Source organism: Rhinolophus sinicus, chromosome 11, assembly GCF_057876585.1.
Source record: "Rhinolophus sinicus isolate RSI-liver-muscle chromosome 11, RSI-T2T, whole genome shotgun sequence".
Taxonomy (NCBI): domain Eukaryota; kingdom Metazoa; phylum Chordata; class Mammalia; order Chiroptera; family Rhinolophidae; genus Rhinolophus; species Rhinolophus sinicus.
This window is the reverse complement of record NC_142511.1, coordinates 19,137,001-19,423,691: the sequence shown is the minus strand read 5'-3', so window position 1 is coordinate 19,423,691 and position 286,691 is coordinate 19,137,001. Positions and strand designations below refer to the sequence as shown.

The 286,691-nt window shown below is 46.2% G+C and overlaps 8 protein-coding genes and 2 pseudogenes across 27 annotated transcripts in view; 6 read left to right on the top strand and 4 right to left on the bottom strand.

Moving 5' to 3' along the window:
• Positions 1 to 70,678: 70,678 nt before the first annotated feature.
• CAMK1G (calcium/calmodulin dependent protein kinase IG) lies at positions 70,679 to 99,588 on the top strand. Its single transcript, XM_019714487.3, has 13 exons — positions 70,679 to 70,921; positions 81,807 to 81,927; positions 86,934 to 87,062; positions 89,045 to 89,119; positions 91,327 to 91,465; positions 92,119 to 92,242; positions 93,572 to 93,647; positions 94,648 to 94,760; positions 95,523 to 95,601; positions 97,129 to 97,216; positions 97,454 to 97,878; positions 98,433 to 98,560; positions 98,717 to 99,588. Exons 2-12 carry the CDS (start codon positions 81,836 to 81,838, stop codon positions 98,521 to 98,523), a joined length of 1,431 nt encoding a protein of 476 aa, XP_019570046.2. The 5' UTR covers positions 70,679 to 70,921; positions 81,807 to 81,835; the 3' UTR covers positions 98,524 to 98,560; positions 98,717 to 99,588.
• Positions 99,589 to 100,521: 933 nt separating this feature from the next.
• LAMB3 (laminin subunit beta 3) lies at positions 100,522 to 153,566 on the bottom strand. Of its 7 annotated transcripts, XM_074321967.2 has the most exons (26): positions 153,445 to 153,566; positions 150,892 to 150,978; positions 147,544 to 147,676; positions 135,451 to 135,895; positions 134,028 to 134,092; positions 133,078 to 133,232; positions 121,728 to 121,842; positions 121,130 to 121,203; positions 119,226 to 119,417; positions 117,857 to 117,920; positions 117,270 to 117,463; positions 115,339 to 115,459; positions 114,328 to 114,516; positions 112,955 to 113,110; positions 112,395 to 112,591; positions 111,951 to 112,062; positions 110,924 to 111,302; positions 109,647 to 109,807; positions 109,304 to 109,524; positions 108,826 to 109,023; positions 108,347 to 108,491; positions 106,163 to 106,370; positions 105,626 to 105,767; positions 105,076 to 105,252; positions 104,072 to 104,225; positions 100,522 to 101,085 (listed from the first exon to the last, which is right to left on the bottom strand). In XM_074321967.2, exons 5-26 carry the CDS (start codon positions 134,053 to 134,055, stop codon positions 100,949 to 100,951), a joined length of 3,519 nt encoding a protein of 1,172 aa, XP_074178068.2. In that variant the 5' UTR covers positions 134,056 to 134,092; positions 135,451 to 135,895; positions 147,544 to 147,676; positions 150,892 to 150,978; positions 153,445 to 153,566; the 3' UTR covers positions 100,522 to 100,948. The 7 variants fall into 7 exon arrangements, with proteins under 7 accessions (XP_074178068.2, XP_088657787.1, XP_088657788.1 ...); XM_088801661.1 differs by lacking the exons at positions 147,544 to 147,676; positions 150,892 to 150,978; positions 153,445 to 153,566 and adding exons at positions 136,138 to 137,461; positions 138,772 to 140,278; XM_088801662.1 differs by lacking the exons at positions 147,544 to 147,676; positions 150,892 to 150,978; positions 153,445 to 153,566 and adding an exon at positions 138,772 to 140,278.
• Positions 153,567 to 153,726: 160 nt separating this feature from the next.
• Positions 153,727 to 154,721, top strand: G0S2 (G0/G1 switch 2). Its single transcript, XM_019714485.3, has 2 exons — positions 153,727 to 153,884; positions 154,011 to 154,721. Exon 2 carries the CDS (start codon positions 154,041 to 154,043, stop codon positions 154,350 to 154,352), a length of 312 nt encoding a protein of 103 aa, XP_019570044.1. The 5' UTR covers positions 153,727 to 153,884; positions 154,011 to 154,040; the 3' UTR covers positions 154,353 to 154,721.
• A 128-nt stretch (positions 154,722 to 154,849) lies between these two features.
• Positions 154,850 to 158,379, bottom strand: LOC141569315 (large ribosomal subunit protein eL27 pseudogene; annotated as a pseudogene).
• A 4,944-nt stretch (positions 158,380 to 163,323) lies between these two features.
• Positions 163,324 to 205,151, top strand: HSD11B1 (hydroxysteroid 11-beta dehydrogenase 1). Of its 2 annotated transcripts, none has more exons than XM_074321970.2 (7): positions 163,324 to 163,436; positions 177,193 to 177,303; positions 178,025 to 178,155; positions 178,939 to 179,050; positions 179,194 to 179,379; positions 202,947 to 203,090; positions 204,599 to 205,151. In XM_074321970.2, the coding sequence occupies exons 2-7, from the start codon at positions 177,219 to 177,221 to the stop codon at positions 204,814 to 204,816; spliced, it is 876 nt and encodes a 291-aa protein (XP_074178071.2). In that variant the 5' UTR covers positions 163,324 to 163,436; positions 177,193 to 177,218; the 3' UTR covers positions 204,817 to 205,151. The 2 variants fall into 2 exon arrangements, with proteins under 2 accessions (XP_074178071.2, XP_088657790.1); XM_088801664.1 differs by lacking the exon at positions 163,324 to 163,436 and adding an exon at positions 169,175 to 169,319.
• Positions 175,579 to 175,746, top strand: LOC148756633 (U2 spliceosomal RNA; annotated as a pseudogene).
• Positions 180,086 to 246,300, bottom strand: C11H1orf74 (chromosome 11 C1orf74 homolog). Of its 6 annotated transcripts, none has more exons than XR_016022758.1 (7): positions 245,204 to 246,300; positions 244,871 to 244,951; positions 238,234 to 238,400; positions 227,719 to 227,828; positions 226,517 to 226,645; positions 196,227 to 196,295; positions 180,086 to 180,169 (listed from the first exon to the last, which is right to left on the bottom strand). XR_016022758.1 is itself a non-coding variant. In XM_088801665.1 (3 exons), exon 3 carries the CDS (start codon positions 244,447 to 244,449, stop codon positions 243,640 to 243,642), a length of 810 nt encoding a protein of 269 aa, XP_088657791.1. In that variant the 5' UTR covers positions 244,450 to 244,522; positions 244,871 to 244,951; positions 245,204 to 245,390; the 3' UTR covers positions 239,378 to 243,639. The 6 variants fall into 6 exon arrangements, 2 of the variants coding, with proteins under 2 accessions (XP_088657791.1, XP_019570042.3); XR_016022756.1 differs by lacking the exon at positions 180,086 to 180,169 and adding an exon at positions 183,497 to 184,953; XR_016022759.1 differs by lacking the exons at positions 180,086 to 180,169; positions 196,227 to 196,295 and adding an exon at positions 224,191 to 225,074 and having other exon boundaries at positions 226,517 to 226,606.
• TRAF3IP3 (TRAF3 interacting protein 3) lies at positions 220,025 to 243,117 on the top strand. Of its 3 annotated transcripts, none has more exons than XM_019714476.3 (17): positions 220,026 to 220,260; positions 220,580 to 220,752; positions 223,794 to 224,194; positions 225,867 to 226,014; positions 226,165 to 226,228; positions 226,476 to 226,500; positions 226,754 to 226,783; positions 226,883 to 226,978; positions 233,552 to 233,623; positions 235,900 to 236,040; positions 236,173 to 236,310; positions 237,513 to 237,648; positions 238,200 to 238,262; positions 240,169 to 240,228; positions 241,297 to 241,433; positions 242,147 to 242,260; positions 242,866 to 243,117. In XM_019714476.3, exons 2-17 carry the CDS (start codon positions 220,674 to 220,676, stop codon positions 242,953 to 242,955), a joined length of 1,794 nt encoding a protein of 597 aa, XP_019570035.3. In that variant the 5' UTR covers positions 220,026 to 220,260; positions 220,580 to 220,673; the 3' UTR covers positions 242,956 to 243,117. The 3 variants fall into 3 exon arrangements, with proteins under 3 accessions (XP_019570036.3, XP_019570035.3, XP_088657789.1); XM_088801663.1 differs by having other exon boundaries at positions 220,580 to 220,787; XM_019714477.3 differs by lacking the exon at positions 240,169 to 240,228 and having other exon boundaries at positions 220,025 to 220,260.
• Positions 246,301 to 248,446: 2,146 nt separating the features above from the next.
• On the bottom strand, positions 248,447 to 264,983 carry IRF6 (interferon regulatory factor 6). Of its 6 annotated transcripts, XM_074322077.2 has the most exons (10): positions 264,762 to 264,914; positions 263,690 to 263,876; positions 260,753 to 260,836; positions 260,037 to 260,213; positions 255,819 to 256,023; positions 254,688 to 254,816; positions 252,091 to 252,264; positions 250,658 to 251,050; positions 249,839 to 249,957; positions 248,447 to 249,173 (listed from the first exon to the last, which is right to left on the bottom strand). In XM_074322077.2, exons 4-10 carry the CDS (start codon positions 260,208 to 260,210, stop codon positions 248,949 to 248,951), a joined length of 1,419 nt encoding a protein of 472 aa, XP_074178178.1. In that variant the 5' UTR covers positions 260,211 to 260,213; positions 260,753 to 260,836; positions 263,690 to 263,876; positions 264,762 to 264,914; the 3' UTR covers positions 248,447 to 248,948. The 6 variants fall into 6 exon arrangements, with proteins under 6 accessions (XP_074178178.1, XP_019570057.1, XP_019570055.1 ...); XM_019714498.3 differs by lacking the exons at positions 263,690 to 263,876; positions 264,762 to 264,914 and adding an exon at positions 264,921 to 264,983; XM_019714496.3 differs by lacking the exon at positions 263,690 to 263,876 and having other exon boundaries at positions 264,762 to 264,922.
• Positions 264,984 to 285,003: 20,020 nt separating this feature from the next.
• Positions 285,004 to 286,691, top strand: part of UTP25 (UTP25 small subunit processome component) — a 21,729-nt gene continuing 20,041 nt past the window's right edge. Inside the window, exons 1-3 of the mRNA XM_019714495.3 lie at positions 285,004 to 285,227; positions 285,979 to 286,018; positions 286,610 to 286,691. The exon at positions 286,610 to 286,691 is cut by the window's right edge and continues 171 nt beyond it. Coding sequence (XP_019570054.3) covers positions 285,121 to 285,227; positions 285,979 to 286,018; positions 286,610 to 286,691 — 229 coding nt within the window. The 5' untranslated portion in view covers positions 285,004 to 285,120. The remainder of the gene's footprint in view (positions 285,228 to 285,978; positions 286,019 to 286,609) is intronic.

Sequence of the window (286,691 nt, the reverse complement as noted above, 5' to 3'; positions counted from 1 at the left end):
GCAGACAGACAGAGAAAGACAAATACTCTATGGTATCACTTATATGTGGAATCTAAAGAGGAAGGTCAAACTCACAGAAACAGAGAATAGAGAAGTGGTTGCCAGGGGTTGGGGGGTGGAGGGAAAAGGGAGAGAGGTTGGTAAAAGGGTACAAATTTTCACATAAGATCAATAAAGTCTGAGGATCTAATGTAAAACATGGTGACTATAGTTGCTAACACTGTATTATATCATTGAAATTTGCTAAGTGGCTAGAACTTAAATGTTCTCACCAAAAAAGCAAATAAATAAACATTGAAAAGATAAATATGTGAGGTGATAGATTATCTTAATGAACTAGATGGTGGGAATACTTTCACAATGTATATGTATAATAAATCACTTTAAACATACTACAATTTTATTTGTCAATTACACCTCAGTAAAGCTGAAAAAAATACCTGGGGAAAAAAACTTCATCCATCAAAGATTATTGCAGAGAAAAAGCAATTCCTAGTCCCCACCTTCCTGCTCCCAGTTGGCTGTGATTGCTCCTTTTCTGAAGCCCAGTATCCACTGGGTGTTGTTTCTTTTCTCATTGCCCATATTTTGCTTCCTATCCTAGTTATTTGTGTGTCACTTTTACCCATTAGACTAAATAGCCTCAAATTTTGTGAATGTGTAAAATGGAGTAGATGCAATAGTATCCCTGAGAGATCTATCACACTTGTATTTTATGTGTTTTTTTTTCACACAGGGAAGAAAATAATGGTATTTCAGCCCATACAGGAAGTAGTTGTGCCCGACCTGGGCCCACTCTCAGGAGTGTGTTGCACACATGAATGGCATCCAACACAATGAGGGTGTTTGTGGGGGAGGGGAGGCCAGTATGCCTCTAATTGGGTAAAATCTACTGCAGAGCAATGACCGAGTTTTACAGCCTGGGCTCCCCTGTGGCCCCTGGCTCAGTGCTTACCCTACATAGGAATTCAAAGAATATGTGTGAAGTTCTTCCCTTGCTGACAGGGTGACCACCAAGGACAAAACTGAACTCATTCTTCAGCAGTTTTAAGTGTTCCTTTCACCAGGAAGCATTTGCCTTTACAACAACGCATTGTCTTTGTTTTGACTTGTTAATAAATTCGTACCCCCCTCCATCCCCCAGAATGAACCCTAGTGCATTCTGGATGAGCAGAGGAGGCCTGATTTTGTTCCTTTGGCACTTGGGTGCTCCACAGGGTATAGGGAGCTCGTACAAATCCCGTATCTAGGCACAAAACTGATGAACAGTGTGGCCAAATCTAGAAAAGGAAAAGCAGAATGGGGAGAAGGCTTCACTGGCCACAGAATGATAACACAGAAGCAAAGAAGTGGAGGTGGGAGGGAGTCCAGTCTGTCCAGGGCAAAGGGACCGGGAGGTCCCTGCAGACCCACAGACTCAGCATCTTCTAGGAAATGTGAGCTTGTTCAGAAGAAGGCTGCCATGGAGCTCTCCCTGAAATCTAATTGAATTGTTTTCCCTCAGCGAAGATCAAGCGGAGAAGACAGAAGCAATCCATTTTCACTGAGTGTGACCCAGGGTGTTCAGCGGCTGCCTTGTATTCCTGCTGCCTCATTTGCTGGTCACTGACATTAAAGTAAAAGTACACATCGATGGGTACGAATGCACACGCACGCACACGCACGCACACACAACCACACACTACCCTCACAAGCAGCTGGTACTCGTGGGTGCTAAAGCTGTTTTGTTAGAAGCAGCGGGCATGGATGAGTTCGTTATTTGTAAACCTGAGCTTGGAGACAAACCCACAGCGCCATTCTTTTAAGACCAGGAAAAGAAACGTTCGTGCATCGCCACCTAATGGTACTTATACCTCATTACAGTCTCGGATCCGTTCAAGACTAACAGGTAGATGGGTCCTAAGGGTAAGATTCCTACTGAAAGATGTAAATTTGGGCTTCATCTTCCAAACGTATATCCCAACTTTCCATCTGCAGCTCATGGAGTTGTGTGCTGTGTTAGTTGCTAGCAACACAGTGTGTGGCAGTGCTGCCTCGATGCCCCTATTCCTGTTCCTGTACTTTGGTGGCGCCTAGATATCCCTCCTGTGCTCCCCAGCTATTTGTTTAGTACAAAGTTTTGATCCCTTTTAACATACCCTCCTGAGGACTATCGCTTCCAGCTATTATCACTCACTTTCCCAGCTGTTGGATCAGGCTCTAAGGATAGGTTTCATCTATCGCACGATTTTTACCTACGGCGAACCTGCCACATATGCCACCATCTTATGTTCAAGGTTCCAGCCTGCCTTCAAGGATAGCCCAGGGTCAAAGGGATTTGGGAAGCAAAATGCACTTCATCCCTGACTGGACTCTCAGGGGCTGAGCTCTGATTTGCTCCGAGTCCAGGGAGATGTTTGTGGCCTCTTGCTATACACTGGTTATATCAAATCACAACCTCTGAAATTAGCTGAGTAGCTCTTGTTGACTTTTGAAAACCCAGGGATATTGGAAATCCTGAGGAACCAAAAAGGAAGAAAGGGCGACTAAGCCACAGAGTGTTTGTCTGAATGACACCAGCCTGAAATGGGCCTGCCTCTGCCCTCTTCTCCCTGAGCTAAGCAATTCTCTCAGCTTCTCCCACCAAAAAGAGAGTGGTCGTGTTGTCCTCTGAGAGGCTGCACAAACAACATCCAGAGAAGTTAAGCCACGTGCCCATGATCACACAATGGAGCCTAGAGGAGAAAGCGCTGGGTTTTTGGGGTCTCCCAACATCCGGGCCTTAGCACATCCTTCCGGCGTCAGGCTGGACAGACACCCCTGCTGAACTTCCCTCTTTGTGGAATGACATCTACATTGCAAAATGCCCGTTGTTGGTTGAAAGGCCAATAGTTATCTGAAGGGACAGGTTCCTTAATCTACTGTACCTTCTAGCAGAGTCCTATATGGGAAGCTGGAACTATTTGTGTTAAATAAATGCATGAGTTGTTCGCGTGCCTTACTCTTTTAGTGCAGTCGTGGAATGTACTAGGCGCGTGGGGAAAGACTGCCTGTGACAACCATTGCTTCTCTCTCTCTCTTTTTCTCCCCCTTGCTCGCTCTTTTCTTCTCCACTTGTACATCTCCTCTTCCCTCTCTATCCCTCTCTTGAATCCTTCTTCAGTAATTCCCTACAGAGTTTGATCAGGCTTTGCTTTTTTAAAAGAATATGCAGGAACTTTTTAGCTCAAATGCAAATCTTTCCCCCAATTTTGTAAGTATTCCTCCACCTAAACTTTTAAGGGCCATTTAAAGTCAGTCTGTCCAAAGTTGACCTCATAATCTTTCCTCTGTATTGGATGGACTGATGGAGGAACCCATGGGGCCTTAAATCCATCAAATGAATATGATGGTAACTGATGAAAGTGGTCCCTTCTGCTCTTTCCCACTCACACTCAGCATACTATGTTAAGAGGTAGAACCAAATGTTACCCAGCTGTAGCTGAATGGGCCAGAGAATGTTGGACAAGCTGAAGATGCCCTTACGTGTGCTGGGCACAGGAGAGACCAGCCACCTACTCAGGGACTAACTAGAACTCTGTCCAGAAGAATCTCAACAAAAGTTGCTGGCATCAAACAAATTGTCCTTTGATTATAAATACAGCTGCCCGTCTTAGAGCGAGGAAAACTAATACCCTAATAGAGTAACCAACTCTTTTTGCCCAGGACTGTCACAGTTTTGAAGTGAAGGTCTTGTGTCCTGAGAACCCCTTAGTCCTAGACAAATTGAGATAGTTGGTCACTGTGACCCTAACATTGCATTGCCGCTGTGGTGATAACCTCATCTCCTTCACCTTTCTTATGCCTTCGCAATAAATGTCCACAGTTTTGAGTAATCTAGATGCATCTCTTCTATGAAATCCATGAGGTACCTGGCCTGCAGGATGACACTCTGCCTCCCCCAGCCCTGCTCCCTCTCCCCACACTTCGCTCAACTTCTTTTTTCCAATCAATACTCCCCTAGCTTATTCTATCCATGTTCTAGATGACATTCGTCATCTTTGCTGTGACTGTTTATTTTCATTACCTACATGCAATTGATCAGTTCCGCTGACTTATATTTTGAAATGTCTGTGGAATCCATCTTTCTCTATCTTTGCTACCATTAGAATAATTATTGTAACAAAAACAAACACCAACTCTAAGGACCAATTGGAATGGATTCAAGAAAGAAAGGAAGGAGAGGAATAGGAATCCACAAGTCTATAGAATTCATGATTTCCCAAAATTATTTGATGATGAAACTTACTTTTCACAGAGCAGCTTCTGGGACCACTTTATTCCATGAAATACAATTTGGCAAAGACTCATCTAGCCTGTAGATGCACTGTTTTGCAGAATTAGAAAGAATATTTAAGAACATTAAGTTGAGCTCTATAATTTTATATATGAAAACTCTGAGACCATAAGGGCTGCAGTGGCCCGAGCCTCCCTGCTCACCTGCGAGACCCAGGCTTCGAAACAGGTCTCCTGCCTGTTCCAGGTTCTTCACACTGCATCATCCCCTACCTCCTACCAGACACCCTGCGTCCTGTTCCCCTCACTGAAACAGCCCTCCTCTCTCCCCACTGACTCCTACCCATAATTCAGAGCCAAGCCTGACTTTTAGTTTCTGGACCTACTTTGCTAGGCACACAAGCCCACACTGATGCCAACTTCTGCTAAATCGCTGCAAGAGTTAGCTATTTTTATCAATCAGTTTGCTATCTAATATCAGGCACTCTAAATACCTAGCACGTGTCGCACCACCGACCCAATTTGTGACCATGGCATTCATGTCTAATCTGCCACATCCTCTTAGTCTGAACCTAGAAGAGCCGCAGAATCCTTTGCAGCATAATACTCCATATAGCCATAGCCACCCAGCCACGGTTAACATGTAGGTGAAACGTGTGTGAAGCCCGGACTATGTCATTACACCGTCTCATATCTGCATCTATTGGACCTTCCTGAACAGCAAAGTCTGTCTCCTAATTCTTTCCCATAAACATTAGCTCCAAGTACAGTCCTTTGCCCTAAGAAACGCTCAATAATTGTTTGTCTGAGTATCGTTAACATGGTACTAACATTTACATAATGCTTAGTTACCAAGTACTTCCACACACGCTACCACATTGCATTAATTCTCACAACAACCCTGAGAGGTAGGGAAGACTATGCTCCCCCATTTCTTCTGGACAGTGACCCTCTGAAGGATGAGACTGTTGCGTGTGGGTCCCTGCGGGACTCAGCTCAAAGTATGAGGTCGATTTCTGACGGTGCAGGCACAAGGGTTTGAGGGTTTAGTCATTTTTCCCAGGCCACCCCTCTGGCCACTGCACCACATAGCACAGCCAAGGCTTCCAAGTGCCCAAGCACCGAATCCTTTGCATTCTCCATGTTCGAATTCCACTGTCTCTAGCTTTTCTTTCCTCCTGGTAATGAAGCAAAGACTGGTGGGTTAATTAATCCTCTGGATGCTGGGCAGCAGTGATAGGATCAAGGAGAAAGCCTTTCTCCTGCTGGGCTCCCAAGGGTGCCTGGCGGGAGCCCGTGAGGAGATGGAACACAGCCTTCAGTCTGTTAATTGTTCAAGAGCAAATCATCTGTCAGTAGGAAACAGAAAAAAGACACCACTGAATTCAGAGTCAGAACAATAAATAACATTCAGTGTTGTACCCTTGAGAAAAATAAAGCTGCTGACATTCTGCTTCTCAGGGAAAACAAAAATGTGTAGAGTTTCTTCAGACCTGTGGAATGCAGTAGAAAATACTGAAACCTGATCAAACTGGTTGTCTTTGATCAACTCAGGGCCCACCAACTCCTACCCCACACTCAGCACTCCTGCCCCAGGGGACCGAGGCAGGCAGCTAAGAAAAAATGATCACTCAAATAGAAAAATTAGTTTCCTAATAGGAAACCTCCTTTGGAGTAGGAGATAGAGGCCCCTATTACAACCGCCTCACCTCACACTATTCTCCTTGCTTACACTCCTGTACTCCCACACCCTGAAGCTCCCCACAGACCTAAAGATGAAGCCCAACCCCCATGATCTGGCACTTCTCTGGCTCTGCAGCCACACACCTCTGGCTTCAGCAGCACCAAATTGCTCATGACGCCACACTCAGGACACTGCTCCACTCTGAGCCTCTGTCTCTTCTTTCCCCTCATCAGGAGTGCCTATTCCTCCTCAGTCCTTAAGGACCATATCACCTACTGTTACCACTTTCCCAACTCCAGCCTGGGCCACCAGAGTTGCTGTGCAACTACAGTCACATCCAGAATGGCAGTCCAGTACCATGGTCCAGTAAATATACCTGAGCCAGATAACTCGGGTTCTACTCTAATCTCTGCTGCATGTTGCTTGTGTGATCTTGTGTTTCCTCACTGCTGGATGCCTCTGTTCCTCACTTACAAAATGGGGTGGCGATAATAACAGTTTCTACTTGATAGAGTCATGTGAGGACTGAATTATTTAATACATGTCAATGACTTAGAACAGTGCTCGTTGAGAGCTATTATAGGCATTAATTATATTTCATTATCATCGTTGTCAGGTCCATCTTCTCTAAGCTGTGAGTGCGATGAGGGAACAGTCCATATGTCATCCATTCCTGCATGCCCAGCACTTAGCATTGTGTTCCCAAATACCTGCTCCCCTATGTCCTGTAAGAGGATTAGCCATCCCTCCCCATTGCCGGTGACTCGCAGTGCTTTCCCAAGGGAACATCGTGCATGATCACGTGACTTGTTTTGGCCAATGAAATATGAGTGGAAGTGACAGTGGGCCAGTTCCAAAAAGAAGGTTCAAGAGGCGTTGCATGATCTCACCAGCAACCTTCCCACCTCTGCTATGAGAACAGCATGTCCCAGACAGAGGTTTTTCCTTTATCCTAGATCCCAGAAGACAGAACACACCTTGGAACAGAAGCACAACTATTCCTGACCTGCAGCCAGTACATAATATGAAGAAGAAATAAGTATTTTGTTGTTAACCACTGAGGTTTGAGGGCCATTTCTTACCACATAGTAATCTAGTGAAAGTGGCTGAATACAGCACCCAGTAAAGGCGTGTTGAATAAATGATTGCATTGATAAATGAATAAGTGAGTGAAATATACTGTGTTCAGTTCCTAGCTAGGATGATGGCTGTGTGTGTACATCACCGAACCAACTAATTTAAGCATGTGCTTTTTGAACAGTGCATGCATTTTCTAACATTTATTTTGAATATAATTCTTTGTAAATGAAAAATGAGATAGTGATTCTGTAATCATTCAGACACATTCAGAATATTCATCCCCAGGCCCAAGTGACAGTAAATGTGTCAGTGGAACGAGTAGCATTTCTTGGACAGCTGCTATCTGTGAGCGCTTTACATGGGCCATCTCAGCAGGACCTTTCAACAATCCTAGGAGAAAACTGTGTTTCCAGATGTGGAGACTGTGGCTCAGAAACCATGTGAAGGTCACCAGAAATAACCAGTCATGATCCAGATGTGAGCCCAGATCTGTGTCAACACAGCACCCATTCTCTCTCCACCGAAGGACACTGACCACGGCCGTATTTGAAGACAACCTGGGAAAAGCTGGCTATCCCACAACACTCTTCCTGTGCCATCTGAGGGTCGGCACTTTCCTTTGGCACAGAGCCCAAAATTTTAACACAGATCCAAGTAAAATGACTTGGAAACACAACATCTCAGGTGAGATTAAGCAGACTATCAGTCATTTATTCTCAGTAAATGGATTTGTATCATCAGATTGTTTTCTTATCACAAAATTAAAATCTGTCCAATAAAAGAGAAAATGCTAGTTTGGGTACAATGTGAAAGACAGAACATGGCAAGAGTAATTTCCATCAGGGGCTTCAAATCTAAATGGCTTACAGGACCAAGAAGGTAAGTCTGGATGGGGTGTTAGCCATAGCGCACCTGCCTGGCCTACTGAGGACAGCAGCTGGTCTGTTTCAGTCAATTGCTGCTACGCTGGAATGCCAGGCTTCTAGAAGTTAGAAATCTGGATCTATGGGGAATCTTCAAATGTTGAAATGTTGGCAACAATTTCAGGTGTTTTTTTGTTTGTTTTAATACTGCATATTCCAACCCTCCTCCAAAAGTTGTCACCTATTTGTGATCCAGAGGATGCTGGAGGGAATTGCAGGTTTGGAGGGACCCAGGCCTGGAGAGGAAAAAGTGAGAAGGGGAGCCACCGTCTGAGCCTTACGCTCAGAAGGGAGGTGCCAAAGGCAGAGGATGCAAGGCAGGTGGAGAAGGTAAGGGGCAGGTCCTAGGAAACGAACTTCTCTTAACACTATTGACCCAGTTCTTCCCCTATTTCAAGCCTGCCTCAAGTAAAAGCAAACTCTGATAAGAAAAGCCATTTGTTCCCAAATAAACTTCATTACTCTGCTAAATATCTTTACTGGATTTCATTTGATCCCAGTCATTCTCAATTCAATATTGTAGTCAGCCAACTTAACCTTTTAAAAGGAGTTTTATTGATGGTGTGCTATGTAGGCATTAACAATTCTCACATAAATAAATAAATAAAATAAATAGAAAGAATTAAATTGCTTTGCTTAGCGATCTTAATTATCTGAAATAATTAGCTCCAGTCAATTCTCCAACAAAAGCTCCCCAGAGAAATCAGTGTTTGGGGAAAGGGAAAGAAAAGGGAAGCCAAGCTTGGGACAAAAGCAAGCATTCGGCAAGTTATTTGGAAATATCTAATTAACCCCGAGAGTGAGGCTGACAATCAAATTCACTTCCTTAGTGCTTAATTATTAAAAGCAAGTAAAGAAAGTAAATACTCAGGGAGCTAGTCTATTGGGTACTGGAAAATAGGAGCCATTTTACACCAAAGTACTCAATAATCCCCCAACATACAGGCAGGTGTGTGTGTGTGTGTGTGTGTGTGTGTGTGTGTGTGTGTGTGTACGTACACCCTTGCCTTTGTCCATGAAAATCTCTGCTTAGGATACTCTTGCATCTCACCTCTGCTTAGAAACTCCTATCAGCCCTTCATGAAGTCTCCCTGACACATCTTCCTCCCCAACCAGAGGAAATAACTCTCTCCTCTGTGCTTCCATAGTCTTTTGTACATAACAATCATCCCACGTAAATTCAGTAGGTGCTTGTCTGTCCCCCTAGGCTGTAGGCTTGGCAAAACTTGGGTTTAAGTGCTTATTCACCTCTGTATCCTCCGTGTCTGGTATATTTGGAACAGAGTAGGTGCTTAATAAATGGGAGTTGAATGAACCTATGGATGAACAGCTTTTTGTGCTAAATCTGGTACATAGTAAAAATTCAAAAACTCATTCCTCATTTCCTCCTTTCTGTCCTCCCTTCTTCTCTTTTTCTTTCTTTCTTTCCTTCCTTCCTATTTTTATTTCACTTTAGTTTCCACAATTAGAGGTATTGATGCTAGAGCTGCTGGACCCAGACAACAGTGTCTCCTACGTGAATGTGTCATTTTGACTTGTGATTGACTTTCAATAAGCCAATGCAGATCACTGGAGAGGCTGAGAAACCCCAGGGCAAGGGTGACACGGAGGTACCTACATGCGGAACTCCACTGGGATGGAAGATTCTTGATCTGAAGTCACTACTCTTGAGCTTGTAGTGTATGAAACTGCTGGCCCCAAAAGAAGACTTGAAAGAAGACTGGAGGAGGAGGGAAGGAGGGAAGGGGAGAGGAAGACCGAATGACACACAAGGTGTCTGCTGATGTAACGCGGGATGATTTGTCAAAATCAACTTGTGTATATGCCTTGAGGACCATGAGAATCCCGGGGACAATTTGTAGAATTTGATTTAGATATTTGTCCCTGAGCCTGGAGTTGAGTTAAAGGATGAGAAAGAATTAACGGGGTGAAGGATGTGGAAGGATCTTCCGAAAGGAAGGAACAGCATAAACACAGCTCGAGGGTGAAACCACACGGTGGGAGCAGGAACCCAGGCCAGGCAATTTGGTTTTCCATACAACAGTGCTACTCGGCTAAAACATGCAAACAGAGAGTAAGGAAGATGTGAGACTAGTGTGTTCAAGGAGAAATACTTACAGTCCCCACTAATTTCTGGGTTCGGATGTGGCAAGGAAGTGATGATTCCCAACCCTGACATTCTCCCCAGTTTCAGTTTCAGGGTGTACCGCCTGCTTGACAGTCATCCTCACTTGGGTGTCCCATAAGCACCCCAGATACAACCTGAACAACAGTCAACTATAGGCCTCTTTCTCCTCTTAATCTTCTCTCCATTAATTGCGCCATCATTTTCCTAGTTGTCTAAGGCAAAGTCTTGGAAATCACCCTCAATCCTCTCTTTCCCTTTCTTCCCTATGCAACCAATCAGAAAGTCCTGAAGACTTGGCCTTCTAACACTTCTTGAATCTCTGCCTTCTTCCCCATTCCTACCATTAATATCTTCACCGTCTTTTTCCCTGGACAATAACCACCCAACAGGTTCCAGCCTTGCTTACCTCAATTCCAGCCTTGCTTACCTCAATTCCAACCCTCGTACCTATCGTTCCTCTGCCAAAAGGTCTTCACTGGCTCCCCAGCATGTACAGGTTAAAGTCCAAACTCCCAGACATGTGTACAAGGTTTGCTGAGACCTGACCCTCTCACTTGATACCTTCCCACTTCTGTATGAGACACAACAATTAAGTTCGAGAACTTGTTGCAACAATGTTGCTAACCTTTGTTGACAACAGCGGGATTATTCATTATGAATTTGTACCAACTGGACAAGCACTTAACCAAGTTTACTATTTGGAAGTGCTGAAAAGGCTGCGTGAAAAAGTTAGACGACCTGAACTTTTCGCCAACAATTCAATTCATGGCTCTTGCATCACGACAATCCACCAGCTCACGGCACTGTCTGGGAGGGAGTTTTTAGCCAATAAACAAATAACTAACTGTATTGGAACACCCTCCCTACTCACCTGATCTGGCCCCCAATGACTTCTTTCTTTACCCAAAGATAAAGGAAATATTGAAAGGAAGACATTTTGATGATATTCAGGACATCAAGGGTAATACGATAACAGCTCTGATGGCCATTCCAGAAACAGTTCCAAAATTCCTTTGAAGGGTGGACTAGGTGCTGGCATCAGTGCAAAGCTTCCCAAGGGGAGTACTTCGAAGGTGACCATTGTGATATTCAGCAATGAGGTATGTAGCACTTTTTCTAGAATGAGTTCGCGAACTTAATTGTATTGCATTTTCCACCTTGGGAAATCTAAACGGCCTGGAGTTCCCCAAACACTCCATGCTGTTCCTCTCCTCTGTGGCTTTGCTCCTGCTCTCTCCTCTTCCTGAACATTAGTCCCACCTTTCTTCATCTGGCTATTACTCGTCTTTCAACACTCAGTTCTCTTCCAGAAATCTTCCTTCAAAGGCCAGGCTTACCTACTTCCCCTCCTCTGTACTCTACAGCTCCCTAGACACACCTGTGCCCTTTATCTTTCATCATTGTGCTGACATTATCTGGTTACAAGGAATCTGCCTCTGTAGGCTCTGACTTCCTCCAGGATGGTGGCCACCATGTCCTATGCATCTTAGTAAGTCCAGATCTTAATGTGGTGCTTGACACTCAGCAGTCACACATATGTTTGTTGAGCTGCACTTCAGGCCATACCTCTTGAGTGTCTCTTTTGACAAACAGAAAATTCAGCCTGAGCCAAGTTATGCCTATTTTCATACACAGCAAAGGAAGGTGAGGAGAACAGCTGAGAGCTCCAGAGAGTTCTGGGAAGGTTTTTCTGTTGTTGTTGTTTTCTTTCAGTAAGTTCAAGAAGTGGAAAGAGCACAAGCTATGCAGTCCAAATGTATCTGGTTGAAATTATAGCTCTTCAACTATTAACTAGTGCAAACTTGGGAGAGATATTTAATTTCTCTGGGCTTTAGATGACTTATCTATAAAAACATGACTAATTTTTTTACATAAAAATTTGTTTACATAAAAAAATGTTTGTAAAGCCCCAGCACAGTCGCTGGAAAAATGCAAGTGCTCAATAAATGTTAGTTCTCCCTTGTAGCCTCCCTATTTCTGGAGAAATGGCAAATCTTAGTAGCCTGGAACAGACTGACTCTGGCTATCAGAAACACAAGATGTTTCTGTTTTTTGCATAACTTAAAAACATATTAGTTATCATTTCTAATTATCGTTATCAGTACTACTTGGCTTTCACCTATTCAGTGATTAGTATCTGCCAGTTACTATGCAAGACCCTTAATGTACAGTGTCTCATTTAGTCCTCACGGTGACGATGACGATGACGATGATGATGACGGAAGTTAACGCTTACTGAGTCCTTCCCATGTATTAAGCACTCTTCTGATTCCTCTCCAAGTACTGATGCATTCAGTCCTCACCATAACCTTATGAATGGGGAGGTAATATATCTCCATTCTATAAATGGGGAAACTGAGTCTCAGAGTCGTTAAGCAATTTGCCCAAGGTACATATTATGAAGTAATGCTGGGACTAGAATCCAAGTCTGCCTGACACCGAAGACTCTGATTTTTTTTTCACCTTGCTGTACAGTCTCTGCATTGTAAATTGCTTTATTAAAAGTGAAGGTGATAGTGCTATTTTATTTTTAACACCTCCTTAGTAATACCCCCTCCCTTTTTGGTCACTTTATATTGCTCAGCAAATAGTGTAGTAGGCAAGAGAAATATTGGGTAATTTTCAGCCTCAAGCTACTTAATGAGATTGTAGGAGTTAACAGATGTGACCAGCAAGAGAGAGAATATTTTGTGGACTGTCTCCACAAAGATCACCTAACCCTATTACTGACAGACCACTGTTTGGAAATTGTGGCAACACGTAATATTCAATAAGTGACTTGCTAGATACTTACTGTACTGTATTGTATTTGAATATACATGGATTGAATTTGGAATTATGGATTTGCTTTAATACGGGCTGACCCTGGTTCTGAGAACCTTAAAGAACTGGGGTTAATTGCTCAGTCAGCAAGAATTCACTGGGTCCCTGATAAATCGCTGGCCCTGTGGTAGTCTGAGGATTCAGAGATTATTAAGTCACAGTTTCAGCTCATAAGGTTCCATAGTCTTGTGGGGGAGACTCACAAAGGAATTGATTTGATGAAGGCTGACAAGTAGAAGTTCCCATCTATAGATCCAAAGTGGAGTTCCTATATTTTGGAAGAGTTCTTAGTGCACTATCCAGAATTCCCTGCTTCTTTCTATCCTCTGAAATGAACTGACCTGAAAAGCCTCAGCCTGCAGCGGGCGGGTATCTTGGGCAGAATGGACTCCCAGTATTGTCCTAGGGTGCTGAAGGACATTTGCTCCCACGTGGACTCTCCTATGGTCAGATTTCTTCAGCCCTGCGTGTGAAAAAGGCTGGGCTGGACTTCTGCTTATGCTGGGTCTGATTCTCCTCCCCTTGCAGGGTGGGGAACTTATTCTACCTGCCAAACCATGACATGTACCATCCCCTCCCCCAGCTCCAGCTGTCTGCTCCATCCTCCCTCACAGATTCTCAAGCACAGCACTGATGCTTAAGATGGGCTGGAAGGCCCTGAACAACCAATGGCTCATGAAAGGTTAATAGATAACAAATGAACTGCAGCTGATAAAAAAAATTAGGGCCCATGATGCTGGGATACAGCCATGATGTACACGGGGTGGGCTTTCTTCAGTGGGGAATAAAGCAGCAGGGCCAGCCGGGTGACTCCTTTATGAAAGGCTTAGAGAGGTGGGCAAGACTCCCATTCTCTCCCATTGTAACAATGGGAGTTGTTGGGAGCATGAGTGTCTGGCCAAACCACAAATATTTCCTACATAAACACAAGTCCAGTGAAATAAATATGCAGCACTCTCCCACTGGTGCCAGCTTGGTAGGGTCCACGCTTCATGCCAGGAAGGATAGGCTAGGGGTTTTTTTTTTAGCACACATTCCAGCTGTCCCAGCCCACAGGCCCTTGGGCATAACTTCTCTACTGAGACAGAGACACCCCCACCCGCCACCGCCACACTGCTGCTGGAGAGGCAGGTCTTTATTTGATCCTCAGTGGAGAGGAAGAAACAAGATATACTTTCTTAATCTGTTTCAGAAGACTTGGGGCTTCAGTGGGCACAGAGGAGTGAGCAAGAAGAAAGTGGGGAAACAGAAAGTGCCTACAGTGAAGCAGCCCACACATTTAGGAACCAGAAAAGGGAGCGCACAAGCGTGGACAAAACCAGAATTATTTTCGTCTCCAAAAGAGGTGGCTGGGAAGAGAGGAGATGGCTATATTCAGCCTAGGGATTATCATAAGAATCCCTTCACATACGTGAATGAGAAAGGGGCTGTATAATCTTACAAATTCAGAGACCCAAAGTAACCTCAAAGGGTCATAGTGGGTAGTCAAGCCCCAGGCCTGTAAAAGGTTTATCTTTGCCTTAAGCAAGCCCTGTCCATTGTTCTTGTGCTTTGAGATTAACACACCTTTTAAAAAACAGAAGTAATCCTCTTTCCCAGACCCCTCAGAGGCTTAACCAAGGGGGCACATAACCCAGTAATCCAACCACAGAGATTTTCCCACCTTTCTTTCTCCCATTTTTATGTTATTTTTCTTACATTCCCTCCTTAATTCCACGTGTGTGAAAAGAAGATTAAAACAGTCATTCTCCAGGTCATTCGAGAACTTGCTTCTTGGCATGTCATCAGTTTGGCTCAAAGAAACTCATAAACATTCCCTACAGCTTTGATCATTCTTACGTCAACACCTAGAGAAAATTCAACAGGATGAAATGAGTTCATGCTGCAGGAAAGAAATTTTTGGATTTGGAGGTGATGAAATTGTTGTGTTTTTTCAGAAGCGGTATTATTCCCCCTGCTCTACTCCACTGTCTGGGCTGGTACATGCAGAAGATACGTTAACAAAAGAGAGCGTTTGTGATTTTAGTAATTCTCTCCGGTGCAAACAAGAAACTCATCTCACATAAAAAGTATGCTAAGGAGAAGCCCACTTGGCTGAGAAGGTTCAAATTGGCTGTTGATTGTGATTTCCTCACCCCACTAACCTGCCCAAAGCCGAACGCAGAGGAGCACACCCAATTTCACACTCACACACACCCACACTCACAATCACACTCACACAATGCTTGCACTCACACTGGCACACACACACAGGCACATTTGTACATCTGCTCATACATGCATATACTCACACTCATATAATCACAGTCATACATGCCCACACCAGCACTCACACAAATGTTCACAAGTGCACACGTACACTCACACAGAAGCCCATCTGGACGGGAAGCAGAGGGAATGAATGACCATCGCTGAGGCCGGGAGAACAACGGAAATCAAAGGGCTAGAGTTCTATTAGGGAGACTTTTAGCCCTGTACTTCCCCACACCTGAAATGTCCTTCAAGATCATGTGCATATACATCCAAATCTTACCTACCTGTGGGGTCACCTGCCAGAGGAGCTGCCCAGCCCGTTTTCTGGGAACTGCTTCCACAGCCCAAAGGGGGTCTTAGTAGCCATGTTTCTGGGGATAGTTCCTCAGGTCATAGCTGATTAGTTTAGAGGCTGAACTCCCGCCACTCAGCTTGGTTAATCATTTACATGTCCCAGAAGTTGAAGGTTGGACCAGAAAGACAGAGAATCACTGGCACTGAATTATATTGACAGTGGGACTCTCAGGAGTGGCGCCACACATTTCTCTATTGTGGCCCCGGGGGACCTCAGCTTCCCACCCTGCCTGAGACTTACTTGTTGAGTACTTCCTTAAAGTCTGTGAGATCCACAGCCTACTCCCCCTGACCGTCTAGAGCTAGATTGGCTTTGTTTTATTTTACTTGCCAATAAAAAATAAATCCACCATCCGCCCTAAGCCTATTCAAACACCCACTCCTGCCTATGCCATCAGCTAGGAGAGATCTGTTCATCCTGTTTTTATGGCTCTATTATCTTTTCAGTACCACTGATTTTTCTCTTACCTTCGATACTAGACCATAAGCTCCCTGAAAGGAGGAGCCACGTCTTACTCATTGTTTTAGCCCACGTAGCACCTAGGACAGCACCTTGCACATAGTACTTCTTGACAAGCATTTGTTGAACAAATGAGCAAATGCATGATTGAATAAATGAATGAGTAAATAAATGATCTCAAGTGATGCTAATATTTCTTCTCTTTCCCCCAGGAATTCATGAGGTCATGATCATAGAATCTCAACATCTTCCATGTGAATCAGCTCATTTTATTCCATTTTATTGATTTGTTGACGATCAACCACGCGTCAGACACGGGGAATACAAAGATGGGAGTAAGATATGGATTCCGTCCTTAAGGACCTGTGATCTCACTGGACTGAGGAGGAGGTTGGGGTGAAAACGAGGCAGAGGTCCGTGGCTCCCTCCTCTGGGACAGAGCCAAGCACAGCCCATTCCTGGGAGCAGCAGAACTGGAAAAGTCACATATTGTACGTCCGCCCCAATCTTGCATCAAGGCTGTATTAAAAGCCATTTTTCAAGCCTGAGTAAGATGTTTATGACCTGATAGACGACGGCTGGCAAACTCATTTCATCATAAATATCACAGCAGATAATATACTCCAGTATAAATGATGCATCTGCCTATGCTGTGATCCTCAGAGTGAGTAATGCGCCTCCATACGGGCTTCTTAAAGATAAACAAATTATGGACCGTAATTACCTAACGTTTGATTTTCTTTTTTATGAGCTTTTCTTCACACTCAGGGTGGGAAGATGGAAGCTACAATTGGGACACAAAGAAGGGGAGAAAAGGGATCTGTTCCCTCAGCCGTGAGGCGGATGTCAGATAAATGCCTAAAGAAGAAGCTGGCATTTCCATTGCTCTCGAAGGAAAGGAAAAATGCAGCAAGTCCAGTGTGTGGAAAGCGGAGAAGTCAGTGGGGGAGAAAGTGGTGATTTCTCAAGAAGGTACATTTTTTAGAAGATGCATAAGACATAAAAGTAATTATTTCCCTGTCTCTGTCACACACACACACACGCACACACATGATGCCGAGAGTGAGTCCAGATTTGCACATTTTTTAGCCCCCTGTGACTCCTGAATTTGACCTCTCCTCCTTTCTAAATGTAGTCTTTCTTGTGTCCCTTCCAAAGCATTGCTTAAACTTCAATTTTACAAACACCCCAAACCCTTCAACTTCTGATAGACTCTTGTCTGCTCTCATCAATTATCCCACCAACATCTTTCCTCTGTGGTTTCAAGTACAAGTCATACTTGAAAATTAAACCTCACCTTAAACAAGGGACCAGATTCTATTGGTTAGTATCTTCTTTTGAGCAATCAGAGAATAATTCAAAGCGGACAGGAAATATGTCATCAAAAAAATCAATGAATCAACAGTAAGAGGGTCACAGTGTAACTTAGTAGAAAAACCTCTGGATTAGACATCAGGAAATCTGGGTTTAATTATGACTTTCACTATTTCTTAGGCAAGTGATGTTTCTTCACTTCTCTGCACATTATTTCCTCCTCACTTAAAAATGAGAATCACGCATCTGGTAGGTTGTTTTGAAGGTTCAATGTAAGGATATTCCAAAAAGTCCCTGTCACTTTCTGGGTGTACAATAAATATTTATTCCATCCTGGCTTCCTAAGTCTAGATAATAAAGGGCTATAAAGTATTCATAGCATTCTATTCTGTGCTTTTGAAAGTTCTCTCCCATTAACAACATTCTCCGGAGGCAGGCAAGACAGAAGTGGTTTCCTCATTTTGTCAAAGAAGACATTGGCTCTCGAATAGGTTAAGAGAGTGGCCCAAGGCCACATGGAGATTTAAACCCAGGTTCTCAAGTCTTTCTGTGCTTTTGAAGAAGGCACACTCATTTGGGATGCAGGTCAAGAGGAGGCTGCCTTCATTAAACATTTACAAAGCCTGACACTTCTGAGCAGAGAAGCAGCACACACAGTTGTTGATCTGTGAATCCAGCAGACATGAGCTTTGCCCTCAAAAAAGAAAAAAGAAAAAAAAAAAAAAACAGCCAGCTGATACTGATGACAGGAATGTGATGGGTGAAGTTAACGGTTGGGCTCTGAGAACACAAGCTGTGGACAGGGGAGAGAACTATACAGAAACCTAGTGATAAACATGTTTGTTTCCTGAGGCTGATTAATAAAGTACCGTCAACTGGGTGGCTCAAAACAACATATTCGCCCACAGTTCTAGATGCTAGAAATTCGAAATCAAGATGTTGGCAGGGCCATGTTCTCTTTGGAGGTTCTAGGGAAGAGTGCTTCCTCAACTCATTTTAGCCTCTGGTTATTGCCAGCAATCTTTGTCGTTCCGTGGCGTAGAGGTGCATCGCCACTCTCTCTGCCTCCGTTGTCCTCCTTGGCATTCTCCCTGGATGTGTCTGTTTCAGTCTCTTCACCGCTCCTTCTTAAGATACCATCACACAGGATTCAGGTCCCAGCCTACTCCAGTCTGGTTGCATTTTAACTAATTTTATCAGCAATAAGCTCATTTCCAAATAAGGCCACATTCTGAGGTTGTAGGTAAAATATGATATTTTGGGGGTGAGGGGGGGGTCACTATTCAACCCAGTACAATAAGGAAATGAGAACCAAGCAGAAGAGGAAGATTGAGAAACCCAAGCAGAGAAAACTAAAGGAAGAGAGAGACCATGAGAAAGAGAGACAAAAGACAAAGGAAGAGAGGTAAGAGGAGACCTAACTCGAGAGATAAAGAGAAACAGAGAGATGAGATGGGAAAAGAAGAGAAAGAGAAAGGTGCTAGTAAAGGAAAGAAACATACACACAAACTCCTGCACACAAAGTGTGAGACACAGAGAAGAACATAAGAATTCCACTCAACACATGCGTCTTCCTTCTGACTAGATGTCCAGTGGGCAGCCCAATGCTCTTCAGGGGCCTGAGCTGCACCTGGAAAGTGATTCTGAATATTCTCTTTGGGGTTAATGACGACCCCAGTAAGAGAGACCAGCTAGTTGGCGTCCTGGAAACCCCTAGTGGCTCTCACGTTCCTAGCTACTCCTATGACCCTGGCTCCACGAGCTTCCAATTTTAAAGTTTGAGAGCCTGGGTGGTAGAGAAAAACATTTTTTTTTTTTTTCCAAAAAACCAATTCCAGGGTAGTCTCATGTTCATTCACCTCCTATCGAGAAGAAAACGGGCCACCCAGGAGACGTGATGGCATTTCCCTCCTAAGGCGTATATGGTCCTGGTCTCGGAAAAGCTGCCCCCTGTGCCCATTACTCATCCAACTAGACGTTATTCATTGTGATGTTTCACATCCCACATCCTGATATTTCCAACTTCCTGGAGTTTCCCAAAGATTTGCAAAGGGGGACACAAGACACTTTAGCATCAGCCAGAACAGACAGCAGGTGAGAGGAATCATAAATTAACAGCAGGAAGGAGATCTCAGGATTGGCAGGAGAATGTGTGTGTGTGGGGGGGGGGGGGGGTAGACCTTTTGTGGAGAACTGGGTGGAGGCATAGGAAGCCCATCACTATAGACCTAGCCATTTCTGAGCTTTGGGGCTCTAGAACCCTCTGTCATTGGAACAGTCACTCCTAATGGAAAGTCATGTAGAACAGGCAGAATTTATGAATGAGGGTCTCCCCCTGTTTTTCTTTTCTTTTGCCATATTGAAAATTAATTGAGTTTGGCTTTCAGGATAATAGTTCCCATTCTCTCTCCATCATAGAAATCCCCACTTAAAAAGAGAGAGCCATAAGCTTGCAGGTCTCCGCAGGGAAATTTTCCACACCAGCCTTACTTGTCCAGTAGTATGACTAGGCGGGAGATAGGTCAAAGTTCAGGAGGGCAGGCCAAGCCAAGGCTCACATCCTTGGGCACTGAGCCATTCCTTTGGAGATGTGAAAAGTCATCTTGCATTTCTGCATATTTGAAGCTCTGGATTTCTGGGCTCCCCATTCTTCTTCCTTCCCATAGTGGCAAAGGTAGTGAGGTGCCCATCTCCAGGGACAACCACAGAAAAGCAAGTGAGTCAGCAGACATTTATCTCACATGGTCACACAATGGAGTTCTCATAGTGGCTGTTATTCATTCGTTCACCCCCTTATCCATGCATTCATTATTTTTCTTCGCCACACTTATATTGGACTATGTTAAGCACTAGAAATACCAAGAAGGAAAAAAATAAAACAAAACAAAGCTCGGTCACTACTTTTGATTCAGGATAAGAGTGAAGCAAGAAAAAGAAACTCCAGAAGCTGAGGTCTCGGGATCATAAACTGTAGCGATGGCCTTTTAAATCTCCCCCATAAAGCTGGGACGACTTTAGGTGAAATCACAAAGGAGTGTTTGGGGACCTCGTTCCCTACTCTGGGACCCTCCCCTGCCAGGTGTCTAGCAACCCCTGATGACCAATTGACTTGAGACTCCCTGAATTCATTCTCACAAGTTGTGGCACTCCAACCCTCCAACCAGTTGGTGGGACAAAAACCTCAGAGTTAATCAGTTAAGAGAAGTTTAGAAAGAACTGGAAGTCTGGAAATTTGAGAAGGGAGGTAGTTATTCCTGGTACCCTGTACTGACTGCCCCCAGTATTTCAAGCTAAAAGAGGAAGGGCAGACAGCACACAAGTGTGAAACAGTGAAATAAACAAAAATAGACATGGGTGCTAGCTGTACTAAGTCTGTGATGACACTAAATACAATCTGTGACGATGCCATGTGTCCAAAGTTTCCCTGCTGGAATATCACTGGACCTAAGAAATACGCACCATGGAGAATTGCCTCCCAATATATGTTTGTGTTTCACCGTAGGACTCCCACTTGAGCACCTGTAGCCAGGGTGGGAAATGGGAGAGTGAGGTCTCTGTCTCACAGTCCAGCCCATGCTCTACCTCCTCGGTGGAGCCTTTCCTGATTCCAGTGCTCTGTGCTGCTTTCCTTTCTCAGACTTCTTGCACATGTAAACTCACACGTGTGTCACACTTTGAAATGCTCCTCCTCTGCTTTGTTGGCACACTTCTTGCTTTTTCTAGCAAGACTCTCTGAGAGCAGGATCCAGGCTTGAGATGTCCTTTGATGAGTCAGGGAGGAACAAAGAGGGGCAGATCCAGGATTGGCTCAAGGACCTCACACTGGAGTGAGGCAGGGGTTGGGGACACCGACCGGAGAGGCAGAGTCTGGAGGCATCTTCCCTCCAGCGTGAAGACGAGGTGCAATTTTGAAGGCTGCTGAGACTCCAGACATGATTCTTGTTACAGCTGCTGAAGGAGATCCACTGGTCGGGAATGGGGAGGGCAAAGAACCCAAGTAGCAGTTGGTGTTGAGGATGTAGGTCACTGGAAGCAGTCAGCCTCCAAGAAATGTCTGTTGCTAGTCAGACCCCAGGTAGCGGGCCAGAGCGTGATCCACCAGCCTTACGCATCCAGGGAAAGGCAACACAAGGCCCCCGGACACCGGGATGAGACTCACATCGGGTAACTAGTGGTAGAGAGGCTGGACTTATGCACAGCAAAGCCATCAAAATTACAAAATGGGATTATTCAGCTCCTCTTGGGGGCTGACCCTGCCCAGAGCCCGAGCAGCATCTCTGGCCTCCTACTACCACCTCAGGGGTCCTCTCCAAGATTCAGAATTGACTCCCTCTCTCTCCTGACCTTCTCTCTTTGTAGCTGGTCCCAGCTATCTGCCTACCCCTGTGAATTATTTCTTGATTCCCAAGATTTTATAATCCAAGACTCCAACTTTGCTCCCCTTTGACTCAACTCTACAGCGACAGAAGCGGTGGAAATAAGGTCCTGGTTGGCACTTTCTAACCCCACAGTACCTGGAATTGTGCCAAGTACATACTTGGCTATCTGTTTCAACCCATCAAATAAGCTCAACTCACCAATGCAAGTGCATACCTGGAGGGTGTGAAGAACTCTCTGCTGGTGATGGCATGTCAGCTTCAGAATGCATCCCAGTTATCTTCTCTGTCACTCCCTACTTTCCTCTTAAGATCAAGGAGACCTGGGTTCCCATCTGCCACTTACTAGCCTGGAACCTTGGGTAAATTAATTAACCTCTCAAAAAGATGGCGATAATAAATCCTGAGGGTAAGAGGCTCCTGGCCCAATCCCAGGGTACCAACTGGCCAACTTGCTACTCTACTTCACGCATCGAACAGTAGGGTTTGAGAATTGGTGCTCAGCGAAGACTTATTGTCTTGACCACTTGACTTGTGACTAAGGACATCAAGCTGCAGGCAAGGACCCATTTATTACAAGCAGGACGACCACCAGCCCCGGGGAGGTCATAGTACAGTATATGTGGGAACAGCTGATAGAATGTACACTGGTAGATTGTTTGCAAGGATAGGCACAAACTCTTCTTGAAAGACAAATTACCATATAAATATGTAACACCATAGCAACATTAAGGCATGAGTCATGCTCAAAAGATGGATGAAAGAATGGGGGCAGAAGCACTAAGGAGGCAGAATGATGAAGGAGCAGGCATCTTTCTGTCTAGGCTACTGCCCCACACTCTGCTTCAAACTTCAGCATGTTTTAATCACTTTACTATTACTTATACAAACCAATAGTAGGTCTCTGGTGGAAAAAAGAAAATAATGATTCAAGCACGAGAGTCATTTTCCTATTGATTTTCTTTCTCTTCATTTCCTTTTGACCTTAGTAGAGAAGGCACAAGTCTCACTACTCAAAGAAGCCATAACTCAGTCCTCAGTCATGGAGTTTAAGAAAGTGCTTAATATTTTTCTTGTTATGTCCCAGGGAACTACATTTCAGGTGTTTAATCATCTTTACAGCCCCCAAATATTAGGGATTTATGGAAAGCATTTAAACTCAGTGGGGAAAAAGCCAGAATGTCTTAAATTCAGGGTAAATTTCTACTCTTATTATGGGTGTTAATTTATGATTCGATGGTGGTTTCAAGGCTTTCCCTCAGATCCTCTGAGGCTTGTATTTTCTTATTATTCAACTTGGTTTTATTCTCCGTGTCAAATGAATCACACATTCAATCATACAGAGCATAATGTCCCCCGCCCAGGGTCTTAGTCAATGGAATTCTGAGCCTCCTGGGAAGAAGACCAGGTAGTTTTTGTGGTGTCTCTTCCCCCCTGCTGATAAAAATGCTTCATTCTTCAAAAGGCCCATTCTTGAAAGGGACAATGCTCCTGGGAGCTAAACCGTAGAGCAGAGTGTCTCAGCTGCTCTGAGTAAGCAATCCCATAGAGTTATTCCAAAGTAATGAAGTGGTTTCTGGAAGCATTAATCTATGCCCACTAAATTGGCCTTAATTCCTTGGTCTCTGGGGGTGGATCCTTCACTGTTCTTCAAAGGAGGAAGAAGGAGCTGGGATCTGAAGCCTCTACTTTAGCAGTCAAGTTCTCCCACCCTTTGGTGAGAGACAAGAGAAGTGGTTAGAACCAGTCAAGGAGGTGGAGATTCAAGGCAGACTTTGGATGAGGTGGAAAATCCTAATGGACTCCCCGCAGTCATAATTGCTCCTGTCCAAGGCTGCAGGTATCTGTGAAACGCCCCTGCAGCTACCATCTCAAGGCATAGAACAGTCTCCACTACCCTCCCTTGCTTTGTACTTTCCTCTCTGGCTTTCCTGGATGCTGCCCCATGCTTTTCCCACCTGGACTCTCCCTTTCCGATTAGCCCCTTCAAACTATGACTTGTTTCAATATTCTGTCTGGATTTGGGCTTCAACTGCTTCCCCAGGTGAACCCCTCAGTCCCATATTCCTCACCTGTAGGCAGGTAATGCCCTCATCTTCACATTCTATCCAAAGCCCTCAGGTCCCCATTCGCCTAGAAGAGAGATTAGCCAGCCTGTGTTACCAACATTTCCAAAGGGAGACTGATGTGTCACTCACGCTGTGCCGGGTTCCCTGCCTGTGTTTCCAGGCTCCGATACAGTGTGAACCCACAGTAGACCACTCAGGCCTGCTGGCCCAGAGCTGAACTGAACTGTAGCTCTCCTCCACCTCTCCCCATCGAGGTTGCCTTAACTATGTCCCACAAGGCCTGCTAGGTCCGTGATATACTGATTTGAGATCAGGTGAAGACAGAAGTAACTTTTCAAAAGCCTAGTTGAAAAGCCCCATGGAATGAGAGGTGGCATTATAGAAATTCAACTGGCTGGATGAAGGGATTATTTTAGGGAAAAATCATTCAGTGGTACTGTTCCAATCAAATTATATAGGATGAAAAAGCACCATAAGGAAGAAATAAACTAACGTTCACTTAGTACCTACTATGTGCCAGACCCTGTGATGAGCTTTTCCTCATAAACTATTTTGTTCTATAAATAACTTACTTTTACAAAACAGAAACTGAAAGTTAACTAGATTAAGAAAATTAACTCATTCTGCTCAGCTAGTAAGCTGCACAGCTATGATCAAACCCAGGTCCATATTTTCTCCTAAATTCAGGAGTTTTCTACCCCAGCATTTTCCCGTGGTAGGCTTTTGGCTTCTGGAAGCCACTGTATTGATGCTTACTTACTTTCCAGAGTAGGGACTGGTGGTAGTGGTGGTGGTGGGTGTGGTGCTTTTCTCCATCCTCACCCTCCCTTCTGGCCCTGACACCACTTGCCACCCCAGTGAAAGAGCAACGTTGAGCTGGCCACAGTGGTTCTTGCCTTGGGCCCATCATGCTGCACACTGACCCCTCACCGCCTTGGGACAAGGCGTTTCTCACGCTCAGAGACTCCAGACCTCTCAGGAGCCCTGCCTCGTTCTTGACTCTGCAGAGCCGTTCTCCGGAGGAGAGGTTTCAGAAGGGAAGGATCTGGATTTGGGCCCCATCAGAACTCCCCACTAGATTACTGCTCCAATGTAAGTAATCTGTAAATGGGAGCCAATTCTTCTCCGTGCACCTACCCATCTAGGAAACAACCTCGTAGAGATTGGGAAGAACAGAGAATCTTCTCAGCTCATAATAGTTTTGTTTCTTCGCTAAGCATGATCCATCCAGGTGCAAGGAAAATGCAAGTTCAGGGCTAAGCTGCTACTGAAATGCTTGAGCACTTGAGATGGAAGAAAAAAGTCCCATGAAGCTTTTAGGAAATGAATATTAACCAAACAGCCACACAGAAGCCCAGAGAGTCCAATAAAGCCAGATGACACCTTGCCCAACCCCAGTTGCCATTCCTTCAGCTATTTATGATTCAGAGATTGTCGTTGGTGGCTCAGCCTCTTTCCCATTCTGATCATGTCCATCTAACCCCTGGATTCAAGACCTGCCAGTGGAAGAGCTGCTAATAGGCACAGCAGCACCGGAGGATAACTGCCTTTCCACCTCCCCCTCCGTTTCTGCAGAAAGAAAGGAGAATTAGGGGTTAATGCAGGAGCTCCCAGGACTCACACAGTGGCATGGGAACCTACCTTCTTCAAGTCTAATGGAATCTCTGTCCCTCTCCGACTGAGCAGAGAGGTAGGTGTGAGTCAAAGGAGCTCCGAGGGGAAGCATAAAGCTGCTACAAATTAACAAGAAAACGATGAGCCCAGTATAGAGGAGTAAATCATGTCCCCCCAAAACAGATACGTTTAAGTCCCAACCCCCTCAGGACTTGTGAATGTCTTTGGACATAAGATCTTTGCAGACGTAATCAAGGAAAGATGAGGTCATACGGGGTGGAGGTAGGACCTAATCCAATGACTGGTGTCCTCAGAAGATTTATAGATGTGCACACAGACAAGCATGAAGAGAAGACAGATGCAGAAGTTGGAGTAGTGCAACTGCAAAGTAAGGAATACTCAGGATTCCTGACAACTCCCAAATGCTAGAACGACAGTGAAGGACCCTTCCTTAGAGTCTGTAGTGGGAGCACAGCCCTGCGATACTTTAATTTCAGACTTTGAGACTCCAGAACTATGAGAGAATAAATCTCTGCTGAGTCAATCTGCCTCTATGGTAGGAGTTTGTTATGGCAGCTCTAGGAAACTAATACACACACTATGTGGCTAAAAAGGTAAAACGCTATGAAAAAGCAAATCATGAGAGAAGAAATGCAAGTACAATAAAACTTGCAAACAGTGTCAACATCAATGGTAAAAGCAGTGTGACTTAAAACAGTGATATGCCCTTTTTACTCTTCAGATGGCAAAGATTAAAAAGAATTATAATGCCTGGTGTTGGCAAGAAGGTGGGAAATGGACATCTAGACGCTGCTATTCGGAATAAGAAGGAACAAATCGTCTGCAGCATAATATGGTAATGTACATCAGAAGCTGTACAAATCACCATATTCAAGAAAATAATTAGGTAAAGGTACACAGATCTATGCATAATACTATTTTCATTAAAGCACTGTTCATAACAGCAACATACAGAAGGAAAGAAATTTAAAGTTCAAACAATAAGGAATTGTTAAATAATTTATGTTATGTTCACACAATAAAATTATTATGAAACCATTAAAAATTATATATATACACACACACACACATTTTTTTACCAGTAATTTTTTATTGGACATGAATATTCAGTTAGGATATGAAAGGATTTAGGGTGCCAGGCAAAGAAGGTCATGGTCAGTGACGCCTCTTTGGTGGTATTTGCATGGCCATTCGTATTTGAGTTCCTAGTAAAAGTGCATAAGCTGCCAGCACCATAGAAACCCCAGAGACGCTCCCTTCCCTCACATTGGCGCAGTTGTTGTAACACTGGTAGCAACTTCTGTGAAATGCTCCAGCAACGCCTTTAGGGATAGAAGCCCACGTCACTGTCCAGCTTGGCATCGCCCCTGTTGTGACATCATGAGTTTCGTCTCCTTCACTGGTATGACGGCTGCCATCTTGGAGTCCTGAGCGTCTGTTATCAACGTAGGTTGATATTTATCAACAAGGAGAGATGTTCATATATAGTGCCAAGTGAGAAAGGCACAAATTAGAATAATATAATTGTGTGTGTGTGTTTGTGTGTATGTTGATAGGGAGAGAGAGAGAGTATATACTATGCTAACTAGATGCTAACCTTATGAGTCATCTGTTTTCTGAATTTTCTAAAATAAAGACAAATACTTTTTGAAAATAAATGTATGAAATGGATTTGAGCAGTCTTCTCCATATCTGGGGAGGAGAGGCCCCTGGGGTGCAGCCTGCCCACACCCCTCTGTTCAGCACAGGGCCCCCATCGTGCAGAGAGGGCCAAGTGCGGACAGCAACTCCTCACCTTGCTTCTTGACTCTGCTTTGAAGCCTTGAGCACACCCGCCTTGTTTTACCTCCAAATCAGTCAGTTCTTCCTCCAGCTACCATTTTGGGGGTTTTCTGCTCTTCTTCACAGCTGTAGTCTAACTTTTAATGAGGTCTAGTAACAGAACCAGTGCTTTCACCCTCCTTTCACATTGCGGCCCAACAACCTGTAGGACCGTCCACTTTCCCCACTATCGTGTGAGCCCCTTGAAGGAAGGACATCTAGTCTACCTGCATCTCCAGGGCCAGCACTGTGCCTGACCCACAATTGTGAATTGAATACACAATGTCTAGAACTGAAAAAGGACTTGACAATCTTATTCTATAGACAAAATGAAAAGCTCAGAAAACTGACATGACTTGTCAGTGGCAAAATTAGACACGAAGCAGAGCTACTGACGTTTAGACAGTGTTCTTCTCGCTACACAACACGGGCTTTCTGAAGAAGTCCAGCCCTTCAGGCCTGGGCTACAGGACCCCCAGTAGTTCCCACAGAACCTTCAGGAAGTTTGGTGCCTTCACTGAGTCCTCCAACCTTTTCCTTCCCACATGTCTACCCCTCAGTTCCTTTCAATGGGAACAAGCTTCTTTCTCAGTCGCCTTTCCTTCAGCCCAGGCTCTGCCCTTTGGCTGTCCTTGTTTCCCTGACTGCTCCCTCAGGCCTGGCCTATCTCATTTGGTCCCTCTCCAATGTTCTCATGCCTTCTGACCACACTTCTCTGTACCCTTCTTCTTGCCCCACCTCTGTCTCCACCCCAAGTTGACTTCCAGGCCCAGGCTTCCTTGGCCAGCGGGCCCAGAGATAGTGGGTTGTGCCGCTGCTGTGCCTTCAGGCCTCACATTCCACCTTCCACACCCGTGTTCACACCTAAGGACCCTTCACCCAGATGTGCTGAGTGCTCAGCTTTCCCCACAGGTGACAGCTCATACGGTCTCTGCTTCAGCCCAAATGCAAGTGCCTCTAACCGCCTTCTAAGTGCGGCTGTTGTGCATGTGTAGAGAATTTCTCTCACCCTGCCCTTCTCTCATTGAGGAAAGCAGACCTCAGGCAGCCTTTGCCTGTCTCCCCCAAAGGGAGGGTGTGCCCCACATCCTCACCTTCATCTGCTGGGACATGAGCAAGTCATTTCTCAGAAAGCTCACCATGGCTCTTGCGGGGCCGCAAGGCCTCTGTTACCACTCACTGTGCATCAGTTTTAACCCCTGATGCGAGCTGGAGAGAAAAGTGTTGGGGACAGAGCTCAGGAACAGGACCAAAGGCAAATGATGTGTAGATAAATCGGACATTGGTTTTTCCACAGAAACCAAGTTCCACAGTGTCCCTGCGAGGTGGGGAGGGGAGGCCCGGCTGAGAGCCCGCTCCTTACTTCACAGAGCAGCTCCACATCTTAGTTCTTTTTTATATTGAGAATAACTTCAGACTGTGTTTTTAAAATGGACACCATTGTTAAAATCAAGGTTAAAAAATGAGAACACTGAAGTTGGGGCTCTAGAGGAAGGTTGGGTCTCAGGACTAAGGCAGGGGTTCAGTTTTCACGACTGGAACATGTGGGCCCTCGTTCGTTCACTTAACAAATGCGCTGAGTCATAATGTGCAGGTGGTGAGCCAGGGTCAGGCTGACCTTGCTCACTGCCGAGGAAGGACTGTGTGACATGCAAGGTCGGGCTGGTTCTGAGGACTGGGGACCTGCCTTGGCCTGGGTTCCTCAAAGGCAGGGCTGCAAACAACAACAGTCATTTGTTTTGGTCACAAATGTGCAATGTGGGCAGGACTAGGTGAGGACAGCTCCACTTCGCTCCATGCAGAGAATCATGTGAAGGCTGGCTCACATGTCTGGGGGTTGATGCCGGCTGTCGTCTGGGACCTCAGCTGGAGCTGTCAGCTGAAACACCTCGACATGACTGTCCATATGTCCGCTTGCTTCCTTGCAGTGTGGTGTCTGGGTTCCAAGAGTGAGCAAGAGAGAGAGGAACTGGAAGTTGCCAGTTTCTTACCGCCCAGCCCCAGAGGCTAGCATGTTATTACTTCCCATAGCCTATTCCCCTAAAGAACTCACAGGGCCTAGATTCAAGGTGACGGTGGCATAGACCCCACCTCTTGACTCATGATAAGAAGCGTATCAAAGACCTTTGGGGTCTTGTTTGTACATCGCCACAGTCTACAAGGTAGGAAGAAACGGCCCCAGTGGAAGAGTGGTGAGGGTTGTAAACCCAGCTAAACTTTACCCTTCCTTCAATAAAGTATAATGGTTGAAAACGTGGCTTATGGTGGTATCCACCCCTGGACACATGCACTGCTCTGGCTGCTCATGGAAGACTGTCATAGAATAAATGATGGCTCCCTTACCCAGGGCCCCGTCCCAGGAATTACCTACGCCCCAGACTAAGCATTCTCAATTCCTTCATGATTTGTTTTCTAGGCCCCATTACCAAGCTGGTCAGTATCCATGGGAAACATCCACTCTTGTCAACGTCCCTTGGAAAATGCCCCCCTTCATTCAGTGCTCACATCACTGACCAGCACCAAGCACCACTGGGCATCACCTCCCCATTGACTAATGCAGTCTAGGGTCTACATCAGTCTCTTGGTTCCGTTAACATATACTGAGTTTGCAGGAGCCTGAAACCCTCTCTCCTGTGGTGCTGTTAAACTCTAGCCCCGCATTCATAATAATTCAATTCCACAGTTATTAAAAGGAAAGCCTGTGCTTCGGCAGCTGGCAGTTGGGACCAAAGGATGGGACTTCACAATACCTCAGAAGGGAAGGATCACAGCGCGCATTACAGTTTTCCTCTCTCAAGAGCCCTTTAGCTGAAGATTCCTGTTGCCAGACGTATGGAAGTAGCACAGGCAGGGAGCGAGATATTACCTGTACTGTGGTTTTCAACAAGTTTAAAATACGCAACAGGACCATGACATAATCTTGAGAAAGGCCAATATCTTACTTCACTTCTCCACCCAACCAGCCATCCTACTCCCTCCCAAGTGAGAGAGGGCACATCCAAGAACAGATTTGGCTCCTAAACTGACAGGTGGTGGCACAGGCCTAGATTTATTTAGAAATACCTAATTAAGCTCCAGAGTAAACTAGTCAGCAAGGTGTTTAATTGGCAGCATGTGACTATTAGGAGCTAATTAAGTTGTTCCATCATACTTTAATTAATGTTTGTCATTTGGTCACTGCATGGCTGGTGCAAGTTTAAGGAAAACAGAAGGGCCCTGCTGGCCAGCGCCTAAACTGTGTCCCTAGCTGTTCTCAGCACCAAGGTGGAGCTGAGCAGATGGGGCAGTGTGTGGGGCTGTGCAGCTCATTTGACAGCCCAGTCCCCAGAAGTTACTTTGATTCACTTAATAAATAGTTATTGAGGCTCTGTTCCATGACAGCCAGGCAGGCAGAGGGGCAGATTCTAAGCCTTGGTTCAAATCCCACTTCTACCTCTTACTCATTGTATAACCATGCACCAGCTGGCCTTGCTGAATTTTGGTTTTCATATCTGTAGGATGACAACAAGTAACATTTACCTCACACAGCTATTGTTTTAAAATAAAACAGATATTCTCAATCCTGTGTTCAAAAACATTCAATGACTCCCCCATCTCAGAGGAAAAGTTAAAGCGCTCACAGTGACATGAAAAGCTTTTATAATTTGTCTCCTTCTTTCTCCTCCCCCCTCATCGCTCTACCTTCTCTTCCTACTACCTTCTTTTCCCTCCCCTTGCTCCAGCCGCTTTCCTGTGTTTGCTGTTCCCTGTACACACCAAGTCCCCTCCTGCCTCAGGCCCTTTGCACTTGCTGTTCCCTTCTCCTCCCCAGATATGCATATGGTTCACCCCCTCAATCTTTGCTCCAGTCACCTTTTCAGAGAGGCCTCCTCTGACCTATTTAAAATTCCAACACTCTCCCCTACCTAAAAAAAAACCTCGCAAGTACTCTCTCATTCCTGCTTTATTTTTCCCTTAGTATTTAATCCCATCTAACATACAATATATTTCAATATATTGCATGATTATTTATTGCTTTAGAATGCCTACCCCACTCCAATAGAGAAAGTAAACCCAATGATAGAAGAAAACGTTTTGTCTATTTGGCTCCTGGCTGCATTCCCAGTGCCTAGAACAGTGCCTGGTCCATGCTAGGCACTTGATAAATATTTGTTGATTAAACAAATGAGCATTAAATTAGATAAAGCACACAATGGACATTGCTTGGTGCATATTGGTACCCATTAATATTCATTTCCTTCTCTTGGCACTGCAAGAACTTGTCACTCTGCCTTTGAGGACCTCAAATCCACCAGGGAAAGAATCCATCGTGGACTTGCTGTACAAATACTCTCCCACCCGTACCCCAACACCGGGAGCAGAGGAGAGACTGACAAGAGACCCCCTTGTGGCAAGACTGAGTTGTTGCAATCAGCCACCCACAGGATTTATCCAGCGCTGTCTGTAAAACAAGTGTTCTGCCATGTGCCCTGGGAATTCTTACAAGATGGCTTCCCACCTTCAGAAACTTATACTTTAGGGCTCAGCAAACTTCCCTGGAAAGAGCCAGATAGTAAATATTTTTGGCTTTGCAGGTCATACATTCTCTTGCAACGACTCTGCCATTGTAGCCCAAAAGCAGCCGTGAAGAATATGCAAACAAACAGGGATGGCTGGGTTCCAGTATAACTTTATTTATGGATACTAATATTTAAATTTCATGTAATTTTCATGTATCACAAACTATTCTTCGTTTTTTTTTCCAACCATTAGAAAATGTGTTTACTATTCTTAGCTCACAGGCTGTACAAAAAAGTGGACAAGCTATGGCCCAAGGACAACCCCTGGTCTAGACAGAGAAAGAGCAAATAAAAAACAGTTGCTTATAACTAAGGTTTAAAATAGGATGCTGCAAACTAAATCTTGTAACTGTTCATGAAAGGTTGGGATAAAAGCAGGACCGGAGCTGTCAGGGAAGGGGTTTTGTTTTGGGGGAAAATTTATGCCCAGAGACTGGAATTTTATGCCCAATAATTTATTTAACACAGGATCCCTGTGGGAATTATAATAATTTCACAGGCCAGTAGCATGCAGGATGATGTCTTTTAAAAAGCCAATAACGAAATACTTTGAATGAATTTATAATTGTTTTAAGCAAGGGGGGGGTTAAATGAAATAAAGTCCAGGTTTAGTTTGATGTGTACGTTTCTGTGAGTTGGTTGTCAAGAGTCAGCTTAGCCAACCCAGAGCTGACGTTCAGCTGCCAGCAAAAACCAAAGGTTCCTTGTTCCTAGAGCACAGTTGCTAGTGAAGGAAGGCGCCGGTGTTGGCGGGCAAGCTAACATCCTTCATGGGGCGGCTGCACAGTTTTCTCCCCTGCTGATAGAGCGGCTTGACCAAGGCAGGGGCCCCAGTGTCTTTGGAGACGTCTTTAGGTCAGCAAAGAGTCGCTTTGCCCAGGCTGAACACTCTCGAACGGTCTCCCAAACTCTAGGTATTTATGACCTCTAGCCATAGTTGCCATAGTTGCTTCTCACCTGTTCTTATGGATAAGCCCCCCCCCCTCCCAGTGGTGCCCCTTAGCAGCTGAGCTACTACTGAGTGCTTATCCACAACCACAAATGTCGATGACGACATCCTGACACAGCAACTTCACTCTTCTATCAAAACAGCTTTACTTATAAAACAACTACATTTTTGTCATACACACGTGGATCTGAAGCCCCACCAAACCAATACACAACAGAAGACTTTGGAGAAGAGGTGAGATTTAGGCCGAGAGCTAAGATATAGTTAGGGTCAGAGAGGCTAAGCAGAAGACAGAAAACTCCCCCAGCATGGAAAATAACAGTAACAATGGTAGTAATAATGACAATAACAGCAGCTTATTGGCTGTACAGGATGTAGCAGGCCCAGCTCTCAGCATTTTATAAACATTGTTTAATTGAATCCTCATAGGAAGTAAATTTACTCCCCTTTTCAAATGAAGAGACCAAAGCTCAGAGGGTTAACAATTTGCCCAAATATACACAGTCAGTGGCAGAGTCAGAATCTCAGCCTAGGTTTTCTGCCTCCAAAGCCCACCCTCCATCCCTCCCACTAGATTCCATGCTTTGATCTAGATTCCCTCCCATTTCCTATGATCAGATGCTGCCAGGTCCCTGGTGTGTCTGTATTAATGTAAATAACCATTTCCTAAATACACTCAATGAAAAATCAATTACATAGCAAAAAGGCTGAGGTTTGGATAAACAACCTAATTGTTCCCTCTGGGGCTTCGGGCTGAGCCATCCCTGCTGAAAGGAGAATGAGAGTTACTGCTTATTAAGAGCTCTGCCTCAGGCACCGAATATGCATTCTCTTCCTCCTTGGTCCCAGGGGGTCTGAGCCCCTGTGACCAAGTCCTAACAGTGTCCCAGGGAAGTTGCTGGTCTTTTGTACCACTCCCAATGGGGCTAAGTGAGAACCCACGTTCCAAGTAGACCTCTGACTTGAGAACTTAACTCCCAGGGGTGCCTCCCAGAAGCCTTACTCAAAGATGAACACCTACCTCCTTTTTGATTGATTTGATTGCACGTCTCCAGGGAGGCCACCCTGCTTATACCCCTAGCTGCCCCTCATAAATTCTGTGCTCCTATACTTAAATTTTTTCAATTAGACTTTCCTTCTTTTGAGCCAGGGTACTGTCTCTGGTTCATATGCACAGATCTCAATAAGGCACATTCCATCAAACCAAATCATTAACACCTGACTGTGAATTAGTTTTCTGGACTTTTCAACCAGATAGGCAATTAAAATGGAGTATTGTCTGGAGAAGATGTAGAATCCAGGTTTGGGGCATAGTAAGGGAAGTTGGAAGACAGAAAAATGGCCTCCAACAAGAAACTCTGAAAGGAAGTTATGGTATTGCTGACTGAATTCACATGGGCCTCCCCCCACCCCAGTTAATTATTATCACTAGTCATTTATGGTGAGCCAGGCAGGATGTGTGGCTGGTGATGCTTGAACAAATAAGGTGTAGTTCATAACCAGGGACTCACAAATAATTACCACAGCATATAGTTAACATTTTAGGAACACCAGAACACACGTATCAGCTCTGTAGTAAAGTGTTCCAAGGTCTGACCATCTGACTATGGAAGTAGTAAAATAACTGAAGGCGCCCTAAACAAGAAGCCAAGAGACAAAGGTTCTAATCCTGACTCTGCTGTGTGTGTCTTTGCTGTGTGACCACTCTGGGTCTTGGTTCGTTCATTCATTCATTCATTCATTCATTCATTCAACTTTGTGCCAGCACTATGCTAAGCTCTGGGTATGAACACAGTGGTAACAGATACTATCCCTGCTCTCATAGGCTTTACAGTTTAATGGGAAAAACAGACATGAAATAAATAATTTCACGGATAATTTTCCTCTAAAATGATGAAGTTGGTCTAGACCAGAGGCTTTCAACCCTGGTTACTGATTAGAATCTTACAATTCAAACTAGCAGGGCTCAGACGTAGAAATTATTTTATGTTCCCCCCAGTGATTCTAATGTGTAACCAAGAGTGAGGACCACTGAGCAAGACAACATATAAAGCTTCTTTCTGCCCTAACATTCTATCAGTCTTTTATATTCGATGGATAATCTAAGATACATATGTGTATTTCTGTCTATAGGTATGTGACAGAAAGATGAAGATACGGGGAGAGAGAGAAAGAGAGAGAGAGAGAGAGAGAGAGAGAGAGAGAGAGAGAGAGAGAGAGAGAGAAAGAGAGAGAGAGAGAGAGAGACCAACCAAGACCAGTAGCATGTGGGTAAGAAGACTATGCAGTATGTGCGTAAAACAAAACATTGGAGACCAGTGGGAAAATAAACACTTCCCAAACCTAGCCTAAGGAATGTTCAGTTGGAAGTTTGTGTAAGGACTATTGGCCTACTCAACATTCTTTTCTGTTCCTCTTTGGTTAGAAACCTCTGGATTAATTCAGGGCAGCAATGTGCCCAGCTCTGTGCCCCCATTTCCCAGCCTCCATAGCAGCTAGATGTGATCAATGAGATGGCAAAAAGAAGTCATGGATGGGACTTCATGAAATCTCTTTAAGGGAGATACTCACCATGAGGGAGCATATTTTATACCCTCACCCTTTCCTTCAACTTTCTGCCTGGAACAGGGTGTGGTGGCCAGATATCACTAGCCATCTGGAACCGTGTAGCGACTTTGAGGATAGAAGCAATGAGCTAAGGATATTAAAACAGGAGATAAAAGGAGACTGGGTCCCAGATAACATCATGAGGCCACAGTCAGCTGGACTGCCTCTTTCTGGATTTCTTACACCTGAAAAAAATATTAAAATCCTACTTTGTTTAAACGACACACTGGAGATGATTTAACTCTGATACAGGCATTCTATGAACAACAACAAAAAATCCCCTATTCAAATAAGTTTGGGAAATATTGCATATTCCAGGATAGTTCTACACATCATCTGTCAAGATCCCCATTGCACGTTTGCCCGTAACAAAGGTTCGTAACAAAGAAACCTGTTCACTTTGTTTAACTTAACATTCAGAATCTGGCTTTCCCCAGACACGTAGAGCATCTTTTAACATTGCATGGAACTAATATTCTTCAGTGCATTATTGGAGAACCTCTGACACAGATATGTAAACATCCACCTGTTGAAATTCCAGAATACTCGCTATCTGAACAGTTCAATCCAAAACATCGATCAAATGTTTCACATCAGATGTGACAGAACCACAGTTAAGTGTGTTTTCTTTTCCACTTAGCTGTTGGTGTATCGGAGAAACAAAGTCACCAGTGTCTTAGTCAGAAACGGCCCCAACAACCTAATCCTCAATGGCCAAGGTGAGTTTTCTCCCTCCAGCAGCCAGTTGCTTCTGGCTGGTCTTCTGCTCTGACTCAGCTCCATGCAGTGTATTGACCTGAGTTTTCTTGCTCTGGCCTACCTGGAAGCCTTCCTGGGATAGAAACAACAGTCAAGGCTGCCTAAGAACTGACGTTTAGAATAAAGCTCTGTTAGGAAATCCATTTCTCAGGCAGACCTAGGAATATATAAATCACCCAGCCAGTAGCTTCTCCTTTGTAATAACTAACTGTGAGTGGACACATATACGCAGCCTGACCTGTTCAGGCGTGGCATGGGATTTGGCCATTTCAGGAGTCCCAAGGAGATCACCCACATCTTCCTCACTTAAAATCCTGAAACAGATGTATAGTCCTTTCACTACACAAAAGCATAATCTGAAAAAAATTCCTGTGAAAAGAAATACTAATAAATTCACAGAAAGTACAAATGCCTGATGTTCTTTCCTGAGAGCCAGAACAGTGGTTCTCTATCCCTTTACTTTTAACCTTTACGTGTCTTTATGTGTAAAGTGTGTTTTGTAGATAATATAGTTGGGTCTTGTGTCTTTTATCCACTCTGACATTCTCTGTCTTTTAATTGGTGTATGTAGACTATTCATATTTAAAGTGATTATTGATGTAGCTGGATTAATATTTCTCAAACAGCCTCACACTCACACTGAAACATGCTCCCGCTTACACACACCCACACATTCACACTCATGTACACCTGCACACACTCAAACTCAGACTCTCACATCCATACACATACACACACATACTTATACTTACACACATTGCAGAGGTTGGTGGGAGGCCCAGAAAGCTCTTTTATTTGCTTCAAGTCACACAGCACAACTGGGGCAGAAGTGGAGCTACGTCCCAAGGTGACAGCTCCCATTCAGTCCACCATGCTACCTACCTCTCATTGGGCAAGCAGCACAACAAGGGCACAGTGTGTCTGGGTGCATTAATAGAGATTCTTGTTTGCCACCAGCCAGCAACGGATGCCAGAACCATGAATAAATTAAGTACATTCCTACACTTTTGTGCTATTCGGACAGGTCTCCCTTCCTGGACTGCCTCAGAGAGAAACACCGTTGATTCCAAGGGCAGGAAGCACTTTGCTGACATAGCACTGGGCAGTCAGGGAACAGTGAGGACTTGCCAGGAACTGTCATCTTATCCTCCCAGAAAAGCAGGGCAAAACATCTCAACCAAAAAATCAGATCACTCTCGGGCTCCTAAGAGGAAAGCCTGGGTGAAGGAAGCCATAGAGGTTGTCCTAGAGCAGCGGTCTTCAAACTAGAGTACACAGTTGTGCTGTGTGACCTAATGCAAATAAAAGAACTCTCTGGGCCTTCCACCAACCTCTGCACCGTGTTTGAATATAGGTGTGTTGTGGAAGTGTGTGAGGTTGTGAGTGTCTGAGTGAGCATGAGTGTGTGTGGATATGAGCATATGTTTCCATGTGGGGGGTTTGTAAGTATATGATATGTGTGATGGTGTATATGTATGTATGTGAGTCTGTGAATATATATGTGTGTGAGTAAGTGTTTGTAAATAAGAAGGTGTGTAAGAGTGTGTTTGGGAGGGTGTGATGAGTGTGAGCTTGTGAGGGTGTGTGAGTGAGAGTGTGTGCATGTGTGTGGTGCATAGATGGTGGAGAAAGATATTCCACACATGAGGACTTTCCAAGGGGAATGCAGATATGGCTAATCTTATCAATTGCAGCTCCTCAAATTCCATTTGCTACTTCCTGAGGTCATATGGGTTCCGTTTTCTCACTATTCCCCCTTTTTAATTGTCCTTCTTCCACTTTACAAAGAAAGGTGCTTACCTCACTCATCCCCAACCTTACTATGATGTACTCTACAAGATGTAAAATCCTTCAGGGTCCCTAACAAAAAGGCAATTAAAAATATTACTCGGGGGTGAGTCTCCTTATTTATGAAGCACAATAAGCCCATCTCAGGACTTCCATCCCCTCCTTGTTTTATACATTCTTTAGCTAAAAGAAAGCCACAGCCTTACATTCGCTCATAGAAGTGGTCTTTAATCAGACATATTATAGAATAAGGACAGCGGGCCTGTTGGCCATATTCTAGTCAGGATGCCATCTCTATATTCGTCAAGTCTTATCTAAGGAGGTATTGCTTTGACAAGGTCTGGGGAGAATGAAGCGAGGACAACATTGTAAGGAATAATGAAGACTATATATGGCTCCCCCACCACCACACACATGCATATTAATGATAAGCAACTTTTTCCAACTATTCTCAATACTCAACCCTCAGAGGAGAAAAAACAAACAACAACAACAAAACAAAACAAAAAAAACAAACATTAAAAAAAAAAAATCTTTGAATAGCCAAACCAACATAGGTTTGCAACACTAATTGTTTTAAACATAACTGAAATGTTTTCAGGAGCTATTAAGTTGACAAGTTGTACTGGATAAAACCCACTGATAAAAATTTTATGTGATTTCTTTTTAATGCAGTTTGCATTATTCAATAGGAAGTTAAAATATATTTTATCAAATAATATACTGAGATACATATTCCAATTACAATCAATCCTGAGACTATTTCATCTTATAAAATGTTTAAAGTTTTTACCTCTTACACATCCTATTAATCAAAAAAAGAAAATTAAATACCAGCTGCTGCACAGATTCATTTTTAACAATATAGTTGACCCTTGAATAACGTAGAGGTTAGAGGCACCAGCTCCCTGCCCCATGCAGTTGAAAACCAGCAAATAAGTTTTGACTCCTCCAAAACTTAGTTGTCCCTTGGTATCCATAGAGGATTAATTCCAGAACACCCTAAAAATACCAAAATCTGTGGATGCTCAAGTCCCCAATATAAAATGGTATAGATCAATGCATACAGTCTGTCCTCCACATCTGTGGACTTCCAACCATACATCAAAAACAGCACAGGTAGGTTTCATCAAGCTGGTGGAGTAGGTAAATGTTGTGCTTACCTCCTTCCATGACTACATTCAAATTACAACCAAATTATAGAACAATCAACTTGATTGTTCAGAACCAAGTTGATTGTTCAGATTTGACCTTGTGGGGGATGGCTAGCTGAACAGAAGTCCTATAACTAAGGATATAAAAAAAGCCAAGTCGGGACTGGTAGGAGGAGTGGTGACATGAAATAAGCTGGCCCTACACCCACATGAGGCACTTGAGAATTGGGAGGAATATCTCAGCTGAACAGGTCTCTCATGAGGAGTAAGGAGTCCTAGCCCTACACTGGGCACCCAGCCTGGAGCATCAGTGCTGGGGAAAGGAGCTCCCACAACAGCTGGGTGAGAAAATCAGCAGGGATTCTGTCCACTCTGGTGAAATGGAAGGCTGCTGGAAGCCCAGGCATCCTCTTAAAGGGGCACACAGACCCTCTTGCTCACAGGCACTAATCCTGGGCTCCGGCAGAGGGACTGTGGCTCGGAAGGCATCAGACATACAGGAAGAGACTGAGTTGTGTGGCTTCAGAGAGACGGCTGGAGGGATAACTGCCATTGTCCCTGTGATGAGCCCTCCTCCCAGGCAGCTTACCAGTGGGTGCCATCTTTTCTGTGTTGAGCCCTCCCCACCCAAGGTCAAATCTGAATCTACATTGGCCTGGTGAATTCATCTAGGGACACCCTGGTGACTCCCTGGGACCCCATCCCACTCAACTCACTTATCACCTGAGGCTGTTTTGATGGTTGAGCTTTACCAGCAGCTGACAGGCGGCAGTAGGCCTCTGGTGCCATGGGCCTTTTGTTGAGCTGCCCCAGGCTCAGCACTGGTGACAGCTGGCCTCAGTTCACAGCACGGCCTCAGTGCACACTGCAGCATCTCCCATGTGCTCCCAGGTCTAGCACAAGCATCGGCCAACTGTAGATCACTTTGTAGCTCTTACTAGGTAGCCCTGGCACAGGAAGCAGCTGACCTTGGCCTGTACTGGAGCCCCTCCCAAGAGGCTGCAAAACCAAAACACCCAGTGGCCAGCACCATCCGATTAGTCCCACACAGGGCATACCCAAAAGGTGTTCTCAGCAGGCACCAAAACCAACTGAGATGAATCCCACTACATGGGGTCAGCCCCTGCACAGCAGCTTGCACACTGTGGTCACGGCCAATATGCACAGCCAGTGAGCCTGAGGGTCAATCCCACCCCCTGACATACCAACAGCAACCAAGGTTCAACCACAACAGGAGGGCACACACAACTCACACAAGGGACACTCCTGGAGCACCTGGCTTAGGTGATCAGGTACACTCTGCCACTGGGCCCCACAGGATACCTACTACATAAGGTCACCTTGCACCTTGGGAGATGTATCAGATCTACTTAATACATAGAAACAAACACAGGGAAGCAGCCAAAATAAGGAGACAAACATGTCCCAAATAAAACAAACCAAATGAAACTACACCACCTTCTTACAACATATATAAGAATAAACTCAAAATGGGTTAAAGACTTAAATGTAAGACTCAAAACCATAAAACTCCTAGAAGGAAACATAGGCAGTAAACTCTCTGACATTGTTGTTAGTATTTTTTTTTTTTATCAGAATGTTTTTTCTGATATATCTCCTCAGGTAAGTGAAATAAAAGAGAAATAGACAAATGGAATATATCAAACTAAAAAGCTTTTGTACAGCAAAGGAAACCATGAATAAAACAAAAAGACAAACTACTGAATGGGAGAAGATATTCACCAATTATACATTTAATACTCAAAATTTATTAAAAAAAAAAAAAAAAAAAAAAAAAAAAACTCATTCAACTCAACACCAAAAGCAAACAATCCAATTAAAAAATGGGCAGAAGAACAGAATAGACATTTCTTCAACAAGGACATATACACGGCCAATACACATATGAAAAGATGCTCAATGTCACTAATCATCAGAGAAATGTAAATCTAAACCATAATAAGATATCACCTTATACATGTCAAAACAGCTATCATCAATAGATCAACAAACAACAAGTGTTGGTGAGGATGTGGAGAAAAGGGAATCCTCCTGTCCAGTTGGTGGGATTGCAAATTGATGCAGCCACTATGGAAAACAGTATGGAGGTTCCTCAAAGAATTAAAAATAGAACATTTTATGACCCAGCAATTTCATTTCTGGCTATTTATCCGAAGAAATCCAAAACACTAATTTGAAAAGATATATGCACCCCTATGTTCACTGCAGCACTATTTACAATAGCCAAGATATGGAAGCAACCCAAGCGTCCAGCAATAGATGGTTGGTTAAAGAAATATTGGTACATATATACAATAGAATATTACTCAGTCATAAAAAAGAATGCAGTCTTATCATTTGCGACAACATGAATAGACATAAAGGGTATAATGCTGTGTGAAATAACTCAGACTGAGAAAAGACAAATATCATATGGTCTCACTTTTACGTGAAATCTAAAGAACAAAATAAATGAACAAACAAGACAGAAATAGATTCATTGATGCAGAGAATAAACTGATGGTTGACAGAGGGGAAGGGCATTGAAAAGCCGGGTCAAAAAGGTGAAGAGATTAAGAAATATAAATTGGTAGTTACAAAATAGTTATGGGGATGTAAAGTACAGTCTACTCATAGAGAATATAGTCAATAAAATTACAACACCTATGTATAGTGCCAGACTAATTGGGGGATCACTTAGTAAATTATATAAATGTCTAACCACTTGCTGTACACCTAAACTTGATACAATATTGAATGTCAACTTCATATAAAATTGAATGTAATTGAAAAGTGAATAAAAGTTACCAAAAAAAACCAGAACAGGCATTTATTGAAAAAAATCCATATATAAGTTGACCTATATATACGTGAACATATGTTGTTCAAGGGTCAACTGTACTGTATATCACTTTCTCTTTCATTAAATGTGTTGGAGAATTTATCTCAATGTCTAATGAATTTAAGGAGTTATTTCTGTGTTTTTATACAAGATTCTTATTTAATTATTCCCAAATGCTAACTCCAAAGTTCAAAAAATATACACACATGAATGCACGTTTACTGAACAAAACACCTTTCATTATGTTTTTGTTTCATAAATAACTTACAATTTTGACTGCATATACCATTGAATTATGACAAACTAAGAGATGAGAAACAGCATATAGAGTTATTCTTGTTTTTATAACAGTTCATGAAACAGACTAATTATATTATGACCTTCATGATTTTAATCTTGAATGCTCTTAGTACTCTTTTTTACAAGATTAGAAGTAATCCTTCTTATGGTCATTTTCATAATATTCCTCAAAATATAGGTTGTAATGTTGATTTGAATTAAAAATTTAAGTCAGTTTTTTCTTAGAGAAAGTAAGTCTGATTTGCAAACGAGTAGCTTTGACAAAGGAGAGTATCTTTGCTAAGTAGATTATGTATAAGGCATTTTCCATAAATTAAATGAGCTAAATCTAAGCTCTAAGGTTTTGACAAAAAGATACTTAAGCATGTAATAAAATAAAAGTATTTTAGTTTTTAAAATTGTATTGGGAAAGTGGATTGAAATTAAAACTATTTTAATTTTCCAACCCTTTTTTAATAAATTAGAGCAGACAGGTGAAAAAAATAACAGATGTAACTAATAGTTATTGAATAGATTTTAGAAAAGGCTCTTTGAATACTCCCAGAAATTGAGAAAGTGAATGGTTCTAACAGTGGATAACAAATCTCTTAAGAGGCCTCTTTCTCTTTCAACAAAATTGCAGGATAAATGTTTTTGAGGTGGGTCACTGTGTAATTTGGGGTATAATTCAAAATAATTAATGAAGTTATCATAATAAAACATCTCCTGTTTCTATCAACTTAGTGATGTAAACAAGATTTGTCAGTGTTCATATCTATAAAAACAAAACAAATTTTCAAAAAAGAATAGAATTGATGTTGCTCCCTTGCTCATTCTATCAGTAAGAAGTATTTGTTATTTAATTGGAGCAATCACATTAATCTCATTAAGAAATGCAGTCCCAATCAATTTTTACTCTTTAATTTAGTATTGACAAAATTTGTTATATCTATGTTCTATTGATTACTTGTACACTGATAATTATTTTAATGATCACTCATTCAAGAAGTAATTTTAACATTTAGAACCTTATGGAAATATTTTAATATTAAATTTCCTGACTACACACAACTGTGTGTATATACTTAACACTACTGAACTGTACACTTAAAAGGGTTGACATGGCAAATTTTATGTTATGTGCTTTTTAACCACAATTTAAAATTTTAAAGAATTTAAATTTCTGATTACATACCTATTTTTTCAGAAATGCACACTTGGTGACAAATTTAAAAAAAACATACTATGTCAGAATAAAATTCTGTGGGAAATAGAAAGATGAGTGTAGGAAGATTAGAGAATGAAATCAAACTTCCCAATGTTAAAATAAGTTTTCATACACATGCTTTTTTAAATGGACAATGATGGACATCATATCACTATGGTATTTAGATCTCATTGAATGCATTTAATAAGTGACAATGATTTCATTTTAAAGAGTCAGAATTTATAACACCCTGAAACTGTATCCTTAGAATGATTTTTGACTTATGGAGAAAATTGTAGGCTAAGGTTATTTGAGGAGCTATATGGATTTTCGGGATATGTTGGGAGGTATGTGAGCAAAGCTGAAGGCCTTTGAGCCTGGGGAGGAGGAGGGGATATGACAGCAGAGGTCAGCTTGGGGCTTCCTATGGAGTCATAATTTTCCTCCCACTTAGTTCCTTAAGAGTGTTTCTTTGTCCTGGAGAAAGCAGTGACCCAGTGGACCACTAGAGTTTGCAAAGGGATGGGTCCTTTTCCGGGTGTATCCACTCTGTGTTACACAGCTTTTCCATCCAATGGGAAACTCAATTGGGCTGGGATTTTTAATGCACAGACTACATCATTACATTTAGGAAGGAGGGAAGGTAGGGACCTATAGTTATTGAACAACTGCCATGTACCAGATACTTTGCAGCATGCTTTACATACGTAATCTCATTTACTGATGAGAATAATTAAGGTTATTATATACGGTTATTAATATTATATTGAACACTGAATATGTACCAGACACTGAACTTTACCAATCCTTACAATAATCCTATGAGGTAGGAATTATAATCATTCCCATTTGACAGATGAGAAAAATGAGCCTTAATTATAATAAATCTTTCAGAGTTAAACAGCTAATAGGTAACAAAGCCTGATGGTGACCCCAGAGTCCACATTTTTGACCACAAGACGTCATGCCCAGTTAAAACAAAGCTATGAGAGTCTACTTCTTGGCAAGATTGCAGTTGCTAAGTCTGAGGTCAATCTGATTTATTTATTCCCTGTTTTGTTCCAGAAAGGAGTCAAGGCCCTGCCTGATAACTACAAAGATTCATATTTATCTAGATCTTCCCAAGTACATTATTCACCTTGCTTCTTTGCCAGTTTTATAAAGTGGGCTGAATTAATTTTATTATAATTATTTTATTATAACTGATTTATATTATTATTATATAAGTACTATCCCCCCCCCTTTGATGCGAATGAGGAAACTAAAACACCCATAATCTTTTCTGAGACTCGCCCTGCCCCATCAGCATTCTACAAATTCCTGATCAGAGCACATCTGACAGCTGTGAAAACTAAAAGCCAAGGCAGCTGACAAAACACCAGAGGCCCCCACAGCACACAGGGCTCGCATAGCTGCGCTGGGGTGGGAAGCCCTTAACACACTCTTTTGAGCTTTTCGGTAGCACTGCAGGTGAGGGCTCTTAACTGAGTGGTCCCTTCCGAGGGGCCCTCTCTGTCCACAGTCTCCCTCACGGCTTTAAGTAGGGTGCCTATGGACCCTGGCGAGGCAGCAGACGGGCATGAGAAACAAGCCGTGTGTGGGGCGCAGGCCTCACTGCCACTCCCTGAACAGACGCATTTGTTTTGCTGCTTCAGAAAGGAAGAGTCTTCGCTGGACTCTGCAAAAGGGCCTGTTTTTACTAATTATGCCCCAGGCAATGGTGGGAGCATGGACAGGGGTCATCTACTCGTATACCTAATGCAACATGTGCACAAGGACAAACAGTGACTTACTTCTGAGAGAGCCGGAGCTGTGGAGGAGCACGCTGACACCGGGAGGAAGAGGATGAGAGACAGAGCAGCCAGCGGCCAGGCCTCCACGGGGGCCACCCTCTGCTCTTGCCTGCTGGGATCCCAGAATTCCCCTGCCTGCCCTACTCCCCTGCTCCCAGGAATGACACATCGCGGGGAGAAATAGTCTCATACTGGTGCTTTTTGCTTTTTCTTTTTAAGGATTAGAGGGGAAGAAATAGCTTTTGTTTCCTTTTTTCCCAGTTGGCTAAACATGACATCTGACCCGCAGGCTCGGAAAACAACTTGACTAGCAGGGTGAGCGATTAGACAGGACAACAGCCTGGGGTATTCTCTCATGGAATGGGGGAAGCCCAGGGTGTCTTTTCTTCTAAAATGTGTGGCAATCATCAGAAAAGAGCAGCTGTCAAACTCGCCTCCTGCCCCAATGGGGCTGCCAAGCCACTGCGATCTTTATTTAATTGGTTTATTAATCTTACAACGCAATACCAGCCTGTCTCCTTGTGCCTTACTAGCTAACCAGGTCTGGATTTTGTAAATATGTTTAATTAAGCTCCAAAAGCCACAAGCCTTCTCTCCTCTTGTACACACTCCCGCACCAGGCCAGACACCAGCCACAAGGGAAATAAATACATGGCTCTGCCTCCGCTAGAATTTGCAAAGGTGTGAGTCCTGACCACCTGATCCCATTGCGGGGTGATAATTTGAGGCCAGGACATTCTGAGGGAGGAAATGCTTACCTCATCACAGGGCTGCTGCTGTCCACAGCAGGAAGGCTGTTATTCTGCGGAGAAACATGCATCAAGAGTTCTAGAAGGAAAGGAAAGAAAGGACACTATTGAAACTTTTGCATATAAATCACTCCTTCTCCCAGTCACCCACAGTTGTTGGGAAGGCAATCTACTCCCCACAAAGGAGCAGCCGCTTCCTAGGATTCTGTGAGGTCTCCAGGAGAGTGGGGGGAATGTGAAGCCAGGAAGAGAAGGTGAGTCTCCCCCAGAGATGTGTCTGGGGAAGAAATGAGTTCGGTGTATGTTCTACAACTGCTTTAACAGCTGTGTGCACATCTGTCTCACCCAATAAACTGTGAGTCCTAGCAGGCAGGGACTAGTATGTGGCACTGTGCTGGGCACACAGTAGACATACAAATTTGAAGAAGAAAAATAAGGAAGGAAGGCAGGAAGGAGGGAGTGAGAAAAAAAGGATGGGAGGGAGGGAGGGAAGGATGGAGGGAGGAAGGGAGAGAGGAAGGAAGGTGCATGAGGAAGTGGATGGATGGATGGATGGATGGATGGATGGATGGATGGATGGATAAATGGATGGATAAATGGGTGAATGGATGGGTGGGTGGGTGAATGAATGAGGTGATCAGGATAACGGATGAGGGACTCCACTCACTATTACACAGACCTGTGGCTCCAGAAAACCAAGCCGTGGAGCTTTTCCTTCAGGCTGTCCTTTCATTGGAAAAGTCTCTTTGCTAGGAAGGCCCCAGAGAGTGTGGTCAGACATAGCCCATGACCAAAGCAATGCCAGTAGGAAGAAAAAAATCCCAAGCTCTCTACTAGTTGTCCTGAAGACAAGATGCTGAACAACTCACTGCTTGGGTTGTAGAGGTTATCTTTATTTATTCATCTATTTGTCTTTACTGAATTGTGTCTACCGGGCACCAAGCGCTCAGAATAAGCAAAACTGAAAAAATTAGATCTACCATCTGGACATTTCTGAACATCTGGATATTTGATATTGTGTTGACCCCAACTGGTTGTCTTATGGCCATATGCTTATAGCCCAGAGCAGCAGTGGACAAAAGAGGCAGCATAAATAAGGGCGGTTAGAGTGATCATATGTCAAATACTCTGCTCCATTGTCAGGCTATGTCCCAATGTTTAATTTGAAAACTATGGTCATTCTAGACACAGGAGTAAAGGAGAGAGCACGAAGGATGAGGGGAAGAAAGAGGAAGAAAAGACAGTAAGTGAGTAGGGGAGCCGACTGAGGGCACATCTCTGAGCAGTGAGACAGGGACAGCTGGAGATGCGCGCCCTGCCCTGTGGTGCTCCTGAGAGGGCACTTTTCCCCAGAGCTACACGTAAGGTTAGCTGGGGCTGCTCTCCTCATCCCAAGCCCAAAACCCAGGTGGAAATAGCCAGGACACCAGGTTCTCCTGGAGTTTATCTTACACCACTTTAACACCCCACTTTTCCTTACTCCAGTGATGTGGGAAGAGAAAGGAGAGTGAATCTCCCCATTCTACAGAGAAGAAAACTGAGGCTCAGGAGGAACAAAAGCTATCCAATGATGAGCTAATGGCGAGGTGAATGGAAACTCTGTGCTTCCAGAGCACCTTTTCCAGAAGGAGGAATACAGAGAAACCTTGACTGAAGTTACCACTTTCCACTGCCCGAATATGCAACAAAAAAGTGGCAGGATGACACAAGGAAGCTTGGAAAAGATTGGCACCACTTAGAACATGACCCCAGACACACACACATGCATACATATGCATACATATGCCATATGTCCTTAGGGTTCATTTTATTTTATACACATTAAGAGCAAAGTATCCTCTCTCCAGGGTCCCCCTCCCTGCCTGCCAGCTTTGCATCCCCTCTCAGGCATTCCAGCCTTGCCATGGTGTGTTTTCATTTTCTGTACTGTGTGATTGATAATAGAAGAGCAAATTAGCTTCCACTGCTTTTAAGATGCATTTTCTCTCTTCAGGAGATGATGTGTGTGAGCATTACTTCTCTCTCCCTGCTGCCTGCCTTGGCCGCTGACTGCAGTGACTGCAGCTTTAGAAGGGCGTTCTCAAAGGGAGGAGGGCACGCCCACTCTGCTGGGACCCAGCCCTCACCCACCTGCCTCCCCAAGTCTTCCCCTCCTGGCCCCAGGGAATCTCTCTGCTTACTCCAGGCTATTTGTACCCACCTCTGTGCCAATACATGTGAATCCAGCTGCCTAGCATAAGGCAGACACTGTTGAATGAATGAACACATAAACGACGGATAAAGTATAAACACCAATGCCTCAACTTAATGAAATAAATGTTCCCCTCCCCCCCTCCCCAGGCTCTCTGGCTGCTGTGGAACTTGCTACTCAAAGTGCAGTCCCGGGATCAAACGCTTTGGCAGTCACCTGGGAGCAGGGTTTGCAGGTCCCCAGGTGACCTATATACACAAACATATAAACTTGGTGAAGCACCGCTACATGGTGCTAAGTGGAGGCTGCAGGGGAGACATGGTGATCTCTTAAACCCCTCACTGTCTTATACGTCTCTCCGTCGGTGATATCAGGTGTGGTTGTGGAAGGCTTCGCTCAGGGTCGTTCCAGACGTGAGTACTGGCCTCAGAGAGGGAAGGTGGAATTTTAGCTCCTCTTTCCCTTTGGTTCCAGCCCTTCCTACTGTCTGTTCCTTTGAGGGCCCCAGCTGACAGAGTCGGAGCACAGCACGCCGCCTTTGCTCTAACTAATTGCCAACAGTTGGCTGTAGCTACATTCATTATTCAAAAAGGCTCATTAATCTCCTAATGCCAGGGCAGCCACTGCTGCTAATGCTGCCTCTCACCTCCCAACACCCAGCTCCCGGTGGGGCATCCTGGCTCCTCCTGGCAGCACAGCAATAGGAAAACAGCTTCCTTCTCAGAAGGCTAAGCTGGTGCCTGGAGACGTGGAGCCAGGCCGCTTCAGAACCTGGCGAAGCCCCGCTTATAGAAATACCAGGGGGAGGGCTAGCTACCTTTTGGGTGAGCTGAGCGGCCTTTCAGCCAAATTATGGAATCTGTCTCTTTTTCTCTCGGGTACAAGGATGGGCACTCCCTTGGAAAACCTTGCAAGATGTTTGGAAACGTGCAAGAGGTGCCTCGCAGGAAGCTCACGATGAAGTCTGAAGAACTTCAGAGCCGTTGGCCAAGGTTTGAGTCAAAGGTTCAATCTTGCCTTTATCCTATGGCTCCAAGAACGTGATTTCAGTGTTCTCCGGATTTTCTCCTCTAAGTCCTGTTTCTGTGGGTTTTGTTTGTCTTCCCAAAGCTATGCATTCTTAAGGGAAGGGATCTGTTGTATCTGGCACACCTACATCCTGGTTCCCAGGGCCTGGCCTGTGAACCCCTCAGCCGTCCACCTAGACTCATGCCTAGAAACAGGGGGAAAGGAGAGAGTGTGAGGGAGAAAGGAGATAAAGAAGAAGCAAAGACAGGAAGGCAAACAAGCAAGTGAAGAAGGAAGCTGGGTGGGGGCACCACTCTGAGCAAAGACAATATGATGAATATTAAGAAAAAGATGCTTAATGAAGATGGTGTCCAAAGGCAACCGGACTCTTCTAGGTGGGTGAGCCACCCACTGGCCATAGGGCTGAGGTGCCACACTTAGGGCTTTATCCTACGTCTTCTATCATTTTAATAAGACATTTTTCAGACAGAAAAGTTGAAAGAATTACAGAGAAAATGCTACTTGTCTAATATAAGTGGTGGGTGTGTAAGGGTCCATCTGTTTTGCTGTTTCTGTTCTTCCAATGGACCGGACGCTCTGGCCCCTGTCGATTTCATCAGTGTTGTCCAAGTCGATGTGGGAAAAGCGAGAGCAGGCCTTCTCCCCACAAAGGAGTCGTTGGAACAATACTGCCCTCTGCTGGCCACAGGCCCTCACTTCTCCGGGACAGCTCTGCCTGGCAAAGGGCTGCCTTAGGTGGTTCCTACCTGGCCCTTGGCTTTGTCCCTCCTGTGTCTACCCTTTGCGAGCCGCGCCCCCATCCACTCCCCGGCTTAGTGCTGGTGGGGCCCACCCAAGCAGAGTGGTGGGCACCAGGATTGAGACTCAGGTAAGCTCAGACAATTAAGCAATGCGTTAGGCCAGCCAATGTCTTGTATCTTCATGTTTCTACAGCCATTTACTGAGTATCTGCTGGCGTGCAGTGCAAAGCTATGTCCCCACACCATGGATAAATGATTTGACCACTCAAAGCCTCATTTTCCTCCTTAGTGAAATAGGGGCCATCGGACTCTTCCCTGCCATAAAGAGGGACTATAAAGCAGAGAGTGAAAAAGAGTGCAATAAGCGCGTTTGTTCTGACACACCTGAAAGCATTTGTCTTCTTAAAGCAACAGTGCACCCATGTCCACGTGGTTTGTTGAATTCAGGCAAATACCCTGGGCCTTCATATGTTTGATGTTCTTCTGAGGTAGCTGGTGCTTAAATATCTCTACCGTTGGAAAGCAGTAAAGCAGAATGGACCATCCAAAGAGTGGCCACCTCTGGGGCTGAAGTCCCTGTGTAACTGGAAGCTGAGAGAGCAGGATCTCGCTGTGCCTTTGCCATCTGTTTGATTCAGGATAGGTTAGGGCAGTGGACCTCTAACTTGACCTGTGTCAGAGTCACCTGGGAGAGCTGTTAAAACCCAGACTGCTGGCCCCACCCTCCGTCTCTGATTCAGAATATGTGGGGTAAAGCCTGAGAATTTGCATTTATAACAAGTTCTTAGGTAAGCAGACCAGACTGAGAACTACAGGCCAGGCTGTGCTATGTGCCTCCGGAACCTCCGCGGCTTCACCCCACAGTTTATTTCTTGTTCATGTAGAGTAAGAGTCAGCGCAGCTGTGCTGGAGGACCCAAACCAAAAGATGCCCTGCCATCTTATAGCTGCAGCTTCGGGAACACCTGACCTCTGTACCTGACAGAGGGAAAGAAATGAGGAATCATGTTCGGGCTATTACCTGGCTCAGCCCAGAAGTGTGACACAGACACATCCACTCACGTTCCATTGACCAGAGCTACTCACATACCCTGCCTTTGTTCCAGGTAAATGTCTGCTATGTCCCTGGAAGAAGAGGTGCACTGGACGTTGGTGAACATTTGTGATGTCAGCTATACCACCCGAGCACACGTCTTTTCACTCTTCTATGCAATCAAATAAAAACAGGATGATGGTGTCATGCGGGGCGGCCTGCGGGGTCTCTGCTCCCACTCCCCACACAAGAACGCAGGATATGGTGAGGCCAAAAAGGAACACCCACGGAGCCATAGGTAGGGGAGTCATACCACTATATTCTCTCGCTGGTGGCTGGGTTGGAGAAACAAGAAACAGGAGCCACACTGTCTGCAACCCGCCATCCTAACTGCAATCGCCCTTGCTAGCCCAGCCACCATCTTCTTGCTAGCCCCCATTCTTCCTCTTCTCTGCTAGCGCAGCCACAGCAGTTATATTAGTGGCCAATGGCTCACTGGTTACAGCTGACGGCCAACTAGCCACAGCTGATGGCCATCTAATCACAGTTGATGGCCATTTACTACCTGAGCCAGCACCTTTCCATGTGAGGCCGAGAGCCTGGAAACTACTTTCTGGGGCTCAGTCCCCACAGATGGTTAGTGGGAACACATTGTTGGCCCTTTAAATGTTGGTCATAGAGTAAAAATGAAGGAGGAGGAGGAGGAGGAGGAGGAGGAGGGGAAAATGATGATGATGATCGACAGCAACTACTGAGAACGTGCCAGGAACTGTTGTAAGTATTTTTTGTGTATTAACTCATTTACCCCTCACAACAACAAGATAAGTACCACTTACATTCTCATTCCATAAACGAGGCAAACTGTGGGTGTGTAGTTTTCCCAGGTCACACGCTATGAGACAGAGCTGGGATTGTAATGCAGCCAGTCTGACACTAGAATCCATGTTCTGAAGGACTCTCCCGCTCTATCACTGTGTAGTTAACTTATTTTTGAAGAAAGGATAGGGGAGGGTATAGTGGGGAGGCCTGGTTTCTAGATAAGCTCATAGCCCGAATCTAAATAATCCAAATACAAACAGTTCTACAGAGAGAGCATCTCCATATAAGTAGCTCTGCTGATATACAAAGGCGGTGGCTCGGCCAAATATGTTAAAATGCGATCCAGTTCCAATGGAGGGACATAAGGGTACTCACTGATGCCCCACGAAAGCTAGAAGGCCATGCGGGTAGTATCTGCTCCCCCAAAAGAATACAATCTTCCCAGTAATTGGTTAGCAATCAGGAGGCTGGGACAAGACATTTCTCGATTTTTCTCACAGTATTGCTTCCCAGATCATACAGGTCCTCCTTTAAAGAAGATCCAGCAATGTCGTTATTCTCACTTCCTTCCCACTTCCCCGAGGCCCTACTCCGTCTGGAAAAACACTTCAGGCTGTAGTGTCCCCGTCCTGAGATCTGAGCGTCAGAACTCACTCTACCCTGGTGGGCTAGTGGCAGGTTCTTACTTGACAGTATCATAGGAAGAGGTGTTAAGTCTTAGTATCACTGAGGTACAGTCCCTCTGAGTAGTGACTGAACTATTATAGTTCCTCAATTTGGATCACCTATGTGAAAAATAAGCCTTTCTCCCACTGATGCTGATATGCTCTCAAAACTTTGATGAATTATGGTAATAAACACTGTTACTTTATTCTTTCTTACCAAAGACCCCCATTCCACAGGAAATTGGGAAAAGAGGAGCTAGGAAAAAATATAGTTGGGAGAGGGAAGAGAAAATGAATTTGTTTCAAGGGCCTCTGGCTAACCCAAGAATGGCCAGCAGAGGGCGCTGGTCAATCATGAGCGTCAGCTTGGTCCTCTCTAGTCATTCCACGACATCTCTGGGGGAATGTCACATCCACAAGAGGGATCTGTTTAACCCAAATGTCCCTTGTTAGTGCATCAAAGGGAGTCAGTCTTTGGCCTCAAAATGTCAGATTTCTTCCCTGGGATTTACTATCCTCCCATTTCCTGTTTTCCTTAATAAAATTTCAAAATCTCCTTGGCAATGATTTTGAAACAGTTTTCAAGGCAATCTGAAAATACTGGCTATGTGATTTAGATAGCTATCAAGAATACACAATCAGTTGTTCCACCTCTCTTTCTCTGTCGCTCCTACACACACACATACATACACACACACACACACACACACACACACACACACACACACACACCACATTCACTCAACATTCACAGTTTCTGCTGACAGCTCAAACCCACATCTGCAGCCTGGGATCCAGCTGAGAAGACAGATAATTGGGAATTAACTGAGTGCTCAAATAAGTAATTCTGCATTGAAAGTCTGTGTTGTAAAGGGTCTCCAACCTGTTCTGGAGTGTGCTTAGCATTAATTACCAAGCACAGTCCCATCGAGTAGTGACTAAAGCAATTCTTTCTGGCTGAGTCTCCAAGTGCTTACAGGCATGGAACCATCTCTTTCCTTCCTTGCAAGAGTCCCTGTCAGATGGATCAGCAATGGGAATTGTGCTTTGAAAACAGGCCGTAACAACTCACTTCTCAGTTAATTCTGACATGGAAAGCACGGTGCATACTCAGCTCCTGGAGGGCACCCCATAGGTGCTGCCTCCAGATTGAGAATGGGGGGAAAAAAAAGGTATTGAGGATTTCACACTGTTAGTAAATCCGTGTCTTGAGAGGCAGCGTAGGCAGACTTGGGATCGTCCATAGTTCTCCTTCCAGCCCGTGTGCAGGGGAAGCAGGCTGACCCAATACTCCTCAGTGCAGCCCTGCGCAGCTGCACAAAGTTCTACCCCCAGAGGCAGCCCTACCCATACTGTGAAGGTGTATTAGTTTGCTAGAGCTGCTGTAACAAAATATTACAAACTGAGTATCTGAAACAACAGTTTACTGTTTCACAGTAAATTCTGGAGGACAGGTCCAAAATCAAGGTGTTGGGAGAGTGGGTTCCTTCTGGAAGCTCTGAGGGAGAATCTGTTCCATGGCTCTCTCTTTGTTTCTGCTGGTTTGCCAACAATATTTGGCATTGCTTGGCTGGCAGAAGCATCGTCCTGAACTCCACCTCGATCTTCACATGGCATTCTCCCTGTGTGCATATCTGTATCCAAACTCCCTTTTTATAAGAACACCAGTCATTGGATTAGAGCCCATCCTAATGGCCTCCTTGTGACTATTCATTACATCTGCAACAACCATATTCCTAAATAAGATCACATTCAGAGGTACTGAGTATTCCTGGAAGTTTGCTATGACTTGTAAAGGTGGAAAAATACAGGATGGGTGTCCTAGACAAAAGGAGAGCACCGACGTGATAAAGTCCATGAAGCATGAAACAATAAGGTCAGATCTGGGCTGTGCCATCCAGCTTGGATATGATCCTGCGAGCAACTGGGGAGCCAGGGACAAATTAAACCAGCTTGCATGTTCAGATTTGCATTACAGATCCATCCCTGTAGCAGGGCTAGTGAAGAATGGGATGGGAGCAGGACAAAACTAGAGGAAATAAGCCCAATCCAGGCAAGAAAAGATGAAGTCAACCCACGAAGAAATGGAAAAGAAAAAGCAAATTCAAGAAACACTTAGGAATGAAATCAGTTAAGACTTGGAGATTTGCTGGGTGTGGAAGGATAAAGCGAGGTCACAAGTGACTCAGGTTTCCAGACTGGATGACTAAGAGGTTAATAGAGTACAGGGGGAGGAACACGTGTGGGAAGAAGATGTCAGGTTCCGTTTTAGAGCTCAGCTTCACCCCTGCCCCTTTACGCTCCCTAAGGCACCGTTCTCACTTCCCACTTAGGGACAGTTTTAGACATGCTGAACTTGAGGGGACTGTAGGACCCCTGGGGACGTGTTCCTCCCTGCCCTCAAATAATTCACATTTTAATAGAGAATAAACATGTTTCATCCAAATATACATAGATTCAACTACCTACAATTCCACAGTCCATTATCTATAATTTCAAAATCAGAAAATCTGAAAGAATTATTTTTTAATAAATTTGAAGTTCATTTGGCAGTAAAACTAAACTTGAATTGACTTGAGCTCACCACTTGGCCCATCAACTATGGCCAGGGGTAGGTTTTACATAGACATTGTGGCTCTCGTTGTGAAGCAGGGCCCAGCTGGGCCCCCTGTACTCAGAATGCCTCCGGGATGCCCTGTCCCGGTTCCGGTTCCAGCTCCTTATCTTCAGAGATCACCTTGTAGATGCTTGCTAATTACAAACTCTATGCTTAGCATTTTCCCGGGTTACTCCCCACTGTTCCTGGACCACTGGCACCATAAGAGATAGGATGACAGAGGGGGACATCATGGAAGGAGAACAGACCTCCGGGAGGTCATGCGGCCTCTGGGAGAGTGCCCTAGTTTTCCCTTATTACCCGCAGCTGGTCTGAGAATGTAAGGCCGTTTTTGGAGGTGTTAACCTGCTGCCTTCTCAGACCACCAATGCTCTGATAATAAACTCTTATTCTATGACCTAACTCCTGTGTCAGTCTATCGGCTGGGCGGTGCAGGCAGCATGAGCGCCGGACTTGTTTGGCCTCCAGTTACAATTAGAGTCAGGTAACAACCCAGCCAAAAGGGGGTAGGCATATATGTCTGGAAAGGGGAAAGAGTGCTGTGTAGACCCCACGGGAGCTATCCACTATGCTCATAAAAACTCTCATGCTGTCAAGACTGCATTATTCTTCCCATTCTGTAGATGAAGAAACTGAGGCTCACATTTGTCTGAAGGCACCCAACAAGGACTCAGATCTAGAATAGAAACCTCTTCTATAAGATAAGAATTTGCAAAGGGATACTAGGGCCTGAACTGTCTTTATTCTAAGATAGGATTGACTTTTCCAGTTCACTTTCTGGTTGTTTTGATGTTGACTAAATACCACCCACAGACATGTTTTTCACAACTGAGCTCTAACCCACCCTCCTCCAATCCATGGATTAGAAGCAGAATCTCTCCAGGGAGCCTTTCCCTGCAGGAAGAAACTATGCGATGACCTCCATGTGAAGAAAAAAGCCACAGAACACCCTTTCTTGAATTTAAAAACAAGAAGTGGGCTCTGGAACACAGACGGATAGTTTATGCAGGGTGCTGCTGTGCCTCTGCAAGTTTTGCTTCCAAATTTTGTGCACAAAAATGTCTAATATCTAACAGTGGCACAAGGCCAATTCTCCTGAGATCCCAAAGCTGGATAGCTATGTCTGTGTTTCTGTTTTGCAGAGAAGAGGACAAAGCAATGGTCCAAAAGTCTGGCTTGTCGATTTATTGGCTCATGGCACCTTCAGCCCTCCAGTTGCAACTGAGACTCCTTCAAGCCTGTGGCCACAGCTGCAGACTCAGCCCCATCCGAGGCTTGGTCACCAGGACTGTCTTCCATTAGGAGCCCAGCAGGGCCTTTCATTTAATGTTCATGAGACTCAGTTGCCATGCAGCCTTTCTCAGAGCTAGTGCTCAATTCTATGACTGAGTCCCTGCCTTGTTCCTGCAACCAATTCTCCTCCCGAAACCTCATTTTCAACCTGGATTCATGTGCTGAGATCCCTGCATTAAAACTCTACCCAGTGCCCATTTCCTCTGCAACAAGAGCACTGCCTTGCTTTTGTTACCGCCCCCACTTAGAGTGTTGTCCTGATATCTCCCACTAAATCTCTCCCCCATGCTACCTGCCAGCCTGCCTTCCTGAACCCCAATTTAGATTGGTTGAATGAATTAATAAATTACTAGCTTTTGCAAGATGGCGGAGTAGATAAACACTGTCCCTACATCATTCTTTGAACACATTAAAGTTACAACTAAACTATAAAACAATAAGCCTGAAGAACCATCTGAAGTCTAGCTGAACAGAAGTCCAATAATTAAAAATATAAAGAAAAAGCCACATCGAGGCAGGTAGGAGACGTGAACAGGCCCCAAACCTTTGTGTGGCAGTTGAGAATCAGAAAGGCTGTCTCGGCCACAAAGGTTCCCCCGAGAGGAGTGAGGGACCCCAGCCCCACACCAGGTTCCCCAGTCCAAAGTACTGGTGCCAGGAAGAGAAGCCCCCACAATATCTGACTGTGAAAAACAGTGGGGATTCCGACAATCCAGGTGGGACGGAAGGCTGAAAACTCAAACGTCCCCTTAAACAGCGCGCACACAGACTCACTCGCTCGCAGGCACTCACCTTGAGCTCCAGTGGAAGGACAGTGACTCAGGAGGTGTTCAAAGCATATAGAGGGCAGATTGAGGTGTGTGGCTGTGGAACAAGGGCTGGAAGACAGTCTCTACCTTCCCTGTGAGGCATCCTCCCATGCAACCAGCAGGCAGGTGCCATCTTTCCTGTGTTGAGCCCTCCCCCTCACGGCCACATCTGAATCTGATTGGTCTGGTGAGTTCTGCTGCTCCACCCTGCTGACTCTCTAGGAACCTAACCCCACTCAACTCTCCCAATGCTGGAGGCACTTCCTTGGGGAGCAACCAGCCCTGCCTGCATTGCACTCTTTCTTAGAAAACTCTCAGGGTCTGCAGGTCCCAGGCAAGTGGTGACTGTCATTGATGTGCTCTGAGGCTTTTGCTGAGTGCTCCAGGCTCAGCACTGGCACCAAACCGGTGACCACAACGCTTCCAACTCTAGTGCCTCTCTGAGACCCTGCCTCACCCAACTTGCATCCTTCATGACGCTTTATCAGTGGCTAAACCTTAAGGGAGCCAGCAGGTGGCAGCAGGCCTTGGGATGTCCTGGCATTTTGCGGAGCTACCCCAGGCCTGGTACTGATGGCAGACGTCCTCAGTTCACAGCATGGTCTCTCTGACACCCCTCCAGGTTTAGCACAGGCAGCAAACAACTGCAGGTAACTTTGTAGATCCTACCAGTTATCCCCCAGCTGGTCACAGGCAGTGGGTAACCTGGGCCTGCAGCAAAGCCCCTCCCAAGAGGCCCCAGAATCAATATACTTGGAGGTTGGCTTCAGACTACAGCAGAGTACCGTCCAATTAGTCCTACAAGTGACACACACAAAGGATGGCCTCAGCAGGCACCAGAGCCCTCTGGGGTGAATCTTACTAAGTGAGGTAACCGCCCCCCACCCTACAGCAGCCCATAAACTGTGGACGTGGCCAAACCCCACAGCCAATTAGCCTGAGGATCAATCACACCCCCTGACATGCCAATAGCAATCAAGGCTAAACTATAACAGTAGAGCAAACACAACCCACTCAAGGGACGCACCTGGAGCAACCGGAACAGGTGACCAGGGAGATTGTGCCAGGGCCCCATAGGGCACCTACTTACATAAGGCCACCTGGCTAAGGCCACCTGGCTAAGACTGGGAGATATAGCAGATCTACCTAATACATAGAAACAAACAGAGAGGCAGCCAAAGTGAGAACACAAAAAAATATGTTCCAAATCAAAGAACAGGAGAAAACTCCTGAAAAAGAATTAAATGAAACGGAGTTAAGCAAGCTACCAGACACAGAGTTCAAAACAATGGTTATAAGGATGCCCAAAGAACTTAGTGAGAACTTCAACAAAGAGATAGCAAGCATAAAAATAAAAATAATTTTTTAAAGACTTATAAATCATAAAAAGGAGCCAGTCAGAGGTGAAGAATACAATAACTGAAATGAAGAACGCACCAGAAGGAATCACCAGCAGACTACATGAAGCAGAGGATCACTCAGTAATTTGGAAGACAAGATAGCAAAAAAAACACCCATTCAGAACAACAAAAAGAAAAAAGAATCCAAAAATATGAGGGTAATTTAAGAGAGCTCTGGGACAACATCAAGCATAACAACATTTGCATCATAGGGGTACTGGAAGGAGAAAACAGAGAGCAAGGGATTGAGAAACTATTTGAAGAAATAATGACTGAAAAACTTTCCTTACCTGGCAAAGGAAATAGACCAGGAAGTGCAGAGTCCCAAACAGGATGAACCCAACAGGCCCACACAAACACACATTATAATAAAAATGGCAAAGGTTAAAGATAGAAAGAAAATCCTAAAAGTAGCAAGAGAAAGGCAACTACCATGCTTCCCCGAAAATAAGACCTAGCCAAACAATCAGCTCTAATGTGTCTTTTGGAGCAAAAATGAATATAAGACTCGGTCTTATTTTATTATAAAATAAAACCTGGTCTTTAATATAATATAATGTAATATAATATCAGATCTTATATGAATGTTTCTACAAAAGATGCATTAGAACTGATTGTCTGGCTAGGTCTTATTTTCAGGGAAACACAGTGGTAACTTACAAAGGAGCTCTCATAAGATTGTCAGCTGATTGCTCAACAGAAACTTTGCAGGCCAGAAGGGATCGGCACAAAATATTCAACGTGATGAAAAGCAAAGACCTACAGCTAGGGTACTCTACACAGCAAAGCTATCATTTAAAATTGAAGGACAGATAAAGAGCTTCCCAGACAAGAAGAAGGTAAAGGAGTTCATCATCACCAAACCAGTCTTACAAAAAATGTTAGAGGGACTTCTTTAAGACAGAAAAAAAAAAAGATCAAAATTATAAATGATAAAATGGCAATAGCTACATATCTATCAATAATTACTTTCAATGTGAATGGACTAAATACTCCAGTCAAAAGACAGGGTGGCTGAATGAATAAGAAAACAAAATCCTTACATATGCTGTCTACAACTGATTCACTTCAGAAAGAAAGACATACACAGACAGAAAGTAAAGGGGTGGAAAAAGTTATTTTATGAAAATGGAAAAAAAAAAATCTGGGGTAGCAATACTTACACCAAACAAAACAGACATTTAAAAAAGGCTACAAGAAGAGATAATGAAGATCCCAGGGATCCCATTTCAGGGTGTTTATCCAAAGAAACCCAAAACGCTACTTCGAGGAGACATGTGCATCCATATGTTCATTGCAGCATTGTTTACAACGGCCAAGGTGTGGAGGCAGGCTGGGTGCCTGTCAATGCATAAATGGATAAGGAGGAGGTGGTACATATATACAATGGAAGGGAATGGGTTCTCGCCATCTGTGGCGGCATGGATGGACCTGGAGGGTTTTGTGCTGAGTGGAGTGCCAGAGAGAGACAGACACAATGTAATTCCGCTTATATGTGGAACCTAAAGAACAAAACAAACAAACAAAAGAACAGAAACAAACTCATAGATACAGAGAACATTTTGATGGTTGCCCAATAGGAGGGTGTTGGGGGACAGGTGAAGAAAACGGAAGAAATTAAAAAATACAAATTGGTTGTTACAACGTAGTCAGGGGGATGTAGGGTAGAGCATAAGGCATATAGTCAATAATATTGTAGTAACTGTGTATCATGTCAGATGGGTACTGGATTTATCGGTGACAGATGGGGGTGCATAATGAAAAAGATGAAGGGATTAAGAAGCACAAATTGGTAGTTACAAAATAATCCTGGGGATGTAAAGTAAAGCGTAGGGAATATAGTCAATAATGTGGTAATAACTATGCGTAGTGCCAGGTGGGTACTACACTAGTCAAGAGGATCATTTCATAAATTATATGAATGTCTAACCACTATTCTGTACACCTGAAATTAATATAAAATAATACTGAATGTCAACTGTAATTGAAAAATTGTAAATAAGGGGAAAAGGTGAAGGGGAATAAGAGTTCCAAATTTTCAGGTATAAAACAAGTAAGTCATGGAGATGTAATGTACAGCACAGGGAATACAGTCCATAATATTGTGATAGCGTGGGACGGTGTCAGATGGTTACTAGACTTAACAGCATCATCACTTCATTCGGTCTATAAATGTTGAATAACTCTGAAATGAATATTGTATGTTAGCTATATTTTTAATAAAAAATCTTTTTAAAAACACACATAATGAACAAAATGTATAGAAGTGCAACAACAATATAGTCTTTCAGGGTTACCAGCAGGCCAATGGCTTATTGTTGCAAATTGAATTTATTTCATAGAACAATACAAAATATGTACAAAGTCTCTCCTGCGTCTCATAGGGGTTTCAGGGTTAAGTCAGACAGCGCTTTCTTAGGCACTTGAGGTCGAGCAGGAAGAGATGTCTTTGAGGCTGGAAAGGAATCAGGGATTCTGCACAGATTTCAGTTCATCTTTTGTTTCCACTCCTCAGCTGTTTATAAAGTAACCCCCTAATTTAGAGAAGCAGCCCCCAACCCTAAGACCTTGCCTTCGATGGGACACAGCCTGCAGGTCTTTACCCAAAACAGGGGCTTCTGAGTCCCCAGACCTCTGACCACCCTCTTTCCACAACCTTCGGCTTCTCACTTACGGCGACCGAGAGAAGAAAAGAAAAATATTTAAAATGCAATCATAAGTGTGTCTATGCATCAGTAAAGACAGACCTTTGCTCTGTTGCTTTCCCAACTTTAAAAACTAGATAATAAAAAAAAAAATCATTAATGACCAGCTACTATACACTAGGTGTTCAAAGACAGTGTCTATTCTAAGGTCTCAACATTTTGTGAAACAATTTAATGATTGAAAATGTTGAATATAATAGGAGACTGGATAAGGTATTGCTAAATACTGTGGAGAGAGTGAACTACTTTGTTAGGAGGGTTTCATAGAGGAGGTAAGATGTGAGCTACTCACAACGCCCAGTTCATAACCCTCTCAGCCATCCAGGCAGAGGAGCTGCATGCACAGGCGTGTGGCATAAACACTGCAGAATCCTCCTTCTCCTAGACTCCCCACAGCTGTTCTCTGCACACCTGCGAGGCCCCCCTTACCCCTTGCAGGACCTTTGGGACGTGAGGATTTGCTGGACATACCAGTCACTGCCCATCATCACCCTCTCCGGATACTGAGCTCCGCCTGGCCCCTAGTCCTTCCATTCTTACCTGGTTTACAGATTATGATACGGCCAACGTTACCTTACAGAGAAATGCCCAAAATGACTGGCCTGACCTTAAGGCCGATACTTCAAGGTGTCCTAAGGTTGTAAAAGGAACAGGGACTGCCTTTCCTGGGTCTCGAGAATGTGCTATGCCCTAGTCTAGGAGAAGAATAGAGGAAATGTCTCCATCCCTTCTCTCTGCCACATCCCATCTTGCAGGCTTGGCCCCCAAATATGATCCTATCAGCTAATTTAGGTCCTCTAGAACCCAGGAGCAATCCATAGTTTCCTAGTGCTACTGAGTACACTGACCTCGCCACCATTACAAGAAGATAATGTGTCCCCTCTGTCATCCTTTAGTCTGCTTGCTTTCTCCAAGGTTTTGGAAAGCTTGCACAGACCATTTTCTCTCGCTTCCTCCCACCTGTCGTGGAGTGGCTGTGAGGGTGTAGAAATGCTGAAAGTTGAGATCAAAACAATCCATAATACGGAAGGTCAATGCCAGCCTGCTCCCCACCCTCCTGCTGTGGACTTGCCACCTGTAGGGGGGGCAGGAGCGAGCCTTAGATTTGGAGTGTTTTGTGTCTGTTCCTACACGCTGCACAGAGGGAGTCAGGCCATTCATTGTTCTCAGCCCACAGACCTTGCCCTGGAGGATTTGTGCCTTCATTCTCTCCCTCCACAAAGCTCTTTCAATTCATCTCTGAAGGTCAAATTTGGACTATAGCACTGGGAACAGTTAGACAAGAGATCTGGTGTTTCAATCAAGCAATTGTTTCCTTCCTCAGGAGTGAATTATTTCTGCTGATTTCTACGTATCATCAGTTCTAGTATTTAAATGTTCCATCTCAGCAACAACAGCAGATGAGAACATTTAGGGGATGATATTTCTAACAGCCTCGTGAGCCCTCCTTCTCCTGAAAGCTTGGAAGGGGACAAAGGAGAAAGGGTGAGGGGAGGGAGGAAGGATTCACGTGCTCTCAGTAGGTGGGGAGGGAGAGGACCACTGGAAGAAGGTTTTCTTGTTGCTTCTTTCCCCAGGGACCCCTGGGTGGATGCCTCCCAGAATGCTATCTAGCTCCCAGGTCCTAGGAATTCCAGCTGTTCAAGAGTCCTGGTTGTCACCCTCCCAAGCCCATTAAGGAAAGGTTTGGTCTCTCACTGGCCGCCACTTGTGACTGAGTCCCTAACTATGGCATAAGTTGGACTTTCCTGGGTTCTAGAGTGCTTAGGAGCTCAGGACTGCTCAGCTTCCTGGAAAAGACAGTTGTCTCAAGAGGAGAGAGGATCTGTTATCCCTGCCCCTTAGGGTTTTAAGCTGAGAACTCACTGAGCATGGAAATCCTCTGTCCTAGACATCTCGTTCACAGGTGTGTACACACACACACACGCACACACACACACACGCACACACGCCCACCATGCAGACACTACCCCTCCCTGGCCCCATCTACTGCCCTCACCCAGCTCTCCTGAGCTGCCTTACTCTCTTGTTTGGTCCCTGCAGTGTCTCAAACTGAGTCAAACCCCAAAGGGTATGACTTCCTGAGTGCGTATCATTTCCCAAGCACTTCCCAACCATTATCTCATTTAATTCTCATGACCCTCTTGTTGAGGAACGTAGTCCCTCATGCCCATTTTACGCCTGAGAAACAGACTCAGACATGTGAAGAAACTTGCTTAGGCTCACGCCGCCGGGAACAGGGCTCCCAATTCAACCCCAGATCAACTCCTGTGTCTGACTCTTAACCTCTTCACAATGACTCTCAAAGAGGTGTGTGCATATGGCAGAATTTCAGGGTCTCTCCGGGGAGGCACTCCTGAAAGGCAGCCATTCACTCAGTAGACGCATGCTTCCGGAATGTCTGCTCCGTGCCTGCTCTGTGCTGAGCATCGTGGGGACAGAGAAGACGAGCAGGCCGTCTCTGTGGTCCCACTGAGTCCTTTCCACAGAGGGGAAGGGGCTCAGTAATCATCCCTGGAAAGTTTCTAGAAGGTTCACATCATGGGGCTGACTGGTCTGAGACTCCCCCTCCTAAGGGGCAGCAGAGGCAGGCAGGTAGGAGACGGAGTGTCACCTCAATGCCTGTCCCCCCAATAGTGGACACCCAACAAATACTTGTTGGTGATTATTATAGAAGAGGGACAACAGTCACCACCCAAATCAGGAATGTGGAGAAGTTTGCAGAAAGGCTTCTCTGAGGAAGGTTTGGTCAGGAAAAGTCCTGCCAAGAAAAGATTTGTCCTCCTTGCCACCAGAGGGCTGGACACGGGCACCAGGCCTGGGCAGAACACGGTCACTAGAGGGCAGTGGCAGCTCACTCTTGGGAGTTGAAAAGCCCTGATATCATCTCATCTTCTCTCCGGAGAAGCCAGAACAAGCCTGCCGCAATGTAACACTTCCCAATGCGGCGGGGAGAACCTGGAGGTGAACACGTGATTCAACTGGGAATAAATGCCACATTTCTCTGCATGTCTCATATGAGTACACATCCTTTTGTGTCATGTGATGCCAACCGTAGACTTGTGGGGTACACTGATATCATTAGCTCAATTTGACAGGTCAAGAGAGCAAGATCCTTGAATTTTAGACTCATCCCATGTTGCTTGGCTAATAAAGATGGGTTAGGGACAAATGCTAGGTCCCCTAAAACCCCAGTCCAGGGCCGAATCCAAGACCTGTGTGTACATGATTGTGTGGGCTAAATGCTTTAGTGAAATTCTCGCCCTCATAATTTTTCCTTTATAGGCTATTCCCTTTGTTATTTGTTCATTCCCAGGAGAGTTAGGAAGAAACAGAAAAAGAAGATTAAAATCAAATTGGACAATCAGGTGCTTTGTAACTAACCTTGATAACCGTTTGGATGAGGCAAGTACTACTCATGACTGCCCACCCACTGCCCTTGACCATTTCCCCCCTCTCCCTGCCCCGCGGTCTTTCAGGGTCCTAAACTGGTGACCTTGGAGAGTCATGTCTGTTTCCTCCAGGTGTGGATACAGAAATACATGCAGATTATGATGGAGAAAGATATGCAACCTCTGCTGAGGCCCAGAAGCAGGTCCCCACGTCTGAACTGCCTAGGTCGTCAGCCAAAATACTGAAGCCCACAGTGACGGGCTGTATCCTGCCCCCCTACTTCTTCCTGGAACACGGCACATACCAAGGCTGGACTCATTTGGGAATGTGACTCAAGGCAACGAAGCTGATAGATTCTTTTAGCACATAGACACACAGCAACTCTGTGAGGAGGGGATCGGGTGAAAATCTAGTCATCCTGTAGACATCTGGCCTGCAAGACCCAATGTCACCCTCACTCTCCCCGGGTAGAGCCAGATAGAGCTGAATGTTTGCTGGACCTTGGCAGAGGCTGACAAGAAGGACAGAAAGATCTAAAGAAAGGATACATAGGATGAAGGAATCATGGGAAAGTGAAGAAAGAGAAGGTCCAGGTGGAATGGGCTGATGCCTTCCTCCCTAGGCAGTTGGGGGTGTGGGGAAACAGCCAGAGATTCTGACTGAATGGCCCATCTGACACACAACTCTCTGCAGACTCTAGAAATTGGAAGACGCAACACGAACCGGAAGAAGTAGGCTGTTTTATATATTCTCCTGGGTTCTGCATGTGCATAGAGGCAGCCCATGGTAGGCCTGTTACTAATATGTTAAATACCTTCTCCTTCCTCTGTTCATGGTATCTTACCCATGACACACCAGAAAACTCCTTTTAGGTTTTACTCAGCCTTTTGATTTTGCAGACATTCGTGGGACATGCTCTCTGCCAGGCGAGATGGTAGCATGGAGGTAATTGAAGCACGGTTTCTATCCTTAGAGAGCTGGTCACTAATGGGCAACCCTGACAGGTACCAGACTGATTTCCACCCCAGTGGAGCAGGGTGGATGCTGTTGCAGAGATGGGCTTTGGGAGAACAGAAAGGGTCATGCATTTTTCCTGTGGACGCAGGGAAGGGGGTTCAGTGGAGGAGACTGTTTAAAGGTCCAGCTCAAATAAGAAGATGATGAGCACATCGCAGACGGCAGGAGCAAAGCGCGCCAAGACATAGCAGTGTCTATTCCTGGAAGTACTAGAAATCTGGCCTCTTGTTTTTAAAATAAATATATACTAAAGTAGCAAGTCTTACATTGATTCATGCCTGTGTGCCAGCCTCTCTCTACGGTCCCGTAATTTTGATTCCTTCCCTCCTGCCCCCACTTCCTGTGCCTATTCTATTCTTTGTCATCCAACTTCAAATTGGAAATGTGTGATGAAATAAGTGGTGTTTATTCCTTGGTAGCCCATCTCCCCCCTCACTATCCTTCCTGTCATACTTTCAAGGCTTTGCACAATTTGTTCCTTTCCCTGCTTCACCAGCTGCATTTGGGGCTTCTCTTCCTCTTGCTCTCACTGCCCAGCCACAATGCACTTCTCTGTCTCTCCAGTAGATGTGGCTCCTTTCTACCGCAGGGCCTTTGCACATGCTGTTCTTTTACTTCGCTAAGCTTTCATGTACCTAATTCTTTTTTTCTTCTGATTCCAGTTTGAAAGTGACTTCCTCAGGCCTAGGTAAGTTCCCCATAACATATACTCTCATAATGCCCTAAATGACTCATAGCACTTATCACAATTGTAATTATCTGCATTTTTAAAAAATCTGACGTTACTGCCAGAACATTAAGACTCATTAAGGCAGAGACTGTGCTCACCTTGTTTGTTGCTGTGTGTCCGCGCCTAGCATATTGCTTAGCGCAGGGGAGGTGCTTGACTATTTGTTGCATGACGAAATGAATGAAGTTTTCCCTTCCCTTTTCTACCCTAGTACCTGATTATATCGTGTTACCATTTGGCATCCAAAAAGCTCAATCTGGAGATCTAATTAAAAATAAAAGACAATGCAGACCAAGGTGAGGCAAGAATCAGGTCTTTGACAGAGAGAGGACTGCTCTGCCCTCATGAGCATACTTCCTTTTTCTCTTGCTTACACCAAACCACAAGAGGACCATTGATTTTGATTATTTGAAGGTAAGCATGACCACATGGGGCAGCAGAAGTATGTAGTGAGTACACTTGGCCACTTCTCCCTCTGCCAATGTCACCTTGAACTGAAGAGCTGGCTAAGCTCAGATGTTTTGGGTGAGAGAAAGAGTGTCCCTTACAGGCATCGTCACCTCCTCAGGTCAGTCCTTAGTGCAGGCCCTCTTCCCCTCAGGTCTCGCTGACTGCAAAGTCTTCTTGCTGGCTTTCTAGTCTCTAATTTCTCCCAACTTCAAACACACCGCATGGTGTCTCACAAACACCCTTGCTTAGGAACCTACAGCGACTCCCTAGTGACTTTGTGTCCAAGTCCAAAGCCCTTGGCCAGGCTGCTCAAACACCCTGCCCCACCAAGCTTACTCTCACCACATTGCAGGGCCACCTTAGCATTTCCAGCATGACTCATGTGTTTTAACCTGTGTTTTTCCTAATCCCAACCCACACACCACACCTCCCAAATCTGCTCCCACTCATCCTTGAGGCCCAGGCTGACATCCATGAACCGTTTCCATGAAAACTTTCCTAAGTCTCCAGCCCACAGCAGTCTCCCCATGGCAGCATGAGTTAATAGTACCCCACTTAGCTATTCATTGGTCCCTGGTTGTTTTCTGTATTTTAGTCTTATCTCCCCAACTGGGCACAGAGTTGATGTTTAGTAAATATTTGGTTGAATTATTCATTGGGGAAAACATACAGATAAGGCCATTAAAAGAACCTGAACTGGGCAAAACTGCAGGCATGAGTGTACATGTGTACATGTGTGTATCTATGCATGCTGTGTATGTGGGTATGAGTGTATATGTGCATTGTGTGCGTGTATGTATATGTGCATGGGTGTACATGTGTACATGTGTGTATCTATGCATGCTGTGTATGTGTGTATGAGTGAATTTGTGCATGCATGTATATATGCATGGGTGTATGTGCATGGATATGCATGTATGCATGGGGGTGTGCATATGTGCATGGGTATGCATGTATGCATGTGGGTGTGCATATGTGCATGGTGTGCATGAGTGCATGAGAGTATATATGCATGGGTGTAGTGCATGGGTATGCATGTATGCATGGGGGTGTGCATATGTGCATGGGTATGCATGTGTGCATGGGGGTGTGCATATGTGCATGGTGTGCATGAGTGCATGAGAGTATATATGCATGGGTGTACAGGTGTGCGTGCATGTATATATGCATGAGAGCATGTGTATATATACATAAGTGTGCATGTGTTATCATGCTGAAAGCTCGCTTCCACCTCCTTGAGAAATTCCCGAATACCCCGTCAGTTCTCTGTCACCTGTGCCAGTACTTGAACAATGGATGCTCTGCCCCCACTCCCAGCTTCTCATGTCTGCTCAGTATCTGCAAGGTACTCAGCATAAACAGGCAACACTTTCTCCTACGGCACCCAACATCTGCAGAACCTATTATTTCCATTTCCATGGCTGAGAATTCATTCCTGGCTCTGTGGCTTGCCAAGGCCAGCAGTGTGCAGGCGCGTTAGATGGAAGGGAACAGAGGAAAGAGGATTCTGGGGGGGCTCATGCTGACAGGCACCAGCCCAATTCAAACTTGTACCAGAGCAAGTTGCAAAACACAGAAGGGGCTGATTCATGTGCTTGGACAGCAGAAGTTCTCTGAGTGTAGTGTCTGGGTCTGGTTTCATGTCCCTAATACCTAGTACCTAGTCAGTGCTTGGTAAATATTTAAGGAGTGTGTGTGCATATGTGTGTGTGCGCGCTGGAGAAGATGTCACAGAGGCAGCAGTCAGCTCCCTGCAGAGATAAATTTTCTAATGTTTGTTGATGTCCATAAGTATTACTTCACTGTGATAAACTCCCCTGTCCAGTGTTCAACTAGGAGGAGGACACTGCTAGCCAGGGGGCTATACCCCGAGAGTTGAAGCAGTAGAAACACAAACTAGAATTCAAGGCAGAAAAAAAGATTAAGGACACAGGATAGCTCTGGACAAGAGTTTGGGGACAGCACAGGGGAGGGAGTGATTAGTTCTGAGGACACTGGGAAATCACAGAGGGCTTCATGGACGAGATGGCATTAGATGTGGATTGTTAAAATCGACAGCATTTTCATAGGCAGAGAATGAGGAAAGGCTAGTCCATACTGGTAGATCAGCATAAGCAAAGGTCAGGAGCTTTAGAAATAAGCAGCAGGTTAGAAATCAGTGTCTCATATGCTGTGGCTGGAGTGTCAGCTGGGTGGACGGAGGAACTCAGGGGAGGGGGGAGAATTTTGTGCCATATCTTAGAATGCCTTCAGTGACAGGCTGAAGTGTTTGGATTTTATGCTGTAGGTAATAGATCTTTCTGAGGTGGCAGCAGTATGTTGTATGGAGGTAATTCTAGCAAGAATAAAAGTTGGATTGGAGGTAAAATAATAACAGCTAATATTTATTGACTGCCTACCATGTGTCAGTCACTGTTCTAAGCAATGAGCATTCTGTCTCCACCCTACCAGGGTATGAAATAAGTTCAGCAGTTATCCCATTTTACAAATGGAACAACTGAGGCACAAAGAAATTAAGCCACTTGTTCAAGGCCATACATCATGTCAATGGAAGACATAGGAGTCCAACCTAGAAGCCTTCTCCAGAGACGCTTTTAACTCTCCCCATGGATCACCTCACCTGGGGACCAATTAGAGCCTAACCTATCACAATAGTACCCTAGAGAGAGGATGAGGGCCTGAATTAAGATTGTAGAGATGAAATATGAAAGAGGCAGCATTTACTTACCACCTTTTGTGTAAGAAAGGTATATATATATATATATATATATATTCATTTGCTTGTAGCCACATAAAGAAATACGGAGGAGATATATGAGAAACTAATAAAAGTGGCCACCTATAAAGGGCAGGGTAGGGGGCAGGGCTGAATGGGGAGTGATGTGGGGTGAGCCACCTCAATGTATGCCTTTTAATAGAGTTCTGAGTTCTGACCCCTATGAATGTGTTATTTATTCAAAAAACACATAAGTGATATAAACTGAAAAGATACAATTCCAAAGCTAATTCAAAGGGACAACCAAAAGTGCATAACAGCTGATCAGATTTGGAAGGCGATGCAAAAGCCAACACGGCCAAAGAAAGGGCCTGGGTCTTTAACTTGACTTTTTGGGACGATGATAGCCCTTTAGCCTAGCTGGTGGGTTTGAAGGAGGCTATAACACGTGCAGTTTTGTTTGTTGGATGCAAATGGACCTTTGGGTGTTGCGATTATGGTGGACAAGCCAGATGGGGGTGTTGATTTGGGACATTCACATGAAGACCCTGTGAGTGGATGTTGAGATTAAGGGGAGAGTAGAAAAGGAGAAGCAAGGGGCAGACGGCAGAGAGAGATTCAAGGAACTGGCTCTGAAGGAGCAGCAATGAGAAGCTGAGATGGAGCCCGGGTCAAAGGCAGGACGGAGAGATGAGTATGAGGGAGCAGAGGGAACAGAGTTTCCCGGAGGAGAGGAAGGTCTCCTAGGGTCTAGGATGTTTGGGATCAGAATGTTATGCTTCTAGAAACAGGAGAGGAGACAAATCAGAGATGTTTGGTGGAACCATTCAGCAGAGCTGCCCGAGGGACATCCAAGGACTTCTCTGTAAAAGATGGACAAGCCCGGTGGATACTGAGAGCTCTTCAGTCTCTGCACTTCAGCCAGTGTAATGTCTTACTGCTCAGGAAGAGGTTTTTAGACAACACACCCCAGCAACGGAGTGGTTTGGAGGGAAACTGAGCCAGGCAGTCCTAGGAGGCTTCTTGGATTTTCTGTTATTACCCTATTCAAGACAATGGAAACCTCTAATCTGATGTCTTGGTTTGGCTTTTTATTTTTTGTCTCTCTCTTTCCATCACACACATCAATACAAACACAATTACACACACACACACACACACGTATGCATGCACGCAAGACATAAAAAGGCTCCTTTGCAAAAGCATTTTTCTGGATCAGACTAAATGCTGCTCAGAGGGAGGAAAAGCAGAGCAGAGGAAAGGAAGTAGAGATGCAAGCCACCTAGCTACTTTTCCTCCCCTTTAAGGCTGCCTGGTTACGGTCCTGGGAAAGAAAACCCCTGCAATCCTCCCCTTTAATTCGGTTTATTGTTAAAGCGCTGGAGCAGCTAATCCTCACAGACCTGTAGGAGCTGGAGTGGGAGCCCCACGAGCGAATTCTTTCTGAGTCCCTGGGTAAGACAACCGGCTTCTTTTCTTGGTTTGAGGACGTTTCCTTGCTTGGTGGGAGGCATGTGGCTCCTAGAGAGAGGGTTTGAAGAGCCACTTCTGTGAGCAACTTGGGTGTTTATTTCAACCCCAGTTCCTGTCTTGCCTGATTTCTTGTACTATCAAGGGTAAGTTGTAGCTGCCTTGGAAAATAAGTCTGAATGGGGGTCCAGTGGGACCTCCGTGGGGAGCCATCTGACCATCACTTCAGGGTTGGCTTGAGTGGGAACCTTTCGCACTTATGGGCAGAAAAAGGGGAGCTACCTATCTGTCTGTGCCCCTCCTGCAATGACTTCCTGCAGTCTGCCTTCCAGGGACAATCCTCTGGGCTCTGTACCTGGGAGGGGCGGTCCATCTGCAGGGTGTCAGGACCTCCAGCATGCTGCACCCCTGCCTCCTGTGTAGCCTTCCTCTCCTGACCGCTCTAACCCCACCTGTCAAATGGGGCAATGCCCGTTCTGTCTACCTGTCTGGGTTGTGGTGAGGATTAGGACAGCCAGTGGGCGAAACGGAGGTTTGTAAACAGCCTGTGGCTCTGCAAACCCAAGGAGGGAGGACCAGCTTTAGTCCCCACAGCAGGGCAGGGCAGGGCAGGTTCAGGGACAGGCTCCGGCCCCTGGGTCCTGGCTGTATTAGGATGCAGAACTCGGCCCGTCACAAGACCTCTCCTTCACCTTCCCCAGGGGTGCATCCATCTCCCTCCTGTCTTTAAACTTCCCATGTGTGGCTCTAGGCTAAAGAGGGTAAAAGGAGGTCTGGATTCACCCCCACCCCTATCAGCACTGTGGCTCCTTCTCTCCGCGTAACTTTGACGCACAAACCTTAACCCTGGGTCTCCCGGAGGTGCTGCCAGAGCTTGGGTTGGTCGGGCTGCAGTGCATGCTGGCCGACTGCTTGCTCTGGAGCCAGATAAATTGATCATGAGGAAAATCACCGAGATGGGTCCAGAGTCAAGCAGTTTCCGTCTTGGGTTAAGGACATGATCTTTCCCAGAGCAGAGACTGGAGACAGAGCCTGGCCGCTGGCAACCCTACTGCCCTAAGCTTAGCCAAGGCCAAAGATAAGACCCAACAGGCCATAACACAAAGTGCTTAGTAATACCTGTAATGGGGACCACACTTTCAGTTGATAACATGCTTTTACTTAATCACCTTCAGGACAAGCCCGCCAGGTTGGTGGAGCAAGCAGTGTTTCTCCCTTAGTATCGATGAGACCACTGAGACACAAGGAAGTTAAATGGTTTGCCTAGGGTGCAAAGCTGGATCCTGGCAGTATCCATTTGATGGTAGCAGCATTTGAACCCAGATCTTCTGACATAATCAGTGACCTTTCCATGATATTACAGATTACAATGGTGTATGTATGGGTGGGCTTGGTTATTAAGAGCACTCCTTAGAAAGAGGGGGCAAAACTTTGGGAAAGAAGCCCGAGGTTAGAGTGAGAAGAGGTTTGAGCTGGAGCTGGGAGAGGCTGGGGCGGTAGATGTTTGGGCCCCAGCCTCGATGCTGAGAAATCTGAGTGACCTGGAGACTGGAGATGCAGCCTTTCCCAGACCATCTGAGCCATGTGTTCGCGGGGAGCAGGCAGGTGTTGGGATTGCAGGAAAGCATCCTAAGGATGCGGGCAGGGCGGATGTAAGTGACACCTGACAACCAACACCTGGAAGGAGGCAACAGGTTACCTGGAGGGGGGACAAGGCAGCTGCTGTTGGCCTCTGAGAGGCTAGGCTCCAGCTCAGTTCTGTCCTTTACCATCTGTTTGATTTGGGGCATTTTGCTGAACATCTCTAGCCATCAGTACCTCAACTATAAAACGGGTTAATGATACCTATGATGAAAGGAGACAATGCAGGTGAAGTGCCTGGCGCAGGGTCCCACCCACGTGATGAGCCCCGCAGGCCCAGCGGAGGTACTGTAGGTCCTGGGGCAGTTCTGGCTGGGACTGAAAAGAATCCCCCTGTAAGAGCCAAGTGCCTCCCTCGCTCCCCTTCCCCCACTCACACACGCACACGGCCAGAAATAAATTGCCACAGCGAGTGCCTGCGAGGGATGGGGCCCAGCCGCAGCCTGCCAGAGCCCGCGGAGTGAATGAGCTGCAGGATGAATGAGACCCGCGGGGAGCGGCTGAGTCTGTGAACAGGCTGCGTGCCGGCGCTACAACTGCGGGCGCGCCGCCAGGGTCAAAGGCGAGGGGGCTGGGGCAGAGCTGGGCGGCTGCCAGAGCGAAAGCAAGCCTGTGGAGGTCATGGGGCTGCAGGGGCTGTGATGCCTGTCAAACCTGTGTCCTCAGAGGGAAGGCTGGTAAAGCAGAGCTTCACACCACAACCATCCTGAGCTCAGCGAGTCCTGCATCCTGGGCCTCCTCCCTCCCTGGGTGGAGATGCCTCCTCTCACCTTCTGGAAGGCGAAGTACAGTGCCTGGCCGGTGTGGTTTGTAGTTAGCAGCCCACGCTTATTCAAAGGAGGCACGCACCTCTTGCATGCGAGTTAAGCTTAAAGGCAGCGTGTGGCAGACACACAGCCTCCACTATTACCCTTGAAAACTCCTTAGCGAGGTGCCCCAGTGGAGATCAGCATATGGCCCATGAAAAAAAAAAGAAAACCGCACCAGCAGTGTTTCTTCCTACAGTGTTGCAACAGCTCTGTTTTCTTGGTTGAGCACCAGATGAAGTCGTTGGTTTGCATTTCAGGACCGTGATGTATGAGAATTTATATATTTTTAAACACTTTAAAATCACAGTAAGATGAGATGCTCACGCTGTGAGAGGCACGTGGGAGCTGAGACCAGTTGAGGGAACAGCAGATTCACATCTCCTGTCCTGAATTCACCGCTAGTTAAATAATTATTTGCTTCCCTCTCTCTCCCCCCCAGTGCATGGTGTTTAATTCACGTGCCTATAGTGGGGGCCCAAGGCATAGCAAGCACTTCAGAGGTTGCAGAATGCCTTCATGCCCACTGATGTACTGGACAACCACAGGAATGCTGAGAAATCGACAGAGATCATTATTCCCATTCAGCAGATGAGGAAACTGAGGCCCACCATGGTTAGAAGCACATGAAGAATAAATAGCCCACCCTGATCTCTCTAGCGACTCCTAAGTGTTGATCTCTCAGCCAGTAGATGAAGCCCAAGAGAATGTGCCTCAGTTCCTAGATGAAAGGCACATGTAAACCTTAAGCAGCACATGAATTCTGGCTTGTCACTGCAGCAGGAGAAATCTGATTAAACTTAAATGTGGGTTTGCACCTGAAATAAACTGCAGGAGGCAATTGAAAAACATCCTTCCTCAGTGATTTTATGAACAGAAACTGGCAAGCAGAGCTGACCTTTGAGGTACAGGACTAGTGGGAGGGTTAGGGATAGAGTCATGTTCCTTGGAAGTTCTGTCCAGCCAGAATCTCCAGGGAGCTTTAGGGTCCCGGGCCTGGGCTCTAGCCAGCTGAACAGCCACTTGAGCTGTAGCCCGTGGCCTGGAAACGGGTTCTGACAGCACACACAGACCCAGCCGCACGCCAGTGACTCTGTGAGGGAGGCAGGACTGTGAGTGATGGCCGCAGGCTGCTGGAAATGTCATATATTGCTCCAACAACAGACACTCACAGAGCGTCATGGGTGGCCTAGTCCCCGTTTTCCAAAGTAAGCTCTGGGCAACCCTAGGTGCCCTGGATGCTAGGAGGTATTACGAAAAGAGAGGGTTTCACAGTCTAGTAAATTTGGGAGCTGCCAGGTTAAACAGCATTAAGCAGGTGTTTTTAATTGTCCTCAAAGCCCTAAATAAGCTCGTGGCCCTTAACGTGGCTCATGGCTCCCCAAGAAGGGGCAGCAAATCCACTTTGCTCAGAGAGTCTCCTGGGACTAATATTCTACAACACAAACTTCAGGGAAACTTCACCTAGTCCAATCTCTTCTTTTCACCAAGGAGAGAAGTGGAAGCCCAGAGAGGTACAGTGGTCTGCCTGGGGCTGCAGAGCTCCTAGGTGCCAAGCCAAGGCTGCAGCCAGAACTTGAGTTCTTGCTAGTGTGGCCTGAATCCAGGAACTGGTGGAGCCCGGGCAAGGACACATCCCAGCAGTAGCCTTTCAACCCCTTTATAACCAGGTGATTTATATACTGTCATGACTCCTGTGCCCCAGCCTGGAGGCAGAGAGCACATTCTCATGACAGATGAGCCAACGGATAACCTCCCTTCAAGACCCACGGGCCTTTCTGAGTCATGCTCCCAAGAAATGGAAAACCGTGGAAGCACAAAGCAGTCTCAGGGTGGCCTGATTCCTCTGAAATGAGTAACAGAGCCACACATGGTCCTCCAGGGAGGCGCTGAGGCCTGCCCACCATGCCCCAAGTGACAGCACTGTCAAGGCAGGGTGTCTGTCCCTGTAGGTGGGGTCGAGAGCCATTATCTATGGGTTGAAGGTTGCATAGGTGTCACTCAACGATTCTCTCCTTCCCTGTCCCATGTCCTCTGGTCTTAGTGTCCAGTTTAGGAACTGGACTGTGGGTTTGGGAAACACACACTTGAATGAATTGAATTAAATTAAATCGAACTGAATTGAATTGAACACCTGTGGATTAAAACATGATGGTCCCAAGATGCGGGGACATCTTGTCAGGAGGGGTGACAGTCTTAAGCAATTAGCCCAGCTGGTTCATTTAATAAGCACCTCAGTGCAGAGTTCTAAGTGTCTGTGACTGAAAATAGGAAACTTTTGATAAGTAGTCACGTGTAGGAGGGCAGGCTGGCGTGAGGGTCCAGAGAGAAGGTCCAGGGCAGTGTGGGGTCATGAGGTGGCCTGGCACCTTCAGGGGATGGTGGTGATGAGGGGGAGGCCACTGAAAATGAACTTCACCGGCTGTAGAGTTCTGTCTGGGGCTAGTGTTGCTCCTGTGACCAAATGGAGCCTGGGAAGGAGGGAAGGACAGTGAGGCCCCATGGAAGAAGCATGTGAAGGGTGCCTGCCTCCTGGGCTCACAGCCCAAGATCTCTCACCAGTACCTCATAAATAGCCGGGCTAGACGCTACCAGGCATCACACAGCCTATTCTCAGAAGCTCAGAAAGGGCTGTCCTCAGAGGCAGCCTCCACCCCACGTCTGTATGGCCTGCCCTTCAGGAAATACTTTCCCCTCTGTAGCCTCCTCCACAGCTGTGAAAATTTCCCAAGAGACCAGGAAGACCATCCAAAAATACACAACTGAACACTAGCTAGAGCCAAGCACTGAGCTAGGCCCGAGGGAGACAACGAGATGGACCCCGTCTTTATCCACATGGAGTCACTTTCTAGTGAGGATATCGCCTCAACCCAACAAACAGGAGAATTGCAGATGCTCAGGGGTGTCACAGAATACACCTCTGAGCATCTGTGTAACTGTGCTCACAGATTACGGTAACCGTGGGGGGCTGACACTGGATAGAATGCTCAGGGGAGGCCTCTTCAAGTATCCCATGGAAGTTCTGCTGACCAAGAACTGAGCCCAGAGCCAATCCCAGGTCCTACTTCGTCTGTCCCTGAAGTGACGATGATGACAAAGGAGTCAGGTCGATTCTGCCCTCTCTGCTGCTTTGTCCTCGGCAGGGCCTCACAGCGAGAGCTCCAAGAGAGGACACCCTCCTGCCTGCCCTTCCCAGGGGCAGGGCTTCTGGCTGCCTTTCTCTCTACAGCAATATCAGGAATACGTCCCCCACCTTTCAATACCCATCTTAAGTCCAACTCCTCCACAAAGCCTTCCCTGATCAACCCTTGCCACCCCCCGAGCCCCCAGGACTCTCCTCCACATTCACTCATTTAACAAATACAGGCTGAACCCTCAGTATGTCCCAGGCTCAGCACCAGCCACTAGAGATTCCAAGATGAGGAATGCACGGCTCCTGCCCTTTAAGCACTCGTGTTCCGGTCAACGAATGATCGCCCTCCGAGCCATTGTGGCCCTGATACAGCACATAGCATGCCATCTACTGCTCTGGGTTTCTAGGTGTTTATTTATATAGCTTGGCTTGGTCTTTCCCAGTTGATTGTAAGCACTTTCTAGGGTAGCCTCATGTCGTAGAAATGTCTGCATTAGTCCAGTGGGTATACAGCAGGTAGTCAAAAATGCTTGTTGAGTGAAGGAGTGTTACCTCCACAACTCAAGGTGGTTCCACATAATAAGGCTATTTCCTTTGCCTGGAGCCATTTTTTGCGAATATTCTTGAGGGTTTGGCCCTGTTGGGGAGTGAGGAGCCCGAACCAGCCCCGAATGCCAACATCCACAGCATCTCTGAATCTCACTCAGAGAAGAAAGTCTACAGTGGCTATTGTGGAGCTTTGAAGCCCAATAGAAGTTATCGCCAGAAATAGAGAGCGGTAGGGAGTATTTTAGAAACAAATGAGAGCAATATTGGAGCTTCACCCTTCTCGGAATTTGTTTTCTTTTCCTCTGAAAGGGCCTAGATTACAGATGTCAGGAGTGGAGGGGTTGCAGGAGTTTAAGGAAAAGAAGCAGGAGGCAGCCTCAGAACGTGGGCCGTCTCCGAGCGCACTGTTAGACTTCCCCCACACAGGACACAAGGACCTTGAGGCTTCTCTGAGGTCAAGGAGGTGTGGGAATGAAGCAGGGGTTCAGATCTGGGCCCCAGACTTTTCCACAGAGCTCTGAAGATGGAACTAAATTGTTAGGATTGAATGTATGGGAGGGAGGGTGGGCGGAAAAGATGTTTTCTTATAGCCTAGCTTAGGCTAAGAATACTATGTTTTTAAGCTATTTAAGAGATGAGAAAGAAGGAACAGTGAGTACAGATCTGCTAATGAGGCGGTGAAGCCTCCTGGAGAGCAGGCTGTCATTCCACGGGGGCTCCAGAAGGGGGAGTGATGAACGGCCAGCTGATGGGCCCGGAGCTGGAAAGAAGGCTTTTGATTGGCTCCCCACAGAGGAAAAGCAGTGTCTGCAGTCCTGTTCTATGGAGAAGGAGAAAGAGGAGGAACCACACAAACTGACCCTGTTGATTGTGCTCCTTTTAACGTCCACCCTTTTGCCCTCATTCCCTGCATTCTTCAAGACTTCTCAGCCACATTCTATCTACACAGTAAGAAGCATTTGGTCCAAGCCCAGACACCAACTCTGATAAGTGGAAGCTTTGGGGCTAAGAATCTGTAGAATGGTATCTGACTAAAGATAGCTTTCTAGTCTAACAGTCCATCTTCCTCACAGCAGTCTCAGCCAGTCAGGGTCTATTTGTCTCCACTTCGTAGACTGCCCTTGAGGTCCAGGGTCAGGCCACCATTACATTGCTGGCAAGTCCGCTGCCCAGTGCCTGGGTCCTGAATTGCTATGGTTCCTTTGAGCTGCCACCCTGGCAAAAGGAGAAAATTAACAAATGGACCTGAAGATACAAGCCCAGGCCACCAGATCTATATTCGGCTGAATCAGATGCTAAGGAATTCTTAATGTTTCTCACATGGGTTTTTCATAATAATAGCCACCAATTATTATCCAGCCAGGTTGCAAATTTACACACTGTACTAAAATGTGCAAAGAAAACATAGCTTCTTTATTTCCTATAAAATTTCATCCCACCTGTCAGCAAAAAAGGAAATGGAAAATTCTGCATTTGAATTTGTCCATTATACTAACTCGGATTTCATAAATAGTGTCATTCAGCTGACCCAGTGTCTTTCAGGAAAACACACAGCTTGACATGACCTTTCCTCCTCCTGCTCTAGTTCAAGGTGGCATTTTACATTATGGGGTGCTTACATGACTACGTTGTCATATGGGAGAAAGAGCCCCAGACTTACCAGGGACTTTGGGTCCCAGTCAGTTGCCTGGAATCTCACTAGGGCTGACTAGTGACCTCTGAGGTATGACTGGTCCCATCTGGCCCAAGGAGCATCATGCTGACAACCTCCATTAAAGACCCTGATCCCAGCCATTGGCTTCCACTGAGACGCCCTGATTGGAACCATCTCTTCAGCCAGACCCCAGCTGACATTCCCTCTAGCAGCAATATATCCCCTCACCAAGGCCACGGGCAGAGGAGAGCTGGCAAATGTTTAATGTCTGGTTCTTAGAGGGTGGGGGGGGAGTGGGGAGATGCCCTGATTCCATGGTTTAAACACTCCCCCACAGCCGATTTCATGCTAACATGAGGCCACTAAGCATGGAGCTGGGAAGAGATGTGCATAGTCAGCTGTCATGAGCTGGTACAAATTGGCTCCAGTCCCCCACAGGCCCTGGGGAACTTTTGCAGGTCATATGACACCATCTCACTCAGCTTCTCCCTCTGGGCCTGCCCCATCTTTACTTTCTGCCCTCTTAGGTGTGGCCGCAGTCAGAGTTCCCTCTAGGCTTATAGTCTCCTACCAGTAGAGTCCTGGGAAGCCCACCCATCCATGTCACCAACCTCCCCAATTTCTAGATGATTGTTAGCAAAAATGTGTGCTTATAACAACTCAACTACACCATCTGTCTCCCCACCTCCTTTCCAGGATCCACTCTGGCCAAAAGTATCAGTCTTTCTGTGCCTTGTCCTTTCTAGCAAGGATATCACTTGTGTCACATTCTTCTTATTCCCAGGGTCTAAGCCTCACAGTTATAGACATAAGTGGAAGAGGTTTCCTTCTGTACTACAGAACCTACTTTATGACATGAGTCCTCCAGATTGGGATTACCAGGAATGAAAAGACATCAATTCAATATCCCCCAAATATTATCTCTGTTACAACTGTTTAATACATGTAAGACAATATACCAAGTCTCTAGGTACACTATTTCGTCTACTCTTCACCATAACCATAAGGGGCTTTGTCTCTATTTTACACATGAGCTGATGGACTCAAAAGGGTTAATAACCTGCTTAAGGCCATTTAACTAGTAACTAGCAGAGATAGGATTTGAATTCAGGTTGACCTCCAAACCTATGCTCTTTAACTAATGCTAAATTGTGAAGGCACAAAGTTTCTCTTTGTTCTGAAGATATTAGAAGACCCCATGGATTCTACTAACATTTTGTTTTTTAATGGGGAAAAAAGGGTATTACCTAAAAAGGGCAGCCATTAGACATATTTTCCTACTTCTCTGTCAGGTCCGAGGAGTTTGGGGAAGAGGGTGCTGGCTGAAATGCATCTCACTCACTACTCTCAGACATTCAGTGGTCCTCCATCTAACTGTACTGGGTTATCTAGGGCAGCATACCTAAAGGAACAGAGAGTCCCTCCAGCCACCCAACCACACCCCAAAAACATGCTTCTCCCTCGTAATCATGACCTCAGAAAGGGTACCATCAACCTGGGATGCTCCTACCAGAAACATGAAAGTCAATCAAGATTCTTTTCACCCCACCATAGGCACATCACATAGCATCGTAGATAACTGGACCCCAGAATAGATCCCGGGTCCCCCTACTTCTCTCCTTCCCTACCGCCATGGTCCAAACCACCATCATCCCTCTCGTAGGTTTCCACCCCTACCTATTTTCCATGTTTCAACTCTTGCCCCCTCTACTCCATTTCCACAGAGTAGCTAAAATGAGCTCTTGAAAACCTCAGTGGTGTAATTTAACTCCCTTGCTGAAAATCCTTCAAGTCTTCCAGTCTCTCCAGGGAAGAAAACAGTTTCTATAAGGCCTATGTCCTGTCCTGTGCCTGCCTCTCCCTGCCCACTTACCACGCCATGCCATGCAGAGTTCACCCTGCTCGACCCACACTGTTCCTCCTGTCCCTGTGGATTTTGTGTTATATTTCTTCTGCCAAGACACTCCTTTACACACTCTGTGCTGGCTCCTTCACAAACTTTCCATCTCAGCTTAAATATGACCTGCTCAGAGAGGCCTCCTCTGACTTCCGTCTAAAGAAGACCTGCTCTGTTTGTCTCTGTGACAAGCCCAGGGTTTGTTCTTCCACGATTTTCCCACTCTTTCTCACTATGCTTATGTTAGTTTACTTGCTTGTTACTGGCCCAGGAAGGAAGGGCCGTCATCTGTGTTGTCCGCCAGCCCCTGGCACATCGTAAGTGGTGACCGTCCAATGACGGTGGTAACTCCAGAACTCCGATGTCAAAGTCAGGTCATGGTTCAGTTCAGATGTTAATGAATCATGATTTTCCCAGCACTGTGCTAAATGTGGTGGGAGTTACAAAGGAAACAATGCTCATTCATCTACAATTCATTCATTTAACCTGTAACAGGGACTGTGTTTCCCCGAAAATAAGACCTAGTCAGACAATCAGCTCTAACGCGTCTTTTGGAGCAATAAATAATGTAAGACCCTGTCTTATACTGTATCATATAAGACCCGGTCTTATATTATAGTAAAATAAGACCCGGTCTTATACTAATTTTTGCTCCAAAAGATGTATTACGTTGCGTCTTTTTAGATTGTCGGCTAGGCCTTATTTTCAGGGTAACACAGTAGGAGAGAGGTGGGAGTAGAAATGATTGGGGGAGGCGGGAGAGCTGGGATAATAGGAAGTCGGGCTGACTTGGTAATGGGAATAAACCTTGGCCATCACCTGGTAAGGTAGGAAATGCCCCAGCTCAGCTCAGATCTTCTCAAGGTGGATATTCCCATGTTAATCTATACATGTCTACATTACCGCCCTTAAGTACATATGTACAAAGTTGAGTTTCCACTGTAGACTAGACTCTAAACTCCTTAAGCATGTGGCAAGCACAGTGGGCCTGTAACGGACATTCAATAAGTTGCAGTAATTTAAAAAGCAGGAATAGTCTTATTTTTGCCAATTATCCAGGTTTTGCTCCTCATCTTTCCTTCTAGTTGTTACATGAAGGACGTGAGTATTTTTTATTCTTTTTACAACTTGCTCTCATCCGATTTGAGAAATTAGCTGATGGGCCCCTTTCTTGCCTTCCTTACACAAAGCATCCCCAGAAGCTTCAACTCTGGAGGCGATGGGTCGAAAGGAAGAAGATGACTGCAGTTCCTGGAAGAAACAGACCACCAACATCCGGAAAACCTTCATCTTCATGGAAGTGCTGGGATCGTGAGTCCAGGGCTGAGAGACTGAAGGGGTGGCTGGGCTGCCTTCTGGGGGGAGTTGGAAAGGAGTTGTTCCGAGCCAGCAGAGACTGAAAAACTGGGACTGAGGCTGCTGTGACATCATCTCAGTAGCTTTAAGGGAACTAGGGAGGTGGAGCAGGAACCGTGGAGGGGAGAGGAGGAGAAGATATCACTGGGAAATACAGAGGATGACAATACACTGGAGCCCTCAGGGAATACCGGCTTCTCCCCCCAGTTCTACTCCCTGACTCGCCCCCAGGGACCCCTGCCCACATCCACATCTGCCTCAACTAGTAAGTTCTAATCGTAGGAAAGAGACATTCTGGAGCACCTCTGGAGATTCAGTGATTCTAGAACTCTCCTGGGCCTCCGCACCCAGCGTCTTCATTTCTCCTGCAGTGACCAGGTCAATCCCACTATCTACAATAGACAGAAGAGAAGGTTCTTTGGAGGCCCAGAGAGCTGGTGGGTTACACACACCTGAATCAGCCCCCTACCCCACCATCCTCTCTGCTCCATGTTTATGTGTTGTGTTGGAAAAATAAAGTCATACTGTAGCCCAAATTCCTACTAGCCGCCGGGGTGTCTGTGCCTGCCCCTTGACAATGATTACACGGCTGGCAGAGCAGAGACGGCTTGTCTGGAGCTGCCACTCCACTTAGCCCTACCCCTCCTCCAGGAGGGCACAGTCTCTGACGCAGGCTGGCAGCAGCTCCGGGCCACCGGCCCCATCGCCTCAGAACCCCAGCTGGTCAGCTAATTAGTCTGGGCTAATTGGGCCCGGGGCCCGAGGAAGGAAGGGGCAGTTAGTGGGCTGCTATGTAAGCACGCATTCCCTTTAGCCAGCTCGGCTAAGTTTAGCTCCCTCCGCCTTGGCTAGGAGGCAATGACCTCAGGCAGTGAGAGCTGCCCACACTCTCACTATAGATGGAGAGGAGCCAGGTTCAGCCCTGAGAGCAGGCCTCTGGGCCCCCCCTGCCCAGGCAAGGGTCAGGCTCTACACACACAGGAGGATCTCAATGGTGGCACTGGTCATCAGAGCATTGGCCCTCCATCAAGGGCCTTTGCCAAGACGGGGGTGGCTAGAGAGGGCGTTTTGGCAAGACAGAGGAACATGGCTCATGAGTGAATCAGAATGATTTGCTAAGCAGCCCAAAAATCAAGAGGAGGAAGCAGGAAGCCTGGGTTGACAGGAGCTTATTCACCGTCTGCTCAGACTTGTGCCGAGGCCTGTCAGGAGATAGACACACGCTGCCCTCGTGGAGCTCGGTGAAGCCTGCCACAGCAGCTTCTAAACCCAGGGGGACATCGGAGTCACTGCAGAGCTTAGCTTGTAACTGTGAAAGTGTTTAAGTAAAGAAAAGGTGAAATACACCAACATACCCAACTGCTAAATTCAACACTTGTTAACACTTCACTGTTTTACACACACACACACACACACACACACACACACACTTTACAGAACTATTTGTCTATAGGTTGCAAACGTCATGACACATCAATGCTTCTGTCTGCATCTCCTAAGGATAAAGGAATTTTCTTCTAAATCCACTATATCACTGTCACACTCAAGAAAATTCATAGCAATTCCCTATTATTTTAGCCTTGGTGATTTTTTGAAAAATACAGATTCCTGGTCCCAGACCTGCTAAATGGGGCTTGGGACCACAGGACCCAGCAGCCAAGAATCTACATTTTAAGTATTTCTGGGGGGCTGTAGCGTATCCCGCTGAGAGGACAAGACAGGGGCAAGACACTGTTGCAGAAGTTAGGGCAGAGCAAACCTCTGTGGTGCTGAGGAGGAGGCCCAGGCTGCAGACCCCACGGGGTTACCAAGGGGAGGTGCTGTGGAGAGGGGAGCAGTCAGGATGCACCGGGACCCTCTGCCAAAGCCTCTTCTCTCTAGTTCTCAGCTTCTTCCAAACAACCCTTCACAGACAATAGGCTTTTGCTAAATCTATCCAGACACCACCCACAACTCCAGAGCCCTAGGGCAACTGTATGGACACTGGCAAAGCTAGTCCATAGCACGGGGTATGACACCCAAGTCACCTTCGTCCTTTCACTGCCCAAGAAGTTTTTCCCCTTGGTCCCTGCCCCCCACTTCCTCCACCACCCAGGCTCCCAGCAAGAGTGGAGAGCTATTCAGAGCAGGAAACGCAAATGGAGTTCTATTGCAGCAATCCCTCCTGGCTCTGAAGGCTCTGCCTGTTCTACCTTCTGACCCAAACAACCTTGGCTGCTCAAAACTAGCTCTCTGCTCCCCAGTCTGACAGATGGCACAATTAAATCTAACCCGTCTCCCCATCCCTGCCCCTCACCACCTCCACCCTACCCCCCACACACTGTAGAAAGCAGCCTGAGGCAGAAGAGCAGTAACACCATTTCAAATGGCCACAACAGGTGCCGCTGATACATACTTCCGTGTGCATAGCACCCCAGGAAGGCCTTAATTTGATCTCATTTCACAAGAGGACCCAGAGTGGGTGTCAGCTTTGAAATCAGGACACCACGAGTCCTTCTAAAAGTATAGGTGAAAGGGACTTCTCTGAAGGTGGACCTAAAATGTCACAGCTGGAAGGAATCATTAGGCCGGGTAGTTCAACGCCTTCATTTTATAGATAAGGAAAATGGAGGCCCTACCCCTACCTGCGCTTCTGCTTTTTCTCATGCTTCTTCCCCGACCCCACCAAAACAACACTTTTAAGTTTTTATTTCCCCACTGGTCTAATGCTCATTCATTCCTTTAAACTGAGCTCAGGGTGTTCAAAAGTCAGATAGCCATGAGTTATGTTCTCATCTATTCCAAGTGGTCACTTTGTACACATTAGGAAAATGCGCCATTTTCCCTAGCCTGCTGTCTGCTGGGGGGAAATGTAATAAATATTATCATATGAAAGTATGCAGTGGCTCCAAGGTGAATGACACCTGCTGGAATTGTGCAGTGCACAACCTGCCCAACCATAGTAGTGACCTGTCTTTTTTTTCAACTTCATTATTTATTTATTCCCCTTCACCTTTTTTTTCCCTTTTTAAATTTTTCAATTACAGTTGACATTCAATATTATTTATGTTAATTTCAGGTGTACAGCATAGTGGTTAGACATTTATATAATTTAAGAAGTGATCCCCCTGACGAGTCTAGTACCCACCTGGCACTATGCATAATTATTACCATATTTCTGACTATATTCCCTATACTTTACTTTATATCCCATGACTACTTTGTAACTACCAATTTGTACTTCTTATTGCCTTCACCTTTCTCACCCTGCCCCCCAGGCCCCCTCCCATCTATCACCCTGATCTAGTCCCCATCTGACACCATACATAGTTATTACAACATTATCGACTGTATTCCTTAAGCTATACCCTACATCCCCATGACTACTGTAACAACCAATTTGTACTTCGGAATCCCTTCTGCTTTTCCACTCACCCCCTAGTCCCCCTCCCGTCTGGCAACCATTAAAATGTTCTCTGTATCTATGACAGAGGCCATATCTTAAGTCTCCATTTTCTGTGGTCTCTTAACACCTCCTGCTTTTCTGTATGTGTCTATCTCCTATACTAGATTCTAAGCTAGACCAACACTAATCCCACTGCCTAACACAGAGAGGTTCTGTCAGCTCAACAAGCGTTCATTTAATAGCTGATAATATTTTTCAAATCAAATAGTAATTGCTTATTTGTCTGTGTTCTTCACTAGCGTACAGGCTCCTTAAGCACAGAAGCATCTTTCTATCTCCAGTGTCTAAGAGTCAGTAGGTGCTCAATAAATCTTCACTGAAGGAATGAGTGAATGAATGAATGACTAGACCATCTCTGAAAGCTCTGATTAACTCTGTTCCAAGTGCAGCTGGGGGAAACAGGAAACACCACGTATTTTCTATTACAGATTCCCAAAGTCCTTTCACAAGCTTGATTGCTGTTAGGCCTTCATTCTAGAATACCCACATGGCAGGGGAGAGGGTGGCTCAGCTGTTTCCTGCCTTAAACTTTATCTCCTCTTGTGACTACCAGGTGTCTTCCTTAATGGCATCGAAATACTTGTAATAGTAATAATATTAACAGTATCTAACACATAGTTTAATAGATATCAGGAACACTTTTAAGCACTTTACATATATTAACTCATTTAATCTTGTAAACAACCGTATGAATCAGATACTATTGACACTCCCATTTTTCAGATGAAGAAACTGGGCATATAGAAGTTACATGACTTGTCGCCCCAAAAAACTGAGGTTCTAACATGGGCAATCAGGCTCCAGTACCCCCACCAGCTAACTGCTGTTCTGATGGCCTGGTCTCCAGAGGACTCCCTTCAAACCGTGAAGCCTGTAATATGGAATCCTACTCTGTGTTGCTATTGGGTTCCATCCTCTCTGTCTTCAGAAGCCTGCCCAGAGCTGCTGGTTTCTGCCTTTTATCCTCACATATCCTACTGAACGAGAGGGTATTTGGCCCGCTTGCCTCTGATCATTGGTTCAGGGTGATTACCACCATCTAAAACAGATACACAAGTCTTTTCTCTCTCACCGTGTCTGAGCCCTGTCCCCCAGTGCTACCTCCAACTGCCTCTCCAGTGTCCCGCACTGTGCCATGTTGGGAGAAGAGAAGTAAATTGACTCTGCAGTGGCCTCTCTTTAATGGGCTTGCCAAGTGGAGGAAACTTTCCATAGGAAATCCTTCCCAAATTATAATTCCAGGAAACAGCACACCTCCCCCCACACACACCCCCACCCCCACCCCCCAGTCCCTGAGTCTGTAATGACTCGTTTTCTTCCCACCTGGTGGATGAAAGAAAGGACACAATGGCATACCAGACAGGTTCTGCCATCAATACAGCTCAGCAGGTGCCCACAATGACAATGGCAATTCGTTACCTGCCACATCTTCCTTCATTGACCCTTTGGTTTTGCTTCCAGCAGTGTTGTCTAGCCAGCCAGTACTAATTTTTTTCTCCTGGCGTCCTCTACTTAGGGGAGCTTTTTCAGAAGTCTTCCTGGTGAAGCAAAGGGTGACTGGAAAGCTCTTCGCCCTGAAGTGCATCAAGAAGTCACCTGCCTTCCGGGACAGCAGCCTGGAGAATGAGATCGCTGTGCTGAAAAAGTGAGTGGGTCTTAGAGTTGGTCGGGTACAACTGGGGGACCATGCATTTCCTTCACAAAATACCTTCAAGAAGGACTGGGGCTTGATTCCCACACCAAAAAGCATTGTGCCCTTTGATTGAGCTAATGGGTCAGTTTGATCAATCAGCTAAGTGTAGCCAGCCAGCTGTCTTGGCTGATTTTTTTTTTGCAGCAAATTGACTAGTGAACCAACTGGTAGCAGAGCTGGTTTGTACACATAGACAAGAGGGTAATTAACTCAAAGAAACAAAAATCAATTGAGGACCAACACCAGGAAGAATCAATAATTAAGGAGGCAGCATAAGACTTGGAAATTAACCTCAGTTTGTTCCAAAGCAAATGTAGCTCAGCACTCCAAGCTTCACGATGGAGGCTACACTAACAAATCATCAAAACACAACAAATCCTTGTGGAATCGCTCTGGTGTGCCAAAAGTGTAATAGGCGTCAGGACCGCAAGGATGAAGCCGACAAAATGCCTTACCCTCCGGAGCTCACATTTTCTGGGCAGAGACAGGTGCCCACAATAAACTCTAATCCCATTAGATGTGCTCCATACTAGCAGAAGTCAGAGTTTGGAGGAGACAGGGATTCATTTTGCCTACATGTGTGTTTTTATGAATACGAATCATTAGGTGCATTATCAAAGAAGATGAACCTTGGTGGATGAATAGAATTTTATGGAGGCAGGAGGGGCAGACAGGTAATTCAGATTGAGAATAGTTGAATCCATTAGGTAACCACTGCAAGAGGTCTATATTTTAAAATATATCTTAAAGATAATGATACTATTAATTATGTGTTTAGTATTCCCCAGGCTTTGTACTAAGCATTTGACATACATTTCTTTTTTAATACTGATATTACCCTATGAGAGAGACGTACTTTAGAGACAGGGAAAATGAGGCTTAGAAGATTTGAGTAAGCCAGCCAAAGTTACCCAGTTGGGAAATGCCTCGGCTGGATCTGAACTTAGACCCAATTGACTTAGAGTTTAAGTTCTTAACTGCTGTGCTATAGAGCTGTGAGTAAAACTTCCTAGAAATTTTCCTCCTGAACAGTCATGCACAGAATTGCTGACAGGAAGACCAGACCCATCAGCTAATACAATTACTCTGTTTGCCTCAGCCTCTGAGTAACCCCAGACAAAGGTCATCCAGGGCAGGGTTTCTCAGCCTCAGCACTATTGACATTTTAGACCAGATAATTCTTTATTGTGTTGGGATATAGGACGTTCAGCAGCATTCCTGCTTCTACCCACTAAATGCCTGTAGCATCTCTCTCCTCCCCAGTCATGACAATAAAAAATGTCTCCAGATATTGCCAAATGTCCCCTGAGGGACAAAATATCCCCTGATTGAGAGTCACTGATCTAAGGCATCCCACAGAATTGACCCCCAAAATGAGCGTCTGCCTTCTCACCATAGCTTGGAACAATAACTTTGCAACACTTCTTCCATGAGGGGGCCTCGCTAACCAAAATCTAAGTGCTGCAATGATTGTGCAACACTTTACCCATGAGGGGGGCCTCACTAACCTAAATCCCTCCTATCATAGTAGCCTTTCTTCATGCGATGTTTCTAAAGGGGATCTGGATACCCATTTTGTAGAACACGCAGGTACGGTAGCTGCTCCCTTAGCCCTTCCTCAGTTCTTTTAACTTTCTCTTTTGGTCAACTTGAAAGAGATCCCTGGAGTAACGATGAAACATGTATTCCCTGAAGGCAGGATGATCGATTATCCGCTCAAAAATATGAATTGAACACAACTCTGGGAGTCTTTTCTCTGGGATTTCTTTGTGACTGCCTGCTTATTAGGAAGGCGTCCCCAGGACCCTCTCTTCTTAAACACTGTCACCGAAAGTCTCTAACAGAAATAAGAGTACAATTGGGCTGCATCTATATTCTTTGTCTGGACAATCTAAACCACATACCTTTCACGATGACTCTTAACTTTTCCCCAGGATCAAACATGAAAACATCGTGACCCTGGAGGACATCTATGAGAGTGCCACTCACTATTACCTGGTCATGCAGCTGTAAGTGAAAGGCAACCCGCTTCCTCCACAGACGTCTCATGGGGCTGGCTGGTGGGGAGGGGAAGATGGTGATGAAAAGACAAAGTGAAGAATTAGTTCAAGAGGATTCGAAATGCCAAGAGTCCTGTTCATATCAGAATGCCTCTGGGTGTGACATGTTCTGTGTGGACCGAGGGGTAAAACTTGGGTTGATTATTGAGTTGGTACATACCAGTACAGCCTTACCAGTTGTTAAACTACTTCCTACCAGTCGGCAAATAGCTGTGACCCCAACCCATCCATCCTCCCCTGCTGCCCCAGACCCTTCCCCTGAGACTTTCTGGACCTCCCCACAATTGAAGGGATACTGCCCCGGTATAGTAGGGGGCCTCAGAACCCTTCTTTGGCATCATGGCTTGACTCCATTTTGACCAGTCATGTCTCACACTGGATATTAAATGTTGTAACAACACTGCAGGGTAAACTTACCCTGGGAGTAGCAGCCACGGGTAGATAGATTTTGATTCAGCATAAAGAAAGACTTTCTCAAAAGTGAGACACCCAAAGTTAAAAACAGGATGTGAATGCATGTCCATGTGTAGGACAGAAATGGTGCCTCATTAGAAAGGTCTCCACATCACTGTCATATCCAAGTAAGAGTTCTGCCTGAGAGTGACTGCTGTAGGGTGGGTCAGTGCTCCTGAGGGCTCAGCCTTGGTGTCAGAGGCACTTCTATTTATGAAGTACACACACACACACACACACACACACACACACACACACACACACATCACTCTGCAATCTCAGCATAGCTGGATGCAATGTTTTTGACTGACAGGCTGATTCCTCAAAAACTGTACTGAGCTAACTCAGGCCTTAGCAGCCTATTAACTCCTGTGCTCACCTGCGGCCCAGTGAATAGCGGTAACAAGCAGTCAAGGGAATAAGGTTGAGGGGGCCCCAGAGCATCACTAACAAGTGAGCAGGGACCACGTGGCACCTGAATGAAGCCAATTCAACAGGATGAGCACATAGTCATTCAGAGGACTAAGGGGAGTCAGGAAGGTGGGCAGGTTCAGAGGTCACTGAAGAACCACCCAGCCTCCCTGAGCATCAGCGGCAGGACCCAGGGTACCACCAGTCAGGAATTCACAGGTGTATGCAAAGAGTGTCTTCCTCATGGGCCTCCAGCTCTTATAGCAGAGCCGACAGCTTCAAGACAGAAGCAAAAGGAATAGGGTCGCATGCACTTTGATTGGAGAAATTCTACTCCCGTATTACTGTATGGTCCTGTCATACGTGCATATCCACAGCCAATGTCATGCAACCGTGGGCAGGGGATTAGAAACCCTGGCTCCTGGTTGAAGTAGTTCGGGATGTTTATCCCAAAGAAAGCCTCAGGAGAGAGAGCGTTTCACTGTCTGCACCTGCTTGAAAAGATTCATGTGAAAGGATGTGATGTTTGTTGTGTGGCCTCAGTGGGCCCAATGGTGGAATTAGTGTCTGCTGTAGACACTACAGGGAGTCTGGTTTCATCATAATTGGTAAAAATATCAAGGTGACAAAAGATAAGACAGTCTGTCTTAGGAGGCAGTGAGTTCACTGCCACTGACGTGTTCCAGGACTAACTGGAAAACTTCTTGGCAACTATAAGGTAGATGGTATTCAAGAGCTGGGGGTCAGACTTGTTCTTAAATCTCTCCTGAATCCTAAGACACCATATCAGGTGAGCCTCACATACTGCTACAACTCCTCCTCATGATTTCAGCTTTAGGTAGCCCGATTTTCCAAAACGGGGAAAGAATGCCTGACATCAGCACAGTTAGTCTCATTTGCACACCTTCTCTTTCCTACTTTGACTGATTTGAATTTCACTTTTCCCTTTCCTCATGGCTTCCTGGGTCCTCAGCCAGGAAAGGAGATAAGAAATGTGTCCAGAGAAAGGGATTATTGGCTTCCTGTGAAACTCGAACCAGAGGCATTTTGCATTTTAAAGGATATTTCCAGGGAGAGGCCAATCATTGGCCCAAAGAAACAACTTCCTAGTGATATCGTCCCAGGCACCTGAAGGAGGTGTCCGAGGCTAGATGATCAGTTCTCCCTGCACAGTCCAGGGGTACTTGTCTGTTTCACCACAGCTGTGTTTCCATGGCTACAGAGCAAACACATTCACATTCCTCTGACCTGAAATAAGAGCTGAATTCCTGGACTTGCCCTTGTGCCCACAGTGTTTCTGGTGGGGAGCTCTTTGACCGGATCCTGGAGCGGGGTGTCTATACAGAGAAGGATGCCAGCCTGGTGATCCAGCAGGTCTTGTCAGCTGTGAAATATCTCCATGAGAATGGCATCGTCCACAGAGACTTAAAGGTGCCAAGGCAGGAGCCCTGGGGCGGGGGGTGGGCAGACAAATGACCCTTTAGGAAGTCGCATGGGTCATGGGCAGTCTGAGCTCTGTAAAGTGAGAGGGTTGGCCTAGCTCACTCCTACGGCCCTTTCTGCCATGAGATTGAACAAATCTTAAGAGGGTGACTGAACAATCACTGTTAAATTACACCTGAGCCTTTCCCGGAACTTTTCACTAGGCCTTACCCTGTTTGGATACCAAGATAAACCACGAGTTCCTTGAACGCAGCCAAAGTCCAACTCAGATGTAACAATTACTTATTGAGAATCAAAAATGCACCAGGCATGTACCAAACTTTAGAGATATCAGGGACAGTTAACCAAGGGTTGGTTGCCTCAGTCTTAGGGTAGTTGGGAATAAAGGGAGGGAGAGCTTAGTACATTCAAGGCTGTAAGGCTAAGCAGAGTCAAGACAAGCAAAATACAGGATGGTGGGGTGCTGGGATGAAGGGCGCAGGTAGGAGGCAGGAGGGAAGAATGAGGGAAGATTAGTCTGGCCTTGATGTCAGGAGCCCAGGGCACAGCTCCCTAAGGAATTCTATGGCAGGGGGAATGAGAGGGATGTGTGTTTCAGGTGATCATATCCTAGGTTACATGATATGTCTCTTCTCCCACAGCCCGAAAACCTGCTGTACCTCACCCCCGAAGAGAATTCTAAGATCATGATCACAGACTTTGGTCTGTCCAAGATGGAACAGAGTGGTGTCATGTCCACGGCCTGTGGGACCCCAGGCTACGTGGGTGAGTGTGGGAGGAGAAGGGAGGTTGACGAGTTGGATACATTCAGTCGCATGGATATTATTCAGAGAGTGGGTGGTTGTAAGGAGACAGTTCAACTTCAGGGGTGATCCAGGCAGAGCATTCACTTATAAGGTTCAGGCCAGCCACTCCATTGATCTCTGGAACTACCCCTACTGCTCCCAAATCCTACGTCTTAAAGACAGCTTACCCCTGAGCCCTTCCCATAGCCCCGGCTTATACTTTGGTTCTTACTTTTGCAGACGGACTTCCTGTCTTTGCCTTTCCAGCTAGACCACAGGGAGAGAAAAGATCACAAACCCAGAGACCATTAGATTGCTGAGGAGTTGACCATTAGCCCCCTTTTCCTTTCTCCCACTCTAGAGGAGCCCTAAGCACACCCCCCCACACCCCCACAATGTTCATGTCCTGGAGGCATAGTGTTGAGTTTGAATCGGAGGAACCCAGACATGGGCTCCTAAATACACAGCCTAGGAAACTGGCGGAGGTTTCCAGGGGGCTCCTAAACAGGAGGTTTCCAGGGCCGACCGAAAAAGTAAGGGCAGGCAAGATACCAGGTGAGAGCATCCCTGAGATACGTGGGGGAGAAACCGAAAGTCAGAGCATCTCCTACCCCTTCCCTCTTAGCCAGTCATAACTGGGTTGGGGTTGGGAAGTGGGAAGCAGAACTGTGACTCAATAGAGGGAATCTGCTCTCTCCTGACAAGGGAGGTTGGTCACTTACCATCAGATGTGGAGCCCCACTAGGAACAAAGCGCTGGTGTCTGGGATAAATGTCCCAGAGCTCCCAATCAGAGGAAGATATGGTCATGCCCTCAAGGAGCTCATGATTTGATTGGGCAGACTAAACCCCACCCTCAGAAGGTACCAGAGACTGATGGGACATGTACTACCTGCCCTTTGGTAGTTCCTTGCTTAACAGGAGAGACTCAATCTCTACCTTCAGGGAGATCCTGGTCTAGTGGGAGAGAGACAGCCCCTAACTCGTATATTTTCCCATCTGATGGGAGACACACACCCACTTCCCTGGGGATCCCCCATCTGAGTCGGGAGACACAGGGCCTACCTTCAGAGAGTATTCAGTCTGATGAGGGTCATAGGCCCTGTCATGGGACCTTCTCGTCTGACGGGAGAAGCTTTAGTCTGATGGGAGAGACACAGTCCCTGCCCTAGGGGAGTTTTCAGACTTACAGAAACACCATCCCGAGGCTGCCTTAAGTCGTCCTCTCTAAGCCTCTTCCCGACCTTCAGCCCCCAACCACAGCCCTCTCCTCTTGCCCCAGCCCTGACTCTGCCTTTGGTTTGCTGCAGCCCCGGAAGTGTTGGCCCAGAAACCCTACAGCAAGGCTGTGGACTGCTGGTCCATTGGCGTCATCACTTACATACTGTGAGTAGAAGCTGGCACTGTCTCAGTGCCTGGGACATCTCAGAGCCTGCTCACCCCTTCTTCTCCCCTGCAGTCTCAGCTGCTCAAGCAGCATCCAGCTTCAAAGCATGTGCATGTACATGTGTGCACAGGCAAGCACACACGTGCACACAGCTCCAGAGATTCCTGTCCTGATCTCTACCAGGTTATAGAAACAGAGCGCAGTGTGAACACACTGCTCAGCCGCATGGTACTCCCTCACCGGCACCCTCCCCTATTTACTATCTGTTAATGTGTCCAGTCCTGCTCTGTGCCATGAGTAGTGAAAAGGGGAGATGCCAAGTGAAGCTTGGAAGCCAGGTGGACACAATGTTCACATCTCAGATTTCTCACCTGGTGCCGTCAGCCTGCGGCAAAACGGTGGCCTGAAGGCACCTGGTCCCTGCTCCTTTCCAAGCCGGTCATCACCCCTTTGCCACCACCCTCCTCACCTATTGTCAACTTTGCTCTGAGGAAAATGACCTGCTCAGTCATTCACTGCTTACTGTAGTTTCAGTTTTCTATTTCCTAAGCTTATATTGAACAACTGCTTTCATCCATTTACTCAACATTCAGTGACTGTCTACCCTGTACCAGTCGCTGGTTTAGGTACTAAAGAATAAAGAACAAGATAGCCTAGAAACTCCCTCATGAAACTTACACGCCAGGGGACATCTTACCATCCTTCTTAAAGATGTTTTATACATCATCTCAGAGTCAGCAGAAGTGCAGGGAGAGGTGGCAAGGGTTTGGGGGGAGTAATTTACCAGGGCTGTCAGTTCCAAGCTTTGACTCCTTTGTAAACCCTTGGTGGGACCTGCACCCCTCCTGACCCAGAGGCAGATCCCTGTCCTGATGTCACTGCTGCTAGGGGACGCTTGTCGCCTGTCTGTGTGTCCGGTGGGAGGCGGGGCAGAGGGGAGAGGCTGGCCCAGGAGTAAGGGCTAGTTCAGCAGCATGCCCCCTTCCTGCCCCCCTGCAGGTTATGTGGGTATCCTCCTTTCTACGAAGAAACTGAGTCGAAGCTCTTTGAGAAGATCAAGGAGGGCTATTACGAGTTTGAGTCTCCATTCTGGGATGACATTTCTGAGTCAGGTAAGGCCGATGGGTGTGAAGGACAAGATAACAGGCTGGAGGCAGAGGCTGCCAAGAGAAAATAGCTTAACAAAGGATGACAGTCCTGGCTTTTGGAAGTCCCTGGGGAATCTTACAGAAAACAGGCCGCCACAGAGAGTAGAGAAATCTTCATCTGGTTCAAAGGCCAAAGAAATTATTCGCGTTCATGTTTTTGTTTTCCTGGACGCAGAACCACAGTATGCCTGGTAAAAGCAGGGGAGGTAGTTCAAAGGAAAGGTCAGGAGGGCAGAGCCAGGCAGAGGGGAGTGTTCCAGCAGGAGTGGCAAAACCAAGGCCAAGTTTTGCCTCTTATACACCAAGGCCGAGAGCATGCCATGTCTGTGTACGTGACAGGGCAATCATTGCATGTTGTTGGGTCCCTTAAGTAGAGATCAGTGCTGGAAAAAGCCAGCACTCACACGTGTGCCCATGTGCGGATGCTGGTCCCCGAATGGTGGAAACACACACCCACGTGGCCTGCAGGCACGTTGGTGCCTCGTGACGAGAGCTGTATCTGCAGTGCTACGTGGGTGAGGCTGCGTAGTGCCTCTCTTTGGTGATTTATGGTGGGTTGTTAGGTGGTTTGGATTTTTTTTTTTCCTCTCTTTTTAAGACTTAAAATTGCCTCTTTGGAAGGTTAGCTAAAAGATGCATTCACTGCCACCCACCATCCCGGAAGTGAAATTCCATCAGTCATGAAAGCTGGTCCTTAGCTGCTGTGTCTTTGATTGCTCCTCTTAGCCAAGGACTTTATTTGCCACTTGCTGGAGAAAGACCCAAATGAGCGGTACACGTGTGAGAAGGCCTTGCGGCACCCCTGGTGAGTGCGGGGGGGGGGGGGGGCTCTAGCCGCCGCCCACGGCTGCCCAGATACCAGGTTGACCTGTTCACGTGCTGTTTTCCTGGTGTCTGCGTGCCCCGAGCTGCTGTGGACTGAGGAGCGCAGTGCCCATCAGTTCCAGCTGGAGATGCAGGTAGCACTTACTTACGTGGGTTCTGACCCAAGGGTGTCATCCAGTCAAGAGCAGGAGGCAGAGGTGGCCGGGCAGTGTCATCAGCACTCATACCTACCTTATTCGTGTGCAATACTCAGTGCTGTTACGCAAGAGGCACCCAGGTGTGGGCAGCTCTGCCCTGTCCTTAGAACTTCATTTTACTCTCCTCCGGGGTCAAAACCTGCTCCATGTGAGGTGATTGAGAACAGTCAAAATTTGTAAGGTAGGGACATAAAGTCTTGAAACACTTCCCTTTTTTCATGCTACTTCCCTGCTCAAGCGTTTATAATAGCTCCCTATTTCCTACCACAGAAAGCGCAGAATCCTGTGTGTTTCCAGGTTCTCCCTAATCTGGCCCGACCCTTCACCTCCAACTTCATTTCCCAGGATTCTTAACATAGCTTCTGTCTTCCAGGAAGGCCTAAGAGCCGTACTTCTCCCCCGTGTCATATACCAAGCTCTTTCCAAACCACACCTTGGGTCATACCGTTTTCACCACCTACAATGTCCTGCTCTCGCCTTGTACATAGCACCCTTCGGGATCCAGAGTGGGCTGTGCCCTCCCTGAAGCCCTGGCCCCTGCAGTCCAGGCCGACCTACCCATCTTTCTTTATCAGTCAGTTACATAGCTTACCACGAATTACTCCAGCTCGTGGCATGAAGCAAGGCTCCACAGCTATGCTGCAGGCCCCTAGGAATCAGGACCCGTCTGCTACTTCTTGGGTCCTTTACTACATAGAAAGTGCTGTGCACATGGCAAGTGTCTGAGGAAACTTAGAGACAGGCGAATAAGGCACTGAGGGGACAGGGAAAAGGGAGCCTGTATTGGGGGCCTCACTGAGAAGGGCTTCCAGGAGGAGGTGGGTTCCCAGCAAAATTTGAGTTACAGGATGGTGACAATCCAAGTGCCTTCTGACAGGGTCAGTGAACTTTTTCTGAAAAAAGCCAGACAGTCAATATTTTAGGCTTTGCTGGCCATACTGTCTCTATGGCAAATAGTCAATCTGACTTTGTAGCACAGAAGCAGCCATAGCCCATACCTGAATGAACGGGCGTGTCTGTGTCCCAATAAGACCTTATTTACAAAATCAGGCAATTGGGTAGATTTGGCCCAAAGGCCATAGTTTGCTGATCTGCTCTAAAGCAAGTGTTTGGTTTTGCCAAAGCATAGGCCTCCTGTGACCCTCGCGGGGGACAGAGGAGCCCCGCTTCTGGCCTCTCCTCCTGTGGGCTGCCCTTCTCCTGGGGCACACCACTCGGCTTAATCTGGTCCTGAGTACACAGCCGGCTGCCCAAGCCCTGGCTGAGTTCCCAGGCCTTGCACTAGCCTGGTGTCCTCTCTGCACGCACAGGGTTGCTGGAAACACAGCCCTCCACCGGGACATCTACCCATCTGTCAGCCTCCAGATCCAGAAAAACTTCGCAAAGAGCAAGTGGAGGGTAAGTGGTCCTTTCCAGGAGGTGGCAGGCTGTTCTGGGCCCCTGGAGGCTGGGCTGGGGTAGGGGCTGGGGAAGAGGCTCCTTGGGGCTTCCCAGCAGACTCCGATGCTCCCTGGACCCTCTCTGAAACGAGAGGCGGGCACTTCGGTTTCCAGAGGCCATAGGACAGAGGGAAAGCTTGAGCCCTGTGGCCTCTGAGCGTGGAGATGGCCAGAGGCTTGTCCTGTGTCTCCTTAGCAAGCCTTCAATGCAGCCGCTGTGGTACACCACATGAGGAAGCTGCACATGAACCTGCATAGCCCAGGGGTCCGCCCAGAGATGGAGAACAGGCCACCTGTCACTCAAGCCTCAGAAGCTTCAAGACCCACCTCCCCCGAGATCAGCATCACCGAGGCACCCGCCCTGGACCAGAGTGTGGCACTCCCTGCCCTGCCCCGGCTGCCCTGCCAGTGTGGCCCCCGGCCCCCTGCCCCCAGTGGCAAGTCCCTCAACTGCCTGGTCAACGGCTCCCTGCGTATCAGCAGCAGCCTGGTGCCCATGCAGCAGGGGCCCTTGGCCGTGGGGCCCTGTGGCTGCTGCTCCAGCTGCCTGAACATCGGGAGCAAAGGGAAGTCTTCCTACTGCTCCGAGCCCACACTCCTCAGAAAGGCCAACAAAAAACAGTACGTTTTGCCCCCTAAGGCGGAGGCCTAGCCCTGCTCAGCCTGGGTGTGAACGAACTCAGCCAACGGCTGGAAGAAATGGGCCAAAGGGCCTGTCCCACTCAAGGCAGCTCCACAGGGAGGGAGGGAAGAGCTCTGGATCCAGGTCAAGGGAAATGCTTCCAGTCCTTGCTTACCTCCCACTAGCTGTGTGGCCATTGACAAATCAATGTCTCTATTTCTAGTTTGCTCATCTGTAAAATGGGTTGATTGAATTATTTTTCAGAGGTACCTGTCTCAGAGGTACTGTAAAAGTTTAGTGAAGCAACAGGGATTATAAATATCTGCAGAAAACTGGGTCTATGTGAATGGTGAGCATTAGATTCCTTGAGTTTCCAGGGCCTCGGTGTTTTGGCAGAGGGGCGGGGGTTGGTTCTTGTTTGTCTTTTCTGCAAATGCTTGTAGTTTCTGAACCTCATAAAGGGAGAGCTGAGTGGACGCCACAGGCAGAGAGAACTATCCCGGCTCTTCTTCCTTCCTCAAACACATAGCCTGCTGCTTCATTGCCTTTCCAGGAACTTCAAATCTGAGGTCATGGTGCCAGTCAAAGTCAGCGGCAGCTCCCACTGCCGAGCGGGGCAGACCGGAGTCTGTCGCATTATGTGATCCCGGGGGACCGTGCCTGTGTCACTGCGCTTTTCAGGTGAGGGGGCTGGAGGCAGGAGGACCAGGGCAGAGGCTGGGGGCTGAGGGGCTTCTGTCTCAGAAGAAAAGCCCCATCCCAGAGTCTGAATGATGGGGTCTGAGGGGTGCCAAAGGCAGCAGCCCCACCCCCACCCTGAACCCTTTTCCTCTGCAGGAGAGATGGTCAACTCTTCTCTGCCTTTCCAAACCTGGGGTCTACCCTGCAGCAGGAAGAAGGGGAGCAGGTGGCATGGGGCCTGGCGGGACTGGATTCTGGTCAGCAGCAGACGACTGAAGGGGTCTGGGGCAGACCCTCACTGAAGGCCCATGAGCCCCATGAGCCCCAGGCATGGAGGCCTCGCTGAAGCTGTGGGCAGCAGGAGCGGCATCTGCTGCCTTCCAGGTCTCCCTGACCTGCCCGCTCTGCGCCCCACTCCCTACGTGCCGTGGCTCTGTGCAGTGTACGTAGATAGCTCTTGCCTGGGTCTGTGTCATTTGTCGTGAAAAGCTTAACAGGCTGGTCAGGCCGTGTCACCTTCAGAGCAAAGCCATAAGGAGTACCTCCCCAGACTCCCCGCTCAGCACACACCTGCTCCTGCCTCTCAGGCCTTGAGTGGGCTCATTAATGTCGTCGCCTGCCCATCTGCATGAATGACAGGCAGCTCTGTGGTCTGCCTGTGAGTTCTCAAAGTCTGAATCCTTAACTCCAGATTAGCTCCCAACGGAGCTAGCATACCCGACCCACTTCTGAGCCACCTCCCTCCCCGCCCCAGTCCAAAAGCAGTGCCACGCCCTCCAAGAGGAAAAAGGAAGAAATCCCTGACTGTACCATGAAGGAGTTAGTATCCTGGCCAGATGCGCTCCACACATACACCCCAGGAAGTAAAACTTGGAAGTTGACTTTTTAATTTCAGCCACTGTTTCTAATCCTGCCTCTGCTCCCCTTTCTCTCCCTGAAAGTCAGGCACTTTCTTGTTGCTCCCCAGTTTTCTTACTCCAGCTTCAGGCTCAGTGTTGTGCTCAATAAAATGGACATATTTTTCTCTATGAGGCTTCATTTGGTTCTTCTCAAAGAAGCAGCTCAGGGGTTTGGGAGCCTGTGACAGTGGAAAGTGCTGGAAGCCGGGGAGAACCCAGCAATGGGGTGGCCGATGTGGACTGGAGGCACGCAGGGGCTTTGCGACTCGAGTTACCTGTGCTGACCCATTGCTGCCGCACAGCAAGCCCTTGGGATGGGCTCTGTTGGAGCCCAGCTGCTCCGACTCCAGCGTCCATTCTCCTGATACTGTGAGATGAGCGTGAAGTTGAGGCCTAGCCCTGCCCTGGTCCCACCCGTGACCTTGGGAAGTTATGTAGCCCTTTGTGCCTTGGTTTCCTCACTTGTCAGTGCCACCCACATCCTGAGGTAGGGCAGACGATGTGTCCAGCACAGTGGCCAGTAAGTTATTAATACGGTCAATAATGATCAAGACGTTCACGTAGATAAATGTCTAGCCCAGTGCCTGGGCTACAGCAGCACACAAATGCTCACGCCGTTTCCATACCTGCCCCCCCCCACAAATACACACACATATACGCAGACACACAAATACACACAGACACACAAATACACATACATACAAATACACACAAAAAACAAATGCACACACATACACATCCGTTACAACTTTGAGATCCCAAGACACACAGAATCTGGTCTTAGTTCTGCCTCTAGGAGCTGTGTAAATTTGGACACCTTCCTTCCTTCCTCTGGATTTCTATTTCCTGTCTGTGAATGTGAAACTGGATCATTGTTCTAAGACGAAAAGGGACCCTCCGGTCTCTTGAGCATGGAATCCATCAGGTTCTGGGCAAAGGGGCCCCATCTCCCTCAGTTCGGGTGACGAGCCAGCTGGACTGGGCAGGGTGGGACAGCTTCTGCGTGGTACCCCATCAGGCCTTCGGCTTGAGCACCCAGTAACCCCCAACGGGAGACAGAAACAAGTGACAAATGTTTATTTGCTTAATGGAAGGCAGACTGTTTTCCATCTTTGAACCTCTAGACTCCTTTCCAAAGATTCATATTGGGCCTTTCATTTGTGCATCATTTTGAGTTAAGTTTTTCTCCTTGGAGGATTCAGCCTCCATGGAGAACGAAGGGCGAGGACGCTGCCCAGCCAAGCTCCCTCCACTTGAGAGCTCCTGGTCACAGGGGCATGGCCCGCTTCTACATCTCTGTGCCTCCAATGTGGCTGTCCCATCAGCTCTGGCTCAGCTGCGGCACAGACTAATCTTAACAGCTGCACACCAGTGGCGGCCCAGGTGGTGCTTTTGGCTGCATAACAGGAGCTAGAAAGCATTTCAACCCAGTCTGCCCCCCAAAACAAAGAGGGCAGATATAGGGGGTCAGGGGCTGGCAGCTGGGGCATCACTTGCAGGTGGCGTAGTAGAGCACACGCTCGTTGATGTGGTCGCGGATCTGCTCCACGTGCTTCTCCAGCCCTGTCAGGTCTGCAGAGCGGAGCATGATGGCCTGGCTCCCCTGAAGCAGCTCGGACTCCATGTCTGAGGGGACATGGGACAGCAGGGGTTAGAGGAGGCAGGGCTGGGGGACCTCCCCCATTCTCCCAGCCCCTCCTCTCCTCCCACCCACCTGGGGGCAGCACCTGCAGGAAGAATCACGTTTAGGGGAGGCTTTTCAAGGGCAGCCCTCTCCAGCCTCATGTGCCCCCAGCCCTGTCCCACTACTAGAGAAACAAATGTGGCAGAGCCAGACCCAGGAAACCTTCACCCCAATTATCCCGTGGCCCCTACCCTTCTCCTCTGCTCTAGGATCCCTCAGTTGTCCCAGACTGATGGGGGAGGGCACTGGCACCAAGATTAGCAACCCGTTGCTCTTGGACCCAGACAACTGCCATCCCACCAACGATCCTCAAGTGGGTAGCATGGCGAATAGTTGGCTGGGTGACCAGAATTCCTCCCCCCTTTCCCTCCTCAAAATGCCACTCCAGAGCCAGTCCCGCCCCCCCAGTCCATTCTGAGTGGAGGACTGGAGGGGCTCCAAAGTGGCCTAGTTCACCTGCCCCTCCTATCACCCGAGGCAGGCGACTCCTCCACCACATTCATGAGAGCTGGGACCCAGCCTCAGCCGGAAGTTTTCCAGGAATAGGGAGGGAGGACATCTCCTCACAAGGTTCCAACTTTAGGCAGCTCTAGTTATTTACAAAAAGTCTTGGGGCCGGCCCAGTGGCTCACGCGGTTGGAGCTCCGTGCTCCTAACGCCAAAGGCTGCCGGTTCGATTCCCACATGGGCCAGTGCCCAATAGCTCATTTGGTTGAAGCGCGGGCTCTCAACCACAAGGTTGCTGGTTCAACTCCTGCAAGGGATGGTGGGCTGCGCCCCCTGCAACTAGCAATGGCGACTGGACCTGGAGCTGAGCTGCGCCCTCCACAACTAAGATTGAAAGGACAACAACTTCACTTGGAAAAAAAGTCCTGGAAGTACACACTGTTCCCCAATAAAGTCCTGTTCCCCTTCCCCAAATAAGTAAATAAAAATATAAACATATTAAAAAAGTATTCTCATTAAGCCAGAATCTGACCACTTCTTGCTTCTACCCAGTCAATTCAGGACTATCTCCCAGGGGTGTAGGAGTATATCTGCTCCGTCTCCCACATCACAGCCCTTCAAATGTCTGATGCCTCATCTTCTCCAGGTTAAACCTTCCTAATTCTTGCATCCATTCCTTATCTGATACAATCATCAACCATCCCGACCTCCCCATCCTGGTCACTCTCCCTGTGATGTTTCGTTTTTCAATATCCCTTCTGAAGATGTAGCAGCCACCACTGAACACCATCGCCCAGGTGAGATCCTATACGCAGAGTGTAACAGGGTTGTCACTGGACTGACATTCAGCCAGCGGGCACCCATATGGACCAATGGGTTGATAAAATACTGAAATTTTAGTAGCTGCTGTTCTGTTCCCTTGTCCACACCCACAGGGGCCACCTATGCACGATCGTCCCCATAATGCTGCAATTAAAAGTAAATTCCTGCAAGAAGGTAAGTGGCTGTTCCAACGCTACAACCTGAGTTGGTAGGTGCATGACGCACCAGTTACTAAATATTTTTAATATCACCGCTGAGCCATTACCCCCTTATTTTGGCTGTTTTGTACTTATTCGCTCTTTTGGCAGTAACAAGACACTGCTGACTTAGATCAAGCCTACAGTTACTCCAGACTCTTGGGTCTTTTTCAGGTGAGAAACGACTCATTTGCTTCTCACTTACCGGTTAACAAAGTGTTTTCAGCTATATTAGCCACTGAGAAGCCAGGCCTCATACGAGCTGTACTTCTGGGTTTAGGCCCAAATGAGGCCAGACTGGAAAATAATTTTTCTCCTTATTTAATTTCATCCTGTTAGTTAGCCCAGCCTTTTAGACTTCTGAGATTGCCTTAGAATAATGGTTCTGTTATCTACCGTGTTCCCCCGAAAATAAGACTGGCTCTTATGTTAATTTTTGTTCCAAAAGATGCATTAGGGCTTATGTCCAGGAGATGTCCTCCTGAAAAATCACGCTAGGGCTTACTTTCCAGTTAGGTCTTATTTTCGGGGAAACATGGTGGTGTATTAACTGTCTGTCATCCACAGATTTGACAAGCAAATTCTTTAGGCTTCTCCATCTAGGTCAGCTCCACTCACCTCACCCTCAGGTCTGGCGGGCCACAGCCTCCTGTCTACCCACTGTCAACTTGACAGCCCAACCTGTCCATAGTGCCTACCTGGCTAGTGAAATCGAGTTTTGTCAGTTTTCTCTGACATTCAGAGAAACTCTGTTTGAGGCATTCACGGGCACACCAGGGCTGTGACCCCATAGTCAAAGCTTCAAGATTGAGCCTGTTTCTTAGAAATCCCTGTTCTCCTTTCTGAGGAACCTCAGAACCCTTTCGAAAGCTCCTTTCATTACGTCTCTGCCATATGCGAAACCCTTGGATTTCGGGGCTGAGCCTCCCCTCCCGTCCTGGCATGGGGGCCAGGAGCACGGACCCAGGCACGCTGGCCCCTGCTCTTCTCTCCCCTCAGAACACGCCCCGGTCTTCCCACCCACTGTCTTGCGGTCTCTCCCCTTCCTCGCAGCCTCTCCCAGGCTTACGTGTCCTTCCAGACCCTCGTCTAATCTTTTTTCGGAACATTCCCTTCACAGAACATTACTCCCTGACATTATTTATCTTCTGCACCCCTCTTAATATCCAGTTTCCTACCACAGACCTCCTTGTGCTGTTAAATACAGTTCCATGCATCTTGCAGGCAACAGGAAACATGGCTCCACCTGGATTGCAAGCTTCTGGAGACGAGGCCAAGTCTCGCGAGCATCTCTCCATTCCCCACAGCCCCATCCCCGTGCCTCATACCAGGTGCTCAGGAACTCCCGACCGACCTCACTCCTTTAGCACTGCTAGCTCCTCAAAGACTGGGCCTCGGAAACCCTGGGTTGGGACCTGCCTGCAGGACACCCACAGTCCAAGCCCGCACACCATCCCCTCACCTTTCATCCTGTCCATCATCTCCATGGTCTCCCCAAACAGTTCCTCTGCCTCTGTCTTGACGCTCAGGATCCGGTTGCCCTGCTCCCCCAGCATTGGGCTATGACCCAACCGGTCCTTCAGCTCAGCATATTTTTGCTTTATTCTCTCAAATCCCTGAAAAGTGGTAGAACGGTCTCTGTCACCATCATCATGGTCCAAAGTCCTAAAGAGCTTTGGCTAGAGCACTTGCTATCACCCAAATCAACACGGAGGGATAGTGTGCTATTAAGCCTCAGTGGGTTGGTTTTGCCTATAAATACCCCTTGACTACAAACTGTATCTTAAACTTCTGTGTTTCCCTCCCTCTGTCTGTAGCTGCTGTCATTTCCCCCTCACCTCCAGCACCGTGCCAGGCACAGAGTTGTCACTTAATTATGTACATGGCAGCGTGGCCATTGTACCAGGATTATAATGCTAACATTCCTGGCACACTGGAGACAGTGAGGGTGGCCCTTTTATCTCGCTGACCTATTAGGCTGGTGCAAAAGGAGCTGCGGTGTTTGCAATTGTTTTTATCCTTTTAAACCGCAGTTACTTCTGCACCAACCTAATAATTCTGACACTGATGGGCTCGCAGGTTAGGCTAAGTCAAGAATGTCTGTCTGTCTGGGCAGCCATGACAGGGGACAAGCTCTGGATTGGGAGTCAGGAGACCTGCTTTGTGGGTGAGCTTTGGGCCTGGGCAGTTACCTTCATCTGTAAAAGAAGAGAGATTGGACTAGATCGTTCCCAATATCGCTGAGCCAGCTACACCAAAGGCAGCCAGCGGTAGAATTCAGATGTCTGGCCAGGTTTGGGTTAATCCTAGAGCCCCTTCTGGTTATTCTAGAATAACTGTTATTCTAATTGCTTTGGAGCCCAGGATCCTATAAAGTGTACGAAGTGTACACTGATAAAGGGTCCTCTGCTGCTCAGGAGCCCTCCACGGCTGTGCTCCCTCGGGCTAACGCTGCTGTCTCTGTACCTCCTGGGCACTCAGCGCCCGCTCGCTGGCGCCCTCCGCGAGCTGCTGGGCCTGGGTTGCTTGTGCCCGCTGCTGCTCGGCCTGGTGGTGGAGCTTCTCCATCCGTGCTCGGAAGTCACCCAGCTGCTCCATCATGCCCGTCACTAGTCTTTCTGCTGGCCCCAGGACCTGCTGGACCTTCGTGGAAAGAGGGAGACCTGGGGTTTGTGGGGGGCCTCATGGGCAGGTGCCTTCATCCTTCTTTTCTCCAATGCATCAGGCAGCTACAACTTTCTCCAACCAAGACATCACTATTGCCCCCTCCTAATCCCCAACCTGTCCACTCGCGTCCAGGCCTCCCCCTTCTCCAGCTCAGCGGACCCCACTCCTTTCTGCACCCGGCCATGAGAACAGAAAACCGACGGCTCAAAGCCAGGTTCCAGGCTGTAACCTTCCTTCTTTAGGTCCCCAGCTCAGTTTCCATCTGGGTCACTTTCTGGCATCTTCTATCCTTGTGCCTGAATCTGCCTGATTGTTCCCAACATGGGGGAGGGAAGCCAAACCAACGCACCTCAGCAACCCTGTCCTGGATCAGCCGAAGGGAGCGGCTGGTGCCGCTCATGGTATCCTGAGCTTCCTGCAGCGCCACCGTGCCCTGCCGCAGGTTCCCCACCACGTCTTCCACTTGGCCCTCCACTGCGTGCGCTCGGCTCCTGGGGCCAGGACAGCGGAAGGGAGAGGGGAGAGAACGTGTGGACAGGGAAGGAAGAGACGTGTGGTTCAACTCACTCACCAGTCCAAGGGAATAGCCTTCCCAACTCAGTAGCTTTTTCACCCCAGGACCCCACCAAGCAGACATGATGAATGGAGTGTGATGTGGGAGACACCCTTGGGGTGTGAGTGCAGTATGGAAGGGACGTGCCGAGTCAAGTACAACCTGAACGCCAGGTATCACTTCACCACCCCCACTGTTAGCGCCCCTCCTATCACCCAGCGCCCTGTGACCCTCTGACTTGGAGAGCTTCTTCTCTCACTTCCAGGAACAGACTTGGGAGCAACACACCAGCCCCATCCTGGACGGGGAGGAGTTCAGGGCCCAGGGCCATACCTGGCCTGCTCAGCCTCAGCCTGGAGCCTGCGGGCTCGAGCAATGTCCTGCTTGGTCTGGGACAGCACCAGGTCCACGTTGGGAAGCCTGGCTGCAATGGCCTGGATCTCATTCATCTTCTGCAGGACTGTGGCAGAGTCTGTGGGCAGCCACAGGGCCAGCACAGCCTCACTGACCTCCTGGATGGTCGCTGCATCGGTGTCAGGGTCTGGAAGACAGCCATCAATCAGACTGGGGAAGCCCATCCACCTCCCCGAAGACCAGAGGTCTCTGCAGGCTGAGCAGCACCCACAGAGAGCACCAAGGTGCCATCTCTGCCTGGTGCCTCAAGGCCCTGCCGCTCCCCCCTCCGGCATACTCAGCTGCCCAATTTCTGAGAGTTTCCGGCAACGCTGTGGGAGGATGGTTGTCAGCACAGCTGTGGCAACTAAGTGTCTGGTGGCACAGGAAACTGCAGGCTGGGGAGAAGGAGGCTGTGCCAGACAGCTGGTCCTAAACAATGCCTGGAGCACAAACATAATCAGCCTGAAGTTGGGGAGAGCGGCCAGGAACTGGAACTGCTTCCTGGGCAATAAGACCCTTTGCACATGCCCCTCGTCAGACCAGGGTGCTCTCTTCGCAAGGCAGATAAAGATTGCCAGGTCTTTGCTCAAATGTCACCTTTTCAGAGAGGCCAACCCTGGCCGTCCAATCCAGAATCGCAACCTCCACCCTAAACAGACACTCCTTACCCTTCTCTGCTTATCTCTCTCTGCATCTATCATGCCGAAGGCTTCACTCAGCCACCTGATTTGCTGTCAGTTTCCCCACTAGAACATGACCTCACAAGGGCAGGACTGGGTTTCATCCACAGCTCTATCCCCAGCCCCTAGCACAGCGCTTGGCACTGGGAGGCACTCCGTGTTTGTAGAGGGAATGAATGATTGAAAGGGCTCCAGGCCCACACCTTCCCTTTACTAGTCAAGCAACCTGGAGCAAGTCAAATGGCCTCTCTGAGCTCAGTTTTCTGACCTGTGAAATGGGAATAACCATCCTCAACCTAAAGGGATGAAATGAAACAATCAGGTAGCAAGAATTTTACAAACCAACTGTGGGTCAGAGAATAAGCTCAGAAGTATAGAGATGGCATCTCCTCCCCATCTCTCTCTGTTCACCTTTACAGAGTCCACCGGTAATGAAGTGACAGGGAAGGGGGCGTGACAGGCAAGAAGAACCACTGTCGTTACACCAAGCCCTCAACTCCTAGTAACTGGGCTCCCGGCCAAGCAAATTCTCTGGCAGGGACCAGAAATCTAATAATATCAACTCGTATTCCTGAGGCACCTTTAATTTTTCAAAACACATTTCACATCAGTTACTCGAGCCCCAAAATAAACTTGTGAAATACTACCATCCTGGTTTGCAGAAGTGAAAGATAAGGCAAAGAGAAAAGCAACTTGCCCAAAGTCACCCAGGTGCCCAAGTTTTGTCCACCGATCTTTCCACTCCCTAGGGCGGAATCTGGTTCATTTATTCACTCAACCAACATTGGGTGACTGGTCTTATGCTGGGTGCCAGTGACACAGTGAACAAGACAGACAGCCATCCCTGCCCTCTTGGAGTTTATAGTCTAGTGGGAAGACAGACAATACACTCAAAGGCAAATGAATTCAACAACACAGGGCAGAGCAGTGCAATGAAGGCCAGAGGGGAAGGGGAGGGGAGGGGACAACCACATAGGATGGTCAGGAAAGGGTCCTCTGGGGAGACGAAATTTAAACTGAGACCTGGAGGGCAAGAATCAGCAGCCTTGGAGAGAGCATTCCAGGCAGAGAAAGAACAAGTAAGCATTTCGAGATGGGCAAGCGCCTGTCCCGTTCAAGGATGGTCAGTGACCAAAGTGGGAGGACACAAGGCCACACCCAGGAGGTGAGCAGAGGCCAGGATAAGGAGGTGGAGTTTATCCCAAGAACAAGAGGAAGCCAGTGAAGGATTTTAGGCATGAGTGGGATGTGGTCCCATGTACACAGTTTTCAAAGATGTTTTAGGCTATTCTGTTGAGAATGAACCTGAGGGAACAGAAGGGGAGGTGGGAAAATAACCAGGTGAGGGATGGGGGCAGGCGAGGGGAGGAAGCGGCTGGCTGTCCTGCCAGGACCGCGGGACTGGAAAGACAGCCCAGGGCGGGGTGAAGTGCAGGCCCACCTGAGAGGAAGTCCCGGACCTGCTGGATGAGCAGCCGAGTGCGCCTGACGTCTTCCTCCATCTGGGAGCGGCTGCTGCTCACCTGGGTCTCCAGGCGCTGAGCATCCAATTGCACCTGCGAGGAGGCTTCCTCGGCGGCCCTGATCTGCCGACACACACGACAGGTCAGCAGTGGTCAAAGCCCCAAGAGAGCCGCTCAGCAGGCCACCCATAATTCTGTGGACACTCAAGACCTACTTGGGAAACATTTGAAACTCAGCCGGATTGGTCCCAGAGAAACATGATGTGGAGTCAGGTCTCAAAAAACCCAAAACACTGGCCCCAAATTCTACCTCTCACTTGCTGTGGGGCCTGGGGTAAGTTACTTGACATCTATGGGCCTTCATCTCCTGAATGTAAAATGGGAACTGACTTGCCCGGGGACCTCCGTCCCCTCGGCCTCCTCCTACGAGTGCCCACCCTGCCTTGGCCACACCTACCATCTGCCTGGTCTGCTGAAGCTGGGCGTTGAAGCCCTGTAGCTGCTTGGCCACCTGCCCCGCCGTCTGGAAGGCCCCACTGGCCCTGGGGAGGACACCTCTGCAGTGGGAGCCACAGGCCGTACCGTTGTCTCGGGGACAGAGCTCACCAGGGCATGCTCCTGGGGTGCAGGCTGTCTGCCTGAAGCCTCCACAGAGCTGTGGAGAGAGGGGGCGTCAAAGAGCTTACCCAAGGCTCCTCAACAACCACTCCCATCCCACACCAGGGAAACTAACAGCCAGACATCTCCATGGCAACTGGGTACCAGAAACTTGTTTCCTTGGCAACCTCTGAGCACACCAGTGAGGGGCCAAGGGTCGGGAGGTGTAGGGCAGCCAGGTAGGGTCACATTGCCCTAACGGGAACCGTATAGTTGGTGTGTGACAAGCTGGGGCAGGGGGCTCTGGGAAGTGGCACTCCATGTCATCCATGACTCACCTTGTTGATGGTGGGTGTCAGATCAGGCAAGGAAGCCATTTCCTGCCTCAGGGCTGCCAGCTGAGGACCACCGGCCCCTCCGCCTCCTCCCAGCTGCTGCTCCAGCCTCTCAGCCTCTCTCCGGCTGTCCCTGAGCTGGAGAAGCTGGCGAGAGCTGTCAGAGACCTGCTGGGCGGCCTGGGATGACCGCTGGTAGGCTGCAGTCAGCATCCGGAAGGCTCCTGTGGGAAGAGGAGAGGAAAACAGTCACCCCTGCACCTGGAGGCTTGGAGACAGAGGAGCAGGAGAGGAGACAAGGTGTGGCATGGCGATGCGTGTGGCTGTCTGAGGAACTGTTCCTCACCTGAAGGGTCGGCACTGCTGAGTTTTTCAAACTGCTCTCTCTTATTCTGATACATAACAAGGAGGTGATTGAAGCTTCTGTCCAGATTCTCCAGGTCTCCCGGAAGGGACAAGGTTTCCTCCTCTAGGACCAGATGGGGCTGCAGGTCCTGGAGAGTCCGCCTGAGATGGGAGAGGATCTTTCACTAAACTATAGGACCAGCCCTCTACTTGGAGAAACTGCTCCTGAGTCAGGAAGAACAGAGGCCTTCAGGAAACGCAACAGAATGGAGACTCCACAGGCTGAAGAGGATTCTGCTGGGCCAAGCCTGGGAGGGCCGGCTGTCCTCTGTCCATCCTTCTGCAGGAAGGTCCAGAAAACTCTCTCCTTGGACTTTTGTGACCCTGACCCTCGCGATTCTCTTCCACCTCCCACAGCTGGCTTCCACGAGCAGCAGCACCCTGACCCTCCTGAGGTGGCAACCAGCTGACTTCAGCCACCACCTGTACAGCCGAGGCACCCGAGGCTCTCTTCTGCAGTTGCTGCCGCTGGTCTTCTCCACCTGAACGGGGTCACCTGCCCAGACCCACAACCATTGACCTTTCAGAGGTTCCCCTCTCCCCCTGCCCTTGGCAGCTCCGCCAACCACCAGCTCCTTCCCATAAGCCTCGCATTCTCCACCCCAGGCTTTGCTGAGGCTGGGAACGCCCTTCCACGCCTGCGTTTCCAGCCGACCAAATGCCTATGGATTCATTACTCTGTTGTGAGACTTACACCTGGATAGCTCTGGGCACCGACAGTCAGAGAGCGCTCAGGGAAGGCACACTAATTATAGAAGCTTCCAGAACCAAATCTCACTAAGAAGGTGCCTCTGCGGGTAGCAGGGGGTTGCGAGAGGGACCGCTCTCATTCCAAAGGCAAATGCCAGTTATTTTTAGAGCCCCTGCCTCCTGGATGTCCTCTGCCAGGGTGACTAATCCAGAGCTGAGTCTCTCTCACAGGCAGCGCCGGGCATTTGAAAGAACACTGGGCTTGGGTGCCAGCCTGTGCCCCGAGTCCCTGCTCTGCCCCTCAGTGGCCTCGTGGCTCTGTCACATCATCTATCTGTGTCTGTTTCCTCATCTGAAAACAGAACTAATAATGCCTACCACACCAATCACACAGGACTGTTGTGATAATTAAAAGACAGAACGTCCATGAAAATGCTTTGTAAACTGTAAAAGGCTGTACCAAGGTAAGGAAGGACCAGGGTGCCCCTTGTGTGAGCCCATATGTGCTTGGCAGGGAAATGGAATTACCTGATGGAGAAGATGGCATTGCCCACCTGGGCCACCTCCTGCTCCGTGACGGGGGCACTGCTGAGAATTGCTTGGATCTGCTCGATCTTGTTCTTTGCATCCAGGATCCGGGAGACCAGGTGGGGGTCGTCTAGGCCAGGCCCGGGCCGCAGGGTGGCAGTGGCGTTTCGGAGGCTGCTGAGGCGTAGGGCCTGCTCCTGGAGCTCGGCCTCATAGGTCTGGAAGCAAGGGTGGCAGGCCACGCACACCGGGTAGCGGTCGCAGTAACCTCGCTGGCACTGGTCGCAGCGGGGCCCGGTCAAGCCAGAGCGGCAGAGGCAGCGGCCTGAGGCCTTGTCACAGCCTAGGCCCTCGGTTCCCCTGAAGTCACAGTCACAGGCTGGGGTGGGGAGAAATGAGGTCAGGGTCAGGGAGACAAAAGTGTCCGGCGGGGACAGTCTGAAGAGAAGGTCTGACCTAAGGGTCTTTCTTTAGAATAATAGACTGTCAAGGCCAAAATAGAATCATGGTGATGACACCAACAAAAGCAGGCACTTAGTTGGCACCTACTATGCGCCAGGTACTGTTCTAAGTGTCACACCATACACACAGGAACTCATTTGACCCTCATAACCACGCCATGACACAGTTAGCCACCTTTATGTCCTCATTTTTGTCGACGAGGCAACTAAGACACGGAGAAGTTCAGTGCAATGTGCCCCTTCCCCAGAGGAGGAAACTGAGGCCTTCAGAGAGGGAGCGACTTGACCCGCCTCACTCGGTGAGGCAGAAGCCGAGCTGAGACCAGACCCGGGTCTGCATGGTCCTGTGGCTACGGTGCTTGTCTAACTGGCTTTCTGGGGGAACTACACCTCCCGGCTCAGGACTCACTTTCTCCATCTGTGAAGAGGGAAGAAAAGTCCTCCCCTCCCTGCTGTGGCCCTGGAGATGGCTCTGGGAAATGCTTTTTCAGTGAAGTGGGGAGCAAAGCAACCGTCCTGTCATGGGGATGTGGGGAACGGCCTGATGTCACCCACTGGGTATGTACCTCGGCATCCCCTGGCCGCGTCTCCGTAGGTCCGGTCGGGACACTGGCGGATGGCTGCAGCGTTACACGTCAGGCCACCAAACCCTTCCCGACAGGCGCACTGCCCTGTGAACTGGAAGGAGAGCAGCGTGAGGGAGCCTCCTTTGCAGGCCCGGCCTTGCAAAACCTCCCTGGTGCTGCACCCCAAACAAGGACTCCCACTCAGAGATAAGCTCTTAAGTGGAAGCCCAGGATGGCCCTGCAGAGGGCGTGGCCAAAGACATTGCCGAAGCTCCAAGCTACAGGAGGGACATTGGGTGGCCTTCCCAAGAGGGATGGTGACAAAAGCAACCCAGCCTGACTTTGGAAAGGCCCCGAAGGGCAGCATTGGAGGGGAGACAGACATGCTGGTGGGCAGGCCCCCTCCCCTGCGCAGGGCCCCACGGGACCACCCCCACTTTTTACCTGGTTGCACTGGGGGCTGAGGGAGTTGTTTGGGTCGCACGCACAGGGCTGGCAGCCCCTGCCGCTGGCCAGCTTCCAGTGGTAGGGAGCACACTGGTCACATTTGGGGCCCACCACGTGGGGCAGACACAGGCAGCGCCCACTCTCCTCATCACATGGCATGTCCTGCCTGGACCCCAGGATGCTGCAGTCGCAGCCTGCAAGAAGGAGGGCTGCTGAGCTGGGGGAACAGCTCACCAGCAACTTATCCCCAGAGAACACGCACCAGGAGGGGGCACAGCCTGGGAGAAGAATCGGGCAGGCCCTATCCCTCCAGATAATCTGACTGACTCATAAAGCCACTGCATTTCCCACTAGCTCCAGCACCTGGCAGCTTGGCTGACTGCCGTCCCTTCCCATGAAGGACTCAGTCCCATCTTCCAACCCGGGGCTGTGCTGCCACCTGCTGAAGGCCAGTGGCACAGCATCTGGCACACAGCACAGTAACGGGGACAAGTCATGGGTCTGGCCGCCTCATACAGCCTGCCCCAGGCCATGCCAGGCTGGGCCCCCCTACTCACGGTGGCAGCCCTGCGGGTTGGCGGAGGTAAGTCCTGTAAATCCCGGCTTGCACAGGTCACAGCGCTCCCCCTGCACATGCTCCTTGCACACGCACTGCCCGGTCTCTCTGTCACAGGGAACCCCTGGCACTGCCCCATCCGGGTCACACTCGCAGGCTGAGAGACAAAAGCAGCCACCACAGTAGGAAGAGAGAACAAAGGCACAAAGTTAAGAGCAGATTGTAGGTAGGAACCAGACTGCCTGGTTCACGTCCTTGTTCCACTACTTATTGACTTACAACCTTACACCTTAGTCAAGTTATTTAACCCTTCTGAGCCTCAGTTTCCTCATCTGTGAAATGGGGATCATTATACACCTCTCCTAGGCTTCTTAGGAGGAATAAATGAGTAAATGTAAAGCAGGTAGAGCAGAGCTGGGCACATGTTGTGTACTACACAAGTTTTGTTGCCACGATTTGCTATGTGCCAAGCACTGAGCGGGGTGCTTTTGCAAGTTTCCTTAGGTAAGCCTCCTGATAACTCTGAAGGTGGAGATGATTATCCCTATTGTACAGATAAGGAAACTGAGGCTCAGAGACGGTAAAGAACATACTCAGGTCACACAGCAAGAAAGTGCTAACAGAAGTCAAATTTACGTCTTTCTCACTCTTTCTATAAACAAATAATATTAACAGGAAGTGACCCAGCTTTCTCCCACGACCTCTTCATGCCCTTTAAAACACAGACTCTTGCTTCACCGAGAAAGTCTTTCCTGGTTAACCCGCTGAGTCACGTTGCTTCCGTCCATCCTGTATGAACCCACTGGCCCTCGTGGACGTGTTGTCACTCTTGGGTGTTCCATCACATTACATTTCATTTCTTTATTCAAGAAACAATCTCTGAGCATTAATTTTTTGCTTGCCATTGTGCTAGGGCATGAGAATACAAGAAAAAATCCCTGCCAGAGAGGAATTCTCAATGTTGGGGGAAATAGAAAAATATAGCGCGAACCACATTACAACATTTAAAGGCAATAACATACATAAATATATGGTGCTTTGCCCCTCTTTCTCCTGTGTGTATGGTTATATCACCAAACGATGTGCATGCTTCTTGATAGCAGGAACTGCATCTTATATTTACTTTGTCCTCTCCTATGCCCAAATTAAGGGCTGCGTAATGATTGATTGACTGATTCACTGATGGTCCAGAGAGGTTAGGTGATTTGCTTAGCAGTGCACAGCTAAGTTAAAACAATTGCCCACAAGTCCTGACACACGGCCAAGTCTTCATGTTTCCCGAGGGCTTGTGTGTCTCCAGGTCCATGTGCTGTGTTGTATCCAGAACAGATGGGGAGTACTGGACAGATGGTACCCTGGGGAGCCCCTACTTACGGATACAGGTCTCCTGAATGGGAGCGCCAGGGCGCCGGTTCCGGAAATAGTGCAGCTGACACTGCTCACAGCTCTTGCCCTCAGTGTGGTCCCGGCAGTTGTCACACACCCCTCCATGTGCCCCCTGGCTGGTGGCAAACACAGCTGGGTCGAAGTGACATGTCTCTGAGTGCCCATTGCAGTCGCACCCTGAAAAAGTAGAGCCCCGGGCTGATGACGGACCAGCACCTGTCTGCCATCTACAAAGCGTGTCTCTGTTAGCTCGTTGGCATCTCTAGCAACTCTGCAAGATGCTCAGATTTGGGAAGTGGGGAAACGAGGACCAGGGACTCTTGTGTTGTTTATTTATGTTGTTTATTTAAGGTTATGTGGCCAGTGAGAAAGCAGAGTAGAGTGGTAACTCGGGCCTCCTGACTCCCAGTGTGGGGGCTAACCCACGAATAATGTCCGTGTGGGACCAAAGAGCGAGTTCTTTTTTTTAATTTATTGGGGTGACAATTGTTAGTAAAATTACGTAGATTTCAGGTGTACAATTCTGTATTACGTCATCTATAAATCCCCTTGTGTGTTCACCACCCAGAGTCAGTTCTCCAAGAGCGAGTTCTTTGAATGGTCTATTCCAAGGCTCCCCGTTGCCATCATGGCTCTCCCACTGGCTCACTCCTCTCTCTGGGCTGGGGATCCCCATTTCCCTCATCTATGCAGAGAAAGGCCCTGACTCCAGGAGGCCAGTTGAAGTCGGAAACAAGATCCTCCTACACAGGATAAGGCAAGTGGAGGGGCCAGGAAAACCAAAGCATCAGAAAGAAAAGGCCTTGTGGCATAAAAGCATGGACCAAGTCCCTCCGTCCTTAGATGAGGAAAAGAATGGAGGAGCCAGAGGGCAGTTGCAACCCAAATACTGTCTCCATTCCCACAGAGCAAGGAGAGCTTCAATCGCAGGGGTGCAATGAAGGTTCGATTTAAATAATAAAGCACAGTCATAATAAAGCCCAGCTCAGCCGGTCATACTTTGGCATTCATGGGGATTCTGGTCATCTGCAGGTCTCCAGGGCCGATTGTTGTAAAAGGGTGCACAGCGTTCACAGTTGGGGCCCGCAGTGTTGTGCTGACAGACGCAGACATCATGGACCTGGGAGAGGGGCGTCAGTCATCAGGAATGATTATCCAAGTAGTGTCCCAGGATGGACCCGCACTCTCTCCTCTCACCCTCCTGCCCCTCACTCAGGGTCCAGCTCAGACCCCAGCTCCTCCAGCCATCACTCAACTCCAGCAACACTCAGCTGCCCGCTTGTGCGCCCGCGTGTGCGTGTGTGTGTGTGCGTGTCTGCTCTGCTCTTCTAGCTAGGTTTTTACAAGCTCATTCCTTGCACTTGGACACCCCCGTGATGGTCAGTCCAAAGCAGCACCTGAAAGGTGCTCAGATACCCTTGTTGGTAAACTGTGATTCTAGAAGCTTCTGGGCCCTCTAGAGATTCATATTCCAATAATCTACGACTGAGGTTGTTTGGCTAATTGGACTGCATGATGAATTGTTACTCGATTCATTAAGGTACAAAAATAGAATAGCTATTGTGGGCTAATTGTCTTCTAAATTGAGCCCAACACCCTCAGCCTGGCATTCAAGGACCTGTATATTTGTTCCGTTCTTGTCTCCCACTCCCTCCTGACAGCACAGCCTTGCTGAGCTCTAGCTGCTCCCTCTGCAAGTCCTACTTTCCCCCACCTTTCGGCATTTACGAATGTTTTTCTTTTGACCTGGAATATCCTTCCCTCTCTATTCACCAACAAAATCCTACTAGCTAGCATGGCACCTCCTTCACCAGGCATCTCTGGTCACTCTAGTTCCACGGACTTCAACCCTGGGCACACTTCAGAATCATCTGGGGGCTTTTTAAAAAATACCAACAACAGGTCCAATTCAATCTGAATCTCAGGGGCCAGGGCCAGGCGGCGGTCCTTTTTAAAGTGTGATTCCCTCGTGTAGCCAGATTTAGAACCACTGGGACTGGGCAGGCCCGTCCCTCCGCTCCACCCCACAGCACGTTGTGCCCGTTGCATTGTCATCGTGGCAGTCCCGCTCAGTCCGTGTTCTGGTCCGTTTTCTAGGGGCCCTAACAGATGACAGGAATCTGGAGCTGGTCTCCCTTTGGCCTCCTCTGCCGCCAGGAGCAGGAGCTGGCCCAGATGTGGAACGAATAGAGCAACCGAAGTTCATTTCCCCTTTATTTCCCTTGCAGGCCATTTTGCACGATTTCCTTGAGCGCCTATCCATATAGCAAATATCTCATTCCCATATGTTAACAGAACTAAAGCCCCAGAACAATGAAATGACAGCTCCCTCGTCTTGGTCCAGGGTTCTCCTTTATGGGTAGTTCTCAGGTTTGCTTTCACAGCAAAATCCCCTGGGTTGCTTGATAAGCTGGAGCTTCTCGCCCCCCCCCCCCCCCCATCCCTGATGTATCTGGCTCAGCTGCTCGGGGGCACACCTGGCACCTGTGTTAGACTCTGTTCTCTCATTACTAGATGGGACTTCAGAGTCCCCACACCAGGGGCTCTGAATCCTGGCAGTACATTAACATCGTCTGGAAGTTTTACAAAACAAGAACAAAATCAGAGTATCTGGGAGTCGAGGTCTGGGCAATATTTTCAGCTCCCCAGGAAACAGTCATGTGTAGCCAAGGTTGAGAAGCATTGCCTTACGCTGCCTCCAACACTCACACATAAGCTCACATGTAAATGGAAAGAAAAAAAAATCCCAAACCATAATGCAGGTCTAAGGAAGTGCTACAAAATTCTGATCTTTGAAACAAAAATCACTTTTCACTACTGCTAAAATATTAAATACCCACGTCTTAAAATTTAGTGCCACCTGCTTTCCAGGAGCCTCAAGGACATCCTTATTCAGCTCTGGTCTTGCCCCTCCCACCCTGGACTGTCACCTGCACAGTGGTGGAGGGGCCGGCAGGGGCTCCAGGCTTGGGGGCACAGCGGTCAGCGTGGCCATGACAGAAGCAGCTCCCCTGCAGACGCAACTGGGACACTGCATAGTACGCGCTGGGTGGATAGCGGCCCCTCTGAGATACAGGGGCCAGCTTGGTGAAGTTGATTCTCAGGTTTGTGATCTGCCCCAGCTCTGAGAGGGGGCAAACAACAAGGAAGGAAGGAAGGGATTGGGAAAGGGAAATAAAGAAAAGAAGTCAGAGGCACATGGAGTCTCCTCGGGCAGGTGGATAAGGAAAGGAATTCTGGTTTCACCTCCCCTGCAGCCCGGCTTTCATAAGGTTATGCCAGGGACCATCCTCCACAGTCCTCAACTCTCCCATGGCAGAAAAGACACCCCGACTCCAACTCAGGCCCTTGGGGTCTCTGGGGATACCACAGTACCCTATGGGGTAAGCAGGGCCGGTATTCAATCCAACCATGTTGACAGAAACATGGAAGACCAGGAAAGTTCCAAGACCTGGGTTCCAACCCTGTTTTATTTCCCAGCCGTCGTCCCACCGGCTGGAGGGGCAGCCACACTGACCTTGAATCTTTTGACTTTGAGTTGCTGGAATCCCAGAAGCTAAATTCATAAGGTTCAGCTGGACCTATGGAAAGAGGGAAAGGGAGACAATGGGAAGAGCTAAACCGTGTGCCCCAAGCTCAGAAGAAGTGTCCTTTCCATTCAATGCCCCGCCCTCCTCGCGCTGCGCTGAGGTCCTTCTGACCTGGAACCTGAGACAACCATGGACGTGAGGCCTGCCCACCACCTTCAGGGAGTGCGATGATCACTGGGCCCTAAATGAGTGTGTGCGTGTGCGTGTGCGTGTGTGTGTGCGTGTGTGTGTGCGTGTGTGTGTGTGTGTGTGTACCATCGAAAATATAGCAATCCCAAGAATTCCTGATTTCCTTGGGCCAGAAATGACAATAAGGGTTCAGGGTATACTCAATTTCCCAAACCCAGGATGAATGAGAAGACGCAGGGTCCGGGGATGGATGGGTGGATGTGGTGACCACCCCTCTCTTGACCCCAATTTCAACCATGCTTTTTGGTTTTAATAAAAACCCTTCATTAGATGAGACGTCCTCTCACATCCCAAGAAGAGCGTGCACAGCAGCCCTCCACATGTCAGGAACAAGTCCTATGTCCTGATCTGGGGTCCAGAGAATGTGGTCACCGTGGATCTGGGTGCAATTATAATCAAGGAGCCGTCGTTACAGTGGAGGAAAGAGATGTACTGCCCACAGGGAGGGTGGCCTTCTGATCCCAGCAGCTCCAAGGGCTGCCTGAGCCTGGGCCAGAAAACGGAGGACACACAGCCCCCCATAACAGTGGGAAAAGCAGTTATGGAGGAAAGGAAAGGATCTGACCCCAGGTGGGAGGATGCAGGAAGAGGTGTTCTGAGCTGTTTCTAGAGGCAGGTTCTCTTTTCTAGCTCAGGGTTTAAGTTCCAGTGACCTGGAGCTGTGGCTTATGCCCGAATTTCCTCCAGGGTGATGGTGGGGCTAGCTAGACGGATTAAACAGGGAAAGTTCGTTCTTGTGTTAAACCCTACCGGTGAAATCAGAAATTAAGTTAAATTTGTGTAATTTGCTCACTTGACACTAACTAGCCGTCTCAAAGTCCTCACACTGGACCAAAGCCGGCTGTACCTTCTCCACTATGGGACAGGACAACACGCCGGGAGGATGAGGCCAGAGAGCACGGTTGGGGCACACAGCGCACTCCCCGTGTTTCTGAAACACCCCTCGGGCAGCAAAGAGGACCAGCAGCAAGTGGTTTGCTCAGGAGGGTCAGCAAGGAGCAGGGCCCGAGGGTGTGCTTATCTCTTCCCCAGTCTGCGTGAAGGAGTGAGCAATGGGCTGGTGCAGACCCCTCTCCACGGCTACTTTTTCAGGGTTCCTTTTCCTACCTTCCCCCCATTTAGGTGCCCGTTAGGCCTCCGGGGCAGAGACTGGCACCGGGCGTCCTGCCAGCTCTGAGGCTGGCCCTGGCGGACGCGGGGGAAGGCGGAGGAGCAGTCAGTGGCCAGGTACTGGTACGCGTGCCAGGTCTTGCCGAAGTCTGAAGAGCGCTCGATCAGCATTCCAGCGGGCACGGTCCCCTGCAGAGACGCAGACAGGGCGGGGCGTGAGTGACTGAAGGGAGGGGCAGCCCTGGGGACACAGTCCCAGAAACAGGCGTCCACAGACCTGGTGTCTCAAGGATGGCGAGCTGCATCCCTGACCCCTACTCACTAGATGTCAATAGCATACTCACAGTTGGGACAACCAACAATGTCTCCCGGAATTGCCAAATACCCCCTGGCTGAAACCACACAGTAAGCTATAGGCCCCCGCCTGTCTTAATCACAGTTGCACCCCCCCACCCCCACCCCCCCCCCGCATCCAGCACACAGGAGATGCTTAGTTCACATTTGTTGAATGACTAGGTGAGTCTTTTGTTTGTTCTCCCCCTTCCCCATTTATACCTGTAAACTCATCTCTCACTAGTTTGCAGACCACCACCGCATCCCTACCTCTCTCACAAACGCACACTGCCTGCCCCCCAGAACCTAGGTCCATCCCCCTCTCCAATTATATACCCTCTTGTCTCTTGCCTCTTCACATTTACACTTTACTGTTCTCTTTGCCTAGAATGAACTTTTCCCTTCACCGGGCCATTACTGGTCTAGAAAGGCTTATCTCCCCCAGGGCACGTTCTCTGACCACCCCCCCAAACCTCCCCAAAGACAAGACCAAGCTACATGCCCCCTCTCCCGTGCTCCCCAACATCTCTTCTTACCAGTATCAGAGCACACACCACATTCTCTCATAAACTGAAGCAACTTGAGGATTGCGATTTAGCTTTATTCATCTTTTTACCCCTGACATCTGCCACCTAACATATAATCAGTGGTACATACGTCTGTAGCAAGCATGGACATATACATGAATGGGTGAGTGATAATAAAACTCCGAAACTAACAGTAGCCATCCAACTGAATGCTGCCCTTCAAAGTTGTCACCTTCGAGAGTGGGCATTTATTTAAATGACACTGGTATTTCGCAAAATACTTTTGACCTTTTCTTGAAGGGAGGCTCTTAGAGCCAACTTCCTTGGTCACACAAGAAATCAGATTCTATTGCTACTTATTCATAGCTCATTTTAACTCCTAAACATGGTATCGCCCATCCTGATCATCGAATCTTATTAACCAAACTCAATCCTTAAATGTTTGACGATTTCTGTAGAAAGAAGAAAATCAAATCTTTTCCGAAAAGAAAAATATGACCTGTCACCAGTGAATAAACATGTTCCCTTCAGAAGGAGCATCTCAGAAGACCATTGTAAAAGCAGAATCCGAGAGTGCTCTGAGCAGAAATAGCAGTACATTGCTCCAAAGCATACCCTTCACGTGGATGGGCCACTTCTTGGCTGTTTGAAACCCAGTCTCATCAGCAAAGTTATTAAAACAGAGGACACCAAGAATACACGGCCACATGATATGCGACCAAGCCCAGCACAATTGGTACTTGGCAGAGCTGAGTTAATTAGATGGGTTGAGGGCAGAGGAAGCAGAGAAGAAGCGGATATATAACCACTGCATGGCCTGGACGGGGACCCTGGCGGTGCCACTGTTCTCTCTGGAGTGAGGCCTCTGCTGTCACTGTGATACAGGCTCAGGGTAAGTGTCACCCAGCCTGGGAAAGGGCGGGCCTCCCAGCACGTGGTCATCACCCCCACTGGATGGACAAGAAGTCTGCTGCCCAGCGGTCTAAGCCCACAGGGCCCAGGGTCCCTCTCCATTCCACTGCCACCCCCAAGGAAGTGCACCTTAAAATCCATCATGATTCCTTGAAGCTGGAACTTCCTGTCCAGATCCAGCTGCAGAGAGACAGGGTTCACATCTGGAAGGACAAAGAGTTGGAACATTAGACCGGGGACTTTCCACCTTCCTCACGGAAGAAGGCTGTGGACTACACCAGTTCTCAGAAGTCAGAAACCCTCTCGCTGTGATTCTCCAGTTTCCCTCTCAGAGAGGAACGGCACCGGAATTTTCCCACTTACATTATCTAGGCAAGATCCTATCTATTTTTGGCCAAATGTCTTTCCCACCATCACTTGATGCTCCTACTACCTTACAGAGTTTCAACTTGTCTGCTCAACGCAGACCTGCTCCCGAAGCTCAGTGCCTTCAACAAGCCCTCTGTGAGGAAGTGGAGTGAAATAAAGGTATTCCTACCTCTTCTCACCCTTCCCTTAACTTCCAGTAAACTCTTCTACCTGCAACGTTGGAAAGACCTCCAGTGTGCAGGCAGAAGTTTCTGCTTGTCAACCACCCGTGTCCCAAAGGGATCCCAGGCACCCTCCAGCCACCCCCACCTATGGGAGCCTCAGTAAGTTTGGGCGCCTAAAGGTGGCAAGGCCTTACCGTTCTGCGACTGCCACCAGCGTGTGGGGCCTGAGGACGAAGCCACATTCTCCACTCGGTGACTGTTGTAATTGTGAGGCAGCCTGGAGTCACACCTGCAGCATTTCATGTGCCACTGTGGGGCAGGGAGACAACAGAGACTCAGAGGCGGGGTACACACAGAATTCTCCCCTTGGGTCCTGAAAGCCCAGGACATTCCCTCCATGGAAATGCTCCCCCTGGAGATCCACTGATTTCATTAATACACTTGGAAGGATTAACCTCTCAAAACAAGGCCACTGGTCATCTTTTAATTTAATTCCTTTGTGTCTGTCCTAACACATAGCTAAGTGAACAGTACATAGATATTATGGTTGGGAAAGAGGTATGGAGTGGTAGAAAAATCTTTGGTAGGTGACACTGCCTTGAAGAGAAACCTGAAAAGGGTGCCAAGGAAAAAAGGAGAGAAATTCACATTAATTTAGCATCTACTATGTGCTAAATGCAGGCTACAGAGTTTTACATCTCATCTCACTTAATCCTGGCAGCCTGGGGAAAATAGAGTTTCTGAGGATCAGAGAGAGGGGACAGACAAACAGGACAAGGGAATTTGGGGTTCCAGTTCTAGCTCTATTACCCCACTTGCTGAGCTCAGTTTTCTCCTCTGTAAATTGAGTGGAGGTTGGAACACAGTCATTTAATCAGTCAACCAACATTTATTGAGTATGTACTATGTGCTCGACCCTGCTCAAGGCTCTGGAGTTATAACAGTGAACAAAACAAAGACCCTGCCCTCAAGGGGCCAACATTCTAGTAACGTTTAGAACATCTCTAAGGCCTTCCAACACTGATACCTGGGATTTGATCTTTCCCAGGTTTGGTGTTCCCTACCCACAGGAGAGAATCCCATGATCCCTAACCAACCAGCACTGTGCAGGTGGGCGGTCCCCAGGCCAGGAAAGCATGCAGCCCTGGGGCTGAGGGCAGAGGCCCATCCCCAAGAAAAGCTGGGCCAAAGAGGGCAGCCCAAAAGCCACACCTTCCCAGGCCTGCCCATGCTCTGGGATGAGACAAGAGGCAGAGCTGAAGCCCCTGGGCTCCAGAGCGGGGCAGAGATCCCCAAGAAAAAACAAAAACAAAAACATGGCCAGAGAAGATGGCCCTTGTCCTTTCCTTGTTCTTTTAGTCCGTGTGCATGTACACAGGTACGCGCACGCGCGCACACACATACCCCACAGAGATAGCATAACCGTGTCCCAGCTGCCCCATGCAATACACATACAATTGTTTTCTCTGAGTAACCACAGCCCCAGACCTTGTGCACAGGGTAAAGAACACTGTTCAGAGCGCCCCAGTTCACCCATGAGAAGCAAGGCTTGGACAAGAACCTCCCGACCTGTTGCTCCTTCCGGGCAGGGACGACTGGCCTTCCCCACACCGCGTGCTTCTGCTTTCCCCTAAGCTTCCACTCACCAGGACCAGGGGAGAGCTCTGGCCCCCTTCTCTGAGGCCTGCCAGCCCCTGACCCTCTGGCCTGTCCGGGGAAGGTGATAAGCTAACTAGGTGGTGTGTGCTGAGCTGATGAGCCTGACAGCTCAGTCCCAAAGGGACGAGGTCACATAACTTAGTTATAACACCCAACACCATCTTTCCTCTCCACAGCCGACAAAGCTTGAAACTGTGATCAGGGAAGGGGTGCCAGGAGTCCTGGCTCACTGAGCCTCTGCGTCCACCCCACTTTCCAGCTCTCGCCTCCGTTCTGCAGAGTAAGAGAATTGTCACCCGTCCTGGTTCTGGCGCTGTCCTCATCATGTCCAAAGTACTTTATTAAACAATAATTTTTTGGAATGTTTACTGTTCCAATGATGGCTGGCACATGTGCCCTGTATGAAACGGCCCCCACTGCCCCCTCGTTCCTCTCTGTCCCTATCCATTCCCTGCCCTGCCACATGTTTGTTCCCTTGACATACTAGGCATTTATTGTCTATTCGCCTAAGTATTTGTTTGCTGTCGGCCTCCCCCCTACTAGAATGGATACTCCATAAGGGAAGGAAAGAACTACTTTCCTCTACTGCTGTATTTCCAGCGCTTAGAAAAGTGCACAGCACATAGTAGGCCCTCAATAAATACTTGGTGAATGAACAGTAACTGCTCAGCAGTGCTAACATTTTCATTAACATTATTACTAGATACTTCCTTCTTGCACTCGGGGAGTTTAAAAGCAGGTGGGGGAATGAGGAGGTAATAAAACATCAATAGTAAGTGACAGAGCACCTACTATGTGCCAGGTACTGTATTAGGAGTCTCCATACCATAACCTATCATATTTCCCCAAAAATAAGACCGGGTCTTATATCATGTTTCCAAAAAAAAGACCAGGTCTTATATTAATTTTTGCTCCAAAAGACACATTAGGGCATATTTTCAGGGGATGTCTTATTTTTTCATGTACAACAATCTACATTTATTCAAATAGAGTCACATCATCTTCTTCTGGAACATCATCATAATGTACTAAATGTGTCCTTCCGGCTGACGATCTTAACTGGGGCTTATTTTCGGGGTAGGTCTTATTTTCGGGAAATACAGTATTTAAGCCTCACAACAACCCTATGTGGTAAGTAGCATTATTCCCATTTACATATGAGAATGCTGAGGTTCAAAGAGGCTACATGACTTTCGTATTGACTGATAGCCAGTGTTGGCACCAGCACCAGAGAGGGTCCTCTCCCTCCTCTCCCCTCCCCTCCCCTCCCCTCCCCTCCCCTCCCCTCCCCTCCCTCTCTCCCTCCCTCCCTCCCTGTCATCCTCTCATTTCCACTAGGTAACCAGCTAGATGCACAGACATCATGGGAAACATGGTAAAGAGGGAGAAATCCTGTCTCACCCACAGGGCTTGTCTGACCCTGAAGCTGACCCTGGGGGAGGTCTTGGCACAGAACGCACCTTGGGAAGAAAGCCGGCTTCTCAGGTTGACCCAGCTCAGTTAACACAGAGACTGCAGAAGTGTCAGTGGCTGCAATAAATACCTGAGCACTTAGAATAATTCCTTTCTGGGCAAAAGAAGCTTCCAGCTGGAATCTGACTCTCCTCCAGAATCCTATTTTGGTCCCTGGCAGAGAGCATGCCCTTCTCCCCACTCTGCTCAGCCTCTCAGGGGCAAACTTTTCCACTCCCCATCCTGTCTGCACTCCGCACATGTCCCACAGAGAGACAAGAGCCAGCTGCCTTCCGGTGTGCTGTCACCAGAGCCGTCTCCCCAGCCCTGATAGGGGCTGACCCCAGCCTGCTCCCTGGCCAAGAGCCAGAAACAAGGCTCTTTCTTGGGGCCATGGGACATAGGAGCTAGAACAGTTCAAGCCGGGATTGTGGAAATGCCCTTGACATTCCCAAATGATGGAATATTATGTAGTTATTAGAGAAATATGGGGGAAATGCTCACATTATAATGTTTTATGCAAAAGAAATTGGAAATAAACGTGCATACATCATGCTCTCAAAAATATATTTTTAAAGAAATGGGAAATGTTTGGAAGAAAATACATCAATATGTTAAACTGATATGCCTGTTTTCCATATGAAATGACTAATATTCAGCCACTTTTATCTACAAAAATGGCAACTGCATGCAGTTTAACCTAATATCTCTGGGTAATGGCATTACAGGTAAATATTTTCCTTCATTGTTATTTTTTAATAATTTAAAACTTTTATACTTCGGGTATATATTAATCCTTATGCTCAGGAAAATAGTCATTATTGTAAAATAAACAAATTAAAAATGTCCCAGTTATTTTGTATGGGCTTGTCACCCTGCTTCTTCTCCCAGTCTTCACCATCTGGGGGTACCCATGCTTTCATCACCTTCCTTCCACGTGTACAGGCACTGACGGAGGGGTCCAATGGCCGCGTGCACTTAAACGTACGTGCTGCTTATCATAGTAACACAGCTAAAGGAGGAATCCATCGCAATCCTTACAGACAGGCTACGCTGGCAGCCTTGGGCCAGGTATTTTAAGCAGCTCTGCTTGTCAGCTAACTGGCAGGATGGAGGTCCGAAATAAAATGGCTTATGGCAGAAGCCCAGGTGAACAAGCTGCTAGCTTCTTCTTTCCCTTTGGGCCTCAGTTTCCCTTCCTATTTTAGTCTTGTATGCCTCTATGTAGTATGTGAATAGTGCGTGTGTGTGTGTGTGTGTGTGTGTGTGTGTGTGTGTGTGTGATTCTCAACGTGAGGCTCTTCCCCTGGTGTGTGTTCCATGCCTCTGTCTCTCCTGGAGATGAAAGCTCTCAGCTGCAGCTGCCTCCCTCTCCGGGGTCATTTGGCCAGCATTCCTCTGGCTGTCCTACCTCGGAGACATGGCATTATTATCAATCCAGCCTGTCAGGCCTCCAGCCAGTTTGGCTCCTGCTTGCCCTCCATCTGGAAAGGCTGAGCCTCTTCCCCTATCCTAGAGCCTTCTAGAAGCTCAGCTCAATCTGGCCAGAAGACAAACCCTCCCAGAGAGCTCCGGGAGGGCAAAGGAGAGCCTGAATCACAGTGGAAAGGGGTGAAAAAAAGGCAGGTGAGGCAAATCAAAGCTCTGCATCTGTGTAGAACACAGAGCTAATTCTAGGGGGAAATAGGAAAACAGGGTGTGGTTATACATGGCCCAGCTCCCTCCCAGAAGCAAGCCAGAGGTCACCTGTGTCCATGTAAGGGGCTACCGTCAGGGTCATGGCTGCCAGGCAGGGCCCAAAGAAAGAAAGCCACGACCAAAAAAAAAAAAAAATCCAGTTCCCTGAAAGAAAAAACATTCCCTCCACTTCAGCTTCCTCCTTGGTGAAATGCAGGTGTGGGTGGAGGTAATGAAGTTCCTCCTTGCTCTAATGCGCTATGAGAATTCTCCCCTACTCCAGCTTATCAGCTCAAAAGTTAGGCACTCCAAACAAGAATGCAAAAGAAGCAAGAGAAATAAAGACATTGGCCAGACGCTGTACTTGGAGAAACACTTCCCAGCCAAGTGGACAGGGGAAGAGGCTGTGGTCAGTAAGGCCTCCATGAGACCCCACTGGGATTCACAAGCCTCACCACTTCTATGTCAATGGATGTAGCCAGCAAAGGTCAAAAGTTAGGGCCTGCTGCGGGGCCAGGTGGGAAGGCAGCCCCGGTGCTATAAGGTGCTTTTCTTTTTTAATTCATTTTTAATTTTTTTTTTTTAATTCCAGTCTCAATGTGGCCTCTTTTGTATATTCTTAGCTACACGGTTTCTCTTCAGCTAGTCTTCAGGTGATTCTAGAGGTTGAATGTTCTAGAATTTATTTGTAATTCTGGTGTGATCCTGGGATGCAGTAGGCATAGCGGTTACCTAATCCGCCATCTTGGAGCCTCTCCCTATGAGGTACTTTCAACGCAATCTTCCTTGTCATGAAGTAACATCTTGCACCCTTAACTCTGCACCACCCTTATCTCCATCCCCACTAAGTTCAGAAAAGTCACTTTCTGAAGCTGATTATAGCAACGATGTAACCACACACCTAAAAATTATACAGGACCAGGCTCTTTCCTGAGCACAGTACATACGTTACCTCATTTCATGCTTCCCAAATCCCTGAGGTAGGTATATGACATTAAACGGTGGGTACCCTCATTTCACAGATCAGGAAAGCAAGTCTTGGAAGAAGTTAAGAAATGTGTCCAAGTCATAGAGTTAGGAAGAGAGGAAGCAGGGATTCCTGTCCCAGGCTATCTGGCTCCAAACTTTCTTGTCCTGTTATGATTCAAGGGACACAGTGGTCACTTGGCAACCGTGGGAAATTGCAAGGACTAGAACTAGTTGTAAAGATGCTCTCGCTCTTCTCCCCGGGGAAGGGCAGCCTCAACCCCAGCCTAGACATCTACAAAAAGGTGTCCCCCTAGACCTGAGTGCAGAGAGTTGGTTTGTGTGCCCAGACCTCCACAGGCTCTACCAGTCACAATGGTTCCCACGGGCCCTGATGACAAAGCAGCAAGGTAGGTCTGTAAGACATTGCCCAGAGGCTTCTAGGGACCTGAACCCCAGGAGAAATGGGGTGAGAGGTCAGGCCACAAAAGCTGTGAGGCCACCCAGGTTTGTGTCCAGGCCTTGCCATCACACCTTTCCCCTCGTTTCTCCCCTTTCAGCTCCACAAGCCATTCCCCAGCCCATAACAACCAGGACCCAAGAATCTCACATTCCACCAAACCAAGCTTTGCTTCCCTCTGATAGCAACTCTTCGCCAATGTCCCTTTCCATTTTCTTCTTTCTCCTCTAAACTTACTCATCCTGGGTCTTACTCTCTTGGGACACTTTGCAAAAGCCACAGCTAATTTTCTCATAAGCAAACCCTTTCTGAGATATAAACGGTCGATAATAGATTGATATGGTGCTTTTCCCAAGAGTATTTGCATTTTAAACAATCAAGTCAACAATGCTTCATTCAAAAGAGTGAATCCCCAGTGGTAGGACCTCTGGGAGTTTCAGACATGCTGAGAGCTTCTGGAGAACAGGAGGACATATATTTTGGTCAGAGACAGGCTCAAAGTCCTCTGAGAGGAAGGAGGATGAGACTCTTAAGCCATATATGAATGTGCTCTGACATTAGCCATGACAAAGGTCAAGAAAACAGACAATTGGGGCCTGCCCGGTGGCTCAGGCGGTTAGAGCTCCATGCGCCTAACTGCGAAGGCTGCCGGTTCGATTCCCACATGGGCCAGTGGGCTCTCAACCACAAGGTTGCCAGTTCAACTCCTCAAGTCCCCCAAGGGATGGTGGGCAGCGCCCCCTGCAACTAAAAAATTGAACACGGCACCTTGAGCTGAGCTGCCGCTGAGCTCCCAGATGGCTCAGTTGGTTGGAGCGCGTCCTCTCAACCACAGTGTTGCCGGTTCAACTCCCGCAAGGGATGGTGGGCTGTGCCCCCTACAACTAGCAACGGCAAGTGGACCTGGAGCTGAGCTGTGCCCTCTACAACTAAGACTGAAAGGACAACTTGAAGCTGAACAGCACCCTCCACAACTAAGATTGAAAGGACAACAACTTGACTTGGAAAAAAGTCCTGGAAGTACACAGTGTTCCCCAATAAAGTCCTGTTCCCCTTCCCCAATAAAATCTTGAAAAAAAAAGAAAACATACAATCATCAAAGAAAGGCAATGGTTGTTGATGTGTGTGTGTGTGTGTGTGTGCGTGTGTGTGTGCGTGTGTGTGTGTGTGTGTGTGTTGGGCAGGAGGGGCTATCAACTGGCTACTGCTCCTCAGCTTGTTTCCAAGAGATAAAAATGACAGCTGTTTGGTTTACACAGCTAATTAACCTGAGGAATGTACTATGCAAGACTGTTATTAAGGCAGCTGGGTAATTAAGTTTTCCCCTGTGCAGGAAAAAAGTGGGGGATAAATGAAGCATTTGGGGGAGCAGACACAACATTGGAGAGGCACTGTCAAGAGCAGAAATAGGGCTGGAAAGCTCCCAGGTGAAGTCGGCTAGTTCCTGAGGAGCGTATACCAGCCCAGAGACGAGCAAAGGGCTCAGCCCCTGCCACTGCTCATCTGAGAGACCATGGGGGACCCTCAAGGGCTCACACACGGCCCAGCTACCTCCAAGAAGCTGGTGGGCAGTGATGCTAGAGACGAACAAATGTAAAGGCTGACTAACCCCACTCGTTCATTTCATAAATTGGGGAAATGGGGGAGAAGTCATGACCTTTGTGAGGTCACATTTCTATTCTAAGTGTCAGAGCCAGGACCAGAACTAGAGTCTCCATCCCAGTGGGGATGACTTTGCCAACCATGACTGCCTCCAAATCAGATGGGTAGTGGTCATCTTGAAAGCAGAGAGTGGGCTGGCCCAAGGACAGGCTGATTTCAGCAAGTATGTGAGTGTGTTCCCTGATCAGGGAAGAAATTCTCCAGAAGTGTCATTCAAAGATGGGATGGCCTCTGCATGCAGACACAGGTCCCTGGAGGTAGGTGTGGGAGGGGGGCGAAACAATTGGCATCTTCCAGACACCATGCCAGTCGTCATATGGCTTGTTCAACAACTCATTGAAATGGGTGCTACCACTACTCCCAGTTTTCAAATGAGGAACTGGGGCTCAGGGAAAACACAGAAGAGGACAAAGGCAGGGACCTGTCACAGACATTGTCATTCATGCTTGAGCTTTAGGGGCCAACAGGGCAGTGAGTTGACCCAGAAGTCATCTAGGAGCTGAAAGAAAGAGAGCAAAGGGACACAGTGGGACTGCAGCCTCGGGCCATTTAAGTAAAGAACTGCCTGGGTTCAATCCCAGACAATTAATGTGGAGTCAGGGCTGGCAAGGCCAGAAGGGCAAATGTGGGCATGTGGAAGGTACATGAGGCACAACTGGCCAAGGCCGAGGTCCACATAAGGGACCTAAAACCCCCAGATGCATGCCCTCAAGGCCAATAGGATTTAGCCACTGAGACAAAATTAGACAGAGGAGGTAACATGCCAACAGGCAGACTGGTCCACAAAGAGGAGAATGGGAGCTGGGAGAGACAATTTTGGAACTGGAAGCAGTCCCTACTGCTCCTGCAAGTCCATGGCACTGAGTCCCACAAGTGGCAGGCGGTGGGGGTGGGGTGGGGATAGTGAGCATTGCAGAAATGTCCAAGGTCATAAATCCCCATTGCACTTGCATTCGTGCCACATCAGTAGGCAGGCAGCAGGTGCTGAGTGATTTGTACTGAGCTCAGGGCTCGCAATGTCACCCGTGTACGGAAATAGAGCAGAGGCACTAAACCAGAGGCTTTGACTTAGGAAGGTGTGCATCTAGGGATGGGGGTGGTAGAGAGGGCTGAGGGGGAGAGGGGGCAGTGCGGTGTCAGTGGGAATGCAGCTCTGCATCACGCCACCCTCACTTCCCTCTGGGGCTGGCAAGTACCCTGCCGGCTGCCCACCATCCCTACTCAGAAAACTCAACTCCTGTGTGTTTCCATTAGCAATTTGGGGTCCCAGCACACACTTAAACCCTCCCAATAGCTCATGGGGATAAGAAGAGCCACTTCATAGAATATTTTGAAAATTAAATGAGGTAATGTATATAAGACTCTTAGTACAATGCCTGGAACACATAATATGTGCTCAATGAATTACAGTTGCTGTAATATTTAATAATAAAATAAAAATAATAAATTAAACTTAAAAACTGAAATTGGAACTCAGCAGAGTTAAATCTGGGTACTTAATTTTCATCACCCAGGCACCACCACACCTGGGCAGGGTTCAGGGTACATCTGTACAGAGGGACTAGCTGTGCCTTTAGAGTGTGTGTTCCTGGCTGGCAACCAGTAGCCTCTAGGTTCCATGGGTAAGGGAGAGGAAAAGCGAAATCAGGAGTGACCCTAAAGTTCATTTCATCTAACACTCACTCACGAGTAGGAAGCGAGACTGAGAAAGGGGTATTATCTGGCCCAAGATCTCACCCCAAGTGAGTGGCAGACCTGGGGCTACATCCTGCACCCAAGATGCCCTATCCTTTACTCTTTCCAAGAGGTTCCATGGATTTACAGAAAAAGGAAAAAAAAAAAAAAGAGAGAGAGAGAGAGCCAATACTTCCCAATTTTCACTGCAGCAAGATAGCTGAGATTTATCCATCCCTAGGGTTGCAAAAGTCTAGACTTCTCTTTTGCAAGCACCCTGTGTTTTACTCTGGTGGGGTAGGCTTAAAAGCAGGGGAGGCAGTTGGCTCTCTGGGGCATCTGGGAGAGGCAGAGGGCAGGCCAGAACGAAGCCCAAAGCCCCACGCCTTGTGGGAGAGAAGCTGTGAAGGCAGGGCCGGGGCCCAGGGGTACCCAGCACTGGGGCCTCTGACCTCTCCTTGCTTTCCCTCCCAGAAGGCAGGTCAGCCTGAGGAAGGGAATCTCAGGTCTCCCTGAACCTTTTAGACACGGCTCAGTGCCACAAGGTTTTGAGGGCGTATGGGAAGGGGGCAGCTAGAAATCATTCTATTGCCCAGAAAGCTCAATACTGCCAGGCCCCTGATGTCTGTGGAGTAATCTGGGCCCATGGGGAGGACTGGCCTGGTGCCGAGCATCTTACCCAACACTGTCAAATGGGCTTTCTTTCCCATATCCAAGTGGGTGAGATGCAGAAGCCGCAGCCATCTCTGCCTAGCACCTCCAAAGCCACGACCGAGGACTATCTGTGATTAAAAGTTGCCAAGAGAACATTGGGAACTATAAGGACAGTGAGCCCCAGTGACAGTATCAGATATATCACCATAGTCCTGAGGACAGTCTGGAAAGAGGAAACCACCGATAACCCAAGTCTCCGTCATGGCAATCAATCTCTCACTCCCTTGCTGTCTCTGTCTCTCTCTCCCTTTTTTCCCCCTCAAATGCTGCAGAGACTCAGGGCAAACCACTCCCTCACCCATTTCTTTGTCCAAACCTGTATTTTGAGGATAGAAAAATGGTCCAATGAGATAGGCAGCTGGGAAACAAGAAAACACTGAGTGATTTCAACCTTGGTGAACATGAGGAACAAAGACCCCAATTTTGTTGAAGGGAAAAGAAAACCAAACTTCCTACAAAAAAGGCAAAGTAGAAGAAAAATCGCAACATCTCCGAACAAATCAGTTGCCTATACAGGCAATGTTAACGGACATAGTTCAAAGTGTTCCAGTTCCTGGATTCCCTTAGCTCATTTTCTTAATTATTGACTGAGTCCCCAACCTTCTCGCTAACCTCAAGTCACTCCCTCATTTATTTTACTGATCTATGCGCTTTCACAACAGTTTGACTGTTTCCCACTTTGCCTGGGGTGACATGGACCTAGGAGGCTGAGAGGCGAGTTGGCTTTTCACACATGACAACTGCAAAGCATCGAAGGTAAACCCCAGCCTACGATCACGTATTCTCCTCCTGGCTCTGTCCACACCCACACCCCAACGTTGGCCAGAGAGATGGTGGCAGTAGAGTGACTGTGGCGCAACTCAGTTCACCCCATAGCAAGACACAACCCAGCGCACACAACCCAGCGCACACATCCCAGCACCTGTGCTCCACCAGCCTTGACTTCGTCCACCAAAGGTGACACGTTAGACTCTACATATAAAGGATCAACACTTATCTGATTGCCTATCTCCAAGACTTGAAAAACTGTCCTGCCCACGCCTAGGGGCTGAGAAACACCCCCACGTTATGGAGCAGAAGAGGGGAAAGAGCTCTTTCAGCGAGCTGAGTACACCTTCTCTTGACCAGCCTTATACTTTTCTTGCTCCCCCTCCCCCACAGTGCATGGGGCTGGGCGGATACCCTAAGGACACCCTAAGTATTCAGTGAGCAGTGGCAGGCTCCCCCACCCCACCTACTTCGTCTTCTTCCAGCCCTGGAGGCCGTGAGCTAGGGCCTACCTCGCCATAGTGGGTGCAGTAGGTCTCAGGCCTGGTCAGTCCACAGGTAGATGAAGCTCGGAGAAACCGCGTCCTCCCAATGAGCAGGTCCCCAACAGGTGGGTAGCAGGCCCCGCGGGAGCAGGATTGCTGGGCACACAGGAGGCTGGGCAAGGCTGAAATCACAGGGGTGCTGGGGTTCAGCCTGGAGAGAAGAGGGTGTAGCCAGCCGCCCCAGCGTCCCCCAGGGAGGCAGACATCGACCAGATGAGACCCTGTCCTGCTCCCACTTGCTGGTGGTACTAATGACTGCATCCCGGGGCTGTTAGGTAAAAAAGCTGACCATATTCTGCAACTCCCAACTGAAAAAAGAAGGCGACACACTGGAAACCAAAACCCATCCTGAAACATGGCGTCCCTATGTGGCTTTGACAACCAAGCTCCCGGCACACACTTGGCCACCAGCACGCGGGCCACAACTGTCCTCAGTGACAGCGTGGCCTCCACCAACAGCTCAGAGGAGGGCTGGCTGCTGCCATCTGTGAACGTTTGGGAGAGACCTGCATTCTTTCTGCTCCTTTGTCTGCAAAGTTGACCCAACCACACCATGTGAGTGCCCCGCTGCAATTCACTGGGAAATCGAGAGCTCAAGTCACGATGGCGCTGGAGCCAGCGTGTGTGGGAGAGGATGGGAAATAAACTATGCAGGGCACCTGGGGAACCACCAACCACTCTCAGGCAGGGATAAGAAGATACCTGGGGGCCTCGCAAGAGAGACAGGAAAGTATCTTCCCCAAAGGCCTAAGGGAGCAGAGAAACCTCATGGGTGCCCCCACTAAACAAGTGCTCCAAACCCCAGGATTACAGGGTGACAAGGTAATGCTCACGCTTTGGCTAACTGTCCTCCTCCCCATCCACTGTCAGCTTCCTGCTATATGACACGGCTTGGAAGGATCGGAGGGGATACCTACCAAAACACAGGAGAAGAGAGAGCCTCATCTTCAGCCGGTGGGGGGATCCCTGGAGAGGACCTCACCTGGGACAGATCAAAGCAGCGCGTGTAAAACAGTGCAAACCCCTAAGGCACACTAGCCCCCCGTCTATTCCTGGACTCATGTTTTTTCAGTAGACTTTACCTAGGACACCTCTGACCAGCAGGTATATTTGCAGCCAAAACCTTGGAAAATGCCAGAGCCCTGGCCCCCTGGCCCAATGAGCATGGGACTCATAGGTGCCCTGGAAAAATGCCATCCCCTCCCATACCTCAGCTTCCTCATCTGAAACGGAAGGGAGGAGGCTCGCCTGGTCCTGCCCGCAGAGTCCTCAGGACAAGGTGGGGAGTAGGAAACTCCTGGCCCTTTGCAGGAGAGAAGCTGGAGAGGTCTGAGGCCTTGTTGCTGCCCAAGAAAGAGGTCTGGCCTTTCTCAGGGCCTGGCCCAGCCTACAGGCCCAAAGGTGAGCAGCTCAAAGTGGCTGAGGGTCTGGAGGTGAGCCCTCTCCTGTCACTGGCATGGTCTCCAATCCCACCAAGGGCCACCCCAAGGGTAAGGCTGTGGTGCCCACAACTCTGGGCGACGTGGCCAGCTGGAATGTGATGGGGAGAGAGGTAGGCCTGGCAGTCTTTGAAAAGTGACTGAGGATTTTACTGAACTGGAAGCAGCCCAAATGCCTCTAATTATGGGCTGAGGCTGTGCAGGATGGATGGGGCTAGGAGGCCACAGACTCTGAAGGAGGCTGGGGATAGATACTCGAAGGGTTCAAAAGAGGCAGGCAGGCCTGCCCTGCTCGTGCAGAGACCACCTCTGTCTTGAGCTGGATGCTCGCTCTGCTCCAGTGACAGCCGCAAAGTCCTTTGTCTGGGCTGGGGAAACATGGGATTGGCAATGCAGGGGCAGAGAGGGAACTGGGGCTCTCCTGGCATCTTTATATTACATATCCTTACACTTTGAAATCATTCCTTCCAATCAGCTCCCAGAAGAGTCAGGGGCCCAGAGAAGACAGCTGGCCTCATAGATTAGTTCATACAGCTAATCATGGCCTAAGAGGGAAACCCATGTCCTGGCTCTCCTTCAGTGCTGTCTCTGCCCTCCCACCCCGGAACTAGGCATTCGGAGCAGCCTTAGAAGAGCTCTGGCGGGGCCAGCCCACCCTTTCCACCTCTCTGTGCTCAGCCCTGATCTGAACCTGCTTTCTTCCAAGTCACTGAGATGCTTATCAGATGTGAAAAAGCAATCCAATCCTGGGCACACATTTAACCTAGCCTTTGCAGCTGACTCGCTCAGGTGAGCTCACAGGAAGAGGAAGAACTGGGCCTGCAACCAGGCCCCAGACACCCAGAGTACAGCCCTTCTCCGTGCCCAGCCCCCACCAGGCAGGGGAAGGCAGGTAACATACCTGGCTCCGTGCTGTTGCTGTTCTTTCTCCAGATGGCCTCTCTGAGAGCACCCCTTGAATGTGGGGGGTCCCCTCTCCTGGCTCCCAGGTTTTAAACAACGGCTTTACCTCTGGAGACTCCCACTGCAGGGCGGGTCTCAGGAATCTGGCGGCTGGCACGCCCATCTGCCGTCACTGCACCCCCACCCCACCCCACCCCCAGGACAGGACTGGGCAAGTGGGTCGGTCCCAGAGGCCTCACAGCAAGCCCGGCCGTGCCGGCCTGCCTGTGGGTGCGATGAGAGGTAAAGGGGGGTACTGCAAACTGAAAGCACCAGGCAAATGTTTGTGATCTTTCCACACCAGGATCCAGGGGGTGGGAGGGGGCTGGCATTTGTGACAGGCACTGTACTTGGCGTCTTCCCCGAGGCCCGTAGGGGTCAGCTTCCTCGTGTCCTGGACCACCCTGGACAGAAGACCAAGCAGAGGACACAAAAAGCAGGGCTTGTATATAGGGTGTTATAGCGCCAGACCGGTCACCAGGCTAGAAAGTGAGGAAAAGACCCAAACATCCAGGAGACTGGAAGGCAACAGACCCTTCCTTCCACCAGGGAAAACAAGAACAGTGGAAAATCCCTGCTTCTCGGGGAATTTGGAGGAGCCTTAAAAGGCTACCGTTCATCAGGAAGGGGTCAGAGCCCAACTCACCCCAGGAAAGCTTAACAGGAATAAGCAGGAATCAACTCTAAATGCGTCGCCTCCGGCTCCCTCCCTGGGTTGGCAGGGAGCCCCAGGACAGGTAACTACCTGTGAGTCATTGCCCCCAGCTCAGGAGGGCTGGTGTGCTAGCCTCTCCCTCCAGGGGCAGGAATGCCCGCCTGCAGGGCCAGAAAACAGACCTGACCACAAGTGGTACAAGGCAAGGCTGAGGCCTATCTGGACAGACCTGCCTGGCCCCCCACCAGGCCTGGGAACACAGCTTCTTTTGTGGGACCCTAGGCAGGCTCCTAGTTCAAGGCTACTGGGCTGAGAGCCACTGTAAATGGCAGTAACAGGCCAGATAGAAAGGCTGGCCTCAGAGGATACTTTTCTCCCAGGTTAGGGCCAGAGGGTTTTAGAGCGTTCTGGAAGGCCACCCAGTTCATATCTCGGCCCTGGACAGCTTGCACTGGCACTATTTGGGAACAGTATTGCCTCAAAGTTTCTATTTAAAGGAGACTCTTAACTAGCCATTCCTGCCTGTCAGTCTCTCCTACGCTGGATGGTCTCTGCAATAGAAGGGTTAAGTCCAAGAAATTGATTTGACCACCCTTAAGGGGAAAATGTAGAATTTTGCAGATTAAGCTGGGCATTTCGAACGCTGTTTCTAGTTTAGCTGAGACATTTAGATGGGCAGGAGAAACACTGTAATTAGCGAATGGGCAATCAGTTGTTTAGATGCATAATGGAAACTCCAATAACTCTTAGTGCCACGGCCCCTGTAAGCATTCCAGTGAAATCTGGCTGAACTCAACAAGCTGGAGCCAGTACACACAGCTTCTCTTCATGGGCCTGCCTCTGCAACAAGGACACAGAGAGACACCCATCCAGTCCCCCAGAGAAAGGTCACCGCTGACACCCTTGGGCTCTGAGGCCACCCGCCTGGCCTCATTCTCTCCACTTCTCCAACTCCCTAAACTCAAGGCTTCCAAGGTTGCTTTCAGCGTCCTGGATCTGCCCACCTCTGCCCACCACCAGGAAAGAGGATGTGACAAAGAACTCATTAATAGTTAACTCAACAGACAGCAGGTGTTGCAATCCCCTATCTTCAGCCGAGGCGAGGCGGGGCCAGGCAGGCATGTGGTGGGCCTCACCTTTAAATCCCCCTCCTATTCACCTCTTAGGAGGCAGCAGCCCAGGTAAATAAACCTTTGGTGTTTCAGACATCACAGGCTGGGGCAGGTCCAGGGAGTGGTTTAGCCTCTCCAGAGGGAAATGACAATTGCTCTGTTTGGGCCCCCCACGTACACCTGGCCAAGTCCAGATGTTGTTTCTGCAGAACCCAAGAACAGCCCAGTCAGCCTCACTCCTTGGGGACCCTGTGCAGGTCTAGCCCCCCTGCTCCCCTGGGCTACAGGGCCCAGGCACAGGCTTTGAACTTCAGAACCCAATCTGTTCAGACACAAGAAGCCTAAAATAGAGCCAGAGGCTGCGTTAGGACCCAGCCAGGGCTAAAGGCAAGGCTGGGGCACCACTCCAACACTGAGGCCCCCCATCTGTGCACCCTTCGCTCTCTCTGCCTCCCACCACCCTGCTCTGGAGCCCTCAGCCCTCCATGGCCCCCCTACTCATTTGAACTTATCCTCAGGAAAGTGGCTGCGAAGTCAATCTTGACTCCTGTTTCTCTTGCACCCACATCAACTTATCAGGCAATTCTGTTACCTCTCCTTCCAAGAGCAACCAGGGCTATTTCTACCCTTCTAGCTTAGGCCTCTCCCCCAGACTTCTGTGATGGCCTCCCAACTGGTCTGCAGTCTAGTCCCAATAGATCACAGCCTCCCCTGCTCAGAACCCTGCACCAGCTCCCCTCTGCAGGCAACAGCAAAGCCAAAGCCCTTACAGAGGCCCCAAATGATATGACACCACCACCACCCCCATTACTTGTCTACAAGACCAAGACATTGCATCACCCTCACTTTCCGCTCCAGCCTCATGGCCTTCTTGCTGTGCCTCCGAATTACCAGGCTGTTTCTATCTGAGGGCATTGCCCCAGCTGCTCTCTCCCCTGATGTCTGCAAGGCTAACCCTCTTACCTCTTTTAAGTCTTGGTTCAAATGCTACCTTCTCAATGAGGCTGACTCTGGCCATGCTCTTCAAAAGGTGCCATCCCTGTCCCGTCCCTGTCCCCACCCCAGCACTCCCGGCCCCCCTAACTTACATTATTGGTTGGTTCTGCTTTGGGTTTTTTTGTTTTTGTTTATGTTTTTGGGTTTTTTTGCAACACTTCCCTCCTTCTAACTAACTATATAACTTACCTATTCATCCTGTTTATTTTCTGTCTCTCCCCACCAGAATGTACTGTCCAAAAAGGCAAAGATTTGTGTCCAGTTTGTTGACTACTGTTTTCCAAGTGCCTAGAAATAGTGCCTGGCACATAGCAGGTGCTCAATGTTTGTGGAATGAATGGATTCACACTGAAGTATAAATAACCGATATCATTTAATGAGTCTCCATGCTTTTGTAGGTGTAGTTCCACTCTCAGAAGGTACAGTCTGGACTTTTGGCCACTAGAATGGATGGCTAATAGTAGTAATTCATTCATCGGTCAGCTGTAAGGGCGGGGGTCTCTTTTGAGGCACCTACCCTCAGATTACAAAGATGTCATCGTGTTGATGCAGGCAGGCTTCGTCTCGGCTTGCTTCTCCATCATTCCCGGCAGTGTCTCTGAGAGGGCATGCGAGCGGCATTGGAAGCTACTGTCTCCATTATCCATGTGTCAGGCTTAAACCATCCAAATTCCCAGGGAGATCAACCAAGATTTGATCAATGAGAGATCAAAGGGGAGGGAGCAAGGAAAGGAGCGGAAAGGACGCAAAGGAGAACCTAGAGGTTAAGGATAAGCGAGCCTGGTCCAGGCTGTGAATGCTGATACTGAGGTGTTGGAGGAAGGTGACTCAGGCTCAGAAATCACCTGGACACAGTGAGTCACGGCTGAGTGCCTGTCTGTGGGGCAGGGTGGGCTCCAGGAGTGGCCTTGGAATTTGCCATGTGACTCAAGCTGGCGTGGCCCGCCACTCCAGCACAACTGCTCAGCTGGCCAGACAATCAGTCACTCTTCCGTGTGCCTCCCCAAAACCCAAAGAGAGAGAGTGGGTCTGTTATGTCACTGAGCAGACAGGAACCCAGCCTCAGGCAGAGGCCAGCAGTAAGCAGGAGCCCGGGCTGCCTGTCATAGGGTGACTGTATTCCATACCCCTTTTCTCGACCCCCATTCGCACCTTCCCAACCTCAATGTCTGCCCAACGGACAACCATGCTCACTGGCCTGGCATGAGGTCTGGGAGAAATCAGGCAGTCAGCCTAACCCAACCGCAGCTAACATTTCACCAAGTGCTCGCAGGACGCCAGGCACTGTGCCAGGCACTTTATAGGCACTAACTCATTTAACACCCACCATATCTCTGTGGGGCTAAAAGGGGGAGACCCTTAATTATCCTTCCTTTGCAGATTAAGGAAAGGAGGCACATTTTCAGTGACGTGGTCCCAGCTAGTGAGAGGTCATTTGAACCCAGACCAGTTTGCTACAGCACTCATACTCTTAACTGTTACTTCAAGCCTAAGATCTCCTAAGCTCCCTGTCTCCTTGACCAGAGTCCACCTCGTTTCCCAAACCGAATCAAGACCCAATACCTAAAAACAATGCCTCTTTGAACCTTTGTTCCAACTCTGAGAGCACTGATGTTGACTGGGGGCTCCTGGGGAGACAGATGCTGTGGAAACATCCAGAACAGACGCCAGGAGGTGATTTTTTGCTTGTTTTCCATATTGACGGCCTCTTCTGTGTGGGCACAGATAGAGAAGGTGCTGGCCTCCAGCTCCCCCTCGCAGAGGCTCCAGCACGTACTTTCAGGGTTTGCCCTCATACCAACAGGAAGCTGCTCTGAGTGAGGACGTGAGCATCCTGAGTGGAAACACAGAGAAGATGACCATACAAACATCACAGGGCACGGTGAGATCACACAAAGGGCATGATGACAGGATGACACAACTTCCTCTCACCAAAGGAAGGGGGATCCCCCTGCTGAGGTCAGGCTCCTGGGTCACCTCAGGGGCCTCAGCAGCTTCTGTTCTATCTCCCAGGATACACCCCTAAGGGTCCCCCCCACCCTCCCAAGGGGTACAGCCCAGGGCAGCCTTCAGCTTGGTGGAGTCGAATGCTGGCTCATGGCTGGCCCATGGCTGACCCAGAAAATAGAGAGAAAAATCTTGGCATTTATGCCACGGTCACTGCCCTCCCAAATTCCCTACGTCCCTCTGGCAGACAGGCCAGCTCATGACCCCGCCCCCTCCTACACCCCCAGCCACCTCTACCGTCCAGCCAATGCCCTCTGGGAATTAGGTTCACGGGACCTACGTTCAACCTCTCTGACTTTCCTGCTGTGAACTCTGGCCACCGGTTTGCCATGTGGAACTGGCCATGTGGCCATGGCCAAGCCTCACATGAGAGGAGAGAGACTTATACGTCAAGGGGCAACATGCAGCCACGTGGCAGGTCAGGAGCACCTGGGGAAGGAACGGCTGAGAGGGTCACGGGGAACTTGCATCATGTGACCTGCTTCCCCGGCTAGCAGAGGACTGCCCCACAGGACTTAAAAATTCTATGATCCCAGAAAGGGCCATTAGATGGACAAACGATATTTCCTAATGTTCAAAATGGTGGTTGAGGTCTGAATATGGAGACCTGAGCATCTGTGGTTTGAGGGGGTGGGAATGTGGGTCGGTCTGGCTTCATGTCCCGAATCAATGCCTCCTAAAGGCTTTCAATCAGGCCTCCCTCCCACGCCGGTGGCCACATGGGGTTTATGTGTGGATTTCAACATGTCCTAACCCCCAGACCCAGCTCCAGCTCTTCTACTCAATAGAAGCAGCATCAAGTTGGCCAAACCCCTCTCTGGGTCTCAGTCTCATCATTCGTAAGTAAAGCTGTTGGATTTTACTAGTTCTCAACCCAGGCAGCCCCTCAGAATTACTTACAGAATTTATAAAATCATGTCCTTATGCCAGCCCCACTCAGGGATTTAACTGGCTTTCAGAGGGGCAGGGACATGCAATGTGTTTTTCAAGCTCCCCTGAAGTGCTAGGGTGCTCTGCTCTCCGGGGCTGGTGGTTTAGGACAGCAGTTAAAAGCCTAGACTTAGGGAGAGAGGGGTGAAGGGACAAGTCTGGCTCTGCACTGCCCAGCTGTGACTTTGGGCAACCAGAGCAAGTTGCCTCCGAAGGGAATAGTAACAATGTAAGGGAAGAGTAATAATGTACCTCATGGGTCCTTGAAAAGATCAAAGGAAACAATGCACCTCAGCAAACGGCCAGGCCAGGTGAGGTGAGGTGTGTGCCCTGTAAAGGGTGTTTGTCCCCATGTGTGCGCCATACACAGGTGTTTGGGGCTATGGTCGGCAGTCTTTGTAGTTGTGCTTAACAAAAACCACCTATCACTCCCAGGCAGATGTTTCGTAGCTCACCTACCGGGCAATCAGTGGCTGGGCTGCTCCCCTCCTCCTCCCAGCGGGGGGCCCAGATCCCAACCTGAGAATCTGTGCTTTGTGCATTTCACTCAGTTCTGTAGGGGCTGCAAACTCCCCAGGAGCCATGACCTGGACCAGAAGGGGCACTCAGGGGGCAAATCGAGCTCCCCTAGTAGGGTGATGCTTCTGGCCTTTCTGAACAGGGAAGGTTAGAGGGTGGGGGTGGGAGAAGTGTTTACAGAGGACAGAGGGTGGAGGAGTAAGCGTAAGCATGACATTGTTTTACAGCCTTCAAGCATTAGTAAAACCAGAGTCCAACACCTGATAAAGATAGGAGTCAAAGCTTGTCTGGACAGCAAGTTTACTACTTAGCTCAGGGCAGTTGCCCAGCAAGTCTGAGGGCCACAGAGGAGACACACTTTCTTTTCCTAGGGCCTCTGCTTACACAGATCAAAGTCTGGTCAATATCTCATCAGACAAGGGTGTTGAGTCTTTATCTAATCCAATTCCTTCTCCTTAAAACATCATTCACAACTATCTTCTGATCCAAAATACTGATAAAGAGGTTTTAATAACCTGGGGAAATGTTTAGGAGATATGGTTAACTGGGGGGAAAAGTAAGAAAACAAATGTGCATGAAATCTACTTCAAAGAAAAAAAATATTCAAAAAGAAGACAGGGAGAGAATATCCGAAGTGCTAATATTTCCCATCTGTTTATATTTCTCTGTATGTTCCCATCTTCCACAATGAGCATATTTTACTAGAATGATCAGTACAAGTAAAAAGTTTCAGGGGACGAGAGTGGTTTTTGTCCACCGACTCCTTCCTCTCTTTGCCCTGAACCCCTTCCACTATACCCACAAACTACCCAAGAATTTGCTACTGGTTTCTAAATCATTGTAGATTTTGTAAGATATGGTTTCCCCTTTTTAAGAAGTACAGTACTGCTTCTTTGGGGGTTGTTATATTTCTTTTGTCAAGAAAGCAATTAGCACAGTTTCTCAATAAACCTACGTACTAAATGTGTACGCAAGAAGGAAAGACCAGGAGGGAGGGAGGGCAGAACACGTCGTATAAGGAACTACCAGAACCTTATCTTCCTGCTTGTGTGTCTTAGGGCAAACCAAAAAGAAAGAAGAGAGTCAGTTCTCATTTACCTATATTTTGAGGGGAAAGAGGAAGTGAGGTCAACTAACCTTTTTATCCTCGCCCAAATTTGTCACTGCCATGCAACTGTCTCGGGATAATGACACCTATTTCTGAACTTTCCCATTGCTTTTTCGGAAATCTGTATACCCAGCAACTCCTAGTGTTCAAATACAAATAAGCATTTGTGGTCATAACTGTGAGATTATATCTCTATCTTGTGTGTACACTGCCTCCAACAAGAGGCCACAACTCCTTATAGCAAGGACTGCCAGATAGAAGACAGGGATCCCAGTTAAATTTGAAACTCAGATAAACAAGGAATAGCTGGTTAGTCTAAGCAGACCCCAAATATTGCATGGGACATATAGTAAGATAGTCATTATTTATCTGATATTCTAATTTTACTGGGCTCCTTGTATAATATTTTTATTTGCTAAATCCCCCAACCTTACTTGTGTGTTGTTCAGCCATTCCCATGACTTCCAGACTTTTCCTAACCTAATCATCTTCCTCTAGAAATTGCCCCATCTGTCAATAATCTTCCTAAAATATGATGCTTAGAAGTGAACACAGGTGTCCTGGTGTCCAGATGCCTGACATCTGGGCACGGGTCCCTTTAGCAAAGACCATGCGGGGTGAAGTATTGAGAACTGAACTAACAGTGTAGGGCTGGACATAATTCCCGCCTCATCTGGAGATTACGTGTGTGCTCCCCTGGGCATTATAGGCTGTATTTACTCCTTTGTTTAAATACAACTCCAGAAAGAAATAGTTATATATTACCCTGAAAGGACAGAAGGGAACGAAATATTTTCCTATCTACTGTGTTTCCCCGAAATAAGACCTAGCCGGACCATCAGTTCTAATGTGTCTTTTGGAGCAAAAGTTAATATAAGACCTGGTCTTATTTTACTATAAGATATAAGATATTTTACTTATAACATAAAATAAGACTAGGTCTTATATTAATTTTTGCTCCAAAAGATGTATTAGAGCTGATGGTCCGGCTAGGACTTATTTTCGGGGAAACACGGTATAAGGCACCATTCTATCTCACTGAAACATCACAGCAGCCCTTTAAGATGCCTCTTTGAGGGAGATATTCCCCTTTCTTTACACTCTCAGCTTTATTAAGTAGCCGGTACAAGGTTACAGTGTTATGAAGATGCCCCCACCCCCAGCTGATTCATTTGTTGTAGCCCTAACCCCAATGTGGTGGTATTAGGAGTTGGGGGCCTTATACAATGATTAGGTTTAGATGAGGTCATGTGGGTGGAGTCCCCATAATGGGATTAGTGCCCATCTAAAAAAAGGAACAGACACCAGAGGACACAGCAAGAAGGAAACTGTCTGAAAGCCAGGAAGCAGGCTCTCACCAGGAGCCCAGTCTACTGGCATCTTGATTCTAGATTTGTAGCCTCCAGAACTATGACAAATAAAGTCTGTTGCTTAAGCTGCCCAGTCTGTGGTATTGTGTTACAGCAGCCTGAAGTGATAAAGACACAGAACTAGTGTTTTAGTCAAGTTAGGCCTATGCTACAGTAATACATGAACCCCGACATCTCAGCCACTTAACAAATGTTTATGTGTCGTTTGCATAAACTAAAATGCAAGACAACGGTGAGTCACTCAGGGACCTCCGCCATCTTGTAGCTGCGCCAACCAGGACACCTGGCCTTCATGGCTGTAGCAGCAAGGTTAGAGGCGCATGAAGGAGCTCTTCCCAGTTACTCCACGCTTCAGTTCTGAAGTGGCGCGGTCACTCTGCTTACAATCTGTTGGCCAGAACCACTCACACGACTCCTAAGTGATCTTCCTATGCTCCCAGAAGAGGAGAATGAAGTACAACATAGTGAACACACAGCACTGTCTACCACAACGAGTATATGGTGAAACCAGAATCCAACAGCAGATCTTTAAGCTTCCAAAGTCTATCTTAAGCTGATCTTTAAGCAGTCCTCTTTGTAGACGTGGGGGAAGAAGTACGGCAAAACGACTTCTGTTCTGAAGACTCTACTCCTGCCGCTGCCTCCAGCCAAATCACACCATGGACCCATACTGAGCTTATAGATACATTAATGCCTCTGTCTCTTTCAAGTCAAATACTGTTAAAACAGGGTACCCTCAATCTTGAATGTGTGCCATTCTTAACGCAGGCATGCAGGCGCACACACGCACACATGCACACGTGCCTTTGCACTTTTAGCTATTACATTTTTGTCTCAGCTTTGGCCTAGTGCCCCATTTGCTAAATTGGATTATGTCTGCACTTTGACATGTACACTCTCCGTCATCTCCAGGCTAAAGTCCAGTGTCCACAGGCAGGCATTTAGGGTTCTGCTGCAAAAAGCTGCAATTTTGGACCTCACTCACACAGCCTCCTTCACTCAAGTGCTCTCGGATCCAGCTCTCCGTTCCCTTGGCCACACTTGGGCTTGAGTCACCATCTGGCGCTGACTGTCTGCGTTGCCCTCTCCACCTCTTGTATCCTTCACAAATCCTAAATCCAAGACTCATTTCAGATTCCTGGATCAGCGATGACTTCTCTGCTATCCTCTGTAAATTATTCCCGAACTCCAGCAGCAGACCTTACTGATAGCATTCAGTTCTGTTCTGTTTGGTAAAACCTTTCTATTTCAGGTTGACATACTTATGGTTATTCCACTTTTACTTATTTTGTGATTTGTCCCCAAAACTGGATTGCAAACTCCTTGAGGACAGGAACAATTCTCGGCCACTCTTTGCATCCCCTTATGGAGTGCATGACCCAGTGTTCGCACATAGTAAGTGCTCAATAAACAGATATTGAATTATTACTATGGATCCTTGGGGTAAGGAAAAACCTAACAAAAAAGTGTTCGAAGACTATGATGCCATTAATATTACCCATAACTCCCTCTCAAGGTAACATAGAGAGAAAATCATCCAGAAAAAGAAATATTTCCCCCCTAAGACTGGAAACAGAAAATTCCTGATGAGCTAATCCACTGATCAGCTGACTTCCAAGGCCATAATTCCTATTCCATCCACCACAGCTGGTACTTGGGAATAGAAAGGCCGGAAATGAAACTGGCAGTACTTTTGGTATTTGGAACTGAAATACTGATAATGAATAGTTTTAGTTACGAAGTGAAGCAAAGAATTCACACAGCAGCTGGATAGTGATTTGGGTCATGGACTAATTTTTTTAAGATCGCGATATCAGAGTATGTTTGCATGCTGACAGAATACTATAATAAAGAAGAAACTGATTATTCAGGAAGAGGAGGGACCTGGCAGGAAGTTCACCCCTATCCAAAATCCATACCCTCCTTCCTCCTTGCTAAAGATCCTCAGTGTTATTCAAGACCTCAGGGCAGCTGTCCTTTCCCCAGCTCAGAGATTAGCCTAAACCAGTGGTTCTCAAACTTTAGCACCAGAATTACCTGGAGGACTTTTTATAACGCAGACGGCTAGTCCTGCATACAGAATTTCTGATTCAATAGTTTTGGGGTGGGGCTCAAGAATCTGCATTTCTCACAAGTTCTCAGGTGATGTTACTGCACCTGTTCCCAGGGACAACCCTTGAGATCCACTGGTCGAAGCTCCTGACTTCCAAGCTCCAATCCTTCCCTTCTTAAGCAGTTCTAGGAATGGGCACTCACCCCAGCTCGGGCCAATGAGAGGAAGTCTCTGAGGGGATCCTAGGCAAGGTTTCTTTGGCAATAAGAGAGAAAGAACAGCCTCTCTCCCTTCACTGGATGTTGTCATATTGAATGCAATGCCTGGAACTGTGGCAACGATCTTGGAACCGTCATGTGAGCTAGACTGTAACAAGTCTCCATGCTGAAGAAATAAGAGAAGAAAGATAGAAAGAACCCGGGTTCTTGACAGTGTTACACTACTGTATGAGTCAGTCCTGAAATCACTGTCCTGAGAAATCATGTATTTTTTCTTACTATTAAACCATTTTGAATCATATTTCCTTACTTGTAGGCTACAGCAACCTGAGCCATTCATGGACTCCCAAGACCTTCAGTAGATGAGTCAGGATGAGATGGAGGGACAGCTCTGTACACAAAGAATCGGAGATGCTTCTCCCTGGTAATGAACCCAATAGAAGGTACCTATAGGTACCTCCCTGGTAATGTGATAGAAGGTACAGCATATGAAGGATGCTGAAGCAGATTGATTGGGTGGTTGGAAAATGAAGCAGCTCCTGTCTTGATTCTTTCTATTTCACCAGGACATAAGGTGTCAGAAAAGTAGAGGCTATAGCTTATTTGGGAAGTGGGGAGAAAGTGTGGAAAAATCTTTTTAGAGAGTAATAAATATAATTCACTTGGAAAACACAGTAAATTATAGCTGACTGCCCATTTGAGATTTGTGGTCTTACATCTACAGAAAATAAACAGTCAGCCTGGCTGGGCAATTTTTTTCTGAAAGTGATAAACTGCTTGGGGGTAGACTGCTACAGAGTGGAAAGCTGATTCCAACCCTGGTTAAGTGTCTCTGGGTAAATCTGAGAGACACAGAGAAGGGCAAGGTGTCTGCAAGGAAGAGCTTATGCCGACGAACCATAGAATCGAAGCCAGAGTCTCCCCCTCCTGGTGAGTCTTCCTCGTCCTGGTCACGTGTTTCACAGGTTTCCTCCTGTGATTCCAACAGGAGACCCCAGCATGCTGTTTGTCTTCGTTTTTAATTGCTGCATAGCAAATGAACACAAGCTTAGTAGTTTAAAATAACATCCATTTATTAACTCACGCTTCTGTAGTCAGGGGTTCTGGGCACAGCCGCTCACATCTCACAAGGCTAATAGCAAGTTGTCCGGTGAGCTGTGTCATCTGGATCTCGGGGTCTTCTTTCGAGCTGATGTAGTTGCAGGACAACTCAGTTCCTTATTGTGGTAGAAAGCAAAGAAAATCCAGAGATAGTTAAGAGTTAGAATGACAAGTGTTGGTGACTGTTTACGAAAGAGGTGACAGGGGAGTAAAGGATGGCGCCCAGGCTTAGGACCTGAGCTGTGAGGTAGGCGGTGACGCCTAGACTATGAAAGACGGGGGTGCGAGTGTATGGAGTAGAAATATTGAATTTGGGTTTAGACATGGTAAGTTTGGTGCGTGCACGATACCCAAGTGTAGGTGTAACACAGGCAGGGGAGACACGGGTCCAGAGCTCAGATTTGTACGGTATTTGCACAGAGGCGGTAATGGAAGCTTTGGGAATAAACTAAGTCACCTAAAGAGAGCATGTGGAATAAGAAAAGAGGCCCCAGGACTGAGTCCCGAGAAAGGCTGACATTTAGAGGTTGGACAAAAAGCAAAAGTGAGGAAAAGAACTAAGAAGTGTCCAGAATAGGGCAGGACGGAAACTAGGAGACGGTGTTACGGGAGCCAAGGAGAATGTGTTTCTAGAAGGGAGGAGTCAGCGGTTCCTAAGTGTGGCATATGCTGTCGATAATTTACATAACTGGCTATTATCCGGCTCCTGCCCACTGCAGCCTCCTCAATTCCTGCCATTTCCCAAAACGTGTCCTTTATATTCTAACACCAAGCTTGCCTAACTTCTCCTGGACCATGCAATGCTTTCTCAGGCATCCTCCTTTTCACATGCAGTCCTTTCTCATTCCCGGCCTCCCTCAACCCTGAACCCGACTGCCTCCCAGAGTTACCTGGTGAACACTAGCCATGCTTTAATATCTTAAAGTGCTCAGTTATCATCTACACTTAGGCCTTCCTTGACCACCTCCTCCCCAAATTGAATCAATATATTTCTCCTATTCTATTTGTTTACCTGACATATACTTCCATTATTGTGCTGATCCTAGTATATTGTAATAACTTATTTAATGTCTGTGTCTTATACTTGACAATGAGCTTCTTGAGGGCAAGGATGATTTTGTATTCAGCTTCCTACAACTATACTTAACACAGTACCAGATACACGGCTAGCTTCAACAGATTTGGACTTTATTGCTTCCTATATGTCACCCAGGGAATGTAAATGTCCTGGGTTGGGATAAAGGACCATAGGAACCGCTAACGTGGAGTAAGAGGCAGACAACTGACTAGTAACAGAATAAGAATTGAATGAATAACGTTTATTGATCGTTTCATTTGTGTCAAACCACTAAGCCCTTTATAGTGCTCGAGTTCATTCAGTCCTCAGCACACCCCATTTCACAGGTAGTGTCATCACCCTCACTTTACAGATGAGGAAATGGAGGCTAGAGAAGTTAAGCCACTGACCAAGGTCAGACCCTGGTAATAGGAGCCAAGCTTAAATGAACACAAGTCTGTTCCACTCCAGAGCCCTACTCTCTCAAGTCCAGCTAGCATTTGTACTTGGGCAAAGTTCTCTGTGCTGATTCAAACTTGTAACGCACAGTACTGCGATTCAGCAGTGGCGTGTGGGCAGCTGGGTGCCCGTGGCCACCCAAGGCTCCCAGCACATCCTGCATGCTCCAATAGCTAGTGGCTCTGCTTGGCCAGAAACCATGAGGGGCAAAAGCAAAATGTCTATGAAAGGGCTGTTCCTCAGAGTTGATTTGTCCAGGCCCTCGGGTCCTAGGAGCAGGTTGGAGGGATGCCCGAGAGTGAGCCAGTTGCTGCAATGTTAGATAATAAGTTGGCAGTACAAGTGAAAGGTGAGGAAACCAGAGTGGAGGGAAATCAGCCAAGCTGCCAGATCTTGGGCAATTTCAACCCCAAGGACAAACCTCTGTGCCTAAAATAACCTCCCAAGAGAGTTTTAACTGATCGTTTTGCAATGTCTATCCCAGTACTAACTTCTAGGTCAATGTAACTGGTATTGATTGGGCCCCTAATATATGTTGGCATCATAAATGGTACAGGGGCCTGGTCTTCCACGGAGACAGGGCCAGCCCACAGGAGACAATGGAGAACTGTATCAAACAGCACACAATGCAGTGCCAACCTGCACAGCACAAGCCAGAAAGGCAGCTGAAATTCACAGAAAGGAGTGGTCGGGGTGTGCGGGCACAGGAGGGGGTGGCTTCTTGGAGCACACGAACTGAAGGAAGACAGAACAGAAAGAAAACAGCATTTCAGGTAGGAAGAAGACCATGAGTGAAGGTGAGGCAGCGACAATGCAAACGAGTTATTTCTTGGGCTGGAAGAAACCCATCTGAGGAGCAAAGGGTTTCTGTTGGAGAAGAATGAGAAAGTTAGGTGAGTAGGGAAGATTCATTCATAGAGGTCTGGATTCCAAAAATATTGGTCCAGTAAATCTAACATGCAGAATCCAGGACTTCATCATGTGGGTGAGAAATCATCCCAGGCTTTAAACAGGCAATTAAGAATAAAAAAATGTAATTGTAGGAAGACTCATTTGATGGTGGTATTTGAGATGGATTAGAGAGGAAAGGATATAAGGCAAAGAAAAAAAAAAAAAAAGAATCCTAAATGCCTTTGAGCATCCACTAAAAGTCTGACTGCAGGCAAACATAACAAGCATAGTTCCTCCCCACCAGGCTTTGCAATCCAATGGGAAAGACATTCAGTAATGCCAGTTACCTAGTAAGGACCTACTATGTGCCAAGAACTATACTGGGCCCTGGGGACACAGGGAAGAACAAAACAAAGTCCCGGCCCTCATGAGGCTCATCCTCCAAACTACCCGGAAGACAACACAAAAAGCAAATGAATCATTATAGTATCAATAATCAGGTACCGAGTGCCATGTAGAAAAATAAAGCAGGGCATTGGGTAGGGAATGGTGGAATGAAGTGGTCAGGGACGGCCTCTCCGAGAAAATGCCACAACATTTTAGGCCCAGAGAACAGATAAAATGGAGATGCCACTGCTAGAAATAAGGGTATTGAGAAGTTGACTTAGTTTGTACGAGTACAGAGAACGTGGGGAGTCTCGTTTAGGTGTGTGAAGCTTGTGGTAAAAGCAGGATATCCACACAAAAATGTCTAGACTCTACAACTCTACAAGACTAGAAGATAAAGTTTCGATGTGTAGATTTAAAAATCATCTATTGATATTCAAGCAATGAGAAACCTTCTCTCCAAAACTATTTACATGAAATGAAAGTAACTCAAGGACTGAAAAAAAAAAAAAAAAAATGAGATGTGAGAGACAGAACTGGTTTTATCGTATCTCCTGTGATGATCCCTCCGTCCAGCCTCGTGGAATCCCAGGGTAGGTAGCGAATTCGATAGGCAGCAGGCAGCTGGTAACAAAATAATAATAATAATAATAATAATAATAATAATAATAATAATAACTTAAGGTTCACACACAACCAACCACCCAAAAGACCTTTGTCGCTTACTCCTTCAATCTTCAAGGCACAGTTGTGGGGACAGCTCTGTCCCCTTGGAGCATAGGTTGCCCCTTTGTGATTATTTCCTCTGCAGACAGCTCTTGGTGCTTTAATGTTTGGAACAAAGGGATTTGGAAAGCAAAATAAACAAATTTTAAACTGGCCTTCCTTGCCTTCCTAGAAGTGGCAAGAATTAAATACTGGGGTAGACTCAAGGGTAGGGTCACCAACTGTTCCAGTCTGCCTGGAACTGCAGGTCCTGCATCTTGGGGAAACCCCTCAGCACTGGGTGAAATGGGACAGTTGGTCCCCCTACCGCAGCTCTGACCTTCATAGCTATAACCTATGTCCGACCTGTGTGACACAACACAGGCTTTACATCTCTAAAGCGACATCAATGAGCTAAAGCAGGTGCTTAGTCTCCCAAGCCCTACCTAATCCCCTGTCCTAGAAGCTGGGTTGTCTTTCCCTATGCAGACTAGGGAGCTGAGTCAGAAATTCTTAAGTATAAAGTGACCCTGGATTTCTCCTCCTTCTATTCCCTCCACCTCCCACTCAGCCCAACCTACTATCTAAACCAGGTATATCAACTCCATCGGTGACCCTAGTCCATGCCATTTGCAGCCCTCTGCCCAGCCCTGGCCAGCAAGCTGGTGGGGCCTGAGGGTTGATTGAAGCCAGTTTATCAAAGAGGGAGAGGGGAACTCATCTGAGGTGATGACAGGCTCTACCACAGCAAATCACAAGAAAGGAGAACCTCTGATAAATTACAGTCCGCTGACCCTAACAGATTTGCAATTTTCGTCTGTTACAAGAAACACCGGAAATGCTTATTAACACGTCAATTCAGAATTTTGTGTTCACCAGGTAAAAGCCCTGATATTAAGGTACACATATGTTCTTCCAGAAGCCACATATTGCAACACTCACAGGTGTTGGAAAAGCTCATAGGTCATTTCTGCCAATCATTAGAGAGTTCTCCAAAATTATAAGGAAGATACAAAGAAAATGTCAAGAGTGATATTAATCTCAGCTTGGTCCCTTGTTACGGAAATTTCCTGCTTGACCAGTTTAAAAGAATAATAAGCCGGGGACACAAGCCTCCAGGAATAATCCCTCTTTGGCCCCTTGTCACCTTGACTGCTTGTGTACAGACAAAAATGTAGAATGTTAAATAAGCTCTTTAGGTAACCTTTCCAGGTCTGCACAGAGCAATCCCAGCCAAGGCAAAGAGAAGTGGTTATTGTCGCCTTTTTTAACTGAATTATCTGGAAAATTGCCTCAGACCCCCAAAGAAAAATTACTGTTAAAACTTCCAGCGACTCAAATACTCAATGTTTGATCCCTGAAACAGCCCTTCCCAGCCCCTCCCAGCAGGGCTCAGCCTGACTGACTGTGACAGCCTGTTGCAAGATTGCCTCACTGACTTTTGCAATTTTGGGGCCAGTCTGATTTCTCCCTCTTCCCCCCGCCCTCTCCCTTTCCCTGCTTAAGGCCCTTTGGCCTACCTGTCTCTCCCCTACTTGATAACTCTGGTATATGAGAGCCAAAGCTAAATCAGAATCCCCACCCCACCCCAAGGCAATTATGTTTAATCCTAGTCACAATCCAGCCCACTGGCCCTCACTCTCCCAAGAGTACAATCTACTCTTTAACTTCTTACCCAGACTGTCTACTTTCACTCTTCCGCCCCTAAACTGTTTCTACAAGCTCAGCTGGCACAGTGGAGTTGCAGCCCCAGATCCAGGTAGGTGGCAAATAATTACTGAGTACAGCATGAAGTATTACATTCTAGATCTGCAGACAAACTTTTCCCAACAGCCCCCCTTCCATCTTCATCACGCCCAGCCCCCAGCTTCACTTCTCAAGTGGGAAAGGGGGCGATTTGGATTTAACGGCAGTTCCCGGAAACATAGATGTATATACAAACACCTGCAGGCACAGAGATTGTTCTCTCTCTCTCTCTCTCTCTCTCTCTCTCACACACACACACACACACACACACACACACACACATACACAATCTCTGCATAAAAGGGCACTCTCAATGAACCATTAATCTATCGGGTGACCCTAACAACACAAGCACCTGTGAATAAAACCAGTCAGGCAAGAAAGAATAGTATAAGCACACACTCCCTTATGCAGAGCCTGGAGACCTGTTCGGTCTTTACCTGGATCCCTCCCCCTTGCCTTCTCCCCCCTCTGATCCCCACACCTGTGGGAAGATGACAACCCTTCCGAATAAAAACGACTGATTTTTCAGTTAGGTAGAACCCCATTACGGGTTCTTCTCGGGCTGCCCCAGACGAGGGAAGCTGTACAGCCACCCACCCCGCTAAAAAGGGTCCCGTCACAAATGCACACGGATACCTCGCTGGGCTCCGGGTGCTCACCACGGCGCGCACCTGCAGCAGGACCGCCCGCGACCAGGCCTGCCCTCCCCTGCCCCCAGGCGCGGTCTCCCCCTCCCGGCCCCCAGCTCACACAGCGCAGGCGTGCACAGCTCGTGGCCGCCATCCCCCAGGTCGGTGGCCCGCTCCTCCCCCCTCCCCCCACCCCCTCCTCCCCCCACCCCCTCCTCCTCGGTCTGGCTCGCGTTCCGCTGGCCCCAGTCCAGGAAGCCCAGGAGGCGGGTCTTGGAGAAAAGATATAAGCGGCCGTGGGACGCTGACAAAGTGCCAGCTGCGGAGTCTTCACCTGGAAGAGCCGCAGCTGCCCAGAAGGAGAAGAACGCAGGGCCGGCCGGACCGACTGACACGCTCACCACCCCCCAGTTCGCGCTGCCTCGAGTTGCTCCCTGCGTCGCTCAGGTGAGCCCCCGCCGACAGGGCCTGGGAGCCCCCTTTCTGTGGTTCTCTACCAAGAGCGGAGGGAGGGGTGCTGGAACCATCCTTCAGTGACTAACGGTCCCCTTTCCTGCGCCGCTCCTCCCGCAGGTCCCTCCGGCCCGAGAGCCCAGGTCTGGAATGGAAATGGTGCAGGAACTGATTCCTCTGGCCAAGGAGATAATGACCCAGAAGCCCAACCGGAAACTGGTGAAGCTGTACGTGCTGGGCAGCGTGCTGGCTTTCTTCGGCGTGGTACTCATCCTGGTGGAGACTGTCTGCAGCCCCTTCACGGCCTCCAGCCGCCTGCGGGAAGAGGAGGCGGCGGTGGCCGAGCTGCGGGCTGCCCGGGAGCGCCAGGCCCTCCGGACACAGACCCAGCCGGAGAAAGGCAAGCAGCATGAGGCCGCCCTCTGCAGCCGGGCCCTCTCCAAGCGGCAGCAAGGCTCCTAGGAGCTGTGGGAGGCCAGCAAAGGGAGGGGGAGAGGAGAGAGAGAGAGAGAGAGAAGTAAAGAAAGAAAAAGACAGAGCCAGAGACTGACTCACATAGGAGAGAGCAAGAGTCCTGTGCTGTTTGGACTTACTTCGAAGAACACACTTATTTCGAAGAAGAACAACGCACACAGATCCACCGAAAGGAGCTTGGGATTGAGGTTTTGCTGCTGTGCAGCACTGCGGAAGGCTGTCTAACACTATGTGTCTTTGAGCTATTTGAGTGCATCTACCATTCTGCACTAGGGCAGAAGGAAGAGAAACGTTTTTTATATTATTATTACAATGACTACCATTTTTGCATTTGAAATATAAACGTTTTATACTATGTCTCAGTATCTGATTCCTGAAGGGCATGGTTCCCTGGGGGGGTGGGCAGCAGGGAGCGTGGGCATGCTGGGGAAGGGGGTCTTATCTGACCACTGGAGAGAGCAGCTTCCTGAAGGTGCACTTGCTTCACTGCTAGGGACTCTGATATTCATAGTACATACTCATAAGTACTTTGAGGATTTGGTTTTGCTTCGTGTTAGTGGTGGGAAGAAAACTTTTATAAGTCCCACCAGACTTAGCATTTTGATTAAGATCAGAAGATAGATAAGCTTCTGAGCTAGAACTCGTGAATGGGAGATGCTGGTCAATTCTAGGGCAGAAAATCCACTTACCATTTCACACTTGTGCATCAGAGGCTCGGATGGCTGGTACCTCTTTCTTCCTAACTGTATTTTACCAAGAGAAAGAGGGGGAGGGGAGGGAGAACACCAACGAGCTGGTAGGAAAAGAGGGAAGGCAAGCTCCCAACACCTAATTGGATGTCTAGTTCTACCCAGCCTTCTTCTTCATGAAGTCAAATCACAGTAAGAGAAGCTCTAGGTTAAGAGAAAAGACTGGTTGTCACAGACCTGAGTCCCCTTCCTCCAGGGACAGCCTTTGCTCTGCAGTAATAACTAATTCAGAGGCCCTATAAGGCTCAGCAAAGGAAATTTTAAACAATGGCTCTTAATGAGGTAGCTCGGGGCCTGGGCCTGATGGCACTCTCCTCTTGATTTTAATGTCTCCTGCCCTAACCAGGTACAGATATTTCAGTCTTGTCATCAATGGCTACACATTTTTGCAAAACATACCAATGACTTCTGTCATTACCTCTGATCAGACTCTCTCCCTACCACCACCTTCTCCACACACACACCCCTCCATTTTATTTCTGCCAGTACAAATCCTACCCAGTTTTCCTGGCCCTAATCAAATGTCATCTCTCTCTGAAATCTATCCTTATCATTCCAAGCTAAAGAACAATCAGAATGCAATGAGATTGCATGGCCCAGTGGCTCAGGCCAACACCGAAGGCCGCGGGTTCGATTCCCACATGGGCCAGTGAGCTGCGCCCTCTACAGCTAAGACTATGAACAACAGCTCTCCCTGGAGCTGAGCTGCTGTGAACAGCCAGAGCTCCGTGTGAGCTGCTGTGCTGCCTGTGCTACTGTGGGTAGCTGACTGTGCTGGCCAGCAGCCACCGTGAGCAGCCGACCACCCGACTTGAGCCGCTGTGAGCAGCCGACTGGTGACCAACTGCCTCAGCGGGTGGAGAGCAAGGCTCATAATACCAGCTTGGGCCAGGGAGCTGTGCCCTACAACTAAACTGAGAAACAATGGCTTAAAAACCGGGGGGCGGGGGCAACAACAACAACAAAAGAATGTGGTGAGATTAACCAGGAGAAATAGACATACTTAACGGAAGAATATCAGTGGTACCACTGTTCTCCGTTTCCAAATGGGAAACTCAACCCTACATGAAGACATAGATAGCCTTGGCTTATTTTAGGGATTCACCCTATCTTGCTCTTCCAAGTTGGTCTTCCTAATGCCTCTCCTGTTATGTGCATTATTCCACCCATTTGCCCAGCTCTCAACAGCTCAAACCACCCTCTAGCACATTCGCCCCAAACTAATCCACTGCTGACTATTCTTCCTTCAATACCTTTCATCCTGCTGCTCCTCCACTCAAGAAGCATCACAGACTAAACTCGCCGGCCTCAGTGGGTCCATGACCTGCTTCCATCCCAGCCCTTTCACCTGACTTCTCAGGCGGCCCAGGGCGAATCCTGGGACATTCCTTTTGGTCTTCTCTGTCTTTGTTCACATTACTCTTCCCACCTGGATGTCCTCCCACCCACAATCCACATCTTCTGAAACCACATACGTCAAATTCTCCAACGCAGGTATAGTTTCAAATATCCCGCCCATTGCCCAACTCCATATTAAATCATGTACTCCAATTTTTGGTTTAGAAGTAATGCCTATATTTTTTTGGTTTGCCTACATATAAGAAAATATATTTTTTACATATTTGCCTGAATATGTAAGTAATGCCTATACACTTTTAGTTTAAAAGGTTATTCGTGCCTATACATATTCAAACTACCCAACCCAATCGAGTCAGCTGTTTAAATCTCAGTCCTCACTGATCTGCTCATTTCTCTGAATTCTTACAGGCCATACAATCTGGGTCTCACACTGGATGACTCAGTAATGGAGCTTGTTTTCCAGTTGTTTTATGGATCTGGATCTGGTCATATCTCTCATAGTATAATCGTCTTGAAGTCAAGGATTATATATTCCTCTTTCGTGTTCACAGAAATTATCAAATCCTTGGCAAATAGTAGGTTCTTCATAAATGTTCTCAATCTATTGAACCTAGAATAAGGTTCTCAGTGGGAGGGGGGACAATTTTGTCACCCCAGGAGACATTTGAAAATGTCTGGAGACATTTCTGGTTGTCTGGTAGGGAAGGAAAGGCATTACTGCTAACAGCTAGTGGGTAGACTCCAGGGATGCTGTTAAACATCTTATAATGCACAGGACAGCTGCCCACAACAAAGGATTCTCCAGTCCAAAATGTCAGTAGCGCCAAGGTTGAGAAACCCTGGGTTAAAGGGAAGGAGAAAGGATTTGCTTAATAGTTTCAGGATCACGATTTTGAGGTGATCTCACAAGACTATGCATGGTTGTGATCAAACATGATAAGTCATTTTCCCAACACTGGGATAAAAACGGTCCTTGTCTCTATCCTGGTTGGCAATTTTATCAGCAACCGAGTAGGAGAAGTGACAGAAGGTATACTTATCAATTCTGTTGAGATTAGTAGAGAGCTGAGATTAGTAGTCAGAATTCAAAATGACTCAGCAGGCTGGAACCAGGCACTGAAGCTGACTGATTGAAAGAAACTAAATAGGGAAGAAGATACAGCACAGAATTTAGGTCCAAAAAATCGGTTGTTTGACTACAGAATTATGAAAGCTTTCTAGCAACAGATCGTATGAAAAAGACTTAGGTGTTTTCACTGATTATAAGCTCAAGATAAGCCAACAAGGGCTTGTGACAGGCCTGCGAAAACAAAATAACACCTTATTGGTAGAAGTAGAATGTCCAGTAAAAGGGAAGAGGAGGAGGTTTTGTTTTACTTTGCAATCTGGCAGGCGGGAAACAAAAGACGTTAAATCCAACTGCATGGATTGCTTGGGTTGGGTTTGCATTATTCTTTTTTTTCCTTTTTCTTTTTGAGTTTTAATGACTGAAGCGAAAAAGATCTGAAACCGCAGCTTCTGGAAGAAACATTTGTTCTTGCCGGTCTTGTACCTCTCTTCGAACTTGACCTTGGCCTCCTGTCGGGCCTTGCGTTTCAGAGCAAGGTCTCTGAAGACATCTTTGTTGACACAGTTTTGTCCAAGGGGATATCCACAGAGTACTTTGTGGGCATGAGGTGATTGCAGTCATAAGCTTTCACAAAGGATTTGATCTTTGACCTCTTAGCAATTATCTTCTTGCCCATGGCCGCTGACACTTTTCAGGGGTAGCAGTCAATTCCATCCACCAGAGCATGGCTGTAAGGGCGGTGTGAGGTGCCATCATCAATGTTCTTCACGATGACCGCTTTGTGTTCAGAGTAGCATCCGGCCAGGACCAGTGCCACTTTTCCAGGTTTCATAAACTTGCCCACTGGAACCTACAGCAGAAAGGCAAGAACCGCTCTTCTCTCTGGGTTTGCATTCTGACTCCCCTATTTGTGAGCTTTAAGACCTTGGACAAGTTACTTATAACCTGTCTGCCTCAAGTTACTTAAATTCTTTCCTCATCTATAAAATAGTACCTTCCTCATGAGGTAATTTTGCAAATTAAATGAGATAAGGGCTTAGAGAGAACTGGCATATACAGTTGACCCTTGAACAATGTTAGGGGCACTGCATTCCCTACAGTTGGCACTGCATCCCCATGTATAACTTTTGACTCCCCCAAAAACTTAACTACCCTCGGTATTCATGGGGGATTGGTTCCAGGAGTCTCCCCACTTGGCGGATACCAAAATCTGTGGATGTTCACGTCTTCTATATAAAATAGTGTAGATCAATGCATACAGTATGCCCTCCAAATCCACGGACTCCCAACCACAGATCAAAAACAGTACAAGTTACTTACTGAAAAAATTCTCACATCACTAGACCTGTGCAGTTCATACCTGTGTTGTTCAAGGGTCAATTGTAGTAAGCTGCCAGCCAATGATAACTGTTTTTGTTGTTATAATTTAAGACAAACCTGTTTAGAGTAGAGTGACTTGGGCAGATAAAAGTTCAGAAACCCTGTCACATACAGAACAATAAAATGGGTCACAAGAGAAGAGAAGATACAGCAGTGTCACATAACAATTGCCTTCAAAGATATGAGGGGCTGCCATACAGGTCCAATAAAGTACAATAAAATAGACTTATTTTATGTGGTTTGAAAGTGCAGAACTAAGACTAGCTAGTAGGAATACAAGGAAGCAGATCTTAGGTCGTTAAGAAATGAGAGTATTTCAAAACATAATGAGTTACTTTGTGATGTATAGTAAGCACCCCATTACTAAGAGCGCCCTGGCAGAGGTTGGATCTCATCTGCCAGGGATGGTATAAAATGGAGAGGAAATCTCTGAACTTGGAAGCATGTTAGTCTTATGACCCCTGTGGTCCCATCCAATTATAAGATGCTAAGATTCTGTTTAGTACAACCACCAAATAGGGAATATATTTCCCACTCCAGCCTATTTCTCTAGAACCCACCCTCTCTTCTCTATATTTCTAATGCCTTTGTTCTTTATCTCAGCATGTTGACAAATATTTTCCTTCTTAATGGATGACTATTAAAAGTAATAAATTTAATTCCAAAAATAAACCATTTCCTGCCTAAGTTTATCTAACTAATACTCTTGCCTCTTAGAAAATACCCTAACCTAGTGGGTGAACCTAATGGTTCTCAAACTTGGTCAGAATGAAACACTTATTAGTCTACTTCGCTCTGTACAAAACACCACAAAAGTCTGATCCATGAATATGAATAAATATATTATTATGTGTTATATCAGTTACCAATTTGCACTGTGTTCTGGTAAAAACAAATAGTAGATACCAACTGTGGGAATATTAAAAAGTTCTTGGGAAAAGTTTGATTGTTCTATAATCATGGTACCCAGAACCAGGTATAAACCAATTGGCTCAATCAATGACAACTCGCCTCAGTTCACGCATTTTTATGTGCCAAACCAATCAGCGATAGCCCCTCACTTCTGAGGGTCAGCTAACCAGGATCTGATTCACCCTATAAATACATTTCAGAGTGCCAGCCAATCAACAAATAAATATGCTTCTATAGATGACATCAGCCTACTTACGTCTGGGAAAGTACACCATTTCCTGAACTTCATGCTTCCCCAAAACCAACAAGCGTATGTACTTGGCTCCTTGGGCCCAAACTCTATTTGTCCTTCAATCTGTTGCCAGATAAATCAGGGTCAATAGTAGTCTGAATTCAATTAGTTTCACTGAGTTCTCATCACTTCCATGATTTATAACCAAGCAGGTCTTTGTATAAAACCATTAGACCTCAATCTTTGTATAAAGTAATTAGAAATTTTAGTGTACAGATGTACATTCTGGTAAATAATTATACCTAGACCTTTACATAAGGTTATTAGACCTTTGCATAATTAGACATAGGTCCGTATAAATTCATCAAACCTTTTTGTTTTAGAGGTGTACCATTAGATAACTATTTTTGCCATTAAACTGTTCAGTCCTCTGGTGCTCACTTTGCTTTTGCTTTTGTTTGTCTATATTATAAAGTCTTATTTTATGTGTTCTTTCTTTGTTCTGGAACACCTTATTTCTGAGATATAAATAATGGAGTGTTTCATATGGAATGGCCCAATAGGTCGCCAATCTAATCCAAGCTGGTCCTAAGGGATAACAGTTGAAGGTCCATTCAACTGGTAACCAATTCAAGAAAAGTAATTGGTCAAACTTAGCTTTAGGTTCCCTACACGAGGGCACTCTCTGTCTTCGCAATGTGTGAAAGGTCACTTTTAGTCTGTATTCTGGGGTCAAAGATTGTCAGGTCATTGAGTGCATGGCCCTTTTCTAACCTTTGCTTAGAAAGGGAACCCCAAGATACCATCTGCAGGCACACATACTTCCTAAATAGGCTCTTTTGTCTCTCTTGGGTTCTTGTATGTCAAAACCACAACTTCCTCTTGGAAGAACTCCTGCTTTCCATATAGAGCTGTACAGTAATCCTAACTCTTGTGCTTACTTTGATAAAGAGCAAAAACTTTGAGTTAGAATAACAATACCATCATAGAGAACTTCTGACATGTCAAAATCAATAAATTAATTCATTTAAGAGGAACCCCAGAAATCTAGAGTCAATAGTTGGCTTCTTTAATTAGTACACTGAGGTTAAACAAACAAAATTCTAACTCCAGCATGGTCTCTTTCAAAGACTCTGACACCTTCTGAAACCCATCCTCATTTCATTTCTCTCTTTCCACTCATCTTTACCTGACCTTCTATATAAGCCACCATTTTTTCAGTGTTTTCTCTGGGGAAAAAAAGAAGTTACACTGCAAAATTGCTAAATCACAAGGCAGCCCTAAAGAAGTTGGGTATACCAAACTGTTTTTTGTTTCGTCTTAGTTTAAATAAATTGAAATTTTTTAAAAAAAGAAGTTAAGTTTAAACCCTGGTCTAGAGCCATATTAAGAGTCATAATTAAGGATTTTCCTAAACCTCAGGAAGCGAGGCAGAAATCCGTTACACAATTCAAGATTTTATTAGGTACTTAATGTCCTGAACTACAGATCTGGACCAACTAGTTAAGGTGTTAGTGTTTCAGCTGGAGAAAAATATTTAAAAGCAGCAGGGTAAGAAAGGAAATTTTTAAATAACTCATCTGTGTAAAATGAAGAAAAAGGTTCCTTAGATAGAAAGAAAAAAATAAAAAATACAGTACAAAAGACAATTCTAGAAGACTTTCTTTTAAAGATACACTGGACAAAGATTCAAAATTATAAACTAAATAAAAATGAAAACAGACTTCAGGGAACTTTCAAGGAGTATTCTAGCATAGACCCAATAGTTTTTCTTCTAATGGGCTCAAATATGAATTAGGAGATTTAATGAGAAAAAAATTAATTGAAATCCAAACCTAGCAGTTTAGAAAATATTCACTGTGGGTAGACATTTTCAGAGAGCCTCAGAAAGTAAATAAGCTAGAAATCAATACAAATTATGGGTCTCTAGATTAAAACAAACAAACAAACAAGAACAAAAACCTGGCTCCTGAAAGAAAAACAAGACTAAAAGGTCTTCTATCCTCTAAGAACTGGGAGCCCATAGGTAAGGATACTTGTAGCTATTACAAGCAGAAGAGTCATTGTAAGAACCAATGTCCCTTTACAGCTAACAAACAGAAAGATGACTATCGAAAATCTGTCCAATGATGCTGCTCCAAAGGAAACATTAGCACCCAACAATTCCAGTCCTTCCTAAATTGATGTCCCCAAATCTCAGAGAGACCAGTATGTGGCCATAGCAATTATACTCTCCATCAGGGCAGCTGTCTAGTTTGACTCATCACTCTCAGTAAACATTGTTGAAAAGTGAATACAGGGGCAGCCGGATGGCTCAGTTGGTTAGAACGAGAGCTCTGAACAACAGGGTTGATGGTTCTATTCCCGCATGGGATGGTGGGCTGCACCCCCTTCAACTAAAGATTGAAAACGGCGACTGGACTTGGAGCTGAGCTGCACCCTCCACGACTAGATTGAAGGACAACGACTTGGAGCTGATGGGCCCTGGAGAAACACATTGTTCCCCAATAAATTTTTTTTAAAAAGTGAATACATAAATGGATGAAGAAAGTGACCTCCATCATTAATTGGTGTGAATCAGGCTGGAGTTATTGTCCTTACACCTGGAGCCCCTACCCCATCTGGATCCCATCACAGGCTCCTGTCTCCCCTCTACCACTCCACATTCCTGCTCATGTGGTCACATAATGGTTTATAAGTTATATAGGTAATTCCCTAAACAGCTTATAATTGAGAAACGTGTAGACACACAGGCCTCACAGGTACATTGGATCACTAGAGTCTCTTCTCGTGCAGAATGAAAATCTGCCCAAACCCAGTTCTCATTTCAGTACTTTCCTTTGAGGCAAAGCCAGGAATCTGAGAGCTAAGGGTGGGACAGGGGTTCTGCCTGGTGTGACTGTGGCATATTTAGAGCTAACAATAGTATTAAATCAGTCTCCAGGGCAACCAGCGCCACTTCCAATCATCCAGGTCCTGGACTGCCTCAGGAGGTTCTCTGTCCTTTGGGGAACGCTGATGGCTGCCACCCAGGATTGGGCCACTCTGGCTGCCTTTTGGGGCTCCTCTCCCGGTGCCTCCCGGCTGCAAGCTTGGTCCTAGCGTAGGGCCTTCTTCCTTGGGGTGGGTTTCACCTCCTTGTATCAGGTGGCAGACCAGCTGCTTCCAGTCTCGAATCAGGTCTTCTGACTCCTCCCAGAAACCAACCAACTTCTGAGCAGGAAATCCCGCCCCTCCCCAAAGAGTGGGAAACCGCAGAGGAAGAGAGAAATGAAACAGAAGGGAAAGCAGAGGAGGAGGGAGAGGGAGACAAGAAGCAAAAGGAAAAAGGCAATCAATAAAAAGAAGTCAAATTTGGTTGAAATCTCAAGGTAAGACTTTTTAAAATCACATTATATATAATAGCATCGCCATTTGTGTCAGATCCTAGTTCACAGTAGGTCCTCAAAAAAACCGCTGTTGAAATAATGCATCTACTAGAATAAACGAGAGAGCTGGACTGAAGGGAGATTCAATGTCAAATGCTGGTCAAAAAAAGAAATGCCCAATGAGTTACAAAATATGTAGGAGGGAAGATATGATAAGACGCAGATGGAACCAAATGTCTGTTACTGGCAATGAGAGCATTCTGATCATTTTGGGACAGAAAGTTAAGTTGAACAAAAAGTTGCAAAAATAGTCTTAAAAATGTCTGCATGTTCTGTTGATATCATACAAAGACTGCAGTTTGTAAGCATTTTTAAAAATTGGCTTTAAACGGATGACAGAGCACAAACACCAGGCTGTATCTTAGGAATTGCTAAGAGTGCTGATATCTGCATTTTGCATCCAATCATCAGCTAGTTTAATATTATTAATATTGAAGTCTGGAGCTTTGAGAAAGGCTCATTTTATTTCAAGAAATCTTGTTCAATGGACCAAGGGAGGCCTAAAGTTGTCAATCAAAATTCTTCATGTGCTGTTCACCTTTAATCCCAGTCCAGCCTGGCTGCTCAGGATACTGACCCTCTGAGCTTTAAAAGGGCCTGTTCAGAGAGCCTTCAAAGGCACTTCTTTCAGGTCAGTTAGAGAAACCCTGACAGGAACAGGAAATGCCATTCCCCACCCCCACCATTTACCCAAACCCTCACTTGCCATCAATAGACAGTATCATCCAAAAGTTTGTGGTTTACTGATCCCGTCACTTGGAGGGATTAAAATAGCTAGAGTCATGCTTTGGAAAGCGTCTATAGACGATGGTGATGTTTTCACAGCAGTTGGCTTTTAAGAGTCCTGCTCCCCCAACTTTTCCAACAGAGCTAAACAATCCAGAGGGACACGTTTGAAGTGTGTTGTTTATTTGGGGTTTTTTGTGGGGGTTTTTTGGTGCCAGTATTTCTCTTTGGGGTTTGTGTGAGTAAATCAAAGTCGGAAGCTGAAAGGAGGGTGGGAGAGGTACTGAGAGATGGAAGAATCTCACTCCGCTGGCTTGCCAAGATTTGAAAGGAATTGCTTTTCCCCTGTTAGCATGATGTGAAAATAAAATCCAAAAATCCAAGCTTGCTCTTTATACTAATTTCAGTACAGCTAAAAGCTCCCTGCATCCAATTTCTGAGCTGGTACAAATATTAAAGTTAATCTAATTTCATTCCTCTTGTTTGCCAGGTGAGGGAATTAAAGCCAAGACAGGGGAAGGGCCTTGCCTGAGGTCACATATATGTCAGTAGTGGAGGGGAGAATGGAACTCAATTCTCTTGGTCCCACCCAGGAGCCTTTCAAGTAATAACCCAAACTTTACAGGAAGGTGCCCCAGACGCCCCAGGACTCATAAACACTGCATCTGGTGATTAAATAAAATATTCCATTAAAAGATGCTCAACTAATCCTTGCCTGGCAGAGATGGAAAGAAGGAAAAGATTTGCCTAATAGTTAAGTTTTTCCAGAATCTTTTTATGACTGTCAGGGGACTAGAGATTATAAAAGAAGGATTTAAGGTAGGTTTGTCATGAGAGAATTCGAATATTTTACATTCCTACCATTAATCCAGCATTTTATATCCTTTATATAATCCCATAGCATCCCCATTTTACAAATACCATTGTTTGAATTTGCTCAAATTCAGAGGGAATAGCATAGTATTATTTCTGCATCTCTCATTAGCAGGCTCAGGATTATGCTCTGGACTGACATGGATATTTATAGTTTAATGACCATTAAACTCTTACTCAGGCCACTCCCCAACATGGACCCTTGTTCCAGCCATTTCAACCTCCTTGAGGTTCTTCTGACATGTCATGCTATTTCTAGACCCCTTGCCTGAATGTGTGCAGTTCCCTCTACTTAGAATGCTTTTCCCCCAACTTCATCTCCATAACTTGTACTTATCCTTCAAAACTTAACTCCCGGACCACCTCTTCTCAGAAGTCTTCCCCCACTGACACACTGGGCTGATTTGGGTGGCCTGTTCTGTACTCCTGTAGCATCTTATACACACACTAGTTATAATATACTATTCTGCTATTGTGACTTTTCATTTACTTGCCCACCTACCTTCCTTTTACTTAATTACAATCTCCTTGAAGAAGGAAGACACCAAATATTGCTCAGCTTTTATATTCTGGCACCTAGCACAGTTGGGTCATTTGTTAGTTCATGCTCAATAAATGTTTGGAATAAATGGATGAATAACAAATGAAATATTTTCCTTCGTTTTCTACCATTAAAATGATTTAATAAAAAGTTTCATGTCCACACTCTTGACTTCTGGGTAACTTGAGAAATAGAAGATGTCACTATTATAAGCTTTCCCTCGTTTCAAGCCTGACAGTCTACTCGAAAGAGCTATCAAAGGGTTAAACGTGGCATTTGAACAAACGTACTAATTTCTATTTCCTTAAAAAATGCACTAATCACAGTAGGAGAATTTACATGGCTTTAAGCCACAAATACAAAGAGAACTGGAATTGAGACAATAGCAGATGAGAGGTGTCAATACCCTTTCGGAAGATGGAAAGCAAATGGACAAGTGATAAGTGACTTAGCAAACTGGACACTGCTGAAGCCCAAGTGTCCATAACAGGAAGCCAACAAGAAGCCACAGAGCCCAGGAGAGTCTCAGGGATCAGAGCATCAGGAATCTCAGAACATACAGGGAGAGACGGGGGCAAAAACAGGAGACATTCCAGATCCCCTCTCTTGCCCTCCAACTGAAGAAGGGAAGTTTATTATCTGGAGAAACTGGCCAAAGAGGTAGCAGATTTAAGGACATCAGGCACAGCGGAGGGTGTGGTTAGGCATGGAGCTAGAAACAGAAGGATTAGAGAGTGACTCCATCCTGAAAGCTGAGATTCCCCAGCCCTTTACCCTGGCTAAGCTCCCAGAACACCAACAGCCTGGCTTGTATCCCTCTCCATTCACCCTACTCCAGCCCACACTAGGCAGAAAAGTTAAGGATTCCTGTGTAGAAAGTATCCAACCAAAGGAAAAAACAAACCTAAGTCACTGGTATTTGGGGCCCCCCAAGGAAAGTGTCCAGTGTCCTCTGGATTGTCCTACAGTAGAGTTCAACAATTAACAAGCCCTGCCCTCACACACAAAGCTTCCAACAGCCAAGGAATGGACCCCAAGGATCACCAATCATGGAATGAAAGCCTCTGACATTTAAGATGGAGACTCCAAAATAAGTAATTGAGACAACAGAAGAAATCGTTAATCACAACAGCCATGATGACATCGACGTTCCCCCAGAGATAAGGGAAGACTCTTCATCCATGAATGAAGACCAGGAAACCAATGTGTTAAAACAGTAGTAAAGAACAAGAAAGAGCTTTTCAAAATAAGAATACAACGAGAAATTTAAAAGTTAAAATGAAGCACTGGAAGATATAATTGACAAAATGTTCCAGAAAGCAGGACAAAAAGGGAAAGAAAGAAAACATAGGACAAAAACAGTAAGAAACTTACAGGGTCCATCCAGGAACTCTGATATCTTCTAATAAGAATACCAAAAAGAAAGCACAGAGAAAATGGAGGGGACTACATTAACCAAAAACATAATTTCTCCAAAATTTCCCATAATGAAAGATTTGCATTTTTATATCGAAAGGACCCAGTAGGTGCTCCACACAATAAAAGAAAGAAAGAAAAAAACCTCTCCCCAAAGTACATAAGGCTGTAAATGTTAGAACCCCAGGAATAAAAGGATCCCAAAAGCTCTAGAAAGAAGCAAACCAGTTCCCAAACCAAAGACCAGGAATCCAGGCAGCAACTGGACTTCTCAGGATCAACAGTAGATGCTGGAAACCAAAAGGCAACATGGCAATGTTTTCCAATTCCATGAGAAAAAAATCTCCGATCTAGAAAACCTTACCTAGACAAACCAGGACTCAATAGACGGTATAATAAGGGCAAGCAGGCAGAGCTGCTACCCTGGGATTTATGTGGCCATGGTCTGATGGATTAATGCCCACGTAAAGATGTTAAATGTAAAATAGCAGTCCTGAACCCAAGGTCTCAAAAAATTTCCTTACCATTCGTGAGAAGTCAACCAAGAAAGAGAGAAGTTGGAGTTCCCATGTGGATGGCAAAGGGACAGCCGAGCTACCAGCTATCAAGTCCTAATCCAGATTGCAACAGGAGGCCTGGGGGCGCCAAGAGGGGGATCTCCAAGGAAAAAAACAGATGGACTTACCCAATTAATTTGACCAACTAACTTGAGTTTTCTAGCTCTTGTCAGAGGATTTGTAGAACATGGACAACTAAGTAATCCATAAAACAAAAATGTGATTGTAAACTCAGGGGTTCGGAGGGAGGGTAGGAACAGAAGAAAAGAAATGCAATCATAATACATGACATTGACGAGCTGTAAACAATTAGTCATAATAATATGAACACTGACGACTGATTTAATTAAAAATTGTGAAATAATAGTATTAGGACTCTAGGAGACAGGAAATGAGTGTTGGTCTGTATTGCAAAAAAAAAAAAAAAAAGCAAAATCCTAATACTTCTTATTAGGAAATCAATAAATAATTTTTTAAAAATAAATTTTATTGGGAATATTGGGGGACAGTGTGTTTCTCCAGGGCCCATCAGCTCCAAGTCGCTCTCCTTTAATCTAGTTGTGGAGGGCGCAGCTCACTGGCCCATGTGAGAATCGAACCAGCAACCCTGTTGCTCAGAGCTCGCGCTCTAACTAAGCCCTCCGCCCTCCCCAACAAATAATTTCTAAAAGCAAAATCAACAAATAGCAATAAAAGCATATTGTTTAAAAATATGGGGTTGACTCACAGAGGAAAAAAAATAAGATTTTCAAAAGGCGACACCTCTGAATGAGACTAGAGTATGGAGGAGGAAGGAGCAAGGGCCGCTGTTATTCATGAAAAGCCTTTGGAACCATGTCACTTTCTCAACCCTCCTCATGTATTACATTGATAAATATTAAAATTACTTTTTTTAAAAAAAGAGAGATAATGGTTCGATCTTAACAGTGGTCTCCCATGGATTACATTCTACCAGTCGACATGTTGATGCCCAGAGCCATTCAATTAAATCTCAAACAAGCTGTAGTTAAAGTATTTACCTAGTTACCTAGAGCAGTTCTCCAGTCTGTGTGTCCACAGTTTACTTCAGAATCGCCTGGGGAGCTCTGTAAAAATTCAGATTCCTGGGTCCCTCCCTTGATGGTTCTGATTTAACAGGGCTTGGTGGGGCCTGGGAATCTGCCACCTCCCACCCCACCGCCCCCATGATTCAGGGGCACAGCAAGGTTTAGGAACCACTGAACTAGAGCAGAAATTGTGCTGGTAAAGATGGGTGGGGAGGGGATTATAGGTGATTTGTGTGGAGTGAACTGTTTCTGTGCATATGTCAGTGTGTTGTGAGTCTATCTTCCTCCCTTCCTCCCTCTTTCATCCTCTTTTATCTGAATTTAACCCATAAATCCCTCTGGACGGCTGAAAACATGGCCAGAAAAAACGTCCCCATCCTGGCGATTTTTAATCCCAGCAGTCTGAACTTTCTCTCCCGACCCTGGGGCTCCCTCTGCTGGCAGAAGCCTGTTAAAACTCAGTATCCTAAACCTAGAAATTCTCCTTCCGTTCCTATTAGGTCCTTTTCATCGGCTGTTTCCAAGCCCTCAAACTTCATGACCCCTCCCAGCAGACAGAAAACGGAAAATTCAGCCAACCTGGGAATGACTTATTTGCCTTATAGGTGTGAATACCGGTATATAAAGATCCGGAGGGAACGGGACGAGGCAGAAATGAGAATGAAAGGTACAGATTGCAGTCAAGCCTGAGGAAAAGCAGACCTTAAGGAGTTTTATTCCCCATCTTCTTCTTCGTCCGCTTCTCCCAAGAGAGATGAGTGGATAAGGTAGCCACATCCATCTACTTCTCAAAAATTAAAAAATGATACACGTTACATTAAAAAGCTCACTGAATTTGGAAGCAGAAGACATGGGTTCAATATCCACCCTCACTTCACTTCCTCCATCCTCTTCTGGAGCCAAGTGCCACATCATGAGACCCCATAAATCATGCCCCTCCAGATTCTGTCTGTGGACTCTAGTGGATTTTTCCCACAAGCTGAAAACATGCTCAGCCTGGTTCGGTGTCTGGCACAGAGAAAATGCTCAGAAATATTTGCATGAAAACTTAACTCCTTGCTACTGTAAAACTCAAAACCCTCCTTCAGATTTCCATGCTTTTCAAGCTCCTCAGAACATTCCCCCAAGCCCACACTGAACATTATTTCCTCGTGTCCCCTCACTCTTCAAGCCACAGCATCCAGCGTGAGCGTCTTCAGAACTTTCTGGCACAGGTCTCTCCAGTAATTCTTGTCTCTTCTCATCCTCCTGGGCCTCTCAGGAGCTTCAAAGCTGTGACCTCTCCCATCTCATCGAGACACACACACCCTCCACCCTCGCTCCTGAGGTTCCCTGTCTCTGAGGTCCCCCCGCTCTCTGCTTCCCGTTCGTTCTCCCCTTCCGCCTGACCCAGAAATGTCAGAGAGGTGTTGTCCCCCGTACCCTCCAGCCTCTCCCTAGCAGCCTCATCTTACTCCTGTGGCCCCAGCTTTAACTGAAATGATTTAATTCCCCCGAATCTGTACCTCTAGCCTAGACCTTTCCCCTGAGCTCCAGATCCACACCAGACATCTTTATCTGATTCTATAAGAATCACTTTCCATTAAACACAAAAAATGCTTTCTGAGCACCTACTGTATACTAAGCACCACGCTAAGCCCTGGAGAGACACTGACAAGGTAGAGCAGGCCTCTGCCCTCCCAGAGCCGTGTGTAATGGGAGAAACAGACAAGTGAGCAGCTATGAATACCAACTGATGGGCGCTATGGGAAGACAAATGCCCAGTGTTTGGGGGCAGCCAGACCAGGTGAGGTGACTTTGAAGGGTAGAACCTGAAGGATAAGAAGGAGTGGGGGTAGGGGTGGTGAGGTTCCTGGGAAAGGATTTCAAAACTTATGAAGAACTTGTAAAGCTGAAATAGTGAGTTTGGACTTTATCCTAAGAATAATAAAGATCCACTAAAGAAGAATTAGACGGAGTGGAGCCCACATGGTGCTTCCACAGTGTTGGCAACGGTCAGGTCTTAAGGTGAACGGTAAACCCATAAGATTTCACCTAGTTATTATGCCTCATAAATTACTAATGGTTTCATATTTTTTTGTGCATGTCAAATGCTTCACAACCTTTTTTTAAATAAATGGACTGCAGAAGGTGACATAGGGAGAGAGAAGAGTGAGCAGGTTACTGAAGCAGAAAATAGCAGTAGCCTGAGGTGCGATCATCATAGAGAGGGTGAAGATTGGGAGATGGTTCTCGAGAGACTTAGGAAGGACAACCGACTGCACTTGTGGGGATGTGGAGAGGGAGGAGTAAACGACCGCCAAGATTCTGGCTATTAATTGGATGGATGGTGAAGCCATTGATTGAAATAGAGATCACTAGGAGACGGTGAATAAAAATAAGAACGCCCCTGGCAAACAGTTTAGCAGTTTCTTAAAAAGTTAAATATAAATTTACCGCACAACCCAGCAATGCACTCCCGGGTATATACCACGAGAAATGAAACAATGTCTAGACGAAGACTTCCACACCGATGTTTATAGCTGTGCTAGCCACACTAGCCAAAAAGTGTGAAACTCCAAATGTCTGTGAATTGGTGAACGGGTACACAGGATGTGGTAGAGCCATACACTGGAATATGATTTGGCAATGAAAAGAAACAAAGCACTGATACATGCTACAATATAGATGAACCTCAAAGACATCATGCTAAAGTCAATGAAGTCAGACACAAAGGATCATATGTTATGTCATTCTGCTAATACGAAAGACAGAAAGTAGATTATTGGTTGCCTGGAGCTTGAAATGGAACCAGAGAGTAATTGTAAATGGGTAAGAGGGAGTGATAGAAATGTTCTAAAATTGGATTGTGGTGATGGTCTCCCAACTCTGGAAATTTACTAAAAACCATTGAATGATACACTTACCATGAGATACTTTTCTGGTATGTAACTAGACTGGAAAAAAATAACCTGGCCAGTTTGGGCATGTTGAGTTTGAGGAGTTTAGGAGGCATTAAAAAGGAGAGGTTGAGTAAACAGGTGGTGATGTTGCCTGAAGCTTATGAGGCAAGTGCTACACAGGAGGTAGAGATTTTTAAGACTCAGCAATATAAAGGTAGTGACTGGAGCCATAAGAGTGAGGGAAATCACCCAGAGAAGACAGAGGGAGAGTGAAGTGTTGATGAAGGGAGTGAGGCTGGGTTGATGAGACTGAGGTGTGCAGAGGACCCAGAATTTCCAGCATAAGGCAGGGAGGGAATGCAAAAGGTCAGTGAATGGGCTGAGTTCTGGGAGGGGGATGAAGAGACCACAGGGTGCAAAGGCTTCATGACTGAAAGTAGATGGCCAAAACGACAGATTCCGGCAGTAGATATTCAAGGCCCTCAAGGATGTGGTTGCTGCTTACTTCTCCAAGTTTACTTCTCACCATGGAATCCCACCCTTTAAAATTCAGTGATCCTGCTCTCTGGAATTGTTTGCAGTTTCCTAAACACACCATTCTCTTTCATACCTCCCTCTGTTTCCTCACATGGCCTCCTCTGCATAGAATGTTCTAGAAACCAACCCTCTCTTCTCCCCACACACTCCTGGAATCCAGCTCAGTGCTCATCCTACCCTTTCTCATTTGCCTGGTGTATTCCTGTTCTTGTTCAATATGGATCAAGGTTAGCCTCGCCTCTGAAGCCTTTCCTACTTGCCCAACTCCCATGTGGGATGGGCTCTTTCCTTCTTTACGGCCCCGCCAGAGATTTCTACTGCAGCACTGCTAACACTTTATAGATTTCATTTATTTCCACATCTGTCTTCTCCTAGGGCTTGGAAAGCATTTTTTTCTTATTTTTATTCATAATACCTGACCCACAGTAATTACTAAAAAAGTGTTAGTAGATGAAATCTCCACTCAGCCACCTTCTAGCCTCTGGCACTCTTTTTCTCCTTTCCTACTTAGAGCCCTTTTGAGAGCTGTCTGTGGCCAGGCTGCTGGGCTCCATTGTGGGGAGGGTAGATGAGGTGGTCTCACCTTTGCTATCAGTAGCCATGGTCAAGGATGTTTTGTCCACACCTAACGCAGTTTTCCAGTGTCCCCAAAGCTCTGTGCCACTTCTAGGATTGCTAGATAAAACATAAGACTCCCAGTTAAATCTGAATTTCAGGTAATGTTTTAGTGTAAGTATATCCCATGCAATAGTAGAGAATATATATATTTTTATTTCTTAAAAATGTATCCATTATTTACCTGCAATTCAAATTTAACTGGGTGTCCTGTATTTCTATCTGCTAAACTTGCTAAATCTGGCAGCTCTACTCCCCAAAGGGACATGGCTTCCCCCTAATGCTGAAGTCACTGGCAGGCACCCCCAAGAAACCCACCCAGCTGAGGCTGCTGTGCCATCGTGATGTGCTTCCTGAAAGCTGGGCTGAACAACCAGGAAACAACACTGGGTGGCCAAAACTATGTGCTGGCTTTGCTGGCGTCAGACCTCTCAGCCGCGTGGGACTCTCCTTCTGCTCCCTTGGGCCATCCATGTTTCACCTAAGTTTGCAGGCAGTAATTTTTTCAGTTCCTGTGTGTGGGCACTATCTCTCCTCCATGCTTGGATGCAAATCCATGGGAGCAAGGCCAAAGAACCTGAAAAACCGCAACTATAACGTGTTCAGAGTTGCCTGTACCACACCCCCACTGAGGGGCAGGGGCAGGACACACTCTGGGCCTCACTAGGGTACTTGTTCTTTCCCAAGAGGCACATCACGATGGCACAGCAGCCTCGGCCCAGGCAAAGACTCCAGAGGGTCGGCCCCACCAGGGCCCCGGCCACAGACTACATACCAGATGATGGCTGGGGGGACAGGGCAGCACCTACAGGGTGGTGAATCCCATCTCTAGTTCATTTTTCCACATCTGAGGTTCCATTAGTTGGAAACTATGAGTAAGTCTGTCCATTAGGAGTAGGGTCATGCAGAAGGGTTAATAAATGAGAACTTCTTCCCCAGGGGAGTGAGAAAAAAAGGAGGAGGGGCAGGGAGGCGGGAGTCCATGCTATTAGATAAAACAATAGTTGTCTCCACACCTGGAACAGATTCTGATGGCCATGGCACAGATTTATAAATTCAAAAAAAAATCAGACCTGAGGAACTGGATTGGGGTGGGAGGGGCGAAGGGAAGGGGAGGATTTTATGCATTCTGATAGTATGCTAAGGTCCTTTCCTGCCTGAACATGTTGCTATTTTCCCAGGGAAGGCAGAACCTCCCAACAGAGATGGTTCATTCACCTTTTACTCTGACGTCTGCCCACTAGTCCCCTGGCAGAATTCATTTTCAAAACTAAGAGGCCACTTTCTTAGCAAAGCTACTAAACAATTTGCAAAGTGCTACAGTGGCTGCTGCCTCAGAAATGACAGGCGTTCCTCTCAAGACCCATATTTTATGCCAAATACATGCAAATTCCCCTCTGGCTGCTCCTACTCATATGTACCATCACCGGTTTGTCCTCCCAGATCTGGCCCATCCCTCAGAGTCTTTTCCCATTCAACCCCTGTGCTCTTCTCACCGTGTTGCTTTTCCTTGACCCCGTTTAATCTGCTGAGAATGAATGCCTGGCTGGCCTCTGACGTGCACCCCCAGCTGAGGGGAACCTATTCTATGTGGGTTTTGAAAACTGCCAGGTTGTAGTCATGGCGTTTTACTGAAAGCCTGTTCTTAAATGTAGATGGTCTGTGCATTACAAAGGAGGGGTGCATGCAGAAGAGGGCTTGGTGGGTATATGGTAGCTCTACTCAATTTTTTGAGGAACTTCCATACTGTTTTCCATAGTGGCCGCACTAATTTACATTTGTACCAACAGTTCACGAGGTTCCTTTTTTACACATACTCACCAACAGTTGTTATTTCTTTTGAATAATGGCCATTCGAACAGGTGGTTACTAGAGGGGAAAGGGGTGGGGGCAGAAAAAAAGTGGGTAATGGAGATCAAATATTTGGTAATGGAATGAAATTAGACTTCAAGTGGTAAGCAAGCAGTAGAGTATACAGATGTCAAATTAATATGTTGTACACCTGAAAATTATGTTATTAACCAATGTCACCCCAATAAATTTAATTTCAGAAAAAGGAGCGGCAGCACGAAGGAATGAACAGCTAGCTTCGTTGCTGTGGCCATGAAAAGAACTTAATTGGGGGAAATTTGACGCAAAACAAATGCTAGGTGAAACAGTCTTATTTCCTCTTTTTTAAAAAAAAACATATAGGACAAAGCATAATATACGTCTGCTTACAGATTCTTGAGTTTTAAAAAGTCTTTCTTCATTTCTAGTGCCATCAGCATCCATAACTAAAACCCAACTTTGCAAAATTCTCTGAGATCCTCAATAAATTTTAAGATTGTAAAGGTATCCTGAGACCAAAAATTTTGAGAACTGCTAAGACAATATGTCATCTACCATTACAGTGTCCTCATTTCTCGTTAATGCATTTTATTGACTAAAAATTATTTCATCTAATTCCATGAAAATTACTTTATTGGGTGCTTTCTCTATATCCTTATATCCTGAGCATGATTGCTGTTAGGTCATCTAATTATTAATCTGTGTGTGTGTGTGTGTGTGTGTGTGTGTGCGTGTATGTGTGTGTTTAATGTGTCCATGTTTCAATGTCTTTTGAAGCAGCACAATGTTGGATTTTATATGTTAATTCAGCCAGTAATCAACAATACTTGATGCACTGGTTTTACATTCTATCACCTGCTATTTATCTTACTCATTTTTATGTTTGCTTTCTTTAAATTATGTTTTCTGTAGTGCACTTTCAAATTCTTTCTTTTTTGTCAGACAATAAACTTCCCTAGTCAGTTCATCTTTCTATCATTTCAGCAGCATCATATTTTAAAGCAATTTTCATTGTTTCCTATAATTCTGCTATTAATAGTATAGTATTAAGGAAATAAACTTATCGCTTCTTGGCCTTTTGGCTAAGATCAAGTGAAGAAAATAAACTTAAATTTCCTTCTCTCTAGAGGTGAAAATGGAGTCTGGTCTGTAACATATCTTGGTCCCATAAAGTTCTTTACAAAATTATGCATATATTATCTTGCAGTTCTGACAATTTGTAAAGCACGTCTAATTTTCCACTTGAATTTTCTTTATACATATTTTTTCTATTTTGTCCTCCACAAACCTTGAGTTCTATCTAACCCTCAACTGTTCCCAAATCTCCAGTGTTCTTGACGTGAACTTCACAGCTGTGAGCCTTTGTTCACAAATTATTTCATCTCCTCTGAGTCTTAAATTATTTTCCCTGACTCTGAAGTGAAAACTCAGTGAATGTTTCCAGATACTGTACTTGGGGTCATTACTCGATTTGTCTTAATCTTGTGTGAATCCCCCAACCTGTGCCCTCAACCCATATTCCTCCTCCAAAGCTCTGGCACCCATTCTTAGCATCACATTTAAATGGTTTTCTCGGTTCTATTGGTAATTTGCAGAATTCTACATCTGCTCTGTGATGGGGTAATTTTTTATAGTTTGGTTTGTGGGTTTTAAGTTGAAAAACTTAATATCTTAAATTCTTTCTCTGAGGATTGTTCCTTACGAATTCTTGCTACAGACATACCAAGGTGGTTATTTTTATATTTCTGTGATAAATTCTAAATTACTAGGGTTTTCTCTTCTATGATCCTTTGATTGTTACCAAATCAATTTTCAGCTGGACATAGGCTTTTCAGGCCAGTTTTGTTTCAACGGTGCTAGTTCTTTTTACTTCTGCAGCAGGGCTCCTCTTCCTAGCATCTTCTCCATGTTTCTTGTTCCTCTGTAGCATTTACAAGACCCAGTTTAATAGCTTCGTGCTTTTTTTCCCCTTGGCATTCATTATTTCTTCTTTATTTGCTGTTAAAGTAATAAGGGTATGTTCCTCTGCACTTGCCTGAGAGTCTTGAACTGGTCTTGAGTTTCCCACCATCTGGGTTGGGCTGGTTTGCATTCCCCTTTGATGTTATAATACATGTTCATTGAAGTTGAGTTTGGGGCTTATCGGGCTTGTTTGCTTGTTTACTTTCCAAGATGTGCACATTTTTTCTTAGGCTCCTTTTCCTGTTTTGTGCTATTATTTTTAATTGTTTCTGACTTGGAGATGGGCTGAGAGTGAGAATTAGCCTGACTTTGGCTCTTTTTGCTATTACTCACATTTTCCCAGAAGCCCCACACATACTTTCTGAATTTTACAGAAAGGCCCTTGATTCCTGGCTTAAAGGGTGTTAAGAGGAAGACGGGCTCAGGGTCGGGATGCTCAGGAATCCAGTCCTGTACAGTCATGAACTTGGCGATCTAGAAGTCTCTTCTTGCTCAATGAAATGGAGTAAACATTGTCCATTATGAAATCCACTACGCAGGCTGCCAGGACAAATGGGATCCCACCCAAAGCCAATCGTTGCTCGTACAGGGAAATTGGCTAGCACTGCCAGAGACTACTCCAGCCTCCCCCGTCCCTGATGTCACAACTCAGAGGCTGCTGCCTGCCTAGGAGGTTGTAGAAAGTTCTGTAGGTCCTCTCTGTGTGTCCTACAGGGCTCCTCAGGCCAGGTCCCTGTCTGATGGCTTTTATGAAAAACTCTCTGCTCCCCATTCTGGGGCTCTTCTTGGCCTACTACTATTCTGCATATGAGGAATTCAGACCAGGTAAGTACCAATGGGTCTAATTTGGGAGGAATAGATTTTTTAAAAAGGAAGGAAACAGAGGGTAGCTGGAGTATTTCTGATGGTCATGCTGACTTCCTGATCCCCAAAGCTGCTGAACAACAGGGGACCCTGAGGTGAGACTGTATTTCTGTGCACTCCAGCCACAGGCTATGGGTCAGAGGGGTGTGGGGAAGGGTAATCAAATAGCCAAAAGGTTGCCAAGTCGTCCATGCTGTACTTGGCATCCTTAGTACGAAGCAATTTTGGATCCCCTACAAAAATGAGGGTAATTCTAAAATTCACAGGCTCTGTGGAAAGCCTGATGAGGGGAGGTCAGAAAGCAATCTGGAGTTGCTGACTAACTAGAAATGAGGAGAAATCCCTGGAATCTCTATGAGCACATGTGTTTTGACGACTTTTTTGAATTTTATTTCTATTGAGCAAAATTGGATGATTCCATAAGTGTCTAGAACTCTGTCCATGGAGTTTTTTTAGGAAGGGCAGGAGGGAGACTTGGTTTTGAACAACCAAGCCAAAGCCCCATTTCAGACCATATTTATGAAAGACTAAGTGTTCCTTCATGGATTTCTGCAGTTTGAGATCAGTTGATCCGGGCTCATAACCTTTAGACACTGAGATAAGGCTGCCCACAGCCAGAGCAGCAGGAGGAATGTTGCTGTCGAGTTGGGTATGCTCCTCACTTCCTTTTGGGGTTTCCCAGAAATGCTCCGAGGAAAGAAAGTGATTGTCACAGGGGCCAGCAAGGGGATCGGAAAAGAGATGGCCTATCACCTGGCGAAGATGGGAGCCCATGTGATGGTGACAGCGAGGTCAGAAGAAACTCTAAAGAAGGTGAAGGTTTTGTGCCCACAGACACATACACCCTCACATGCCCAGATGTATTCTTATATATACTCACATATACATGCCAACACACGGAGGCTGGCACATCCATACACAGACGCACACACACACATAAACACATACCTACAGGCTCAAACACCCACAAAAATATAAACATATGCATTTCAGTATTCATTCCCTTGCACAATACAGACAAAGTTCTTGGGCTGCATATACTCATAGACAGGCCTTTTCACACACATTTACACATGAAGTCAGAGGTATATAGATATATGTTCAGATACCAAAATTCCAGAACCTACCCATGAATTCATATTCTCACACCCATGCAGATTCTCAAACACATGCCCTCTCACATACTCAGACTCACAAACGCAAGTATATACAAACATTCACAAACTTAGGGCTACCCACATAGAAACTAGCATCATTCAGAAATATCTGTTCACATAAACTCGTAAACACAAATCATGGACTTGAACCCCAGCACAAGGATGATTTATCCATTTACACCCTACCTGAAATATTTCCAGAAAGTAGTTCATACAGAGGACAAAGAGTGTTTCTGGTTGCATTTAGTAACACACGCACGCACGCACGCACACACACACACACACACTCACTGAACGCCCTCTCACTTGCACAAACCCGCTACCATTTCTTACCCCGACAGTGCTGTGAGCAACCTCTCCTTTAAACCTCCATGACTGTACAGACTGCCCCCAAAGGTCTGCAGCCAGTACTGACACCGTCCTCCCTGTGTCCCTGCAGGTGGTGTCCCACTGCCAGGAGCTTGGCGCAGCCTCGGCACACTACATTGCTGGCAGCATGGACGACATGACTTTCGCAGAGCAATTTGTTGCCAAAGCTGGAAAGCTCATGGGTGAGGCTGCTTCTCCTCTTTCCTCTTTTGGACTTTGCTCTAGGCGTCCCCAGGGAGCTTTGGGGAGGGGGACGGGGAGAGGGAGCAGGGGAGGAAAGGTATCAACCCCACATGGCTTCTCTCAACACAGCCATTTCTTGCAGGGGGACTAGACATGCTCATTCTCAACCACATCACCAGCACTACTATGGTACCATTCGATGGTGATATCCACTTAGTGCGCAAAAGCATGGAGGTGAACTTCCTGAGTTACGTGGTCCTGAGTATGGCTGCCTTGCCCATGCTGAAGCAGAGCAACGGAAGCATTGTTGTTGTCTCCTCAGTGGCTGGTGAGTGGGGCGGGGGCCCATGTCAAAGGCAGGAGCAGGAGAAGTGCCAGGAATGGGGTTGGGGGCTCTGTGGTACATACGAATTTGTTTTATCAGTTTTCATGCAGAGAAGTAACATGCTACAAACTGGAAGTTGAAATGCTCACAATGATATTAAGCAAAACTGATTAGTTGCTTACCTACATGTGTGGACAGGCAGATGTGTGAGTAAGAGACGTGGGTATGTAAACTCCATGAAGAGCATGCGTGCTGAGTAAAAGATATGCTGTTGAGAACAAGTGGGGCCATGCGAAATGTGAGATTATGCAAGATAGATGGGATTCAAGATCCCTGGAAGGAACAGAGCAAGAGCAGCAGTTCAGAGTATCCACCAGAAGCCTGGTGGTTTGTGATCTACAAATGGAAGTCCAAAGGGACATCTAGAAACTGCTGGAGGTATAGCCTGTCCTGATACTTAAGGGAGAGACCTGATCATGATGGATAAAAAAGACCTTGCTTTCTTCATGACCAAGAGAGATAGGTTGGTGAAGTTAGTTGATGCCAAGGTAGAACTGAGAGGTGACATATGTTCACAACATATGCTCACAAGAAGTCCGTGATGCTTTGGATGATGGCCGTGTCAGAAGTTATCAACAGGAAAAAGCCTGAGAGTCTTCAGCTTGGGGGATTCCTAGGCCCATTTCATTGTGGGTCCAGGAGAGAAGCGCCACACACATTTGTTGATTAGTCCGTTAGAGGATGTGGCTGGAAAGTGCAAACAGCAGGATCAAAGTCAGCCATCCAAATGTTCCTGGCAGTGTAGAAACAAACAACCCAGAGGAATTTGTGAATACTTAAGTACATCACAAATGTTAGTTATTAACTGTAACTAAAAACGCCATCTATGTTGTAGAATTCTACTTCCTGGATGGCAAAGGCCTTCAGAGTGATGGAATAAAAGGGCATTGTGTCTGTGCTAACCCCCAAAAGGAGTGATTGATATGCATCCCTGTGCTTCCCAGACAACACAGACTTGCTACCCCTCCCCAGACACAGCCTCTCTCTGGGCTGAAAGGAAGGGAGAGCTTCCCGATGCATACTGAGTGGGAAGGCGCTGGGCACATCCCCAATTCCCCCTAGGGCATTGGCTAAAATCCTCACATCGGTCATGATACAGGTGGCTTTAAAGATTCCAGCTGACTAAATAATACGTCCACTCTAGGCAAAGGTGTGCTTTATCTTTGACTGGAGAATTGAACTTTTGATAATGTACACACAGTGTCAATGTTCTCGAAAGGAACAAGAATGACTGTAGAAGTCCAGGGGCTTGTTGAAATGTTGATAACCTCTGCTTCCATGCATCTTCTACACCTACCAACTGTCACTTTGTAATTTCCATGGACTCTGGGAGGACTACTATACTTCATGTCTGTTCTTTGTATATCCGAAAGAATTCAGCCTGTTTGCTTTGAAGCGTGTCTGTGAACTCCCTAAGTGAAGAATTTCTCTATTCTATGCTTTCTTTTAAATAGTCAGCAAACATGTTCATTATTCCCTCCTCCTTAAAATCTAAATTCCACAAACATGAAACGCTAAACCTCAAACTGAGGTCAGCCAAAGAAAATTGGGGTGGATTTTTAATCATTCCTTTCAGAGAATGCAGTAAGCTGTTTAGTGAATTACAGTGATAAGCAATTGTTTTTGTCCCAATGCATTCCCTGGTATTGCATTACATGGAAATCCTGTACTTGTAATATATTCTTTAAAGCCTCTGCTACTTCTTTGGCACCAACAGAAACAGTATTGCTGTCTCTGGGGATGTCCTTACAGACCATGTCCATCCACCACTCAACACGGTTTTTCCACCTTCTGATCAATGTACAAGTGACACTGATTAGTCTTCCCTCCTTTCACCATTCAAGTTTAGATATAAGTTGAGCTATTACAACACATACCCTAATTTACAATGGCTTAAACAAGTAGAAATTTCTTTTTCTCTCATGAAACAGCCTGGGGTAAGCAGTCCAGGACTGATATGATAGTTCTATCCCATGATGTTGTCTAGGAAACTTAGTATCTCAAAAACACCATCTCTGGGGTGTAACCCTCGCGTGCATGTCAGGACAGCTCATTATCAAGTCAGAATGGTAGCTGGAGAAAATAGAGAGAGAAGAGTACATATAACGTGTGAGTTATACACTTCTCTTCTGCCACAGCTGGCTGCAATTGTGGTCTTTCTTTGAAGAGGATTGTGTACAACTGAAAATCAGAGATTCTATTCCTAGAAAAGGTACCAGTGTTGATAAACAACTAACAGTGTCCAACATCACTCATGAGAAGATGCATTCAGACTAGAAAGCAGCCGTCCTTCCAGGCCACCCCACACCGTACACACTCACCCCAGACCAAATGTCTCACATTCAAGGTCCATCACGAAAACAAAACCCCTTCCATCAGGCAGTGGTGCAGGGGACAGTGGGGTAGGTGAAATAATGGAAAGAGAATGCCTGCATGGTATTTGCAAAACAAACTGAGACAGAGATATTAATACTCCATTTTAACTGGAAAAAAATCCCTCAATTGTGCAGACAACATTTGGAAACATCTGGAAAATTTTATCTGCCATGAGTCAGAAGGGGTCTTCATGACATAGGTTCCACTTTAGAAAAGTAAAGTTCATTCCATTTTCACACCCCTTAGCTCTGCGAACCCCATAACTGTGGCACATCACATCAGCTATACACATGGCATCTAGAACCCAGCATCCAGCTCTGCTTCTCTGCCTCTTCTTTCCTCCCTCTCAGGAGAATCATGGACCAGCCTTGTCACCCCCTGCCCCTTTCTCTGCTCAGGATCCATTTAAACTCACCCTGGCAAATACTTCATAAGACAATGATTTTGTGCAAAACTCAAGCCAATGTATGAAATCACTTGTTAGACATTAACCTATTTGTCAGTCGAAAGCCGCCTGTGTGGTCTAAACCTATTTTAAAAATCTAACATTACAAAGAGGAAAAAAAAAAGAAAAAAGAAAACAGGTTTCTCAACTACACACATCAACTAACAGGATTAAGAATGTCCATAATGGTGTTTTGGTGTTTTGCGTAAAGAAAGACTATACAAATGTTAATTTCATCCCTGCTGTCAGTTCCCACATACCCACTTTTTCCTGAAAGGTAGACCAATGCTTCAATGTATAGATATACGTTGGGGTGCAGTGGGGAGGGGGGGCTGAGGTCAAGGTCTAGGATGCAAAGGGGCCTAGGAACTAGAGTAGATAGGGGTGAGGTACCCTCCCTCAGTTGTTCTAATTTTTCTAAGGAAAGATGAATCTTTATGCTTAAATACAATTACCCCTAAAAATAATTTTCAGACCAAAATTTCCCAAATGAGTAGAAGTGTTTATGCATATGAGTGCAGGTATTTATTTGTATAGGGGAAGGGGGGGGGGTGCTGCTGCAGGTTTGGACTATTTGGAGAGAAATATGGGGAAGTGAGGTATGTGTGTGTATAGCTATGGCATCTATAGGGCCTGGAAGAAGGACAAAAAGGAAATCAGAGTAAGAATCAACAACCTGGATGTAAAAATTTCATTGTTGCCTAAATTCAAGAGATTATGTTTAGGCAGAACTTGAAGGATTGAGAGAAGCTGCTGGACTCAACTTCACGTTCAGTGTTAGATCTGCCCCCCAAAGAGGCACAAGATGAGATTTAAAAGGGGGAGAGATGACTCCCTGCTAAAGACAGTTGACAATTTAGTTTCGGTTGAGAACAATATGACGCGATCCGTGACAACCAGTGCTCCACATTCCCCCCTTGGAAGGCTGGTTAGAGCTTCAGCAGTTGTCAGGGCTACTTAACCCTGCTAGGCTATTGGCTTCGTTCAGTGTCCTTCTGGATGAAATAGCAGGGCACCAGCATCATTCATTTCTTTACTCACCAAGAAGTTTGAGAAGACTTACGACACATACACTCTAATTAAAATATACAAATAGACAACTAGATCTTCAGAAAAGAAGGACATACAAATGCCAAAATTAGACTCAACACAGATGCTGTGCTTAAGTTTCAAATTTGGTTCTTGAATTTCTTCACACAAAAAAGGGTAGGATCAGTATATATGTAAAATTATATTCAAAGAAGGAAGCACTACAGAAAGCAAATAATTTCTGAAATTATTTCTCAGAAAAGATTATAAATTGATGACACAAAGTAATCAAAAGGGTAATGCCCCAACTTTTTAAAAATGTTTCTATGATTATAAATGTTACACACACACACACACACACACACACACACACACACACCATGCAAATTTTAAAAATTACAAAAAGTGTAAAATGAAATTAAAATCCTCCATAATTAATGCCAAAATTTTGGAGAATTTTCTTCCAGATAGATATAGATACAGATGTAGATATAGCTATATGAGGTCTGACAATTAAGTTCGTGAACTTGTTGCAATAATGTTACTAAACTTTTTTGATATCAGAGAGATTATTCATTATGAATTTGTACCAACTGGACAAACAGTTAACCAACTGTACTATCTGGAAGTGCTGAAAAGGCTGCGTGAAACACTTAGACAAAAATGACCTGAACTTTTCACCAACAATTCATGGCTCTTGCATCATGACAACGCATCAGCTCACTGTCTATGAGGGAGGTTTTAGCCAGTAAACACATAACTGTATTGGAACACCCTCCCTACTCACCTGACCTGGCCCCCAGTGACTTCTTTCTTTAACCGAAGATAAAGGAAATATTTAAAGGAAGACATTTTGATGACATTCAGGACATCAAGGGTAATACGATGACAGTTTGATGGCCATTCCAGAAAGAGTTCCAAAATTGCTTTGAAGGGTGGACTAGGCGCTGGCGTCAGTGCATAGCTTCCCTAGGGGAGTACTTTGAAGGTGACCGTAATGATATTCAGCAATGAGGTATGTAGTAGTTTTTCCAGGATGAGTTCACGAACTTAATTGTCCGACCCCATAGAGAACATTTTTCTACTGCCAGATATTTAGGCTACTTTCAATATTTTGCTTTTTAAAAAACTCTATAATAAATGTTCTTGTTCATAAATCTGTGGCTAAGTTGATGATCATTTCCTTGATAAATTCTTAGCACTAGATTTACTGGGTGAAATGTTGGAACCATTTTAAGGCTGTTGGTACATGTTTCCAAATTGCTCTAAACAAAATGAAAAATAAAGGTTTAGACTTCTTAAATATACAAAAATAAATCCAATTTAAGTGAATGCTAAGAGCATGATGTCCCATTTCCATCCTGAGTATACATGTGAGTGTTATGTCACACCTACTATGCAGAGATAACAAAAGTTTTCAGCTACTGACAATTTTGTGGATAAAAGTAAAAGGTGTTTAGTGCAGTTCCCTGGGTATCCACAGGGCACTGGTTCCAGGATACCAAAATCCATGGGTGTTCAGTCCCTTATGTAAAATGGCATAGAATATGCATATAACCTATGAATATCCTCCTGTAATACGCTTGTGAAGTGATGACCACAGTGACTTCATCTTGTACTCTGGACTCCATCTTGTTGGACAAACAAATTGCACTAACCTCGCTAAGCTGCCAAAAAAAAAAAAAAAAAAAAATTATTTGTTGAGAAAACTTTCAAGGACTACACAAAATAGTTGTGCCTTTTAAGGACTATGCAAAAACGGTTTGTTTCCCAGTAACGGAAAGGAAACCAATGACTTGCAAAAGATAAATTTCCCTCCAATCATAATTCTTGGTAAACAACCAACGTAAACTGAATGCTGATCCCCAGACAGGACACTTTTTTGGTTGCTGCCAGAATCTGTGTCCCTGAATTGCAAATCGAGCCCCCAAGAAATACTTTGCTTGCCTTGCAGCCTTGCCTTTTTCTCTTGGTCAACACTTTAAATCATCTCTAGATTACTTATAATGCTTAATAAAATGTGAATACTATAACTAGTTGTTATACTGTATTGTTTAGGGGATAACGACAAGACAAAAAGTCTGTGCATGTTCAGTCAGATGCACTATCATAGGTCTAACGACATAGATGTCTCCAACAACATAACATTTTTTTTTAGAATATTTTCAATCCACTGTTAGTTGAATCTATCCGTGAAGAATCTGCAGATACGGAGGACAGACTGTAGTTATAATTTGAATTTTTTTGTTTACTGGTGAGATGGAACATTGTCTCCCTGAGCTCAGTAGTATGTATTCTATTTTTGGTTACCATTACAGCCTTATTTCCTGAAACAGCACCTGGCATGTAGTGGCTATTTAATGAAAATCGGGTAATTAATGAATGAATTTCATTTTCATGTGTTTACAGGCTATTTATATTTTCTGTTCTGTGGATTCTTTTTCCATGTCCTTATCCACTGAGGTGTTAGCAAAACTTTCTTAACAATAAATACAGCAAATCAATTTCACATGCAGCTTCTTGTTGCAAACTTTGAAAAAGGCATATCATTGAAAATACAAACGAAATAGAATTTTAAAATGAAAAGTGAATCTAACATGGTGTGAATATATAGCTTTAGATGGTTGAGCTACCCCCAATGAGGATTCCTGTTGAAATAAGTACTGATTTCGATGAGAAGTCCACTTGAGGTACCACCAGATGTGGAATGGCTGGGAAGAGAGCATAACTTTACAACTGAGAAATTCATTCTAGAAATAAACTTGCACAAGTGTTCCCCAAATATATTCATTCATTTATTCAAAAACTATGAATTTAGGATCCACTGAGCGCCAGGCACTGTGCCAGACGCTGGGGCTATGCAGTTAGCAAGAGAGGCAAGGGAAGCTGCTTGTCACCATGGAGCCCACATTCCAGTGTGAGGCGATTGTTAGGGCACTGTTTATAGACATCACAAATAATAATAAACTGAAAGCAACCGAATACCCACCACGAGGACAAGCTCCTAGATTGTAGTAATCTACTATGTAAATGTTTATACATCCTGACTATAAAAATCACACGTTCAAAAAAATAATTTAGATAACAGTATATATAGTATTAGCTCAATTGTGTTTAAGGAAAGGGGCTTTTACTTTTCATTTTACACATTTTGGAACTGTTTATTGTACAACAATCTTGGTATAAATTACTAGAATAATTTTTTTTTAAGTAAAAGATAGGGCTCTATATGGTAACCAAACCAACATACTTCTCTTAGAGTAACTGACTTCATGAGGACAGAGCTGCGCAATCTCACAAGTAAATGAACAAATTCAAACTACTAAATACCATGGAGGGGGTGGGGGTGTTGTTTTTTGTTGCTTTGGTTTCTTGGTTTAGCTATAAAATTGTCAATTGTTGACAACTTGGTTAATTCCACAAAAGAGGTGTGAGACAGGCTCTCTCAGGTACTCTTGGTGGAAAAGGATATAGTTCCTTTATTCATTCTAACTGGTCTTCACTATTGATTTGTAAAAGTCTAGTCTTCATTTTCATTTTGTCGAAAGCAATTTGGCAATGTGTATCAATTGCTTTAAAAGTATTCCCACGATGTCACCCAACAAATATAATGCTAAGAATCTATCAAGGAATAATCATCAACCCAGTCACAGATATATGGACAAAAACATGTATGGTAGGATTTTTTTTCAATGTGTCTATAAACCTACAAGCAAAGCTACCAATGTTGAAAATAGTCAAGTGACATGTGCCTAAAGTTGGTCGTCACAATCAACTGAAAGTCGGAATCCAATTAATGTCTGGCATGGTCCATTTTACTCTTTGGGTTTTAAATTATTTAATGTTTTTCCATGAAGTTTTCTGGTTCAGGAACTCCTATGTAATATGCGCAGATAATAAATCCTTTATTTCTAGCATTAGAAAATCAGTCTTTCCCTGTACTCTCTAAATCAGGAAATGTTGAACAATACTTAAAGAGTATTATTTTGAAGAAGTGCCGAATCACTGGCCCATATTGGGCACACTTCTGTCTCAGTCCATCCCTGGGGAGCCAGCTGGCCTTATGGGAACTGCAGCAGAGAAGCCATCAGGACATAGGTCACCCCAGGATCTCCCAGGGCTGGCTAGCATGGTGATGCCATACCTGCTTCTCTCAGCATGTGCTCCTCTTTCTTCTCTATAATCCTTTGCTTCATTTGGTACATAGTTAAACCTGGCTGCCATAGTGCCTTTCTCAGCGAAACAACTTGCACAATACACTTTTGACTTCTGCTCCATGGCCATCTCACTTTGTCTTTCAATCTCCCAACTCCAAATTTCCCCCCAAAGAAAAGCCATCTAATTGGTTCAGTTGAATTCTATACGTCAATTCCCCCAAGTCATTCAGCCTAAAGAGGTACGGTTATTGACAGGTCTAATCGGTGAGGCCACGGGGAGGGCAGAGTTAGGCTACAAGCAGGGCAGGCAGTGGTAGACATGTCAGAGTCCCTTGCATATCCTTTGGATGCTCTTCCTTAAATATTGCTCTGTCAGCACAGGTTGTCAAGCTTGAGCAGGATGGGACAGCTTTGTCAGGGAGCAGTCATGGCAGCCTGACTTGGGATATCAAGACAGAGATGAAATAAGGAAGGAGTCCACACGAGGGGCAGCAATGGTGATTTGGTTCACACCAGGCCAAGGAAGTTATCCATGCAGCACCTGGCATGGGTGCCAGAACTAAGAGAGGCAACGAGGGCATCTGCAAAGGGGGCTGCAAGGGGGTAGCTCAACATGGAGTGAAGAGGGCATCGTGTGGCCTGGCATGGGGTGTCAGCATTCAAGGGGAGGAGGAGGGCACCCACACAGAGGGCACAGAGCAACTGAAGAATAATCACGTGCAGGGGCATTAAGCAAATAAGTAGTATATGTTGAGGATAATGGAAGCTAGGTTCTTACTGTCAGTATTACAAATATGAAAAGGAAGAAAATTAGAATGAACCCTGTGCTCCTGCCAAAAAATGCGCAGCCTGAATCAAATCATGAGGAAACAACAGAAAAATAAAAGCAGAGGGACATTCACCAGCAGTGTGCTGGCAAGTATTTAACCACTAGCTCTCTAGAAGAGAAAAATTAAAAAGAGAAAAAAAAAATGTTTGTAGCATTTCTGTGGTCTGAAGAATCTCATGATGGCCACTTCAACATGACCTCAGCCTGCCTGCAAAATTCATGGAAAGTGAACAGTCAGTTTTCGTGATCCAGTGTGAGTCAGCTCCAGCCCATCACCTTGTACAGAATTATCGGCAGCACTCAACAGTGTCAAGGTCATGGCAGTCAAGGAAATACTGGGGAATGTTCCAGCTTAAAAGAAGCTGAAGAGTGACGACAGCTAAATGCAACATGTGATCCTCAATTGGACTGTTTGCTATAAAAGGTATTACTAGGACAAGCGGCAAAACTTGAATGGGGTTTATGGACTAGATGACAGGGATGGATACATCAGTGTTAATGCAGTGGGTTGAATGGTGGCCCTCAAAGAGACATGTCTATATGCTAAGTCCCTGAACCGTGTATGCGACCTAATTTGTAAAAAGGATCTTTGAAGATGAGAGTTAAGGGTCTTGTGATGAGATCATCCAGGATTATGGGGTCGGCTCTAAAGCCAATGATAAGTGTCCTTAGAAGAGACAGAAGAGAAGACAGGAACAGAAGGGGACAAAGAGACGGCCAGATAACGATACAGATACATGCAAAAAACTAAAACTGGACCACTTTCTCACATCATATACCAAAATAAATTCAAAATGGATTAAAGACTTAAATGTTAGACTTGAAACTATAAAACTTCTGGAAGAAAACAGAGGCAGTAAACCCTTTGACACTGCTCTTAGTAATATCTTTTTGGATATATCTCCTTGAGCAAAGGAAACAAAAGAAAAAATAAACTACATCAAACTAAAGTTTTTACACAGCAAAGGAAACTATCAACAAAATGAAACAACCTACTGAATGGGAGAAGATATTCGCAAATGACACATCTGATAAGGGGTTAATAAGCAAAATATATAAAGAACTCACACAACACCAAAGCAACAACAACAAAAAAGTAATCCAATTAAGAAACAGGCAGAGGACCTGAATAGACATTTCTCCCAAGAGGACATACAGATGGCCAACAGACACATGAAAAGATGTTCAATGTCACTAATCATCAGGGAAATGCAAATTAAAACCAGAATGAGATATCACCTCACACCTGTCAGGATGGCTGCCATCAATAAATCAACAGACAAGAAGTGCTGGCGAGGATATGGACCCTCGTGCACTGTTGGTGGGATTGCAAATTGGTGCAGCCACTACGGGAAACAGTATGGAGGTTCTTCAAAAAATTAAAAACAGAGCTGCCATACAATCCAGCAATTCCACTTCTGGGTATTTATCCAAAGAAAACAAAAACACTAATCTGAAAAGACACATGCACCCCTATATTTATTGCAGAATTACTAGTAATAGCCAGGATATGGAAGCAACCCAGCTGTCCATCAATAGATAAAGAAGATGTGGTACATATAATGGAATACGACTCAACAATAAAAAAGAATGAAATCTTAACATTTGCAACAATATGGATGGATCCAGGGTATTATGCTAAGTGAAATAAGTCAGACAGAGAAAGAAACTTACCACATGATCTCACGTGTGGAATCTAAAAAAAACAAATGAATAAACAAAACAAAACAGAAACAGTCCCAGAGATATAGAGAACAAGCTGATGGTTGCCAAAGGGAAGGAGGTGGGGGGATGGGAACAAATAAATAAGTCAATAAAGAGGCAGAGTTTACAGTGATGAAGCCGTAAGGTATGCTGACAGCCCCTACACGCTGCGAGAGGAAAGGGAGGATTCTCTCTGCCTGAGAGCCTTTACAGCTTGATTTCAGACTTCTGGTCCCCAGAACTGTGAGAGAATACATTTCTATTGTCCTAAGTCACCCAGTTTATGGTAACTGATTATGGCAGGTCCCGGAAACTAGTAAGTTTTGATGATTTATGTAGAAGAATGTCTCTATGTGCGGGAAATACATGCCAACATACTCATAGTGATGAAACATCAGGTCCAGTAATTACTTCAATTATAACAATTATTCTCAACTAGTTCAGGAAGGCGAGGGGGAGGTCACTTATACTATTCTCCCAACGCTTCTGTAAGTTTGAAATTATTTCAAAAGAAAAAAGTGGCTTGGAGAAGGTGAGAGTGGATTGTGTGAGGCTTTTTCGTGGATTGCTCAGAGACCCCCTGCAGGAGACCCCCTTAGCCTCAAGAATGCTTCCGCTAGCTCACTCCTGTCAGCTGGGTGTTGATCAGCCCAGCCCTCTCGGCCCAGCCCACCTACCATCCCTCAGCAGGGGACGCCGAGCCAGCCCCACTCCATGGGATCCCTGCCATTTGTGGACAGATAAGATCTCATAATGCACTCAGCTTTGGTCTCAAACTAGGACAGTTCCAACCCTGCCTCTTGCCTTTAGGCTTTCAGCTGTGAGTCAAATAACAACCCCCAAACTGCAGAGGACACTTGTAAAGGTCTCCAAATAATCCTCTTGAGGCCACTCTCGTGTGACTTAAAGTGAAGGGAACGCTTCCCCTAACCCTTGGTTCGATGAACGCACAGGACACTGACAAAGCTCCCTTCTCCAAGCACAACTATTCAGGTTGCATGTGGGTGATTAGGTAATGCTGGTGGAACTGGTTTGCGACCACCATTCAACTGTGGGCGTTCTTAAAATCTGTGCTTTTATCCTTGCCTTGGGAATTGTGCTTATGCTCTGACATAGGAGGAGCCACATTTCACAGGCAGGTAGGAGGCACAGAAATGCTCTTGCCAAAGTCACCTTGTAAAATTGAGTAATAGATTTTATCTTCCTTCTCTCTGTAGCGTTTTGTGCTGTTTCAACACCACACACTCCTCCTTTGTCTTCAGGCAAAACTCTTCCCTGGATTTCCTCCAATTGCTAAGACTGCCCCCTTTTCTGTTCTCTTCATCTCCCCAGTCTTTTGTTTGGTCCTTGGGATACTTTCCACCCTAAGCCCTCTTCTGTTTTCATCCTGGGCAATGTCATCCATTCCCGTTGCTTCAATTATTATTGGATTATGAGTTGTCTCAATACTTAGGATGGTGCCTCAGGTTCTCCAAAGCCTGGAGTAGTGAGATGGATTTATTTTTAAATCTGACTCAGCCCAAACAACTAAAGAGTTTAGACCATGAGGGACCCAGCTGGGGAAAGAACTTTGGGAAGAGCTGGAATAAAGGGGCAGGATCCAGGGTGTGTTCCCAGTCTCAAAGCCATCGAGAACATCAAGGTGGGGCTCAGTCAGAAGACCTCGTACATATGCCCAGGTTCACTCCGAAAATGAAGGCAGACAGGAAGTTTTTCAATCCTGTACATTTTCTTCTGACCTCTCGATTAAAGCAGTTTAAAATCTGCTTTTGAAACGGAAATAATTTCGAAATCTCAGGAAGGCAGTTGGGGACAGAGGGTGTGGAACGGAGGATGCAAACACTGAGGCCTGCTTTTGACCTCTTCTGCTCAGTTAACAAGCTCCAGCACACAACTTCATGTGCCAGCACTCTGGCTCCTGCTGTTTCTGCAGCGGCTAAGTCCCAGCGTTTCTGGGACAGAGCTAATTGCAAACAGTCTGTCCCAGTTATCACCAAGTCTGCACTCTTACTTGTCAGGCTGTATGTCCCGTATTTAAGTTCAGAGAATATGGTCACCATAGCTCTGCGTCTTTGTATCTAAAACCTCCCAGAAAAGCAATCTAACTGCCGTGTATCTATTCTTCTATAATACTAGCTTCATTCTCCCCACTTAAACCAAAACTTAACCTTGGTCAAAGAACTCAGGCTCCTAATCCTCCCAGTTTCATGACTGCCTCATGTATATTAGAACGGTACATTTATTACCTTATTAATTTCATTTAATTAAGCTCATACTTTGGCATATTTTTTAAGTGGTAGTTGAGCAAGTGGATCTTTTAGGGTGCAATCAGAAAACAACCTGACTCTTTCCTTCAGCTCTATTCTATGTGTGAGCTCGTCTCTGAACCTGGATGTGATCTAGGGCAGATGGCAACACTCTACGATAATAAGAGACCCTCTGGCTGCTTCCAAGAAAGGTCTCACTTCAGTAATTTAAATGTCCAGTCGTATATAATTTCACTAAAGTCCCTGCCCTCCTCAAACTCGAACCTGCTGTCGTAGAAAACCTGGGGTAGGAAAAGAGATGAGTTTGGCCTTTCTTCCTGTTCCCCATCTCCTCCTCACTCACCAGGCTTCCTCCAGCCTCTCTTGTATAAAAGAAAGGGGAGAATGAAGGGACGAAGAGACTGTTGGGGTAGGAAAGGTCCTACTTGGCTGGCACCCAGCTGTTATAGCATTGGACTCCTCTGGCCATGGCAGATGTTCGAAGCTCGTGCTCTCTGGACTGGGAGGATAACCCCATCTGACTCTTGCATTGGGTGCTTTCGTGGGTTCTTTAGAGGGCCCTGCTGGAATATTAGTCATACTTCCTGTGATTTGGGTAGCATTTGCTGATGTTATTTCCCTCAGATTCTGGAAATCCAGTGGGAATACAGGCGAATACACCCACCACTTTGGGATGTTCTTTGGGGCAGGATTAGAAGTGACTCTGGGAGCAAAGGGATGAGCCCTGGATCAAGGCCCATAGGGTGGTGAGCAAAGTGTGGGCTGGATTTCAAGCCTCCCACAGGGAGAGCTCAACACATTTTGCAGTAGCTCTGCAATGATCTTGCCCATAACCAGAGACTCTCAGGTTGGGTCAGACCCCAGTCCTTGGTGGACCTCAAACTCCTGGGGACAAACTCTCCACAAGGTATCCCTGAAGCTCCTCTCACAAGGACTGATGTGAGCAGAAGCCCCCACCCCTGAGACACTGCTCATTTCCTCTCCCTAACTCGTGTCCTCTCTGGCCTCTTCACCTAAGCCTTTTCAGTCCCTTGGGATGATTGAGGGTCTACATGTTACAAACTCATTTTTGCTTTGGGGTTTTGTGAGTGTGTGTGTGTGTGTGTGTGTGTGTGTTGTGTGTGTGTGTTGTGTGTGTGTGTGTGTTACCACATCCTATATAAAGTCACTAGTCTGGAGCTTCCCTTCAGAATATGAACAATTACTATGTTAACCTTTGAACCGCAGCTGAAACTAGAGCAGGAAAAGTATTTGTGGCACAAAAATCACTGCTAGAGAAATTCAGACCACGGGTTCACATGGTCTCTTGCTTCTGCATCTCTGTTGCTACCTGAGCAAATACATTATAAAATGCCACAGGCAATGCCGTTATCATCATCTAGAAGGATGTAGTGGGCTGAATGGTGGCCATCCAAAAGATACATCCACCTAGAACCTGTGAATGTGACCTTATATGGAAAAGGGTCTTTCCACATGTAATTAAGTTATGGATCTCAAGATGAGATCACCCCGGATTATCTGGATGGGCCTAAATCCGATGAAAGTGTCCTAATAAGAAGAGTAAGACACACACAAAATTGGAGGAGAAAACAATGTGAAGACGAAAGTAGATATTGGAGTGATGCATTATAAACCAATGAATGCCAAAGGTTGACAGAAACATTAGAAGCTTGAAGAGACAAAGAAGGATTCTCCACTAGAGACTTTAGAGGGAAGGTGGCCCTGCTCATACCTTACTTTTGGACTTCTAGCCTCCAGAACTATGAGAAAATAAATTTCTATTGTCTCAACCCACTAAATTTATGGTAATTTGTCATGGCAGTACTGGGAAACTAATACAAAAGGACTAGGAGTGACTAACACTAACAATTTTGGGTACCCCCTCTGTCAGATTAGAAGTGAAAACAATACTGCTATTCATAAATTTTGCCAGTTTTAGGTTTAATTTTCAAGCAGAGAGAATTTTCACCAAGTCAGAAATGGCTGGCTTTGACACATGGCTCCTGAAAAACACTCATATAAAGAACAGAGGCTTACATTCCCAAAATATCTGAAAACATTTATCCGTAAAGATATATGTACCCCTATGTTCATTGCAGCATTATTCATGGTGGCCGAGAAATGGAAACAACTGAAGTGCCCTTCGATAGATGATTGGATAAAAAAAATGTGGTATAGATACACAATGGAATATTACTCAGCCATAAGAAAAGATGAAATACTGCTATTTGCGACAACATGGATGGATCTTGAGATTATCTTGCTAAGAGAAATTAGTCAAATAGAAAAAGTCGAGAACCATATGATTTCACTCATATGTGGGATATAAAACTGAAAGCAACAAATCAACAAGACAAAAAAAAAAAAACAACTCATAGACAAAGACAACAGTTTAGTGTTTTTACCAGAGGGTCAGAATAGAGGTGGGAAGGTGGAAGAGGATAAAGAGGGTCAAATATATGGTGACAGAAGGAGATTTCACTTTGGGTGGTAAACACACAATGCAATAGATAGATGATGTATTATAGAATTATACACTTGAAATCTATATAATTTTATTAACCAATGTCACCCCAATAAACTTAATTTAAAAATTAAGTTAAATTTAATAAAATAAAAGAATAAATAAAGAACAGTGGCTTCTACAGAGGATATTCCACCTAATGCTTGAAAGTGTGGGCCACTGCAGTCAAATTTGAATCGTGGTTCTCCTACTCATTAACCATGCAACTTTAGGCAATTATTTAGTCTTTAGACTTTAGACTAGCACATAAGAACTAAATCAATGTTAGCTACAATTGAGCTCCAACTTTTATGCTCATTTTGTTTGTCTGTTCCGTGTGGCCACTGTTTCTGTTTAGGTATCCTTTTCCATGCTGGAAATGGCTACCCCAGTCCCAACTTTATATGACCTTTTAGTTCAAAATTCAACAGCAGTTTATTAGAATCCTTATGTCACTTATTTCAATTTCTTGGGAGAAACAACATGATCTGTGTTCAAGCCATTGTGTATATTTGCTATCACTGGCCTACTCTCTATGGCTGGGAAGGCAAACCTTTTTGAAGGGATGTGTGTAGGGAGTCAATCGTGAGCACTTCTACTACACAGAAGCTTTGCAAATCTTATATAGTCAAACTTATATCTCCTTTCATAGTGTATGCCCTTGATTTTATGCTTTAAAGAGTATCTCTTACCTGGACATTATATATTCTTCCATATTTTATTATTTTACTTTTCACATACACATATACTCTCTAATATAATTAGACTTTATTCAACAGAATGGTGTTTCTCTTTTCTCCAAGTAGCTAGCTATTTGTCCCAACATGATTTTTTCAATAGTTCATACTTTTCTCACCAATCTGAAATAATAATACTATTAATAATAGCATTACTAAATGCTTTCTATGTGCCAGAGATTGTGCTAAGTATATTACATGAATTACTTCAGCATAGTAGTATTACTATCTACATATTACAGCTAAGAAATGGTATGCTTGGGATTCACACCCAGGTCATCTGACTCTAGATCTCAAACTTTTAACCACTATGCTATTCTTATAAATAATTTGGATCTATTTTTGACTTTAACAATAAGTAAAATTATTGACATAACTGGAAGACCAGATGTAGGGTGGGCTTCATAGTTGACTTGGCTCAAGCTCAGTGTCCCTGTGATTCTCTTGGCTCTGCTCTCTTCCATATGTGGCTTCATCCTCAGCTGACAGTGAGATAACTTCAGCAATTCCAGCCCCCATATCCATGCACAAAAATGCCCAGAAGAAAAGAAACAGGATTGCTACTTCAAGAAACTCTCCCAGAAGAACAAAGTACTTTCCCGGACATGCCAACAAAATTCTTCTTAGTCACATTGGTCCCAAATGGGTCACGTGCCCATTCCTGTATCAATTATGGGCAAGGAAGATGGGATAAAATAAATTATACAGGCCCACCCCTACAGTTAGAGAGGGTATCAGCTTACCTTTGGCACATGGGCTGCATAAAAGTAAGGATCAATATGGATTAGGTTCAGCTCTCTGCTGCAGAAAACCTAAAATAGAAGTAGATTAAATAAGTTATAAGGTAAATCAAGTCTGGAGGTAGGCAGTTTAGGGCTAGGATGGCAGCTCCATGGTCACCCAGGTTCCCTCCTTTGCTCTCAATGCTCTGCCCTTCTCAGAAAACAGCTTCTACTTCAGGATCCAAGACAGTCCTGGAGCCACAGCCGTCACATCCACCTTTGGGCACCAAGAAGGAGGAAGGGAAGGGAAGAGAGAGACTGACTTCTTCCTTTAAGGACATATCCCAGGAATCGCATGATACACTTCTGTTTACAATCCACTGGACAGCACTTAGTCACTTGGCACATTCTGGCTCAAAGAAGCTGAAAAATGTGGACCTTGTTCCAGATAACTGTAAGCCCAGCCACACTTCAGGGATTCTATTATTAAAGGACAGATGATATATTGAGAGAATACTAGCAGTCTTTGCAACAGGTGGAAATATGAATTCAATTGGGGTTCTGATACAGGGAAGAAAAGGAAACTAAAGTCTTCGAGGCAACCAACAATGTATCCCGCAGCCTTGCTTGGATATTATTTTAAGATGTTTATTAAAATATAGCTAACACACAGTATTATGCTAGTTTCAGGGGTACACCATAATTATTAAACATTTATATACCTAAAGAAGTGATCACCATAAGTCCAGCCACCATCTGACACCGTACCACCCTATCACATTATTGACTGTATTCCCTATGCTGTACATTACATCCCCACGACTTATTTGTTTTATACCTAAAAATTTGAAACTCCTATTCCCCTTCACCATTTTCCCCACTTTTTTAATTTGTCAATTACAATTGACATCCAATAGGATTCTTATATTAATTTCAGGTATACAGAATAGTGGTTAGACATTTATATAATTTAAGTGGTCCCCCTGACTAGCCTAGAACCCACCTGGCACTATACATAGTTAAAACCATATTACTGACTATATTCCCTACGCTTTACTTTTCATCCCCATGACTATTTTGTAACTACAAATTAGTACTTCTTAATCCCTTCACCTTTTTCACCCTGCCCCCAGCCCCCCCAATTTATCACCCCAATAAATCTAGTACCCATCTGACATCACACAGCTATTATTGACCATATTCCTAATGCTATACCCTACAATCCCATGACTATGGTGCAACATTAAATCTACTTCTTAATCCCTTCCCCTTTTTCATCCATCCCCCAACCTCCCCCCACCCATTTTGCAATTATCAAAATGTTTTCTGTATCTATGAGTTTGTTTCTGTTTTGTTTGTTTGTTTGTTTGTTTATATTGTTCTTTAGATTCCACATATAAGTGAAATCACATTGCATCTGTCTTTCTCTATCTGACTTACTCCACTCAGCACAATACTCTGCAGGTCCATCCATGCCGCCACAGACGGCAAGAACCCATTCCCTTCCATAGCTGAGCAATATTCCATTGTATAGATGTACCACCTCCTCCTTATCCATTTACCCATCGAGAGACACCAGGCTGCCTCCACATTTTGGCTATTGTAAACAATGCTGCAATGAACATACGGATGCACACATCCCCTCGATGCAGCATTTTGGGTTTCTTCAGATAAATTCCCAGAAGTGGGATTACTGGGTACTTATTTGTCTCTTGTAATAGCCTTTGTTTTAAAGTCTGTCTGATATAAGTATTGCTACCCCAGCTTTTTTGTTTGTTTATTTGTTTCCATTTTCATGAAATATCTTTTTTCCATCCCTTTACTTTCAGTCTGTGTGTGTCTTTCGAAGTGAGTCTCTTGTAGGCAGCATATGTAAGGGTCTTGTTTTCTTATTCATTCAGCCACTCTATTTTTTGATTGGAGCATTTAATCTATTTACACTGAAAGTAATTGTTGATAGGTATGTAATTATTGCCATTTTATTATTCATATATTTTATCTTTTTTTTTTTTCATCTGAAAGAAGTCCCTTTAAGATTCCTTGTAATATTGGTTTGACGGTGATGAACTCCTTTAGCTTTTCTTGTCTTGAAAGCTCTTTATCTGTCCTTCGATTCTAAATGATAGCTTTGTTGGGTAGAGTAATCTTGGTTGTAGGTCCTTGCTTTTTATCACTTTGTATACTTTGTGCCAATCCCTTCTGAGCAGCAAAATTTCTGTTCAGAAATCAGCAGATAGTCTTATTGGAGCTCCCTTGTAGGTAATTAACTGCTTTTCTTTTGCAGCTTTTAAGATTCTCTCTTCGTCTTTAACCTTTAGTATTTTAATTATGATGTGTCTTGTTGTGGGCCTCTTTGGGTTCATCTTGTTTGGAACTCTCTGTGCTTACTGAAGCTTGTATATCGATTTCCTTCAGCAGGTTAGGGAAGTTTTCCGTCATTATTTCTTCAAATAGGTTTTCAATTCCTTGCTCTCGCTCTTCTCCTTCTGGTACCCCTGTGATGTGAATGTTGGTATGCTTGATGTTGTCCAGAGGCCCTTTAAATGATCTTCATTTTTTTGGATTCTTTTTTCTGTTCGCTCTTCTGATTGGGTGTTTCCTGCTACCTTATCTATTAAATCATTGAGTCAATCCTCTGCTTCATCTAATCTACTTTTGATTCTCTCTCATGTATTCTTCATTTCGGTTATTGTATTCTTTATTTCTGACTTTTTTATGTTTTCTATCTCCATTTTTATGTTTCCTATTTCTTTGTTGAAGTTCTCCCTGAAATCATTTAGTTTTTTTCTGGAGCACTGTCCTGTTCTTTTATTTGGGACATGTTTCTTTGTTTCCCCATTTTGGTTGCCTCCCTGTGTTGTTTCTATGTTTTAAGTAGGGCTGCTGTGCCTCCGGGTCTTAGTACAGTGGCCTTATGTAATAGGTGTCCTGTGGGGACCAGTGGCTCAGTCTCCCTCGTCACCTGAACTGGGTGTTCCAGGTGTGTCCCTTGTGTGTGTTGTGTGTACCCTCCTATTGTAGTTGAGCCTTGGTTGCTGTTTGCATGTCAATGGGAGGGATTTATCCTTGGGCTGGTTGGTTGTAAGGACTGGCCATGACTACAGTGGAGGAGCTGTTGTCCAGGGGCTGATCCTACAGAGCAGGATTCACTTTAGCAGGGCTCTGGTTCCTGCACAGTCTGCCCTTTGGATGTGTCATCCTTGGTGGCAGCTCTGTCTTAGTCCAAAGCTGGACACTGGGCATGCCAGCTCCAGGACCTCCTGGGAGGGGCCGCACCATAGGCCAAGTTCAGCTTCAGCCGGTGCCCTGCCTGGGGCCACCTGGCGTGAGACACAAAGCAATCTACAGATAGCCACCACCTGTGTTGTGCTTGGAGCTGCCTTGAGAGGCCAAACCATGAACTGAGGCCAGCTGAAGCTAGTGCCAGGCTTAGGACTGCTCAGCAAGAGGTACAGGACACGTTGAAGCCAGATGCTGCTTGTTTAGATTTTGTGAACCTTAAGAAATTTTAGGAAAGTCTGCATCATAAGCCAAGACAGACCATTTATAGGGAAACGCCACTGGAAGCGGTTTGGGTGTACCCAAAAGTCGGGTGGGGCAGGGTCTCAGGGAATCACTAGGGTGGAATGAACGAACAGTGCTAGCCAGGTTAGTAGAGATTCAGATATAGCAGCCACCTGTGCCTACACACCAGGAAGGGGATGGCTTAATAAAAAAACAATGGCTTCTGCCAGCTCCTCTGTCAGGGAGACAACTGCCCCTCCAGCCCTCACCCTGAGCCAGACAACTTAGTTCCTACCAGTATGTCCCTGGAACCTTTTGAGCTGCTGCCCTAGTGCTGGAGCTCAGAACAAGTGAGTCCATCAGCAAGTAAGTCCATGCACGAGCCCTTTAAGAGGAACAATTGGGACTCCACCCACCCTCATCTCACTCAGCCATAATCTCAACTTGTTTTCACAGCCAGAAGTTATTGGGGCTTCTCTCCCCGGCACTGGAACCCTTGGCTGGGGAGCCTGGTGTGGGCCTGGGACTCCTTGGGAGGGACCTCTGCAGATGAGATATCCCTCCCAATTTTTAATCATCACACACGAGTGTGGGACCAGACCATTCCATATCTCTGCTTCTCTTACCAGTTTCAAGATGGCTTCTTCTGTATGTCTTTAGTTGGGCTTCAGGTCCACTAGACTTCAGGTGATTCTCAATGATGGTGTTTCTGTAGTTTAGTTGTAATTCTGATGTGATTGTGAGAGGAGGCAAGAACAGTATTTACCTACTCCACCATCTTGACTGGAAATTTCCTGCTTGGGTCTTTGGTCCCAGCCCTAGACTAGTCAGTACCCCAGTGGTATCAGATACTCCGCTTGGCCATTCTGTGTCCAGCTATTCCTGGAACTTGAATGTAGAGTCATCCCAAGCCAAAATTCATGATTGAGGTTGGCGTCCCTAAAGAGATTTGTTTGTATTTTTTAAGAATTCTTTATACATTAAAGATTGAGGATATTAAGCTTTTGTCTTTCTAATATGTTGCAAATGGTTTTCTAGTTCATCATTTACCCTTTACCTTTGTAGTGATATGATTATGGTTACTGTTTTGACATATACAAATTTTATATAATCAAATATTCTTTTTCTTTACACATTTTTTTACTTTTCTATTAGAATGATCTTTCATAACTAAAGACCCGATAAATATTTGCCTATACTATCCTCTTTCTCTGATTGAATTATTTTTTATCAGTCAGAAGCATTCTGTTGCACATGTAACAAAAACTTCACTTAAAATCTCTTAACATTAAATATGGGTTTCTTTTTCTCAAGTAATCACAAGTTCAGAACTGGTTTAGTGGACTTATTACAAGTATATATTAAAGAATCCAAGTTTATTCCATATTTCTGTTCTATAATACTTAATGTGTAGCTTTTCCTCAAGTTCACAAATGACTGATGCAATTTTAGGCATCACACCTGAAGTCCACTTAGGAAGAAAGGGGAAGAATACAATGTAAAAGCTGTATGCTACCTGAATCCATCTATTTTATCAGGAGGGAATCAATATCTTTCCTGAAGACCCCTTCTGTTAGATATCTCATTAACAGAACTAGATCATACAACTAACCAAAAGAGCAAGGGAATCTTGAGGAAGTAAATATTTTTACCAGAACACATTGCTGTCCTGAACCAAAACATGTTCTGTTATTAAAGAAGGGGAAATGAGTATTGGGTAGACAACATCTTCTGCCATTTTTCATCTAGAATTTTATATATATATGATATAAAATAAGACACTAACAATTTTTGCCCATTACTTAACTAACTTTTCCAGCATCTTTACTGAATAAGCAAACCATCATTTTTTCATTGATTTGGCATGCAACTTCATTATATTTAAAAACTTAAAGAGGTTCCAATTCCAATAATGGCAGAGTACCTAACAGAACAACCTTCCCCAGATAACAAGCTTTGGAAAAAATATAGAAAACAACCATTGAAAGCACTGGAGAGAAAAAGCAAAAGCAGAAAGAAACTGTAGAGTTGTTGAGACTTGAAAGAGGAAAATGACACTAGGTGAGTTTCCCAATTATGGTTTATGCTTTAAAGGCAAGGCCTAATCAGTGCCACATCTGGGACAGAAACCTGCCATCTCACTATCTTGAAGAAGGAAGAGTTTGGGGTTTCTGTAGCAGCCAGAAAATGAAAGGAGACATCCTGCAAAGGAAAGAGCCACAGTGAAGGAGCATCAAATACTATATACATAAGTTCTTTCCAGATCTCTCTTTGTACCCTGGGTTTCTCATGGGCAGCACAGATATCTAGTTAAGATTAAATAATTAAACAGAGATTTTAGCTGGTACCTCCTACAAGAGATATAGGGTTTCAGCCAAGTTAACTGCCCATCTAAAAAAATAAAAATTAATACTCTTTGGAGGAATATGACAGAATCCAGAGACTCTACAATGTATCATTCACAATATCAAGAATCCAATGCAAAATTACTACACATAGAAGAATAGGAAATGTGACTGATACTCAGGAAGAAAGGCAACCAAGGGAGATCAATCCTAAAATGGCCCATATTTTAGAATTAGCAGACAAGGATTTTAAAGGAGCTGTTATAACAATGCTCAGCAAAGAGTCTAAGGTCTCAGGCTACTTCTACTCCCTCCTCTTGAAAACAATATAAAGAACAGGGCATCCTATCAGGCATATGTCCACATGTCCTCCTTAACACTGGAGTGAGAATTAACCAGGCTGATGGACATAAGAAAAGGAGTTTTGGGGAGAAAAGCAAAGACAGGAGTGTGTGTTCCTCTTGTATAGAAAGTAAATAAGTGATAGTTCACTGTGTTGGAAGAGAGCTCTTGCCAAACCCTTGGATCCCCAGCTTTCTTGGATCAGAGGTGGAAGATTTATCAGCTATGGGATTACATGGCTCTTTTTTAGTCCCCTTTACTTAGCACCCTTACTAAAATATAACCAATGCCTCTTCAATGACGGCTTTCCTGCAGCCCACACCATACCCCACCCCAGTCTCTTCAAGGGAAACTTCTTTGATACCTTAATAATATTTTTCTTTCAGAAATTCAACACAGCATGATAATCTCTATAGGGGACAGAGAGAAAGTATGACTCCAAGGTAAAAGAACTCCACAGCGGTTACAAAGCCTGCTACAGATAAAGCAAAGATCAGCTCTGTCAGAGTTGAAATGGGTCACCATGTTAACCCATGTCTTTATCATTTAGGAAAAATAGCTAGTCCACTTATTGCTCCCTATGCTGCAAGCAAATTTGCCCTGGATGGGTTTTTCTCCTCCATCAGAAAGGAATACTCAGTGACCAAAGTCAATGTGTCGATTACGCTCTGTATCCTCGGACTCATAAACACAGGTAAGGAAAAGAGATTGGAATAAATGGCTTGCAGATGGATTGTCTGCCTTGCCATGGTGGGTAACAAAAGTGCTGAGCTCCCTGATTCAGGTGTAATGTACTAAAAACCAGTGAGAGCACTCAGCCTTATTTAAGGAAGCACTTCTTCCTTAAATGACATAAGGAAGTCACTAGTGGAGCCTCTGACTAATCTTTGACCCTTCTTTCTATTCTGACCACCAAATATGCTGAGTGACACCACACTCATCACCTGACTCTATTCTGAATATCGTGCGTCCTCATAGATACTCAAAGGCCATTGCTTTACTGTACGATACTTATCAAGTGTGAGTTTGTTTTTCTTAAGAACATCACCAGTAATAAGACATATCAACATATGAACTTTTTTTTTGATGCACTGAGAAGGACACAACATTATTTTTGTAGTATTCTTGCCAAGAATGCATAATCTCATTCCAATTATAAGAGAAAAATGGGCAAACTCAAATTGAGGGGCATTGTATAAAACATTTGATCAGTACTCTTGAAAAATGTGAAGTTCATGACAGACAGGGAAAGACTAAAGAACTGTCACAGACTGGAGAGAAAATAGGAAGAAATTAGTACTAAGTGTAATCCTGGATGAGATTATGAAACATAAAAAGGATATCAGTGAAAAATAAGGTCTGTAGTTTAGTTAGTAATATTGTTCCAATTAGATCATACCTGCTCTTGATAATTGTACAATGGTTATGTACGATGTTACAATCAGGGCAAGCAGGATGAAGGACACAAGGCAATGCTCTGCATAATTTTTATAACTCTTCTGTAAGTCCAAATGCAAGTTTAAAACATGTGGCAGGTATGATAAGAAAACTTCATTTAAAGAGTAATTGAGTAAATTGAGTAATAGTTACAGAATTAGAGAGGGGGAGGAGGGAGGGAGGGGGAGAGAGAGAGAAACAAGAAATGGGTGGAGAGAGATACAGAAGCTGTGTAAGAACATGAAAATTTGGAAGGAGAGAGAAGGTAACAATAGAGTTTCCTTCTAAGTGAAAGTGGTTAGTGTTGACAAGGGAACAAAGGCATGGATTCTTGTCCATTCCTTCCTCTTGCAAGTCAATAGATCATTAGCATATAGCACTCGGTTTTTGCCCTCTCACACTTCTCATTAGCTACTGGGTTATCATATGACTTCTGTCTATTCTGCTCCCCCGTGTTACTCCCTCAACCCCAACCAGAACACTCAAGAGAGGAACATGGGACAAATCTTTCAACTAATCACCTCTAACTGTCCCCACAAGTCTTTGTCCAGGAAGACAGGGCCTGTATTAACACTAAGCCTCCCTTTGCCCAACAGGCCTTAGCACACCCAGTCTTCTCCATGTATTGCCAACGGGGCCCATGGGTCCTGCAGAGCAAGCACTGGCAAACAGCCCCTAATAGCTAGTTGTGGGTGCCAGCAGGCCTTCCATCACATAAACTCTACTAGTCTTGGATAACCCCACTCTTCTCTTTTCGTTTAACAGACACAGCCATCAACGCAGTTTCTGGGATACTCGACACAGAAGCAGCTCCAAAGGAAGAATGTGCCCTGGAGATTATCAAAGGGGGAGCTCTGCGTCAAGAAGAAGTGTATTATGTCAATTCAGTATGGACTGCTCTCCTGCTGAAAACTCCAGTGAGAAAGATGCTAGAATTTTTCTCCCTAAGAAATTATAATATGGACAAATTTATAAAAAATTAGGAACTTTCTTAGGGCTGGGCATGATAAAGGAGCTTGGGACTGTTCTGCCTGATATTTATCTAAGCTCCATCCATGAAGGTATCTCCCCAGAGAGTTAAATGAGTCTCCCCAGAGAGTTGCAAGTCACGCCTCACATCTCAACAATCTGAAGGAGCTCTTCTAACACTTGCACAGTGGACAGGTCATTATAACAAATGTCATGAACCTACAGTTGTGAAATTGATAGTAACCATAGGTATAATTACAACGTAGTTATATCAAATTTACCTCATATACAATAATGTTATGATGCTTAATGCAATATTAATTATAATAAAGGTCATATAAACTATAAATTCTTAACTGGTCAATATAACTTCAGTACATTCAGGATGGTTCCTTTAAAACCATGACCTATACAAGTAAAAATTTTCAATGTTCATTTCTTATTTTGTGGTCTGAACCTTTTAATTGTCCCTGAGTTGAAGGACTCGCCCTACTCTTCATGTAATGGACACAGTGTCCTCACCATGTTGTCTATTTCAGATATTTTTTTCGATTATTTTATATTGCTCCTCCAGGAAGGAGCACGCCTGGAAATGAATCTCTACAACAAAGCCATGGAAGTGGGGGTCCCTGGAAACCTGAGCCACAGGACCTATGCTCATCTATCGCACTCAGAGAGCATCAAGGCTCAACACTTTACATATGAACGCTCAACTGTTGATTAGAAGTTTGGAGAGAAGGGATCGGAGTTCACATCCTCACACGCTCATTCATTCATTCATTCATTCATTCATGCATTCATTCATTCATTCATGCATTCATTCTTTCAACAAATACTTATCGAATACTTGCGAGGCATCACCTGACTACAACCACATAGGAAACAAGACATCAGCGACATTAACCATTCAACAAAGCCCTACATGGGTCAGGTCCCCAACAGGTAAGAGATGGCAAATGGGATAATTTTAGTAGCGTTTAATAAAAAGGGGATTATTTACAAACGTGTGGGCAAGATTATAAGGCAGCCAAAAGAGGGAATGTATTATTTCAGGGCTAGTTGCAGCTATTTCGAACCCTAGGCCCATCATAGGGACAAGACAAGAGAACTGTTATGAAAACCCAGAGATAGAAAGAAGTGTTTGGAAAGTGTCATGTGACAGGTGCTATGCCATTTAGTTAAGGGATGCAACCAGCACACCAAGGACCTTGAAGTCCATATGCTGAAGTCCTAACCCCTAGTACTTCAGAAAAAACATTTACTTCTCTCGCAGATTTGCAGTCTGGGCAGGGCGCAGAGAGGATGGCACATTCTGCTCCACTCAGCACAGCAAGAGTGGCTCAAAGATCAGGATCTGGAAGCATCTGACGGCTCGATCATGCATGCATCTGGTGCTTGAACTGAAAAAACTTGAATAGCTGAAGTCTGGAATAGCTCAGGGCTCCCTGGGCATCTCGAGCTTTCCGTGGCTTCTCCACATGTTCTCTCAGAATAGCAGCCTTAAGGGTGCTAGACTTCCTGCATGTGGCTCGGGGTTCCAAAGGCACATGTCCTGAGTGAAAGAGCCAGGCAGAAGCTGGATTGCTTTCCACGACCAACCATATGCTGTTGGTCGAAGCAGTTATGAAGACCCACCCCCATTTCAAAGGAGAGGGAAAACAGACTCCATCTCTTGCTGGACGAGTGGCAAGTCACATTGTAAGAACAGCAGGGGGGATGGAATACACACAGTGTAGCCACACTTGGAAAACACCATCCGCCACAAACCCTGTGCTAGGCGGTGGGCTCCATGAGGCGGGTTTTCGTCTACTCAGCGCAGTGCAACTCCAGGACCTAGAGGAGTGCCTGGCACATAGGTACCGAAGCAGAGAAGAGCATGAGGTGTCTGGATGCAAGTGATAAACTGCTGTGCCAGTGCTGGAATCAGGGGTTTCTGCGGGTGACATAAATGGGGCAAGAAGCCAAGTTTGCAAGAGCTGAGGCCCTGTCGTCAGGATGGGGGCGGGTGGAAAGGAGGTGAGTGCCGAGACAGGAGCATAATCAGATGACAAACTTACAGCCAAGTCAGATTGAAATTAATTTTGCCTTCAGCCTGAACTTTTAGGGGTTTTCTGAGGCCCAGAGACATATTAAGGCTTTAGCCTGTGTTCACTATAAATCAGCTGCTCCCTGATTCTGCTCACTTGTCACTTATTGGACTGCATGGGGGAAGTGAGAGAAGCCATGAAACAATGTTCACCTAGTTAACTAAACCTTTGATCTTTCAAAGGGTGTGTTGCTAAATGTTTAACAAGTGGCTCGCCAGAAAAAGAAAAAAGAAAAAAGCTCTGATTTGTAATATTTGCTGCTTCTGTGATGTGGCCGATTTCAAGCCACCAATTGCCATCACTGAATGTTTATTAGAAGAGCTTCGCACCATCAGCTCTCTCAGACCTGCACAGCAGGCTCTCGCACACCACCCTGTCTTCCACTTTCCACATTCCTGACAGAAGTAGTTATTCTTAAAGGCCCACTCAATGCCTCTCTCCTCCTCCGAGGACTTGAAAGTAACAGGACAGCTTATTTCTACCACTGCCAAGGAAAGAGGGGGGAAGTATCTCCCAAAGTATCTCCCAAAGACCGGGGATACTTCAGTTCTCAAGGTGTCAGCATCTTGCATGAAGTCAATAGCCTTAACCAAAGTGTCAGCAACTCCTAAAGTTCAACTTCATGTTTGCTAGCACTGCATTCCCCTGGGGGTACCAGAATGACCCACTGACAGTGGCTGAATCAAGTAGAGATTTCTTTTCTTCCCATCACAAAATGTCTGGGAGAGGCAGACCAGGGCCTCAGGGAGCCAGGCTCCTTCCTGTCTTTCCACTCAACTATCCATCCTCCTCCTTGTTGCTGTGTTTCAGCCAAGAAAAACAGGACCGGGAAGGGCACAAGATGCACGTCAGAAGAATCTGACCCCTGATAAAGAACAAGCTGGGAAGCCCCATCCAGGGTTTCAGCTCACAGCCCACATCATGTGACCACCCCTCCCTTCAAGAGAGGTTGAGAAATGAGTACATTCGAACCGGCCAAAAAGCTCGGGTTCTGTTAGACAACCAGAAGGATTTGTCACAAACCTAAATCATGACAGAAGTGAGGACATACACAGTCAGAGCAGAAGGACACATTTTCTAAGATGTCAGGCTCCTAACCATGGTGGCGAGATCCACTCCCACTGACCATCTGCAATGTCCTAACTGGTCACAACAGCCCCCCCCCCGCCCGCCCCGCCATGATACTGAAGAATATCCTAGGCCTCTCACCTCTTGAAATTTCCCTTTAAGAAACTATGATTCCCTCTCCTCAGTAAAGAATGCAATGAATGGCCCTAGATATCAGGTAGCAAGGAGCTCTGAGGTGACCTCAGAGGCGGTGACTCAAATTGGCACAGGGGACAGTCATCCCAACTGCTGTGCCTGGAGAACCCCCTATCAAGGACAGTTAAGTCCGACCTCACCACGAAGTCTGCGCACACAGGCTGGGCCTTTCTCTTCCGCTGGGCGCTCTGGGCCAGCAGTGTATCAGACACAAAGCATCGACGATTCTCCAGAGCATGGTCTCTGAAACTTTTGATCACGTACTTCATCACTAAAAAATGCTTATGTATTTCTAATAGATACATAGTTATTATTTATATATGCATGTAATATTTGCTAACATAAAACATATGCAAAAATGCAAATCTTAAAAAGATAAAAAACAAATAGAAATTCTAATATGTTCTCCCCACATCCCAGTAGTTCCTCTGACATGTCCCCTTCGGAGACCATGGCTCTAAAGTGATGTCAGAGAAAGAAGTCAGCGTCTTATGCTACTAACTAGTTCTTTGGGGTCTGGGTTACGGGCCCGCCCAGGTTGAGCTCCTACTCCCCACTCTGGGTGCTACATGTAGGGCAGAACCCATTCCCCCTTCTGTCCAGGGAATTTGCCAAAAACCCACATTCCTCATCATTAGTGCTCAGCCCAGAGCACTGGGACACATACGCTAATCAAGTCCTGGAAGCGTCCCTTAATTCCTCAAGGGAGGTATGCAAACCAAACTAATTTGCAGTATTAAGGGAAAATAAAAACACATTTGGCCACCCTGATACAGTGCTCACGGTGTCTCACAATGTCTCCAGGGATTCTGCCTCAATGTCAACATCTCAGCACCCCTAGATCTCCATCCCACTTGAGGGTCACCAGTTCACGTCTCCAAGGAAAGGCAGGATATCCCTTAATACTCAGTCCTCTTCCCTCTCAGCAATTCTTGACCTAATTTCTTAAGTGTACAAGTTTCCCAGTTAGAATTAGAAGGGGGCTGGGGGTGGGGTGACAGGGCAAATATAAGGATAAGGCAGATGATAAAAGAGAGTTTTCAAAAAGGTAAAACAGGACTTGGAACCCCGAAGCCCACAGGGGAGGGAAAAAGCGCCAGGAGAAGCAGAATTTAGTCTGCACAGATCCAGAACACACGGGGTCAGGACATGGACCTAGTGCAAAGGGTAATGCCACAGGAGAAAGGAGAGGCAGGAAATGTGTTCTTAAAAAATAGAAAAGTGCCAGACGAAAACCCACTGAGTTGGGAGCTTTAGAGATGGGAGTTTCTGGTAAGGAGGCTAAGGAAACAAAAGCCAAAGGAGGGCACACTGGCACGTTGCATCACCTGGAACCAGAGCGTGGAAACTGAGTGACAGGTCAAAAGACCCACACCCGTTGGGCCTGAGGCCTGAAGGACTCAGGAAACGTGAGCGCTGGCGTGTCTCTCTGTGCCGCACTTGGCTGACCTAGGACTGCTGGGTTGGTGGACCTACCTCAAACGTCGTGGGCAGTCCTGTGGAACCTTGAACTCGGGTAATAGTGTGGATCAAAAGCTACGCTACCCCGAAACCAAAGGGCATGGCTGTCCTAACCAGACATTTTTTCCTTTTCACCGGCCTCTCTTTTGCCTCAGGGGTGGCAGCGCCACCCAGTGGCTAACTGTGGTGGTGTACCGCACTTCACCACAATTTCTTCCCCAATTGGTGCCCACAGTTCTACTCAAGGACTACCACCACCTCCTGACAGTGTGCCAGCCTGTGAGTCACCGCTTAGGGCGGAAGAACAGACCTAATGGAGGCGGGGCTGGACTGAAACATCTGGTAGGGCCCCCTGGCCTTATCGGCCAAGGACACCACTGGCTTTGAACTGTGGGGAGCTAGATCTGTTCAATAGCGACAGCTAGTGGTCACCCTCGAAAGCAAGGTGCTCTGACCCTCACGGGGAAAGAAAGGTCAAGGCATGGGGAAATCAAGACAGATTCTTGGTTGCGCGTGGAGGCTGGCATACATTCAAAACCATTCTTGGGTAAAATGGTATGTAGAAAACCCAAAGTCTTTCAAGTGATGTGCAATGACCCTGGTGACCACCCCAACCATGTCTCCAACCACCTGCCCTGCTTTTGAGCCCAAGGACACAGAACTGTCGGTCCTTTGGGCCCTGGTGTTCCCACCATGCCTTGACCCATGCCCAGACTGCTGTTCATTCTCCCCTTGTCTGCTTAACCACTGCCCATCTTTTAAGTCTCAGCTCCACCATTACTTCCTCTAGAAAAGTTTCTTCCCTTACGCCAGGACCCACTCTTCAAGGCTGGAATGGGTGCTCTCCCACCCCATTCCATGCCTCTTTAATTTTCTATTTGTCTATCACTTAAGTTCACTACACTCTAAATTTATTGAACACAGATCTTGCCATGTATAAGGTACTGGTTAATGTTTGAGAAATAAAGGACTCATAGACCCTACTACTGGAAGAGGCTTAGGAAAAAGAGACCTAGGGGGACAAAACGACTTTACAGTTCAAGGGAGAGGTGTAGAGGGACCTAAAAGTCATTTCACTGGATTCCAGCCCATTACTCTTTTCACCACATTACCCTGCTTTTGTCTCCCTGCTATAACACCCAACAACACTGAGCCCTCAAGCTGTTGGGAGAGCCCCCCACCTCTCAGCAGCTTTCCTGACTTTGCCATCTTCAGCAATGCTCCCAGGGGTGTCCAAACTGCGGCCCGCGGGCCAACTGCAGCCCGCAATCCATTTTTAATTGGCCCGCAGCAAATTCCAAAAATATATTTAGTTTACTTAAATAAACCAGGTGAGGCAATACGTACTTCACCTCGAGTGAGTGGCCCGGCTGTTTGTGTATTTTAGCGCATATGGCCCTTGGTGAAAAACATTGAAAAAAGTTTGGACACCCCTGTTCTAAACCCTCGCTCTGTTCCTTTCTGCCCACTTCCTGCAAAACTTTCTCCTCAGAACTAAACTGCTTCTTCATAAAACTGCTCCAGCAGATCTACTTCTTGGATTTTATCCTAAAGGAAATATCTCAAAAAGAAGGAAAATATAACTACATGCACAAAGATACTCATTTGCAGCATTGCCTGTAAAAGTTAAAAATTATAAATGACCAAATCTCTATGTAATTAAAATTAATCCCTCCATATAATCTCCATGTGAATAAAATTATCAATCACATCATGCAAACATTAAAAAGAGCATCACCACATTGTGATGATTTGTTTTTTACTTAATTTTATTAGCAAACACTCCCATAATACTATGTTCAAGCACTATTCTGCTGTATGAATATTAACTCATTTAATCCTCAAAACAACACTATGAGGTAGGTGCTATTATGATTCCCACTGCTGATTTAAGGATACATCTGATTTGGTCTGGTATAAAATAGAAGTCAAGTGGTCTATAAGACACTTATTTGGGGGACACCTCAAATATTTTTTTCCCACATAGAGTAGTAGTGTGACACATATTCTTAATACAAGTTGGTCAGTTGACTTGAGTTGGGTGAGTTTAAAAACTGACATGTTTTAACTTTTGCCATCATTCTATGACTGGAGAAATTCTATATGTTTATTACTTTTTCAAAGTGATAATTTTAAACGTTTTTTATCTAATGGATAAACTTATGAAATTATATCAGATAAATGCACAGATTCACTGAAACTGCTCATTGGTTTTCAAAACAACTGCAGGGCCAGGTGAGGATCCATTACATAACCATTAATAAGTCACAAGGGCAGATGCCCCAAATTACAGGTGTTGCTAAAACAACAGTGATAGCCAACATTTATTGAGTGCTTTACAAATATTATATTATGAATCCTAAAATAATCCTGCAGGGTAGGTATTATCATTATAGCCATCTTACAGAGGAGGAATCTGAGATGCAAAGAGGTTAAATAACTTACTAACCTAGAATAGGCAGTAAATGGTAAAGCTAGGCTTCTCACCCTTTCCTACTTCTGAGTGTCCTTGCTGACCTATTGCCCCAGGCTTCCACTCGGCCAGTATGGAAGAGCACGTGACAGGTGTGAAACTAATCTGGCTACAAAGCTGAAAGTTTCCCAGCTCTGAATTACTGCAATTACAGAAAATTATTATAACCGATAATCATTCTTCTCATGGCTATTAAATAGTATTTACCAGTGGTTAATAATTATCCTGAGCAATGCTAGGTAGACGTGGCTACTGTTCAATAATAAGGAAATGATTAAACATTATGAAAGATCATGACAATACTGAAAGGTAAAAATACTGAAAAAAGCAAAAACATGAGACATATAATATAGTATCAAGAGCATCAAGAGGACAAACAAACACATAATTATAGGATCACTACAATATGTTTTAAAATATGCTTTAAAAAATTGTGCATATGGACAAAAACTAGAAGGGAATGTGAAAAACGTGAAAGTAATTTGAGTGGTAGGATTAAGGTGTTTATTTTTCTATTTTTTAAAAATTATCTCAATGGTATCATATAATAATTTTTATAAAAATGAAAAAAGAAAATCTGAATGCTTTCTGACCCATTTTTCTATCAATCTATTAGATTGATGAAAAGTAATTGAGGTTTAAAAGATTAAAAATAATTGCAAAACTGCAATTATTTTTGCACCAACCTAATACTTTCATTAAAAATTATAAAGGGCTGCAAAGCAAACCCTTAAAGTGCTCTCTACAGAGCAAGCTCACAGCAATATCCAATATGGCAGCCCTTTGGTGAGGTCAGTTTTGGTTCAATTTTACTGCATTGATTTAAACAGTCTCTGTTACAGATAATAGATTGTGCTGAGTATGCAATAGATTGACAGGTTAGTGTAGAAATGTGTAAAATGTACAGAAATGGCTCTGGAGGATGTTTCAATTTGGAACGTGAAGCCACCTGTGAAAAAATTGGGACAGTCGAACCAAGGCTGTGGAATGAAATGAGAGTTTAACCAGAAGGAAAATTGCCAGTTTAGGAAAGGATAACACTATTAAATAACCTAATTTTACTAGAGGGCAAACATCTCCACAATTAAAGTGTTAACATGAGTACAGTTACCATTATTGAAGCCTCAGCATTCTTGACTTAAGACAAAGGTAATGGTTCTGGCTACCTAGGCCATTGTGAAAAATCAATATGTAAATGAAGTAAAATAAGTGAAAGCATATTTTAATGAATAGAAACTTCACATTTTAATTTTCTTGTTAAATGATGGGTTTTGGTAGCTCGGTAATTTACAAGGTCTGACAATTAAGTTCGCGAACTCATCCTAGAAAAAGTGCTATGTACCTCATTACTGAATATCACTATGGTTACCTTCGAAGTACTCCCCTTGGGAAGCTATGCACTGACACCAGTGCCTAGTCCACCCTTCAAAGCAATTTTTGGAACTTTTTCTGAATGGTCATCAGAACTGTAGTCCTATTACCCTTGATGTCCTGAATGTCATCAAAATGTCTTCCTTTCAATATTTCCTTTATCTTCGGGTAAAGAAAGGAGTCATTGGGGGCCAGAGCAGGTGAGTAGGGAGGGTGTTCCAATACAGTTATTTGTTTACTAGCTAAAAACTCCCTCATAGACAGTACCATGTGAGCTGGTGCATTGTCGTGATGCAAGAGCCATGAATTGTTGGCGAAAAGTTCAGGTCATTTTTGTCTAAGTTTTTCACTCAGCCTTTTCAGCAATTCCAAATAGTAAACTTGGTTACCTATTTGTCCAGTTGGCACAAATTCACGATGAATAATCCCTTGATATCAAAAAAGGTTAGCAACATCGTTTTGACTCAATTTGAACTGACAAAACTTTTTTGGTTGTGGAGAATTGACTGACTTCCATTGTGCACTTTGACGCTTTGTTTCAGGGTTGTATTGGTACACCCATGTTTCATCACCAGAGATAATATGGCCCAAAACATCATCTTGCCTCTCCAAAAGGTCTTGGCAAACTTCAAATCTCCTTTGCTTTTGTTTATTGGGACCTTTGGGACCATTTTTGCACACACCTTTCTCATGCCAAGATTTTCAGTTAAGATTTTCCTAACTGTTTCTCTATCAATGTTTACTTGGTCTGCTATGCTTCTCACAGTCAGCTGATAATTTTGACCCACAATTCGACGAATTTTTGCAATGTTTTCATCAGTTCTGCTCATTACTGGCCGCCCTGACCTCTCTTCATCAGTGACACGTTCTCTCCCATCAGAAAAACGTTTAATCCATTTGTACACTGCCGTTTTCTTCATGGCATTATCCCCATAAACTTGGACTAACATGTCCCTGATTAAACTTCCGCTCTTGCCAAGTTTAACAAGAAATTTAATGTTTGTTCGTTGCTCTAGTTCAAGCTCAGACATTTTCACGATGGCACACAAGAAGAGGCAACAACAATAATGAATGCCACTCACCAAGACACCGCCACATGTCAACACAAATACAGCTGTGAGACACTGATATACCAAGGTTATGAAACCTTACCAAGCTGTTTGTACAGTGCTGCCAATGTAAGCATATGGTGGTAAGTTCACAAACTTGTCATACTTTGTACATAAAATATTGTTTTTAAATATGTAATATAGCTTCTTAGTGATAAACTAGTTCTCAGAGACCTATTATTAGACAAGTCTCACATTCACACACACACACACACAAACACTGGGGAAAAGAGGGCGATGCTTTCATTGAGTGCTGAAAAGCAGAATTTTTAAAGTTTAGAAAAGGGTGTTAAACACCTAGAGGACAGGTCCTTATATATTTGACTTAGAGATAAGCCTTAATTTATTTTCCAGCAGGCCCAAGGGGACATTATATGAAATGAAGGCTAAAGTAGAGGAACTAAGTTGCTCTAAAGATTAACATATGGTGTTTCCTTTTGGCCCAGAGATGGATACCCGGGAGGCCTTCCTTTTTCTAGTCTACCTTTCTCTTTCCTTAAGGACAGGCGTGTGCGCACGTACACACACGGCCCTGAGCCCCCACACCAGGCCTGAGGTTGCATCCTGTCAGAGCCTTCAAGGTCAAAGCCAGCAAGATCATCCTCCTCGGTAATCTAGGGTGAAAAGTAACTTGTCTTTCTTAATGCTGAGACCCACAAGAGTGGATCCACAGTTGTGCCTTAGGGTTAAGTCTTGCTGATTCTTAGCATCTATAAAACAGATAAACCTCTTGCTAATATTGCTCGTCTCTTACAGCATAACTTGGAAGTTTCATTATACTAAAAGGTCCTCTGTCGACAATGATGACACAACACAGCCAGAGAAGAAGAGGACTGAGAACTCTGTCCTGCCACAAGTGTGAAGTCATAACTCCACTGCAGAGAGGCAAACTTGCAAATGTAGGAGTGAAGGAAATACTTATCTTCCTCCTTCCCCATGGATGGATAAGTATGACAACCGTATTAATTAGACTGTAGCACCCCTGAGAATGGATACTTGTGCTTGGGGTGTTTATGTGGACATCTGACTAAATAGTTACCAGCTAGATACTTGGAAGACTAACAAGGAGAGTTTGCAAGTCTCTCGTTGGGGGAGGCCTTGAAAAGGAACAGATTTAAGTGTGCCTACTCTGAGCAACTCTGCAAGCTCCCCTCATCACCCACACCTTCTACCTTCTTCAAATCTTAGGGTGCCAACGGGCCACCATGGGCATCCTGTTAAGAGTGTCTGTGGCATTCTCGAATGAATAATTAGACTTGAGGAGTGCATTGATGAGACAGCAGCAGGGAGAGTGGGGGAGGAGTCTAAGGCAAGAACAACTCTTATGGGCGAGGTTGCTATTTCCCATAAGATGGATAGGGAGTCATCCCGTTAGGTAGGAGGAGGAATAAAATTAGTACTAGTAGCACCCATAAAGCGTTTAAATTCTTAGTGCTGTGTCTCGCGGTATAGCAGGAGACATATTAGCATACAGTTCTAAATTTTTCCTTTCATATTTAGGATTCCCTCTAGTTACCTCAACCCTACAATAAAAATCTGATCATCCCATCCATGCTTGTGTGACACTGTGAAGAGTAAAGCAACAGGGTGATAAAGCAAAGTGTTGCTTACCCTATACTTACCCCTTCATGGGAACCCATAGAGGGCCCAACACCTATCAAGGAAACCATGTCATGAAGTTCCAGGATATGACCACCAACAAAGGGACCTGGAAATGGTGAGGAGAAGCACAGAATGCTGGCCAATAAGTGCCAGGTAACCAGCTCAAGACTAATCTAAACCCTCCTCTGTACTGACCAATACCATAGGAAGGGGACCCTTAGGTAGAGGCAGGTTGATGATTAAATTGCATATCTCTACATGCAATTTAGAGATATGATAAATTATATGATAATTTGATAAATGAGAGTTTTCTTAAATCCTTTTTATCCAGATTTTCAAAACACTAGCGTAGTTACACAAATGTCTCTAAAATTATTTACATTTCCAATGTATTATGTATGAAACATGTATTCTCCACGTCTAATTTATAAATTTTTACAGATGTGCTTTCTGTTTTTTAATTGCTTTAGCTAGCTGGTAGTTTATTAATTTTGTGTTCTATTGGTATTTCTACCTCTCCCCACATTCACACACAAGAACCAGCTCCTGAATTTATTCACCAATTCTGCTCTGACTTGTAACTTATATTGTTTTCTCCTTTTGCCTTCTTTTTATTCTTGCTTCCTTTCCTTGATTTTTCTGACCATTTCTTAGAAATTTGTTTGAAAATAAATAATTTATTTATTTTTAATCCTTATTTAAGTAATGAAAATATTTAAGACTATGAATTTTCCTTGGGCCCTGCCTTGGCCACACCTCATAGATTTTGTCCTTAATGTTCTCTTTAGCATTATTTTCAAAGCACTCTAAATTGCAGATTTACTGTCCTCTGTATTTCAAGAGTGAACCAGGAGAATTTTTCTCCAAGAAATTGAAGGGTTTATCTATTCCCACTTTTGTTATTTATTTCTAATTGTATTGTATTGTGGTCAGAGAATTATACCATAAGAGAGCAACTTCTTTTTAATATTCTGAGGTTTGCTTTATGATCAATATGATCAATTTTCTTTTTGTTTAATTAAAGTTTATTGAGGTGACAATTGTTAGTAAAGTTATATAGATTTCAGGTGCACTATTCTGTATTACGTCATCTATAAATCCCATTCTGTGTTCACCACCCAGAGTCAGTTCTCCTTCCATCACCATATATTTGATCCACTTTACCCTCATTTACCACCCCCCTCCCACCTTACCCTCTGGTTACCACTAAACTATTGTCTGTGTCTATGAGTTTTTGTTTCTCATTTGTTTGTCTTGTTCTTTAGTAGTTTTTGGTTTATATATCACATATCAGTGAAATCATATAGTTCTCTGATTTTCCTGTCTGACTTATTTCGCTTAGAATTATAATCTCAAGATCCATCCATGTTGTCACAAATGGTCCTATTTCATCTTTTCTTACCGCCGAATAGTATTCCATTGTATATATATATCACCACTCTTTATCCATTCATCTATCAAAGGACATTTTGGTTGTTTCCATGTCTTGGCCACCGTAAATAAAGCTGCAATGAACATTGGAGCACACGTTTCTTTATGGATAAATGTTTTCAGAGTTTTTGGATAGATACCCAGGAGAGGGATTGCTGGGTCATAAGGCAATTCTATTCATAATTTTTTGAGGAACCTCCACACTGCCTTCCATAGCGGCTGCACCAGTCTGCATTCCCACCAACAGTGTATGAGGGTTCCTTTTTCTCCACAGCCTCTCCAACAGTTGTTACTGTTTGTCTAGTTGATGATAACCATTCTGACTGGGGGGAGGTGATATCTCATTGTGGTTTTTATTTGCATTTTTCTATGTCTATTTGCCATTTGTATGTCCTCTTTGGAGAAATGTCTCTTCAGGTCCTCTGCCCATTTTTCAATTGGGTTGTTTGTTTTTTTGTTGTTGAGTTGCATGAGTTCCTTGTATATTTTGGATATTAGCCCCTTATCAGAGGCACTGTTTGCGAAAATCTTCTCCCATTCAGTTGGTTGCCTCTTTATTTTGTCGATGGTTTCTTTTGCTGTGCAGAAGCTTTTAAATTTGATATAGTCCCAATTCATTTATTTTAGCTTTTATTTCCTTTGCCTTTGGAGTCAAATTCATAAAACGCTCTTTAAACCCAAGGTCCATAAGTTTAGTACCTATGTTTTCTTCTATGCAGTTTGTTGTTTCAGGTCTTATGCTTAAGTCTTTTATCCATTTTGAATTAATATTGGTACATGGTGACAGATAGCAGTCCAGTTTCATTCCTTTGCATGTGGCTTTCCAATTCTATCAGCACCATTTATTGAAGAGGCTGTCTTTTCTCCATTGTATGTTTTTTGCTTCTTTGTCAAAAATTATCTGTCCATATTTATATGGTTTTATTTCTGGGTTCTCAATTCTATTCCATTGGTCTACATATGCTCAATTTTCTTGATGCTTCATAGGCATTTGAAAATAAGGTATATTCTCTATTTCCAGGGCTCGCTCGCTCTCTCTCTCTCTCTCTCTCTCTCTCTCTCTCTCTCTCTCCCTCCCTCCATGTGTGTGTTTCTCTTTCTTTCCCTCCATATTGATAGATAAGTATACAACCTTAGCTCAGGCTTTGATGTCAAGCAAACCCGCATGAACTTGAACATACTGCTAACCTCTCTAAACCCCAGTAAAAGTGGGTCTAGTCCATAGCCCTAAAATGGATTTTGATTTTCACATACATTTCTTTCTGATTTTTAATGGCGCCCACATAGTTGGTCCACAGGAATTTCTTTTACAATCTCCAGTCCTCTCCTATGCTCCATTACCCCAAACTCCCAGAACCTCTCACTCTTCTATGACAATAAAATTGTCTTATTCTGCCAGCTTGGGCTCCCCAGCCCCTCTGTCCTCTACTCACTCCCATCTCCATATTTAAAGCCCCAGAGACAGGACTATGGGCTGCTGTCTCTAGTGGTTAAAAATCCATCCTCTGCACTTTTACCTGCCTACTCCTCGTCCTTTTCCTCCTCAGAGAATGGGGGGAATAGTAGGCAATGAAGACATTGACATAATCCCCATGTTAGTAAGTGTTATCACAGCTATTTAAACATCTTATTATGAGCCTCACATGTGTCAAGCCTTAGAACTCGTAGGTACCATATAAATCATCCTTCCACCATCCTGAGTGGACCATTCAGACAAGGTCACAGAGTGATGCAGTTAACTTGTCCCAATCCAGTTCCCTTTCCACCACCTTAGCCTTGGACTTCTTGGAAATGTCCTGACGATATCATTTGTAACAGTTGCTTTCTAATGCACACAGATCAGTTCCATTTAGTTTTTGCCCTAAATTTCCCAGCCCAATTGACTGGGAAACTTTGATAAGATTCTGCCTACTATTGTTCCCGTCATCCCCCAGCCACAGATCCACCACCGTTTCAAACACACCCCCATCCCGCCACTTCAGAAAAGAGCAAATTCAGAGCTGGCCTCAGTCCCGAATTCTAAAAAAAGACACCAGGTACTTCAGAAGAGCAGAGACTCTTTACAACGCCAGGACTGGGAAGAGGTAACTAAAGAGAAAATCCTTACACAGAGAGCTACCTGATATACATGAAAGAATTACACTAAGAACATCATTTTTAGGTCAAAAAGGCATTTTTCCACCTCATAGAAACTGCAAAGTTTGAATCTGACGTAGAGACCCATCCTTGTCTCCTCCTGAAAAGGGATCTTGACTCGAAATTGTCTAAGAGCTCAATAAAAGAAAAGAAACTGTCCGAAAGCTCAGACCAATACAATAGTAAGAGAAGGGTGCCCAGGGTGCCCGCTGATGGGAGGAGTTCCCGAGCCCAGCCCTGGGGGCCTCAAAGGTTCAGGGGCCCAGTCAGATTGTGCCAGAGAGCAAGAGAGAGGAACTGGGGTGAGCAAGCACTGTGGCTTTGTCTGCTTCCTGTTTCAGCAAAGCTTCTGTGTGAAAAGAAACACAGTACCGAGAAGGGAAATGCTAAGGGGGCACAAAGCCATGAACTGAGAGCTTGCACTTTACTCAGCTACTGTCTTGCCCCATGTGAGACCAGAACCAAGATTTGCCCAGGAGCTGGAAGGCTTTTCTGAGCTGCTCGGGTTGGAGCCCGAGACCTGAGGTAACGCAGAAGGAAGACGTTTTTTGTCCAGGTTGGGGGCCTCTGACTCTGGGGTGGGACAGAAGACTGTCTGTCATCCAAGCTTCTTTGGGCTGAAGGGGGAGACACAAGAGTGGACGGTGTAGTGTAAGCGTGTTGGGTGTTGGGTAACCAAGAAAGCATCCTGTGTTGGTTTCCAGAGCCCCTGGCCACAGCACAGCGGCAGAGCTTCCACTGCTCCATCCGTTAGCTTAAACTAGAGCGAATCAGATGACAGGTTTCAGGCTACCCAGTGACAGGGGCTTCATTTAATGACCTTTTCCATTTCCCTTCAAAACAGGGATTCCCCAAAACAAGAAGCTGCTTTTCCAGCCCCTGAGGTGTACACCTTTGTAAGCTCACACTGAGAGCTCTGGACTAGGAAGGCCTAGACCATGCGGGAAACCATTCCCTGCACACAGAGCCAGGAAGGAGCAGCAGAGACTTGGAGAGCCAGCAACAAACCACTGTCAGGTGAGGGGCCGCGCCCTGATGTCTCCCTCTGGCAGGTGAGGAGAGCTTCCCACAGCCAGTGCCTCGTCTCCCCCGAGCTCCAACTGGGCCCTGTCATTCTGCCAAGGGGCACCCCACAGAGGCCAGAAAGCCCGGGCAGTGGCCCAGTGACCTTTCTGTGAATCACAGAGGGACCAGTTCCTTTTTCTTCTTTAGCCCATCCCTGCCCGTCAGCTGTCCTCCGTGTCCTCCGTGTCCTCTCGTGTTTAAGCAAATCAGAACAGAATAGTCCAGATGTCCCAGGAAGCTGGGTATGATTCCCCTCAGCTGTCCACACCAAATCGACCAGGGTGGGGCCCTGGGGGGGGGGGAGAAATGCTCCCTTCTCTAAGGAACCATTTCGACTGCAACGCCCTACTTGGGTAAGAAGCCCCAACATCTGCCTCTCAGGAAGCAGAGCAGGGCAGCGTGCGTTTCAGCACACCAGTACAGACAGCCTGGTGAGGTGCAGAGACCTCTCTGTCTCCTCCATGGCCCTTCCCTCTACACAGTAGGATGGTAGGAGGATTCTCCAGAAGCAGGGATCTGCCTCCTCTACAAAGCCTGCCCATTACCTGGAGCCATGCAGGGTGGGACCTAGCACCCTACATTTAATGGTGGATGCAGGCAGGTGGGGCAACCATCTCTTCTCTGCCTTTCTACCAGACCTAATCAAGAAGGTGGTTGTGTCCAGATGCAGAGAAGTCCTTTCTCTTGTGGCCCAAACCCAGAGGTCAGGTGAACCAGAGCAGTAAACACGATTACAAGCCGGGGCCAGCATTTTCTCCTGTGGTACACAGTACCCCTTCGAAGAGAAAAGGGATGGGGGTATTAGAGGATGGGGTTCTTAGTCCTAGGGGTGCTAGGTTACCTTGGGGCCTTTGTCTCATAGCACTGAGTCTTCAGTAGCCGAGATCAGCAGGAAGGGGTCGTCATAATCATAGCTTATCTTTACTATCATTGCAGAAGGCTAACATCTGTTGTGTGCTGTGCCAGACACTTGATGTGCATTTTCTCTTTAATCCTCATGACCTCATGAGGGAGATTCTCATTTTACAAATGAGAACACTGAGGCTTAGCACACAGGGAGGAGGTGACAGAGCCAGGACATGAAGTCACACGGTTTGAGCCCAGACCCAGGGCTCCCCCACCTCCCCATCCACGGCAGAATCGCCAGGGGCTATGGCACAGGATGCCGTGGTGTAGATTCTGGACACGGAATTCTCTTGTACATAATCCCAGTCTCCGCCATCCAGGCATTTATAACTTAATATGAATGGGCCCCTCAGATCCTTATCTAGGTTTTTAAATAAAGAAAGTGGCAGGTGGGAAGTCAGGGGACCCCTACAGAGTGAGCAGGAAAGCCTAGAAAGAAGGGAGAGCCATCCATGGATGGGACCACAGGACAAGCACTGACCACCTCACAGCTCTGCTTGGTCAAGGTCAGCCCTGCCCAAGACCAGAATACGCCCCTCCAAGCCTCGAGTCAGGCAGGTGAGAGTGTGCAGGGCTTGACCACTCTCCGGGACTGAGACGTTCCTGCCCAGGACCCTGGGGAATAGTGGTGTGATCGGAGAGAGCAAGAGTCCTGCAGAGAAGCCCGGACGGAGCCAGCCGGCAGCGAAGTCCCCATGAAGGGGCAGAGGCTGCTTGTTGAGTCTGCTTACCTATAAATAAACCCAAGGGGCCAGAGCTGGCTAAGGCCTGCTCCTGGTGACCCTGGGGTACCCTTCTCTGACGCACCCAGGAACTAAGTTTCCCAGGGTGGTGGATAGTCAGGTTGTGGGACCCAGAGGATTAGCGGAAGCTGTAAGGGGGAGTCTCCCTTCCTGCCCAGTCACTCCAGTGATGAGTGGACACAGGGCACAGAATTTCCAGTGGTCAGGATCCAGCTCAGCCAAGTCCAGCTCCAACTCGGCCAAGCTATCAGAGGGTTTAGGAGACTAAACAAATTTGCAGAAGGTAGGTGAGGGAGAGAGAGAGAAGGGCACAGAGAAGGAAGAAAGATTTGGGGGGTATGTGAGTAGCAGGTAAGGCCATGTAAAGGGGCCACAAAGTGTGGCTTCTACATGAAGGCCTAGGGACTTTTGGTTACTGTTTCTGTTTGTTTTTGTTTCATTTTTGTTCGCAATAGCCTTATCCAGGTATAATTGTGTGATTGCTGGTTTTGATGGCACAGTCTGTGTGTGGGCTAAGGAAAGCAGAACTGGCACCATACTTAGCTTTGACCTGGAGGTGATTCCAAAAAAATGGAGCACTCAGCTTGGAGAGTTATTAAGCTGGAAGCTCTGAAATGGGTTCCACCAGCAGTGGGCACGTGGCAGATGCTTGGCCACTACTGATTTGAGCTGACCTTCACCTGAGAGTCGGAACCTGGTCCTGGGCTGAGAGTGGGATGCCCAGGAATTCCTGACTGGAATAACCAGGGTGGGGTTTCCGTCCTGGACCAAGCCGAGGGCCAGGCTCACAAGTTAGCTGTGAAGGGCTAAGAGGAAAGCAGAGGGTGCTGGTCTCAGGACAGGCCGCAGCTTGGGGGTCCTGGTTATCCCTCCAGGCCCGGACAAGAGCCACTACCTGATCTAGTAACAACTTGGCCAAGAGAGCTGTGAAGACATTGGCTTTCCCTTTAGATGTGGGGACAGGGAGCCAATTGAAGACGTTCTCTAGAAGTCCCTGGAAAATGAACACATCCTCGCGATCCAAAAGGTTGCAAGCTCATGATAATTTTTATTAGTTATTTCTCACGGTCTCCTGACTTAGAGGTAGGGTGAGATGTTTGGTCAAGGAAGAAGTGGCAGCCAGAAAGACCTTTCCACTTTGCAGAGGAGGAAACACAGGCCAGAGAAAAGCAGAGATTAGCACAGAGACTGGACCCAGGAGTCCTGACTCCCAGTTTGATGTCATCGCCTCCTCAGTTCTCAACCCACACGTATGTGCTATTCCTGCCCCCTGTCCAGGGAGATGGCCATTTTTCTGCCCATCTCCTGACCCCTCCCCTTCTCCTCCCCCTTGGCATTTGGCAGACCCACGCAGCTATTCCCGGAACTGGAAGCCAAGCACAACAGGTGTTCAGGTCATAATGATCAGCCCGGACCCCAGGCCTCCCCCTGGCTTGGCCCAGTGGGCTGAGAGCTATGAGGCCAAGTGTGAGCGCCGGCAGGAGACCCGTGAAAGTCGCCGCTGCCGCCCCAACGTGACCACTTGCCGCCAGGTGGGGAAGGCGCTGAGGACCCAGCAGAGAGAACAGCTCCAGAGAGCCCGACAGCAGCAGTTCTTCAAGAGAAGGAACCTGGAGGTAGAGGAGAAAGGCAAGACACAGAGCTCCTGGGCCAGGGAGCAAGGTCTCTCCAGGAGGACAGGCCAGGAGACTGACCTCAAGAAACCTTTGTCTTGGGCCAACAGGACCCCTCCCCCCAGACAGCAGGTGGGCCATGTCGAGGGACACACTGCTTTGGGGGAAGGGTGCTAGCGGGGTGGGTGGGGTCAAGGTCACGAAATGATTTAAATTGAGTCCCTTCTTCCTCAGTCATATAGCAGTCTCCCTTAGCCACTTACTCACTCAGAGATTCGTGTGGTTGGGGTTTTCGTTTGTTTGTTTGTTTAGCTGTTTTTTGTTTTACACTTGCCTTATAGGAGAGAAAAAATAATTTTAGAAACAATTCCATAGCTAATTCCTAGTATAGTATCAGTTCAAATTTAGGCCATCTATGCATATCGTCTACAGCACTCCTTCACCCATCAGTCAGCAAGAATTGACTGAGTTTTATTTATGCCAGGTACACAGGCCAATCTTCTTGATACCTCTCTCTCTCTCTCTCTCTCTCTCTCTCTCTCTCTCTCTCTCTCTCTCTCTCTCTCTCTCTCCTCTCTTCTTCTGTGAGGCTATTGCACCCACCCACCTTCTCTCTTTCTCTTGGATCATTCCAGCTCTACTAAGCTCACTGAGTCAAGGCTTTAGCTGGTCCAGGAAGCCTTCCCTGGCTTCTCCGGGCCACCTCTGCTCACTGCGGTCCTTATGAGGTTATAAATCCTCTAAGATTAAGTAACTCTTAGAGTGCCCATTAGTCTGACCTAGGAAGAAGCAGTGTTGGCAAAAATCAGGGTACGTGGAAATGACCTCAGCCAGCAAACTAGCTGTGTCTTCCTATCCACGTTGTGAGCACGTTGACAGCAGGGGTGCTGCTTTCCCTGGAAACGCCTGGCATTGTGCCGTCCCTGGGTAGGTGCACGTCAGGGCTTCGGAACTGGTGGGTCTGTTGTCCACAATAGGAGGCGTTGTTCAGAAAAATGCACCTTGAGCCCAACTGTAAAATAAAACCAGCTGTGTACTTTCTAAGGCAAGAAGGTTTCTGAATGCTTTTCGTTGAAAAACAAATTTAAGGAGAAAAAGGTCAGAAAACACAGTTAGCTAAAGAACTCCACCTGAGCCTGTTATCTTCAGCTTGGGGATTGAGTCAGTCTCCAGGATTAGGTACCAGGGCATTCCTTAGTCTTTTAGTGTGATGTTACAAGCGTAGAACTTTTGAGTGTGCGAGAACAAAATATAAAAAGAACGGACTAAATTGTGGCAACTACTACTACAGCCTCCCTACAACTCCCTACTTTACCTTCTCTTCACACACACACACCTCAGCAATATTCCACCTGTTACTAAGAGGAAGGAAGCCACCTCTAGAATACAGAAGGGAGCTTAGAAACCATCTACTCCAAACTCATTACACAGACAGGAGACCCAGACCTGGAAAAGGCAGGCTATCAGAGCCTGGTCCCCTCACTCCCCGCTCAGACTAATTCTCTTTCCATATCACCATGCTGGCTGTGTAAGTGGCTGAGACCAAACAAGGTAGGTCAGGGATTCTAGAGAGTGTAATTGGAGACAAGCCCAGCTTCTGATTTGCCTATTCTGAGGAGAACCATTCCTGCCAGCCGGGACAAGGTAGGGCTAAGGCAAATAACCTTGTAGCTTCGAAGGTTTCAAGGGGTTACTTGGGTCTTCTGGACCTGCAGTTTGATCATTGGTTCATCTTTCTGCAATCAGCTGGAGAATCCTATTCTAAATGGCTCTGGGGTTCCAGCATCCCTCACTTGCTTTCCAGGTGTCAGGGACCAGCTCTGAGGTCTTTCCAAAGCAGCAGCATCCTCTCTCAGACGTCTGGAGTGATCTGGCTGACCACCTCCCCTCCCAAGCAGGGAGCCTTCCACCACAAGACTTTCCCATCAGGCAGCCACCCAAACACGACCGTGGTAAGAGCAGAGCCTCCCTCCCTCACTGGGGCCTGCAGAGAATCCTGCCAGCCCAGTCCCAGCTCGCTGACAGTGGAGGTCCTGCACCCTCCCCACCTCCCCCACGTCCTCCCCTGTGGGTTCTGAATCACCTTATCTTCCATCTCTTAGGCACCCAGACAAAGGCAAAAGAAGCACAGCCAACAATTAAGAACGATGCCAGTCAGCAAACCAAGTGAGTTTGCGCCTGACCTCAACTCCCTCACGTCCCATCCAGTCCTCTCTCCTAAGCTTGAATACCCTCACCAAGTATTTAGAGGGAACACAATGATTTTCCATGTCTGCCTTAATTAATATAGAGAAAGACCTTCCCCACCTTACTGGCTTTTCAAAAGAGATTAGAGAAGGAAACAAGCCATTGCCTCCTGATATGCTAGTTTCTTTAATCCATTGTCATTTTTTGTTTTCACTTCTCTTCCCAGTTATGGAGTTGCAGTTCTAGATAAGGTAAGAAATTCCTCACCTTGCAGGGATTGAATCAAATGGCTCCTCCAAGCTCTGACATTCCGGAATTCCATGATAAACTCAGCTGGGATGGAAGGGCACCTGCTCCCTGGACGGGCATAGACATGGAGGGCTGGAGGGAGTCTGTCTGAACCAAGGAAGAAAGTTAACGCTACACAAGCCAGCCTTGGCTCTGGTTCCATGTTCCTGGACTTCAGGACAACTAGAGCCTTGAATACGTTTTCTTTCTCTCCAGGAAATCATCCAGCTCTCTGAGTACCTCAAAGTAAGTAACATGAGCTCGCCCCTCCGCCCCTCCGCTTCTCCATCCATCTAATCCCTCCTCCGCGAAGTTAATCTTAGTCTTTTGCGTTTTGCCCCGTAGGAGGCTCTACAGAGGGAGCTAGTTCTAAAGCAGAAAATGGTGATTCTCCAAGACCTACTGTCCACCCTGATTCGGGCCTCTGACAACTCTTGGAAGGTAACGGATATGAAATCTCTGTTTGGACAAAGCTCAAGGGCTCCTCAGTGTGTCCATTTCATTCCTTCCATACCGTCCCAGCAAAAGAAGGGGTTTCCTCACTACTGAAGAGGCAGGCGGTGGGGGGTGCTGCCAAGGCCTAGAGGTCACACAGCTCACAGTAATATACGGAGGGGCTCAGCTAAATCCAGCATCATCAGCTGAGGGCCATGCTACTACCGTGTTTCCCCGAAAATAAGACCTACCCCGAAAATAAGCCCCAGTTAAGATCGTCAGCCAGACGGACACATTTAGTACATTATGACGATGTTCCAGAGAATAAATGTAGATTGTTGTACATGAAACAATAAGACATCCCCTGAAAATATACCCTACTGCGTCTTTTGGAGCAAAAATTAATATAAGACCCGGTCTTATTTGGGGGAAAATATGGTATAAGACCCAGTCTGATTTTCGGGGAAACATGGTACACACCCAGGAAAGGCGCAGAACCAAAAGGTTTTTTCAAATTTATTGGAAGGAAAAAAGGAAGATCCCAGTACATTTAATATTACTGCATGTGGTACATGTCAGCTCTTTTTGTGTGGGATTCACACCAGTATTAACTCCAAGCCAACATGCACCTACTACTCAGCCCAGACGTGACTGTCAGAGTGGGAAGGGACCTTAGCGATCATCTCGTCTAATTTTCTCATTTTGCCCACGAGGAAACTGAGTGTCAAAGAGGGCAAGTAACGTACCCAAAGTCACACTGCTGGTCAGAGGTAAAACAGGAACGAAACTTCAGACCTCCTGGTTTTAGTCCATTCATTCAACAAACATTCATAGGTCATGTTCTCTGTACCAAACTCTGGAAATAATGAGATTAATTAGACAGGGTTCCCGCTTTTAGAGAGCTTACGGTTTTTGTCAGGGAGACCAACACCTAAACAATGCAGAGATATGAGAAATGAATTGTTTTCAGGGTATAATAGTATAAAAGAAGGAATGAATAACTCTAGAAAAGATGAGAACGAGGGAAATACTTATAGTTATGTAAGTATTTTGCAGGCAAATGTGGAAGAAGGAAATGAATAACTCTAAATATAGAGAAGGAACTCTAGAGACTGAATATAGAGAAGAAACTCTATTATTCTAGGCAGGGGATACAGCAGAGGCAAAGACCAGGAGGCATGATATAGTCTAGTGCAATGAGTCACCAACTTTGTAATCTCAAGACCACTTTGTACTCTTTAAAAATGTATTGAAAACCTCCCAAATTTTATTTCTCCTGTTCTGCTGTCTCCCTCCCCCAGACCCCCCCATTCAAACGGTTGTTTCTCAGTCTAGTTGTGTGGGACACAGCTCCCTGGCCCGTGCTGGGATTATGAGCCGAGCTCACAGCAGCTCTCGCTGGCTGCGGGCCACCCCCCAACCACTCATGGCAGCACACAGTGGGCCGCGGCAGCCCAGCTCCAGGGAGAGCTGTTGTTCACAATCTTAACTGTCGAGGGTGCAGCTCACTGGCCCATGTGGGGATCGAACCGGTGACCTTGATGTTAGGAGTACTGCGCTCCAACCACCTGAGCCACTGGGCTGGCCCGAAAACCTCCTACATTTTTTATATTTACCATATTAGAATTTACCATATTAGAAATTAAAACAAGAATCTTGATATATAATCCCAAGATTAATACAAATATATATTAACTTAAAAGTAACAACAGTAAATCCATTACATGTTAACTACATTCTATAATTTTAAGAATAAGTATACGTGTATTTTTTTTTTAAATAGTGACAAGTAATATTGCTTTAAACTTTTGCAAATCTTTTCAATGTCTGGCTGAACAGAAGACAGCTACATTCTCATGTTTGCTTCCGCATTCAATCTGTTGCAAAACATTGTTTTGGTTGAAGCATATGAGGAAAATCTGGCCTCATACAGATCTGTAGTTGGAAAGGGAAGATCTTCCTTGAAAAGGTCTCGGGGATTTCCAGGGGTCCTTGGACCCCACATTGAAACCTAGGGTGTTCGGGGAGCTACAAGCAGTTTGGCACCAACAGAGCATTAAAGCACCAGGTGCAAAGAGAGAATGCACAACCTCACAGGCGTCCATAAACATCTAACCTACCACATGGATGGCTTGTGCTTAGACAGAGAGATGAAACGGGAGGACGAGGAACAAAACTGAGATGTTTGCAGTGATGTAAAAAAGATTTCCTAAGCTCAGCCCTCCCTCCTCACACCTGTCATTGTATCTGGGTTTAGGAGTCTATGTTCACGGCCCTTGATTTAAGGAGGTCATTTTCATCAGCAGACTCGGAGCCCGGGGCAGACAGCTGTGCATACCAGGTGGTTTCCGGTGCTGAACTAAATTGAGATCGGCTCACTCATTTACTCAACAGACATTTAATAAGTCTCAGCTATACACTGGTCCCTGTGCTACCAGGAAAGAAAAGGATCCTTGCTCCTGAGCAGCTCACACTCCAGCCAGGAAGAGAGACGTATAATAAACAACTCTAATACCGTGTGATAAAGCTATAACAGCAGTGTCTACAAAGTGACACAAGGAGAAGAGAAGAGAGCCATTATTCTGCCTGAGCTGGAATAGGGTAGGCTCTACAGGACAGGGACCATTTTAGCTGGGTCCTGAAGGATGAGTAGGAGTTTGCCAGTACACGAGTGGTAATGATGATGGGAAAGAAAAAGCAGAAAGGAAAAGAAATCCTAATGATTACAGGGGTAGGTATGACAAAGCATTAGGTGTAGAGGAGTGTGGCTGAAATGAAGGGATCATCATGGCAGAGTAGTTCCATAGATAGAACTAGAAATGGCCTCAGACAGACCTCTAGAATTATGAGGTTTAAACTGTTTTCTGTTGAACAGGATAGCTCAAACTTATGGACTGCACTTTAGAGGGAAAACACAGCTATCTCAGGTCCATGAGATTTTGTGCTACGCCCAGTTTGAAAAACACTGCTACAGACCATTCGCAGGATAACAAAGGAACTATGCTTTATTCGGGTTTAAAGTCCTACGATGTCTGGCCCACCCTTAGAAGGAGCTCAATTAATGGCTCTGGAATTGCACTGAAAGTCAATGATGAGACCCACGTTTTAAAAGGTTCTCGGACAACAACAAGGACCTTGGCTCTAGGTGGGTGTGGGGGTGGTGAAAATTCTCCTAATAGCCCAGGTAAGACCCAATCAGAGTTGAATTACATGCAGCAGGCTTGGTGGGAATGGGGACAGGATGGTGAGACATTTCCGAGGTAGACTCTGAGGGCCAGTTTCACTCCATATTCCAGCAGGTGAGCAGAAGTTCCTCTGGTTATGGTTTGTTCCCTCCCTCCTTCCCATCCCTCCTACAATTCACCCTTTTCTTTTTCCTCCTCCCCATCAAACCCCCAGCTTCCTGTTTTTAAGAAAATAGTGTCAGACTTTTCAGTTAATAGCTCTTGCTTCCCCAAAAACATTTCAACCTTCTAGCCTTTCAATGAAAGGGCAGCCCCAGTCTGTGATATCTGGGGAAAACAATTGGGAGAATGTGGCAGAATGGGGACTCTGACATTCAGCCCAGGTCAGGCCTTTCTTTTTCCCATTTGGTATCCATGGTTTGAATCTCCAACCCCACATGCAGAGAAGCTCACTGCAAACTCTGTTAGAACCCCAACAAGGGAGTTGACTCTGGGCCTTTTGGATGCAATAGGGCCTAGGGCACTACTAAGACTCTAAACTGGGTCTAACCTTAGAGCAGAAACAGTTCAGGCAGAGAGAAAGTGAGCTCTAGAATTGGGCAATACAAGAAGGAGAGCTGGGCACAAGTGGGTCTTTAAGTTCCGCAAAGTGGAAATGAGATCTTGAGATGACAATGCCACAGGGGATTGGCTGCAAGTCCTAAGCCACTCTGCTACAGCAGAAACAAACCGTGGGCTGGTGCTTCTGCGGTGAGGTGCTAGTGTTTCTAGAGAACAGATCAGAGGCAGGGGAAAGCCACACAGAAGCAGGAGCTGAAGCCCTCAGACCGGCACCAGGTGTGTATGGCCTCTGCCTTGCTTCCTTTTCCTAACGGGGGTACTGTGCTCCCCAACCCCTGGGCTCCAGAGATGCGATGGCCCCAAAATGTCCACAATAGGCCTGTAAAGAGTGCTTCTGCCCACATACTGTACTGGGCTTCTTGTGGGGTGAGCTGGGGCTCAGACCAGGAAACTATATGCCTCATTTGCAGTAACTTGGCTGCAACTGTCTTGCCTGCCTTGGGGAGTCTGGGAAGGCAGAGCTGTAGACAACATATTTTTTTAAACCCAGGCTCGGGTTGCCCTTCATCCCACTAAAAGGACTATCCTAAATTGTCTTCTATTGCAACATGAGTGGAAAAGTAATCTAGGGTGCGGCTAAAATACAAAAACAGTTGGAAGAGGCAAAATATTGAATTAAAACCATAGTAAGGAAGAAGGAGAGAGGAGCTACCCAAAAGGGGTAGGAGAATGGGGAAAATGTAAGAATATGCCCTGGGCTGGTCTGTTTTCTTCCCAAATATAAGCAAGATAAACTTTAAACTCAGCGGGTTTGATTGCAATCTGCATAGTAACAGTTTAAGCAAAGGAAAATATTCAGCATCTAAAGGAGAAATGAAGCAGGAGGTGGGGGTGCAGAGGGAGTGGATTTCAGGACCTGTGCACTGACAATGAACAGGCCACTCAGGGGAACGCAGCCCTGTAACCCGTTACTCCGAAGCCCGGAACAGTGGAAGTCTTTGTCCATCTTTATCTGTCCCAAAGCCCTGTGGTTATTGTACGTGCCAAATCCCTGACTCTCGGCTCTCACACGAGACATTATGAAAAACATTAATAGCAGGAGACACTTTGAAAAATTGTTTTTGGCAAAGCCTTTTGCTTTTGCAAGGCCCAGCTGAGTAATACAGGAAGCAGAAAAGGTGGGGGCGCCCCCTGGCCCCTGGTTAGAAGAATCAGCCAAACAAGAGCAAAACAGGAGCTGTAAAGATACCACTTCCTGCCTACCCCAGGTGCCCTGAAACTCACTGAGGCTGCAGACCTCAAAACAGAGTCCCCTGCTCTGCCCCCAGGCTGTTATACACCAGAAACGTTATGAGGGTTGGAAACATCCAAACCACCTGACTGAGAGGAGCCATGGCGCCTCAGGCCTGAAGAGAAATATAATTTCTAGACCTCACCGGTGTCCCACAGGGCCTGGTTGGAGAAAGCCAGAGAAAGAATACGAAAATTCGTTGTTCCTAAAGAGATCACGCCTTTTCTCTGGGAAACTAGCTCTTGATGGCACCCTCTCCCCTACCCTGTCCAATTACCCCCTAGCCCATATCTCAAATCGAACTCAGGGCCAGAACAAAGCCCCTACCTGGGCAAAAGGGATAAGTCTATACACGTAGGTGGAGGAAGAACAAAGAAACAAGGAGGTTGTTGGCTACTCGGTTGAAATACTGAAAAATAGAGAAACAAATAAGAGCCCCTTTTGCTTGCTTTTCTCCACCCTCTCCCTTGAGATTAGCATCCCCCTTGGAATGTGCAAAATGCCATTAGACAGACCAGCTTATGAATAAATAGAACGTGGCTTTCTGGGCAGCCCTCTTGCTACTCCCCACCCCTCACCCCACCCCACCCCACACACCCTACATTAATCTCTCTCCTCCATTTCTTGCTCTCAAAGAATTTCTCATCTTGCGCACAATGGCGTGGGGATACGGAGGGGAGTGTGTTAGTCTGCTAGGGCTGCTATAACAAAGTACCAAAGATTGGGTGGCTTAAACAACAGAAGTTTATTTTCTCACAGTTCTGGAGGCTAACGGTCTGAGATCAAGGTCTTGACAGGGTTGTTTTTTTCTAAGGCCTCTCTCCTTGGCTTACAGACTGCTGTCTTCTCCCTGTGTCTTCACATGTTCTTCCCTGTGTGTCCCGATGTCCTAATCTCTTCTTATGAGGGAGGACACCAGTCATAGTGGAATAGGGCCCACCCTAACCGCCTCATTTTAATTTAATTATCTCTTTAAAAACCCTATTTCCATTCTGAAGGAAGTACTGCGGATTAGGGTGTCAACATATGAATTTGGGGGGGGGGGGTGAGGGAGCCACAATTCAGCCCATGACGAGGTAGGGGAGAGAATGTATATTCCTCCTGAAAGGGGAGACCCCTTTAGTCTTATTGGCCTACTCATCTGCAATACAGGTCCATGTACAAGACTGAGAACAGGTGAGGTGCACAGAAGAGCCTACACAGGGGAGAGAGGTAATGAGGTTCAAAAACGACAGCTTAGAAGCGTTCCTTCAAGTGGACCCCTGCTATGATACCCCCGAGCCATTTCGTAGAGAACCTCAAAGTACAGAGAGGACTTTGGGGACCAGTCTGATTTTTCCTTCTCCTGTTGCAGAAAAAGAGGAAAAGATCCTCTTTTACACAAACATCCTCTGTCATCTTTCCTCCTCTCTACCTCTTGAAAGAGTTTGGTTCCCCACTGAGCACAGACTATGTTCTAGGCAGCGGGCTGGAAATACAGAACAAAACGTTTTGTACACTGTAGTTTGGCCCACACTCATTAACTCATCCCATTTGTTCCAGGGACAGCTCAATGAAGACAAACTAAAGGGCAAACTGAAATCCTTAGAAAACCAGCTGTACACCTGTACCCAGGTAAGCATTCTGGAGAACACACCCAGGCCAGGAACCTAGAATTAAAGGAGAATGCTCCAACTTCAATCTTACTAGAAATCCACCTGATAAAGACTAATGCACCCATTCCTGATCACCCAGTTCTGGCTTTGCCATTTGCACTTTGATCCTCAATTTACCATATGTCCATACTCTGTCTCCATCCTCCTCTTTCTTTCTCCAAGTGTCCTTCCCTTTGCACTCTGGGAAGGAATCCCAGCACCAAGTGCGTTGCCAGCTCCAGGGGAACCTTGAGAAGACCTGGAACTGTAGGGAGGGGCCCTTGGTAAATACGGTTCACAGCACCCCGATATACCTGCACAGGTCCCAATCTGTGAACAGATCGGTGGGATGTTCTAATGAAATTTTGCAAAATGGTTTTTATTCCATGGGCAACTTTTATCTTGTAGCAACCCCTGGGCGAAAGTGAAAGACTGCCTCTTCGCTTTCCTGTGACACAGTTATCCCGCTTCAGCAAGCTCTTAATTTGTCTGATCTTGGCTTGCATGAGATAGAAGGAAATCAGCTTTCACACTTGAGAAGTCATATGTTTCTGACAGGTGGGGAGATGTCATTAAGAGAATGAAGCAGAGCAGGCAGCCTGTTTCCATCTGGAGTTAGGGACACAAGGTGGACCTGGCCACATAGCTGGAGTCTTGCAGGAGAATGGAGTTTTCAGTCTATAGATTTGCTGATCCACAACTTTTGTGTTTTCAGTGTGACCGACCTCCTTATTATTTAGGCTACTGCTTACCCAGCGGACAATCCAGAATTGACAGTAAAAGCTGCCTGCCTTCCCCAAAATAACGGGGCATAAAGATGAAAGGCACGGGGAAGGCAAGACCCCCAGTGGATTTATGAAATTGCTTTTCTGGTTTCCTTAACCCTGCAGATAGGAGGAATTTTTTAATTGCAAGTGTATGAATTTTAAAACATTAACTGAGTTTACTGGGGATTTCTCAGATCCTTGAAGCTACAAAGATTTAAAAAACAAAAAGAACAAAACAACAACAAAAACACATGTTCCCATTCCCTGCCCTGAAAGTGTTCAGTCGTATAAGGGAGACAGATGAGTCAACAGAATGGAAAGAGACATGCAGCAGATACTAGGAAAACACCAAGAAGAGCCACCCAATCCACGATGAGTTGGGGCGTGGGGTGGTTAATCAAGACTTATCAGAACTTACGTGATTCTTGGGCTGAATCTGGAGCATGAGTAGAAGTTACCCAGGGAAAAACCATGAGTAAGCAGCTCTAGGCAGAAGCAGCTCTATGCGGAAAGGCAAAGCCAGAAGCACAGAGCTTAGGGAATCTGCCAGCAGTTCGGCTTGAGTGGAGGCAGCATGGGATGAAAGTCTGGGCTTGTAAGTAGGAGCCATGCCAGGGAGTTTGGCCCTGATCCTTAGGACACTGAGAACCCATTGAGAGGTTTCAGCAGGTTGTGACAGGATCAGATTTGCATTTTGGAAAGAGCCCTATAGTTGCAAGAGCTGCAGGACGCAAAGAGATTGAAGGGAGGCAAGTCTTAAAGATAGGAAGACTATTACCCTGTTTCCCTGAAAATAAGACCTAGCCGGACAATCAGCTCTAATGCATCTTTTGGAACAAAAATTAATATAAGACCCGTTCTTGTATTATATTTTATTAGATGAGACCCGGTCTTGGATTATAGTAAAATAACCGGGTCTTATATTAATTTTTGCTCCAAAAGACACATTAGAGCTGAGTGTCCGGCTAGGTCTTATTTTTGGGGAAACACGGTACATTAATCCATGTAATAGTATTATTAGAGCCTGCACTAAGGCTGTGGCAGTAGGAAAAGAGGCAGGTGTGAGCCGTAAGGGAGGTTGACTTGACAAAGGTAGGTAACCAACTGATGACTGCGAGAAATCAAGATGACTCTGCTTTAGGGCCTAGGAGACGGGTGGGGAATAATGCTGGTCACTGAGAGAGGGGAAGCCCAGGAGAAAGGGGCAGGTTTAGAAGGATGATTTCCCTTTGGAAATGTTGGATTTCAAGGGCCTGTGGAAGGCGAGGGAAAATGCCCAGCAAGCCAAGGGCAGTTGGTTATCCTCACTCCTCTCACATCTCCTGAGGCCTCTCCCTGCCCACCTGCAGCCTAGAAGCAAAGCCCCACCAGGTGACTGGTATCTCTGCCCTGTGGGCAACGACCATGTTCTTTTCATTTCTGTATCCCAGCTCAGGGTCTGGCACACAGGAGCTCAATGTGTATTTGTTGAATTGCATCAAATTTACAGAAGTATTCCCCTTGGGGAATGAAAAAGGTGCTAATGGAGATGGAAGACCAGAAAAACAGCTATGAACAGAAGGCCAAGGAGTCACTGCAGAAAGTGCTGGAGGAGAAAATGAGTGCCGAGCAGCAACTGCAGAGCACACAGGTGTGGGGATGCTGGGTGGCGGCGCTTGGGACTGGAGACCCGGGGGCGGCTCTGGGAGCCAGCTCCACCACCCCTGGGACACCCCCCCCCCCCCACCGCCCAGGTACGACCGTCTCCCTTGATCTCCCTCAGCGGTCCCTGGCTCTGGCTGAGCAGAAGTGTGAAGACTGGAAGAGCCAGTACGAGGCTCTGAAGGAAGACTGGAGGACCCTGGGGACCCAGCACAGAGAGCTGGAGAGCCAGCTCCATGTGCTGCAGTCCAAACTGCAGGTACCAGGCCCTGGGGGTGGGGAGGTGGGGAGGTGGGGAGAGGAGGCAGTATATAGGGAAGGGGGGTTGGTGACAGCAGTGATGAGAGGCTGCTGCTGTGTTTGGGGCCCAAAGGCAGCTGAGAGCACCTGGCTTTCAGTTCCTCACTCACTGCCCACTTTGTACCAGACTCACTGTTTTGGCTCTGAAGTTTAATTTTGAGTTTAGCAAGGATATCTTCACTGCTCATGCAAACAAAGTGTTCACTGGAATGATACGATCCAAATGCAGAGGGCTGGAATAGTCATCAGCCCACTGCCATATCCCAGCCCACTCTCTGCTCCCATCCCAGGAGAGTATCCAGTTCAGAAATGCCCACTACTGGCATAGAACAAATGTCACTAATTTACGTGTAGGTTGAGTATTAACTAACACAGGCTGCCACATCCTGGGCATTCTCAAGGGTTCCATCATTTCCGATCTGCGTTACCATGGAGAAGGTAACTAACCCCCTGAGCCGCAGTTTCCTCATCCCTAAATGAGGAGGTCAATAATAACAGTTACATCGTAGGATTATTGTGAGGGTTAAGTGATCCATGCAAAGCACTTAGCACAATGCCTGGTGCATAAAAGCCCTCAATAAATATTAACCATTATTTTTCATAGACTTTACTTCCTTGGTTTGGAATTCTGAGGACCTGCCTCAAGGTTTATCTTTATAATTCTACTGAAGCAGGGACTGAGTACACAGTTCATCTAAGAGACAGGGTGTCTTATCAAAGGAGTAAACCTAGCTGGCCACTGCATTGCATCCACATGTCAATAGTTGTTCTCTTCCTCCCCCCACCTACAAGGCAACTCTTATAAAGGTCTTTTTCTTTTTAACCTCAATACCTTGTGGGGAAAAAAAAAATTGATCGTGCTAGAATGAAAAGTGAAAACATCTAAAAATGAAGATTTGGTGTTCCTTAATTTGGTCCTTTACCCAAATGAGTCCTTTATGAATATAAAAAAAAATATCTAATGCATGTTTGTTATATGTGTGAGGAATAGAGCAGAGCAAAGGGAAGTACTTAAAAATAAGAAACTTCCCTAGATTTGTATTTCCCTAATACTCCTTCTAGCTCTAAAATTCTAGCTTTCCTCTCCCCTGGGCTCGGCCCCATCCTCCACCCTAGCACTGACCTGCCTGCTCGTGTGTCGGCCCCTCCCGCTCCTTGCAGGGAGCAGACAGCAGAGACAAGCAGATGAACGAGGCTCTTCGACTTTTGGAGACCGAGCACCAGGAACTGCAGGCCAAGATTGAACACCTGCAGGGGGACAGAGACCTGTGCAGCTCAGACACCCAGCACCTACAAGGTACCCTTCTCCTGGAGGCCTCTGGCAGATTGAGCCCAGGGAAAGCAAGCTGGGTGGAGAAAAGGGCTTCAGCCATTCATTTGTTTAGTTGGCTTTGAGATTTCATTTTACCTTGAGGGAAAGGCAGGGCTAAAAGTTAATTTCTCGGTACTAGAGAATCTTATAGTATCAGCTCTTTTCCAGCCCATCCCTCTGAGCCAGATCACAGCTGCCCCAGCATGTCACATGTGTCAAAGCTGCAATCCCAATTTGAAAGGGCGAGTTCAGTGGAAACACGAGGCATAGTGAGTTTCCATCCCCGCCTCTGCGTCAGCTGAGAGGAGCAGACTGTGTGCAAATACCACACTTCATTCGACCCCATGTTGCTGATGCAGATGAAATCCAAGATACCTGGGTTACCTCTTCAGAAATGGGACAAGTAGGAGAGCTACTGCCACTCGACACATATCAGAGGCCATGACAGGACAGTCCGTTACAAATTTCCATCCTCAGGTGTTGAGTTCATGAAGTCTTGGGTTCTTCTATTATGGTTTGCATTATTTTGTTTTCAGATCAACTAAGGAGATCAGAAGAAGAGAAACTCACCCTGGTGACCAAAGTACAGCAGTTGCAGAGTAAGTTTCCTTTCCAGATTCTGAAGGTAGCACAGGTGGCTTTTTGCTGTTTCTGGGGATCCTGCCACACAACAGGCATCCAGAGGTATTGGGGGCCCAGGCTTTGGCATCTCCTCCACCTCTGTGCATTTTCAGACCCTATTAATGTGAAGTAAGGTCATTTACGTAGCTCTTCACAAGTTATATATTAGCTTCTGTCCTTTTTTTTTCCCCAGGACTTTACTGGGGAACAGTGTGTACTTCCAGGACTTTTTCCAAGTCAAGTTGTTGTCCTTTCAATCTTAGTTGTGGAGGGTGCAGTTCAGCTTCAAGTTGTTGTCCTTCCAGTCTTAATGGCAGGGGGCGCAGCCCACCATCCCTTGCGGTACTCGAGGAATTGAACTGGCAACCTTATGGTTGAGAGCCCACTGGCCCATGTGGGAATCGAACTGGCAGCGTTCGGAGTTAGGAGCATGGAGCTCCAACCACCTGAGCCACCGGGCTGGCCCCGAAGTCCTTTTTTTTCTTTTCTTTTCTCCTTCTATGCCAATGACAACCATCAGCATTTCCCCCAGAACTGCAGATTTTAAAAAGTATTAGGTTTTTACGGGGCGGCCGGTTAGCTCAGTTGGTTAGAGTGCGGTGCTCTTAACAACAAGGTCGCCGGTTCGATCCCCATATGGGCCACTGTGAGCTGCGCCCTCCACAACTAGATTGAAACAAGTATTTGACATGGAGCTGATGGGTCCTGGGAAAACACACTTAAATTAAAAAAAAAAAAAAGTTTATTTAAAAAAAAAGGTTAGGTTTTCTAAGGCAGTTCTCATATTTCCTAACTTATTATGTACATGAATATGTCACATAGACCTCTGTCACTCGGAATGGTTCAGAAAATAAGCTCACAGTACATATGCCTCTGTCCACTTCAAAACTACATATTGAGGCCAAAAAGGAAAAGGGACTGTTCAGGTAGACAATTTCTGAAAAGCTGGGGAACCTAATTAACAGCTCTGCTGGCTGCCCACCACCTTAACCAGACACCCGACACAGAAGTTTCAAGCACACAGCAATGACTAAAAGAAAAGGAGAAAGAACACCACCAGATGCCGAGCTCGCAGCGCTAAATGGGCAGGAAGTCACTTCAAAATCATGCCTTTATTTATTCAATACATATTTATTGAGCCCCCACCAAGTGCCAGACATACTAGATATATGCACTGAGGATACAGCAATGAACTGACACGGTTCATTTCCTCGTGAAGCTTACATGCTAAGTAAGCTCTGCAAGAGAGTATGGAGTTTCAATGAACAAACAAACATGTGTCAGGTAGGAATACCTGCTACTGAGAAAAATAAAGCAGGTTTAAGGGAAAATAGTTGCTATTTTATACAGGGTCATCAGAGAGTTTTTCTTCTAAGATAACACTTAAGCAGAGACTAAAGCTAAAGACAAAGTATGAAGAGATATAAAGATGGTGCATTCATAACAAAGTACCACAGACTGGGTGACATAAAGAACGGAAGTTTATTTTCTCACAGATCTAGAGGCCAGAAGGCCAAAATCAACATGCTGGCAGGGTTCGTTCCTTCTCAGGGCTGTGAGGGACGGATCTGTTCCAGATGGCTGTCTTCTCCCTGTGTCTCTTCACATGTCTTCCATCTATGCGTGTCTGTGTCCAAATGGTCGCTTCTTATAAGGACGCTAATCAGATTATGTCCCATTTTAACTTGATTACAGCTGTAAAGACTCTATCTCCAAAAAGGCCACATTCTTAGATACTAGATGTTAGGACCTCAACATATGAATTTAGGGGGATACAATTCAACAGCTAGGAACATCTTTAATGATCAAGGTTCTAAGCCAAGTTCTGAAAAGACACTGCAGCAAATATGCCAGCATAGACAAGTTTCTTGTGTTTTCCAACAGGTCTGCTTCAGGATCAATCCTCACAGCTTCTAGAACAGGAGAAACTCTTAACCAAGAAAGGTCAGCAAATTTACTTCCACAAATTCTAAGATACTGCTCTTTCCTTGCCTGCCTAGAGGCAGGGGTATGGACTACGTGGCCTCTTGGGAGTCTGTTAGGTCAGGAACCAGGGGAAGCATTTTAAAGACCAATCACTGGCTCTGAGAACACTTCAACTCATTAGCCTCCTATCCTGAGAGGTATATAAACTGTGAAAAGGGACTTCTGCCCCCTCTGAAAACAGATGTCTGTGTTGAATATTTCAATAAATTGATTTTGAACTCAGGATTTCATGTCAATTTTTCCACTTGACTTTCCAAATCACCTCCTACTTCCCAAGTCTAAACCCTGCTGCATGCAACAGTCACCTCATCTTAGCCCTTAAGAGTCTGCTGCCTTAGCTTCCTCAGAACAATGCATCATGTATCTGGAGAGAGCAAAAGCGCCTCACTTATCCATTCCACACAGCCCTTTCTCATCACAATCACTGGCTAAAATACAAGGCAGAAATTACTATGCCCACACGGTAGGGATAAAATGAAGGTCGATGGTCACACAAAGTAAGGGCAGCTAAGACAACAATCCAGAATTTCTGACTCCTAGTCCAGTGCTCTCTTCACACGACTAAGTAAGACTGCCAGGTGTCTGAAAAACCATCCTTAACCACGGAAAGATGAATTCTAGGCTATGATTGCCATTTTCATGACTGAAATGAGGACAGAAAGGGAAGGGGGTTATAGCGAAGCATACAGCACATGTCCCAGGCTGACTAGACAAGATGCGACCTATAGTCAGAGAAATTGGATTAATAAAGATTCCCTAAATCTGGCATTAGGCAGGACTAGAGGTACAAGGAAAAGCAAGATTTTCTTGTCCTCAAGGGGCTCAAATTCCAGTTCTGTCCAGGCTGAGCAGGGTCCCAATGGGAGTTCTTTCAAAGTCTGAGAATTCCACGCCATGCAGTCTAGCCAGGGACAGGCTGCCCTTTTCCTGCCCTCCCTTCCTCACTCCTAGGGGATCTCTCAGCAACAGGGCCCTTCCTCAGAAGTGTGGGCCTCACTGTCACTGAGAATCTGGCTGCTTTTTTAGATCAGGCTCTGCCTGTGTGGAGTCCAAAGCCTTCCCATAACGAAGTGGAGCCTGAGGGTCCAGGGAAGGACAAAGACTGGGATATCAGAGATCAGCTGCAAAAGAAGACTTTGCAGCTCCAGGCCAAGGAAAAGGAGGTGAGATGTGACCTCAGGGAGTGAGGCTCCGCCCACAGGGGTCCAGAGAGCTTCTGGGAGGAAACCGAAGAACAGGGATTTCAACAACTAGGTTGTGATTGAACACTTATAGGTATTTATTTGCCTGTAAAAAATGTCTTTGCTTTTCGGGTTAACTTGTCAATCTTTTCCCTTCCTTATTTATACCAATTTTAATTCAAGGTTCTGTTAAATAGATACCTTTTGGAAAGTCAACCTAAACTCAAAACACATTTAATAAATATATTAACTCCTCAAACCCTGTCCTACATTGAGTATCTTAAAACTTTATAGTCTTTTAAGTACCAAAACTCTTCCTGTCTAGTCCTCACAAACATAGCCCTGGCTCCCAGCAAAGAGACTTGTACTAAGGTCATTTCTAGGTCGTCTGTGCTATAAAAACTTCCTTTTTGGGTGTCCCCATTTACAAAGCATTTGTAGTGTCACATGAAAGCACTTGCATGTACAATATATGGTACAATATGCATTATAAACAATCATGTAAATGAACACATTCCGGACAAACTAGGTGAGATAGTAGAAAGGTAAAATGAAATTTGAGAAAGGCTGGGAAGGGAGGATGGTGGTAAAAATTTCAAGTGAATGAAGGGATAATTTCCAAAGGGCCCTCTCCCTTACCTGGGCTCTCCCCCTGACAGAACTGGTGATGACCTTGGTGGTATTCTCCCCCGCAGTGCAGAGAACTACGTTCAGAGTTAGACAACCTCAGTGACGAGTACCTCTCCTGTCTGCGTAAGCTACAGAACTGTCGAGAAGATCTGAATCAGAGCCAGCAGCCACCTGCCAGAGTAAGAGGGTCTATCTTCCAATATAGCCCTAGGGGATGGTGGGACGATGCCTCTTTAGCCAAATCTTGTACATAAAATTTATCAGCCCATGACATCTGGCCAGCCTGTTCCATCCAGCTTGGTTTATACAACTCTTGGCAGTATAGCAACCATGGCAAGACACACTGGCTTATGCATCCAAGCTTCATTTTCATGGAACTCTTAAGCCTGAAAGACTATTACCTAAAGTATAAATGGTGTTCTTTTAGCCTATTACGCATAGTGGCAAGGACTGGATGAGGAGAGCAAAAGCATTGAGGAATATGAAGAGAATAATGTAATTCTGCTATCTTCCGCCCTTGATTGGTTGTATTGGTATTTAAGTATCTGGCCCCTGTTGGCTGTGGTTCCTTTGACCAGCAATCCTGGTTTATGGACCAGTGACCACCAGTAAAGTGGTTATATCCCAAGGGAGGTGACAATGTGAGAAAGGGATATAAACAGCTTTTTCTCCTCCACCAACCCAACTGGGTTTTCCATTGGGCTAGAATGCAAGAAGAAAGGTTATTTTTGCCTGTATCTTCTCCAACCAACCCTCTTTCTCTTTTCTCCCTCTCCCTCCCCAGAGGCAATGGGGCCGATGGCTATCGATGCTGATGGTGATGATTGCTATAGCACTGGCCGTGTTCCTGAGCAACAAGGGCAGCCTGATCTGAAGAACCTGCGACAGCTGCCTTGGGTGAACATCAGAAGCAAGAAACTTAATTAAAAACTCAGCAGGTTTGGGTACATTAACATGTGGGTTTTCCCAACTCCACTGAGATTTCTGAGTTTATTATTATTTTTTAACCTACTGTAAAATAAACAGATAAACGTCACTTGACAGTCTCTCTTCCTCGGAACTCTCCATTCATTTCTATAGACACGTCACATCACAAATATAAGACAGCTGAGCATCCTGGTCTAGTCTCCTTAGTCCAGTTCAGTTGGAGGTATATAAACATGCAGTCAAGCCCAGTCCTACTTTCTGGCAGATATTACCCACACAAGGTAGGTGTACTTACAAGGCTACCGTACCGTACCATACGCAGCATACAAGAGTGTACTACTTGTCTCCACCACCCTTCTTCTCCACAATCTCTTTATCTCCTATCCAGTGAAAACGGAATAGACATCTCAGCTAAGTCAGGAGGCCTCCCTAGTAGAAACGGCAAGTATGTACTTCCAATACTGCCACCACCACCACCTGTCCCCATGCCCATCACAGATGTGGCCTATTGATTACAGCATTCTTCTCGAGTGTTCTCAAGATACTCGGAATTGGCAGTGGAGATGATTCCTATTTGCCATCCCTGATCTACAGCTAATTATTTACTGAGTACCTTCTACATGGGAGTTAGTCAGAGGGCTACGGCCGGCAGAGTAACTATCTCAGAGGAGATGCTGAGGTCAGTGAAATCATTCTGAGTCCCACATCGAGTTCTAAGGTCCTTCTCCCAAGTGTTTAGAATGTCCATCAGGGCTGGGAACAAGCTCTCTGGGACACTAAAAGAATAGAGCAAGACTGGGGGTTGACCAAGTAGCCATGAGATCCGGGCAGTGAACACCCGTAGAGGGGTCAGGGCTAAGCAGTTGTCATCAACCTGGTTCAAGTGAAAGGTATAGGGGACAGGATAGCCCAGGAGGATCCCAAATACAGTACAGAGATTCCAGTCTGAGGAACAAAGCCTGCTGCAGGATACTGCCACGGATAGGTCCCTCTGCCTCCCCTGCAAGTGCGTGATGATCTCAGCTATGAGGGACTTCAAGTCCTGAAGCTGGTCCAGGGAGCGGACACGAGGGTGAGGTAGGGAGCTGGAAACATCCACAAAGGCTATGGAACCAAGGAGCACCCGCTCCAGGTGCTGACATACATGCTCAGGACTGACAATCAGGCTGTTTTCTCCAATCTCAAGGATGTGAAGTCCCTGGGTCAGGAAGCCCAGGCCCTGCAGCTGCTCCAGAAAGCTCTGGAGCTGGGATGCCCCTGCACAGTTGCAATCATACAGCAGAGCTGGCTTCAGTCCCCGGGCCACAGCCAGTACCTCTCCAGACAGATGAAGGCAGACAGTGCGGGGAAGGCCCCGTTTCTTTCCCATACCCAGGGTCTGCTGAGCAGCTGCCACCAGCAGCTGAGGACTCGGTGTTGACATGGGATCTGGAAGCAACATCAAGCATGGCCTCCTTAACTAGCCACAGTTCCCTCCCCTGGGCCACAGCTCTGAGCTCCAGACACTTGAGGGCCTAAAAACAAAGCAGGAGCAGGGAATTAACACCACCAGCCAGTGACATACCAGGAAACCTGCCAACAGTCTTCCCCTAAGTCACACAGCATCTTCCAAAGGTCATTTGGGAACACTAACCCAGCCCACACGAGATGGGGTCACCAATGCTACCGGATTTCTGTGATTGACCTAGTCCTCCTCAGCCCCAAATTCATGTGCCTTTCTGGCCTCAGGGCTAGATTTATATTTTCTCTGGCGTCTAATCCAAATGTTACCTTTTGTAAATTATTTTCTCTGATTCAAACCTTAAGGAGTGTGAGACAAAGAAGAGGCAGGGCAGTCTTTGGCAAAATTCAGAGCATCTCACCTAAAATTGTCCTTCTGAGACAGTTCCAGGTTCCACATGCACTCTTTCCACTGCCAACTTTCCCTTCTCCCGCCAGAATAACTGTAACACAAATATGATACCCTAGAATGTGGACTAACAACGATCTCACCCTGAGACATAAAAGTAAGTTAATGAAATGTTAGAATTGCAGGCGGGCTGTATGTTAACCTCGTTGGCCTCGCCAATCTCAATCTCCTTGTAGCCGACATCCAGGGACCCTGGGAGCATGGGCTCACTCCAACCCCCCTACCCTTTCCTGGGCATATTATCGTGATTTGTTAAACCAGGCACAGGTCTCTCTCGCACACATACGTTCTCCTTCCACTTCCGCTGCAGGTTCGCGGGCTCGGGACCTCCTGTCGCCAGTGTCCTGCGCGCTGCCAGGAATCGGGCAAGGCTCTGGGCTCCGGCGCCACACTGGAAACCCCGCCCTCTCAGCCCCGGCTCGACGAAGCGGGTGTACTGCGCATGCCCGATGCAAGCCCCACCCCTCGCCGCAGCCTCCCGTGACGTCATCCGGCCAGCTCGCGCACTCGCGTTAGAACCGCGGACGAGGCCGCCCCGAGGCGAGCCGGAAGTGTGGGCGCCCGCGGCCCCGCCCTTTCTGGCCAGACAGGAGCCGGCCCCGCCCGTCTGCGTAGGAACGGGGTGGGGCGGAAGTAAACCGAAGAAGGCGGGACCTGGAGGAAGTGACAGCCGGCCGCTGGCTCCGCTCAGCTTCGCGCCTGGCCCGACGTCCTTTTTGTCGGGCGTCCCTCTTGATAGGGAAGCCAGAAGCGGGGCACACGGCGCAGAGACATCCTGTCATTTGTATACAGAGAAATGCGATTTCCCCTCCAAGCGAAATTTATCTCAAGCGACGTCTTGCAGAATGTCCTCACCCATGGGTTGTGCTGTAAAGTTTTGGGGCCTTGTTTTCCCGAAACTTTGACCTGCCTAAGTCCTATATTTAAGAGGCAGAATTCTGAGAAGTGGGTGGCCAAGTGCTGTCCTGCCCGCGGTTTGTCATTGCTAAGCAAGAGGTGAAGGGCCAATGTTCGCGTATGCGGCTGGAGCTGGACGTGTCCCTGCGTGCAAAACAGACACGCACTCCACCTTCGTGCAGCTCCAGTTCTAGAAATGCGGCTTGCTGACTTCACACGAGAAACGAGCGGAGATGCAGAGGCTTTTCAATGAGGTCATTAAGACGAAAAAGTTACTTCACTGAAGGGTTAACACCTCTATAGCTACCAGCGATATGACCCATACCATGAAGGGAAAGAAATTCTTGAGAAAGCTCTTATCTGAGAATATGGCCCAAATTTGCTGATACATGGGCAAAGCAGAGGCTAAGGGGACTGTGGGCACCTACCCTGGAGGTTTCACTTCTGGCTCTGCCTTAGTGGTGCCATCAGACGATGAGAAGAGACAACTGTGGAGTAAAGATGGGCCCAGCCTGGAAGGAGAACCAGCTTGTAGGGGTTCCCAGTCTAATGTTGGTTCTTAGCTCAGAGGGAATTACTATAGAAGCAGAGACTAGAAACTAATTTTAGAATTTTTTCTTTCCCATATTTATTTTATTTTACCATGGTGATTAGCAATAAATCCCTAAAATAAAAGACTTATTTAGTCCATTCATTTATTCTAACAAATCTTGGAGAACATACTATGTACCAGACACTGTGCAAAGGGCTGGCAGCGAAGTCCAAGACAGTCCCTACCTTCAGCAAGTTTGTAGTCAAGCAGGGCTCAGATCTGGGCAATGACAGGGAATTGATTATTCTGAGAGGAAGAATAGGGTGCTATGCGAACATATAACCAAAGATCTAACTATATGGGGAAGGGACCAGACTAGATCCAGCACTTGCCCTCCCTTTAACTAGTGGGTTCTTTTTGAACTAACTTTGGTGGTGGAGAGGACAGTGAAGAAAAAGAGTTGGTGACACCATCTAACTCCCTTTAATCAAGGTGAAGACACCAAGGGAGTGAGTGATGTAGCCAGCAAAGGAGATAAACTGTCTCCAAAAAAGAAAGAGCACCTGGTATCTATCCCTCAGGAACAGAGGATGGAGGGAGATCAGTGCATGCACTCTCCCAGCATTCTAAAATGGTTAAAAAGGGGGTGGGGGGTACAGGGGGAGGGACTGGGCTATCTAGTTAAGACCACATAAAACCACTCATCCATTCCTCTGACATGTTCAGCAAATTTCATTACAGTCACATACTAAAAGTCTGATTCTTCTTAGCACTTCAGAACACTCTTTCCTACACCCTTTGCCAGCTCACATTATCTGGGCCCCCATCCAGATGAACAGCATGGCTGTTACCATCTCACAGAATAAGGGAAAGGGACCAACCAGCCCAGATCTAACAGCTGCCCTCCCAATTACCCTCAGTCGTTCTTTACAGCTTGGAGTTATGCAGACACAGACACAGGAAGCCAGCAATCAAGATCAAATCCCTCAACCCACTCAACAGAATGACCAAAAAAACATAAAGTTTCTATACTTTGCATGTTTCCTGGTCTTTAGAAGCCCAATTTCTGTTCACAGCTGAGCACCTCACCTTTACGCAGATTTCTTTGGCTCATATCTTAGCAACAGCAGATCCCATTAGGTCCCATAGCGGCCCCAAAACCATGGCTTAAGCCTCCTAAATAAGTCCCACCGCCAGCTGCGATTGAGTTGAGGTTAGAGTTTTCGAAATACAGCTAGCCCAACTTTTCAGCTAACTCAACGTTAGTAGCAAGTGGGAGGTGGCTTGGTTTAAGGGTAGCAGCTTCATCATGCTACCCTGAAGATGGCCGGGCACAAATAGGCATCAGTATTCGAGAGGATTGAGGCTGCAACTAGAGATTGTTTACCATTCAGGTCTTGGAGTTTAAATCATGTACATGATTTCATCTTCAAAAAAACGAAGGGCAAAAGGGTCAGGGACCAAGCAAAAGTTAAACAACAAAGACCAGTTTGTTGCAAAATTCTACACCTTAATTGTTCGCACCCAGCTACCTCTTACTGGTAAGGGAGACAAGTAGGTTTGTGCTAGGTGAGCCTTTTCCAGAAAAGCACTGCCCAGCCCTTCTTCATTCTGGCGCGAACACATTCAACACCCCCATTTTTCCCAAATGCAAATAATCCAAATGACAAAAAGACTGTGAGATTCCCCAACCAAGGAAGAAGTGTCCCTTTTATAGTCAGAGGTTTTCTAGATGCATAGTTCACCCCCTGATCCTCCTCAAAGAGGAAAAAAAGAAAAAGAGAACTCTATCCTCTCTGAAGGCTGCCACTGAGTCCCACACACAGTGAGATCTGAGTGGTGGCAAGTTGAACACCACACACCCAATTCTTCCACAGGATCCCTGGGCCTTCTATGTCGATAGTTTCCCTTTAGACGCTCAATTTATGCGCTTTTACTCCACAGGCCAGGTGACTTTCAGACTTTGGCACCTATTTCTATTTAGATATCAAGCTTGGTTCCTAAGCAACCAGCCGGCTCCCCTCCCTCTCACTTCCTCCATCAGGGAGCCAGCTTACGATACTCGCAGAACAGGTCAAACAAAGATCAATCTTGGACAAATCAGTGCTTGAGGGAACTTTAATGAAAGCAACAAAAACGTGGAACAAGAACAATGCAGAGGGGTTCTTTTCCAGGCAGTTTTGCCTTATACAAGGAGAAGGAAGTCATCAAGTCAGTGTTAAAGCTGGCATCGTTTCAGGCATCATTCCAACCCCTTCACTTTACAGTAATGAATCTGAAGTCCAGAGGTTAAATGACTTGGTTCAAGGTCACACCGTTGGAAGCAAAGCTGTAGCTAGAACCCTGGTGTCCAAGCTCCCAGGCCAAATTTCCTTCTACTACATTATACTATCATTGGGAGGTTTAGAAAAGAAAGGAAAAGTATGCAGGGTGATTTTTCCATAAATTAAATCAACTTTAAAGAGCGAGACATATTTGGACAGTCAGAGACTACTAACATTGTTAGAAAGAAAAGAGGTTTAAAAAGCTACTTAAATCTGAATAATAAAAAATATCCGTATGTACAAATGGTAAAAAAACAGAAGGAAGATGGCATTTATGATTACTGAGCCGGCAGGTCAGGGGGCAGTTGCATGCTGGGGGTGGGCTGCATGGGCTGCCAGCTTTCCTGGGTTTGGAGGATGCGGTACAGCTGCTTCAGCTGAGCAACAATGTTATCTTTGATATCTGGAGTTGAGATCTGCAGGCGGACACTGCCACTGTCAAAGGATCGTGTAAAATCACCAGAAAACATCTCATAGATCATTCGAGCCACGACTGGAATGACCTGTTCGGGACACAGAGCACACAGGTAACCGCTGAGGAAAAGGTATTTTTAAATAGCAGGAGGGACCCAAGGTTGAAGGAAGGACCAGTGAGGCCCTGGGGAAGCCCCACCCACCCACCCCACTCTAATGTCTAGATACAGGATATGCTTTCATCTCTCTGAAACATCCTACTGAAGTTCACTTTAAAAGTTGGTTCGAATGAAGGTAAAGAACCTAGATGTAGCATCACATCACATGCCTAAATAAACAATTGCTTAGTTAGCAAGACTTTTACCCAAATTAAATCGATTGCCTGTCTTGTTGCACAAATCCAGGGGCCGAACCCCACTAGTCTTGCTGCCACTGCCTAGAATAAGGTTATGTTCTTAAAAGTAACTCAAAAAGTTTTTGTAAGAGCTGGAAAGAGTCATATCCAGTTAGGTTTCAGCAAGACTGTAATGTCAGTAAGAAAATGAAAGGTAAGATCTCCACTACATCGTCAGCCACATTGGGACCCTGTGTTTATTCCCTAGCTTGGTCCTACTGTACAATGTACAAAGCTTGAGTCTGCCACTCTATCTGACGGGATGCAAACCCACACGGGCTGATGGACTCTACCCTGGACAGAGGGGCTAAAGCATTGATAACAAGGCAAAGAGCTGTTGTTACATCCTTATCTCCTTACCTGAACCAAGATGAGTTTCCTTTCCAGGGGTTTCCCATCTGGCCATTCTTCCCCAAAGCATAAGTAGATCTCAAACGGCGGCTGCTTCTCTATCTGTCCTTTCTGGTGAGCAATGAGATCTGCAGAAGGTGGAAGAACAAGTTCAGTGTCATGGGTCATTCCATATCTTCTCAGTAAATACCACTTTTATGCTGCCCAATATGGTAGCCACTAGCCACAACAGATGGCTATTACATTTAAGTCAATTAAAATTCAATAGTGCCTTAGATACATCTACATGCTTAGTAGCCACATGTGGCTAGCGGCTACCACACTGAACAACACAAATACATACAGACCATTTTCATCATTTCAGAGGATATCACTGAACTAGACTTGGGGTTCACACCACACTACAAAATTCACAACGCAATGCTCTCCCTAAATTTATCTGATTGACTTCACCACTCAGATACTTTCCCAAGGAGAAGAGTGTACGTTTTGCTGATTACGATGAACAGGGTCACTTTCCAAAGTTAAGGGTAAGCTGGCGGCATTTGGGAGGTAATGACAAGGTTGTTTCCCTCTTTTGCCAGTAAAAGAGCCAAAACTAACCTCAAAATATCTTCCAAGTACATGGCATTGGAGTGGAATGCCCTTCTTTGTTGCCCAGGTCACTTTCATTTTGCAGAACCAAGGTTCTCTTCTACCTCGACTTTTTCCAGAATAAATTTTTTGGCTAAGATCTTTCTTTGCAGAGCCACGAACAGGGGGAAGGAAGGAGGAAGGCATACATCCAGGGAGCAGATCCCACCATCAACCTTCTGAAAAAAGACTCACCACTAAGGAATGTTTCCAGACAAAACAGTTTGACCTTCTTTTGTCTCTCAATCAGGTTTGGGGCAACAAGCGATGGGGCACATGGCCCAGACCAGTACACCTTGCACTGGCACAGCCTGATGGCATAAATGGCGTGACCGCTGACCTCCAGGATCAGTCCTCTGTCCATGACATCTAGCAGCTTGCTGGTAAATAGCTTCTGCTTCTCATTGGTGATATGCTCCGGTCCTGGGAACTTGACCTGCTCCAGGCTGACAGGACCAAAGAGCTCCTCCTGGTCAGGCATGGGACCCAGGTCTCCATAGAAGAGCCGGCAGCCCTGGGGGTTGCTCACGGTCATGGTCTGCACATACTCCTTCCCACGGTACTGAAACTTGATGTCCAGGTCAGTCACTGCAAGGTGAGAGAGGACAGTAAGAGTCCTGCTCTGCTGCCTATTCATCCCTAAGACTCATACAAGTCCATCAAGATTAAGGCACCTTTCAACCAGCTTTGAGGAAGGTCACTGCCATAGTTATCCTTTCTGCAATAAAGGGAGACATCAACATATCCCTGAAATAGTCACTCAAAGGACTGCCTTGGAGCAAACAGTTCAAGGTCCATCTCTACTATCTCTGTTCAATCACCGCACCATAAAGGCTACAATTTCTCCAAGCAAAGTTCTGGGTCCTGGTCTCCCCATTTCATACTGACTGAGTCTTCACATCAATAGGCATTGGGAAAAGCAACAAACTAATGTATCTGGTTATGTCTCATTTTTGGCTTACTGTTTAAAGAAACAAGAGGAAGAATAAGAAATACCAAGCCATCTTGCTGAAAATTACACACTGAGCACACTCTGTGGATCTGTTCCAACAATACATCATAAAAGGACATAGTTCACAGCAAAGTAAATTTTCACTCAGCATTGAACTTACGGTCTTGTCAAAGCTATTAGCCTCTTGGACAAAATTCTAGCACTCACCCCACCACCACCACCACCACCACACGTAACGTGAAAGGGAGGCGGGACAATGACATTGATTCTTCATTGAGATAAATTTGTGCCCAATTCAAAAGAGATTTTCTCTTAGCCCTAAAGCCCCTCAAAATTCAAGAACCTCCTTGAACAAATCAACGGCCATTTACCTCCCTATCCCACAACTGGCCTTGTCCCCAAATCCCCTAGCCAAACTGATAAACCCAGGCCTCCCATCCAACCGAGGTAAGTAACCTGGAGCTGTAACCAATCAGAGCATCCCTATGCGCAATTAGCTATGGGCTAATGTGTCTTTACTTCTTCCCTGGTGACTCATCACCAGCTGGCCAGGAACCAAACACAGAGGGTACCTGTGGGAATGGTAGCTATTCTGTACAAGGCAAAGAAATAGAGGCAGAAGGCAGACAGCAGGGCAGGAAGCGACAATAAGAAGAGCTAAAGACCCATCACTTACTTGGAAGAGAGCTGATCCACAGCTCGGGAGAGCTATAGAAGGGCTGTATAGGTGCCTGGGGTACTTCCATCTCCAGAGGTTCAGTTTTGGGCCACACTGTTTCAGGGCTGCAGTTGCCCACACTGCAGTTGCCTACACTGCAGTTGCCCACACTGGCTGGTGCCATGGGAGAACCTAGAACAGAAGGATGTGGTTGAGTAGGCAAGGGCACCACACATGCACATCATCTGCTCTGAGGCTGTAAAACCTAACAAAGGTAACAGACTAGAACACGACTGAATATGGCAGCCCACTCCTGATTCCCACAACTAACACAGTGAGAAACAAGGTTCCCCGGCTTCTGCTTCCTAGTCATATTAGTACTACCATAAACGCATAGTTCTGAAAACCTGCATTTGCTGAAGACACACAAGTGAGTTTTCTCTGAGGTTAAATTAGTATGAGCATGAATGAGAGGTTCCCTGTAGTAAAATGTGACCCTAGAAATTAAATAGAACATGGTTCTCTTCCATAAAATGAACTCAACTGAATGAGTTGATGGGTTTCGAGTAAGTGTTAATTTATGGAAATTCCATTAAAAACAAACAAACACTTTTACATGCCTAAAACATCTGGAATGATACCCAATAACCTGGAAAGATCTACCCCCTCCAAGGAAGGGACTGGGAGATTCAGAGGCAGGATGAAAGGAAAACCATTCAACTGATTACCTGTACCGTTATGAATTTTAAATGTAAGAGTATTATTTACTCAAAAGTATCCAATGAAAGCTTTTTTAAAGAGAATGAAAAACCCATCCTCTTTCTCCGCTATGGTCAAAGCTGGCTCGCTCCAAAGCCTACAGTTTTCTCCCCCTAGCCTCACCTCTTAGGCATCTATTCTTCAACAATTCTTCTGCCTCTGTCCCAACAGCTCTGAAATCACAGAGGTTAATGTTTCCTTGACCCTTTGTGTATAAGTCTGGTTAAATGTATGTACCCATTTTACTTTTTTGTTTTTAATGTATGTCCTACATCTTTCCAAAAAGGATCCAACGCAGCCCATAAAGTAAGACCTCACATTAACTTTAATAAAATATGAACAGAAATATGAAATCAGGATCCTAGAAATAGATTGCATCCTTGTAAGCGGTGAGAGTAACAGAAGGAGTCATCCAAGGAATTGGGGGGAAAGATCCGACATTTCCAGGTGCCCAACCCTTAGAATTTCATTAAGTGGGAATGTAGCACGTGGCGACATTGACCTGAAAGAGCTCTATGGTATTTTTAACTCATCACCTGGTTGCAAAGATATAAATGGCAAGGTAAGTGAAGGACTGCAAGGGGACAAGGCATAAAAGTCGTTTCCTAATTCTCAAAGGTAGGGGCATCACCTGGAATAGGGTACTCCAAAATCCTAAAGGAATCATCTTTGTTTTTCTTTTTTTAAAGATGTTTTTTTAATTGGGGAAGGGGAACAGGACTTTATTGGGGAACAGTGTGTACTTCCAGGACTTTTTCCAAGTCAAGTTGTTGTCCTTTCAATCTTAGTTGTGGAGGGTGCAGCTCAGCTCCAGGTCCCGTTGCTAGTTGCAGGGGGCACAGCCCACCATCCCTTGCGGGAGTCGAGGAATCGAACTGGCAACCTTGTGGTTGAGGATGCGCTCCAACCAACTGAGCCATTTGGGAGACAGCTCAGCTCAAGGTGCCGTGTTCAATCTTAGTTGCAGGGGGCGGAGCCCACCATCCCTTGCAGGACTCGAGGAATTGAACTGGCAACCTTGTGGTTGAGAGCCCACTGGCCCATGTGGGAATCAAACCGCAGCCTTTGGAGTTAGGAGCATGGAGCTCTAACCGCCTGAGCCACTGGGCCGGTCCCAGAATCATCTTGATATACTAAATTTTCTAGGTGGCACAAATATCTCATTTGACTCATAGCAGCCAGCTGGAACTAGAAAGCCAGTGAAAAGCTGCTCAACTGAATGCCTGCCATTTGCCTAGGAGCATTTCAGTGGACAGTGCAAGTGAAGATCCTGCAGAACAATTCTCCATGTGTTCGAGCATCCTCGGAATGTACAATGGGACCTGCTCTGTCACACAGTGACCTCCCAAGCTCTCAACTCAGCTTTCCTGGGAAGCTGAATTCAAAAAGTCCACAAAAGAAAAGTCTCTATCAGAGCCTAGTACTGAGCGCTGTAGAAGCCACGAGGTCCTATCACACAGCCTTAGCAGAATAGACCCCATTAAGGAAGTGACACAAAATTTATACTGAGGCAAATAGCAAAAGAGTTTGCCTACAATTCATAAAAATGATGTCTGCAGGTGGCCTGAAGGAAATCAACAAAATACATAAAACCTGATGGATCTGAATATGGGATTGAGAACGAATTAAGTGTTAACTTCTTTGAATTATCACATAAGAATCAGAAGATGACCTCTATGCCTAGAAGTCACCCCACTGGGGTAACGGACCAGCAGTTCCCTTGCCTATGACCCTTACTTGCTAACAGACCAGCAGCCTGGCCACGGGTGCTGTCACTGCTCCCAATACAGTGGTACCAAGTTCCCAGCCCCTTACATCCTCCTCATCCCTCTGTGCCCCCCGTCACCCCCATTCACCATTGATGTTCAGGAAGGGGAAGGAGTCCTGGATGGGAACATGGTGCTGGGATTGATCGAGCTCATCTTCCTCATCTTCTTCATCCACGTCATTGTCCTTCTCATCCCACGGAGCGGATCCCGTGGATCCTACCAAGAAACGGACACGCAAGCCCGCAGTGAGCGCCTCAGGTTACCCTTTGAACCCTGCAGCTGATCCACTGCACACGCCCGGCACTGCAAACAGAGGGGCCCCAGTTTCAGTGTGCACCCTCAATGCCCCCACCAAAAAGAGTGGACGCCAAGGCTGTTACTAAGCCCTGGTCCCAATTCTTCCTACAGACTCCTAATGTAGCCTCTCTTCCCTCCCCTCTTCAGGAGCTGCAGACCCCCTTCCCTTCTCCAGAAATCTCTTAATTCCTACTCTAACCCTCTTGCTATACATTAGCATCCCTTTTAGGGACTCAAGGACACTCATTTCTCTCCTCTGTAAGCTTAATGGGAGAACAGACCCTTCCCTTAGGGCAGGGCCTCACTAGATTTGCTGGAGGACAAGTCTAAATTATCTGCTGTAGTCGTTCTTGTTAAGGATTGGGTAAATAGGGGGAGCAGGTGGTCTTCTCTTAGCGAAAGTAGCCTGCAATTAAATGGTCACTCACCACAACATTTATAGAGAGAACTTAATAGCTTTTACATGTCATGTCAATTGATTCTTACAATGGCCTTTGAAATAGGTAAAAAAGATGAGCGCCCACGTTTTATAGTTGAAGAAACTGAGGCTCAAATGCCTTGATTCAATGTCCCACAAGTAGTGAAGCGATAAGAGCAAGGTTTAAACTCAAACCTTCTAAGTTTTAAGTCCTTCTTCTAAACTACCCAGCCTCTCCTCAGTGTCGAGTCCCAAGAGAAGTTATTTTTACAGTAGAAACCTATACTCCCTCCACTTTCTAGCGCTTTCCTATTCCTGTAAGTGAGCAAGATTTGGGTGAGTTTACATCTTCTGCTCTCTGGGTCCCTCCTAGGGACAGGCTTTCTTGCTTTGCCAGTCTTAAATGTAATCACCCAGGCAATTTTCAAGTCAACTATCTCTTTAAGAGTCCAGCCCAAAACCTGGCCTACTGTCCACCTTCTCCCCAGCAACTGGGGCCTCACCTGGGTTAATGATCGAGCCCTGGGGCTGGGGGATGTCACACACTTGATATATCTTCACTGGGTTCATGGGTACCTCCTTGGTGCCATCATACATCAAGTTGAATTCCCTGCTCTTGTTGAGAGCACAGCGGAGCTGGGCCTTCCATTTAGCTGGGTCAGGGTCATCCACCCCTTCCTGGTACTTCCCTGTCTCCACAGCCCAGGCCTGAAGAATAGAAAACTGCAGTGAGTGCCTACTGTCACCCAGACACACTGGAGAGTGTGCACACCCTCTTTCATACCGTGTTTCCCTGAAAATAAGACCCAGCTGGACTATCAGCTCTAAAGAGTCTTTTGGAGGAAAAATTAATATAAGACCCACTATTACATTACATTATATTATGTTATATTATATTAGACCGGGTCTTATACAGTAAATAAGACCGGGTCTTATATTAATTTTTGCTCCAACAGATATATTAGAGCTGATTGTCCGGCTAGGTCTTATTTTCGGGGAAACAGGGTACAGAGACACACACACAACCCCCACCTGACTTCCCTACCATCCCAACGCCCATTTACAGAGACTGCTGCAGGAAACACCACCCTCGGGACCAGGCAAGACAGGGCCTGAGGGAAATTAAGCCACAAGCAAACACAGTCTCTGGAAAGGGGGAACCTTTGCTCAAGTGTTAGTGCCAGGACCACCCGTTAACCAAAATAGCTATAATGAAGGGTTGAAAAATAAAGTCTGAAAACAATGTACACCAAAATGCTAATGGTAATTTCAGATAGCAGGATTTCTGGTCTTCTTTTTCCTTTTCTTTTTTTTTGGCTTTCTTGTTTTTGACATGGATAACATCTAATAATAAGGCAAGGGGAGATGACATGATAGGAAGAGTTTTGCCTTGCTCTTCCCTCCCCCTTCAACCTTCAATCTGATGCATAAATAGTTGTAGAAATCAAGTGGTTTAGGAGAAGCAGTAGGCGGACAGGAAGCACACACTTGGGGGTTCAGCTTGCTCAGCTTAAGGCTGAGGGCCTCCAGTCCTAATACACCCACAGCCCCTGCTTTCCCTATTTCCTCAAACTCCCACTTCACTGGAAACAGTTTTCTAGAAACACCAGTGGCTGGCGGCACCGGCTAAAACCACTGTGGCTCCTCCTCTCTGCTTCCTCCTTCCAGGTCTAACAGGCATTTAGGTTTCTGCTCACGGGGTCTCTATTCTTGCCCACTGCTAACATACGCATATTCTCAGATCTCTACACTTTCTCCAGGAGTGAAGTACGTTCTGATGCAGAAAAGGGGGCTATCCTTACAGGGGTCTCCAGATCAGGGAGCACACAGCAACTTGTTCAAGCTCACAGGGCTCATCGCGCGTCCAGTCCCAACTCCCAGCCTCTGCTCCTGACCGAAGACTTCTTCCTCAGGCTGAAATGGAGTTGTTCTGCCCCATCCTTTGGTATCTCTGACGGACACAGTAACTCCCTGCACAGCGTCACAATTACGAGGAAGTTTCTTCCAATAGCTAAGCTAAACCCTTCTCCTCCAAATCAGACCCACTTCTTACCGTCTTCTCAGACTAGGGGGCTCCTCTATTTGTTGTGACGTACGGAATGAAGAGGTTTGACGACGTTGTGCCGCCCCAGGTGGCTGAGCAGGCACCTTTCCATCCAGCCCCCTATAGGGGATTTCAACCTCACTGGTCCCTAGTGTCTGAGGAGCACATCTCCAGTTGTGCCTCAGGCCCCCTGGCCTCGCTGCGTCTTCTGCTTTTCTGTGCCCACTCCCACTCTGGCCCCACCCAACTGGCTTGGGCTGTGCTGAGTCTGGCTCGGGCCTGCAAATTTCTGTGGCTCCCTAAATCTCTGCCCCTTCACGGAGAGCAACCAGACGACCCTAGAACCATAGCCTCAGTCCTCCTCCTCACAACAGAGCCATTTCCGGGGCCCACTAGGATGACACAGAGACTGGATGACACAGAGAACTCGAGGCTGACACAGCAGAGGGTAGCACCTGCCACACAGCCATATCATGATTTATAAATATCACTTGTTCAACCCATTGTGAGTCATGCTTCTGAGATCCTGGTCCCTGCGCAGGTCCCTAGGTCTCTTCCTAAAATGGAAATAATCTCTGCATTTTTAGGGTAACTTATCAGTCCCTTCCTATACATTCTTTCACTCAATTTTCACAACAATCCCGTGAGGCAAACAAGACACTGGGTTCATCCCCATTTTACTGAAGGGGAAACTGAATCCCCCAAAAATTATGTGACATGCTCAAGACCACACATGCAATTGATGGTAGTAGGATCTGAAGCCAGGTCTTCCAACTCGCAGACAGAAGGGGCAGGATGGGAACGGGGCACAAGATAGGCCTGGACTCAAATCCTGACCCCACCTCTTATTGGCTGTGTGATTTGGGCAAGCTACTCAGCCCTCCTGAGACTTAGCTTCTGCACCTACAACATGAGGATTATAACTCTCTTATAGAGTTGTCAAGAATTAAATGAGATAATGGACATAAGAGTATGGACCAGGCACCCACTTAATGCTAGTGCCCCACCCCCATCACCCCACATATCCTGCCACAGGCCTGTCAGAGCTTGGTTCTGTGAAGAAAACCTCACTCTTCTCCTGAATCCCAAGGTTCTCCCTTAGTTTTCTGAAAAGAGATCTACAGATATAAATAAGACAAAGCAGCTTCCCACAGCCACCTTTTCCTCAAGCCCTAAGCACGCAGACCACGCTCCTGAGTGGGGCTTTCAGGAACCAGCCTCTTCCCCCTATGGCCGGCCACCACCAGACAATTCAACAGCAAACCCAGTTTCAGACCAAGGCTACAATGGAAGGCCAGCTGGGCCAAGACAGGCCCAGCCCCCACTCCACCCCAACTCAGAGTTGGTGCTGGTTTACAGATGTTGACCTACCACTTTTACATCATTATTTAATTTTTAAATTAAACAGGCTCATTTCCTTTCCAAGTACTATCAGGCCACTTTTCTCTCCACCTCTTCTCGCCACACCTGTCATAACTAACTGAGTTGGGTGGGAAGCATCTTCAGGATGGCTCTCCTTTGAGATGTGACCCCACCTTTCCAGATCCAACCTCAGCAAGAAGCTGGAGCATCAATCTTGAGAGGCCATGGTAGGGCCTGGATTTCACTGGTGGCTTCCCAGCTTACAGTCAGGGAAGAAAAGGGTGAACTCACGTCTCCATGTCTTAGGGGGACAGGAACAAAAGCTTCTCATGAGATGGAGGGCTGACCAGCACAGAGAAGTTGGTCTGGAGCTGAGGCACAGGCTCCAGAATCACCAACCACATCACATCCCTCCCCACAACCAGCTTCCCACCTACTTCTGTCTCCAGTCAAGCTTTGGTTTCACTTAAATTTTGTAAAACGTCATGTGATTACATCTTGTTTTCAGCTAAATAAAATTATTCTCATATCAGAGCTATTTTTGTGTGTGTTTCAATGTAGGTTTATTTTAATTTAAAATTCTTTTTCTTCAATTACAGTTGACATACAATATTATATTAGTTTCAGGTGTACAACATAGTGATTAGACATTTATATAACTTACGATACGATCACCCCGATAAACCTATTACCCATCTGACACCACACATAGTTATTACAATATTCCTAACTATATTCCCGATGTTGTTTTTTCATTTAAGAAACCATACTTGTAGAATTAAAAACTTGCAATGAAATAACCTTTAATTTTTAAGCAAAGGTTATGAATGAGGCACAATATTTTAATACCCAAAGAAAGACTTGCAGAGGGCCCTCTACACCCATCCCACAGGCCACGTTAAGGCTGCTGACACTCAATAGTTCTCCCTGGTCTGGAGGGTCATTCTCAGGCCTGAGCATCTCCCTTCACAGTAAGAGCCCTGAGTGAATGAAGAGGAAGAATCCATTACTGACACTTAGGAGCTTTTAGAACAACTCACAGGAGTTTAGCCAACTTCTCCTGGGACCCTGTGGAATATGAGTTGAGTACTTTGGGTCAGTGGGAAAGAATAAATGACCTCAACCATTCTAGATGTACCCCAACAAGAGAAATTACTATGCCTGCTAAATTTGGGCACCCCATCATAAACACTCTGTTGCCTCAGCATTGGGGATCTAGTATATTCCTCACACCAAAAGAGGTAACAGAACAAGAAAGCAAGAAGGTCTGCGAGAACTGGAAAGCATTTCAAGTCAGATGGTAGAAGTTCTTTACCTTGAAAATGGTGTTTTCCTCCTCTTGTTGGGGGCTATGCCGGGTGGCATGTTTCCAGGGAATCTGGAAGCGTTTGGAGTCCCTGTGTAGCCAGATGAGCCCAGGGTACAGGCCACTATCCACCTGGGCCACTAGCCAGGGCTTCAGCCGAACTCTGCGGGGGTGGAGGGCCATGATCTGGGGGGGGATGGGGAGAGCAGAATTAGGCCAGTCGCTGGGAACTTTTCCCAGCCACTGTTCCCGTACGATAGAGCTACAGTTTCATTAGATTACAGCAAAGAAACTAAATATGGGAATAAACCGTGCCAGGTGGGGAAGAAAAGAAAAAGAGGTTAAAAGGTTCTTTTGATTCTTATTCCAAAGCCATTTATACTTCATGCTGTGGCCAAATCAGACTTATCATGTAAGTAGATCACATTTCTTCCATTTAAATCCTGAAGCAGAAAAATAAAAAGATGATGTCATCCCTGCTGGAACACAGTCCTTCCTGAAGAACCAAGGATTTTGGAAGAAAAGGAAAATTGCTCTTTTCAACCTCACCTCAGGAGAGAGAAGAAAAAAGTTATGGAAACAGCAAGGAAATGGGCAGGGATCTGAAGCACGCTACGTCTTTCGACAAGTCAACTTCAGGCGAATGGGAATTTTTTAGTAAGAAATGACACCATCCTGGTGAGAGAGAAATAGGCGAGGGGCAAGGTTCCAAAGTCCTCACTTACATAAATGAGCAGGCAGTGTGTCCCCGGGGTCCTCAAGAGCTGGGCCTCAAGACAGCTTTCCTTTCTCTGGGCCACCCAAAGATTCTGTACCAAGAAAAATGGGTCTGAGCTCATTATGTGCAGAACAATCCAGAGTGTGGGGGAGAAGACTTGGGAATACTAGAGACAAAGGCTCTGAGAACCCTGCCCTCAAACTGAGCCTGGGAAAGCTCAGCAGCCCTAGAATAATGGAATGCCACTGTTCCTAACCCTAGAATACCAGAGACAGTTAGAAGACAAGCCCTGTACTGCTAAGCCAGCCTCCTCAACTAGGTCTGTTTATTTCCCTACAGAGGCTGAAGTGGATTTACTGGTTGCAGGAGCCACCCTGGGTAAAGTTTGCAATTGATTCTCATAAAAATACCCAGGCATAGCAGATAGCAGATAGCACTCACAGTAGGAAACAGAGGCCTGCCCAGATTGGGTACCTGAAGGAAAAATCTGTCACTGGAGAAATGTTTCCCTGTGATGTTGTGTTTAGATTTCTTTGGCGTGCTTATTTTACTTTGTTTTTACTTAAGGTAAGAAAGGGATGCCTGAAAAGATAGCATTCATTCAGCAAATATCTTTGGCCATCATCGTCAACAAATATCTTTGGCCATGCATCAAGCACTATGTTAGCTAGTTACTAAACACTAAGCTCAATGTTTCCATCAGATTCTTTCCTGAAGAAATCCACATTGGAACTGCTCAAGCCCCACAAAGGCTGGAGGAAAAAAGGAAGATAAGTAAGTTACCTTCACATCCCCAAATTCCCCACCTAGATCACAGTTCAGAAATCAAACCAGCTGAGTCAGCAAAAGGCTCCCACTCAGGAGTTTAGCTGAGGGGGTGGCCCCTAATGCCATTTCTCTCCCGGGCCCTACTTCCAACCAACAGGAAAAACCCAAACCCAGCTCAGCCTCTGGCACTTTAAGAGCAAGGCAGGACCTGCTCTCACCTGAGCCTTCTGACCCAGTTACCAAGTCCTGCAAGTGAAACCTTCCCCCTGGGAGTACAGCTCACAGTGGGCAGGTGAGGTTGGCATGCAGTGTTCAAATGCCCCCCACCCCCACGTTCTTGGCCTTGGTTTATGTTGTTTTGTAGGGCAGCAAGACAAGCCATCAAACCACAGGGAACATTTACCTTATAAGGAGGAGGGAACACATAATCTCCCAAGGGCAAGTTCTACCTTCTCCTCTTCAGTCCTAGCCTACTGGAAGGGGGATGGGGAAAGGGAAGGAGGAAAATAGAAAAACAGACAGCAATCCAGTCAACCTAGAGAGGGGCTTGTGAGAATTTCCACTGCAATGCAGCGAAGTCCTATGTCTGGGCCTGTCAGACCCTGAGAACCACCTCTGACGGCTCATGGACTTCGAAGAAAAGTGCTTATCCTAGTTGATCCGCAGCCCATCAAGAAAAAATTAAGGCAACCAGGCCAACACAAGGAACTACACACAGTGATGGGGAAGGAGCAGCAGCCACCCATAGAGATAAATGATTAAGATCTAGAGCCCTAGGTTCTCAGCGCTCTCCCAAGATGGCAACATACATGAGCAACCGCCCCAGCCTGCCCTCCTCCATGCCCCACCTCCACCGCTGCTAACCTCTCCACCTTCTGAAGGTCAGCCAGGATCTCCCCCACCTGCCATCCAGTAACTAAGACTCTAAAAATAGGCAGAGAGGGAAAAACTGGAAGCAACCAAATAACAGAGAATGGCTAATTACACATTCACAGGCTGCAATATTAAGCAGCCATTAACAACGGGGTGTCTGCAAAATTTTTATTGGATTTGGGGAAACATTTACAGTATGAAGTTAAAGGGGAAAATTCAGCCTACACTATCAATTGCATAGTAGTATCTCCATCTTGTAACATACCATGCACTTGCGTACATACGCACGTACACACAGAATTTAAAAAAGAGAAAGAAAGAATACACCAATGCAACAAGACATTCATAATGGCTACCTGGTGATAGGATTATGGGTGAATTTTACACTCGCCTATATACTTTTTTATATGATTCACATTTTCCTGCAACAACATGTTTCCATTTATAGTTAAAAAACAAAACAAAACCTACAAGTAGTATTTTTTTAGCCACAGGAAGCTAAGACAGTTCTTGGCCACTAGGAGGCATAAAAAGATGATGGCCTTCAGCTGATGAGACCATGGTGACAACAATCTTTTATATCTAGAGAGGCTTTACAGTTTTTACATGCGTTTTTACCTAATGTGTCTGGAAGACACAGATCCTCATGATCTGGAAGTGGTATGATTTTCATCCCCATTTTATAGCTAGGTTAACTGAGGCACAGAAATGTTAAGTGCTTTATCTGGGGACTGGATCCAACACTCCTGAGTCACAGTGCGCTGTACTGAATCTTACCACTGCACCAGTCTTCCAAGTCCCTCCCTTCTACACACTAAAAGAGTAACCAGAAACATCAGCAAAGATCCCAGCAGCATGGAGAGCCAATGAAGTGGTTAGGGACAAGACTACATGACACCCACCCTCAGACACACCTAAATCAGGTTCTCTTTCAAGACACTCTCACCACCCAAATCCCAAGGCCCAGGGAACAAACAACCTTAGCCTAGTTGAACTCAGCCCTTGGAATCTCTAGCTTCCATCACAGAGAAATTCAAGGTCTGTGTCTCCAACAGGTATTTACCAGCCCAAGAACAAAGATGTTAATCTATCCACTCCCCTCACACTGGGCATCCAGCAGGCGCATTTTCAACCTCCCCAAGGCTCTAACCGTCCTCCTCTCACATCCCCATGGCAGAGAGCAGGTCCTCTATAAATACCCCACTGCCACTTCTGCAGCCCCTGCCCAGACAAGTTTCCAGGGGCACCGCAACCCCAAAGCTGAGATTTGGCTGTCAATGGTTTCCCTCAGAGTAAAACACACCTGCTATGTCTTGCAGACAGGTCTCGGTGGTGGTCCTGTTTTTTCTCTTCCTCCAGGATGGAAGTGAAATGCCAACCTCCAGATTCCCCAGTTTTTCCTCCATTTATTAACAGTTCAGCCCTACTCAGGGGTAAATTCTGGGTGTCTAGCCATAATTCCCACACTCTTCCTCCCTGTTTGATTGATGCTGGGTGGGTGGGTGATGAGAGGGAGACGCCGGTTATTGGGTGCTGCTGTCATGCATTCCTTACACATACATCTAACCCTAAACTACGTTCCTAGGTCTGCACCAGCCTTCACTAACTGGACTCAAGCGCCTTCTCCCTCTCCCTTCCTTGGCTTCCACTTTTGACATCCACCAAGAGCAGGGCTGGGGCAGGGATGACCCTTTTACCACCAAGTAGGCTCCCTGTAAAGTGTGGCACCCCGGGCCTCCTTTCCAGTCAGGTCTGGGAGACTTTCCACATTTCTCCACACCCGCCCTCCAGCCCCTACAGGCGAAGAGGGCCTCACCCCCCAGCAACCACGCCCTGCGCCACCTTGCCGAGCACCTAGCTTGGCCACTTGGAAATCCATGGATGTCTCCAAGGGCGGGGGCCTGACTGTGCTAAGCAAATTCAAGGAGAGAAAAACTGGCTCAAGCTCTTGGCCTCCGCCACCCCCAATTTCGCAAAACACCCACCAGGACCAAAGGCCTGCGGGCCTGGGAATTCCCCTCTTGGGGACACAGGGGCCGGCAGCCCAGCAGCAGGTAAGACCGGAGGGTTGGAGGCGCCTTAGCTCCATCCGACGGTGGGTGGGTAGGGGCCGAGAGCAGCACACTACGGTTGGGCGGGGAGGGAAAGGGAGTCGACAGAGCGTGGGGTCGGGAGGGGCCCAGCGCTCCAGGGCTAGGACCGCCCAAAAGCTACCTGGAGCTAGGCGACAGGCACCCAGCCCCAGATGGTATCCGCAAACGAACAGCTGTCCCGAAGCAAGTTTTCCTAACTCCACAAACTCTGGAGCGGACCCTTGTCCACCAACGGGCGTGTCCCCCCTCCCTCAAACTAGTCTCCAGAAGTTGCGTCCCCACCTTTCCTCAATCCGGCTACCAGAAGCGGACGTCCCTCCGAACCTAGTTCCCTTGTTGAGATCACTGGTCGCCACCGCACTCCTCGACAGGCTGGGCAATACCTGGCTCCGCGCAGGTGGGGACTGCGGGCTCTGCTCTCTGTCCCGCACGGGCGCTTACCTGCTCCGCCCAGGTGCGCCCAGCTCACGTCAGCGCTCAGCCCTGGACGCCGCAGCCCCCTCCGCCGCCTGGCCACGCCTCCTAGGTGTGGCCACGCCCTCCTGCGTGCTGGATTGGCGGGTTGCAAGAAATATGATACTCTGTGTTCCCGGCGGCCCAGCCCCGCCCAGCCCCTGCCCCACCGCTTTCCTCTGCGTCTTTCCCCAGCTGAGAAAATTTCCAGACTCAGGTTTACACCTTATGCCAGCGGGGCGGGGGGGTGGGGTGGGGGGGAGGTAACTGGTGGTCTAGGGAACCGGAAGCGACTGGGAGGTCAGATCTAAGTGTACAGCGTGCCTCCCCTCCTTCGTGCCCCATAATTATCCTGCGGTAGGGAGACAGTTAACCACAGATAAGGGTTTAGAGGTTCTGGGTTGGCCCTACTACCCGTGGGCCAGTGTCAGTGGAGCAGCAGATGCAGAAGGAACTCGGGACACTTGTCCCTTTTAGGGGAAGCCCTGTGGCTTCCAGGGCAGACAGTCTGCCTTTACTCTGCCTCTTACCTGTGTGACCCTGGCTAAGTTACTTAGTTTCTCGGTTTCAGTTTCCTTATCTGTTCAATGAGAATAATAGTTCCTGCCTTTTCCAGTCCTCTCTGGTAAAGATCACAAGCAGGGCTTCTGGAGACAGAGTCAAACCCCAATTGTTCATCTCAATTCAAACTATTGGAATTCAAACACCAACTTCATTTGTTCCTACAGACGGGAAAGTTTCTTATCCGTAGAATGAGGTAAATAATAGCCCCCACCTCAAAGGGGTATCATGGGCATTCAATAAGTTACTACATATAAAGTGCTTTGAACAGTATTTGGAACTTACCAAGTGCTACATAAATACTTGCAATTTTTATCTGTGTATGAGGATAAAAAGTACCATATAGACAGTGCCTCACAGAATATGATGACATCTTCTGTTATTACCTGAAATCCAAGGCCCCTAATAGGTGCTTGATGAGAGTCCCTTCACCTTTCCCACTGCAATGAACCTCAGTCCATATAGAATACTTACAGTGAGTGAGCTGTGTTCCAGTACATGAGACCCTGAAGCACTGAGCTGTCACAGGTGAGCGGGGCACAAGCAGGGTTCATAGGTTTTGGACTTGAAAGCAACGAGTGAGAGGCCAAAGGAATAGTGTTGTGGGTTGAATTATGTCCCCCTAAATTCAGAGGTTGAAGTCCTATAACCCCTAATATCTCAGAATGTGACCTTACATGGAAATAGAATTTACAGAGACAATCAAGTTAAAATGAGGTCATTGGGGGGGGGGGCCCTAATCAAATATGCCTGGTGTCTTTATAAGAAAGGGAAATTTGGACACAGAGACAGACAGACACAGAGGGAGGAGGATGCAGAGAGACACAGGGAGAAGAGTTCATCTATAAGCCAAGGAGAGGCCCAAACAGATCCTTCCCTCAAATCCCTCAGAAGGAACCAACCTTACAGACACCTTGGTTTTGGACTTTTAGCCTGCAGAATTGTGAGATAATAAATTTCTGTTGTTTAAGCCATCCAGTCTATGGTACTTTGTTCTAGCAGCCCTAGCAGACTAATACAGGTAGGTTGGAGAGCTCTAGATTCCTAATAATGTGGACTTGATTCCTAGTCCCAATTAAGCTTAGGGACATAGCCAGCAAAGGCCTGGGAACGCCGCAAGCCCCAAGCCTGACTCAGCCACGGCTGTGGCCACTCTTCCCTTCATGCAGGGGAAGGGCTATCTCATCAGCACAGCCAACTCTTTACTACTGATAAGCTTACTGGACAAGCAGTATCTTCCATCTGGCCCCGGGGCTTGGCTCCAGAGACCAAGCAAACAGTCCAGTAGGTGTGTGTGAGGGATGGGGGAAAACCACCAGGAGAGTGTCATTTGAAGGGAGCTAAAAGCCCAATGGCATACAAGTATGAGCCCACACACAGGCATTCCTTTTGCATTAGCTGAAATCCCCATAACTAAGGTGATTTCTCAAGGATCTTCTTTAGAAGACACATATATTTGAATTAGAAAATTCAAGCTGGGAGGGCCTTTAAAATCCTATATTCTAATGGTGAAACTGGCTTAAAAATATTTGTTTTACCCACACAGTATTTTAAACACCAGGAGACTTCACATAAACATCTGAATTCTCAGCATCTCTTTAAGAGTCAAATGCTCTGGACACCCTGGGCCAGCAGTTCCATCTGGCAACAGCTGCCATGTAGAGCCAGTCTCCGTGTTACAGTTAGGACAACCCCACCCACATTGTAATCACTCATTTACTTTAATTGCTTGACCCTGTAAGCACATGAGTTTGCAATCTCTAGTCCTAATTCCCCCTTTTTATAGATGAGAAAACTGAGGTCCAAGGAGGTCAAGTGATTTGCTCAAGGTCACACAGCAAATTAGCCACAAACGCAAGACTAGAACCCAAGCCCAGGGCTCTTTCCACTTGGACCCTACTCAGCACTCCAACCAGAGTCTGTTCTGACTGGTACTGCACTGGTTGTTAAATATACATATATATTTTTAGTCATCCACGTAGCTAGGCACTTTTGATACTATAGTAAACAAAACAAAGTCCCAACTCTCATGTCACTCTACTAAAGAACCAAGAAAAGGGGAGAAAGCAGGAGGAATTAAGGTAGAGGTGAGGAGGAACTTCCTGGCTCTTCAAATGGTGAGACCCAGCTTGAGACAATCCTCATCTGCTTGGTCTGGGGTGTAGGAACGTCTTGTGAGCCCCTCCAAGGCTCTGGAGGAATCAATTCTTCTATGTTCTCAAAGAGCTCTCTCAGGATTCAGACATCCTAGTGTGGCTTGGGCCTGGGATGCTCCCCTTGCTTGCTCTCCTTCCCTGCTCAGGTGGGGCAGTGCTGACTCACTTGTGAGTCTGAGTTTCAGGCAGTGGGATGTATGTTTCAGCACACGAGCCCTGATTCTCAACTACAGGGAATCAGGGAATTCCCCTCTCCTGCACCCTGGCAGCTCTGCCTTGGTGAGGAGGGGTCTCTGTCATCTCCCAGAGTCGTTAGCCTCAATATGAAGCCTGTGACAAGAAAGCCACATGACCCAAATCCTACTCTCTTCTTAGCGGAGCAGAGGATGTGGCAACTGGGAAGGCTTCCAATGGCTGAGCACAGTGGAGAGCTTAGTCCCGGGAGTCAGTGAGGACCAGTACTCTCTGAGACTGGGCCGCAGGCCGGTGGGACTGCTGGAGTGGGAGGGGACCTCAAGCTAAACAATCCAAGTCTGTGCTGTCAAAGGCACTCAGGCCCCACGCAGCCTTCTGCAAAGCTGGAACCCAACAGATCTACCCCAAATGCAGTCTCTGCCCTGGTTTCTCTCTGGCTCCATCCAAGTCTTTTAAGGTACTAAGGCCACACATAAGCCTAACACATTGCTTAAACTATAGCCTAAATTTTGATGCACATTGGTTGCTGCCCCTTCCTCCCTCGGTCCCCTTACCCTCCACAGATTGTCTCCCAGACTGTGATCCAAATCCTAGACGTACCACCATTTATGTAGCAGAAGCTGCAGTGAAAATACTTTCATGAATGAACCTCCCTTTCCAACCCAGGCAATGAAACAGGCTTCGGTTTGGGACCTAAGGAGAATTCCCCGCTGCGTGTTCAGACTCTCTTTTTATCCTTGAGCCAAGCTGAGCACTGGTAAATGTTCTCAAAGAAGCAGCTTTCTTTATTTCAAACTTGGATCTCTGTGGAATAGGAGAAGGAGGAGGAGGGAAAACAGGCCCAGTTGATCACTTGGAAGTAAACTACCCCCCTGAGGCCCTCCCTCCATTCTTTCTCCTCTTCAGTGCCAACCTGAGAGTCCGCTTCTATCTCCCCTGACAAAGGTCGCTTCCATTGGCCCTGCAGACAAAAGAGCTGAATCAGAAACTACAACTCTCATGAATGCAAGGGGTCACAGTCCTATGTCAAATATCCTGCCCTGTTGGGACAGAGCTGTGTCCTGATTTTTTACTTCACTGTCAGCACCAAGCATCTCTCTGTGATGATACCGTGCTGTGAAACGGGATATAAAAGTCTCTGAAATTGGTCGAGTGCTGTGTGGCTGGAGAGATCAGCACTGCTGTTATCTGCTCTTTGTGTCCTCATGTAAATTATTCTCTTCAGGCCTCAGTCAGGGAAGCAAGGCACACGCGGACAGGAATAAGCCAGAAGCTCCTAGCACTGGGCTAAGCTCAGAGTGAGTTCCGTGCGCACTGGACGCTGATGAGTTGACTTCAGAAAAATGAGGTACCTGGGAAGACAGAATCTTTGGGTGGCGGTGTGGTAAGAAATTGGGCTTCTGTTCAATAAGACCAATTGGCCAAAGGTGTTTTTTCTCTCCTCTCTTCCCAGACCATTCCAGTACAATAATGAAGGAATAAAAACAGATGTTGACCCACAAGAGGAAGACAGGACAAAAAGAATGGGAGGGGAGTTAAGAATGGATGAGAGATTTCAACAAAAACATTAGGAGATGAAATATTATTTCAATAAAAATAGGGAGTGGAGAGTGCTGATGTTTGGGTTATAAAGCTTTCAGTACTATTTGATTTTTAAACTGATATGTATAATATTTAAGGAAAATATTATCAGTACTGTTTTTGTTTTTTAAGAAAGAAGAAAGAGAGCACTTGGGAGTCGAGAGACCTGGCACTCAGAGACAGCAGAGCCTGTCGCTGTTGCTACCCGAGCCTGAGCCCCTTCGTCCAAGGAGCTGAACCAATTCCACAATCACTTTCTGGTTGGAACAATTCCTAGTTCTATGATTAAAGTCTAGAGGCAGCACTGATGTCTCGGGAAAACAACCTGTGCTTTGAAATTAGTCAAAACTTGTCTCTAATGTCCCTTCTTTCAATTCCTGGTAGTATGAGCCAGCTGGACCTCAGTTTACTCATCTCATACTTGGGGATACAGCCTATTCCACATGATTGACAAGAGGAGTAAACGAAATAAGAAAACAATCAGAGGTGGCGGCAGAAGTTATTTTCCTTCCCTGCTGTACCCACCTGTAGGCGAGAAACTGGCACAGTTCTGGGCACCTGGCATTCACTTAACAAACACCTGAGGAATTCAGCAATGAGTTACTATATATTTATTCTTGGGGCAGGGGTGACAGGAAGCCCCTCATTTCTGTGATTGGATTAGGGCCAAGGTCCAAGTGTAGATCTCAGAGCTCAGCAATAATTCCTTTGGGGGAGATGTGTCTAACCAAAGGGCACGCAAGGGAGGATATAAATAAGAGGTTCTTTGACCAAGTAGCAGCTCTAACCCTCCACCCCGTCACCCCTCCACTGTGGGAACTTTCTCTAAACATAGTCCACACACCTAGATTAGCTCCTATCCAATAACCTGTGGTTCTGCGGGAAAGGTAGGGATGGTGTCCACAGGGGTTTCCACTCTCCTGAGTGGCTCTACACTGGCGCACTGATTTCCACACTACAGGCTCCCTTCTACACTAATTGTCCCACATCATCTAAAACGTGAGCTGTGTAGCATTCAAAAAGCTCATTCAATCTGGTCCCTGCCCCTAGACACCTGCAACGCACACCCAACCTCAGTTCCTACAGCCTGAACCCCAATTTGTCTGCGCTAAACTGAAGCCTAAAAAGTGACTAAATGTCGTGGAGGGTTAGCCTAATTAAGGAAAGAAGGGAAGATATACATACAGATGTAGGAATTCAGTGTTGACCTCACGTAACCCCTAGCCAGGAAAACCCCAGAGTCTAGAGCAAAAAGGGTTCAGGTCTTTTCTAAGACAGGCCCAGACCAGAGCCCTGAGTTCATCCCACGTGACACACAAGCATCGGTCCTTCATTCATCATTCAGTCAATATTTATTGACTATTTAGTATATGCCAAACAAAATCCCTGGCCTCATACAACTTACTGCCTCCTGTGGTCTTTTATTCCTACCGAAGTCCTCTGTTTAAACTCACGATGTGTCATCCTACTATTGTGACCACCTTCTATCTCTCAGCTTCCAGCCCCACTCTAATTTATCCTGCAGGCCTCCATGAGCTCTGATCCATTCAATCTCCTGCTCAAAACATTCTGTGACTTCCTAATATTTATTGAATCAAAAAACTTTATTCACGCATCCAAAAAATGGTTATTGTGTATCTACTGTGTGCCAGGCTCTGTTCTAGGCGCTGGGGATACAGCAGAGAGGCAGATAAAAACGTCCGCTCTCGTGGCACTGATAGCGTTGTGGAGGAGACAGACAATAAGCAAGATACGTAAGTAAAATAAGTAAGGCATGTTCGTCAGCGGTAAGTCCTAAGAAGAACAATAGACAACAGAAGGAAGTTAGAAACAGAGGGGCAAAGAAGGAGTAAAATTTTAGATAGACTAACCAGGGAGAAGAAGATGTCTGAGTGGAGATCTAAGAAAGTGATGGAGGAAGCCCTATGTGTAGCAGAGGGAAGATAGTTCCAGAAAGAAGGGCCGAGAAGTGAACAGGCCCTGACGCAACAGCAGGTTTTCCAGTTAAAGGAGGAGCAGAGAGGTCAGAATGAGGCCAGTGGCTGGAATAGAGTGAGGAGTGAGGGGAGAGTGTTGAGATGTGAGGTCTGAGAGACAATGTTTAGCTTCTGCTGTAGGAGTACCAGGAAGCCACTAAGGGCTTTTGAGCAGAAGCGTGACATGGGCTGATCTGCTCTGGCTGCTGTGTTTAAGATAAAAGGAAATAAAGGGCCAAGCAGGGAGAGCAGGTAGAAGAGCCTTTTCTGGCCCTAGCCTCCTTTTGCAACCATCCCACTAACCACCAGCCCTAATACACTCTTCCCTTTGAACACACTTTGAATACTACTCTTGATGAACTTACCTTCCCATGGAATATTCATAATAATCACAACTGGAATCATAACTACTACTCGTTAGCATCAATAACTCCATTCTAATGGCTTTTATGTATTATCTAATTTTGTTTACACATATAATTTCATTTAGTTTTATATTTTGTCCCCATTTATTGGGAAAGCTGAGACTTTTTACAAATTCACCAATTGGAAGGTTCCTGGGCCCAATCATAAGATGAAGAACAATTTATGGGCCTCCGGTTTCAAGTGGACCATTTGCATCTTGGAAGGTCTCCAGATCATGTGACCCTCTGGGCGTTTCCTCATAGGAAGTCTTCACAAAGAGGAAGGAGGATGTTTAAGATGACCCTTGAAAATAAATATCAATTTTTTGGATAGACAAATAGAAACAAAATATATTTCAGGTGAAGAGAATAGCATTGCGAAGGTTCAGCGGTACCACATGGGATGGTCAGAAAACTGCAATTTGCTGGAGTGTAGCATTTGTAGGGATGAATTCGGCAGGAAACAGATCTGGAAGGCCTTGGATGTCAAATCAAAGAGCTGGACTTTCTCCTATTAACAGTAAGGGTGCATCGAAAGGTTTTAGGTTAAAAAGAAAACAAAAACATTGCTTAAGGTTGAGCAAGGTAAGAGTTGCTAGGGGCTGTGGCTCAGATGCGGAGGACCGGCTACCTGGAGAGCATGCTTTCCTTTTCAAGCAAGCAGCCGCGGGGCTCTGGCTGATGGTTACCATACAGAAAGACTGACCCAGTTTTACCACTGGGAAATCTAGATTTTTATGAAAAATCTTCCAATTTTTTATGTTTGCAGCAAACTTTTAAAATATCTGAATTACAAAACACCCCGTAGGAGCTGCCATTTGGGGCTTCTGTCCCAGAGTATAACTGAGATCCAGGAGCACAGAGACTTTGTCTTCTTTCACTGTGTTCTCAGTGCTTGCAGCAGGGCCTGGCCCACAGTGGGTGTTCAGTACACACTTGCTAAATGCATGTATTTGGGTTAGTTATTAGTATGCCTATTTTACACTTGAAGCAACTGAGGCTCATGGACGATAATAGGTCACGGGAAGCGTCCATGCTCAGCTTCCCGTTCAAATCTATGAATTTCAAAATAGACAAAAATGATTCACAAGAAAGATGGACTAAGAGTAGAAACAGCTCTGCATCAAACCCTTAGACCACCCCCTATCCCCCGGGCTCTCCACACCTTACCAAGGTCCTGTGTGCAGCTCCACCTGGTTTTAACCCCCCTGGGAAACTTCTGATCTCACTCTCTGGAACTTTTTCCCCTCTTATTTTGTTCAGACTTACGTATCAGAGAGGAGGTGGCCCACACACCACCTGTCCCTCCCCAGCACAGCGACATCTGCATAACGTTCAGCTGCTAGCAGTAGCCTTTGAAATCCAAAGAAGGACCCACCAGGCTTTTGCTGGCCTGGCGCCTAGCAAACTAAATCCCTTGGGGCAGCCAGGTAGCTTCAAAGCTCTTTCAGCTCTTTCAGTTCTAGTTCACTGTTTACAAAACATTATTAGCAGAACTGGGGCATGGCTGCTGCAGAAATAGAAATGGAAGGAGATGGGAAAATAGTAGAACAAGAGAAGGGAGACTTGGGGAAATAGGATACCAGTGGCTTCTAAAATAAGAGCCAGGATTTCTACTAAGATCCTCTCAATGACATAAAATCAATCCTTCCTTCCTTCTACCTTTTCTTCCTCTCTTCTTCCCTTCCTCTAATCAGACAGAAGGTTAGTTAGTCAAAAACATTTATTAGTCAGTGTTCAAAATGCTTCCATAATGGGCAGGTAACGATCTGAATGATGCCCATGAGGTGAGTGTGTCACATTTTATTCATATATCCACACACTTTTAATTTGTTAATAAAGGGTAAGAAGAGAAAGAAAAACTAGCATGTTTTACCAACTAGTACAATCCACCAGAAAAGTTGTTGTTGTTCCCCATTACAATTCTAAGAGTAATTTACCATTATTAGCTTTTCTGGAATCTTTCCAGAATCTTGTATTTAAAGGAACAGGCATTGCTCAGTGCCCTCCTGCACAGGAATCCCCAGCTCAGCATTGCCCGCCAGTCAGCCAGGTTCATCTTATACACTTCCATTTTCCTTAAAAGGCTTTATTTTCAAGTACATCAGGGGATTTTTTTTTTTTAATTTAATTTTGAAAAGATCACTCAGCTGGTAAATGGTGAGTAGGAAGCTGACCCCACCCGATCTGTCTGACTCCATGTCTTTTCTATTAAGTCACAAGGGGAACCCAAGCTTGGGAATGTTAATCTTGCCCACAGGCCTGAAGTAATATCGCAGGATGTGTGTGACCATCTGTCCATCCTGGGGGCGTGAAGAAGGCAACATGCTCTGTCCTTGACCCTGAATGACTGAGCCCAGGGGTTGGATCTGAAGCTTTGGGGGCCTGGGAAACTCTCTAAGTGCGCCAATGTCTGGAGGCCCTGCGAGTTTCGCTCTGGTTCTGAGCAGGCATCACCACCTCCCAGTTACTATTGTGTGCTGTGGCAAGTGCCAGCTTGTCTTTCCTTCCCGCCCAGCCCGGGAAACCAGCGGCATTTCTAGTTCAGGCCCAGACCCGTCCTGGCAGCCTGGATTCCTTTGCCTAGGCAGGAAGCTCATCTCAGCCCAGTGACCATTTCTCTCTGGTTTTTGTCACCGAGGAATTTCTATTGCAGCAGTTCAGAGTGATGGGATGGGTGGCCACAGATTTGTCCCTTAAGCTATAATGTGGTGGGGTAGCTGTCAGGGTGTATAGAAGGAAAAATGGGAGGGGAGTCAAAGGAAGCTTTAATCATTCCATTCCTGAGGTGGTTTCATCCCCAAATTTAAGGCAAATAAAGGAGGTGAGAAGGCTGGACACTGCCCAGCGGCCCAGCCCTGAGTTTCCGCCCCTTGAGAGCTGAAAGAAAGATTCTCCCAATTCCCACGATTCCCACGTGCGGATGGCCAAGAGGCTGGGTCTGGGCAGGTCTGGAAAGAGCTTGTTCCCTATGGCTCTGGGGAGACACGCCCCGACTTGCTGACCTCTCAGGTAGGAGTCTGTCAGGTAGGAAGCCCAGCCTCTGATTGTACATGTGTGTGTGCACAAATAATTGTTTAGTGCACGCGTGTGTTTGTTGTTTATCTGAAATTTGAATTTAACTAGGTGTCCTGTATTTATCTGGCAACCCCGATATAAAGGGTCAGGGCTCAGGAGAATTAGACTGAGACTGTCCCCCCATCCTCTAACGCCAGTGAGGTGAGGGCCAGTTTCGGGACACATACCCATGCTGTGACCTATTCCCCACCCAGAAGCTAGAGGATCCCAGGCCACTACCAGATGTCCCAGCCCACACAGCTAGGGCCCCTCCAACTTCCGTTCTGAAACTGCAGACTTTCATGTCAACAGTTAATGCTCCATCCTGGAGCCCCTTTGAAGATGAAAAGCTCTCCTGAGACGTTAAGTGCTCTGTTGTTGTAATTAACATAATTAAAAGCAACTTTTCTCATAGCCCTGTAGAAAACTGGGGGACTTCACTTCTGGTAAGAAATACCTACCTCACTCTCTCAGGAGATGGCCAACCTCTTCTAATCCAATATTGTGGATTAGAAGCCCCAGGCCCTGTTCCCACCCACCCTGACTTAGACTTGTTTCTTCACCTTTTCAGAGGATTCTTCACCACAACAAGGCACCCAGCTCTCCAGGCTCAGCAGCCTCTCTGTCCTGGGACACATCTGTGCTTACTTTCCTGGGTCAAAAACACCTGGTAACTGGAAAAGCTTGGAGATGCCGTTCCTACCCCAGCTCCGGACCAGGCAGAAGGGATGCCAGCTGCTGTGGTGTCACCTCTCAACCCAAAATGCCCTGACCACTTGATTCTGAGGATCAGGTCGTTGCTGTGCCGTGACCATCCAGGAAAACATTTCCCTCCCAAGGTAGCAGGTCGTACACTAGTAACCAGGGCGGCTAAAGGTCACGCCTAGAGGCCCTGTACAGAGTCTGTTCGTTGTCTTCATTATTCCTAGGTGTGCATCCGTCTGCTTCTTCCAAGAAGGTGAGCGACTCTACCATAGGAAGAGTCACAGCATTTCATTCCCTAAAGGTCTAGCGTAGAGGAGACGCTCAGCATGACTAATTGTGTTGTGCCCAATTGACCTGTCTGTGAGAGGCCAAAGCAGCATCTCTGTCTCTCTCTGGATTCCCAGGGCTCTTAGCAGACAGCTCTGGGCTTTCTCGACATGCCTGCAGTATGATGTTTATCTGGCCTGTAAGGTGGCTGTCAAAACTTACAGCAATGTTCTATGCAGTTACTATCGGTAGGGCAAGCCAGGCCTCTGCCCAAACTGGGCAACAGTTCAAGAATTTTAGACTGTGGACTCTGAGGACGGCGAATGAGCAGTGTTATAAAATTTCCCTGTCACCCAGAATCTGTCTTTAGTACATTTGCATTGGTCCTACCTTAGATTCTTTTAGAAAATCACAAGAAAAAGACTCCTGGCTCTCAGAAGAATATGCTCGCAGGGGCTGGTTTTTATAGCCTGCTCTTCTCCCTGCTGCACACGGGAGCACATGGATGCCTTTATCTGAGAGCAGAGAGCTAACTCCTCCCCATCCGTCCTGTTTCATTCAGTTTTATTTCATAGGAACTTGTGCTAAGACATTAAATAATGCTCAACAGCTAACAGCTTGTATTGAACATTATTGCTCTAGTCTCTTTGAGATTCCAAGTTCCCGCAACATGCCAGATGAACTAGGAGTGCCCTGATCGAGGCTCAGTGACAGATAGTTGTGACAAGGCTAACTGAAATGACTTTCACCCTAAGACGGGGGAGAATCTGGACCAGTGACATAGGGCCTAGAGCCCATCAGAGGGGAGAACTGGCTATGTGAGCACATGAGGCTGATAGGAAAGCCTCCTTCCAACCCATCCAGCCTGACACGATGGGGGTGCCTGGGGGAAGGGCTACGCACTTGTCAACTGCAGAGTTTGGACCCTGAAGAGAGTTCCTATAGGGAGCTGATTCGGGCACAGCACTCCTGAGGCTGAGGGTAACAAGCTGGGGAGGGGGGAGCTGGGGGAGTGGAGGGGGAGGGCAGGGGAGAATATGCCCTGGAACATGACGAGGCTTCAGCAGTGACTGCTCGACATGACTGTACCCAGGACTGGCTCTTTAGATTGGGTCAGCGTCACTGAGAGACTGGGCCAAACGCGGGGCAAGACTGGGCTTCTTGCTAATCTACTCATGGGGAAGCTCAATGTCTTAGTCCATGTGGGCTGCTGGAAGAGAATACCATACACTGAGTGGCTCATAACAGCAGACATTTATTTTTCACCATAATGGAGGCGGGAAAGTCCAAGAAGAGTCAGTGTCTGGTGGGAGCCCACTTCCTGGTTCTCAGAAGGCCATCCTCTCACTGTGTCCTCACTTGAGGAAGGGTCAAGGTTGCTCTCTGGAATCCCCTTTATAAGGGCACTAACCCCATCCATGAGGCGTCTACCCTCAGGATCTAATCACCTCCCAGAGGCCTCACCTCCTAATACCATCACATCAGTGGTTAGGATCACAACACATTAGTTTTTCATACCTTCCGTCCCTTATACTCAGTGTCATCGGGATTCCTATATTGGGAGAAACTAGTCCTTTTAGTTAAAGGCTGAAGCACAGGGACAACTTGGAAGAATGATTATTCTTCAAATAATATTTACCCTTCTTAGAAAATAAACCTTAATCATCTTTTCTAAGAGAAAAGCCTAGTGGTTTCTTCATTTTTAAATCGGGAATACACAATTTTCTGAGTTTCTTTTCTTTTAATGATTTTTCAAGGTTGTTTTGTTTTCTGAAGAGAAAATGCTGATTCCAAGGTATAGTTTTGTGTGGTTGAAAACATTTCCTTGGATCCCAGATGACACAACCCTTCCCCACGCTGCCCCCATTTCCATTTTCACTCGAATCTGCCTCGTCCCAAAGACATTCACCATCCCCCACGCCAGCCATCAGAGGGGGACTGTTACAGTTACTTTCAGATTGGAGGACACAATGACCAAACATTCATCTGGCTCCAAAAGACCTTGTTGGGCTCAGCTGCAGGAGCTAGGAGTTCTCAGAGTAAGGCTGGCTCTCCACGCTGCTCCTCTCTGGCTTCCACACAGCTTTGCAACCTGCCTTTGCGGAATTTTCAGTGCAAGAATTTATAATACACTCAGGAAGGACACCTGGAATTACAAATTTTATTTCTAAAATGGTTAGTTCTAACCAGAATGAATGCATAGAGAAGAAAGCAAGGAGAAATAAAAAGCACAAGAAGATGCTAGGAAATCTTGTTCATGAGAAACGTACGATTGTTACACATGAGAATGGTTGATGATCTTGGGGCTTCACGATCTTGAAAGAAAAGCTGTCCCCTCCCCTCAAGTGGAAGGTAAATCATCGCCCGAGGAAAAAGATTAAGGTCACTGCTGCCTACCAGGCTCGATGTAATGGGCTCGGTAGTTAAGCCTGTGATGTGGGTGCGGCACTGGGGAGTGATTTGGTCACAGTCAAAAGTGGGAGAACATTTCAGCAGCTAATGGGTAATTATAGACTCAATTTCGTCCAAGACAGAAATTCTCCATTTTTAAAAAAGTAGGACCACATCGGTACCCTGAGGACTTTTTTCCACTTATTTTCTCCAAAAGAAAAAAAAAATCTCATAAACTGTCACATAGATTGAGTTCTGGTGCTCAGAAGAGTCATGATTTTCTTGGGCAAGACGGCATAAAAAAGACAACTGAGAAGAAAATGCATCCCATGCAAGTCAGGCCATGTAGGCTGGATTCACCACTCCTGTCTGTTCTCTCAGTACATGGCTCACACTTTCGTTAAAGAATGTGTCACGTTGTGATGTCATGGAGAATCATTGGCTTCTAGGCTGCTCCCTCCTTCTGGACTGCAAGCAGCCTGAGGCCAGGACCTTTGTTTGATTCTTCCATAGAAGTTCCCTTGGCAGGTCCTGCACTGGACCTCCTGGCACGTAAGAATTGTAAACTCGTGTAGTACTTAACACGTGAGTGAGACTTGAATCCGGATCCATCTGAGTCCAGTAAACCTGCCTTTCTTGAGAAGGATCCCTCAGTAAATGAGAGACATCACCAGCTTTCCTGCTCCCCCTAAGGCTGCTCCTTCCCAGTCACCTTGCTGGTTCTTTCTCATCCCCCAGGCTCTTAGATGTGCAGGGCCCCAGGGCTCAGTGCCCAGGCCTCTTCTCTGTATTTATGATAGGTGATCTCATCTGGTCTCATGGGGATGCTGACAACTCCCACAAGTGCATCCTGGCAACCTGGCCTTTCCCCTGATCCCCAAGTATATATGCAAATCTGACTACCTTCTGGACTTCTCCACTTGCATGTCTAATAAAAATCGCTAGCTTAATATGCGAACCAAATATATGATCTCCACATGTGTTGGGCAGAGGGGTGCAGCGTCTCTGAGGCCACAAGGACAAGGGAAGGACAGAAGCTGCAGCCCTGGGGAGCAGGACCCTAAGGATGGCCCATGGCTTCCCCTCATATTATATTCATGTGCTGCACAAGGACTAGCATGGATTTCATAAACTGAATTCACTACAGTCTCAACTTAGAACGATTCTATCAGGAGGAACTTGAGATACCAATTCCAAGAGACATTGAGAAATGGGAGGAAGCATTTAGTAAAAATGTGAAAAAGCCTCCAAAGTGTTGTTGTGCAGCGTCGCTAGCAAACCAACTGCTCAGGGGAGGCACCGGAAAGGAAGGTTTACCAGATGTCACTATGATTTCTCTAAAGTCCAAATCTGATCACGTCACCGCCTTGCTTGAAATCCTTTAATGGGTCCTCACCTTCTATGGGATTGAACCTCGACTCCGAGCAAGGCTCGAAAAGCCTTTAGTGCACTGACTCCTCACATGCCTGCCTCCTCCACCCTCTCCTCTCCCTTCCGTCCTCCTCGGAGACATGGGCCACGAGCAGTTCTCCAAACACGTCTTTACACCTTTGCTCGTGCTCGTCCCTCTCCTTGGAACATTCTTTCCCTACGTGTTCACCCAGGAAACCCCACTCGGCACATCCTCTGTACGGCTCCCCATAACCCTCTCTCCCTCCCCTGCATAGCAGAATGAGTTTCTTTATCCTCTGGGTTCCTACAACCTTTTGTACATGCTTCTAACACAGCGTTTAGCCCATAAAAGTGTAATTATTTTTAATTGCTTTGTTTCCTAACTAGATTATGAGATCTTCAAGGGAGAAGTTTGAAGTCTGAGCTTTTTATTTATTTTTATTTTATTATTATTATTTTTTATTATTGGGGGAGAGAAACAGGACTTTATTGGGGAACAGGGTGTACTTCCAGGTCTTTTTCCAAGTCAAGTTATTGTCCTTTCAATCTTAGTTGTGGAGGACGCAGCTCAGCTCCAGGTCCAGTTGCCGTTTCTAGTTGCAGGGGGCGCAGCCCACCATCCCTTGCGGGAGTCGAAGCGGCAACCTTGTGCTTGAGAGGACGCGCTCCAACCAACTGAGCCATCTGGGAGCTCAGTGGCAGCTCAGCTCGAGGTGCCATGTTCAATCTTTAGTTGCAGGGGGCGCTGCCCACCATCCCTTGCTGGACTTGAGGAGTTGAACCGGCAACCTTGTGGTTGAGAGCCCACTGGCCCATGTGTGAATCGAACCAGCTGCCTTCAGCCTTAGGAACACAGAGCTCCAACTGCCTGAGCCACCGGGCTAGCCCCAGGTCTAAGCTTTTTAAATCCTCGATTCTTAGCATCATGCCTGGAACACAGTAACTGTTTAGTAAATGTTTGATGAATGAACGTATGTATGCATGCTGAGCCTTTGCCAGAAAATATGAAAAACAGGGTGTAGTTATACCAATGCTCCACTAGAGGGAGGGATGTAAACCTGTATCCCCTCCAGCATAATTTCTAGGCTTGTTCTTAATTAGATTAGCAAAATCTGGTAAAATATTTCAGTTTTAGGCTAGACCTAATGTAACTCAATCTCTGAGAAACCTGAGGAAACATATTTATTAAAGGTCACTATATGCCAGGCTCTGGGGTTGACAACGGGTGCCTCTTGTGGGTACAGTTAAATAGAAAGGGTAGCAACTATATATAATAATATTTTACATTTCTGTGTTATTTAGAGTGCATTTAAGTACATTATAAAGCTTTTCTGTTTTCAGACATAATCTCTCTTTCTAAAATATGCTCCACCTAGATAGCTCATTGCTCCATACACAATAAATGCTGTGGAATCCAATGACTACACAGCTTTCTGATTTCCTGTTGTTCTATATCCCTCATATCCTGTCTTGAACACACACACATACACGCCGTTCATGAAGTTAGCTGAAACAACCCATACAGCCTAAGATCTAGACTCAAGATCAATTTTGAGCTCAATACTAATGTTCAATGAATATGACTGGCAAACACTCAACTGCACTGGATTCTCCCTCCCCAACTAGGCTCCCGGCCCCCAGATTTTGTCCTTAGCTTCCTCAGCAACCACCGTTTATCAGCTCAGCATTTATCACAGTGTGTTGTGATGAGCTGTGTACCTATCCATACCTGCACTGTAAACTCCTTAAAGAGGCTGTTCTGGATCTTAGCTGCCTCAGTGGCTAGCACAACACCTGACACACAGTGGTTAGTAAATATTTTTTTTGAATAAATAAATAGGCTCATTTCATTATAAGGATAGCGAAAGATTGATTTCTGCCAGTACTCTCAGGGAGAGGCTGGATTACTTTGGGGTGTGCACAGACACGTGTGTATGCATGTAGTGGAGGGGCTGGTCTTGTATGAAGGAAACTCTGATTTAAATCCTCTAGGGGGAGGAAGATGCAGGGCATGTGTGCACGCATGTACACACACACACTCACACACATGCACACGTGTACACACACCATCCCTCGAATCTTCCCGGATCAGTAGCTGAGCTGTCTGGACTTTCATCATTAGAGAGTCATACCTTTGGATTACAAACAGCTCCCTGTAAATATGTCTTGAACACATGTGCCCTTGTTACCACGTAAGTTTAAAAACTCAAACATACCCACTATCTGATCTGTATCCTCAAGTTGGGTGCCCCCATAACGCTGAGAATCTCGGGTAGACCTGCCCCCATACCACTGAGACTCTCAGGTAGACCTCTGCTTACTTTCTGTAGTTTGCATTAGAAAGCAGTTTGTTTATCTGCTTTTTCAAATACAGAGCTGTATATCAAATAATCTCTCTCAAACCATATACACCATAACGTTTGCAAGGGATTAAAACACCTCAATTTGTATAACTCTGTGAGTTAATAATGACACCAAAAATAAAAGCAAAGACTTGATGAATCACCATTAGGAGAGCTAGTGAATTAGCTCCTTGTGTTAAAAATCAGTAAATGAATGGAGAGAATCAAGCATTTATTCTGCCTTTCCTATATAAACTATACCACAAGGTAACCCAAATTTACATAAGGGAGATGTCTGTCATCATGGAAATAGTCCAGCAAGTAAGTGAAGAAGAAATGATAGAATTAGAACATCACCCCTTATGATAGAATTATTAATAGAATGCAACATCTAATAAATTAACAAATTTAGACATTAAGCACCAATTGCTGGTAACATCCCACAATGAAAGGCAACCAGAAATTACACTTCTGATGGGAATATAAAATACCAACTATAATGAAGTCTGATCAAAGTTCTGGATCCCACAACCTATTTGTGAGAAATATACAGAACAGCAGAACACATAAAACCAGCAAAGTGTAAAAACAAACAAACGAAAAACAACAGACCACATTTATGAGACAATCAGAACTTAAACACTGACTGGTTATATGATGGTATTAAATAATTATTATCACTTTTTGTAAGTGAAATAATGCTATTGTGACTATGTTAAAGAAAGAACCCTTATGTTTTAGAAATGCATACTAAAATATTTACAGATGAAATAGTATAATGCCTGGGATTTGCTTCAAAAATAATGCAGAGGGGAGTCAGGAGCACCAGGTGGCCGTATATATGAAACAAGATGGTTTTGTGTTGATACTTGTTGAAACTGAGTAGTGGGTACATAGGAATGCATTATACCATTTTGGCTACTTTTGTATATACTTGAAATTTTCCAAAAGTTTTTAAAAAAATTATTAACACCTTCATGAATATTCTGATATTCTTGTCTTAAGGGACAGTCATTTCTCTCCCACCCCTTGAGATCATTATCCTGGGAAATCTCCTGGGAATGACAAACGCTCTGGGAAAAGTAACAATTCATAAACACCTCTCTAAGAACGAGCATAAAAGATTATTTCCCGGTCTGCCTTTATCCCTGAAAATACTGAGTGCCTGAGGGTAAAGGTAAAAGAAAACCCTAGAGGAGGAAAAAGGAAGGCTGTATGTGGGGAGGAGAAAGAGAACAAATTTTGCTTCCTTACAATTTTCCCAGGGCCTTCAGTAGTTCGCACTTCACTGGTGTGGGTTTTACTAAGAGAACTTTCACGGGAGGTGTGGGAAAAAAAGTTCAAATTCTGGACTCTCACGTTAAAATTTCACAAAGGGTCCCCTTTTATGTTGTTCAAAGCTAATATAAATGTTTTCAGGAGAAGAGGGGCCCCCTTTCCATTGCTCAGTGAGCCAATGAGGAGACCGCTTGGGAAGGGCTGGGACACATTCTTGCCTAAAGCTGGGAACCGTCTAGACCTGTTCAGAAGACTATGAGGATATGGAAACCAGGAGAGAGTAAGGAGTCACTTCAAGTGCTCAAGAGTATAGCTTTTTATAGAAGATCTCTGGAAGAATACCAAGAAACTGGTTGCCTCTGGGGAGGAAAGCTGGGCCATTTGGGATAGGGTGGGAGGAGAAAAAACATCTGACTCTTTATTGTTATAGACAGCTTATACTATACTTAGCACCTTAAAATATATGATGACATTTTGCAAACAGCCTTTTGTTGACATAAGTGACGGTACCTTTTATTAGACAGAAGACAGAAGTCTGTTTGTTCATGGGTTCCTTGGCTGGGCCAGCTGCTACACCACCTGCTGTTGGCATATTTCCTTGATACGCCCTCTACCTGCCCTCTCTACCCCACGCTGATATCCCAGAATCTGATTAAGAGTAGTAGATAGTCATTGGAACTGACAAGAATAGGATCGTCGTAGCTCTAGTACGACTTCTGCAGGTGTGACATGGTATTGGACAAAGCTGATTTTCCCACAGCAACACACCCCTAGTGGCAGAGTCCAGCACTCTCTCTGATGGATCCTGTTTCACCTTAAAAATTCAGGTGAATCTTGTGGTCTATGCATTACCATTTTGTTTTTGTAGAACATGACATTATAAGTTATTATTAGGAGAAAAGTGTCGCTGTGTTCATCCCGTGGTCTCAAGTAGCCCTGCACACCCTGCGTGTTCCTGGAGTACATGAGTCCAGTTGTGTTTTTTTCCTTTTTCCTTCTTTGTTTACTGAGGCTATTACTTACATACATTAAAATTCACCAAGTTTAAATGCACAGTTTGATTAATTTTGGTAATTGTACACAAGGTGTTAACCACCACCATGATCAAGATACAGAACGTATCTTCATGATCAAGACACTGCACCTTAAAGTTTTCCATCCCCCTTTGCCAGAGTTTAGCTGTGAGACATGGGGTTGAGTTCTACTGCTTCTTCCAACATCTGGCTTTCCGGGTAATCTTAGGAAAGTCACTTTACCTCTCTGTGTGTTTCTGCTCTTGTAATATGAAGAATGTTTCTAGTTGTTCCAACCCTTTCAGAAAATGAGGGGTGGGGTGAGGGCGGGAATCTCAGTCTTGTGTCTCCATTCTTGATATAGCACACGCGTGTGGCAGCATCGGTTTCATCTGCACTATCAGGCGTATTAAAATGACCTATTTGTGTAGTGTCGGTGAGGATGAAGTGAGATGTGCCGGCACCTTGAAATATTGGTTGGTATTTTTATTATGGTATAATCACTGCCTTCAACCATCTCCGCTATTGCATGTTTACACAGGCTGAACCCCACAGCCAAAGCGGAATCACAAAGCACGCCCCCCCATTGCCCACCCCTCGCAGGCCCCAGCCACCTGCCAACGACCTAGGACTCAAAGAACAAAGACGTCAGCATGTGTGCACGTGTTTCCAAGGGGCCTCGCTAGGGGGCGGAAGCGAGACCAGGAAGTGCCAGCACTTGTCGTACAAGCGCGACGTAAAGCGGGTCTGCTTTCCGGCAACTCGCTTGTGCCGTAAAGCGCTTCCGGCGAGCCCACGCGAGTGGGTTGGCGAGACCACTTCCTGGTGGGAAACGCGGCGTTTGCAATCAGACAAACTTGATTTTTCGCTATGGGCAAACGCGGGAGCCGGAGCCAGAGCCAGCTGCTCAGCACCCTGACGAAAAAGCAGAAGAAGCATCTTCGGGATTTCGGCGAGGAGCATCCCTTCTACGACAGGTACGGGGGGGGGGGGGCATGACTGGGGCCAGAGCTGCCGCGGCTTTTCCCAGTGGGAGCCCACGGTTCCCCGGCGTCCGCGGTGCCCAGGGTCTGGCCCGGTCGGTGCCGGGGAGGATGCTGGCGGCGTCGCGCCTGAGAACGGCTGCTTCGCGCGTGGAGCCCGGAGCTTGATGCTGGACCGCGCGCCCGCTGGGTGTGGGCTGGAGTGTATGGTCATAGATTTTCTAGGTTGTTTTGGTTTTTTGTGTGTTTTTAAAGAATTGTTTGCGGGCGCCTCCGACACCCCTGATCTATCCAGGTGCAGTGAGGAAACTGCTGTGTCGGTCGCTGTGCGTTTCCAGCCTCTCAGTGGTGATCGTGGTGCTCGCACCGCCACTTTGGGCCGTTTTATCAGTGCATTAGGGGGGTTGTCTCGTTAAGAAATTTGCTAGAAAAGGTGAACCCGAGGTCTTTTATTTGCCAAATTTAGCCATCTTTTGGATGAGAGCCACTTGTTGGGTGACTCTTGTATTTGTCATGTGACCTCGGGAAACTTTTCATTTGTCAGTTATTATAAAGTTGTTTCTACTCTTACAATCCTTGCCCCAGCGCGTGTGTAGTTTTTACATGACTATAGTTATGTAAACTGTAGTTATGATGTGTTTATAATGGTATATTCTGCGGTTTTCACCTAACGTTGTATCATTAGGCTTTTTCCTAATTGCTACATACTTGTAGTTTGAGTTTAACATTACCTGTTTCTTTTCAGGGTTTCCAGAAAGGAAACAAAACCACAGATGTGTCAACTGGTAAAGCTTTATTCCTTCTTTATAATAGTTGGTTTTGGGTTGTTACTTTTAAGATTATATATAATAATAAAGTTTGGCTGTATTTCCACTCTTTTTGATTTTAGATGTAAGCTGTTATTTTAGTAATATTGCTTCATTTTGAATGCAGATGTCTTACAATGCTGTTGTGATAATTACAGCAGTAACGGGATTTTGAAACTGCCCCAAGAGATCAATCTATTAGATCCTGTTCCAGAGGCTTACCAGCCTGCAGTACTTGGTTGTATTGTAATTTTCCTGTTGCTCCTTTAAATGGGCCAAGTGCCTGACAGATTAGGTCTCCTTATAGCCTAAAGCTCTATGTCAGCTTTCTTCCCACGGGGAACATTAGCAGTTCAGAAATGAAGAGCTTCTAGGGTCTTAGCTAGATTAGCTATTTTAAATAAACTTGGTGCTGGGCTTGGCCGAATAGATAGGATTGCGTGTTTGCAGAAGAGCTAATTTTTATACAGGAAAGTCTGAATGTTACATGATTGATTGGCCTGATAATCGTCATAGGGTAGCAATGAGAGCAATATCGTTTGGTTTTTAAACTCCCCGTTATCCTTTTAGTCAGAGAGTTCAGATACTTCAAGTTCTGAAAGTGAAGCAGAGAGTGAACCAGAACAAGTTTCGGGGTACCACAAACTACTGG

Excerpts from the sequence above, each read along its gene's own strand:
- HSD11B1 (XM_088801664.1), top strand. The coding sequence starts at position 169,190 with ATGACCCCTCCCAGCAGACAGAAAACGGAAAATTCAGCCAACCTGGGA. Across the intron at positions 177,304-178,024 it reads ATATGAGGAATTCAGACCAG|AAATGCTCCGAGGAAAGAAA; the intron begins GTAAGTACCAAT and ends GGGGTTTCCCAG. Across the intron at positions 203,091-204,598 it reads CCTCGGACTCATAAACACAG|ACACAGCCATCAACGCAGTT; the intron begins GTAAGGAAAAGA and ends TTCGTTTAACAG.
- LAMB3 (XM_074321967.2), bottom strand. The coding sequence starts at position 134,055 with ATGAGGCTCTCTCTTCTCCTGTGTTTTG. Across the intron at positions 117,921-119,225 it reads GGCACCTAAATGGGGGGAAG|GTCCAGCTGAACCTTATGAA; the intron begins GTAGGAAAAGGA and ends CTCTTTCCATAG. Across the intron at positions 111,303-111,950 it reads CGCGGCCAGGGGATGCCGAG|CCTGTGACTGTGACTTCAGG; the intron begins GTACATACCCAG and ends TCCCCACCCCAG.
- CAMK1G (XM_019714487.3), top strand. The coding sequence starts at position 81,836 with ATGGGTCGAAAGGAAGAAGATGACTGCAGTTCCTGGAAGAAACAGACC. Across the intron at positions 94,761-95,522 it reads GGATGACATTTCTGAGTCAG|CCAAGGACTTTATTTGCCAC; the intron begins GTAAGGCCGATG and ends TGCTCCTCTTAG. Across the intron at positions 97,879-98,432 it reads AGAAAGGCCAACAAAAAACA|GAACTTCAAATCTGAGGTCA; the intron begins GTACGTTTTGCC and ends TTGCCTTTCCAG.
- C11H1orf74 (XM_088801665.1), bottom strand. The coding sequence starts at position 244,449 with ATGTTGCTTCCAGATCCCATGTCAACACCGAGTCCTCAGCTGCTGGTG.
- IRF6 (XM_088801660.1), bottom strand. The coding sequence starts at position 261,147 with ATGAGAATCAATTGCAAACTTTACCCAGGGTGGCTCCTGCAACCAGTA. Across the intron at positions 254,817-255,818 it reads GGGCTCGATCATTAACCCAG|GATCCACGGGATCCGCTCCG; the intron begins GTGAGGCCCCAG and ends GTTTCTTGGTAG. Across the intron at positions 249,958-250,657 it reads TCTGGAAACATTCCTTAGTG|ATCTCATTGCTCACCAGAAA; the intron begins GTGAGTCTTTTT and ends CACCTTCTGCAG.
- TRAF3IP3 (XM_019714476.3), top strand. The coding sequence starts at position 220,674 with ATGCGGGAAACCATTCCCTGCACACAGAGCCAGGAAGGAGCAGCAGAG. Across the intron at positions 236,311-237,512 it reads TGCTGCAGTCCAAACTGCAG|GGAGCAGACAGCAGAGACAA; the intron begins GTACCAGGCCCT and ends CGCTCCTTGCAG. Across the intron at positions 242,261-242,865 it reads GCCAGCAGCCACCTGCCAGA|AGGCAATGGGGCCGATGGCT; the intron begins GTAAGAGGGTCT and ends CTCCCTCCCCAG.
- G0S2 (XM_019714485.3), top strand. The coding sequence starts at position 154,041 with ATGGAAATGGTGCAGGAACTGATTCCTCTGGCCAAGGAGATAATGACC.